Source organism: Pseudoliparis swirei, chromosome 2 (genome assembly GCF_029220125.1).
Source record: "Pseudoliparis swirei isolate HS2019 ecotype Mariana Trench chromosome 2, NWPU_hadal_v1, whole genome shotgun sequence".
Taxonomy (NCBI): domain Eukaryota; kingdom Metazoa; phylum Chordata; class Actinopteri; order Perciformes; family Liparidae; genus Pseudoliparis; species Pseudoliparis swirei.
The window spans coordinates 12,400,059-12,640,633 of NC_079389.1; the positions used below are offsets into that span (position 1 = coordinate 12,400,059).

Genomic DNA, 240,575 nt, shown 5'->3' on the forward strand with positions numbered 1-240,575 from the left:
TCATTCAGACAGGAAAGAAGTTTGGCATTTACTTTCCTTACTGCAAAAACTCTCTTATCAAACACACATACACGCACACGCACAAACACACACACACACACACACACACACATGCCCCCCCCCCTGCACACACACACACTGTAGGCCCATTACCAGGGTGTGAGCTATCTGTGATTCGACAAAGATAAAATCAGATCATCTTACACCTTGCAGCCTAACAGTTTTTCCCCCTTAGCAAGCAGAAAACTAAAGTTATTTCTGTTTTCTTTTTGCTGGATAAATTCAAGTTTTCATGCTGCTGCTTTACACTAAACCACAATCTCTCCCCAAATAAGAAGGCAACCTAATTGGTGTTGTATGTGACCTCCCATGTGATACTTGAAGGCCACGTTCTCTACGTTTCAAGGATGAAGCTAATCTCTGTATTCCCATTGGGACTCATTTATACATTTTCACTGTGTTTGCTATATTAAAATGAGCTGAATTACCAGGTGTAATAAATGAATGCAGAGAACACCTAATTGTCGTTGTCTGTGCTATTGCTCATTTTCTGTTATCCTGCCACATTTCGCTGCCTCAGCCATGGCGTGTGACTACCTCTACAAGCTTCCACCATTTTCCCTGAAGAGCTTCATCAGGTGGGTTTATCCTTGTCTTCTCATCGAGTGTTTGTGTTAGGTTTGGCCAAGTCGGTCCGTCTTGTTTGCTTTGACTAAATGAATTGACTATACTTGACTTTACTGGACATGATGGGTCGGGTTTTAATGTTTTTACAGTCAACAACTGAGGCAACATATAGTAAATTGTTGTTTGCTGGTTAGCAGATCACTTCCTGCAGAGCACACAATAAAACCTGTAGGTTGTCTGTACAGCCAGTTGTTGTCTAAGTATCTACTACGAGCATTTTTGTTTTGATTATTTACCAAATCGGAGCGTGAACCATCAAATCAATGTCTGCCTTATAATCGCTACAGAGCACCCTGAGGTACTGTTCTGTACAAACAAACAAATGCATGTCAACTCCTGCCAGTTAGTGTAGAATGCTACAGCCATCCCTCTCCTCAGCCAAGTGATGCATTGATTTGATTCAAATTCTGTATTCTCGATTAGGCTTTGATATTTACAGCATATACTTACAATAGCTCACACTGAGTGTATTTATTTAATTTTATAGTATTAGCATTACAATAATATATATCCACATATATTTATACATATATATATATATATATATATATATATATATTCTTTAACAGGCCTTTTTTTTAGCAAAATCACATTTTCCCTTCCTGAAACTGAATGTTGTGAACCAACAATGTTGAACCTTTTCTTCCTGTTGCAGTACAGCTATAGTTCTCACAGGAGTTGTTTTTGTCACCTTACACAGCATTAGCTCATTACCCATACACGATGCGGAGCACCTCTGGCCTCAGTGATTTCTCTGACAGGACTCTTTTAGACAAATGGCTGTGCTTATGCAGTCTGGTCATGTAGAGACAGATGAGACAAACAGAGTCACTATAGCCAGCCAGGTACTGTGCTGTCTGAGTGCTGATTCACTCGACAGATGCACAACCGCAGTCCACAGAGACTCATCTATTCCGAATCTACTCCCGACCTCTGCACAGCCGTCTACATTGTCGTGGATGGAATGTGCATCTTGTAGCTGTGCACACGTAAATCAATTTTTTTGTCCATGTGCACGAGTGTATGTGTTTCTTCTGTTTGAGTGTGTATGTGTGTGTGTTGTGTAAAGTACAGCCAGGTGTTTTTCTGTGCTGTGATGTAACTCAGTTGAGTAGGTTTACAGCTGGGAAGGAATGATAACCACCTGGATGTGTGTGTGTGTGTGTGTGTGTGTGTGTGTGTGTGTGAGTGCGCGCGACTTCTCCAAATATTATACACACTCTTAATGTGTTATAATTTAACAGTATAACCATTTACATTTGTGATAATGCAAAGTTGTCTCAGCCCTCAGCTTCCTGTACTAGATACTGGAGTATTGCTGACAATGTTCACACCTTTAGTTGTGTGATCAACAGCCTGTAGCCTATACAAAACACCCCAGAAACCAAAGCACGAGTGGATTCAGTTCCTGCATCAAGTCCAGACATGTATTCATATAGCAAAACAACACAACACGCTTCACAATAACAAAAACCCTGCACAATTAAAATGATTATAGCTGTTGTAGTATTAACCAATAACGGCAACTTTCTTTCAATCTGGGGAATTCAGATAAACAGTCCGCAGCGAAATGTAATCTCAGAACCCACTAGCTTCTGAAGATTTAGATTTATATTGGTTCATAAAATTATCTTGTAAATTAGGCTACTCTAAATTGCTGATCGGACTGTAAACAATAAGCAGCGCATTTAAAAAGGAAAGTGTTGACTCGGAATTCTGCGAGCTATACCGGATCCCTCCCAAAATATAGCCCCTCCCCCTGAAGGTGTATCTGTCGTCGTCAGCCGATGGGGTCCGGGATTGGTTGCCAATTGACTGGAAGGCAACGCCCTGAACACCTATATTATACATAATACAGAACATGCAATCCGAGCAAAACTCATGCGTAAGAAATCTCTCCCAAGGCAATTTGGTTTAAACATGAAGGGTAGAGCACCACTGTCATTATTAAAGGGATATTTATTTGTTTTAATATCTTATCTTGGTGGCAGCAGGAAATGAGAATCCCCTCCGCCCCCGCCCGCCCAGCCTGTCGGTGAATATGGCTTTGTTAATTTTGTATTCTGCTCCTCAGTTTTGATGGTGATGCTGATATGACTTCCTACCAGTGCTCATGCTCCGCAGCAGAATACTGATAATCTAAACAAACAGGGAGAATCTGCAGTATCTTAATTAGAGAGAAGGTGACACTTGTCTCTGGTGGAGCTCTGCTCTGTGATTCAGGCATCAGAGACAAGTGTGTTATTGTCTGGTAGAGTCGTTCTAAATCTCTGCAATATTTAAATGTTATTCATAGCACACCCGTGCTTATCTCTGACTTTGTGTGCGTGTGTGTTTCAGGGTGAAAAGACAAAGTCGACGAGCTTTTATTTGATTTACTATATAGGCTGAGTGGATATATGTGTGAGACAGAGGAGAGATAACGACACAGAGTAAGCCATGCAGAGCAGAAAGAGAAGAGAACGAAAAGAGAAAACAACAGATAATGACTGTGTTTGTTCCACTCGGTGTGCCATGGCTTTATCATAGATGTTTTGAAGTAACTGTATCTTTCCAGATGTCAGGGGTCAAACCCTGTTGTCCTCTACTGCAGAGGTCAAACTCATATTCTTCTTTGATGTTAAGGTACCCTCAGTCGCTCTCCACCCTGTCCTTCTCCTCCTCCTGTTACCTCTGCCGCAGAACACTAGGAGAGCGGCAGTCTTTCATCTCCCACCTTGCTGCCTTTTCTCATTCCCTGTTCCCTTTTTCCCTTTATTCTCCATTCTTTCTGCCAGGCTTTATTGCCTCCTTGCTCCCACTGCCTTTCACGTCAACTCTCCTTACTCTTTAACCAGACGGTTTTTAAGAAGTAATATGTTCACCTTAACTCTCCTCTCTGTTTAACCAGACGGTTTCTAAGAATTCATATTTTCAGCTTCGACAGATCTGTCGCAGTCCAGATTTGCTCAGAAGGAATGTTGGTCTGTTCCTCGCTCACTTCTGTTTTTCTGTCTCTGAGTATGAATGGAGGCAGTAGCTACTTTTGCAAAACTTGATGATAACTCTGTCTGTTTCTCAGAAACAGATTGCTTTACCATTACACAGTCGAGGTCACTTCCAATTGGTCAATTGTTTAACGAATTCTTAAACTTTAACCCTTGTGTTGCCTTCGGGTCATTTTGACCCGATTCAATATTTAACCCTCCTGTCGCCTTCGGGTCAATTTGACCCGATTCAATGTTTAATGTCGGTGTTCTTTCGGGAGTCAACAAACAAACATAAAGTACCTCACACTTAAACTTGGAAAACAATATTAATTCTAATAATTTTCTGGAGATTTTAATAGCTGGGGTCATATTGACCTCAAGGGTAAAATATGTTAGTAAATATAAAGGTAACAGGAGGGTTAAACATTGAATCGGGTCAAATTGACCCGAAGGCAACACAAGGGTTAAACAACCCAGGAGGCCAAACCTGATGCATTCACACTTAAAGTTGGCCAAATACAGAGCAGGTGTGTTAAGGCAAGATGAGACAAGGCCATGGGCCTCAAACAGGTGTGTGTTTGCAAGAAAGAGTGAAATTATGTGTGTGTGTGTGTGTGTGTGTGTTTGGGGGTGTTGCGGGTGTGTGTGTGTGTGTGCATCTCACAGGCAGTCTGGGGGCATGTTTTACCAGAGGCTGTGTTTCAGTTTTAGCTCTGACATTAGCGACTCTCAAAGTGCCCTTCAAAGTAAAAACCCCTACCTCTGTACCCAATAAATCCCTCAGTGTGCTTCTGTGCAGCATGTTTCAATCTAATTTTCACTCTAATATTACTGGTGATACTTTCTATTTCAACTCATAAAAAGACGCTTTCCATTATGTCTTTTATTTGGTTAAATGGATGTGTGTCTGCAAAGGAGTAAGTCGTAAGTCTGGGAATGTGGCTCCTCCTTCAGCCAAAGAACATCATGTTACTCCAGTATTCTACTTTTCAGACGGAGACAGTTGTCTCTTGTTGGATGCAACTCTGCATTCAGACTCACCGGTGGTTTAATATCCTCCGGCTGGAGAAACACTTAGACAAACAGCACTCTGCAGGGAAGGTTTGTCTCTCACTGGAATCAATGGCCTGTTTAGAATATCCATCTTTCATTGAGTTTCATCCTCACCATGGCAGGGTTTAAACCTGAGTTGCAATCTGCTCTGTCAGGAAAAATCTAACTGCAATATTATAGCTCAAAAAGATAAAAAAATCTTTTGGAGATGTGTGCACACACACACACACACACACACACATTCCATTAACTCCACTCAGCACCACAGGAATACATTACAAAAGGGATCAATACTTTCTAGTAATATCAAAGATCAAGCGATGTAGAATTATGCCTGAACATTTTGATGACAGAACCATTTTTTATTTCCATTCTAATGGCAACTCTTGGACTTTATTGAATCACTGTGACTGTAACCTTGGGGCGGGTTTATCGTACATCCACTGTTCTTTCATATTGCCTTCTCCACCATCCACTCCTTCAGAAACAGACGCATCGGTCATTCTCTGAAACGATGCCAACCGGCCGAAAAGAACACCGGTGCCTCAACATACAACAAAGGACTGAAACTAAATGTCAAAGGATTATTTTAGCCCTATGTCTACTTGGGGTGCAGTTGAGAACCAACATTATGATGGGACAAATTAGCATGCTAATGTTAGCAATGTGTTAGCAAAATAATGTAGAAAGGCACTTTCTGATTTACCCACATTTAACAGAAACTGCACACTGTCAAATTGCTTAAAATGGACATTTGGGCAAAATGCTGCACTGGTGGTGCACACGTACGCAAACTGAGTGCCAGGATCCCACAGTTTTCACTTTCTTCCTGCTGTTTTTTGGTTCGGCAGCTTATAAAAACGTAGCGTTGGGTTCTTTATCCTGTTGCTAGCCATCCAACTAACAACAGCTGTTTGGCATTTGTGAGTGTTTGTTACAAGGACAATGAGGCACCTTCACGCAATACAAAGTCAATGGAAAAAGATGTTTGTTTTACTCCGGTGTGGACGGGTCTTAAATGCACACCTTTTCTATTGGTTATTCTCTCTTCCAATCACAAGCACCCATTTCCCCAGTGACTCTGGTCCTGCTAGAATCGGCCATAATGGACATTTCTCTTCAGAAAAACACTGTGTGCAGATGCAGGGAAGTGGAATCACTTTTGATATACAGTACTTCCTGAAACATATTTTCATGTGAGTAATTTCATAATTTATGATGCAACATACATTTGACCTTCATTCTTTGATATGTTGCGGTTTCATCTGTTTTATTGGTTTTAGTGGTCATGCCATGACCTTGACACTTCCCAAGGTGTGATGAACCTCCACTATGTCCGTATACGGCTACTTCAGGTCAAGGTCCAGGTGTTAAGAGTGAAAGGTGATGCCAAAGGAAAAGCTGACTGTGGAAGTGAACTCTTCTTACCTCTCTGTCTGACTCTTCGTCTCGCCTGAATCCTTGACCATCTCACAAACTATTTACTGTGCACCTGAATGATTCTGTGTTTTTGCAGTCTGGTGTGTGGCTGTGTGTTTGTGTTTGCACCACAGGTCATGAGGTCAGTTCCATCAAGAGTGCGTGGGATCACATTTTGGCTTGATGAGTATAGTAACCCCTTATGAGATGATTTTTCTTTCATAGTTTCCACACAACTTAGACTAAATGAAACCTTTAACCTATTTCTCAAATAAAAAAATCAACGCGGAGGAGAAATATTAAATCTGAATTAAGTTTGTTGATGCACCGGTGCATTTATGCGTTGAAGCGGACTGATGGAATATAAATTGGTGGGCCTCAACTACGATTAATCATTTTTCATGGTTCTTAATTCAGGAGATCAGGTTAAAGAGAGGAACTTATTTTCTCTGCACTGCGTGTTCTTGCTGTCGACAAAAGACAGAATCAAACCAAACCTGGTCAAGCCAGGCTACACCAGGAGAGAGACTAGATTACACAGAACTATTGTCTGTGTGTAAGTGTGTGTGTGTGTGTGTGTTGGTATTTGCATATTTTGTGTGCAAGAAATGCAGAAAGATTAGTATATATAACAAGTCTCTTGGTACTCAAAAGTGTTTGCATATGTATATTTGTAGGTGTTTACCATGTCTGCATACTTCCTAACGTGCATGTGTGTTTGTGCAAATAGTATCTGGCTTTTCAGTCTGTAAGTGTTTTCGTGTGTCAGTAATTAAGATGCTGGAGGTCACACAGGGCCCAGAGGAGATGTTTATTCTAATATCTGTACAGCTCCGCCTGTGCATGCATTACTCTTGTTCGGGGGGACATACATTTGTTTACAGAGTCACATTGTGGGACGGGCCATCCTTTGAGGATAAAATCTCCATGATCTAAATTGTTACATTTTAAGGTGAAGAGCTGGTTTATTCAGGCAAGAGTTAGCATAAGGCTGGTAATGGTTATGATCTGGATGTGGTTAAGTATCCAGGAAATGATTGAAAGTCACTGATATGTCCTCTAAAGGAACACTGTGAGCGTGTGTGTGTGTGTGTGTGTGTGTGCGAGATCACCGGTTGAATGCACACATACGTGTGTTTCTTGATTATAATTGTGTCTTTTTCTTGTTTTTAGGAGTGCTTAAATCTGAAGTAGCTGTGTGTTTGTGTATGAGTTTTTAGAATGTGTGTTTGCGGGCGTGTGTATTTTTTTAGGCCAGCGAAGAGTGTATTGGTTCCTAGGGATCAGTGATCAGTGTTATTGCTAACCCTACTCAACACTGGACCTATTCATACTGAACAAGAGCTGTATGTTTTTCATTCTAACACATGCAGTATCCCTCAATCACTGATCCAGTAATGCACATTGGAAACACATCAGGTCTCAAAGATCACTTTATTTGATCAGTTTTTACATGAGGTTGATTTGAGCTCTTATGAAAGAAATGTGCTCCTCACTTTACATTTGCCTATTTAATGCTCTCCTTAATGTTTTGTTCACCCCGTCTCTCATAGCAACAGACCTCATGTCTGTTCCAGGAGGAGCAACACACATCTGATCTGTCTTTCGCCGTCTCAACAGGCTCAAAGCGGTTTCCTCCAATTCAAAAAATAAAACGGTTGACAGATATGTGGCACATCTTGACTTTGAGTTGATCCATGCGGAACTGAACTAAAGTGATGATGTCATCAGCTGATCTTTTCATGGTGGCAAATAAAAGCTTGCCGGGCTCCAAGTAGGTTGAGCAACTGACGTTACATAACCACGACTTAAGTTTTACACATCCTCTCCTTGGTGGTCATCATAGCAACATGGATTTAGATAGAGTGAAGCTTCCTGGGATCTCGCTGTGTGTGTGTGTGTGTTTGAGGTTGTGTCAGCGTGTGTTTGTGTGTGTGTCACTAGGATTGATGATCCCCTGGTTTTCTTTCAGACAGAAAGCAGCTTAAACTCGCTTACGACAGCTGGAAAGCTTGTTATTCAGTCTTGTTCACTTGTTGATGAATAGTTCATGTGTATTTAATGTTTATTTAAATAACAAGAAGCTGTCAATGTCTATTTACATCATTCTCACTATAGTTTCTCCATTTACAAGTTCATTGTTCCTTTGAGGTTTATAATGTTTGTGAAACCAACTGTTTTGTGGAGTTATCAAAGTAACGCAGGATTTCATGAATTAACTATTGTTTGAAAAACTATTTTAGCCAGAAGCCTTCCTAAGTCTGCACTAGTAAAGTAATCACAGAGCGTTTGATGTCGTGGTCATGAATCTGCTGCTTGTTTGTCCGAGTGGACGTCCCTATCAGAGGCATTAGTGAGATCTAAATAGGCTCTCGCCACGGGGAGGTAATTCTTTGAGAACATATTGGAGGGAAGTGTGCTCTTTATCGGAGGGGCAGGAGACTGTGACTCAGTGGACGCAGAGCTTTGATGATCTCAAAAAAAACGAGAGCAAAATATGTTGAAGATTACTCCGATGTATTAGGTTGAATTAATCTCTTTGGGTCACATAGAGAGTTGGCACGAACATTCTGCGAAGGCTAAGGGTTCAAAATCCACTGGCCACCCATGTTGAATGAGTGCACGCTTACCATCAGGAAAACAAACATCTATTTACTTGTATTGTAGTCCTCATAGTGTCGTCAGACGTTCAGGCATTGGACTTCAAGGTTTCAAGAGTCCAATGCAAATCAAGCCTGCTCAAGACCATAGCTGGTATTAGTTTCTTCCCAATTATAATCTTCTGCCCTCCTGTGTAAGGGCTCATTTTGGTTATGCTGGTCAATTTTGGTTTATTCCATGATCCCCTCAATATAAAACAATGTAAAACTATTCCTTTCATCCTCAGCAAATTCGTTTTGCTGTCGTTCGTTTAACACTGAAGCCTCTCTTTGTGTTTTATCACCAAGCTAGCCAGTTACCCTGCAACTGTTCAGGCCACATTTTTTAAAACAGCTGCACCTTCCTCAATTATCCTGTCAATTCTAAAGTTCAAATTTGGCTCATGAATTTCATGTTACACAGAGCTGTCATCCTCTCTGTAGCTGCTCATGTCCTCTATGTTTTGCTTAACAATTTTCTCCGTACAGAGCGCAGCCTTTTTCTGGTCCCTACTTGCCACATTTACCCAGATTGATGACACTTCGACCACTCAAGGAGGAGGAGAGGTAGACATTCAGATAGTTTCTGAATGAGAAGGGAGATAGAACTAGTGAAAGTGAAATCATCGAGCACAGTCTTCTCAAACAATAAGGGGAGATAATGTGAGAATTTCTTGTTTGCGCCATTTCCTTTGCACTACCAAGACATCAGCAGCCCTGGCGTCTGTCTTGTATACGTTCAGCGGATGTTCGATACAGTATGTGTGCGTTTGAGTGCACACTCTCATTATCTATACATGTGTATTTGGGTGCTTGTTGATATATGCACACTTAAGTGTCTTTCATAGAGGCTTCTGGGTTTTCTCGACCTTTCATTTAGTGGTTGGCTGTTTCTCTCCTGTTGTAAAATCTGTGCAGTAACTGGATACACATGTTATTGCAACTTTCTATAAGGGAAAAAGGGCAGGAGAGAGGGTAGCACCCTGCTCCAGCACAGCCCCTACACAATCTGGACTAACTGAATTACAGACAAAGAAAAAGAAAAGTACACAAATTATTGGACATCTACAAAAGGGTGAACTCGATGCTATTTAAACAACTCATCAGGACCAGATCTCAGATTGTATGGGCAGAGCAGCACTTCCTGTTAAAATAAAACTGTTAAAATAAAACTCAAATACAACACAGACCCAAACTAAATTCAACATTTCCAGTACCATTGAATCCAACTGTTAAACAATAACTCATTTGATCATATCCGTTAATCAGAGAATCTTACATCAACAACGTCCTGAAAACCCAATTGCAGTGAGATTTTAAATCATCTGTTTGTAACTATTTGTTTTCTCACTATTATAATACTAACTAGAACGGGCACTCGGTAGAGCGCATACCTTCGCATATCACAAGATTAGGCATTGAATTATGAACATTTTGGCATTAGTTGCATGCCAATTGGATAAAAATTGACCGCGCTATGGTAAAAAGAAGATTTTGACCTTTTCATGACCTTGACCTTTGACCCGATCGATCCCAACATCTAATCAAATGGTCCCCGGATAATAACCAATCATCCCACCAAATGGCACGCGCTTCAAGAAGATGTTGACCTTTTCTTGACCTTGACCTTTGACCCGATCGATCCCAACATCTAATCAAATGGTCCCCGGATAATAACCAATCATCCCACCAAATTTCATGCGATTCGGTTTAATACTTTTTTAGTTATGTGAGGAACGCGCATACAAATAAATAAATACACGGCGATCAAAACATAACCTTCCGCATTTTCAATGCGAAGGTAATAATGTTCTATACATGTTGTAGATACAGGTCAGTGATATTTAATTGTGTTACATTGAATACAGTAGAAAGAGACAAGATATAACCTACAGGTCTCACCTACATTTATTTCCTTGCTAAATCTCATCTCCCTTCATTTTGAATCTCTTCATCTCCGTTAACCTTTATCTCCCTTTTTTTCTATATCTCCTCCCTTCTTTCTTGAGGAGCATTACATTGTCCTTTAATGCTGTGAAAAAAAGAAAGAGGGGTTTTATGATAAAAGAGAGAAGATGTTCCATTCCTTTAGGATCAGGCTTCTTTATCTTACAACACACACACACACACCCCAACACACCTACACACACACACACACACACACACACACACACACACACAGTCGGCCAATATGCATGAAGTCATGAACAGAGCATCAGATGTGACGTGATCATTACTGGATAAGGTTAATCCTGCTTGTGTAAGCGTGCATGCCCATATGTCTGTATGAATTTAAGTGTGTATGTACGTGTGTGTGCTTAACCATGTGTAAATGTCCCTGCGGAAGGTATCATTAATCCCTCCAAAGAATTACATCAACCTTACTTTTCATCCTCTTTCCAAGCTCCCCATCCTCTCAACTCTCTATTATGCTCTCTTTCTCCACTAAACCTCTTTCCATGTCCTCCTTCCAGTTTCTGACCACTCTCTGAATGGTTTGCCAGCATCAGACAATCTCAGGATCACTCTGGACTCCGGATGCAAATCCCCCTGTTACATTTGATGATCTCTAACGGCATAGCTTTTTATACAGAGTAGCACAGAGCAACAGAAGACCTTCCAAAATGGTCCAAAGACACTCCTCTGAGCTGACTGTAACTAATGGATTGAAGCTTTCTATATCTCTCTCTGGTTGGTTGTCTGAAGCACCCTGCTGTGCATGCTCAGCTGTCCTTTGAGATTTTTGCTAATATTAATATACAATAAAAGAAGGTTGCACTCACTTGAAGATTTAATGACAAATAATTTGTTTCCCTCCCATTTAGGCCAAGGACACTTTTGACAAAGTTGGCAACAAAAGTGTGTTGGTTTGGATTTATATGGTATGCATTCGAATGTCGGCACCTCACCAAACTCTATATTTACTTTGTGGGTCTGTTTGCTTCCTGTTTTGTTGAGTAGGTCACACAGAGACTGTGCGGCATGAATACTTGTAAGTGTGTGTGTGTGTGTGTGGCACCTATCACTTCACACCACAAAGCTGGAACATTCCTTTCTTCATTACAGCTGGTCAAAGATTACAGAGATTGCCCTCCACCCAAACACACACAAACACAAACCCATTGGGCACGCTGACATTTGACAAGCATTTTTCTTTTAAATGCAGCTTGCGGAGTCCAATCTTTATCATTTAGCTTGCAGGAAGGAGCTGGAGATGTAAAGGTAGAGACAGACATCGGTGATTTTTAAATTCTGGGACTGCAGGCGGGATGTTTAACAATGAATGATTCATTTTCACATGGTTGAACTACAAAGGAATGATTCCCACATCTCCATTCCCACGTCTGACTCAAGTACTGTCAGGTAGAGAATAAGGTCACTTTGGAGAGGCTATGGTGCATTAGTGTGAGTAAGACCATGTCCACACATATATAGATACATCTGGAAGTGCTGTTGAGGGTTATGTTTTGAAAAAATGGGACACAATGTTTCTCCAGATTGTTCTTCAAATGGTTGCCACCCATACCGACAATGATTATAGAGAGCTCAAGGCACTGTAACTTACGTTAAGATAATACAAGCAAATAGAAAGAAAACAAAGAGTAGTTCTGAACAACAACACTTAAACGCAGGTGTGGCAGCTGTCTCCAATTTGGCCTCGGCTGCTGGTGATTGGCAATCAGTCAGCAGCCGAGGCCGCCCTCATAAAAGGGCTCAGTGGAGAGTGGAGCGGCGTGAGACCTGCTACACTGGCAGTGTAGCAGGTCTCACGCCGCTACCCGTGGGCTTCCCCCAAAAGCTCCAAGGATCAGCCAGGCACAACGAGGTTCTGTTTGATAGCATGTTTTATTCGGATCACACCACACTCAGCAGACCGCAAGACTGCGCCTCTGCTCACTCCCCTCTCCACTCTCCACTGAGCCCTTTCATGAGGGCGGCCTCGGCTGCTGACTGATTGCCAATCACCAGCAGCTGAGGCTAAATTGGAGACAGCTGCCACAGCAGGGAAAAAAGCAGAACATTATAAAGACGAGATGCAAAATTATTAAAATATGGTGATAATGGTGGAGATTTAGACAGAAAATTGATAACATTAGCTGCGGAAATAAAAAAAAATAGAAGGGAGAAGTTCAATCCCAACTTATTTTCATACCTCTGCATAGATGGCCAATCAAGGCATAACATTGGTGTGATTGTTGGATTTTTACTTCAGGAAATTTACAGAAATTCAACACCACAAGCAAATTAAGAAACACATTCAAGTCCGTCAATCAGAACATCAGTTGTTCGATCCCTGGCCCCTCCAGTCGATGTGGCATGGTGTATGGTTAACTAGCCCTGAAGGATGTTGAACTCTGCCTGCCATCAGTGTAAGAGTAGGTGTGAATGGATGAATGACTTGAAGTGTTAACATGCTTTGACTAAAAGAAGGGAGCAATACAAGTTCTCCATTTACATGATGCAAAATAAAGAAACATGCTGCAAATACATACACGCAGTACCATTTAGTCTTTATTTCCAGTATATGGCATCTATTTTTATTCACGCTACAATTTGAGAGCAGTTTCTTCAAATGTTTCCACTTTGGAGAGTATGTTCACAAATATGAGAGCAAAATAAATAGTTTTCAATCACAACCAAAACCCCCTTTGGTCGGAATGTGCTTATTACCTGCTGTAAGCCAAACTAACAGGCACATATATCCTCTTCTTTACATATGAACTTCTTCCAGGCAGCCAGCTTTCGACCGTTTCCTTGTCATGTTTTATTTGTTTGCTTGTTCTCATTTGACAAAAGAGCCTGTTGTCCTGTACTGTGTTGCGAGTATATTTAATGTGTTAATGAGGTAGCCTTCCTGTGTTGTTGGCCTGTTGATATACTGAGATTTAGGTTAACAGCTTTGACTGTGGGTTTTTACCACGGTGTTTAGGTGTGTGTGCATTTGTATGTCTGGAGCCAAGGAAAGTTTCCCTGGGGCGTCAGACTCCTCATTAACCTTCTCTTCATCTTTCCATTCCTCTCTTTCCTCGTTCTGCCCAATCCAACATTCCTCAGTGCCTCATTCTCTCTAAATGCCACCATTCACATCAAAAGAATATTCTGTATGGTAATCTACTCATTCATTAAAGCTTTCGTCAGTTACTTAGATGTTTCTTTCTTCTGTGCTCAAGGCTATTTCTCCTCATGCACATATGGATCATCACACTGAAAAGAAAGAAAAAATGAAGAAGTAGATAGATATATGGATGGATGATGGATGGACAGGCATATAGATAGGTAGATATGTAGGTAGGTAGATAGATATATAGATGAATAGATAGATAAATTGGATGGATGATGGATATATGGATATATAGATAGATGGCTAGATGGATAGATAGGAAGATGGATGCTTGACTAGATGGATGGAAGGATACAGGCATCCCCCTGAGCTAATCTTCTCTTTTCATATGGAAGTAATCTGATTTCTGTTCAGAATCCATATTGATGGCCTGCCATCTTTGTATTAATAAGCTATATAGCACATACTTACTGTCTGGTAAATATAATTATCATCTATCAAATTTCTATTTTTTAATTCAAATTTTTTTTACAAAGGAATAATCTTTAACAAAATGCAAAACAAGTGCAAATGTTTAAATAATAAATGTGTGTCTACAGTAGAAATATACTAAATATAAATATAAAAGTTCTCCCTGTGAGAACAGAAGCTTTAGCTTTTCGAATCAGGGTTAAAAGTGTAAAGAACAACTTCCTGATGTGTTTTCACTCCATCAGCTTCCTTCTACCCAATGTCCCCTCAAGCAGTGGAGTGTTAGACACATTGCCACTGTTGGGATTTAATCTGTCCCTCTCTCTGTTCTTGTGTTTGTCACATACTCTGTTAATCTTTTCTTTCTCTCTTTCTTTCTTTCTTTCTTTCTCTCTCTCTCTTTCTGGTTATCTCCCAATCTCGCTCTTCCTGTCGTTGTCAGAAGGGAATGACAACCATCTGCAGGCCTCCTGCCCCCTGACATCTGGACAACCGAGACACAATGAAAAGGCACACACACACACACACACACACACACACACACACACACACACACACACACACACACACACACACACACACACACACACACACACACACACACACTCACTGTCTTTACTATTGTGAAATATGTGGATGCAACGGAAAAGAGAAGAGGTAATGAATGTGGTATTGGGTGGAGTAGAAGGGACACCACAGGCACATAGACAAGGTTTAATGGCAGTAACGTATCATGCTACTGTTGGACTGTCATCATCCAGAATACAAAAGATTCTTCTCAGGATAGAGAATAACGGGAGCTCGTATTGTAAGGCAGAAGGAGCTGTTTTAATGAGGACGTGTTAGTTCTACCCACAATGATCTCACTTGTAGAACTACCATGGTCAAATAAGCTTATGTGTTTTTGGTTTTCAATAATTGAATTGCTGTTCTAATCTGAAATCTTAAAAGCTGACTTTTACGGATCAGAATACTAAAGCAATGACGTAAAACATAATTCAAAGGACAAGATATTGTAATAGATGAAGCATCACATTTCTAACAGGAGTTGAAACCAATATGTGTACTACACGATGCAGAGTGTGAGCTGGAACAATTTCTAAAGATGAGGCTGAATAAAGACCAAAACAAAGGGCCGAATAAATACTATGGTGAAGTGAAATGCCAGCCATGTATTGTGCAATAAACCTTGCCAGGAGACTACTAATATGTGCTATATCTGTGCGACATTCAAAATTAGTTTAATTAGCATTTTCAACACTTTTCTGAGCAAGACTAGTCATTATATATGACGGTCTAGATTATTGCGGAAAGGTTCAATGCAAAAGTCAGAGTTTTCCACTGAGATAATTACATATGTTGTCGGTCTGAGCTGCAGGGCAGCCAATGCGTCTGTTCCGGTCCCTTTATGCATGTCTGCAAGTGTGTGAGGCTACTTCCAGGTATAGGTTTGAGAGAATATATAAAAAGATAAAAGCTGTGTCCCCGCAGGAAAAGTGTGTGTCTCCGGTCTTGCTGATGTGTAAATGTGAACTTGTCTCAAGAATTGTCTTCATGAAGACATTTGTGACACAGAGAAACCACCCCAGTCTAAATTAGAGTCCCTTTCTCCAGGCGACACATTATCTCACCCTGCAGTCTGAAGCATTATCATATCCCTGATGTTCCATTGTCCATGGTCTATACTATTTATGACGTTATGTGACATAGTGCAGTAGGACCGTTCTGAGACACTGAGCACAGCCTTTCCAAACCCTTTCTGTAGGCCGGTTGGCTGGCTGCCACTTTTAACACTCTCAGGTAAACCAGCTAAATTACTGTGGCAAGCTGTGAAATGCCATTTCTTTCCTATTTCGAGAGGTGTCAGCTCTGTCTTAAATTGAGTTTGTGTTTCAAGACATAATCTGTTTATTGGCCTAGTTTAAAATCCAAACCAAACTTTAAACATTTGGATTAACTTCTGTGACAACTCGCGCTGTGTCCTCGATAACGTGCAGGCTTTAGTTTTTAGTTCTTTCAATATTTCTTACACATTCTTACAAATATAAGGCTACGATTTAGAGTCTGGGTAGAGGACTGATGACCTGGGTTTAAACCTCATGTTAACATACAACCATCCTGGTGCTGCACTTTTCCTGCACATTTCCTTTTTTGCATCAATAAAGTACCAACTGTCTCCTTTTTCAGCCATTACAAGTGATATGTTTAACTAATGAAAAAAAGAATGCCAACACAAATCTGCAATATGTTACATTTCAACCATATGAAGCCCAATGTTACCATGCCAGTGACAATAACAGTCAAAGTGATATCTCTCCGCTATTTTTTCTCTCATGTCTTGAATGTCAACTTTGTTGTTAAATTGGTTCTTAGAATCTTGCTTTTCAAGTTTATCTTCAGGCTATGTCTACTTTGGGAAACCTGACCAGAGGGACTGGAGGGAGCAGAGAAAACCTCTTAAAACCATCATGTGTTACAGCTTGTTAGCCCGACAGCTTATTCACACCTCCATGGGAATGACTTTATGGACCTGAACGCTGAACTGCGCCAGTTGAAGTAATTGACTAAATTTTCTAAATAGCTGCACCTAAGAATAGGTCTCCTCAAAATATAAGATAATTAAAAAGACACACTTTACTCTGTGCTTGTTTATCCTGGGGGTTCCTCAACCGTTTCAAGGCAAACTGGGAACATTTGTTGTTTCACCCTATAGGATTCAGATAAAATAAAAATAGGGCTTCTGTGCTTATCTGTGAGGGGCAACAGCAGAGAAAGCAGAAACATGCCCCTGAGGAATTTTGTCGATCAAAAAGTGTTTCAAGTTTGATCATTTCTATGTCAAAAACAAGATCATAGAGATGCCTAGATTTGGATGTGAAGATTGATACTAATCTCATATCAGGGAGTGGTTTACATCTTCTCTTTAGTGTTTTTTGCAGCAAGATGACCGACCCCCATCTATTCAAAGGTTTGGGAGGTTTTCCAAAATGAATATCAAAAAGGACAAAAAAGGCAAAGACAATATATTTCCCATTTGATAGATATATGAAATCTATATATAGTCATATAAGAGATGAGCAACATTATTGATTGATGCTTTTTGTATGTCATATGATATGACAATAGACATAAATCCAACGTGAGCCGCTTTTGTTAAAAAAACTGCTCTCTGCATAGACATGAAAATACAGCATGAAATTAAACAGTCTTTCATAAGTAATTCATTGTCTGAGTGTAATGAAATCATGTGTAATCCTGCTAATAAACTGTCGTCGCAAGCACGAATCATAATCATCTTTATTGGACGAGCGTGTGTACACATGCTCCAGTTGGAGCGACTGAAACCCAGAGAAAGGGTAAAAAGAAAGTGGTTGTGATGGGAAAAAAAGAGAAAAAGGAATGTCTCACCTGAGCTTTTGTTATTGACATTTTCTCTTGGTTAGTGTTTCCTGCTGATTTAAGGCCCCTGTTATGGGGCGCATATGTAAAGGACCGCAGGCTACCAGACGCCATGCCTCCAGAATCCCCAAACAGCAGCCCCCACCTCTCTTGACCACACTCACTATTTAACTTCCTCAATAGGTGTCAACCCCCTACCCCTCTGTCTCTGCTCTTCATCAGCTCTCTCCTTCCTTTACTGAGTTTACTTTAACCAGGCCTGGGTCGCCTTTTTGTTATAACTCCCTCCATATTTCTACCCATGTCCATATCTCTCTCTTCCCCCCATTTTCTCCTGCCTACTCTTGATTTGATCTATTGCTTCTATTGATCCTGAAGTCAGAGCCTGCATAAAGCTCCAAGGACATGAGGACATGACCAAAAACATAAATACTCTTGTTATGAGTCCTAGGTCTAATTTATAACATTTGAAGGCCATTCTTTGCTCATCCGCAACAACAGAGCTGTGATTGATTTGCCTCAGCACGGGTGGTCCCATGGGAAATCAAACTCTTAACCCTTTTTATTTACACTTGCTCAAATGCACAACTGAATAGGATAATTCTAATAAAAACTGGAAAATAACTGACTTCCAAATCTTTTCTCATGTTTTCTGTTTAAAAAAAATTCAAATATTTGTAATAGTTAGTTTTTTTAACAGCAATTTACTGTTGCCTTCGGGTGACAATATAATGGCTACATCTGCAGATAATAGACCTCCAGCTCACTGATGGACCCCTCTTAACCTTTTTCTTAAACTGCTCAGTCTTTTTCCTCCTCTCTCTCCTCTGCCCTGAGGGTCAAACGCTCAGGGGATTTCTCTGCCGTCCATGTGTGCGATTTACTCAAACAAGCTCTGTGTGCCATTCAAGAAAACACAACAGGGATCTGTTGGCTATATCCGTGCATCTCCTGAGTGATCCCTCTCTCCTTTAAGCACTTGGATCCTGCATTTTATGTTCTCACATAAATAGCTGCTGTCCACCAAAGTGGTAATTCTTCCTGTTAGTCTTACATATACTAAATATCTGATAGAGACAGACAGGTAATGCTAAAAAAAGCACCTCTATAGGATGAATGTTTGCACACGTTCATCTTTTGGTAACACATTTCTAACTGCAAAGCCACGCTGCCAGTATGTACACTTACAGTTGAGGGTCACGTTAGTTATGGGTAATAACACTAATAAAATTACTTGACGGTAGCTGATTTAAATTCCTCCAGAAAACAAATAACCTGCTGTTTGTGAATGCCCACTTCACATTTAGTTTATAGTAGAATCAGTACCGCATGCTAAAGTGTTTATCTGAAGCCACTTGGTCTGGTATATATATACTTTTTCTGGGATTCTTGCCATTGAAATAGATTAACTTAATATTTAAAAATTATTTGTATTCAATGATAGAATATCCAGAGCTTCAAATAGTGTACAATATATGGATGTTGGACAATCCACATACTGCATGACTACACAGTACAATGAGGATCAGACCTGTGATAGTTTATTGATAACCCCCATATGACCCTCAGACCATGACCAGTGACTGCATATGTATCTCCTTGTATGGCTGCAGCACTGTATGAAGACTATACACTGCTTGCCAGTGTCCAGACACAACTGACCATCATTCAAATGAAAACTGAATACTCTGTTGTGTAAATTCTGGCAGTTTATACTAATATACAGTATGTGTCATATATTTGGTTTCGGGTTTTTAGGACACTCTCTCTTTGTAGACCCCAACACTCATTCTTAGAACAAACTGATCAAACTTAAATCTATTAAATATATTTATTTTAGTACCATAAAACCGGGCAGAAGTAAGGTCAAAAGGGAAGTTCTGTTAGCTTAGTATAGTTTCTACAGTGAGACTATGACCACGTTGCCATCGCAAATAACTTTCCCACTGAGAGTAAAGCTTACATGTTGGAAAATAAAATAAAAGGTAATTGTGACCATCCAACCATCTGTCCAGTCGATCCCCTGTCATGGTCCCCTAAGCTCCAGGCTCTCATTGGCAAGGCAAGCCTTGACCTCATGGAGTGCTGGAACTTCAAATCAATAATAGACCCCAAGGTCCTGGTCCTGGTGCCCCAGTGTGGCCCTCAGGCTCTGAGAGAGCACTCCTTCAAAGTCAGACTTCAGGAAGGTTAGCTGTCATGAAAACCATGAATAATAAAAGACTTTGACAGAGTTAGCCAGGGTGGATTTATGGAATATAATTAACATTCGATTACATTGAGAATAATTATTGCCTGGTAAAGAAAGATTGACAAAGATTGTCATCTCAGGGTAAAGAGTCAATAAAGTAAACATGCCACCAGTTGACTTTTTCAATATTTGAACGCCATGATTCTTCCCTAACCTGTCCAAGTGCTTTGAGGAACTAAATATGACAACGCATATGCGTCAGTTACCATCGGATATAGAGTGCTGCAAGGGGGATTGGGTAAGCATTGCACTGGTTCCCTCAACACAAAGATAATTGGGATTTTTTATTCTAGCATAAAATTAAATTTGTTCTTGTTATTTAATTAATAAAAGGTAATTCAGGTGGAATTATACTTGGTTATGTATTTGTAACATTCCTACAAACTGAGCTGCTTGAATTGAAATAACATCTTGTGCCAGGCATCAAACTAATGCTTTCTTCATATTTGATATATCCATTTTGCATATGTACGAATGCTGATTTCAATGAAAGTGCTTGTTCTGGACTCCAAGCACTTTATGAGCCCACAGCCTCAACCGGCATGGAGCCATGAGGTCATGCACAAGTAATTAAAGGTCTAGTTTTTTTTCTATGGATAGCTCTTGGCTTCTTGCCCTTTCTGATCCCTCTATTCCTGTTTTCAGTTTTTGGAATGACTTTGATAGACAGTGGGTATGTTTGTAATACTATTTTCTATTTGTTCTTACTTTTTTTCTTTTGTTGCAAGGTGCAACATGTGAACTAAAAAATGCATGAACTAGATTTGACATTTATTACATAATGATGATTGTTTTTCATCCAGTTAAATGTACCCATAGATCACCTTTGAACAAATACAAATTCCTTCTTCTCTCTCCACTATTTTGTATCACTCAGAGATTTTTTGAAACATTGAGTAGAGATAAAAAATGTACTGCAATGAGAGAAAAGTCCAAACACATTTTGCAGTCAAGTCCAATAATGTGAATATCAGAGCTGGGAGACCAACATAACTTAATAAAATCAATGATTTTTTTAGCGAGGACTTCAGAGAAAGTTTATCCACACATCAAAGGCAGATCAAAAAGAATACATAATGCACATGATTTGAAATTATGTATCGGCAAGCTGGTCTGGGCTGGTTCGTGGCACCGAGTTATTTACTTCCTGAATTCATGACTAAGCATTCCATTGGTTGACCTAGATAGCACCAAACACCAAAGACAAAAATATAGAGAGATGACCAACCTACTTTTTAAAGTCTCAGTTGGAGAGTGTCTGAGATAGAACGCCTGTATGTAATTATTTTGGACTGTAAGGCAGTTAGCATTTCACTACTTGATTCATTGATTAATTAATTATTTAATACAACAATCAGCATCTCTGTCTATAAGATAAGTCAACAACAGGCAGTAATGCCTTTTGCTTCATTTTCTTTCTCCCTTTCTTCTGTCTCCCTTCAATCATTAATTCAGTCGGTCAACTCCCCCAAAGTGCCATTGCTATTACATTATGTCTTGGTTTCTTACTTTCCTTCCAGGCAGACATACACTGATTCATGTATTATGTTACAATGCATTCCAATACAGGGATGATATTGTCACAAAGTGAGTTGGGATTGGGCCTAATGCTTATCACAGCCATATCACAAGCACAGGAAATCAGTGCAGCTTGCAAACTGTTATGCCCCAACATCGCCTCCAGTGACATGGATTATAGGTTGGTGGAGATCCGGGGATAAACCGTCATTTAAGATTACTTTCACAATCCATTATTCAGGCGGCTGATGTGAGAATTCAGTGGTGACCCTATTCTGACATCTGCTGCTGCTTTCTCGCATGGCTGCCCCCATGTCAACAGACCTAAACTGTATATGAAACTTAATGTGGATGTTAATAACTTATATCTAAACCATGTGGAAGGGACCTCCAACACACACACACACACACACACACGCACACACGCACGCATGCACGCAAATGAGCAATCATGTGCGCAAGCATGCACACACACACACACACACACACACCTACACACACACACACTCATACATACAAAGGCGGACATTACATTACATTACATGTCATTTAGCAGACGCTTTTATCCAAAGCGACTTACAATAAGTGCATTTCAACCTAGAGTACAAACAAGCTAAGAACAACAAGAATACAGGAAGTAACATTTCCTCAACATAGTCGAACTACAAAAGTACCATAAGTACCATTCAAGGATGGTGGGGGGGGGGGGGGGGGATGTGCTTACAGAAGACAACAGCTGAAGAGCCTCAGTCTATTTTTGTTGTCCCTTCATTTAAGTCCTCTCAGGAGGAGGTGTGATCATGATGAGTCGCCTGAAAAGTTGAGATCACATGAAAGAGACAGTCACTTGTTTAGTTGCCCTCACCCAAATTTCAGGAGAGCTGTCTGGAGTTACATTGGGGGAATCTACAGAAACACTACATCGAGTATTTGTTCATTGTCTGTCACACTCACCCACAACTTAATAGTGTCAGATGGGCATTCAATGGACATAGCTGGATCTCTTAAAGATACAAAAAACACGTTGCATTGGCCCAAACCTTTTGGTGTTGTTTCCTTCAGAAGGTTTGGGACCATTTATAAAGGACATTTGAAGAAACAACAACTTTACAGATCATTTATTATGGAACAATTAAATTAATTAACAAGTGATATGCTGTTCACAAAACACATGAGAAGGTGGGAGTCTGGTGGAAGAAACTCATCCTAAGATGTTGTAGCTTGGCTAAATGTAAGAAAAAAAGGCACTGATGAGGTGAATCTATCGAGAAGCATAGGCCTACCTATTTACATAATTAGGTCTGAAAATAGATGGAGTGAGCAGAGAAGTTATGCAGTGCGTTGTGTGGCAAGTGAGGCAGGGTACAAGGAGCTGCAGCTCGTCAGGAAGAGATCCACGTCTTTGGCCAACAAGCAGCGTAAACACATCTGAGAAGCGCACTTACTTGTTACCCCCGTGTTTCCAGAAAGCCCCTCCTTGGACAAACCCCTCAGCCTGAGCGTCACTCAAAGTTCACTTCAGTCCAGACCCTTTTCCGAAGCTTAAACACAAACACGCACACATCCCCTGTCATCCACACAAATGCGCGCACACACAGCGCCAGACGCCTTTGCCGTTAGCCAGCCGGCCGCTTCCAGCGCTACTTTTCTTTCCACGAGACGCACGAGAGGACCTGTTGGGTGTTACCTTGAGGATTTTCTTGTTGTACGGAGTTGACCAAAGTGACTTTCTCACTTCAAAAATCTCCGAGTTTATTGGCCAATGAACTGGTTCATTGCCTATGTCATTTCCGAAACGTGCAGTTGGATTAAAACCAGTATTTGATGGACAAAATGAATACTTCTGGGAAGTAACTCCGGAGGATTTAAAGGTATGCTCTAATCGTATCAACCATGGCTATGCATTACAGTAATCTATGAATCACAAATGCTTCTTGCAACAGTGCCTGATTTACTTTCATTTCAGTCTCAAATTGGAAAAACCCTCTAAAAGCTATTGCAGTTAGTTTGATGAATTCGAATTGGTTTAAGTGCATTTGTTTGCTTGTGTCAGATTAGACATAAGAGAGAGAGAGCGAGAGAGAGAGAGAGAGGGAGCGAGAGAGAGAGAGCGAGAGAGAGAGAAAGAGAGAGAGAGAGCGAGAGAGAGAGAGAAAGAGGGGGCTGATTTGATGTATTTCCTTTACTCTTATTGAATCCTCCTGCACTTAAAAAAAACAAAAGTAGGCTATGTGGTGAAATATATCATTCTCCTACTTGGCACACAGACCCACATGATAGCCCAGAGGTCTATTTTGTTTCAGACAAATGCAATGTGTCAATGTGTCTCGAGGGTTGAAAGTGTCATGTGTTGTAGGCTACATATTGCAAATACCTTTGTTTTGGGGCTGTTTGAATATACAGTAACTGTGTGTGTGAGGGAGAGAGAGAGAGAAAAGAGAGAAGGAGAGAGCAAAGCTCTCATCTGGATTGTGAGATGTCACTGTGGTGTACTTTACTGCCCTCCATCAGTCTTGATATTTTTCCTCTTTGGCAGAGATAATCCCAGCGTTGCTTCTCCTCTTGTGGAGTAAAGATGGACTGGAGTGTGTGTGTGCCGCTGACTCTCCTGGTGCTGACACTTGCAGCGCAGAAGGGGCAGGCCTGTCCCAGGAGCTGCAACTGTTACCAGGCCAACGAAGTCCACTGTACATTTCGCTCCCTGCTTACCGTACCTTCTGGCTTGCCTCTGTACACACGCCGCATAAATTTAGGGTAAGGGAATGCATTTAAGCACAAACACAAATGATGGATGTGCTTACAATAATAAAGTGCTTTTATTTACATAGCAAACACAGAGATGGGATCCAGGTGTCAAGCTGAACTTAATTAATGTGCTAATATGGAAATAATAGTATTTGTTGACTTCCTGACGTCTCAGGTTCAACAGCATCAGCAGGATCCATGACAGTTCTCTGGCTGGGCTGAAGAAGGTGGAGCTTCTGATGCTCCACAGTAATAACCTCCACCATCTCCCAGATGCAGCATTCAGAGATCTGAAATCACTACAGGTAAACAGAAAGAAGAGCAACAACAACAGGTGTCCTGAAATGCTCGGTGCCAAACTAAACTATTAATACTGGATTACAAAACATATGACGGTTACTAGGGAAAATAAATCATCGTCTTCTCAAATAATAAATCTTTGATTCTTTTGATACTCTTTTTCTGCAGTGCACAGTTGTGAAAATCAAATTTGAACTCAGTCTCCATAAAGGGTACTTTATTCCCTCTCCAGCAGGGGTGTCAAACAGAGGCTCCTGCACTATTCCAAAGGTCCCTTGTTAAAGAAAGCTCAGCTCTTAAACTTTCTTTCTTTGTGTGTGGTACTTATATTTAATAGCCTACATAGCTCCCTAATTAAGAGAGATGAGTATAATAAACGGCTGACGGAACCAATTTAAATTTTTAGCACCATGAATAATGCAGGCATTATCAAGATATATAGCATTTGTCAAAATAGTACAACTAAGAGCGGTCCCTACATTGATAAATATGCCTAAATCTTGCAGTCATACTGTTGATACACATTGATTCATACAAATATAAATGTTACATTTCATCGGGGAAGACAGTATGCAAATTAATATAACAGTTTGTATGATTTTGTTCACATTATCAAGCACATTGTTCAAATATCTAATATCATAACTAATGCATAATTGATGTGCAGTCATTCTTTTCACTGCTCAGTGACGGGAAATACTGGACAGCATCCTAGGGACAGAGTTCGCAGTCCGTGGGGTGATATTACTCAACAAGCAATTGTTCCCTTCATCTCACAGGCAGATGCTGATATATCTGCCATTGTGTGATAATAGGATCCATATATATCCATACGCAGACATCTTCACATTTTAGATCCGGAAGCAGCTGGAGCTCTGCCAAAGTCTGCCTAAATCGCCTCCCTGCAGAGAAGATTTATCATAATTTTCACAGAAACACAATTCCACAACATGGTTTTCTTGACATGACTTCTAAAAACAGGATGGGTTCTCCACACTTGACTAGACTAGCAATGGATCCCTTTGAGTATTCTGCTGAGGATAAAGGGTTAATTTCCATATTTGAAAAGTTGAAGACACCCAGTGCTCGAACATAAATTCTGAATCCATAATCTCCCATCATTGAAATATGTTCAGGCTATGTGCTCTGGGCTATTGTCTCAATTTGACATGTGAGGTGAAGAGCCGGTGGAAGTGATTCCTGCACAGACTTCTTCATTTAAAATGTAGACAGATTGCATTCAGTCAATTTTAGCTTTCAATTAGTTTTTAAATCCTTCATCCTAATTTCAATTCCCCTCACATCATTTGTCATGAGTTAAATTTACAATCATTGTGTCTAGTGACACTCATGCTCATCCCAACGACTTGGTTTCTTAGTCAGCTTTGATGCTTCTTATTTGATTACTCCTTTCATCCTTCATTGCTTTTGCTCACTCTATTTTCTCCCCCTTCCCACAGATACTAAAGCTGAGTTATAACAAGCTGAGAGAGATCTCTTCATCTTTGACCTTCTCTGGCCTGACCTCACTGCTCCGTCTGTACTTGGATCACAACCTCCTCCAGCACATCCACCCCCGGGCCCTGCTCCAGCTGACGAGCCTCCGGGTGCTGCGTCTGCAAGGGAACAGGCTGCATCAGCTGCACCCTCACAGTCTGTGCACACTTTCCCTACTGAATACATATTACTTCTCTACCCTCAGGTGAGCTTTAACACTTAAAGCACATCAAATAATAATCATTGTTATAATATGTTTAAACATTTCTCAAAGAAAACTAATAGTCTGATGAAAAGGGTCACACTTATATTGCTGGTTATTGGTATTTAGACAAATACACCTCAAACACTAAAGCTACAGCATTGCCTCTTTAACCTTTTTAGATCCATTTGTATAAATACTGCAGAGGAATAATGTGGGTCTGAACATGAAGATGATGATGGAAATTATAAGAGATGATAAATGAAATTCTTACCCCTAACCTCTCACCTCTCACTGCCCACTCCCATTCTTTCATCCATTCCTTTCTAACTTTGATTACAACTTGGTGTTCCCCCCTCCCTCTGTCACCTAATTCTATTCTCTGCTCCGTTTCCCCCTCTTCTAGACAACTAGACCTGTCCAACAACAGCCTAACCTCTCTCCCCAGAGAGACCTTAGCGACAGCACCTCTGTTGGAGACTCTTGCGCTGCAGGCTAATCCATGGAGTTGTGACTGTAGTATGACCTGGTTTCTCACTTGGAGACTGGCTCATCCAGGTAACTGTCACGTCTGAAATATTATTAGTTTTCACTGTGTAAATGTGTTATGGAGGTCATTGATTGTGCCTCTGAACCATATTCATTCAGAAAATGACGCACAAATGTGGTGGGGAATACAAAATATATATTCCTTGAGTGACTAAAGGAGAATAAATAGATTAGGAGATACGGTAGGAAGGAGCAATGGGAATGGATTAACAGAAAACTCATTTGTTAAGAATTCAAGTCAATAAGCAGCAGCAGTCTAAATGCTGTACTATACCATGGCAGACCCAGACAGATGATAGATTGAGAAAAATGAACTTTATAACATATATGGTTTCATTATCTTGATACCTCTGACATCTCTGCACCTGCTTTTCATCACACACTTTGTTTTCCTTAATTTCATCCAATTGGCCTTGTGACTGTTATTGAGATGTAAAAGAGGGCTGGACCATGAAATGTGTCTCATCGATATGCCAGATTTTACCTGCCGTGACTAATCTATGCTGACAGCATTGATGTGTGCAGATAAATGAAATATAGGCTAATGCTGCGGATGTCATTTACGACATAATGTTCTCTCCCCCTCTCTTTCAATTAGGCTTAATGACATGTTCCAGCGGCCCTCAGTGTCCGATCTGTGCCTCGCCCAATTCCCTCCAAGGTCAGGGCTTGATTAACCAGACGGCACTAGCATGCACCTTACCTGTTATCCAATACCCCGGAAGAGACACACCTTTGGAGAAAGAACTCAGTGAAATCCAAACAAGGGAAACCTTCCAAGAGTCTTTAGGCACTGCCTCTCTGAGTCTGTCTGATCAACAGGGCAACAGTGTCGATCTGGGATGCAACATCACTCACTCTTCTGAGTTCCAGGATATTGCTCCCCCTCCAGATCTCTCTCTTTCCTCCTATTCTCCTCTCCCCCTTGCTCTGTCACTCTCTCTGGAGTGCCCTGTGGAGAAACAGAGCTATGAAAATCTTTGGAGGATTCTTGCTTACTACAGTGAGACTGCGGTTCGCCTGGAGAGGGAGATCATGCTGAGTAAAGCCCCGGCGTTGGCCTACCACTATAGGCAGGCAGCAGAGACAGATGGACATTATTACACTGGAGTCGAAGCTTCCGTGAAAGTCAGACCTCAGTGGCTGCTACAGCCATCCATTAGCATTCAGCTAAACAGAGCGCAGTCTAACGGACACAAAGTCAAACTTATATACTCAACAAGGGTCGCCGCTCATCCGGACCCTGCTTCTAATCCCTCAACATCCGCCTCTCGCTCTCACCCATGGGTGCTTATTTCAACTAATCATACCACCATGGCCCTGGCTGCAATAGCAGGCAGTAAGGTGGAGCTATCATGTTCTGTTTTAAGTTCTGGTAACCCCAAAGTACGGTGGGTTCTCCCAGATGGATCCATGCTGTTATCCCCCTCCAGCAGTCTAGATGGTAAACTCCAGGCTTCAGCCTCTGGATTACTTCTACACAAAGTACAGCTCTCAGATTCAGGAATGTACTACTGCATAGCCAGGGCAGGCAAGGATGTAGATGTTCTCCCCCTGCACCTGGCAGTGGAGGGGTCGTCTGTACCGCCTTCAGGTGAGCAAGTGGGACCTCCTGTCACCGGAAACATTGGGGAGCCCATCAGTTTGTCCTGCAATGCATCTAGTTCACCAGCACCTCATATGAATTGGGTGTTACCAGATGGAAACATAGTAAGGCAGGGGTTTTCTGTATCAAGTGGGCTCACTATACAATCAAATGGAAGTCTGTCTCTGCCTGACCTGGCTCCGAGGAATGCTGGTCATTACCGCTGCATTGCTGTCAACCAGTACGGAAGTGACTCTCTGTCTATGCAGCTGGAGTTAAACTCACAGCACCTCCTTCCACTTAGGATTTTATTTCCCACAGGGCCACAGTCAGCCGCAGGCAGGTCAACCAAGATACGCGCTCCATTACTCGTGGAGGAAGGATCAGGGGATGAAAAGGAAGAAGAAGAGAAACGTATTTTTGGCAATAGGAAGCACCTAAGACCTCTCCAACCACCCACAAATAGACGTTATCCCATTGGAACACCCAGAAGACCTGGACTGAGGAGGGATGGCCCCCTGAGAAAAGGAGGAGGGCCTTTATCATCCAATGACCAGAGAAGAAACCGCTTCGAGAACAGACATAGATTTACCACAAACAAACAAAGGATAGACCCTCAGAAGTGGGCTGACCTCCTTGCTAAGATACGACAAAAGACTGTTCATACTAATAACAGCCAGCCCATCGAAGTAGAAAAGCCCACGACTGAACCACAGGGAGGAGGCAAAAGTGGAGACACAGGAGGACACGAGGGACATCATATTACAGAAAGAGGTAGAACTAAGACAGCAGATGGGGAAGCAGAAACTGAAGGGTCATCGGTTGATGACACTGATCTAGAAGAGGAAGGTTTACAGCACAATCATCCCTTTCAAACAGAAATACAAAAACACACAGAGACAAACACAGACACCGAAATAGAGACAGAGATAAATAAAGGGGCAGAGGGGTCAATAGAAACACAAACAGATAGTGAAAACGAGACAGAGGGAGGGACAGAGAAAGTAATTCCACAGACAGAGACAGTGACAATCCCAGAGACACAGGAAGAACTGGTCACATATAAGCCGATCTCAGGAACAAATGAAATTGTCCCAGAACCAGGTGAAGGAGGTGAGCCAGAAGCAATCACTAAACCATCTAAGACCAGGCCTCAAAGCCCCCCACAGGGACTATTCCCTAATTTGGTACCAAACTCTCGGCCTCAAAGGCCTTGGAATTCTCGCAGGAGAATCGGACAGCAAAGTCGAATCATCAACAGGCCCAGGGGGCGCCCATTGACCCCACCCCAACCTCCCCCTGTTGCTACCAACCCAAGGTCACACGCTGCAACACCTGACACTACCACAGATCAAATGAATATGTTGTTGCTGGCGTCCACAACTCCAAATGATGTGGCACTGTATATTCTGTCTCCCCCTAATTCTAACACTGATACTATCTCCACTTTAAAATCTGACTCCCCCACATTGACTCCATCTTCCTCTGCAAGAACCTCATTATCCCCCACAAAGTTACATATAGACATGGTGACTCATTCAGCCAACAACCCAGACACTGCAGGGTCCACTCTTTTCAACCCCGCAACAACAGAACCCACTCACTTGGATACTGCAATCGCACAGACAGATGAGCCACACACACACACCAGGACATATTCACATGACATACAGAGACACACAGAAACACACACCGCCTTAGGTAAACATGTTGATGGACCCCCAAGCAAACACATTGAAGAGCTGTGGATGAATGTGTTGGGTGTACCATATGAATCCCAGTCCTCCACCTCTCTTCTACCCACTTCTTCCTCCATTACTTCATCTCCAGTCCCCAGCACAACAACTACTGCAAACATCCCAACAACCCCTTCTATTACTCCCATCATGCCTATTACAACTGCCATTATTATCCCAACACCCAGCACAACCAAAAGTACTACAGCTACTCCTACCTCTACTTCTACTACAACTACTACTACCATAACTCCTTTTGTTACATCTACTACTCCCACTTCCACGACTACTTCCTCAATTAGATCTTCTGCTACTTCTTTTACTACTACAACTACCTCTACAAGTACTACAATCTTATTCAAATCTATTCATACAATTCGCAACCCCACTTCCACTACTATGACTAGTACTAGTACAACTACTTCACCTATGAGTAGGACTAGATTTGCCATCTCAACCAAAACTCCTTCAACTACCGCAAAGGTAGCTATACCGAGTACATCACCTACTACTACGACAACAACAATAATGACATCAACAAGTAGCACAGCATCATCCAGAGAGAGGCCGAGCGTTGTCCATGTTGACCCCAAAAGGAGGCCCGTTTCTGGGGTTCCAAACCAAAGTCGACCTTCTACTGAGAGGAAGAACCCTGCTGCCAATTCTATTCCTGATTCACATGGCAGCAGGCCACACTGGGTCCCCTCGCCATCACTCGCTGCCGCCCCTGTGGTGAGTTCAAATTAATTTATATAACACTCTATTGCTATTTCGTGGATTATTTGACCCGACATGGATCTTGAAACAAGCATATCGAAGTAAGAGCCACGTTAGTGCAACGATTTATTCTCATTTGTTAATTTAATTGCTAATTTCTGTAATGTTTCCCCATTTTCCTGCTCCTTGCTTTCAGCCAATCATTCAATTAGTAATTATTTAAGTGCACTCTTAAATGTATTATGCGGTTCATATACCTTATATAAAAATATTGTCTTTGTTGTCAGCTGTGGAACTCAAATTAAGATGTATTTCCTAAGTGAGTGCTGGTCCAGAAAGAAATAGCACACACATCCGCATGAACTTGCACCCCTACACACATACATACACACACACACACACACACACACACACACACACACACACACACACACACACACACACACACACACACACACACACACACACACACACACACACACACACACACACACACACACACACACACACACACACACACACACACACACACACACACACACACACACAAACTACAGCCTACTGTGCAAGCCCTTGGGCAAAAGAGAAATGCACAATATATCTGAAAATAGTCTACCGTAATCTTTATCCACATGACCTGCTATTTAACCAAGGGATGTTTAGAACAATTTTTGAATTTCATGGGTTTTCCTGAGCTTTACCAGAGTCCCTGCCAGATCTAAAGAAGAGATGAAAAACACATGTTCCATAATCAGCAACATTATGTGTTTAGAGACCCTAATTCAAAGGGATTGGAGATAATGAATTGTTAAATCATTTCCAGAGCTCTTTTGACAAGCCTTAATCGACCAAACCACTGGGTCTATCCCAAATTATTCAGAATATAGGATTACAGTATTGTATTTGTGAACCACCTGAACAATGTTTAAAGATCATTCCTGTTTTCAAAAAGTTTTATATTCACATATTAATTTTACCCTCTGTTTTAAAGCTTGATAGCTTTTTTGAATAAAGCTTTTAGTTACTGATGACAAATTGGGGAGGGTCTCCTTTCCCTCTTAACTAAACATTGATTAATGTATTGTTTTGGTTTGGTATTGATTCATACAGTCAACACTTGGCCAAATTATCTATTAATTACATTGTGGTAGTAATGTCGTTTTTCCACTTTTGTTGTTATTAATTTGGTTTCCATTTCTTAAAAAAAATTTAATTTAGTATCCATTACTATGCCATGATGATCTCTTTATAAAATAATTTCCATAGGCCCCAGTAGTAAGATCCAGACCGAGGTTTGCAGACCCACACATCAGGACAGCGTCGTTCCCAGCAGAGAGCACTGCTAGGCTGGCTTGTGAAGCTCAAGGAGAGCCAAAGCCCTCAATCACATGGACGAAGGTCGCCACAGGTACACACAGTGCATTGTCCTTTTTTTCCAGCATACACACATCTTAGAAACAAAACATCATTAAATTCATTAATGTATCATTCAGGTTTACGTTTTTATCTTCACTTTATATTAACGTTTAATGTCCACATTGAGGCATTATTCATGTGAAAATAATTAATTCATACTGTTAAAAAGTACAGACTGCACCTTTAAAAACAGAATAAGTAACGGTTTGTGTTTACATCCTGAGGTCATAGATGTGGAAGGAAAATTAGCCTCAGTTTTAGTATGTACTATAACTAAATAAATATGAAATGACCCATTAACACCCAGTATTACGCACTCGCTTGCACACAATAGGCTTTTCTCCTGCTTGCCATGTGGGAAAGACATATTTCAAGAAAGTAATGGAACATTTTGTGCACTGCATCACTGGTTTTATTACATGCTGTTTCACTCGGCATATCCCCGATCCTCCTTTCCTCTGTCTCTTACTGTATTTGTGTCTAATTTTCTTCCCCAATTTGTCTCCTCACTGCTGCTCTCTCTTGCTGTCTGTCTGTCTGTCTGTCTGTCTCTCTCTCTCTCTCTCAGGAGCGGTGATGTCAATCAACTCCAGGGCTCAACGTTTTGAGGTCTTGCCAAATGGCACCCTTGTTATCCACAATGTTCAGCTACAGGACAGGGGCACGTATATCTGCAGTGCCCACAGCTTTATTGGTCGTGACAGGTGAGGTTACTGACACCAGAATATTAATGCAACATATACCATTTAGTTCTGATTACCAGGGCAAAAACTATTGTATTAATTACACAGGCCGATGGCAAACTGCAATTTAATTTCTGAGTATTATATATATATATCTATATATATAGATATATATAAAGAATGCAAGCAGACCTGTCAATAATCACATGCAAATGACTCTATATGACATTGTTTTGAAATGCCGATACCACTATGTGTGTTTAACTCGAATATTTTGTTTTTCAAGGCCGTGTTTCATGGATTCATGTTCAAATTATGTATGCATACCTTTGGGTTACCCCTAAATGTTCATGTGTTCATGTATTGAGTTTGTGCGTGCTTTACTCTTGCATGATAGATTGCTAACAACCCTTGAAGTATGGACCCGCCCCCCTCGGATGCAGCTGGCCAGCTACAAAGAAGCTACCATTCATCTGGGTGGAGAGGTGCACTTGGAGTGCCAGGCGGATGGTGTTCCCAGCCCCCTGCTCTCTTGGGTTCTTCCAGATCGTTCTGTCTTGACCTCCACTGCTGCCTCCACCAGTCGCATTACTATGGACAAAAATGGAACCCTCCACATCCCAGTAACTTTACCGAGTGACAGCGGAGTGTATCGCTGCGTGGCCTCGAACTCAGCAGGTGCTACCAGTGCCTCTGTCCGTGTTCATGTGTCCTCACTGCCCCCGGTGATACAGCAACCCAGAGAGGAACACCTGTTCTTGTTTCCAGGAAGGCCTGTTTATGCTCACTGCTCTGCCCGAGGTGCCCCGCCACCAACTCTGCGCTGGCGAATCCCAGATGGGACTCTGGTCCGCCCATCCCAGTTTCTCCATGGCAACCTTTTTGTCTTGTCCAATGGGACACTACATATTCGAGGAGTTGGACCAAAGGACTCAGGGAATTACGAGTGCACAGCAAGTAATGCTGTTGGAGCCGATAAGAGAACAGTGAGGCTAGACATTGAAAGGGGAGCAGAAGGAGAAAGGAGACTAAACAACCCCCCTTTAACTTCACCTCATCATGACAGAACTCTGTCCATCCCTAGCCACCCATCAAATCCATTCAACTCCGCTAGACTCTCCGCTCCATCGCTCTTTGAAAGAGCCAGGACCATGACGCTCACCCCGAGTTCTTCTCGCTCATCTTCTTACCCTCACCAACCCAATTCTACTAACTTATTTCCTGTAACAAATAAAACTTCTTCCCCCACATACTTGACCAACACCAAAAAAGCAAAGCTCTCCTCTCTCTCCCCACTCTCCACAGTGTCTACGAATAACACCAAAGTGTCTCCCAGCATTGTAAACAACACAATAATGACTTCCTCTTCGTCCTCTTACAAAAGCAGAGCCTCAGCTTCTTTGCATCCCTCACCCATCTCCCCTTTCAGTAAAGCCCATATAGTCTCCACATCACCCTACATTACTACTGTCCAATATGGTTTTTATTTGCAGCTCCACTGCTCTGTTACTGGCAACCCATCACCCATTATCATTTGGAGGACCCCCAACAGGAAACTGGTGGACATGCACTTTAGGTACGTGGGAGAAAAAAACGTGACCACTTAAATTGTGTTGGTTGTACGATTATATCTTCTGGCAATTCTGCTAGTATCATGTCTCAAGTGTATACTTGTGATTTGTGTGTGTGTTTGTTCAAATTGTAATTACAGTTTTGACCGACGTCTGAAGGTGCACACTAATGGCACCCTGTCAGTCCAGAGAGTAACAGAGAAGGATGCTGGAGACTATCTCTGTATCGCGCGGAACAAGGTCTCAGATGATTATCGCCTCTTGCGTGTCTCTGTGGCCACCAAGCCTGCCACGATCGAGCCGAAGCAGCCACTCACTCACGTGGTGTCATTGGGAAAGCCACTGAAGGTGAGATAAAGAAAAAAAGTTGAATCGTTTTTTCTGCATTGCTCCCAGTAATGATGTTTAGTTAATAAACCAAAAAGCAATTATTAACAGCAATCATACAGTATATCACACACCTCTTTTAGAAACTTGAACCAATTAATGCCTAAAACTTAAAAGCCAGTTGAACCTTTCGATCCTTATTTTGTGTGTAGACAGTGATGTGTGATGGGTGTCTTCTATCGCTGGGCGTGGTGCAAAACATTTCTACAGCTTCAAGCTGTCTTTGGTTGGTTTTTTTTCATCAAAAAGGTGCTCCATATTATTTGGACTCAAAAAGAAAAGAACAACCTGTCAGGTTATGAATCAGTGGCCCTGAGGGGATACTCCTTCAAATATTTAACGGTTAAGGGAAACTATGTGAAGCGGGGTGAAAGAAGACTACAATGCTCTTAATTTTCGTATTTTTATTGTAACGTTAATGAGCTTTAATTGCAATCTGTGTTGCTTAGCAGTGTTTTCTACTGTGAGTTTAATTTTGTGTAGGGCCTAAATACAGCCTTAAAACAGTATGCATCACTCTTTATTACAAAGAGAATATATTATTACTCAAAAGCTAACCTTTTAAAAACTTCTCAACGATAGCAATAACGACCCCGTTCCCTGCAGGTGGACTGCCAGGCATCAGGACTGCCTGAACCAGCAGTCCGTTGGAGCCTACCAGATGGAACCATGGTCAACAGCGTGTTGCAGGGGGAAGACAGAGGCGGGCGAGCAGGGAGGTTAACTGTGTTTGAAAATGGGACGTTACTGGTTCCAGCAGTGGGTATGGGAGAAGAGGGAGACTACACGTGTTATGCTGAGAATCAAGGAGGTCAAGATACCATGCAGGTAAGAAAAACTGTTTCTCAGACTTCCATATTTTTTTTTAATGAAGGGTTTTATATATACTAAATGTTGGGATATTATCCTATAATAAAAAGTCCTTTGATTCACAATAAACACGAAAAAAGAGTACAAAATAATGAAGTAATAAATTTCTTCATACAAATTCAATCTTTTCAGGTCAAAATAAAGGTCATGACAACTCCACCAAACTTCCCTGAATTCAGAAGCCACCATGTCATCAAAGTACGTCAGGGCGTAACCGCCACAATTCGCTGCCAGGCTACAGGAGTTCCTGCTCCAACAGTGACATGGTTTTCCCCAACAGGCCGTGTCATCCCACGACGTTTCGGATCAGTGTTGTATTCTGAGCGGGTTGTCGCCAATTCAGACGGAACTCTGGAGGTTCGTCTGGCTCAAAAGATCGACACAGGAAACTATACATGTCGAGCAAGCAACCCAGCCGGGGAGAGGAGCATGGTGGTGGGCTTGAAAGTGGAGGCTCCTAACCATGGACTGAGTGGCTGGGTTGGAGGAAGAGGTTGGAGCAATAGCAATGAGCCCCGCAGTGGTCCTTACAGTAGATCAGGGGATAGCATGAATAATGCAAGGATAAACCAGTATGGATTTACCAATGCAGACACAAGCAAGCTTGGCAGCAATAACAGCAGCAATACAGGCCAGAATGATCGTAATGGCAGATTAAGACACATTTTTCCAAACACTGGCTCTAGGATAGCAACCAGCCGCTTTAATCCGGCCATTAGGAGTGATAGTCGAGTTGGATTGAACAGGCCAGTCAGTGGAATCCCAACACAACTTGGAAGCAGTGACATCAGTGTTGGGGTGAGCGGGGCTAAGAATTTAGACATTAAACCGGATAACATTGGAATAAATCAAAACGGACCTGGCATTATGAGTAACACTAATAGGGTGGGTAACAGTCCCAGCACAGTCAGAGGAGATAGCGCAGAAAGGAATCCTGCGACTTATAATAATGAAGTAATTGCAAGAAAGGCTGATGATGATGCTAACACCAGTAGAAACAATGGCAGGATAAGTGGTACTTCTAGAAATATCGGAGTTTTTAGCAGCAGCGTGTCTAATAATGGAGCTGGTACTGGCACACTCAGAGGAAATGCGTTTAGTGGGAGTAGCAGCAGTAGTAGTACCAGTATAGCTGCTAGTAAAACAGGTACTAAAAATTCTACCAACACTTTTGTAGGTGTGGTAACGACAGTGAAGCAGCGAGCGGTGAAAGGCCAAACTGTTCTTTTGCCATGCCCCTCCCAAGGCTCCCCTCCCCCTCGTGTGTCCTGGCTTCTGCCTGGTAACGGCGTGTTGCCAGCTCCTTACTATGGCAGCCGACTCATTGTGCACCGGAACGGGTCCTTGGAGCTGCGAGGAGTGCGGGCGAGTGATGGAGGGACCTTGGCATGTGTGGTTAGAGGGGAGAGAGAACAGACGCGGATACAGGTGGAGCTGGAGGTCTTTGAGCCACAAGACGAGGCCAGATCTCCACATGGGGGAGTGGCTGTGGAAAAGCCTGCGCAGGAAAGTAGTTTCATCGAGGCGCCTCGCTCAGGAGCTTCATTGCATTCAGCTCAATCCTTTAGCTCAAGAATCCCAGGTACTCAAGCGCCTCCACACAGAGCCCAGTCTCTGCATGCGGCACCTCATCCAGTTGGCCCTCCACCCCGCTCAACTAGCCCTGTCTCAGAGCCAGCAATGAGCACCAGAACCGCTGCCTTGGTGAGCATCATTAATGGAGAGACCCTTCGGCTGCCTTGCTCTGCTTCTCACACCCATGGACACATCCAGGGCGCTCTCTCATGGACCATGCCCAGTGGCAAGGTCCTGTCTCTGGGTGAGAGTGGTGACTCTGACAGGTACTCAGTCCAAGAAGATGGGTCCCTCACAGTGCAACAGGCCTCTGTGTTCGACCGGGGAACCTACTCCTGCAGATCCACCAGCGTCGACTCCTCCTCAGTTTCAGTCGTAACGGTTCCCGTCATCATCATCGCCTACCCCCCACGCATCACATCAGGCCCCTCCCCTGTGACCTACACACGCCCCGGGGTGGCTGTGGAGCTGCCGTGCCAGACAATAGCAACACCACGGGCAACGGTCGCTTGGGAAACACCAGATCTGAAACAGCTGAGGGTGATGGCTCAGGCTCGTATCTATGGCAACCGCTACCTTAGTCCAAAGGGTTCCTTGGTGATACAAAACCCGACAAGTAGGGATACAGGATTTTACAGATGCACTGCCAAAAATGTAATAGGTGTGGACACCCAGGCGACCTATCTGCACGTTATATAACCGGGTGAAGTAAACATCAACATACAGCACCACCCGTCTTCTGTACTGGTGAAGGAACTCTGTTAACACTGTGGTTGTCCCACATGCCCAAAGGAACTGCAAGGCTCCGTGCAGGAGATACTATTCCATCTCAGAAAAGACACTTCTTATAAACTAGTATATGTCTCATGTATGTATTTTGTATGTATGACTTGGTATGACTTTTCAATACTGTATCGTTTTCATATCAATAATTGCGAGATTCTCTGCAGACACAACGTCATGTAGGTTATGTCTGTCTGCATTAACAAATAATGTGCGTTTGAGGAGGGTTGTTTCTTGTAGCTGGAGAGACGCTTTTATTTGTTGTGCTTTGTTTATTTAAACGTAGGTATTGATGAACCAAAGAAAACACATGTTGGTGAAGCTGAAAGAAAAACATGCTTGACATTGTCAGATTGCTTTATTTCATTACTTTACACATTCATCCACTAACACTGAACTAGAGCATACAGTTTTATACTGACTTGGTAACTTAACATTGTAGAAACAAGACATCATTACACAAAGAGGTTGCTTGCCCTTCAAAAGTAATATAATCCTGTTTAATCTTTGTGTATATTTACCAAATATACATTGCAAATTGGGACCTAATTTGCCAAAATACAACTTGGATGCAAAATTGATATTTACTGTATTAATTATCAAATCAATGTTTTAGTTTGTTGTGGTGCAAAAACAGTAACACTATTGGCAGCCTTATTTTCATTATACTGCCTCAGTATTTCATTGAAACAGTAACAGACTCGAGCATTGCAAACCACCCAAACACCAGCTTCTCCAGGACTTTTTGTACCGAACTCTTCTCAGGACTTATTTGTGGGTTTCAAACTGACAAATATTGTTTTTCAAAAATCAAGAAAGCAATTCTTTAAAGAGTGGTCTTTGTGATTATTTAGATACTAAAGATGGTATAAATGTATGCATGGAGCCTGCCCTAAGTGTGTGCACAATGCCAGCAGCTCATAGTTGGCATGTTTCCTCTCCTCTTTGAAGTTTTAAATTATTTGTCTTGTAAGACGCCAGTGTTTTGTCACAAAGGGAGAAATTGTTAAATGTTATTGTTAATGTTTCATGAGTTAAAATGTACCTGTGCTGTATTTTGAACAGCTTCATTTTATAAATAAAAATGGATCAAATAACTCAAACTGTTGTGTCAACAGCTGAAGCACAGTTTTGTTCAGAAATATGGTCCAACCTACAGAATGTGTGCTTGTGTGAGTGTGGGTCGAGTCAGAGTGAGAAAAGAAAACACCTAGTCTGAGTTCAACAGCGAGGAAGGAAACTTTCCCTTGGATTTATTATGAGAACAAAAACTCCTTATCCCCAGCTCAGCTGTCCAACCAGGAAATAGGGTCTTAACTGTAGATCAGACACATGTTGATGACATCATAATGCTCTCCTTGGGAAATGCAATAAAACACCAAAGCAGCATGCAGGGCGACTCCAGGCACCACCCTGTGCTCAAATCTGCTCTCAACAAGTGCTGTTTATGATGTGGATTCTGATTCCGCTAAATACTCAAACTGACTGAGCTCTGAGTCTGTCAAGCTGTATCTTGTTGATTGACACTGTTTGACACATTGAAGTAGTTCACAGCTGGTAAAAGGGAAAGGTTGTGGTTTACAGTATCCATAGTGTGACGTCTCTAGTAACACATCCTTGGTGCTTTGGCATTTATCAGATTTCTTTGATGATTTGGATTGACAGTGATATTTATTGAGCTTGACTTCCATGTGTAACCACTTTGTATCATTTACTGTAACTGACATTATTTTCTTTCATACTACTGACAAAACTAGTGCATTATTACAGTGCACTGCTCATATATGTCTAATAAGTATTAGCAAGCAAACTTACAACACAAGCCAGAAATATCCTCATTTGGTTAAATAATCATTCCTCGAATGATTACTGAACAAATAAACAAAAGAATGCAGAGTTTATTGATGTGAAGTTGCTCACAGATCAAAGGCAGACCTGATCAAAATGATTGCAATGAACCACCTATTCATTTAATTCAATTCAGTTTATTGTATACAGCCCAAACAGCAGGGCCGTGGCAGGAGGCCGGCTCACCAGGCAGGAGGCATCTGACACAGCCAGGTCCAGTGGACCCTATGAGACGTGAAGTCACAAGGACTCCAGGGAGGAAGCAGAGTTACTAAAGTGCAATGGAGAGATGTAAATTCAGCCATAAGCTGAGATAGAAGAGGAAATAGGTGCTCAGTGTATCCTAAAGCGTCCCCCAGAAGCCTATAACCCTATAGCAGCATATCTAGGGGCTGGACCAGGTGAACCTGATTCAGCCCTAACTATAAGACTATTGAAGAGGAAAGTCTTAAGTCTACTCTTAAATGAGGTGACTGTGTCTGCCTCCTGGACTGAAGGTGGAAGCTGGTTCCATAAAAGAGGAGCTTGATACCTGAAGGCTCTGGCTCCCATCCTACATTTTAAGACTCTAGGAACCACAAGTAGCATTTAGTGATTTTTTTAGGCGAGTTTAGTTTGAGTTTATAGTGGGAAAAATAGTGACGTAACATTCAAGTTTTATTTTGTGCTCAATAGGCCAGTTGTTCTCTGCTAAGGTTTTTCATGTTTTGAATGATTTATTTTACGGTGTTGGAGCACTCCTATCCATTGTGGCATACTGATTTTATGCTTCCATGTCAGGGATCTCTTGTGAGAAAATTAATCATTTCCAATCCTCTTTTGTATTGTAAACTTAGAAGCATATAACTAACTAACAGAGAGCATCAGGTGGGCTTTTTAGTTGAATCTATTTCACTTTCCCTTCTCTTGAAGAGATTGTAGAATGAGTAAGATGTCTAGATTGCATTGGATGCAACTATATGACTGTCAGTGTACATACATTATACCCTCTGTGCCATACAAATTAAATATAATTACTGATGACGGTCACTAGTTATCAAACCTTTCCAATTACACCAATGATCTACAATCCAGCGATAGTGCATCAGCCCAGTCATTGTCACGATCATCATATCCTCATTTCTGGTTTATGAACAAAAACATTGAAAGGTTGTAAAAAGCAAAAATAATACATGAAAGCACTCCAGCCACACACTTAAATTATATTATTTATCGGCATTGAAACTCAACTGTGTAATTCTTAATACAAAACACACATTTCTACTACATCTGCTAGTTTTCACATATTCACAATTCATGGTGTCATCACAGTTTTGTCATCTGACTGGCACATCAACGAGACACGCTACGGCCCCCCCAGCTTTCAGACAACAGCTACTCATCTGGTTTAGTGTATGCTGATTTCCTGTGCGTTGAAATAGAAAACAGGCAGGCAAATCTTTTTATTTTATAGAGTAAAACTATTTTACTGGAGGCCTTTTCTTAACTGAAATGCGTGTGTTCAGGTGGAATATTTATTTAAAAATGTCCTGAGCTAAAATTATCATCAGTAACATAAGCATTGTATTCCTTAAGTGTAATTTATACTGTGAAGTGTTCCACCACCCACTGAGAGGCCGGATCTTTAGTGTTGCTTGACAACAACTATACACTTTGGGGTGAAAAATACGTTTAGCTTCAACGCCTCATTAGATTCGCCCATCATGAATGTGCTTTTCAAATATATTTATTTAAATGAAATAAATGGTACTATTATTGCTATGAGAATACATAAAGGGTCTGAAGTCTTTAATTTAACAGTAATAATCATTATATTTGCAGATTACACAATGGTTTCAGAATAGCTTTTGCTTCTTTTTTTTTACATAACATCAACTCTAACACAGCAGCTCCAATTTATGTCATTTTAAAAGGGCATATGGTTCACACATACAGTATGTCCCTCTATAGAGACCTATTAGTGTATGTCTTAATAACAAATTCACATATATGTTTACCCTTATAGGTATGACTCATTTCCCCTTGCATTCATCAAGACAGGATGTTTATTTTCCTGAGCTGCATCTTGTTAAAGATCAACCAGTGTAGTAATGATCACAAGAAAAAGGAGGCAATTCAACTGGAGTGTAATGGAAGATGTATACTGTAGCAATTATTTGCATCATAACTTCCATGTTGTAACCACAGCCTCCTTTTGTCATACAAATGTCATAGACGTGACATAATGGGAACACAGATGGTGACATGAGACAAGATGCAACATCAGCCACAAGTGCCCCTCATATTAAGTACACGGGCGAACAAACGTGTGCCTACATACAGAGTGTATAGTCCCAATTAAAGAAGAGAAAGCAAAGAAAAACTACCCTCTCAGTCAGCAACATACACTCAACTCTCATGTCACATACCTCACACAGTGATACCACCCCTCACAAAAGGCTGTGTTTACACTGATGCTTAAACCCATTAGCAGCTCATGTTAGCATTAAAACAATTCATTCAGGATCGGTTTCATTAGGAATGTGTTTTGTCAAAATAAAATCCTGAAGAAGACTGACCAGTCCATGCTGTGGAAAGATGGGCTGGGTTTTCATTGCATGAATGACCTAATTTAACTGTGAGCTGGTGACTTGAATGTCTCCCATAAGCAAGAACAAAGGCCACTTATCAACCCTAGTTCACACAAAGCCAAATTATCATTTGCAGTAAAACATTTTTTTCTATTTCATGGGAGTTTTTCCTGATCCGTTGTGAGGTCCTGGGACAGGGATTTCCTATATGTACAGATTGTAAAGCCCTCTGAGGCAAATTCGTAATTTGTGATATTGGGCTATACAAAATAAACTGAATTGAATTGAAGTACATTTTGTTTATGGTATTTTTACTCAGTATTTAAAGTGAATGACTCCTAATGGTTATATTCATATCCATCTGTTGGTATTGTTACCAAAGTAAAATATTTGAGTACTTCTCACACCACTGCAAATAATCTAATCAAAATCAGAGCAAAGCTCAGTTCAGTCACTGAGTTCAACAAGGTTCCTGTCAGCTTTAACCTCAGCCCTGTTCCTGCTGTTCATTCTGTACACATGACATCTATTGCTTCCATCCATCCGGGGAAAGGGATCCTCCTCTGTTGCTCTCCTGAAGTTTTCTTCCCTTTTATCCCCCGAGTAAAGTTTGTTTCTATTATTTCTAGTTTTTCCTGATCCGATGTGAGGTCCGACTCCTAGGACAGGGATGTCCTAGGTGTACAGATTGTAAAGCCCTGAGGCAAATTCAGAATTTGTGATATTGTACGATATGAAAGTAAAATAAACTGAATTGAATTGAACCCCACCTTTTTTACACCAGGGGAGAGAAACGGTTACAGTATCCATCACAAGATACAGCTGAGAGCGGCCTTTGGGTGTTTTGTGGCACACGCAGCAGCAGCTGTGTGTGTGTTTGTGTGGTTTTATACTGTCTGTGTGTGTGTGTGTGTCAATCTACTGTAGACTATAAGTGTGTTAGGTAGGGTGTGTCGGCCAGCTGTTAATGATGCTGTCAAGTCAGGGAGTCTCCTTTCTCAGGAGAAAAGACTGACTCATGGGCTCAACTGGCTGGCCTACTTTTACTGGCACTGGAAACTGGATCACTGCAGGACACACACACACACACACACACACACACTCCTACACACACTCCTACACACACCTGCAGGGGCCCAGTTACTGCATGTGCAATACTTTTGACAACTTTTTGCAAACCTTGCTTGGATGCGGATAACAAAGTCACAGTTAAATTATAGATTGCAGATGAAGAGTCTTTGGGGAGAGTGTGGTTGGAACAAAGCCTAAGCTGGAAGGTTTTTGTCAGCAACTCGACTTATTGAGTTTGTTTGATTTGATTGAGACCAGTGCAGTGCCTGTTCAAAAGGCGCCTGTTCAGAATGGGATGGTTGCTTGACCTCTGGTGTTGCTGCATGCAGCTTTATTGAGAATCGTTAGAATAATTAGAACATTAATAATTAATATTATGTCCCGTGGAGCTTCGCTCTCTCCTTTCTGTATTTATTTGCATGCCGTTCGGCAGTGTAACATCCACCAATTCCTTTGTGGACTATGTTGCTCTTTATACTATTTAAGTTGCTCTGACTATATCTTCTGATGCAAGTGGGTTTATAGTGGAGTTCTTTGACAGCGTGGTGAGGCGTTATCAGACACCGAGTGGCAAAACACTCGCCAAAGTTGTTGAGAAAATTGAAGGACAGACTCATATCCATACTATGTTGATCTGCACTTCATACATTTCATTTATTTACACTACACACATACACACATATTTCATTTGCACTACACACATACACACACTTTGCATTTTGCACACTGTCTATATTTGGTGTTTTTATATTTAGTTTAATTTGTCATTAGTATTGTGTATTGTGTTTGCATATATGTTGTATATATACATATATATTTTATTTTATATTTTGCTTTGTATGCTTCTATATCTTTCATCCCTGTTTTTTATATTTTATATTTTATTTTTTATTCTTGTGTGTTTGGTTTATTGGTGCTGCTACTGCTACGACAAATTTCCCCTTGTCGATTAATAAAGTATCTATCTATCTATCTATCTACTGTACATACAAACAGAAAGAGACACTTTCCATTTTAGTTAGCTTATTTACACAGCTAAAAAAAGACTATTTTCAGCTGTGAATTCTTTGATCTCACATGTTTTTGACCGACACCTCAAGCTGTAGAGCAGCTTAGCGTCACTCAATCACCAAACTCGAAATGGGTTGCTTAAATGTATTCTTTTAATTAATTATTGCTTTATGGCTTTGCTCATGAACCCCAATCCAAATCCCCAAAAGGCAAATGGATGAATACAGACCTGATTAAGCTCAGCGAGCTAGCGATAGTGTTGCATCTGCTCAACACAGGGCTGTAGACTGGTTTCAAAGCTAATATGTGTGAAAAAATAAGGAAAGATGGTGTTCATGCTTTGCTCTGTGAGTCATGTCGACGTCGAAGGCAGACAGGAAGTTTTGGATTGATAGAGGGATGGTGCCTGGGAATATTGCAGAAGGGAGTGTTTCTATCGTTTCTAACCTTGTGATTTTGAAGATAAACCTTCATCGGATTTAATAAATTCAGTCACACTGGGACCTGGGCCCATTAAAACAAACTAATCCATTCTGTTGTGCAATTCTGGGTTGATTAATAGCAACAGAACCAGCGATTTGCTAATTGAATTGTAATTTTTTGAAAATGTTTCTATCACCTCGAGACACAGAAACATTTACACTCTCTCTCACACACACACATGCACGCACACACGCACACACCTACACACACAAACACACCCAAGGCACTTTGCACATAATATGCCCCTTCCCAACATTAAATCCCTCCAACGAATAGAGACAAGCTGCTCTAACACACTGACACACACTCATCAGGTGGCATAGATAATGAGACTATATGCCATGTAGCAGGTTCGCTCGCCTTAGGTGATCTGGGATGGAAACGATTAGCAGAGGATAACAGAGTCGAAAAGGAGGGAATGTGGAATAAACAAACAAGGAGAGGATTAACAAAGGGCAGATGCAAGTTTGCTCAATGTGAAGTGAACGCAGCTGATTTATGAGACTCTTTAGAGGGTGATACAGTATTGTAGAAGAGTCTGAATGAAAAGATGGTGGATATAGAGTTAGAGACAGATGGTTGTTGCAGAAATGAAAATACATTTTGATGAGATTATGTATTTGTCTTCCTAAAGCCAAGACGCAGACAGGAACGGTATCATATTCCAAAAAGTAAGCGGATCAATCAATGTTTAAATGAATGGAAATCAAACCAAGAGATTTAAATAAAGGCTTGAGAATAATAATAATAATAATAAAGACGAGAAGCAAAGTTACAACAGCAACAAAGTAGCAAACTAACTGCATTGATTTATGAGAGTGTTTTCTTGTTCATGGATTGCGTTGTTCACAAAGACAGTCAAACAAGTCTCGTCTGAGCACTTGGTCCTCTGGAAATAAGTACAGTGCTGATGCCCATTTAATAGAGGAAGATTACAAAGTTAGAATGAGGACTGCAAGACACCAAGGACAGCAAAGAAAGCAATAAGACGAAGGCAGAGGAAGAAAATATGGTGCTGAGAACTGAAGGTAGGTGAAGACACACACAGTGAATGGATAGAGAGGCGGAGGAGCAGGAAGGAAGGAGACAGAGGGAGGGATGGAGAGACATCTGTTTTGTGTCAGAGACAGGGTACAGACTGATAGCGGGGCTTGGAGAGAGAATGAATGAGTCAGAGTAGAGAGAGACAAGAGGGGAAAGGGGGACCGACTGACGAGGAAAAAGAATACAAGGAGTGTGACAAACATCACAGAGAAAGAAGTGTCTAATTGAAAGAGACTCTCTCTCTCTCTCTCTCTCTCTCTCTCTGTGTTTGTGTGTGGAGGCTAGATCTAGATATTATTGTATCTCATTGGAAAGGATATTTCTGCACCAATTTGTTACAGGTGCATACGTGTCAACGCGCCTGTATGCTCCTGCACGCATCTGTGTGTGCTTGTGTGAGACAGAGAGAGAGAAAGAGAGAGAAAGAGCCAGAGATAAAAAAAAAACAGACAGATAAGAGTAGGACTAAGAAAAGAATATCTACGAGGAGAAGAACCCATAATAAAAGATGAGAGAGAAAGCTCAATGTGGGAGCAATAAAAGACTCCATGACACACAGAGAGCTGGTTAGTATCAGGAAGCTATAATACAAAGTCTCAGGGAGGCAGGAGGCCTGACACAATATTTGTCATCATGTTTCCAGTACTTCAGGACAATTCTTCAGAACGCTTTACCTTCTCTAATGGTCATGCCTCTATTTATACACCGGACGCTATAACATGTCAAACACTGACCTATAATCCACTCAATAGTTGAGCTGTCAATTTTTTAACAAAAGTGTGGTCCAACTGATTATAATATAGGCTTCTTAAATCATAATAAGGGTCGAGGGACTCTGGCTTAAGCCCAGACACAGTAATTATGCTATTCTCCTCATGAGAGGCAAGAAAAGGAGGTCTCGCTAATGTAATCTCATCTTTTATCGTCTTTCGGGGGCGCCGCGGGAGGCAATAAAAAGGAGAGAAACAGAAGAAGGGAATAAGAAAAAGAAGAGAAAGAGCATTGACTCGAGGAAATGGAAAGACAGGGACTTCCATTTCAGACTTACAATAAAGACAGGATATTATCAAAGCACAGTTATGCGGATGTCTTCTTATTCCCTCGTTTCTGAGTCAGTCAAAAATTTATATTAATGTCACTGAAGCGATTCTCTTCTCTGCACAATGACTTATAGAGAGCATCAGATATACTAAATATACCTCATCCCCCTGTGTCTGTTCCTGCTTAAATGTTACAATACGTTTACATTATTAGCTCTGAGCTGACTGTCTCTTCCTAAAAAATACTGAAATTGGCCATTGTTTGTCAAATGTTCTGGAATTAAAAAATGCAGATCAGGTGTTTTTGATTGTTTGTGTATCATCATGCATACGGCTGCTTGTGAATGTGTCTGAGGGCAACATGTTAAGAAGTGCAGGACACTCTTGTACCATACTCAACTTAATCTGTGATGTTGTTTTTTGGGTTTTCTTGGTGGGTTACATGTATATTATTAAATTATATAAAATCAAACGACAACAATCGGCTGTTAGCCAATCTAATGGGATCCTTTCCCAATTGTGTGCAGAGGAATTAATTTAATCTCAACACAATAACCCTCACGCCATCAAAACAGGACACATTCAAGCTCCGTTCATATGGAGACACTTTACATTAAGCGAGCCCTGACTTCTTGCTGGCCGGGGCCCATGGGCTGCTCTTCACAAAGACAGTCTCACAGGCATCTGATGGAACAGATACACTTCTGTTTTATATATCTAACTTTGTATTATCTTCCAATAGATCGATAGATCTGGGAAAGAATCTACACAGACTGCGTTCCAGCCCACGTTTCCCTCACAATGTCAACGTGTGACTGCAACTAGAAGCATATTCTTGTGCTTCAAGTCTATTCTTTGTCTGTTTTATGTGCTGAACTATAGTGATTGTGTGTTGGGTGACCAACACTCCATAATATACCTGAACGTGTTGCTTTCGCTTGATAAGGAGGTATATTGTTCACCTTAGTTTAGCATGGTAGCATATGCTAATTAGCAGTAAATATTGAGTACAGCTGAGCGATTCTTTTGCAGATATTTGGTCATAAAGCACAGTTCGGACACGTTCAAATGTTGACCTGATATGGGCGAGAAGTCAAGGAACCACCAACGTTATCTTAATTCATCCTCAGGGCCAAATTTATGTCTGATTAAAAATTCATGGCAATATATCCAAGTGTGCGTGTGTGGCATTGTGTGTGCGTGAAACACAAGTGTGAGGATGTATTCACACATGCTTTATTATGTGTGTGAATGTCACTCTGGGATTGTGTGCAAAGGGAGATTAATCTTGGCTCATCTACATTTGCCATAAACCCTGTGTGCGTGTGTGTGTGTGTGTGTGTGTGCATGCGTGCTTGTGCGTATGCGTCTGTGTTGGAGGCAATGCTATGAGAGATTTATCAGAGGAGGTTTTTGAGTCAGAGGGGTTCTGACTCAAGGCACGACTGGTGGGGGGTGTATGTTCATGCATGTGTGTAGAATCAGTGGGATGTTGTGTGTGAAAGGGCCCCATGTGTGTGTGCACTAGTGAATACGTGAAAGGGCAAAAGACGATAATGATGATTAAGGTGTGCAAGTGGATAAATTAGATTATGTCAGAATGTCTCATCTTTCTCAGTCCAGTAACACTATGCACTTTACGCTCTAACTCTGACCTTAGTTATATAAATACAAACTTCAATTTAGATGATTTTATACAAATCTGATATGAACCATATGTACTCAGAGAGGTACAGTGTATATAGATTATGATTCACTGCCAAGCTGTAATCATGAGCTAAACCTTTCCATGAATTCAAACTAAATCATTTACCCCAACCTAAAGTAAAACATTTGTATAATGTAACAAATAGGATTGTCATGCCCATGTCAAGATGCTTTTGCAGGTCATCAAAATAAATGCTGTGCTTTCTGTAGAGTACAATAGCCTGCGTGAAATAGCCTCTGTTAGAGCATCACACGCATATAGACCAGAGAGATTAAGCACAGATGAGAAAGGATAGAAGAAAAGCTCTGGAACCAAAGGAAGAAGCGACTTATGAAAGGATGACTGCACAAACCAACAAATGGATGAACGAACGGCAGAGAGAAAGCAACAAAGACAGAGAGTCAGAGAGAGTAAGAGGGATGAGAGAGGCGGTAAAGACAATGAGACCCATCAAGACAAAGGAGGGGCGAGGAAAGGAAATATCCCCCATAGGCTTTGGCTCATATTTAGGCAAACCGACAAAAAGAAGATTCAGCCCGACAACTCTACTTCACAGTCTGATGCAGATTCACCGGATGCTGCTGACTTCGGTATGTTGCGCAGATCAAGCATTCTTAATCATTTGAAGTTGGGAAAATTCAAAACTCGGTTCTATTCCCTTAGGATTTACTGTGACACATAATTCACCCTCAAACCTTCAATCTGGGGTTTGCAAAATCGACTCTCACTTCATGTTTATTTTTGAGTAAAGTTCTAGGTCTTAAAAACAGGCAGAGTAAACCCGCCGTATCCCAACAGCGTTGCATGTTTTGATGAATCCGATTGTAATAATGAAATACATTAAAGTAAAAGCCTGATGTCTTTTTTTAATGTTATGTCACACCTCTTAGTTGCAACACAGCTGCAACAAGCTCTGTTCTTCAGAATATTCCCCCGGCTGTTTCTGCAATCTGTTGTTGTGACATTAGAATAATGGGAAAAAGGCTTTTTCCCTCTTCTACTGTCTTGTGGTCCGTTCGTTGCATGCAATTCCTTTCAGTTTAAAAATTAAAAGTTCAATAAAAAGTAATCCAAGAATGCATTTTCTTTCTTCTTCTTATTTTGTGGAAGACACTGAAGTGAGTGGGATTGTGTGCTCAGCTGATAATATTGACATTACACAATATTGTGTTACTATATTTAGTGGTGCTGGGACTTCGAGGGAGAAGAACAACACAAATAAAGCACAGGCTCATCCCGCAATCACTGCTTTCTCAATCCCTATATTATATAGTATATGTATTTGATTTATTTTGCTTGCATGTGTTGAATAGGTGTTGACTAGAGACACAAGTGAAGAGTTTCTCAGAGGTACTGTTATCTGACATCACGTCAATAGGACCACATTGCAAAAAAAACACACTGCATCATTCACTCTGTGTTTTAGACGCTTCAGATTACTGTCTTCTGAAATTATTTGGATTAGCTCTACATAACTTTGAATGTCATTCTCACGTCGCCACATCCCAGCGATGCAATGAAGCAGGTGTTTTTAATCAGCTGGAAATGGTAAAAACACCTGTGTTGACGTCACTGAAAAAACATGCACGAGAGTCTGAGTCCACAGAAAGAAGTGCAGCAGCAGGTTTCTGCCTCATGTGAATCAGGGATGAATTTCACTTGAAATATATGACAAATAACTATAGTATATGTGTGTTATTAAATGTATGTGAACCATGTATTTGTGCTCACAGTTTAGCTTAGATAGAGAACATTTTAAAATGGGAAAAAATATTCACTGATTCATTCATTGATATTCACCATAGCTCATCAACTGTGCATTATCCTGCAACTGAAAATAGTCCTCAAGAAATGTCTTCGATTTGAGAAACATTTGCTAAAAACTACAGTTTCCAGATGCTTTTAGTTAACATCTGTGCCTTTGAAATAAATAAATGAACTTAAGTATTTATATTCATGACCAGTTTAAAGATGTACGTGTTTGTGGAATCAATGGGCTTAGGGGTGAGAGGAGAATTTATTCCAAAACTGTTCATATGGGTCATTTTGGAAGGAAATGACATATTATTGTTTAGTTTGGATGTAACACTCGGTTCCGTGTCTCCTATGTTCCGTGTCTCCTATGTTCCATGTCTCCTGTGTCTTCTCTCTCATTTAATTCCCTGCACCTGCCCTCAGCCACTCTTGTCTCGTTAGTCTGATGTCTTACACCTGTTTCCCCCCCTATATATTGTGTCAGTCTTTCCCTTGTCTGTTGTTGGATTGTCGTCTCTTGTTCCGTGTCCTTTTCACGTCGTCCTGTCTGATTTCCTGATCCTGCCTGCCCTGGCCGATCCGACCCTGCCTGCCCCTTTTGGACCTTGTTTATTTTTCAACTGTTTTGCCTCATTAAAGAGCGCGTTTTTGTTACTTATATTTTGTCCATTCTGTCTCTGCGCCTGAGCCTCACCCTGTTACACTCCCCGTGACAGAACAATCGGACCATGATTGGCTCAGCAGAGGACAGTGTGCGCTCAGCTCTCCAGACGCAAGAGGAGGGTCTTTTAAGAATTGAGCGGTTAATCTCTGGGAAATACAAGGAGCTCCACGACCAACAGAGTTCCTTGACCGTACAGCTGAGGGATCTGCAACTCTCAAGCGAGCCGGGTCGGGCCGGCTGCGGTTCCCGGTCGCCTGATGGGTCGGCGCCGCCAGCCCTGTCTCGCTACCAGCCCAAGCCCCAGCAGCCCTCGCCGTGCCTGTCGGTGCCCCGGCCGTTCTCCACTGCCCCCTGGCAGCCGCTGGCATTCCTATCCGGCATTCCTGTGTCCCGCTGTGTCGCCTCGGTGCCGCGGCCGCCGACGGTTCCCGCTGCCGCCTCGGTGTCGCAGCCCCCGACGGTTCCCACTCCGACCGGTGCTGCATGCCCCGACGGTTCCCTGTCGCCGGTGCCGGCTCAGTTCCCTCTCCTGCCGCCTCCGCCGTGCTGCAGTCCGGCCGATCCAGTTCCTCCATGCCCTTCCTCCCGGCCGGTCCCAGTTCCTCCTGCACCGTCTCCGTCCAGGCCGGTCCCAGTTCCTCCTGCCCCGTCTCCGTCCCGGCCAGTCCCGGTTCCTCCTGCCCCGTCCCAGCCGGCCACAGTTCTCCATGCCCCGTCTTTGCCCCGGCCGGCTCTGGTCCCTCCTGTTCCCATCGCCCTCAAAGTTTCAGTCGACCAATGAGCCGAAAGGCAAGGCGATAATTCAGGCCTTCCAATTATTGAGTTAAAGTACGGCTTGTGCCCTCATATCACCTGATAATTGAAGATTCATTCTATCACATGGTTCCTCATATTCTGCATTTTCTCACCTACAGTATGCCATCAGTGATGAGGCTGTATCCAGGATACATGTCCTGCCTGGAGACATGCAGCGAGGCGGCCGCTCAGCCCTGTCTGGCTACCAACCCCAGCAGCCCTCGCCGTGCCTGTCGGAGCCCCGGCCGTTCTCCACTGCCCCCTGGCAGCCGCCGGCATTCCTGTCCGGCATTCCCTGTGTCCCGCCGGCTCCCGCTGTCGCCTCGGTGCCGCAGTCGCCACCGGTTCCCACTGCCGCCTCCGCCGTGCTGCAGTCCCGGCCGATCCGACCTCTCCATGCCCCTTCCCCGTCCCGGCCGGCTCTAGTTCCCTCTCTCCCGTCTCCATCCCGGCCGGTCCCTGTTCCTATTCTGTCCCCTTCCCACCCGGTAGTAGTTCCCCGTGTTCCACTCTCGTCTGTCCCATCGCCGTTCCCCCCTTGCCCGCTTCCGGTTCCCAGTGTCCCGTCGCCATTTGGTCCGGCTCCAGTTCCCAGTGTCCCGTCGCAGTCATCCCCTTTCCCGATTCTGGTTCTCAGTCTCCCGTCGCCATCTCATCCTGCTACAGTTCCCAGTGTCCCGTCACCATCCCAGCTGGCTCCAGACCCCGGCCTCTCCTGTGCCCGGTACCTCAGCTACCCATCCCTGTACTCCGGCCCGCCCTCCGGCGCGCCTTTCGCCTGGTGATCGCCCGCCGGCCCACCCCCCAGACTGCTTCTGCCATGCCCTTGGTCCCTCCTCCGGCTCCCCTCCACCCACCCTTGTTGATCCTTTGGGACGTCTGGTATCCGTCCCTTAAGAAGGGGGTACTGTAACACCCGGTTCCATGTCTCCTATGTTCCATGTCTCTTGTGTCTTCTCTCATTTAATTCCCTGCACCTGCCCTCAGCCACTCTTGTCTCGTTAGTCTGATGTTGTACACCTGTTTCCCCCCCTATATATTGTGTCAGTCTTTCCCTTGTCTGCTGTCGGATTGTCGTCTCTTGTTCCGTGTCCTTTTCCCGTCGTCCTGTCTGTGTTCCTGATCCTGCCTGCTTCGATCCTGCTTGCCTGCCTGCCCTGGCCGATCCGACCCTGTCTGCCCCTTTTGGACCTTGTTTATTTTTCAACTGTTTTGCCTCATTAAAGAGCGCCTTTTTGTGACTTATATTTTGTCCATTCTGTCTCTCTGCGCCTGAGCCTCACCCTGTTACACTCCCCGTGACATTGGAGGATCACAAAACACCCTACATTGGAGACACATTGCAGTATGCCATTATTGTTGAAGAAACAGTTGTGCTTTCAGTCGGACTCCTCGGAGGAGGGAAACAAAGGGCTGACTTAGACATGTTTAATGATAGCAAAAGCATGACATCACTCCTGCCACTCCCTTCATCTCTCTCTTCTCCGTTACTCTTTTTCTTTCATTCAAACATTTTCCGACCAACTGAGTGACTCAGCGTTTGTGTCTCCCTCACTCGTGTGTTTCCCACTCAGGACAGGAGAGAAGAAGTCAACCCTCCAAAACATCGTCTCTGGTATACTTAATGTATTTAAGTAGAATATTGCTAAAGCAGGTTGTGCAAAGTGTTTAATGTAGTTATAATAATTAGAATGTAAAAATCAATACTAATAAGATTAGATCTATATAACATTTCCCACAAGCGAAGCAGTGTCATTTATTTCTGCTGACATATTTGGCTCTTTTGTCTCCACACAAGTTGCATTTCAGGCACTGTTGCTTTGTCTCAACATCCAGTTCCTGACAATTTGTTTTTTTTTCTCATAATTGAACTAATCTTGGTCTTTTCCTTATTCACAGTTGTGGCCTATATCTAACAGAATATTTACAGATAATTTCTTAATTTCTTTCATTCTTTAATTCCGTAGCCCTCTCTTTGCAACCAGCTCTCTCTTTGTCTGTAGCTCTCTCATCTAACACAGAGACAAAGCCCTTATTTTTCTTTAAATCCTTGCCGACCCCCTTATCTCGATCAAAACAACTGTATGGTTGCTGCAGACTGGACCTCTCACGTGTCCTGCATCTTCACAGAACATCAAAGAACTGCCTCTATGCATTGAACTCCATTTTCTAATAGAATTCCAGCTTCTCTCTCCCTGTTTTCCCTCTTCGGCTCATCATTTCGGTCCCTTCTTCTCTTCATCATCCTTTGCTCTTTTCAGAGCCAGTGGCTTTCTCTCTATCCCAGGCTGTCTCTCTTCATCTCTCTCCTCCCTCCTCACATCAATATCCCTCAATCTCTCCTTCTCGCCGTAAACAAAGTGACCCTTCAGTCCACTGTCGCCTCTTCGCCTCCAGACTCTCCACCATCTCTGTCACTCTCTCTCTCCTGTGGGTAAAAATGACCCATGCTTCGATCATCCTCCTGTCATTTTGTCATTATGCCCCCTGAACCCTTCACTATTTCTCTTCGTGTCCCTTCTCTTCTCTCCCTCATTCTGTCTCTCTCTCTTCCTCATGCCTTGGTCCATCTTGCTCTCTTCTTCCAATCTCTTCAGTGATGACAAATACGTCTTTCAGTCTTCAGCCTTCTCTCAGGAACGCTGCCTCCCCTTTTTACTCCTTCAATCGTTCATGTCATCTCTATTTCTCCTTCAAGATAAGATGTCCCTTTTCCAAGCATCCATCCATCTCTCTCTCTCTCTCTCCTTTTATTGTCCCTATACAGAACAAACCACATAGCTACGCTACATGTCCAACAGTGAATGGACACTCACATGTTACACCCATACGCTCTGTGCTTTTTGAACATTTGGGGCCATAACCTGGAGCGGCTTTCTTTTTTTGGACAGAGATTTTTTTCGATAGGGCTTCAGGCCAAAACAGAAAAAAACACTTCTTTCTGAACCTCACTGTGTGTGCAGCAGCAGCAATTACCTTTGTCGAAGACAAAGGGCATTGCCCAAACCAGTGGTGAAGAATTATTCAGATATTTTGTTTAATTAAAAGGAATAATACTTTTCTCTCTATTAATACTCAAGATGAATGATACCATTTCGGAATAACATATCACATTATATCATTGGATAATAATTATGTATGCATCACTTTATTCATCCCTTTCATGCTGCAGCTGGTAAAGGTGGGATACATTTTAATGTATTCATATACTGCTGGGAAGCCTGTGAATCATTAATTTCTTCATTTGATTTTGTATAATTATTTAGACTATGCAAAGTAACTAGCTCAAGGTATCAAAAATAATATTTGCATCTGAAACGTTGTAGAAGTATACAGCTGAAGTAGAAGTACACAGTAGCATACATTATGGAATACTCTAGCATAGCACCTCATAATTGTACATAAATACAGTAATTGGGTAAATGTTGTTTTCCACCACTGGCCCAAAGCAAAAAAAGCAGTCCTAGAACTATATCACACAAAGGTATGTGGGAGGTTTCCATATACTTTTAGCCATATTGAATAATGCATCTTTTTATTATTTTAGTTGTGAGACTTCTGCCTCTTTCCCTCACCCTTACTACTTGTCACGGCTGGCGTCACGGGTAGCGAGGGGCAAGAGCTCATGTGCAGAGGAACGAACAGGACTCAGTATGAATAACAAAAAAAACGCTCTTTAATGAGGTAAAAGTTCCACAAAAAAAGGCAAAAGGTCCAAAAGGGGAAAGGCAGAGAATGGGGCGTCAGGGCAGGCAGGGTCAGAACAGGGCGCATACACATTAGCAACATGATAGACAGGACGACAGAAAAAAGACAACAATCCAGCAAGAGACAAGGGAAAGAGTGGCACAATATATAGGGGGGGAAACAGGTGTACGACATGGAAACAGGTGTACGACATGAGACAGTAACAAGACGGGAGTGGCTGAGGACAGGTGCAGGGAATGAAACAATCAATGAGACAGCGAAGACAGAGGATACACAGGCGACACAGAGGAGACACAGAACAGGGCCTTACACTACTTGCTTCTCTATTTACTTCCCTTTCACCACTGTTCCTTCCTTTGTGCACATGCTCACACAAGTTTCTCTCTTCTTTTGGAGCCATAATCGTTCTCAGCCTATCTCTCCAAAAGCATCATCTTCTCGCTGCTGCCATTGTACTTGTTATCCTCCATCTCTAGTCGGCCTCTTAAGCTTTTGATTAGTGTCTCGAGATTGCTTTCTCTTACTCAGCATCAGCTTGTTCCCTTTTTATTTCTTCCACAATCATAGTGGAGTGTTTTTCTTACTTCCATCACCTGCTCATTTCTCTGTCAATATCCCTCTCCTACAGTATGAACCAGTATGACCAGAATCCCCCCCGCCCCGCCATTTCCTTCTTCCTGCTCCGAGGGGAAAAATACACTTTTTGTTCAATTTATCATAAACCAGTCTGTATCATGTTGGTCACACTTCAAGCCCTGCGATTCACGTTCTTTATTCCCACTATCATTCATTCCATCACCCACCACCCCTCCCTCAATCACTGACCATCGCACCACGTTTCCATTATTCATTCCGGCTCTGGGTCCGATCCCTCTGCTCCTCACCAGCCTGGACACTGCCTCGATGAAATATAGAGGGAACATCTGGTCTAGAGGTGTGAATGCTTCTAACTGCTTTCAGCTGTACTTGCATATTGTGGGCAGCAACGGCCTGAACACTAAACATTTGTCCAGAACTGGGTGCTTTCACTGTAAGCAATTTGCCTTTTGTTGTTAGCTTTTCAATTTCATGTTGTGTTGATGATATGTTTATTGGAATGCGACTTCCCGTTTTGTTGTTGTCCTAAATTCAATCACGAATATATTCTTAGATTAGATTACTTTTAAATATTTGTTTCTCCGTAAGCAAGTTTCAGTTCCACCTATTTGTTTAATTTCTATCATTAATATTTATTCTATCCTTGATGAACTTGTGCACCCCGACTGTTAACCGAGTTTCTTTTATAATAATAATAACAATATGTGTCGCGCCTTTCCCAGTTTTATTGTATGCATTTACTGATGAGACATTCCCAAGGTGTCACTCTTTTTTCTCTCCCTTCCTTGCTTTGCCACATTTTCAGAGTTCAAACACGGAGAGCCGCATGAATTTTCTTTTCATCTAATTCAAACAACAATGACTAGTGATGCTTTTGCATTTCAGGTTCAAACCTTTATGCTTCAAAAGAAACAAAGAATGTTGTGGGCAATAAAAAGAAAGCCTTGAACACTCTGGCGTCCTACTGAGACGTTTTGCAATCACTCAGATGAGTGAACATATGTGAGGCAATACATGTCGTTTTCTGGAAGCTTATCATACGTGGGCACCAACATCCCTGAGACATCATGCAGCCTGAGGTTCATGTGGAAATGTGTGTGTGCTCCTGCATGTTGAGGTCAGATGTGAGAATCGGTCTCACTTTGAAAGCCTGTAGTTCTCCCAGATTACACACATCGCTCTGACACGTTCTACGAACTGGAAGTAGTTTAGTTTTATTTTGCAGCAGTTGTTCCTTTTTTTGGCCCTAAATCAAAGTGCGCCTGGGCATGAAAACATCTGAAAGCTGTTGCTCTCGAGGGCTAAACTGAAAAAACAAATAAGTGTTGAAGACAAATTCTGTCATTTCAAAAGGAGAGGACGAGAGATTAAGCACAGTCCCTGTTTGTGTGTAATGAGATAAGATTGGCCCATTGGCTGAGTTATTTAGCTATCTGTTCCTCATCAAACCCCACCTCACTAAAGACTTCCTGTCTGCAAAAAGGGGCTGCATGTTAAAACTGTGAATGTCACGAGTGTAGTTGTGTGTCTATGTAGGAATGTCTGCAAGTGTTTTGTTTGTGACCATCAAGTACTTCCACATTAGTGAGAGAATGAGTGTGGAATACGTGCCTGTGCATGCCAGTTCAAGTGCTGTTTCCTACCTACAGCTCTGTCCCCTGTGAGGGGTGATGTGGACCATATGGTACACAACATGAAACACACTTACGCCACACTGTTTCACACTAAACACACACATGCATGAGAACACAACGTGGTCTGACGCAGTACAACTCCACCACAGGTCTCGGGAATCAGAATTAGATCTACATTTAGATACAGAAGCAGAGTACAGACATGCAGAGATTGAGAAAGGCATATAGTCAGTTAGAGTGTAGTAGCGAGTCTCTGTGTCTGTGTGTGTGTGTGTGTGTTTGTGTGTGTGTATACTTAAAATATTCCCCAGCAGAGACAACATTTCATCCCCTGGAGTCTATCTCACACTCACACATTTTCCCAGTGCTGCTGGAAACACGCACATATAATCTCACAAACTAACACATTTATAAAAATCTGTCTCTACAACACTGATATTCACCATAAATAAGCATGCAGCTACGTAAGCAATTATATTCTCTTCTCTGCACTGTGTCCTTACACATAGAGACATATACTGCATGCACACACACACACGCACACACACACACACACACACACACACACACACACACACACACACACACACACACACATAAACACACACACACACACACACACATAAACACAAATCCAATTGGCACTAATAGCATAAACGCCTCCGTCGTGTTCTCTAAAAGCCTCATTCATTAAAAACCTGAATCCCTCTCTCTCCATTACACACATCTTTACCTCCAGTGGTGCGGTAATGGTACTTTGCCACAACAATCTATTGTCGGAGGTGAGGTAATAAACCAAGTTTATTACTCAAACTAAATAAGTGGGGTATAATGCAGACCCAACTATCTCAAAATTAGCAAATCAGGCTGATGGACAGCAGCAGAAGGAAACGGACACGATATGTCTCGAGGATTCCATCAGACCTTTTTCCAATTATATTTACCATAAGAAGAAACATAGTTTGATGGAGCAGGATTGGACTTGGACTGGTTGGTTAGGTTCAGTTAGAGAATAAGGTTGCATCTGTGAAATCTTTTTCTGCTTAATTTATGAACTTGTTAACATTGGGTTGTGTATATTTCATTCAGTTCCCTGGTCATGGCCCTGGGCCTTTCAACCCACTGCAGACACATCTTTCATTTTGAGGAAGTGTTAAAAGGGCAAAGAGTGCAGTCTTTGTTGGACATGGACTGTAGATTGTAATGGTATGTGATGGCTTTACCACAGAGGCCAGTTGTGGTTTTAAGAAAACCTCTGCTGAACAATAAAATGGCCACTAACTGGCCACAGAGACTCTGCCCTCATTTTCATGTTTAAAAATAAATTTTCTTTTTGTTTCCTTCCACAGCCAACACACAGCGACTATGTTTTGTAGGTCTCCAACTATGTTGTGTAAGCATATGATGCCCTCTAAAGTGGACTGGTATTCACCATTTTGAATTTTCATTTGCACCGTTAGATGAGATCTGTGCATTATCTATAGAGTAAGAGACATGAGACAATTACTCTAGTTTAAACAGACACGGCGAAACAACTGGTTAGGCTCTCAATAAAGCTCATTGAGCTGTGTCTCTATTTGAATAATTCATACACAAACAGAAACTGTATTTTTAGGAGTAACCGCCCACTATCTCGTTAAGAACAGTTTATCCATCGTACTGCACTTCTGTGCAGCTTATGGTCAGTAAGCATGGCATATAGTCTCTGTACAGGTCCAATGGTACCAAACCTGCATGGCAACCTCACTGTGCCGATGAGTCCAGGAAGTCACTACACCCGACTGTTGTTTGCCAAGAATTAAACAAATAGTTTGTTTTACTTTCATATTTACTTAATTCAAAAAGAAAACTCACACGATTCTCATTTTCCATGACTAATCAATTAAAGACCCACAGTTTCATAATGAGCCATGTGACTGGCATGTCAGAAACCCAAATGTATTTGCACAAGCACTGAACAAAGGAGTTTATATAGTATGTCCCCATTAAAGCCCTGCCATGAGAGTGCTATCACTATTCTTTTAACTTTTGAAGAAAGCAAATATTTGAGTGGTTTAGCAGGTATTACATACAAACAGGCACGTGCACAGATGGAGCCCTAGTGGTGCTCAAGCACCAGCCCTTTTGCCCTGGATGAGAAAAGTGCCCTTTTTCCTGGAGCCACTCTTTTCATTCATCAGTATTTAAGAATAAAAGTTACTCTTTCTGTCATCAAGTCCCCCCAAATGTGTTTTAATATCCGACGGGGCATTTATCTGAGAATTTCGCCCCGACATGCTCCGCGGCGCTCACGAGCTCACGTGCCCCCCCCCCGCCGCGCCCCTCCCTCCTCCTCCTCCACTTCCTCCTCCGTGCAGTGCTCCTTCTCCTCTGACCCGCAGCATCAGACACACAGGTCATGACGGTGTTTGTCCCCTAACGTTGTTTGTGATAAATCAACCACAACATTAGCGCTGCTGAAAACATGACGTCACAACTGGTAAAAAAATAAACAAACAAAAACTCACGAAATCCGTGATTTCAAAGCCTTGCAACTGTTTACTGACGTTAGTTATGTTTAGAGAATAGAGAGAGGGAGAGAGAAGAGAGAAAAGAGAGAAGAGAGAGAGAGAGAAGAGAGAGCGAGAGAAGAGAGCGAGAGAGAGAGAATTCTTATTCCGTTCTATTTAACAGGGGCTAGTCTAGGATTTGCGTGGCCAGACTGGAAAAAAAAATCATAAGGCCTCTCTGGTATTGTTCAGAGGGATGTCTGTTGATGTCTAACAATATCGCTCATTTTGAAAATGACGTAAGAGGGCAATACGGATCCGTATCAGACCAGCGAGGAGGGCAATACGTGGCTGGCATGACGACCCATTAGCCAATCAGAACGCGTGTACTGTTGTTGCTATATAATAATGCATCTTTATTCATAAAGAACATGTAAGCTAGCGGTCTGATGCTGCCCAGAGGAAACGCAGGTCGAGGACAGCATCATCAGTGTATTGCTGCTTATGCTTCAACTGTCAGAAAAAATGTCAAAAAATGTCTGTGCACGTGCCTGCATACAAAAATCGTCTTGTCTGCACATTGCCATTCATTAGAAATGGCAATGAAAGCTAACTGCCAAGATAGAAAACAGATTTCCCACATGAAGGATATTTTGCCAGTTAACTGACAATGTTCATAAAAACAAATACTCTCTGCTCGATAATGACCTCTATTCTTAGCATCAGTCAAACTAAGGCACACACCCACAACTAAATCAGAAGAGTGCAACAACAGTCCCTTCGCTATGACCGTTTGTGAAACCTGCTTTATACAAGAGATATATGGTTGTAAATCACTGACCTTTAAGGAAAGTCACTGATCTATTCAAAACCACATGATATACTGTGTGCATTTAGGTCTGTGAACACATGCATGTTTCTGTGTGGTTACGTGTGCACACGTGTGTGTGTGTGCGAGGGTGTGTGAGTAACATTATATCCCACCAGCCATCAATAACTTTGACGTACAGCCAAATGTCATGAAGTATGGACGACTGCATGATCTACTGCTAGAGATATAATGCAGCAGCTACTGTAATGAACTTGCTGAGTGTTTGATTTACGGGTTTCTGCTGGAGAAAAAAATACAAATGCTCTAACTGTGATGGCAATGATTACATTGATGATGGTGATGATGAGATTGCCCTCCTCACCTGCAGATGTAGGTGAAATGTCTGGAGGGAGTGAAAGAGGAAGAAAGGACAACAAGGAGGAGATGAATAAAGCTGTTTGAGGAGATGGAGGAAGAGGAAAGAGAAAGATTTGGAAACTTTTATGTCTTGACAGCCAGCCACTGCTGGAGGGAGATGGGAACCAACACTAATGATGATGATGATGACACTGATGAAGGAAGAGTTCACACAGACTTTTAAATCTTCCATTACTGAATATTTGTGAAGCCACAGGGTGTCCTTTTGGTCGAAACTGGTGTTTAACATCCCTCTGTCTAAGTTTCTTTGCGCAATGCTGTTCTGCAGTGGACTTTATGCTTTGACATTCTTGATGGATACTTTTAAGGAGGTATTATTCTAATCACTATAAAGCACACATAAATGCACAAGGGAAGGGATTCCATTGGTCACCTTCAGCTAATCGCTAATGATGCAATATCAAACTTTTCAAGCAATATCAAAATGCTATGTGCACAAGTTATGTATGTGTACCTAAGACTTATGTTTTGCTCTGAAGATACATATCATCCTGATTATATTCAGACATAATTAATACCACACACACTCTCACACGCACACTTGTCTTTTAATTGGTTACTGAAATATCTATAAGTGTATATGTGAATTGGAATTATTGAACCTCTAGACAGGGCTTACACAACACAGTTGTGCATATTGTATTGGGTAATTTCCCTTTAAAATAAAATACTCATCCAAGCAGTCAGACTCTGCCCTCTAATGGCACACAGTTAAAACTACATATTTACCCATATTTGTGCACTGAAAATTTTAGACGACTGATCAGAACTAGAATTAGCGCCTCACTTCATAATTGTATCCTACTTGAATTGTGTGAAATTGGCATAATTGGTATATTAATTCTTGAGAAATGGACAAAAACATTTTTTTTTAGGTTTAACAAGTTTGTCCTTGAGTCCAATTGGACATTTATGCAAAGATTTATAGAAATCTGCTCAAGGCATTCCAGACATACTATGATTAAAATGTAATAGGTTAAGCTTTATTTTCCGTAAGTTAGAGGTAACTTTTAAAAGTGAACGTTACGACCACACACAGTTCCTTTCTACAATATCCGTGTGATTCGAAGGTCTGTGACTGTGGGCTGCTGTGGCTGTGTGCTATAGATTCTGATGTTACACTGGTATTCACAGTTTTGCCAGCCAATTTAGTAAAAAAAATGGTGAATGAGCCTATAGCTCTCTGATGAAAGTACTGGAATATTTACACTACCGTTCAAAAGTTTGGTATCACCCAGACAATTTCGTGTCTTCCATGAAAAATCACACTTTTATTTATCAAATGAATATAAAATATAGTCAAAACATTGACAAGGTTAGAAATAATGATTAATATTTGAAATATAAATTTTGTTCTACAAACTTCAAGCTCAAAGGAAGGCCAGTTGTATAGCTTATATCACCAGCATAACTGTTTTCAGCTGTGCTAACATAATTGCACGGGTTTTCTAATCAGACATTAGTCTTCTAAGGCGATTAGCAAACACAATGTAACATTAGAACACTGGAGTGATAGTTGATGGAAATGGGCCTCTATACACCTATGGAGATATTTCATTAGAAACCAGACACTTCCACCTAGAATAGTCATTTACCACATTAACAATGTAGAGAGTGTATTTCTGATTAATTTAATGTTATCTTTATTGAAAAAACAGTGCTTTTCTTTGAAAAATAAAGTCATTTCTAAGTGATCCCAAACTTTTGAACGGTCGTGTATATATTTGCATAAAAATGTATTATTTTCTTTTTACATGCAAAAGATGTAAATATGTACAGAACTTAAAGCTCATCAACGAAAAGACTCCAGACTTCAAAGCACGGAGTACAATACCCTTTTCCCACATTTCTAAATCAACCACAAGTTAAATGTTAAGAATCGCCTTAAATATTTGTTGTGTCCTCTTTGCAGCCACAGAAGGGAAAAGTCCCACAGCAGGGCTGAAGCCAGGGTCTCCACAAAATCTTGTCCAATGTCATCTGGCTTTGAACGCTTTGGGGGTCTGCGTCGGCGGGCGAATGAGTGTCATCAGACACCTGCTGGTTTGTGAGGGTATCTCTATGTCTCTCCACTGCTTTGGTGGTCTGCTCAAGGATTTCAGCATATTGTGGTTGAGTATCAGGGGTCAGCGGGCGGGACTCTGAGGGATCGTGTAAAAGGTCGTACAGCAGCGGTGGGTTGTGGTGCGTCACATGTTCTCCATGACACAGACACATCTTAGTGTCGTAGCAGCCCCCGGCTCCCGGGGGAGAAAAGTTAGGAGTGAAAAAGTGCACCTTGAAGACGGAGTCACCTGGATGGAAACACACACCAGATGTGAGCATTCACATGTTGACAGAACACAAACAGCCTTGTTAGGTTTTTATTAATTCTAGTTCTAATTTACTACTTTTGTTATGACTGGGCTGAGGGAAGTTGTTCTGACTTTAAATATTCAGATTTTGCATTGAAAGATGTTGATATAGAACATATGTTTATCTTTTTTTATTTACATATTTCACCTTTTAGCTAATAAGAAGCATAAAACACCTCCAAAAAAAATCGAAACAATATGTATTTCTAAACTAATCGGCTCTGATTGCTTTGCAAGAAAATCATGGGCTGTGGTCGAACAGTCCAAAGAATGACCTCCTAATGTCTATTCCTAACCACTTTTCCTTGACCTCTTTGGATAACGTCATGGGGTCAAGGAAAGATGTGAAGGAGAATTCATGAGGGGAAAGGAAAAGACAACCGTGGTGCTTAACGAATCCGACTACTAAACCAAGTAAACATAATACAAAGGTGGATGTCACTGATGTAGGTTTACGATGCTGAAACGACAACAAAGCAGGACGACAACGTGGCCCCATGAAATCTATTATTTTGCAGCATGCAGGCTTTATAAAGAGCTTCTTTTGTGAGGGACTGCTTCCCTTGTGGCGTGAAGGAGAGAAACCAGAGGTCCTTCCTGCCTGCTGCTGGCACACTGAATCAACACTGCTTCAGAGGAAACTGATCAGGCCCTCGTGCAATGCCAATAATTCTGTTCAATATCAATATTTTGCGGTTATTCGCTTATATTTAGCTTTTTAAAAGTTTCAAAGGCCCAGCTTGTTTTATATTGACTATTTCTTGTTATTGAGAATTATACTGTGTTTATTGACAGTTTACTATATTTACTGTTCATTTTATATTCTTGTTTCAATTATTTATTTTTTCTTAATTGTTACATCCATTCCATTATCCATCCATACCGCTTATCCTCATTAGGGTTGCGGGGCGCTGGAGCCGATCCAAGCTGACATTGGGTGAAGGCAGGGTTCACCCTGGTCAGGTCGCCAGTCCAACCAGGGCACACATATTCAACCATTCATGCTCACATTCACACCTACAGGCAATTTAGAGGTCAATTAGGACCACCCAATTAGGACCGTGAATTGAACCCACGGTCCTCTTGCTGTGAGGCGACAGTGCTAGCCACTACACCACTTTGCAGCCCCAACATGTTTGAAGTAAATAAATATATATCAAATTAAACAATATATATATTTTCATATCATTATGATCCCATTAGTTTATAAAAAATAATGTTTATACCTGTGCAAATAAGCATATTGTTTGTTTTCGTGGACGGTCGAATGGTGCGTCACTTTAAATGTGGCCGCCGCAAGGAATTGTGGGTCAGCATTGTCCTCTTTCCTTTGGTAAAGGATTGTCCAGTGTTTCCTCTGCTAATTGAGCAGAAGGAAACATGGAAGCACTTTCCTTAGCCCTGAGAGAATTCAAATGGCTCTTATAATGTCGGCCACTTAGATACGTCTGGGTCATTTCACTTTGTTATAAACTAACATAAATTGTAATATATGCAGTTACATACACTACCGTTCAAAAGTTTGGGATCACTTAGAAATGACTTTATTTTTCAAAGAAAAGCACTGTTTTTTCAATAAAGATAACATTAAATTAATCAGAAATACACTCTCTACATTGTTAATGTGGTAAATGACTATTCTAGGTGGAAGTGTCTGGTTTCTAATGAAATATCTCCATAGGTGTATAGAGGCCCTTTTACAGCAACGATCACTCCAGTGTTCTGATGGTACATTGTGTTTGCTAATCGCCTTAGAAGAATAATGTCTGATTAGAAAACCCTTGTGCAATTATGCTAGCACAGCTGAAAACAGTTATGCTGGTGATATAAGCTATACAACTGGCCTTCCTTTGAGCTTGAAGTTTGAAGAACAAAATTAATACTTCAAATATTAATCATTATTTCTAACCTTGTCAATGTCTTGACTATATTTTATATTCATTTGATAAATAAAAGTGTGATTTTTCATGGAAGACACAAAATTGTCTGGGTGATCCCAAACTTTTTAACGGTAGTGTATATCGTCTTAAGTTTCTACTTTTGGTTTATTTTAGGTCCATTCTGTGGTATTTGTGAATGCCGTTTGATTTTAGTTTTACATCCACACAGGTGGCTTATAGTGAACCAGCAGACCTTATAAAAGTCAAACATATTTGTCTGCTAATGATCGACTGCATCTCTGTGTCTACGTGTGTGAACTCACTTCCAGGTGGGTGCCAGCGTACTGCATTCAGGTACATTCCACAGTAGTGGAACATGAATTCATGCTCTGATCGCTCTACCTTTCCCTCCAACAGTGGCATCAGGTTAAAGCCATCCAAATGTCTGGGAGAGAGGGACAATTAAGAGAAAGTGAGAAACACAAATGTGTTGTAAAATTATGCGAGAGAGCATTAACAAAACCGTACATGCAGAGAGATGTTGTAGACTTTTAACCTTTAGTTCTTTCATAAACTTTCTATATATATATATAAAAATAAAAGAAATTGCCAATTTGTCTTCTAGAATGCTCGCAAAATTAGCTTAACCAGTGTCTAGTCGTATTCGTTTCCAGATATTGAGGTGCTTCTGGATTCACAATGTAATCATCCGGCTAGAGAACACCTCCGTTATTAGGCTCAAGTGTAAAGTTATTCTATAGCTCTTTCTCTCCTCTTCTTGTAACTGTAAAATATGATTCGGTGTACTTTTCAACCTTTCCAAGAATAAAACAAATATGACTCATTTTATGAGACTGCACACATACAAAGAAATAACTCATAGTCTTTACCTGTCTGGTTGTGTGTCATGGGCCAAATATTTCAGTGTTGGATACAGGTCCATGAGGCTCGTGGGTTCGTCCACTACTCTTCCAGCTGCCAGTCTGCCAGGCCAGCGGAAAATACCAGGCACCCTGATCCCCCCCTCCCAGCCTCCCATGGCTTTCCCACCTATAGGGGAGTAAATAGGATAGATTACACAACACAAACAGCCCAAATGTTGCAGTAAATGCAGTAAGAAAGACATGCTCTTTGTATAATTATCTTTAAGCCTGCCTCTCAGAACAGCTTAAGTTGATGTCTACCTTTATAAATGCCATTCCAGCCTCCTTTCTGGCCGACGATGGAATCAGCATCCTCGAGGTGTCCCCCATGGTCTGACGTAAAGTACATCAGAGTATTGTTGGCAAGGCCGAGGGAGTCCACCGTCTCTGTGATTTTACCTTGTAACATATAATTAAAGCATTAGAGAGGGTTCACATTCAGATAGCGACTGCTCTGACTTTTCTTATGCTTAAAGGACAATCTGCCTTTAGGTTTGTGTAACTTTGTCACATACACACAGAACAGTATTGTATGTATAGAACCTAGACACGGCTACAGGGAGCAATTCAGGGTTACGTGTCTTTCTCAACGACACATTGACTAGAGCGGGGATTGAACTGCAAACCCCGTGATTGAAAGACGGACTCACTGGCACACTAACCGATCATCCAGTCCACTTCTTCTAGGTTATCACCGTAGCAACCATGGCGACTTTTGCCAGCAAAGGCGGGTGTTTTGAAGAGTGGCGTGTGGATATGGGCCAATGAAAAGAAGAGGAGGAATGGATGATCAACATTCCTGAAGAGAGGACGATAGAAGGTTTTATGTCAAGTATGATGAAGGACAAGACGACACTTTAATTATTGTGTCAATAAATCCCATTAACAGTGTTGCCTAGGTAGCCAATCCCTGATGTACAGTTGTGAATTCCTTGGTGCCAAACACCTCCAGTGATGTGCAAAAACAAAGAACTGGCAAACACATCAATGAGCCACATATTGACACAGTCCTGGTGCAGTAAGTACATCGGGGTTTATGCTTGTGATGCCATGTTCTGTTATAGACCAACACACGTACCTCTTTATAAAGTGTTGTGCTTCTCTCAGCAACCTCTGAGGCATTGTCTCCACTGTCATTGGCTGTTCGATCACTTCTTGGTTTCTCATGATGATGCAGTTCCATGTCTGCAGGTGTTTCAAGGGTATATACCACACAGCGGTTGCGAGGATACTAAGAAAACAAAGCGCTACCAATAGCCACAGGCTGACTTCAAGGAGGCCACACACATGGACACACACCTGAAAACACAAAACACACACACACATCCAGTTGGTTTAAAACCCTGATAATTATAAAAAAAATCCATGAAAATATATAATAGATACACATTTATATGAAATCTAATCACATTATATACACATACATATGTGAAGTTTAAACTGTATTATTCAATCAAACCAAAACCTAAAAAATGACAACTGTGGATTCTCTCTGATTATATTTCAACAAATATTTGACATTCTCATCTCCACAATTGCAGAAGCTACGGCAGGCCTAATGCACTCAATGTAATGTTGTGGTACCATGACACTTTGTATGGGACTGTAGTTCCATGATTTTGCCACTAGATGACATCCCAAACCGTTACCGAGAAAGTTACTCTTTGTCAACAGTGAAACAAATAGTACATTGTGTACTTTGTTCATACATACAGTATTTGAATGAAGGTCTAAAATAGTGTTATAGTATTCTGTCTTCTTAATGGTCACTGAGTTGATATTTATGCTGTACTAGTTCAGTTGTCCTGTTATTAAACCTTTTGTTGTATCTGTGGCACAGCTGGTTGCCATTCATATGACCTACGAACCCAACGTTTTGGTTTCTACGCTACTTTGCTTTCACCTAAAACAGGTTACTGGCTGCCTGTGAAACACAATTGCAGATTTTGTTCATACTCTATTTGTTTAACCCTGTGGCTCATGCCTTCTTGAGGACACATTAGTTATTTGACTTTGGGGTAAATTGCACAGCAACTCTTTAGTTTTTCATGTTTGGCCTTTCCATCTTTTTCTCATATTATGTGCCTCTATGGTTTTTTTTAGATGTACCTTACTGTGATCAATTCTAGGGCGAGTCAGCTGAAAAAAAAGAAATAAATACAATTCACCCGTACCAGTGTGAAAACTCCAACTCCAAGCAGCATGGTCAGATTACCAAGTACGTGCTGGAGATCTTCCATGATATCACTCCCCTCTCCGGGCACGCAGTCATTGAACAGGGTGAACGGCAGGCCGTAGAAGTAGCTGAAGCCATGCTGGTTTGGATGGTGGCAATGGTCCCCTCTCTGTTCACAGTTCAAACCCAAGTGCCACTTACCTGTAGAGACACACACAAAGAGAAAGAGAGAAATAAATAAAATACTGGACACTCAAAAACAAAGAGCAGAGACAGGAATGTGAATACACAGAAGGCTCTTCTTCTTGCAAAATTGTTTACATATAAAATCAGATACTATACAGACACAGGAGACATTTCACAATGAATGATCACATTATGTGATCTTACCCACGAGGCTGGTGGTGTATCCTTCTTGCTGCAGCCTCTTAGCAAAGGTGGTCTCGCTGGGTGCCAGCCCCCCAGAACCACCGAGGAACAGCAGTACTTGTGTGCTGCTTGCGCTCCCCAGTCCTAGTCAACAGACACACATTATGGAGGGGAAATAAAACAAATACAAACGTTGGAACATATTGCCAAACATTGCTATACAAATATGACGAGATGCTCCTTTCTGCACTAACTTTGTTACCTGAGCGGAGTGCATAGCGTCCCGTCATGAAAGCAGCCCGGCTCGGGGTGCAGAGGGGAGCAGCTGCAATGTGCTGAGTCAACTTTACCCCTTCAGAGGCAAGTCTGTCTATGTTAGGAGTCCTACAGGGAAAGAGCAGATGTAAATAAGTATAGTTAGGAATAGGAATTTAATACAAATTTAATTCCAAGCAGCACATCAGAGAGAGACAAGACACATATATAATTACATATCACAGACATGATGGAATAAGCAGGCTGTGATGACGATAAAAGACAATGGTAACTAATAAGGTGTACTCGGTGCAGATCTCTGCCAGCTGTGTCTGCTACGACCTGCTGTACGATTCCTTTTTCCAGCAGCCGTTTGACATTACATTGCCGGGTAAACACATGTGTAAATAATAGCAATAATTAGGGCCATGCTCTGTTTAGGTGAAGCAGGGCCCTGGTAGTGTGCCTGCTGGCTCACTGGAAATACAGTGACACACAAAATAAAACGTGACCACAATTTAGTTTATCAATTACACATGTGTTTATACAAGGTTTTCCAAGCAATACGCTCACAGTCGTACAATACACTTCACTATCTTTTCAAAACACAAAGATAACCTCACCAAGCTGAGTGTGCACTGTGTACCAACTGTTTGGCCCCATTGTGTCTCTAGCCACAGGTTAGTGGCTGAGGGTCATACATGCTGTGTTCTCACAAGCGGCCCCTCCCGACAGAGTCAGTTTAGTGCATTTAGTGTCTTGAGAAGGTGTGAGTCACCGCAAACACAACGGGTCTTAGAGCATCAGCTCCCAAAATATTCTGGAGTTTGCGAGATTAACACAAAGGTGCACAATCACTCTGTCGCAGACGCACAAACACGACTGCACACATAACCCGTCCCTGAGATAATAATGAATAGGTGAAGTCAGAAAGTAGAACGAATAGAGGACAAAATTGGTGAGCAAAAGAGGTAGAGACAGAGGCATTACATATACGTTAGAAACTGACCTGACGGTGTCATTGCCATAGCATCCTACATCACCGATTCCCAGATCGTCCACCATCATCAGAACAAAGTTGGGCTTCCTGTCTGCCTTTTCTCCTGTGACTTCTCTCCCTGGCAGCAGGGAGAGAAGAAGATGTGCCAACAGGGGGAACCTTTGGCAGTGTTATTTGACGACATACCAGTGAAACTATTAGTTGATCCTATAGCAGTGTGTAGGCTTTAATAATAATATTATAATATATTAGATTTATATAGCGCTTTATAGTATTCTCAAAGATGCTTGAAGCTTGAGGCTTTAGTGGCATCCAGCTGTGAGGTGACGACTGAATATAAAGTGTTGCCCATATTTTATACTTTATAACAACTGCATTATACTTCATTTACAAATGGTGAATCCATCATTTACAAAGTGTGGAACAATGCTTTACGAATGATGAATTAAGTGTTTACTCATACTTAACTAATGCTTCATATCATGCAGTTATTATAAAGTGTTATTACAGATTAATTGAGAAAATACTAAATACAGGAAATTAACAGTTGTGTGTGTGTGTGTGTCCCTATTGCCTTACACTGCTCCTACAAGCAATACCATTACAGCTGACTGTCACAAAAACGTATTTTCTGTAAGTAAGTATTTGCTCCAGTTTCACAGCTCCTCTTCACAAAGATGAGTCTCTACTTCCAATGAACCTCCCTTTGAACAAACAGCCTGCAGCGGCCCGCCTCCCGCATTTAAAACCTCTGAATGAACATGAGGTTCACTCACCCAACCCTGTATCACAAAAATTACGTTCCCCCAGACCTAAAATGCAATTTGCAATAATAGAATAACAGCTGCGGTGGAGTTAAAGAAACAAAATGCAGTAGTGAGATGCAGAAAGTGATTTGTATCCTTTAATCCAGAGTTCAGCAAACAGCCGACACCATGCACACATCGTGTGCATGGTGTCGGCAACAGACAACCGACTTGTGACTCCTCCACCTCGAGCTAACCACTCGAAATCCAGACTGTTTGCTGTCCGAGCTCCCCACTGACATCAGGACAGCAGAAAGTCTCTACATCTTCCGCCGGAGACTGAAAACACACATTTTCCGACTATATCTGGATTAAAACACAGATTTGCACTTCAGTGGCACTTAAATAGCACTTACTTATGGTACTTTTGTAGTTCGACTATGTTGAGGAAATGTTACTTCCTGTATTCTTGTTGTTCTTAGTTGGTACTCTAGGTTGAAATGCACTTATTGTAAATCGCTTTGGATAAAAGCGTCTGCTAAATGACATGTAATGTAATGTAACATCGGACGTGCTGTTGTTTGAAACGGCCAAAGGTAAACTCACCTCATACCTGCACAGTGGGCTGTTTTTTATAAAACGAAGAGGAATTGCGTCTCCTTACTTAACCGAGTGTCCGCGGATGCCATATCACGTGACCGCAGTCCTCCTCCTCTACTGTAAAGACTGTTTTATAAGCGCACACGCACATTTGCATTCATGTGTGGAGTAAATGCGCACAGGAAAAGTTCATTTTAAACACGAGGTTCTCTCCTCTGCTTTAGTTTCCTAAGGATGATTATGATGATGATGATGATGATGATGATGATGATGATGCACTCTTCGGGACTTCTCTTCTTTTCCAGCATATTACTCCACAAACTTCCACTCCATTAAATGTCTGATGGATGAAGTTATGTAGAAGTTATTTTATAGATTAGACTTGATAGCATGAGGAACTGCTCAATCCTGTGGTTTAATCCAATGATGATTGACCTTTATGCCTTGTAATGTTTTATATCCAGGCAATGCATACACAACATTCAACTGCTTCTGCCATAATACATTAAAAAATGATTTGACTGGGAAAAAATGCTTAAAAACTAAACCACTGTTACTTGTAATTAAGTATTACAGTACACTGGGGAATATAGGTACTTTTAATGAATTCGATTATCTCAATTTGTCTCTCACTTCTGGTATTGCTGTTTATTCCGCAGACACTAACACAGCCGAGTTTTATTGTTGCAACCATGAAAGATAATTTAGTCTGACTTACTTGGAATAAAATCAATGACATTACTTTGTGAATAATAAGTCGGCACAGTCGCTCGCGGGGCTGGGTTTAATTAGACGGTGTATAGTTGGTGTGGGTGTGATGGCTGCTGGGTATAAAACAAACATGTGTACATATACGGGAATTATGTGTGTATACGTTTGGTGAAAAAAACGTACTCAGGTTCCCACATTTGACTTCTCAGGTGAGGATCAGAGGTGAGGATCTGTCACCAATCATTGACTCATATAACCGGTGTTTATGAGTTACATTCTATAAATGCCTGATGTATCGAACATTTCACGCCATGTTGTGTGATGCCTGTTTTTTTTGTTCTCAATGGGAAAAAAATAACAACAACTTATGTAGATGTAAAAATAAGAATATTGAAATATCATTATTTAAAATTAGTGATGCATAAAGCAGTTCTTTTTACCTACTGTGTTACACACACACACACACACACACATGCATGCCGTACAAAGATATCTAGCAAGAAGGTGAAACACAAACTCCCAAGAAAACGGTTTAATTGACTCCTAAAACATTATTTACACAATTCCTGAAGAACAACACAAGTGCCAGACGAAAAGTAATTCTGAAAACAAAAGTAAAACACAGCGTATAAAAAAAAAAAAAAGGAAGAGTCATTTGTCGAAATCAAAAATGAATTGTGTTGTATGTTTGATAAATCAAAGTGCTTCTCCCATAGAGACTGTTAATAAAATCCCCTGCAAAAACATCTCTTTATCATTTACTTTCTGATGATGACATTGTTCTTTGTTTTCCTCTCTGGAAGGTTCAAGAGATATAAGGCAGGACTGGTCAGCGCCCTATTGATGCCTTAGCACTTTTTGGGAAGTGCACTTCTCGACCCAATAAGTCGATTCCTTGGTTATAGATTATGGTTTGGATGCTATGCTCCACAAGTTTGTGTTTACAAGGAATACGACAGCCCGGAACTAAATGTGGACTGGACCATAATGCTCAAAACACAAGCATTCCTTGTGCCTTTTGAAGGGCTGTATCGTTGCTTCGGCCTCCTAAGGTTTCTGAACATACACTGCAGCGAACCGCTTTTGTTGATTCCTTATTGGAGTGCAGGAAGTACTGCATTAAAAGGATGATGTTTTGTTTTGAAGGCATCGGTGGCTACATCTGAAAGCTTGTACTATTACTCAGTGGGTATTTTGTGCATTATCGCTCCGTGCCATTGTCGCAGATGCAGTAAGAGACTTCCGGCACACTTAGTTCCCAAATGTCAGGACACATTTTATCAAAGAATAAGAAGGCATTTCATACAGGGCTTTGACACAGTGTCCAGCCTATAGTTTGCACAGTAGGATTAATCAAAATGTGACATCACAGACTATGAATAATTCTCAGTTTGAGGCTAGGCTGTGAGCAACAGTCTCTGTCCTGTATTGCAGCTATATGGTGCTTTACAATTAACACACTTTACATAAACTGCAGCACTATGCAACCTCTATAACCCTATTTAAAAATGTAAAGGGAGCAGAGCAAGTACAAAACTGCGAGGCAACAAAAAGACATTCAATAGATAATACTTTTTGTGCTACAGCCACAAAGAAAAAGGAACTGTTGGGTTTTCTTTCATTTTCTTCTTTTTTAAGCACAAGCGCTGCTTCTAAGGCATTTCACAATGATCAACCACTGCTAAATGTAAAATGCATATAAAAATCACAGGTGAATAGTGTCTGTAAGTGAAAAAAAACACTGTGACAGCTAGTGGCTGTCACGTTTCTGTCACGCAGAGAGGGTACATTTAGGGCTGAAATGTGAGGCTGTTAAAAGAGTATTGGAATAAAACAGCAAACAGCCCACTATGAACGGATACAATAATGTAACAGTTTCACATACATTAACAGTCCAAGGGGAGGCTTTTCAACTACCGACATGATTATGAATTAATTAAGATTGTACATTCCTCAATTGTCGAGTATATTTTCATACATTCGACTACTATTCTGCCTGTTTTCACTTGTATCGTCCCAGCTCTCTTCCCTGTGTGTCAGTAAATTGGTCAAGCCAGGCTGTGTCAGTGAAAGGCACTATAGAGGATAAATTACTGCATCACAACTAGACAGCCACATGCTACATCAGAACAATGTCTAATACAATACCACATGACCTCTGTTGAATTTGTCCATGTCAGGTGAACGTTCATTCATTGACAGAAATAGGGTTGGACGAGACTCCACTTCACTTTTAGATGTTCATATAACATTGTCAAATAAATGCATATGTGTTTGATTGTTTAATCAATTTGCAATTAATGAACTGAGGAGAAGTTTTCTTTTGTTGATTTGGAAATTTCACTCTATTACTCTGATTTATTATCTGACTGAGGAGAAGTGGTAGTCACCCAACAAGATTTAATAATAATAAGCCCCTTCACCAACCCAAAAAATAGACACACACACACACACACATACAGTGACATCACTGGTCCGAGGAACACACATTGGACCATATAGCATCCCCAGAATCTATCCTATAATATTTCTCCTCGCAAGAATACATTGGTAGTTATCCCCTTGTTATCCATCTATCCTGCATTTGTACTGCAGACTATTACAACAATAAGAAAACAAGTTTTTTATTAAGTGGCTGTTGCAACTGGACTTTCAAAATAATGTATGGCTCAAACAATGACAGAATTAGCACAACATAAAATCCACTTTTTAGAATTTAACACAAAGGCAAACATTTAAATCACCAATAACTGTCACTGGTTTATATTCACACTGAATTACTAAGACTGGATAGTAGCCATACAATGCAGTTTTATGGTTAATTTGAGATTGAATCTCTTTAATGTCCACAATAGTAGAACGTTTGTCCGATTAATTTAGAAAATTGCTATGTTGTAACAACCATAAACCCCTCAATTTTCACATATTTTTAGTCCCACATATGTACACGCACGCACACCCACACACACAAACACATACACAGACATACACAGCCCTGCTCGAGGGCCTCACAGTAATGTAGCTCTCCAGAAGAAGGTAGAGCTTAACAGTGAGATTTGACACTATGCTTGCCAGTCGTTGGTCCAGTCACGTGATCGTTGCCGGTCTAGGAGGAGTTGAGTAGGTTACTGAGGACTGCAAAAAGGAAAAAGAAGGTCAACATAGTATAACATGTGTTTGATCTGTGTGTTTGTATCGCCTTCCTTTCGGAAACATACCCTGAGGATCCGCCTGAACCTCGGTTGCATCAGCTTTGCGTGCAGCTTCTGGATCCGCTTCTAGTCACAGAGAAGTCAGATAGACGCATTAACACAGTCATGGAATTGAAGCAGACACAGCCTTCCATGACCGTTTGGATTTTACACGCATTTAGTTAAGCGACAATGAATTAAAAGTGACGGTGGGGGATTTTTCCGAGGATGTAACTATTTATTTGGCTCGAATTGCTTATTGTCACCACTGTGACAATCAGCTCAAAACAAGTCATTTCTGTGCTGTCCAGCCTGGCCATTTATTGTCAATGGAGCTGCCCCAACGCTGTACCTGCTATTTACATTGCTATTTACAATGCTAACTCTCGACCGCTGAGTGAGAGTCATTCATATTTATGAACATTAAATTTATATTAAAATTATTTGTATTCATATTTAAATACAACTAGAAATACTAGCTATTAATACTCACATTATAATCCTAATAAAATAATCTTACTTACATATATACGTATATCTACCTATATTTGAGTTTTGCCCGACATTGCTTAAGCTGAACGACCTCTGGCTCATGTTGACTGTAAAGTAAACTCTGCTGAATCAGTAGTATTGGTATGCAGGATGTGTGTGAGTTGACAACACTGTATAAGAGATAAAGCGGAGGCTACTATGTCTCAAAGAAAGAATGCTGACCCATAGAACTTATGATATTATGATATAGGTCGCACCCATCTCGCCCTCGAGTCTGCGTTGCTAAAGATGCTGGCAGCTTGATTAAAGGCTGAGATTCTGCGATGGTCCAAGTCAACCATCTGCAGTAGTCTCCTGCAGCAGAGAGCAATAGAAACCCAACTCATCTTTACTCGCATGTCCTGATGTCAAAAGGTGCCGTGATCAAGCCTTGCGTACAGTAGTTAAGTATCCCGTTTATTGTTTTTTCAGTTAGTTAATTAGTCTGCAAGAATTACCTTGTCTACTTTTGAAGCACAGTTTCTTGTTCTTGTAGGTGAAGAATCCAACAATTGCTCCCAGTACAGACAGCACAATTACACTCAGGATGGCTGCTACAGAGCCGGAGCTGGCCTCTGTAAGAAGGAAACAAACACACATGTGTATCAAATCATTAGAGCATCTTTTGTGATACACATGTAACCCCACTGTGTTACAAATGTCCGTGTAACCGCAACTTAAAGAGACAGTAAGGCTCAGTTTCAACGCTGGGTGCCACATTGCAGTTGAAATGATTAATAACATGACATAATGTGTGTGCGTATGTGAGACCACATCAATCCTGTCCCAGCATGTTCCGATATCCAACCACTTAGAGCCCTAAAAGCACTCACTGTGACAGCATGTGTCTGCACCTGTAACCCAGTTACTATGACAACACTGATCTGAATAGTGTTCCTGCTGTGTCACAGTCTGTCTGTTAAAAGCCCAAGAACATATTTTGTACAACCTAGAATGCCATGATAACCATGCTCTAGTTAAAGTACATACAAAATACAACACTACAAGTCAAAATAATTATAATTATAGTATAATGCACAAGTATAATGTAAAGGAGGTTGATACTGGTCAAAGTAACGGTTACAAACCAGATCATAAATCAAGGCAACACTTCTCATCTAGAGCTAAATCTGGAACCTTTAGTTTTTTTTACAATTCTGAACTAGAATATGAGTAAAACATCTGCAACATCATTCATTATACTTTCCCCCCCCCATTGCATCTCTTCGAAATACCATCTCTCTATTGCAGTGACTTCAGTCAAAACAGAGCAATAACGGCAGGATATGCTGACGTGGCAAAAGAGAGAAAGGAGGAGGGGAGAAGGGATATTTGGGTGTGATGAGTGAGTCAGCACCTTAAATTCACAAGTCAATATGAAAGAGAACGATAAATCCAGTTATAATCCGAGTTAAAAGGGCAGAACAACAAGGGAGTGGAATGAGTCAGAGAAGTTGTGTGACAAGATAAAGGTAAACGTACGAAAAAAGAATGAGTCAGTGAAAGTCGGTGCAATGAAACAGGAGAAGGCAGTGAGTTCAGAATGAAGAGAAGGCGTGTAGACACAGACATGTGTGAACATGCATGTGCACAAATAGCGAACACACACCACGGACAATCCAGTTTGTCTGATGTAAAAAGACTGCATGGACACACAGTGACAGACAAGATGCAGCATGGAAACACAACGTTATGGGAACCATACGTGGTCAGCAGCCACTTCCCCTATCACATTACTGCATGCTAGAAGCCTGAGGTCAGAGGTCACCTCGGGCTTGAACAAATTCAATTCAATTCAGTTTATTTGTATAGCCCAATTTCACAAATTACAAATTTGTCTCGGAGTGCTTTACAATCTGTACACATAGACATCCCTGCCCCAAAACCTCACATCGGACCAGGAAAAACTCCCAAATAACCCTTCAGGGGGAAAAAAAGGGAAGAAACCTGGAGGAGAGCAACAGAGGAGGATCCCTCTCCTAGGATGGACAGATGCAATAGATGTAATGTGTACAGAAGGACAGATTTAGAGTTAAAATACATTCAATGAATATGACAGAGTGTATGAATAGTTCATAGTAGGCATATTCCACGATGGAGACCTCCACGATCCATCAGGCAGATGGCGGTGGGGAGGAGGAGTGGGCGGAGTCTCAACAGGACAGTGGCGTAGTCATGAGCAGGAATTCCACGACCCAGACGATCCATCAGGCAGATAGGATCTATGCCGTCTCATAGGGTCCGATGACCCCATGAGACGTAAAGTCAAAAGGACTTCGGGAGAAAGCAGAGTTAGTACCGTGTGATTGAGAGATGAAAATTCATCCTTAAGGAGAGAAAAAGAGGAGATAGGTACTCAGTGCATCCTAACACGTCCCCCGGCAGCTATAAGCCTTTAGCAGCATATCAAGGGGCTGGACCAGGGCAAACCTGATTCAGCCCTAACTATAAGCTCTGTCAAGAGGAAGGTCTTAAGTCTACTCTTAACGAGGTGACTGTGTCTGCCTCCGGACTGAAATTGGAAGCTGGTTCCATAAAGAGGAGCTTGATAACTAAAGGCTCTGGCTCCCATTCTACTTTTTAAGACTCTAGGAACTACAAGTAGTCCCGCATTTAGTGAGCGTAGCTCTCTAGTGGGGCAATATGGTACGACAAGCTCCTTAAGATATGATGGAGCATCACCAATCAAGGCTTTGTAGGTTAAGAGAAGAATTTTAAAAGTGATTCTTGATTTTACTGGGAGCCAGTGCAGAGCAGCTAGTGCAGGAGTGATGTGATCTCTTTTCTTAGTTTTAGTGAGAACACGAGCTGCAGCATTCTGGATCAACTGAGGGACCTAAGAGATTTATTAGAGCAGCCTGCTAATAAGGAGTTGCAGTAATCCAGTCTCAAGTAACGAACGCGTGAACCAATTTTCTGCATCTTTTGAGACAAGATGTGCCTGATTTTTGAAATATTACGTAGATGAAAGAATGCAGTCCTTGAGATTTGCTTTACGTGGGAGTTAAAGGACAAGTCCCGATCAAAGATAACGCCAAGATTCTTTACAGTGGTGTTGGATGCCAGGGCAATGCCGTCTACAGAATCCACATCACCAGATAATTGATCTCTGAGGTGCTCAGGGCCGATTAAAATTACTTCGGTTTTGTCTGAGTTTAACATCAAGAAGTTGCAGGTCATCCATGTTTTATGTCTTTAAGACATGCTTGAATTTTACAGAGTTGGTTGCTCTCCTCTGGTTTTATCGATAAATATAGTTGAGTGTCATCTGCATAACAATGAAAGTTTATGGAGTGTTTCCTGATAATATTGCCCAAAGGAAGCATGTATAAGGTAAATAAAATTGGTCCAAGCACAGAACCTTGTGGAACTCCGTGATTAACGTTGGTGGTTATCGAGGCCATCGTTTACAAATACAAACTGAGATCGATCTGATAAATAGGATTTAAACCAAATTAGTGCCGTGCCTGAAATGCCAATCGACTGCTCCAGTCTCTGTAACAGGATGTCATGGTCAATGGTGTCGAATGCAGCACTAAGGTCTAACAAGACCAGGACAGAGAGGAGTCCTTTATCTGCTGCCATTAAGAGGTCATTTGTAATTTTCACCAGTGCGTCTCGGTGCTGTGGTGTTTTCTAAATCCTGATTGAAATTTCTCAAATAAACTATTATGATGTAGTGACAACTGATTTGCGACCACTTTCTCAAGGATCTTGGAGAGGAAGGGAGGTTAGAGATCGGTCTGTAGTTAGCCAATACCTCTGGATCCAGAGTGGGCTTCTTCAGGAGAGGTTTAATAACAGCCACCTTGAAGGAGTGTGGTACGTGGCCTGTTAGCAGAGACACATTGATAATATCTAATAGAGAGCCGCCAATTAAAGGCAAAACGTCTTTAAGCAGCCTCGTCGGGATGGGGTCCAAGAGACAGGTAGACGTGTTCGAAGTAGAAACCGTTGAAAATAATTGGTCACGGTTGATAGGAGAAAATCCCTCAAATGCAGCTATAACATTCGGAAAGAGGTGTTATCATAAAACTCCTTCATCCATATTTGACGAGCCTTTCCTAGGCCTCAGTACAAAAAATATTTCAGTCACTCGGTTACATTTTGCAAATTGCAGGTACAAATACCGCATGTGCCTCCTTTGCCTGGACTTGTCTTCAATTTAAGATACAAAGATACTTATTGAAGTTTACAGAAAAGTTCACTACTTTTTGCATTAGACAAGACAATAGGGGAACGCTGCAGCTATGTTTGGGTGGGTGGGTTAATGTATTCAAAACAAAAAAAGAAAGCAAAGTATGACAACTCACCTTGGGCTTCAGGTTTTTCAGCTGTTTAGAAGAGAGAACACACAAACACAGTGAGCAACATGGCATGACATTACACCTTTAATGTGACAGCGTCTTTGAGTATTCTGAAAGCGCTATAGAAATTGTATATATTGTTCATACAGACAGCACAATTACACTCAGGATGGCTGCTACAGAGCCGGAGCTGGCCTCTGTAAGAAGGAAACAAACACACATGTGTATCAAATCATTAGAGCATCTTTTGTGATACACATGTAACCCCACTGTGTTACAAATGTCCGTGTAACGCAACTTAAAGAGACAGTAAGGCTCAGTTTCAACGCTGGGTGCCACATTGCAGTTGAAATGATTAATAACATGACATAATGTGTGTGCGTATGTGAGACCACATCAATCCTGTCCCAGCATGTTCCGATATCCAACCACTTAGAGCCCTATGAGCACTCACTGTGACAGCATGTGTCTGCACCTGTAACCCAGTTACTATGACAACACTGATCTGAATAGTGTTCCTGCTGTGTCACAGTCTGTCTGTTAAAAGCCCAAGAACATATTTTGTACAACCTAGAATGCCATGATAACCATGCTCTAGTTAAAGTACATACAAAATACAACACTACAAGTCAAAATAATTATAATTATAGTATAATGCACAAGTATAATGTAAAGGAGGTTGATACTGGTCAAAGTAACGGTTACAAACCAGATCATAAATCAAGGCAACACTTCTCATCTAGAGCTAAATCTGGAACCTTTAGTTTTTTTTACAATTCTGAACTAGAATATGAGTAAAACATCTGCAACATCATTCATTATACTTTCCCCCCCCCATTGCATCTCTTCGAAATACCATCTCTCTATTGCAGTGACTTCAGTCAAAACAGAGCAATAACGGCAGGATATGCTGACGTGGCAAAAGAGAGAAAGGAGGAGGGGAGAAGGGATATTTGGGTGTGATGAGTGAGTCAGCACCTTAAATTCACAAGTCAATATGAAAGAGAACGATAAATCCAGTTATAATCCGAGTTAAAAGGGCAGAACAACAAGGGAGTGGAATGAGTCAGAGAAGTTGTGTGACAAGATAAAGGTAAACGTACGAAAAAAGAATGAGTCAGTGAAAGTCGGTGCAATGAAACAGGAGAAGGCAGTGAGTTCAGAATGAAGAGAAGGCGTGTAGACACAGACATGTGTGAACATGCATGTGCACAAATAGCGAACACACACCACGGACAATCCAGTTTGTCTGATGTAAAAAGACTGCATGGACACACAGTGACAGACAAGATGCAGCATGGAAACACAACGTTATGGGAACCATACGTGGTCAGCAGCCACTTCCCCTATCACATTACTGCATGCTAGAAGCCTGAGGTCAGAGGTCACCTCGGGCTTGAACAAATGCAGCTATAACATTCGGAAAGAGGTGTTATCATAAAACTCCTTCATCCATATTTGACGAGCCTTTCCTAGGCCTCAGTACAAAAAATATTTCAGTCACTCGGTTACATTTTGCAAATTGCAGGTACAAATACCGCATGTGCCTCCTTTGCCTGGACTTGTCTTCAATTTAAGATACAAAGATACTTATTGAAGTTTACAGAAAAGTTCACTACTTTTTGCATTAGACAAGACAATAGGGGAACGCTGCAGCTATGTTTGGGTGGGTGGGTTAATGTATTCAAAACAAAAAAAGAAAGCAAAGTATGACAACTCACCTTGGGCTTCAGGTTTTTCAGCTGTTTAGAAGAGAGAACACACAAACACAGTGAGCAACATGGCATGACATTACACCTTTAATGTGACAGCGTCTTTGAGTATTCTGAAAAGCGCTATAGAAATTGTATGTATTATTATTATTATTATTATGAGCAACGGATTATTTAAGCGGGAACAACCGTGCACCTGTCATACTGTCTGCTTGAGAATCACAGAAGTTATCTGCAGCAGAAGCATTTTCAACAGAAGTAGCGTGACTCCAGGGTTTAAGGGGAATGACTTTCAGTCATTGTTTTGAAGAGTAATTTTCCGCTGAGTCTCTTTATTCAGAGGCATGCTTGTCGTATGTTGTGGGTTTCACCAGTTTACAGAACTCCTTAGTATACTGTATTTAAGCACTACTGCTGCTGTGGCTGCAAAGCTATGCATATGTTTTAGGATTGTTTGCGGTTTCTGGACAGATGGCATGATTTAATTATTATTTTGTTATTATATATATTTTGGACCATGAACAAAAAACATTCTTACCTTCTCCACTGGAGCTAGCAACATGTACTAAAAAGATAAGGGAGGAGAGACAGGTGATTTTAAGAAACACATTATTAATTAAAGTTGAAATGTCTTATTGATGAATATGAAGCACATAAAGCAGAGAAGAAGAAGGAAGGAGCAGGATTATTATCTTTGTGCTAGTTTATACCTCGGAGGCATTAAGAGGTCTAGAATTTCTGTCCTAACCGGTCTGTACACACAACCACACACACTCCCACACAACCACACACATTCCCACACACAAACACACACACAAATGTACTTTTGGTGCACTCATTTCGATGGTTTTATTATATTAGAGAGCGATGAAATATCTTAAGGGGACACACGCCCTTGATATCTCTCACTCTGATCTATGATTCGTTCCATTTGCAAAAAAATATTGTTATATCCTTCTGTGCTGCCTGTCTGTATACGCCTGGGACATCATGGATGCACTCTACCTGCTTCAACTTGACGAAGCCGCAAATAACAGAGCACTAAAGGAGAGCGCATTTCACAAGATTACACCGATAATACCAACAGAGATGAATCCGCTTTCAGGTGTTGGAATAAATCAGCGAGACATTTAGCGTGTAAGTGTTGCTGTCAAATGGTTTCTTTCGAATTGCTTTGAGGCTGGCGATTCAACTTTTTTAACCCAGGAAGTAAAACAAATCAGTTTGTGGTCTTGTCATGGCAACAGCATTATCGCAATCTATAGATCCACAAGGATAATTAGTTTTTTTGAGCTCAAGACAAAGTCAAGTTGCATGTTCAACATACCTGGCAATAAACACTTCCGATTCTGATTCTGACACACACATATCTATGGGTTCATTGAGCGGCTCTGCTCTAATGGGGTACATGAAGTACAACGATACTCCTCTCTGAAGAACGATGACTAGTCATATAGTTGACATTTCCATATTTATATAAGTCACTAATTTCAGCATTTACAAAGAAATTACATACATTATCAAATGTCTCATCCACTTCCTGTCTACATGTTCTTGTAAATATAAAGTTTAGGCTAACCAGCTTAAAGTATAAAAAACTCCATTTGGAGAAGGTAATTCAATTCAATTCAGTTTATTTTAAACAGCCCAATATCATAAATTAGGAATTTGCCTCAGAGGGCCTTACAATCTGTACACATATGACATCCCTGTTCTAGGACCTCACATCGGATCGATGCATCACTGCTGGGTTAACCTCACTGTCTCGCGTCATTTCAAACTGAGGGATAAAGAAAGACATCCAGGAGACTTCAGTCCCCATGAACCTTCTCTTCTCCGGTGCCTGTTTGTATTACTAACGGTGAAATCAGTGGTACTTGTGTGCATCACTACATACTTTCTGGTTATTTGTTACAATAGTAATATCAAAACGTTTTGTTATTATAGTTACTCACTCCCAGATTCAAAGCTGCGCCTCTCTCCCGGGCTGTCCACTGCGTTCTCTTCTGGCAGAGCATCTCCCAAGCTAAACTTTACATCTGAAAAGATAATTAGATATTATTGGAGACAGAAATGCAATATCATTCACCTTTTGCCGTCACGCCCATTAGGGATATCTTCCAGATGTTCACCAAACACTCGATACTACACCGTAGCATGTTGAACTGATTAATGATAACATCTGCCACAATGTCCACTTCAGTCCCAAATGGCTCCTGCAGCGATGACCCTGCAGAGGTGTCCTCCATAAGGACTGGAACACTACCTGCTCCGAGGGTGTGTCGGTGATCTCGTGAACTAGTGTTGACTCAGATTAAAGGATATTATCTGTCAGGAAGAATACCAAACCCTGGCTCTATATATATTAATTGGGGGAAACCCAAGTGACATACAGTGCATCCGGAAAGTATTCACAGCGCTTCATTTTTTTCCACATTTTGTTATGTTACAGCCTTATTCCAAAATGGATTAAATTCATTATTTTCCTCAACATTCTACACACAAAAACCCATAATGACAAAGTGAAAACTGTTTTTTGCAAATTTTTGCACATTTATTAAAAATAAAGAACGAAAACATAACATGTACATAAGTATTCACAGCCTTTGCTCAATACTTTGTTGAAGCACCTTTGGCAGCAATTACAGCCTCAAGTCTTCTTGGGTATGATTCCACAAGCGTGGCACACCTATTTCTGGGCAGTTTCTCCCATTCTTCTTTGCAGAACCTTTCAAGTTCCATCAGGTTGGATGGGGATCGTCGGTGCACAGCCATTTTCAGATCTCTCCAGAGATGTTCAATCGGGTGCAAGTCAGGGCTCTGACTAGGCCACTCCAGGACATTCACAGAGTTGTCCCGAAGCCACTCCTTTGTTATCTTGACTGTGTGCTTCGGGTCGTTGTCCTGTTGGAAGATGAACCGTCGCCCCAGTCTGAGGTCCAGAGCGCTTTGGAGCATGTTTTCATCGAGGTCGTCTCTGTACATTGCTGCATTCATCTTTCCCTCAATCCTGACTCGTCTCCCAGTTCCTCCCGCTGAAAAACATCCCCACAGCATGATGCTGCCACCACCATGCTTCACTGTAGGGATGGTGTTGGCCAGGTGATGAGCAGTGCCTGGTTTCCTCCAGACATGACGCTTGGCATTCAGGCCAAAGAGTTCAATCTTTGTTTCATCAGACCAGAGAATTTTGTTTCTCATGGTCTGAGAGCCCTTCAGGTGCTTTTTTGCAAACTCTAGGCGGGCTGTCATGTGCTTTCTACTGAGGAGTGGCTTCCGTCTGGCCACTCTACCAAACAGGCCTGATTTGTGGAGTGCTGCAGAGATGGTTGTCCTTCTGGAAGGTTCTCCTCTCTTCATAGAACAACGCTGGAGCTCTGTCAGAGTGACCATCGGGTTCCTGGTCACCTCCCTGACTAAGGCCCTTCTCCCCCAATCGCTCAGTCTGGCTGGGCGGCCAACTGTAGGAAGAGTCCTGGTGGTTCCAAACTTCTTCCATTTCCGGATGATGGAGGCCACTGTGCTCATTGGGACTTTCAATGCTGCAGAAATCTTTCTGTACCCTTCGCCAGATCTGTGCCTCGATACAATTCTGTCTCGGAGGTCTATAGATAATTCCTTGAACTTCATGGCTTGGTTTATGCTCTGATATGCACTGTCAACTGTGATACCTTATATAGACAGGTGTGTGCCTTTCTCAATCATGTCCAATCAACTGAATTTAGCACAGGTGGACTCCAATCAAACATCTCAAGGATGATCAGTGGAAACAGGATGCACCCGAGCTAAATTTTGAGTGTCATGGCAAAGGCTGTGAATACTTATGTACATGTTATGTTTTCGTTCTTTATTTTTAATAAATGTGCAAAAATTTGCAAAAAACAGTTTTCACTTTGGCATTATGGGTTGTTGTTGTGTGTAGAATGTTGAGGAAAATAATGAATTTAATCCATTTTGGAATAAGGCTGTAACATAACAAAATGTGGAAAAAGTGAAGCGCTGTGAATACTTTCCGGATGCACTGTATACAACATGTGGGACTGAGCAGGGTGAATTATTTGAGATAGAACCTCAGGGGCATAACGATACTCAACCACAGTTGTAAAGCATCATTGGTCACAGATGAATGTCGAGTAATGAAACCATATTTTCAGCCAAGTTCTACTCCGATTCTATCGACTGAGCCTCCTTTCTGCTTTTAAACTTCTCGGGCCTTTCCATTCATTTCACAAGCTTTTCCTTTCTACTCTTTTCTCTTGCGTCTCCCTTTTTTTTCTTGCTTTCCTTTTTGTTTTTACACATCACTTTGACACTTTTCCCCGACCTTGTTCTCTCCTCATTTCTCTCCTGTCTGATCTATATCCTCCTTACCGTTTCTCAATTATTTTGCTTTTGGCACTACCGTGCAAGAATGTTCCCCTGCCAGATGTCACATGGAAGATTCCTTCCATATAGCAACCCTTTCCTCAACCATCCCCGGCAACCCACTTAGTGTTTAGCATGACTAAGAGAGGAGATAATGGCCACCTTATATAAAAGTGACGGAAAGGAGGATGTTATGCTTTAAAGCAGGTATGGACAACTACCACTTGGGACAGGAAATGATGAAATGAGAGAATGGAAGAGAGAATATTATTATATGCAAAGATAAATAATATAGGGTGACACTTTAACCCTTAAAGTTGAAGGGTTTCCTTACTCAAACCATACCACCCCTAATTTAGGAGGTATAATTGTTGGGGCCAAAATCTGACCTCATAACCGTCTTAAGTGATTCATTACTTTTATACTAAAAGTATAACAATTTGTTTTTGAACATAGGGAGTTACAGGAAAATGATACACAATATATTATAAAAGCTAGACATGCTTTTATATGACTGATAACATACTATTGCAAGCATAATCTCACAGGTGTTCCTGGGATTAAATGTGGAAAGCTAATATGTACATATTGCAGTAGGTTCAGAGTTTAAAGGGAAATATACATAAATGTAGGTATTCAGTCAGTTCAACTCAAACACAATCCATAATGAGCAGAGCTTCAGAATTGATCTCTTTAAACATGAATACTAATGCTGCTCAGTGATTTTCAACTTATTGTCCACTCATTTAATGAATTCAAAAGGCTGCCATGTAGGACTTTAACATTTCCATCTGTCCCAAGCATCAATTCAGCAGTTCAGCTTCTTTCTGTATTCATTGTTACTGTGGTTACTGCAATAAATAGGTTTTAATTGTGTTCCCCTGAGGTGCTCTTACATGATTATAGAGCTTTTGAGAAATAAGAAATTATTTGAGGTATGTGTTTGTCATTTGTTTAGCTGTAGGAGTTGGCTCCAGAGAGGTTACGGATTATATAATGTGGTTTTAGAAATGAAGGAGGAGAATTAATTTGATTATTCTACCTACCTTCCCAAGACTATACTGGTGGAAAAACCTGGTACATTACATCTCTCCTTGTTGTACATACGGTTAATATTTGTTTTCCCCATCAAAATGAAGAAACACAACATAACAAAAGAAATATGTATATATATATATTATTTTGTTGTACCTGTATTCACCACAGGAACAATCTCTTCATTAACTATTGGCAAAGACAAGGAACAGAATAATGCAAAAAGTTACATATGGTCCACAATGTCTTAGCATGTAACAATGTATAAGTTCTTCCGTACCGTTTTAGAGTCCTATTCTGTACCAATGTTATTAAAACAAGGAAACAACCCATGACGTTCTGTGACACATACTATTTTTTTTCCATATGATGAGATTGAAAGGTATGTACCAGAACAACTATTGTCTTACTTGTTGGAACAAGGACTTCCACTTCTGGTTCAACTTTGTCTTCCGCAGCTGGTTGTGTTGGTTCTGCATCAGCAGCAGCAGGAACAGTTGATGTGTCCTCATTATCTGCTGCAGCTGGATCTGCTGCTGATGTGGCGTCACTCTATGATATATGAATATATAAAATATTAAGATGTAGAAAGGTCACATTAACTTCTCATTCGGATAGCAAGTCTTATACACAGAATGTACGCAATTATGCATCCCTGAAATGTGGATGTTCGTCAACTGTATATTTGTCAGAGTAGAAATGAATAAAATGTTGTTTACGACTTTCTAACTCTGCTACTGACCTCCTCCTGATCAGGAGTTCCACCAGTGCTCGATGTAGCTTTCTCCTCTCCTAAAGCAGTTGGTTCCTCAGCCTTTGGATCCACAACCTCAAGATCATCTGCAGGAGAGAAAAGCAGAGGGGAGGATGTGTTATGGAATGGGCTGTGATAGCTTGATTTAAAACCAAGAGAGGTTTGAACAGTGCTGTGGACAAACTGTTTATTTCAATGCCACTGCGTTTCATTTTCAGCGTGCATAGTTGCATATTCAAACACCTGTTGATCACCTTGTTTTGTTGAAGCAGCCTCCACCTCCGCCTCTGCTGCAGGCGTATCCTCCGCGGCTGCGGCAGGCGTATCCTCTGCGTCGGCTGCAGGAGTATCCGCTGGGTCTGCTGCAGGCGTAACCCCTGCGTCGGCTGCAGGCGTATCCCCTGCGTCGGCTGCAGGCGTATCCGCTGGGTCGGCTGCAGGCGTATCCCCTGCGTCGGCTGCAGGCGTATCCCCTGCGTCGGCTGCAGGAGTATCCGCTGCGTCGGCTGCAGGAGTATCCGCTGGGTCGGCTGCAGGCGTATCCCCTGCGTCGGCTGCAGGAGTATCCGCTGGTTCGGCTGCAGGCGTATCTACTGGTTCTGCCTCTTCAGTTCCTGGGTCAACTGCTTCGGCTTCATTATCACCCATTATAGCTGGAATTTCCTGTATTTAGCAGAAGATATTCATCTCCAGAAATTATGTTCACATACTGATCCCGAAAAACGAGTGTCTAGTTCGTCACTTCAGCTAATTTGTTCGTGTTTCACCAACTCTTTCTTGTACTTAGGACAAGACATTTGTAAACTTGAACTTTGCTGAAATACAAAAAATTATTATAATTTTTTCAATACCCAACCAAGAACTAACATGAGATGTTTTCTAGCTACTTGATATCAGCTTATCGAATAACTGACGATTTATAACGACATTTACTGAATGCAGGTCGCACAGATTCAGAGGTTTGGAGTGAAGGTGGGGACTAAAGACAACAAAGCGTACAACGTCTTAGTGACCCAAACCTTAAAAATAACATCATTGTATTGTTTTACATAATTACCTAAAACATTATTCGGACTTGTACTTATTTCACTTTTTTTAGGTGTGACTTGGGTTTCACTCCACACGCGGACGGGAGGAGCCAGGGGTTGAACCGATACCGGCGACCCAGTCAACCCCCTGAGCCTCAGCCGCCGACCAGTTGTTACAAAGTTATAGTCAGTACCACGAAGGAACCAAAAGTGGTTGCTTTAAGATTTGTGATTTACCAGGAGACCTCGACTGAGATAAAAGACGAAGATTGGACTGATTGACAGATTGAGTGATTTTGAAAAATGAATCAAGCAAAAACCAATAAACAAAAGTATCATCATTCTTCACCTTAGCTATATGGTCATTTTCCTTGTCAGCGACGGAGTCTTCATTGACCTCTGTCGCTGTTTCTGTTTCAGGGGCCGGGGCATCAGGGGCTGCTTTCTCCTCCGTTGTGGCTTCAGCATCTACATCGAGATATGTGAAGAAAGAAAGTAATAGGGTGATGAAAGAAACAACACACATCCAGTGAAGTCCCTACTACTGAGAGATATCTTCAAAATGTTGGGGAAATAAAGGGGTTGTTCTGAAACCCTGGCATCTGAAGAGATAGAGGCCTGAGCAACTATAATTATCTTTTTCAAAAGAAGAGTCAGACTTGGCAACCCAGACTCTGTCTCCATGTCTCAAAGGGAGTTTCTCCATCCTTTCAAAGCTTGCAACTTAAAAACACAACATCTCTAAAATTGACAGTATTGACTATTATTTTTGTCCCCTCTACTCCTCATAGATAAACAAGTGGAAACATTATAAGTCTAACCTAAAATAGAACATTAGTGGCTGATTAGACTGGTAGTTTAGAGAAACCATTGCTCATTGAAAACGACATGCCTTTAATTCATCTGTTCTCATTTATAACATTCAGATCATCTGTCTTTATGGTCCTTATGATGTTGTGGATTCATTACATTCTCTGTGACGACTATATCACCCCCGACACATGTATGGAGCCACACCCTGCTCGGATCGCTTCCTGATGTGGACGCTCCAACCACAGCTGGATGACAGACGCATGGATCACGTCTCACCTGCCTCAACAGAATCACCCTCAACACGAGCATTGCAACTCTGTACTAATGAGAACATTCAAAGCGCATATCTTCGTCATTCTGCGTGTGAGATGGGCATGGCGTTTGTGTGTTTGCGTCAGTGCCGTGACATTCCCCAGTCACATGTGAGAAGCTGAAACAGCAAAACGGCGTGCTTACTTCAGCATTGCCTACTCACCACTATGCTGGTTCATCATGGTCTCCCAAATACAGGTACCAACTAATAAATAAGGGATATAACTATCTAGAAATGGTGGTATGAATGATTAAGAATGGATTGAAAAAGTGCAAAAGATGAGAAACAGAACATTGAAGACATATAAAAAAAGTCATAAGAGACATCAGGGTTTTGCTGCCGAGCGTCACAACTCTGTTCCATAATATGGTCGCAATAAATAATTGTTCATCTTTTCTAACAGTTGCTCATTGCTAAGTGGGTTTCAATGAATGGTCACTGTGTTTGCCAAGTGAGATCCTATCAGAGTCAGAGAAGCCTTGAGGCAGAGCGGCATTAACACATTTGAAGTATTTCCATCACACCGTAAATTATCTGGAAGCCAGCAGTGGTGCTGACACACATGCACACACACACACATGCACACACATGAACATGTGAGACCAAACAAAGCATGACTAATCACACACATGCACTCGTGCACAGAAACATGAATGTGAGACATGCACACAGATCAGGGCTCCAGACTAACTTTTTTAACTAGGAGCACAGTGGCCCCTAACTTAAAATGTTAGGGGCGCAAGCAGAAAATTTAGGGGCGCACACAGGGTTTTCCTGGGTCAACATTTTTGGCGCGCTGCGCGCGCACCATCTGTTCATGCAGTCGAGATATTGAGTGAGTGATCAGCAGCTGGCCGCTCTGCCATGATGCGCGCACACATCCGCGCACACGGATAAGCACACGGATAAGCACACTCCTCACTAGCACCCCCTCCCCCCGTTAACAACTCTTCTCGGCTCGCCCAAATTTTCTCTATGCAGGAAAAACCCTGCGCACAGTATAAATCGACTTGCAAAGTTTTCCCATCATTTCTACTGTATTACTGATAAATAATTTGACAATATACAATCTTATGCCTTTTTGCCTTCATGAACTGCAAAACATTCACAACAGAGAACTCTTCAGAAGTTACTGTATTGAGTTTAAACATATTTTAAGAAAAAACATACCTTGAGCATGTGCATGTTGCACTTCGATGTGGCCAATCAAAACATTTGTTGGTTTCTAGAGATGCACCGATCAGGTTTTGGTGCCGATCACCGATCACTGAAATCAGTATCTGCCGATCACCGATAATACCGATCACGGTGTCGATTGAAGCATTCTATTTTTTGTGTAGCATTATTGCTATGAGGACTATGAGGAAATACATATATAAAGCAACTCAAACATTAAAGAAATTACAGATTTCTTTAAACATTTAGGACTTTTACTTTGAAAAATGTCCTAATTGATACATTACAATTGTTTGATTGCTATTGTAGGGGATTTCAGATATGTATGGAACACATCTGCATCATTCATTTCCTGGAACTCTTGGGGAAATCTATATACAGGACTTTTCTTAACATACACAAGTCTGACTAATTTTTATAAACTCTTCCTTGGTCCAGTAAAAATGTTCTAATGTTAGCATATGTTAAGCTAAATCTCAGAAACGATCTCTAAAGATACAAAATCAGTTCATTGTTTACTTTTATATGTTCGTGTATGATTTGTCGACATCTTATTTTCAAAAACGGATGTTGTTTCACGTGGTTCTTTACGCTAACTTTGCAAAACCGGATGTTGTCACTTAAATCCTTCCGCTAACTTTCTCAAAACCCTCGCGCGCTCCCAATCGAATGTGTTTACCGTGAGCATCAGTCTCTAGGGGCAGACATGTGAGAGTCGGCTGAGTCGACCCAGAGATTCAACTCGGGGGACGGGGACGCCGCTCGGTGGTGAGGATCCCCTCTGACCTCTCACTCTGCGGCCAACGCCGGTCGCATTGTCTCCGTTGCGGTGCGCCTCTTTTCACACATTAGCCCCCCCACACACACACACAGGCCAGCCTTCTTCTTCGGTTTTCGTCTCCTTTCTTCTTCTTCTGGAGTTAATGTCGGTTAGCAAACCAGTCATTCAGGCATTACCGCTAACTATAGTGGGCTGAAGTGTAGAACAAGTTTGTCAGCAACAAAAATATTTAATAACAAAAACAAAAAAAATCTGCTAATTTACTGGTCGCGCATGCGCGAGTTGATGAAAAATTTACTCGCACTGTGTCTAATTTTAGGCGCAAAATGCGACCATTTGGTCGCAGTCTGGAGCCCTGCAGATGCATGGTTACTGACAGCAACACAAACAAGCCCTCTTTGTCTCTCTACAGGTTCTCCTGTGAATGTCACTGTACGAGCTTTGAACCAAAGATGGACAATAAAAGTTTATTAAAAATCAAACAGCATTCCGAGTGGAATCAACCAGACTGCATGTGTGAGCACATGCTCAATTGTGGTGTGTGTGTGTTTTTATGATTCACTATCTTTACAACTTCCTTAGAAACCAGTGTATATAATCAGAGATTTAACGTGGCACGATATTCAACTGGTTGAACTCAGTTTGGAAGCCCGTTGATGTGTCTCGCCAGTGCAGAGAAGGTGTTTGATAAAAAATTGACAAAAAGTTTCATGTTTACTTTCTGCTGACATTTTATTGTAAATTGGTCAGCGTGTGTTTGTATTATATTTTGTCTATTGGAAAGTGGAAAATGATTGGGCCTGTCATTGTGCCCACATGTACATTGATGTGTGAGGTGTGTGGCTCTCATGTAACATGTAGTGTGAGAGTGAGAGAGAGACTGCCGATACTAACGCTCTCTCTCTTTCTGTTGCTAATCTGAAGAAAATTATTTTCCCATCAATCAGTTCTCTACTTCCTCCTTTAACTACCTTTACTAAAAACATGTGCCCATACCCCCCACACACACACACACACACCAATCCTCTCACCCCCACCTGTTACCACACACACACATACATGCGTGCCTACAAACTCATTAAAACACTGTCTCCTCCCCTTTCAGTCCGAACATACTAACAACCACATGTTCACACACACGGGAAGGCAAATTCCCTCTCACACTTTGCCTAAGCGGCGTTCTGTTTTGTGTTAGTGCAACATGGAAACAAAGTGTTCCTTATTTTTCTCCTCAACACTGTCTCCCCCTTTCCTCTCTCTTGCTCCCTCCCAAACTCTTAACTTAACTATCTTTGTCTCTCTGCCACAGTTTTCACTGGAGGCGGATGAGTCATCTGTGTGTGCCTGACATGGCCGCACGCAATCGTATGATCATGTGCTGCATGTGCTGTGTGAAAATGCAATTTCGAGTCAAATCAGTTTACACATGTGGAAAAAACCCCCACACTGTCAGTTACATTGTGTTCTTTTAGGAAACTAGTCAAGTGGCTTGATATAATGACTCCATGGCCAATGTATCAGTAACTAGTGTACATCTAATGCAATAAAAAAACGTTGGCACATTTTCTATATGAACCATATAGTTCAACTTAAGGGCTGTTCCCCCTGTTCCCAGTCAACCAACAAGTCTATCAGATAAGCATGACGTTCTCCCCTATGGAATACTGCACTTATCCGGTGTGGCTTTAATCCATCACAGGAAAATGTTTGTAACTTACACTTCTGTCCATTCAGCTGTTTTATAACTTTTATATCACATGGGATGTTCAACTCAACTTTTGTAAAAGCTGGTCCTGACATAAACAGGGTTTATAGGAAATGTAGCACCAAATGCAACTACAATTAAATACAAGTACATAGTGACTAACAAAGCACTTTCAGCAAGTTACAACATGTTGGCGAACTACCAACGGTCGCTACAGTGTGAAGACTGCACTTAAAGTCTTAGACATCAAGTTTCACACGCCTTATAGAAGTGGTATGGCCGTAGTAATGCCGGCGCCACTGTTTTGATTTCCAAAGCGTGATATATAATGAAACGGTTTACTTTGGCACGCGATGACAGTTTTTCCCCAACAATTAAAAAAAAAGAGATTATTTACATTTATATCATGTTCACTTATATCACAAAACCACAACTTTTTGGAAATCCCTTCCCGTTTGTAACATGCAGTCTGCATTACATAAATTGGAGTGTGAGTCATGTTCTCAATGACAAATGGCTGTTGGTTCTTGTCGTGAGATGGCGTGAGACTAAGTGAGATCGCCTGTGTATGCTTCCATAAGTAATATTGAGTGTATATACTCCAAGAACCAAGCCCCGCAACAGTACACTGTAGACTGTGTGTGCATGTGCGTCAGGTGAAACAACAGAACCTCCACAGTGCATTGTTCTGTCAGGTATGGCTCTATTGTGTGTTTAGAGGACAGAAAGTGCTGTGTTTACCCCAATCATGCACACCTTGAAACTGCCCCCATGGGAGCAGAGGGAGCGAGAGTGTGTGTGCGTCCGTGTGTGTGTCCATATGTGTGTGTGTGTGTGTCTGCCTGCCTTTCACTTAACCACTGAAAGAGTTTTTTTAATGTACTGGTAGTTGAAGGTGTAAACACAGAAAAGTCTGCACACACACACACTGTTCACACACCTGGCACAAATCAGCTTGTTTTGCTTTCATGTACCTCTACATATGCTCTATAACTGAGTCATACACACAATAATGACGCACTCCCATACTCCCACATGTTCTGTACATTAACATATTCCCACACCCACACCCACCCACACACACACACACACACACACACAGAGAGGCCTGGGGGAGAGGAAGGCGCTGAAACTAGTTGTTTCATTGGGTGTTGTCTACAGCTGGAGCTGTATATAGTTACGGAGACACTTCCAATTCTTAACTTCTATCGCATGATGTTCACACATGACCTAACACACCATATATTTCTCTGAACATATGAACCATTTGCATGCAAGCAAGAAAACACTCCAGTGGGGATTTTCTGCATCACTATACAACAGGATCCCTTGGGTTAAAAAAATATGCGTGTAAGGTGTAAGGGTGTTTTCTCTCTGATGACTTGTCTGCTCATAAGAAGGGAACCGGTGGAGTGAGATGAACAAAGAGCACATCCAAGTGCACTAACGTTCAACTGAAATTGTATTTGCATAGGGACCATTTGGTTCACTCTTGCTCTGACTATCCAACTCACTTTTTCCTTCCTTGTATATATCTCTGTTTTCCCTCTTATCGGCCACACCATTTCTCTTTTATCTTCTTCTAACATCTCCCCTACTTTCCCTCCATATTACCCAGAGTCTTTGTATTTCTCAATGCTTCCTTTCTCTCCCTCTGAGTTTTATTGCTCATTTTAACAATCTGGAGTCGTTGCATGTGCCGCGGGGAAGGTCAGGGAACCATGGGCAGCTGAAGATGAAGGAAAGAGCAATTGGTGAAGGATGAAAATATATATAGAGAACAATAGACATGAGATATTTAAAAAGGGGAGGAAAGAGATACAAAGGAGAGAGAACAGGAGAGAAATACGTATATAAAGACAATGGGCCAACCACACCCCTGTGGGCCAAAACTCATGTCCAAAAAAAATGGGCACATTACAAGACACATCTTATTCACTGATAATGTCTCGGCTGCAGAGGCAAAGAGCTGCTTTTATTCATTCCGTCCAAATGGATTAAAACAAGTAGATTTCAGCTCAAGGTGAAATTAATTGGCATGCCGGCAGGGAGGCAGACAGACTGGGAAAAGACACTGGCAATTGCGCTCACACACACACACGCACGCACACACACACACACACACACACACACACACGCACACGCACACACACACGCACACGTATGGGTGTGTAATGAGGCAGACTAGCAGAAAGGAGAGAACGATAGGTGAGACTGAGGGATATGAATTAGGGGAGGAAATGAGACAGTAGCTTGAAGATAAACACACAGATATAAATATGAAAATATATATACACACCATATACCATCACATATAGATAGATAGATAGATAGATAGATAGATAGACATCCATACAAAAGCATACAGCTTCAGGCTGGGCTGAATTAATTGGCACATAAATCCGTAGCCTACCTTGTGCTTTGGCGCTTGTAGCCAGCAGGCTTCCTAATAGCAGAATCCACAGGTAAGACATCATAGGAACACGGTGTTCTGGCTGCGCTTGAACCGGGGCTCAGACCTCTGTCCTCTGCTTTCAGTCAACCGGCTTGAACGTTTCAGGTGGACGTGAAGGGCGTGTGTGTCGGTGTGCCGGTGCGTTCTTGCGCGTCGGATCAAACCCGTGGAGTCTCCAAGGTGCTCAGATGCTCAGCTCAGTGCGCGCCTCCGCGGATCTGTCGTCTTCTCCTTTTGTCTGGATTGGAAGAGAGAAGGTCCACTCTTTATTAAGGTGGGCGTGTCTCTTCTCTCACACTCAGACAGACAGAAGGGCTGTCTCCGGTGCTGTGAAGGCATTACATCCCCACCAGGGGCGTCTCTAGGATTTGGATACATCTGGGGCTTAGCCAATGCAGCTTAGATAGCAAAGTGACCCACGGCGAGCGTTGTGAAAAAAAACTCAATTATCCAGGAAATCATTATGATGCCGTTTTTAATTCAAGTCGTCGTCCTTATAGATACGGAGAGCAACAGTAGCTGTTCCCCTTCAGTGAGATAAGGCAACCTAATGCTGTAACTTCAAATGGCCCTTAGCCAAAGGTAATGGTGTCGCATTGATTTTTACTGAGGAGCCAATTACTGACAAGATCGATCCTATCTTATGTGTTAAGACACACAAACGATCTACCCTACTAGTAGGCTTTACCATATACATATGTGTACACATGTGTATATATATATATATACATATGCACATATATATAATATATAAACACATATATATACACAGTATATTTATATACATTTATATATATATACTTTACTTGGATTTACTGGAATATCAGGTTTCTAAAGAGAACACTGAATACTGGAATTATAATGTTGAATTTATGTTAGGTTTCCGTTTGAGAAAACCACACATGATCTTTAGCAAACCAACCAGTAGGTGGATTTGAAAGGAGAGCATGTTGCTTTCCTTTCCTCAAGCTCCTCTCTTATTCATTACCACTTTGTTAAGTCACCTCTGTGCCAAATAAAATCGCTTTACAAATATTAAGTCGGCAGTGCTGTTTGTTCATTATGTCACAGTTCACTCCTTTAGGACTCATTTCTATGAGGTATTCATTCCCAATAAACATTAACAGGTTCCAGGCTTTGTCTCTGTCTTCCGAGGTGCAGTGAACAAATATTGAAAGGGCCTTCAAATCACCATATATATATATATATATATATATATGAGGGTCCGCGTATACAATATGTTGTAATTCTTACACCGTTCACCTGAAAGTCTGCTCTTAAAGCACATTGTAATTATTTCATTCAAAATCCATTGTGGTGGTGTACAGAGCCCACATGATGAAAATTGTGTCAATGTCCAAATATTTATGGTCCTGACTGTATGTGTATATATATATATGTGTATGTGTGACACATACATATATATATATATATACACACATATATACATACAGAGCTACATACATACATATATGCTTTGGGTATTTACTGTATCAATAGTATGACATCTGAGCCGTTTATCCATAATAGTACATCATAAATGGTGATGCCTCGGATACATCTAATAAAGCCATTATTACCAATACGTTGAAGTAAATACCTAACATAGGATTTATTTTCTCACTCCAATAGATGAAAAAAAGACATGAAAGCATCTTTGGGTACTTAGAAAAGCGCTATAGAAATCTGAATTATTAAAGCAGGCCATACATAAAAAGGGACATTTAAAAATAAAATAGCACATTAAATAATTTGTGCTTATTGAAAAAGTTACGTATTTTTCCCCACTATATCAATTTCACAGTTGAAGCATTTATCCAATAGGTAAGGCGTAGCTTTTCACACTTCTTCTTTTAAGAGAATGACTTCCCGTGTGATCTTATAATTCATGCATGATGGGACTTGACAGGCATCCATCAAATAGACACACCCATCCGATTCACACGCCATGCTGTTACTTTGAAACTGATACATTACTGCAGTTTGGCCTTTAGAGTGGGCTCATTAAAATACAGCTTCTTTTATCTTTTAGACACAAAGACAAACAAAGGCCATGTGACAAAGTTTTCTACATGAACATTCTGCAATAATTGGGCCTCAGTAATCTGTAAACATAGTGTGAAACCAGCAGTCACATGTCGTCCGCATTCGTACAGGATGTTATAAAAACACAAACAATACAAAAATAGTTGAAAAAGCTATGATATTTATTAGTGTCTAGTCACGAGTACATAAACATGAACACAAACTCTCATTGAACACGTTCATTGTAAAAAAACATCCATAGAGCATTAATTTGGGATTATTTCAGGATCGTTTATCCTGAAAAGGCAGCTTCAGACGACAGAAAGCACCAATCTTCCCTCCTCGGGTAGATATCATATTAAGGAAACAAGATTACAACATGTATTGTGTATCATATTTATTGAGCTACATGAGGATCCAACTTATCTGTAGTTACAGATTACCACCATTTGGTCATAAACATTGACCTCAGGCTTGGAAGTCAGGTCTATTATTTAGTGCAATAACTCAATATCAAACAAAGATGTGAGGCAGTAAGGGTCAAACTAATTTGTTTTAAGAGGCCAATGTTCATATCAACGCTGTAGAGATTGAAAGCAAAGAAGCTGCTCAACTGCTGAGCTTTAAGTGTGTTGCTTTTAACAACATTCATGGTTGCACTTGGTAGCTCAGGTAGTTCGTGGTGGCGCCATGTTTAGGTCCTTACAAAAGAAGAAAGTCTCCATTAAGGAGATTAATAAAAAAAGAGACTCTACTGTAACCAAAACACTGAGGACTTTGTGACTTTGCTCTTACTCATGGCTCTTCGCTTTTGGCACAAACAAACTCTTATCAATTACCAAAACCACACCTCTCCTGTGCTCCCCCACCTGTGATCTGCACTATACAGACTAGTACTGGGTCATAAGCACTTTGGTCGGCTATCGATTAATAACATGTATACAAAACACATATTTCTGGAAAAAGAAGAAAAGGAAGTGGTCCATGTTCCCTTGCTTTACAATTTGATTTTTTGGTTTCTGATAAATCTCCAAATATATTTATATTTACGGGCCTCTTACTTGAGGCCGAGAAGACATAGTGGTAGGCGCATTCTTCTGGAAATAATTCCTGGCAACAGATCTCAGACGGATTCCCTAACGCCTGTCCTTTTATCTCATTGCACAGTTCTGCTACATTTGGGAAGTAAGGAATAACTGAAATACGTGGCAAAGCCATGTCCCAATGTGCATCGATCGTGCATTATTAGTGCAGGATTTTCCTCTGACACTGTGAGCTGTGCGACAGAGGAGGAAAAAGTATTGGACATGTGGCATGGATCCACTAAATAACTCTAAGCCTTTTCTAAATAAGTGTGTGTGTGTGTGTGTGAGTGAAAGAGAAGCAGAATTATTCAGCGTGAGGACAGTATTTTTGGCTGCCATGGTCAATCTTCGTAAGACTTCAGTTTAACAATTGGCTGATGATCCCACTCGGAACAATCAGATTGCTGTTGTGATTGGCTGGAAAGGGGCTCACATTTTGTTGAAACACTCCTTGGCATTGGACCACACCTGGATTCCCTGAGACAGTTATGGAATGACAAAGAACAAGAACGCTTTAAAGGGAATGACAAAGAAACTGATTGGGAGCAGAACTGCTGATGAATCAACATCACAACACACCTGCCTGCCATGTTGATGTTAGCAAGACATACAATGAAACACAAAATGTGGAAAAGAGCCGCTTACCTTCTTACACATGCTGACCTGCATGATGGCGTAGCTAATTAGTGCTTCACGCAAATCTCTGTCCTTCTGTTCCTTAAAACGTCCGATGTCTTTCCAAGCCGTTCGCACAAACTCTCTGAAGACACAATCACAAAGACACATGCAAAATAATCAGTCATGTGAGGGGGGAAATAAGACGAGGAGCAATCTGTTGGTTTTTGCTTTTTGAAAATCATAAATAATACCCGATTTTGACTTGTCTACTTGACCTAATATTCTGACTTAAAAGGGAGTAATCTACCACTTTGAGCTAAAAAAAAAAAAAAGGTTATACTGTTAAATACTTTCTTCCACAAATATATATTACTCCATTATATGGAGTATTTATGTTTATATTTTGTTCTAATCTTGCTGTTCGGTATTTGGATACATATTTAATTAACCTGGCGGAAGGGAGTCTGAAATGTAACATTGCCAAAGACTTCCTTTTAATTTTTTTACATATTATGATGAAGAACTTGGAACTAGGTTCAAAACTAAATCATAAAAAAACACGAGCGCATTCAATAAAGAGCTCTTTTAGCGTAATCATGCACAACACAGGGTGAAAAAATTCATTATACAAATGAAGGGCAAATAATAAAAACAACAGATGACATGTTTTCCTGTGGGAGAGGAACATTTAAAAGACATTTAAAAAGACAAATATGAAGCTTACCGGCACTCTGTGTTCTTTTCCTTGAGCGCTTCCTCGCCCTCACGGGTGCTCTGCTCCAGGGCGGCCATCCTGCTCTCCCTCTGCTCTTGGCTCTCTTGGCCGAACAGTTTACTGGTCATCCCCTTCAGAGAAAAGACACGCACTGTCTGCACACGCAGACACACAAACTAGTTAGTTGTGTCTTCATCAAAACAGATCACAACTAAATGAAAGTAATACAAAAATATGAGTTCTGTTCATTTATATCACTTGTCATGCACAATTTTGACTTCTCGCAGTAATTGTGTGGACATTCCCAGAATGTGGAGGAGAAAGTGAGAGAAGATAAGCGTGTGTGTGAGTGCCTTACCCCGGTAGCCAGCTCTTCTTTCTGTTGTTTCTTACTGACGAGGTCCTGAGCTACCATCTCCAATTCATACTGGAGCAGCTCATGTTTCCTGCACACGGACCTGAATACACAAACAAACAAACATACAGAAAGACACAATTTTAAAAAGTCAATACAAAAAAGACATGGAGTCCCATTATATTAATGCATCCTTGTACAATTTTTTCAACAAACCGATATGATGCTTCCACATCGACAAATGATAAAGACACAAGCAATCTTCATCCAATTAAGCAGCCTTAACACCGGTTCTTGTTGATAACGACCGGGCTGCATTATATGCTCTGCTGAAAGATGGTTTACATGCATTTGCGTTAGCGCAGTTGCATGTTTCTTTGATTTGAATTGAAAGATAACAAACCATAAGAGTAGTGGTATCTCACCGGCGGCCAAAGCCTCCCACTTATTCTACACCTTCTTCATTGAACAATGGTAACATGAGGCTGAATCACAAAAAGGAAAACTTAAACCAAACACAAAAATAAGAACACATTGGAGTGTGTGAAAGACTGGGTTGTATCTCTATAGCTACTCACATGAAGATATATGAATAATGATATACCAATTAAATACCCTGAACCAGGAGGAGGCATATCTTGTTTGATCTATGGACAAAGATATCTACATAACAGAGTTGATCAAACTTAATAAACAGATGATATTTCTTCAAACCAAATGGAAAGAAAGTGTGCTGACTTGAAAACTCTTCTAACTGTCTGTTAAATCCAATTAGAGTATTTGCTAAATTAACATATATTACATTTCCTTTACCTGACAGCTTCAGCATAGAAGAGGTATTCTTTCAGTTGGTCAGCATAGTGCTCCTCTTCCTCCAGAATGTCATCTATCGATGCAGCAAACCTGTGCATTGTGTCACATTCAAAAGGGAAACAAATATAAAAAGCATCATGTTTGAGAATGTGTTTAAGTTCGTAGTTCAATTACTGGTCTATTACTGCTTTAGTAAACACACATTAACGTGTACGCTACAGATTGAGGTGCTATTTCAGTCCACTTACGTGTCCATGTGGTGGCCCGCACTCTGCAATCCATCCCCCATCTCTTTTTCAATCGCACTCCACTCACTGGAGACACAACAGTTTCGGTGTAATTCTGCACCTCTCAGTTCAGTTCATTCAGCCTGGAGACGGTTTCTTACAAGTGCTTTGAGCGATATTCTTTGGTCATTTACAGCATTATTGTTATTTTATTCACAACATGCATCTTAAAGCTTCCCCATTTTATTATCGAAGCCATCGGTGTGTATACTACATGTAGAGGAAGTGTATATCCGTTTCCTTATGCAAACAAATTAAAAAGCAAATCCCTTCCAGATACACCGGAAAAATATACAGAAATTCAACATAAAATATGAGGAGGCTTCCATGTTTCGATAGGAGAAAGTGTGGCTCAGAGACATCTGGATACAGTATATGCACTACGTGTGATTTAATGTGAACTTCTGGCTTTTTGATGCTTTACTTTTTAGTTAAATAAGGACATTAATGTAGAAATGCAGTAACAACAGCACAGGTGTTTCTCACCTGAAGACTCTGCCGTAGTTACCATGGACCTTGTAAACTCCATACAGTCTGTCAGCTACTTTCTAGAACAAATAATTAAATGAAAACAATCATTATTACGTGGTTAGAACAATAAAGCACACGGGTGGTGTAGTGCTCACTCAGTGTGTTTACATGATGGTATAATTCGAATCTTGCTTTAGTCGGACTATGCTATCTTTTGGGGGATCTGCTGTTATCCCAATATACATGGCAGTAATCATTCAGATCATTGGCGAAAGCATGTCCGATACGATAGGAGCGGCGTTTTTTCGTTTACAACTATTGTGACGACCTATACTATTTCACTTCACCAACTCCAAACAACCACAAACAACAAACAGTAACAGTTCACCATTTTCCCTCCCATCAACTCCCATGATTAATTAAGCATAAATTCAATATGCTCTTGATAAAAAAAAGTATGCTCTTCTGTGTTCTCCGTGCGTTGTGTTCTTGTGCTCTGTGTTGTTGTTTTTGTTTGTTGTGTCAACCGATCAGGCGGCTCGCTCGCAGGGGGGTCATTCTTGGGAGAGCTTCGAGGGGCGGGATCGGAGGGGGAGAGGGCGGGATCTCAAGCATCGCAAGAGCGCAAAATCCATTCAATTACAGGATAGTCGTTACATCAACCGGATCGGAAGATTATCAACGGATCGGATCCGTTTATCGACGTAGTGTTACGCATAGTCGAGACAAAGGTGCATCGTCGAAAAAAGGTTTACATGAAGCGGATATTAAGCCAGTTATTCGAATGCATGTAAACACGGTCACTACTTGCTCGAAAGAAAATGACAAATGAAATGAAAAAGAGTCTACCAAGCTAAAGACATTGTATGCAGGGGATGGCAAAATAACACAATTATTTATTTATTTTAAGCATAAACCACTGGCCAAACCTCAGCAAACAGGTAAATGTAGGTGTGTGTGCACTTTGCGCATGCCAAAACTCACCGCCCGCACCCTCAGTAACTGAGAAATGACAGAGTTCAGTTCATCACTGTAGTGCTTCAGTTCTGTGAATCGCCTGCAGAACACAACACATGGATCACAAACAATGTTCCACTCATCTCATTTCTGTGTGTTCCTGTTGCTGTTCTATTGTGTGAGGATTTCCTAATGAGAAACTCCAACTATCTTACTACCTGTTTTGCTCATTTTGAACTCATCTACTCATTACAGCTCTGATGAAAACTTGCTCATGATGAATTCCCAGCTATGTATAAATCCTGGTCAAATGTTTTAGAGGCAAACCAATGAAAAGTTGGCTTTGTATCTGTTTTCCACTTACTCGTCAGGGTTCTTGACTCTGAACATGGCACTCAGAGACTTTAGTCTGGAGTCAACCTGGTGGGGAACAGAATTATACGTAAGTAAACATCCTTTTATTTTGTAATTAAATCAGAGTTGCTTTTGATATGATCCAGTTTACAAGTTACAGAAACACTATCCAATTTAAATGTGAAGGAGACAAAGACTAAATGTTTACCTTGTCTTGGAAGCCTGTCTCCAAAACCACCTCCCTCCATTCTTTCTCCTGAGAACAAATGATTGACAGATGACAGATACATGGGACAGGATTATCAATTACACCGTGTAAAAATGGGGCTTTGAAACAATTAAACTACAACAACATATCACAAAGGGCTGGGTTGGATTGAGCATGTTGCTTAAGGATACAACGGTGAAATACAAAGGCAAAAGTTCAGTTCAAAGAGTGGCAAGACGGACGCAAGGATTTTAAAACTTGGGAAAATCTACCAGGGCAACATTAATTTCCACTTCCATTCTAAGTATTCTTCCTGGTTTGAGTGCATGCAATAGCTCTGTTGCAAAAATCACAGGTGCTCGTTCATTTCAATGAGATCACTGAGTGGGTACATCAGGAGGTGTCGTTCCATATGGATCCTTCAAAAGAAAAGCAGACATCCCTTCTGATTGGAATTGCCCACTTATACTCCTGCTTGTGTTTCCCCCCACCAGTGCAGCTTCATGCATTGTTTGGCCACAGAGTTATTTTCCATTTGAAATCCCTGTGAGACCATCAGTGAGGCAGAACAATTCAATGGGACATTATGTGGAATATAACGAGCGAGGCATAAGGGTTTACCTCTGTCAGAAAGAGGAAGAAGATTTTGTCATTGTAAAGGACAGGATGTGATGCAACACGAAGCAGGAAGTTTTCCAGGCCGACTCTCCGTCGCTCAACAAAGTCTGGGTCGAGGTTGTCAGCCGACATTTTGTGCCACACAAACTCTGCCTACAAGAGGCACAAAAAAGAAGTGTGAATACCACCTCAGAAGATAAGAGCGTATTTACAACCAGGAATACACAGAGCGAACGAAAGAAAGCACAACTATATATGACGTTTTATCACAAGAAGTCCCGAGTTATACCCAGCAAATTATTTTTTCAATATTCATATAGTTTTATTACGCATATGTTTCCTTCCACCCCCACAGTATGCGTTACTCACCCTCTTCTCTGGTAGTGGCGGTATGATGATGTAGGGGTAGGTGACCAGGAGGTATGTTCTGAGCAACTCAAACTCACTGTAGCGTCTCCACAAAGAGTCAGGTGTTGCGGGAGTACCCCCCTCTGGAACGGTTTCAGCTGACCTGGAGACAGAGCAATAGAAATAAACACTGCTATCATCAGGTGTCGTCAAAGCAACGAGAGGATATTTTAGCTACTGTTCTTGTTCAAAGCTATTTGAAGCACAGAATGAGCAACATATCACATCTTGCTTTGATTTTTCTTGGGACGTTTTCTGCGTCGGGGCAGGGGGACAAAATCTGGTCAGACGCATTGTGAAGAAGACTTGGGGATCTTAAAAAGTTAGTGTACAAAAAATTCTGCTCCATGATATTGATTTGTTTAAGCAGCTTACATAAGCCCAACAGGCTAATATCTCTTGAAGCAATTAAATGACAGCCAGAGTAACATTAAAATCTAATCAAATAATAAGATGCCCAGAGATTCACATGCCAAACTGCATCACTTGGAAGTATTTCACTTAATTACTATAATAAATAAAATTGTCCAAGATAAAGCAAATGTCATGTGTGCTTTTATTATTAATGACGTGTAGGAAAGACAACTCCTTCAGTTGTCACAGCAGTCTGTTTGTTCTTCACCATTGAGATGTGTAAAGGAACTCTCCAGTGTATGACCTACCGTGTTTCTATGAGGTAGACGGTGTAGGTTTCCTGCATGTTCACCGTGTTCTTCCCTGTTCGCTTCTCCGCCTCAGTCACATTTATCTCCATTTTTCTCAACAAAGTTGCCTCTCTTTCCACCATCTATAGAAAAGAACAAATAATGTCTCAGCAAGACAAATTCAACGAAAGTGACACACAAAAGTTATGTAATGAAGATATGAAGGAGCATCAGAAAGAAAGAACAAAGTAATATCAGGTGAACAGAGTGCAGGGCGAAGGGCTTCTCAGGGACTCCACCAACAAGGCTTCACTGGATTCTGTTCCAAGCAGACTTACCGTGTTAGAAAACGTACTGCAGCGGTGTCACGCTTCTTTGCAGAAGGTATGACAGGCGCGTGCAGGTCACAAGCCAACACGACCACCATTAAGTACTAAACACCGTCCTCTCTCGCGAGAAACCACGGGACAAAGACCTGCACCATAGTCTCTGGGTGATTTAAAGTCAACTGGAGGCTGAGCGTTCAGACTCGCTAGGAATCAAGCGAGCGAGGAGTAAAGTTGACGAAGTAACGTTAGCTTCGAACCCGTGCTAGCAAACACAACTCGAGCTCACTTCGTAACGTTGTAACTTCGCTACATTTCGCTTCAAAGACGAAGCTTTGTGAGGAGGTGAATGGAGGAGTCTAAACTGATCATGTCACAAAACGTGAACTCCACCTAACGTAGCTAACGTGACGTTCGGCCTGGTTGGGATAGTGTTGACTAGTGAAAACAGGATTATAAAGAAAGAGAAAGTTTGTCAGAGAGCATTTTAAAAAGTACGACCGTGTTTATGAGGTTGTTCTCGGATTCTGTTGAAGTGATGTCGGTGTTAAAGATCACAGCCACTTCTTCGTTACTTCCACAATCTGCCATCGTCGTCTGGCTGCGGAGGCGCTGCTGTTGTCAGCTGAGACTTAAATTTCTGTGCACCTATAGACTGATGTTGACGGTACACGCATTCGATCGGGAGCGCGCAAGGGTTTTGATAAACATCCGGTTTTACAAAGTTAGCGGAAAGAACTACGTGAAACAACATCCGTTTTTCAAAATAAGATGTCGACAAATCATACACTAGCACAGCGGTTCCCAAACTCAAGAATGCCGCGGCCCAATTTGAAATCTGAAAATCTTCTGCGGCTCACCCAAGCCTGAAATTACAACCAGCGTTGACGACCCGTTGTCGACGGGGGGGAGGGGGGGGGGGCTGAGGGAGGCGCGCGCCGGCATCGGAGCTCTGGCGCGCGCGAGCCGAGAAGAGTTGACGGGGGGTAGACGAAAATTACAGGGTGACGGGTGGTCAGATTTCACCCTGTTATAATAGTAGGGGAAACACTGGAGTTGATAAGCGTGTCTTCTTGTCTGATCAAAACACAACTGTGAGGTGCGCGACTTGTCTGAGTGGCCAGCTGCTGATCACTCACTCAACAGCCCGACGTGCATGAATAGATGGCGCGCGCGTAGCACGCCAAACATTTTTTTGGGAGCATCGAAGACTAGGGATGAGAATTGATAAGATTTTAACGATTCCGATACCTTATCGATTCCTGCTTATCGATTCGATTCCTTATCGATTCTCTTATCGATTATTTTGGGCAAGGGGTGAAAAAAAGAGCACAAACTGGTTTATTCACATTAATTTTCTTTTATATAATGCTGCACACACAGTATGTATACATACACATTTACTTTTTTTAAATCACAAAAAACATTTACACGATATTACTCTTGAACTTAAAATAAAACTTACATAACTTAAATAAAATGTATTCTGTTTAATTTAAACATGTTCCTAGAAATTACAGTGCTCCTTCCTTTTTTAAAAAGGGTATATGAACTGAGCTGCCAAAAATGAAACTAGCAGTGGCAAATACCAAGTGTGCAACCAACAATTGTATGGATCATAAACAATTCTTGTGCAGAAAAATATGCATGTCTGCTTTCTCCGGGAGGATACGCGATCTCTCAGGACTTATTGTGTCTCCAGCCGTGGAGAACACGCTCTCAGGTGGGCTGGAGGATGCCTGAACACAAAGATATGAGGAGGTGGACAAGACGTGCTGTAGCCTGTGACCCAGACAGACTACCAGCCTCTGAACCGGTCTGACTCTGACCCTCATCAGCTACATTGGATGGCAATGGAGATTATTTATATAGTGAAAGCTGGTTTACACAATGAAACAAATGGCACGAACAAAATCGCTGAATTTGCTGAGCTGACATTAAGCCACATTAAGAGGGGAGGCAAACACTACCTCGCCTCAATGTAGGGTGACAATGGAAGATTCTGTAGCTAAGCTAGCGTAGCTATATGCTAAATTTAATAATGGATTAAAAATAGATATGCTCAGTTTAATAATGGGTTAACACGATAACGCGAACGTTTGCTGATAACACACGCCCTCCAATAATTAATACCGTTACGATCAAACATTTCTCAAAACTGGACTTTAAATCCAAACGTGAAGTGATCGATAATGGGACCAATGCCGCCGGAGCTCAAATGTGTGCTTCAAACGAAGGGACAGAAGATAACTTGATCGACTCCACACAATAAAGGCAAATGGCTTCCAGGCTTCACAGTGCTTCACAGTGGTTGTGATCACTTTGGAGGAGTTTACCTTGGACAGAAAGAGATGAAGCGCCGACGTTAGCTGAGCTGCTGCATCGAACACATGACATTCCTGTCATTTAATTCCGTGCATGTTCAAATGCTTCTTTATATTAGTTGTATTTCCTCCCTTCGACGAAATAGATTTTTGACACACGTTACAAGTGGCGTCGTTGTCATTTTGTCTTGTGAAATAGAGCCAAACTTTAGAACGCTTCTGCCTAGTTGCCATGTTTGCTGCAGTCTGAAGAAACTAAAAAAGTTCGCGCATGCGCAAATCCACAGAGGACCGTTAGCAGAACCGTTAAAGAATTTGGCTAACGATCCCAAACAATCGGTTCACTGGGAACCGGTTCTAAAACAGAACCGGTTCTCGATGCCCATCCCTATCGAAGACCCATTTTGACCCAGGAAAAACCCTGCTGTGGATTTTCCTGAACATAGCTGCATCAGTCAATGCCGGGGATTTTGAGGAAAAACATATATAAAGCATTTCAAACATTAAAGAAATGACCGATTTCTTTAAACATTTAGGACTTTTAATTTGAAATATCTCCCAATTGGGACCGTAGATATGTCTGATTCCCAGGATAATGGAAGTCAGGATTGTCCTGAACACGGCTGCATCAGTCAATGCCAGGGATTTTGAGGAAAAACATATATAAAGCACTTCAAACATGAAAGAAATGACCGATTTCTCGTAAACATTTAGGACTTTTACTTTGAAATATCTCCCAATTGGGAACGTAGATATGTCTGATTCCCAGGATAATGGAAGTATGGATTGTCCTGAACACAGCTGCATCATTCATTTCCTGGAACTGTTGGGGAAATCTATATACAGGAATTTTTTAACATACAAAAGTCTGAGTTTTATTTTTATAAACTCTTCCTTGGAACAGTAAAAACGTTTTAATGTGAGCATAATTTAAGCTAAATCTCAGAAACGATCTATAAAGATTCAAAATCAGTTAATTGTTTACTTGTATATGCTAGTGTATGATTTGTCGACATCTTATTTTGAAAAACGGATGTTGTTTCACGTAGTTCTTTCCACTAACTTTGTAAAACCGGATGTTGTGTCACGTGAATCCTGCCGCTAACTTTATCAAAACCCTTGCGCGCTCCTGATCGAATGCGTGTACCGTCAACATCAGTCTATAGGTGCACAGAAATTTAAGTGTCGGCTGAGTTGACCAAGGAGATCCGAGTGTCGGCTGAGTTGACCGCAGTCAGCTGAGCTGGCGGCGGAGTGTTTCCTCTGCTTTACGCATGCGCGTTTCAGTGATCGGTGATTGATATACTTTTTGATACAACATTTAAATGAATGGCCTTACATGATAAATGTCCATTGGGTCATTCATGGCTCCACAAATAGTACATTAATTAGAGTAATAATACAAAATAGGATAATAATATTAGTAGAATGCATGTGTTGATATCAACAAAACATATATAATATAATAACACACTATTGCACTAGTCTTACATGTAAATGCAACAATGCGGTTAGATATAACAACAATATCTTCAATTGTTCTGGAATGGCCCCAACACTGCAAGTGACCATATAAAGTAGTTACGTTTCAATTCCGAACAAGTTAATGTTCAGGAATTATCCTAAACATGCTTGGGATTAGCTACCATGATTGCTGTTCAAAATGGGGCACATTTGAAGCAATTGAATGGATGGTTTCGTAAGTTTCCATGCAGCTGTGCTGAATTGGTGAACCAAATACCCTCTTTTGGCATTTGTATTGTTGTTGTTGTTGTTGTTGTTGTTGTTGCGTCTTCCTTTATTGCCTTGCTTTGGCAAGGCTGACATCTACTGGTGGGACTTTGACTTAAAAATAAATAAAAATAGTATATATTGGAAAAGGAGCCTGAGATTTTTGTTCATATTGTTCTATTTCTTATTTTTAGCAACTTTAGAAACGTTGATACACTTTGCAGAATATGTGTAAATGAACTGCTTTAAAAGACACTGAAGGATTATCAAGAAGTTACAATGGGAAATATATCATTCTTTTTTGTAGAAAGCTACCCATGCTAAATATTGATCTTAGATTGAGGCTTAAACATGCTCTCTCACTTTGATAGTTTTATCGTAAAAAAAATTATTAGATATTTTTTTATTCAATAAATAACAAACATTTTTTTTTTACATTTGTCAAATCACTGCTTTCATGTTTGAAAACAAAATTCTGAAAAAGGTGTCATAAGTGATGACACTTTAGTGATATAATTTGATCCCTCTCTCTTATTGATCAATGGTTTTGGGCCCAGATCTGAATGAGAGGGATGCGGTATGCCTCAGGCTAGTAAACAGCACAGATACACGGCCTTTTAGTCCCTTTGGTCACACTGTTGTGCAGCATTTAATGTTTAAAAGAAGGGTGGAGCAGTATGTGTAAGGAAGCATTTTACATAAATGCCACTGGGCATGGAGTGGGGTGTTGGGGTGTTATGGGATGAAAATGAAAAATAGATACATTGAGAGAGAAGCAAAGAAATGTAGACCGGAAGAAAAAAGGTCTGAAGGTGAGATTATTTAACAAAACGATTTTCCTTTAAAGTGATCGATGACACAGATGCAGCAGGTATAGGCGGATAGATGGAGTGATGGTAGGATGCGGTTTCAGGCTGCAGCATGTCAGGAAACACAAAGCTCTTTCCTGTGACCAGTCGTAGCCACAGCAACAGCATAGTTACCATTCTTTCCTGCCACTGACCTCAGACCAGCCACACCACTTCCTGTCCGCACACACGGGCACGCAGACACACACACACACATTTACATAGACAGACACAAACACATACACTACTAGCCCTCTGTGGCTGACTATAATCGATCCTTTCACAACTTTAGAAATTTCTGATCCTGTTCTTGAATACTAAAACAGCTATGTACAGTGTGTGTGTGTGTGTGTGTGTGTGTGTGTGTGTGTGTGTGTGTGTGTGTGTGTGTGTGTGTGTGTGTGTGTGTGTTTGTGTGTGTACGTGTGTGTTTCTTCCTGTCTTGTCTATATTTGGAAAGTCTGTCAGAAAGCTGCTGAGTGACTATAATACCGATGGGTATGTGTGGAACTTATAATATTCATGTCGAACTGCCTTAAAACAAACAAGAATAAGAATTGTTGTCGATAATGTAGATCAACTGAATATTATATGTCAAATGGCAAATTGAAGAAATAGCGAATACATTGCTATTTACTAATTATTTAAAAACATATTACTGTGCTTTCTATTTTTCATGTATGTTTACGAGAATAATCCCTAAATTCACTGGTTTATTTGACAATTATGTGTTGCTCAAACAAAGAATGTCTTTGCTTTGTACATTTAACGGTTGGAAAAAACGATTCAGTTTGACAACTGTTGAACAGCAGAGAGCAGCAAAGATCCAAGAATGTCATGAACAACATGCCAGCGGTACATCAGTATGACAATGACAATCAGTCAAATCTGTTGCATTACACAATGAAGTTGGGCATACTGTAATTTAATAAGTACAATAGGTCTTTTCCACAGCAGAACTTTTGACTCGTCATATCAGAGAAGGTGTTACTCATAGCATGAATAATGGATCTGCTTGGACCAGCAAGCCATGACTTGTGCCATAATTTACAATACCATGGCCCTGAATGTGAAGCAGTTCAATGTGATTCGGCCAAAATAAATTCCTTTATTTACACCTGTGCTCTTCCTACTGTAACATTTCAAAATGTCTTCCATTGAGAAGGCTTATTTTTTATAATATATTATTATGTGCTTGAAATAATTCAACAGTAAGAGCCATTGTAATAGGTTGTCAAACAATGCCACTATTCAAACTCATGTTTAACATGACAATTACTGCATACAATAACATTACTGCGTATGAATATGTATGTATTCATATGCTATTCCAGAGTGATAGACATTACAGTATTGCAGTGAGTATTACTCAGTATAACTACCATTTACATGTAATTATACTGATTTCAGTTTGTCTATTTGTTTGCTCAAAGTAAATTTTACAATGCTTTTTGATTTCAGCAAAAAATAGTTTGGGGGCCTCATTACTGTTGATTACCCTTTCTTTGCATGGGGGCCAGTTTTTTAAGGGGCCAATAGCAAAACTAGGTAAACTTATTTATGACTTAGCCTCCTCCTGGAAGTTATCTGTGTTGTTTTATTTTTCGTTTTTTTTTTAGATCTGAATGTTCTGTAGCATTTTATTAATCATTGCTTTATATACGGGTACTTTCAAGTTTGTTTTTTCATGGCTTATCGTATGTTTTCGAAAGTTGCACTTTACTCGCGTGTTTAAGAGTGCGAGGGTGTGCATGCTGTATACAAGGTTGGTCACGAAGGTCATAAAGAGGAAGTCCTTGCGGTCAGTAGAAAGGAACACATGTTTTGCTTGATGTCATAGTCTGCATCCTTCAATTTCCTCTCCTTCATCCATCTATTCTTGCCTTTGACCATGATGGAAAACTCAGGCAGTGTGTCGAGTGGGCCTTAGTTAGTGCGGGTGAGCCGATATAGTATATCCACATGTATAGGGAAGCCTAGTTGGAACAGAAATATGTTGTTTATAATTATCTTTATCCAGGCTGGCTGTAGAGCTTCTACACATAGAATTATCTTCATATTGAGAAATATTTTTCTTTTTCATTATGTTGTTCAATTAAGCTCTATTCTAACTGTTTTTATTGATTTTATTAAGTGACCCTTAATTTAGCCTCATTCTGTCAACCATCTCAATGAACAAAGTCTATTAAAAAATATTATAACTCTTTATATTTCAGCACATTTCTTATATGTTAATTGTAAATATATAAAGTCAACCACTCATAGTAAACTAAACTGAGACATCCGAGGGCAGATCATCTTGTTTTACGAGGTTGACTTTAATACTTTACAATACTTCCTTTGTGTCTCTTCTTTCCCGTTTCTCCTACACATTTAAAAGATGTTCTCCTCTTTTCTCTCCTATCCATCACCAGAGTCTCACTGAACACTTCTCTGCATGACTGACGCTGAAGCTTACACATGCACACTTGCATGTGGACGCGTTTATTGTATATGGGCACTCACACATGCAAACACACATGCAGAGTGTGAGCAATGCAGTATAATAAGCAGCGTGGCAGAGATGTGGTCAGCTTTGCCCCATGTGCAATCGTTGAGAAGCCACATGAAGGCTTCTGGGTATTAAAGGACAAGCCTTCATTGGCTGGGAGGGAATCTGTCATGCAACAAGAAAACTGTGTTTTTCACCCTCTTCTCCCTCTTTAATTTCTTCTGGATCCCTTTTTTTTCCTTACCTCTCTTCCCAAGTTCTATCTTTCACCAAATGCTAAGTCTCTGCCCACTTTTTTTCTCCTTCATTTCTTTCATTCTGTGGCATATTAGATTCAGTTGTAATACTCTCTAGCTTAAAATGCTTAGACCACTGGAATGTCCCGTCAAAGAGGTGGGCAGGCCCGGGGGGCGGGACAGACCAACATGACCAATTAAGGAGGAGATTGAGGTAAAATGGACAGCTTCTAAATGGTGTAATAACAACCTACTAAAATGTAATTACAATGCAATAGCAATAGACACTTCTAATGACAGGATGTATATGCCAATGTGATTTCCTAACTATGGCCTTGGCATAATTGCCGACTGTTAACATGGCGTGGAGATTATAGAGAGGTGTCTGAATGCTGAAATGCAACCACAAGGACTTGTAACAGTGGAACGGTCACTCAGAAGTCCTGCCAAGTATTGATCACAGAAGGTAGGTTAGCGAGTTCGAGAGGGAGCCTAAAAGTGAAAGTTAGTGTGAGCTTGAGTGGTTTCATGGAGCAGTTTATCCACTCAGCCAACTATCCAGTTGGCCATTCAGCTGTCCATTTATTCAATATTTCTATTCGTCTATCAAAACTGTATCTACTATTAATTCAGGTTTATAATTTGATTTGACCTACTCCTGTATTGGTCCAACTTCAACCCTCACAAATCACCCATAGACATCCAATGTCCATCTGTCTTTCATTCCATCCATCCGTCTGTCCATCCATCTCTAACAAGAGGAGTGGATGGTGGCGTCCATTATTACAGAGCATCCCAGAATAGAGTCTCGTTTTATTACAAGTCCCTCTGGTCGCCGTGGCTACCCAAATTACAGGCAAGGGTTCTCACACATAAAAAAGGTTGCGCTGCCGAAAACCAGCCACCTCAATAAAGGATGGATTAGAAAATCCTTTGCTTTTTTCCTTTCCTGTCCTTTTTGAAAGGTTTTCTGCACAATTTTTTTCCCTCTGGTGTTTTGTTTTATGTTGGGGTGCAGCGGTCTTCTTCAGTGGTTTTGCTCCCCGACCCTGCGGCGGGGAAATACGCTCACTTGTGGGTTTCTGGGAAGGCAGCGGTGGACAAAACATCTGCTGGGAGCTAGATGTATGCAAGTGTGCGTGCGTGTGTGTGAGTGTGAGTGCATGCGTGCAGGCGTGTGTGTCTGTTTTTGAGTGAATATGTGCATATAGTGATACTGCCCTAGCAATTCATGTTTAAGTTTAAAGATCTGTTTGAGTGAAAGTAGGAGTTAGTGTGAAAGATATTCAATACAAGCATTGTTGAAACACAATTTTAAACACGTGATAAAAGCTTGGTTCTTTGTTAGACTATATAGATGAAAGTGCAAAAATGTATAATTGCAGATTTAAAAAAAAGATAATTAAAGGAGATTCAACGATACACTTACTTTAAAACCAGGACTTCCATGAGGCCATTGGAGTATCTACCCAACATTACAAAATAGTTTAATAGGTGGAATATGGGGTGGAACGTAAGGTCTTTCATATATTTATTAAATGTTAAAAGATCTGCTCATATGGCAAACTGGCTTGTTAATGTTGCATCAACAAATATTATAGATTATGTGGCTAACATTAGCTACATCCTGTACAGCTACAAATACTCTGCAACGATATATTTCATCCACCTCTTAAATACAGCACTTCATGGGTATTTCAGGGATCCTGTGAATGTGAAAAATTACAAATGGAGAGATGGGACAACTTTGTCTCTTTAGAAAGCCTTCACATCTAAATGGCGTGTAATCCAGTAAAATATTAGCATGAACACAATGTTTTTAAATAAAGTCTGAGATTCCAACTTAGTTCATCACACATTAATTTTATTTGCCCTTCAAGACATAGATTCTCCAAAACAGGAACAAAGAAATCAATGTGTCTGTTTTTCTGGCCGGGTTATACTACTTGTACATTTTACAGGGTTTAAATCTATTTGTTAAAAAAAGGAACTGCAGACTCAACTGTGGTTACCTTTAAGTGCATACCTCTGTGTAGAAATGTCATATAAAATAGATCATTTGAGGTTCAGCTTGTCCAAAAGAATATGCACCTTTATGTCGGATCAACCAGCTTCCAGAGGTTTCCAGATGTATTTTATTGCCTTACAACTTCCCTTCCCTGCAAGCGACCTTATATTAGGGTAATTTATTCATTTGTTCCCAGACTAGTGTAAATAGTTACAAACACATAGAAAGAAACATGAAATGAAAATGCAGTTAATATGGTTCCATCTAGCGTTAGTTCTGTTTGATTTAATTGTAATTGTCTTCTTCTTTTAAGACATCTGTTTTATCCAATATCAAGTGGGGTTTTCTTATAGCCTGAGTCAATTCCCACAGTAGTGATTCAGAAGCAATGTGTCTTTGATTGAAAATGTGACCAGCTGATGGTTTACCAAAAAAATGTCTGATGATGAAATAAACCCCAAACAACTGAGAGATTGTGGAGTTACAGTAATACTTCTGTGTTCTCATCAGATACACCCCAGGTGTAGTATACAATGATGCAGTCATCACTATGGTAGTGCGTTGTGGTCATATCTTGGGAGAGACCGATTACAGAGATTCAAAGGAAGAAATTAAAGCTGGGGACTAGAACCGTTTGATGAGGGCTTGGGGAGATCTATCACCAAAAAAAATAGGATGTTTATAGCAGTTTCTTTCACATCCTTTAAAACCAAAAGGAGAAATATAGCCTGGGATGCAGTCTCATTAAACAATATGAAGGCTCTTTATCATGTGGCAACCCACCGGAAGTAGGGCTGACCCATCTAGGGTTCCGTCCCATCGTTTAAGAAGCCAGGGTTTTACGGGAAGTGTGACTGTGGTTTGTGATGAAAGGATGGGATGAGGTGTGTGTGAGTGTGTATGTCTGTTTGTGTGTGTGTCTGCAGTACACGCTATTATTATGTTGCTGCGGTTGTAATGATGTAAGATGCTCGAAAGGGCGTAAAAAAGAGCAGCACGCTATCTACAAACACCATATGACAACAGCATGTTTCTGCCGGGCTCAAATAGATCATGACAATATACAGATTTCAGACCCCATCTGTACCTGGACAACATTTTATATCTTCGATTTACTTTCAGGACTTTAGGTATTTAGGGGAGTTACTTGTTCGAATAAACCATCTGCAATTATTTGTACCTCTGAGAAACACACAATGTTGATATGCTGTAGACATTTAACTGAACACTTCAGGATTCGTACGGTAAATAGGATGTTTGACCCGTTTCCAAGTTGTGACTGCTTCCAAACAATCATGGCAGCCAGTTGGTTACCTAGATAGTTAACAGTTGCTTTTATTGTGCGGTGGATGGAATAGTTCTCCATCTTTGAGAATTCTGGAAATGACTTCAGAACAGCTGTAAGTGTTTGTAATTAGACAACCAACTGGATGCTTAGATAGACGGGTTATTATCTTTCTTTGAAACAGAGGGTTACTACTGTGACTTGAATGTAATGCTACAGACAAACATTTGGCTGAAGCACAACCTGGCATCTATCAGGCCGAGTACAGACACATTTCATTTTCAGGGAAAACATGATTTACAGCAGGGGTCCCCAAACTTTTTCCTGTGAGGGCCACATAACGTTTGCCTTGTCTGATGGAGGGCCAGCCGGGGGGGGGGTGCTAGTGAGAAGTGAGAGTGTTCTCACCTGTGCGCTCTGATCGCTCTTTTAATGTAGTATCGATACTAAAAATATGGGGGGGGGGGAATTACATTGTGGCGGGTGGAGATTTCACCCTGTTATAATAGTAGGGATAACACTGGAGTTGATAAGCGTGTCTTCTTGTCTGATCAATACGCAACTGTGAGGTGCGCGAATGGACCGAGCGGCCAGCTGCTGATCACTCACTCAACAGCCCGACTTGCACGAGCAGACGGTGCGCGCACAGCGCGCAACATTTTTTTTTGAGAGCACCGAAGACTCATTTTGACCCAGGAAAAATCCTGGATGCGCGCGCCACTCGCTGTGAGTGCATGCGCGTGCAGACAGCATTTAACGGAGCGAAGCAGCGCGTGCGCTCTGATCGCTCTTTTAATGAAGTATCGATTCTAAAAATATGCTAAATCACATCGTTTTTAACGTACGGGTACTTTGTTAGTATCGCTACACCGTGCAGCGTGACGGCAGCAGATGTAGTGGGCTAACATCCAAGCTAACCTAACTTCCCAAACGCTGTGGACATCTGAACGCTGATTGGCCGAGTAGCGACACGTCCCATCAAAGATGTTCTATTGCGAAGAGCACCACTTCACATTTTCTCCGCGTCTCACTGCAATCTCAAGGGCAGCGGGCCAGGTGAAAAAAATAATAAATCGGAACGCGTCTCTGGTATTGTTCAGGGGGCCGGTCCAAATGGGGAGGCGGGCCGGATTCGGCCCGCGGGCCGTAGTTTGGGGACCACTGATTTACAGTGTAGCGTGCTGTGCTGCACATTTGTTAAACACATTCCTATCTCAATACATTTTCAAATAGCTTGAATTCTTCTTCTTCACTTTGATTGGAACATTGCTCTTTTGATGCCACACTACTTCCGCCAACTGTTGATGTTTGAAATTGCAGAAAACAGAGGGGCAGCATACAGCTGCGGAGGAAGGAGACATTGGTGGTCTACCATTAGGTTGGTTCATACTTTGATCCAGACTAGAATATCTGTATAACTATTGGATTGTTATGACACTTAATATAAACATTGATAGTCTCCAGGGGATGAAGCCTACTGACTCCTCCTCTGACTTTTCATCAAGCAGCCCTATGCGGTTCAAGTTGTCATGACTTGACATCGTGTGAATTCTGTTAAGATTAGAAGGATATTGGTACTACGTCTGAACACACATTCTTGGTTCACAAAAAATGCATCCCAATGTCTTTGGAAATTTTGACTTTTCCAGGTCGACTACAGCATGAATTGCCATGCACCACAGACTGTAACGTCCTGTTCTGTGTTTCCTCTGTCTTGATTGTTTCATTCCCTTCACCTGCCCTCAGCCACTCATGTGTCCTTGATTGTTTCATTCCCTGCACCTGCCCTCAGCCACGTCTCTTTAATGTCTCAATGCCGTATACCCGTTTCCCCCCTATATATTGTACCAGTCTTTCCCTTGTTACATTACTTTGCATTACATGTCATTTAGCTGGCGCTTTTATCCAAAGTGACTTACAATCCTGTTACAATCATACACCATAAACGCAGCTACAGGGAGCAATTCAGGGTTAAGTGTCTTGCTCAAAGACACATCGACAAGGGCGGGGATTGAACCGCCAACCCGCTGATGGAAAGACGGACCCGCTAACCACTGACCCACAGTCACCCTTGTCTCCTGCTGGATTGTTGTCTTTAGTTCCATCGTCCGTGTGCCCTGTATATTCCTGACCTGCCTGTTTGACCCTGCCTGCCCTGCCCCCCGATTCTCTGCCTGCCCCCTTTTGGACTTTTTGCTTTTTTTTGAGAGACACAAAACCAACAAGGACTTGTCGTAGGTGAATCAGCACACAGGACAAAACACACAACAATCTGGCAGGGGACAAGGGAAAGACTGGCACAATATATAGGGGGGGAAACAGGTGTATGGCATGATACAGTAACGAGACAAGGGTGGCTGAGGGCAGGTGCAGGGAATAAAACAATCAAGGAGACATGAGTGGCTGAGGGCAGGTGAAGGGAATGAAACAATCAAGACAGAGGAGACACAGAACAGGGCGTTGCACAGACGTTCATTTAGTCCTCATGATGAATTTGAATAACTTTGGTGACCCCTTGATTTTTCATCTAGCATATATCATCAGGTTAAAAGTTGGGTTTGTCCAATAGTTTGGTTTATGAACAAATACAATGCCAGCTCGATATCCCGATGGAGCTTGCTCAGATGATGAGGACTGGGAGACTGGGAGTTAAGATTGCACATGCTGTTCCCAGTGTTAATAATACACTTTCATCCTCAAGCTATCAAATCATTCATTCTTATTTCATTTCAAGTAGTATGCTAGAAAACAGAGGCCAAAAAGAACACAAAAGCTTGTTTCTGATACATACCTCACTAGGGTTTTAGGATGTCGCTGTGAAATAAAAAACAGATTATTTACAAATCACAATCAATTCGCAACTACATCTTTTCAATCCTCTCTGGCAGATTGATATATTGCATAGAGTAAAGGCATTTATGTCAAATTGAAAAGACTGCATCTCCCCAAATGTTCCCTTTCTGTTATAAATGAAACACTGACGTTCATTCCCCTTCTGTGTTATTGCCTTATCCACCCCAACCCCCCTTCTGCCTTGTCAATCAGTAGATGGAGGAAAAAGTCATTAAATCTCTCTGTTGGCCATACATGTAATTACAGTCTGCCTGTATGTTGCTAAATACGCCCCGGCGCTAGTCTGGTCTCCCTGGTCATGTTTTTTCCTCCCACCGGTTGTGTTTAAAGCCCTTATAATTGGCGAGGCAGCGTGTCAGGATTAGAAGCTGCTGATTTGAAACCCCGACCCCTTTCACCTCGTCTGTCTTCTCCCCTCTTCAGACAGCCACAACCGTAAACCCTAAACTCCTTATTTCTCATCATCCTTGTATCACGTGTTGGGATTAGAGAGGGAATATCATTAAATTCTAATGAACGCAGAATTATAGTCCTCTATGCGTAGATAGTTCACGACTGAGTAAAGATGTTACTAAGAGATCCGTCTCCATGCATTTAACTGACTTTCCTGTATAATTGATAAAATACCACTGTGGTATTACCTGACTTGCCTCCAACTTTCCATGTTTTTTCTATAGCTGCTAGCAGAAATTACATGTATCTCGACATCTGTAGACCAGTGCATCCTTCCACATAGCGTTACACTATATCTGAAACCTATCATGAATCATTGTTAGCCTTGTTAAGGGGTTTTCCCAAGTGTTAATTAAGTTAGTGTATATTTGATTGGTGCCTGCATGACGCCTGTGGTCAGTTGTCTACCTCTCTCATCTCGCACTACAGTCCTCTTATTCAGAGCACCACTTTTCAAGGAGGCAGATTTAGCTAAATGTTTACTGTTTATGTTTTTTTCCTCGTCTTTTAGAGATGCCAATTTCATTCTTTAAGACGGTCAATAGTTACATCCTGAGCAGTTCAGTGAAATTATTTGATTTAAAAACCGTCAATGTGTTTGGATAGAGCATAATCCTGCTGTGTGTTTTCCAGGACTACAGGGCTACCCCTGTCTCACTGGCAGTAGTAAAACCCTTGTGGGTTGAGACAAATGAAGGTTGTTTGGCCCATCAAAGCATTTCAAGTTGAAATGATGGAGCTGATGGTCAGTGATGTCAGCAAAGATGTTGACTTTGACTGAGTCAGAGCAGTTTCTGGTCAGTAGAGCCCCTAATTTCTCGGTCTATTCGTCTCTGTCTCCCGGTTTCTGTCTCTGTTTTAACCTCTCTCACTCTCACATCATCTCACTCTGTTCTCTCTCACACATCTAAAAACTGCTGCCCTCTCATCCAGGTCAGTCTGCTGACCTGAGCCAATGCATTCATGAATCTTAAGTGAATGTTAAACATGCATTACATCAAACTATGCACTAAATTATATGCATTATATGTATATTATTGGGTGATTATTGCCGGCTGCAGCCTTCAGTAACAAGGGCAGATTTCTGTTGTGCGTTGTTCATTGTTCTTTTTCTTTAATCTCTTTAAAGTTGGAAAATTAACAAATGAGCAATTACTATTTCTTTCTCTCAGTTAAGGCGCAGTCGTGACTGATTTACAACTTTGGAAAGAAAGTAGTAACGACTTGTTATAAAACATGACAAAAGAAAATATGAATTGTTATTTTTGCAAGCTATCAGCTACAATTTTTATTTTTAAATTGAAACTGGTACGCTTTTAACGTTACTCATCATGACTTTTTTGGTTCGCTGCAGCAGCTATGCTTATTTCTTTCTCCCTTTTTGGCCACTGCCGTGTTTGGCTACGCCCATTAAACTGCTGTAACTGTCCTGTGTGTGATCAGACAAAAAATTTGACCACGATTGGGGTTCCCAAAAGATGTGAGAACTATGCTATGTTTATGCTGCAATAAACTCAGTTTGATATCCTATATAAAGTAACATTGAAACAGAAGTAGATCAATCATTTTCAGGTGGCGGCACGATACAAATCTCATAGGATATAAATGTGTTAATTAATTCCAAAGTGGATATTTTGTTCATTGACAATATAATGTTAATGCTCTGCTGCTTGATGCAAATGGAGTGCAGATGTTTCTGCGGAACGGAGGCTGGTTGAGGTATAATTATAGTAAGGTAAAATGAGGCTGTTGACTGTTGATTGTGAATGAAGTCAAATGAAGACATTGCAGGCTTGGGGTGTTATTTGCAGTGATACCTATAGTGTATACACTATACACCGAAATGAAAACACACATTTCACACATTCAATTATGAATGCAATTTCACATTGAGATAGAAAATGATGAGTGACCTTAAAGTTCTTGAGCTGTCCTTGCTAAAGCACATGGGAAAAGGGAAATCTGAAAATAACAGTCTTCTGTATTCTAAATACACACATGAATGAATACATGAGGTAAATCCAACAGCAGTTTTCAGTACCTTTACTTACACACACACACACACACACACACACACACACACACACTTGCAATACACAAACAGGTCATGTATGTCCCACTGCTTTACCGCTGGCTCACTGAGTAAACACACATCATATGTGCAGTTAACAAGTCAACATAGCCAGCTAACTCTAATACTCTCCCCTCAGTCATTTCATTCATAAATCAGATAGAGCTTCCTCTGAAACACAGATGAAGGTTTGGTCAAAGTGGCAGCCTTAAATACATCCTTTAAAAAAGTGCCCTGGGTTTGCATAGCAACAACAAGTCATGAGGAAAGATCGTATGTTACAGTTTCCATATATTCAGTTGGATCAGGCAGGTTTCACAGTCAAGTTGTATCGTTCTTTCGTCAGTTGTTGTCAAGTTGAAGTTTAGGGTGACATGAGATGTGAAGGCATTGATTGATATGGAAATCGAAGGAGATATGGATATGGAAAAGGACAAGAGACTTTTCAAACTTAACTGAAGTAAGATCTCTTTAATTTGTTACACATTATCTAAAAAGAAAGAGTGTTAACCCTTTTATACAATCACTATACCATCCCGAAGTGGATTCAGGCTTTTGGAGGTGTGGGACTGTGATGACTTCTGACTTGTGAAAGACTTCTGAGACATGGCAGGTGACACATAACCAGAAGTTTAGGAAAAATATTGGTACATTTTGCAACTATGTGCTACAGACACAGTTCAGTCAGTGCTAAAAGTACTTAGATTTCATAACCAGAGCTCCAACTTCAAAGAACTTGAACTGTGTATAAAACCTGTAGGGGGTCTTTGCACACATTAAGTGTTCTGAAAAATATTTCTCCGTCTTTGCATTAGTGAGTCTTTGGGTGAGTTGTGGTGTTGGCAATCCAATAATATTGATTTATTTTCCATGTTTCCACTGTTTTATGGTAATAGGGCAACAAAATGGAATTTGAATCAGCTATTTAAAAAAATGTAATCTAAAATTGAAATCTGTTCTGAGCTCTTACTTTCCTATTTACTTGTGTGCCACCACATTTGTTACTCATCTTTCTCTCAGTGCATCAACTGGATTTATTCTTCCTTCATCTGCTATACATCTCTTTTAAATCCCTCTCTCAATCTTTACACTTGTTCTCTGTTACTCTGTATACCCGCCCCCCCTTCCACCCTGCCCAAAGGCCAACGCACCCCACCCTCACCCCCACCCCAGACAGCTGTCTCACCGCAGCACAGAGCTACGATGTGACACCGTGCTATAAATATGAGTACACATAGACACTCACAAACACATACACAAATACACATATACACACACACACACACACACACACACACTATAAATACCATCTCTGTGCAAAACACACTGCAGCAGTATAAATATTTAAGTATAAATGTGTAATGAATTTATTGATATGTTGCCCATGCCAGCAGGCACTGTTTTGAGCCGCAGAGTGGTGAACCAGTGTGGTGGGATTGAAGTGGTGCTGAGGGATTGTGGGAACGCATGTTCCGAGTTAGGCAGCTGACCAATCGGTGGGCTGGAAGCTGGAAGCCGCATCACAAGAAAAGCTACTGATCAGTACCAGTCTTCATAACCATCCATTGCTCTCTTTTGCTCTTTTACTTTATTCACTTTTTTGCTCTCTTTATATTCTTTCTTTCTTCCGTTTTAGTCTGCCATCATCATTCTGTCTTTTTTTAAATCTTCTGCATGTCTTTGTCACTTCTTTTTTCTTGACAGCCTCTCTGTCTTTACCCCTCTTTTTTCTTAACACGTTCTTAGGTTGAATAATTGTAATTGCTAGCTGCATACAATCTTTGCAAGCATGTGTCTGATTTATGAATCAGGATTTGAAATATTGTTCCACACACAATTTTTAACACAGCTCCCCAGACTTGTATAAATGAACAGGTAACTCAATATGTAAGTATATGGACATCGAGTGACATATTCTTATGTTGCTTTTATTAATACTGAATACTTTTTATATACTTGCAAACAAAAATCCAGGCCAAATCTTACTCATTGCACATTTAAACAGATGAAATTAAATAACAAAGAAGGATCTTATGATTCAATGGTTGCTGAAAAGAGTTGGTGATTGGCAATAATGGAAACTGTATTCTCTACATTACAACATGTTGTTCTAGTGTACAGATGTGGAAGTATTACTTTTTGTGGGTCCTGTTTAAAGACTGAAGTACAACACAGTAACACAACCATCTCCCTCACTCGACACAACAGCTATTGTGGTCCTAGTTTGATTGGGAGTAGCCAGTATCACTTCCATTCCAAAACAATCTCAATTAACTCTAACGCTGTTTGTTCTATAACATTCTTCCAATGTCCCAATTTCTTTCGTCAGTAGTAGATGTTCCACTCTGGTAACTATTTGCCTCATGGAAATGTGAGTCTGATGTAGATTTCGTCTAAAAATACCTTCTGGGCAACAAGTGCTATGGAAATATTTAGTTTGAGTTCTATTGCTAAATTATCAAAATAATCATAGTTCTTAATGGGCTGGATTTAGATTAGACTAGTCCTGTTCCACTATTCATGCATGCACATTTATATTGCTCCCTTTCCCGACTGTGGGACAAATAAAGGATTATCTTATCTTATCTTATTTATATTGCTCCCTTTAAGCTTTGCAAGATATTGTTCAGTTGCAGATAAAGCATTAAGAGTTGCAAACAGAACAAAACTTAAATGTTACTTCAAAGGAAACCAGGGCAGATGTGTTCTCTCCCCAGAATAACATGTTGATTGCAACATATGTTAAAATATTCTATCTGGAGGCATTTTGGGATTGTTAGCCATTGGATGGTCTTTGACCATGTCATTTGAATCAGCACACATACATTTACAGATATAACGTTTCACTGGTGAATCTTAAAATGTGTGTGTGGCAGCTAGAGGGGCGGGGTCTCTAATCAGCTGCTGGCTAATCGCCAATCAGCCAGGGCAACTGGCTGATTACCAACCAGCCAGCAGCCGATGCTGCTCCAATAAAAGGAGCAGTACAGAGTGAGGTTGGTGGAGTGAGCAGAGGCGCCGCTGTGCGGTCTGCTGTGAATTGAATAAAGCATGTTCCCGAATATCCCGGTATTGGCTGATCCCTGGTGCTCTAGGGGGAAACCTACGGGTAACGGCACGAATCCCGTTACAGTATAAATTGAGGATGATTCTCCTGTACGTCATCACTCCTATTCTGTGTTTTTGATCCAGGTGGTATTGGTTAGCATCAGCAGCGTGTAGGTCTCAGGCCTCTTATGGGCGCTCCTATCAGGTGACATAGAAAGTCTGAAATCTCTGAATGTCTGAGACGTGCAGCCCTGGCCCCCTCATCTTCTCTCTCTACAAAAATAACATATCAGTTCTGTCATATGGCTTCTCCTCCCAGTGGGAAGCTGATGACACCCATCTATTCTTATCATTTAATCATCACATTCAGTTGGATATATGCATTACTGATCTGAAACCTCTTAAGACTGGGCATGTGTTTCTTCAAGGGAAGGGAATACATAGATCTCCGTCCCTATCACCATATTATCACCATTCTAAGGCCACGTCTCCGGGATATGTGAAGATTTCTAAGAGGCCCCGTAAGAAGATGCACAGGCCCCATAGTGATAAACTCCCAACTGCATGTTGGAGAGCAGCCTTACTGTCTTATTTATTCTTCTGCTGTAGCACTGGACACAGTCTTCTCTCCTGGTCCTACGGAGGCCGAATGCAATTGTTGCAAATCGTCTTTGGACAAAAGCGGTATGAATGGAGCTTAAAGATTTAGCTGAGAAACGGTGATCATGTTCTGATTACGTAGGCATCTCTTTAGACAATGATATGTGCCTTTATACTTTTCTCTCATTTCCAAGCCTCCTAACTTTGTTTCCTTCACACCTTTCTGTCGTGTTTACATTCTCTCCCTCGATTCAACCAAATCTTCCTGTCAACCTACTTACCCTCTCCTCCTTGCTCATCTGTGGACTTTCTCCCTTCTTTATTGACCTCTCTCATCAACTCTTCCTCTATATGTCCCTCCCTACGTTCTTACAAAGCCACATCCCTCTATCCTTCTTCCAGCTCCACTCATCAGAGGTCACTGTTGTTTTTCTGATATAGGGTAGCATGTCTGCTTGTTGTTTGTCTCTCTCCATTTCTCCATCTTTCATTCCTCCCTCTCTTTCTCTCTCTTTCTTTCTCACTTGCCCTCCTCCCTTTCTGTTTTCTCTCCCTCTTTTTCTGCCCAAACTTCTACAGCCCAGCTGGCATGGTTTTCTAGTGGTGTAGTAAAATATAAATATAATAAGGACGTTTTTGAGCTGGTGAATCCATTCTGAGCAGAGAAACATCACCACAGAGTCCACAGATGTGGCACACGCTTGAGAGAGGGAGAGAGGGAGAGAGGGAGAGAGAGGGAGAAAGGGAGAGGAGAAAGAGAGAGAGAGGGAGAAAAAAAGATCCCTCATTTAACATGGAGAGAGTACAGCGGGAGCACTGAATGCATTATTGTTGGCACTACCCAGCTTCTCGACTTGTTATTAGGACACTTCATACACATTTGACTCAAGTCTTCATCAGCAATCTTCAAGCAAGTCTTCAATCTTTTGATTATGAGTCTCAATAAGCCCTCAAGTCTTATTTCAGGAATATTATTTTAAAGGAACTTTTGAAAAACTATCCCTTGTAATAAATATATATGCCACAATTGCAAGTATGAGGACATTCAATGACTCTGAGGTAAAAATTAGATCCCTCAGTTATTATTAGTATGAGTACTTATTCATGGTTAGCAACAACATTTTTCTTCTTTTCTTTTCTTTTCAAATCAAACAGTGTATTTTTCATGGACAAAGACCTGAATGGCTTACAATCACCGTATTAGGAAGAGAACGGATGAAAACTATTTAATTTTTTTCATTTAGTGCATTCTTTTCTATTTTATGAATTACAGAAATAGTCTAAGAAGCGGTGTGCTCCTGTGCAATTAAGTGTGTGTGTGTGTGTGCGCGCGTGTAGGCCTATGTGCAATTTTAAATGTTACACTGCATTGCATTGGTGTGTTTGACAACTTATGGCTTTGGCTACCTGCATGCTTGTGTATTCTTACGTGTAAGTGCACGTGTGTGTGCTTCCGTCTCTCCGTCTGTATGTGTTTAGCATCAGAGCATAGCACACTTCAGTCCCCGGGCAGATCTTTGTTTGCTTTAGCTATGCGGTGGCTAGCCTAGCCCGCTAACTCCAAGACACATTTAGCCTGTGCTCCACTTTTATATCCCCCTGCTTTCATTTTCCTTTGGTCTGCTTTCTGACCAAAAACGCTGCAGTGAACTGGCCTAAAGTAAGACCAGTATCAGTGCCACTCTCAACCATTGATAGACAGTTTGGGTCACTGTGGTTTTCACTGGCTGCCGTGTTAGCTCCAGCTTAGCTCCTAAACTGCTCGCATTGTCCAAGTGGCCGTCCCTGCCAAAAATGTATGTCAAAATGTGTGAAGGCTACAGTTAAGCGCAGCACTTCCAGGAAGTTTCAGCTTTGTCTTGGACAATTAAGACTTAGGCCTACAAGATTTCAGACAACCACTCTGATGCTTAGAAGCCTTTCAAAAACTAGTGTGAGGTGTTTATTGTGGTCTGGGGTTGGACGCTGGAGTGTGTGGAGGGAGAGAAGGAGAAGGAGGAAGAGGGATGGTGGTTTCAGCCACCAGCTGTTGTTACCTTGAGCATAACGCCCTTTAACCCCCATTACAGCATATCACCACAAGCCACAAACACGCGAGCTTCCACTGACTGCAAAACAACCAAAACTCACTTGTTTACTAGATCATGTGTCTAGTATTCACTCTTACGCATTTAACCCTTCTACCATATTTCTCTTTCTTTCTTTCTTTTATCAACTCCTAAATTCCCATCTTGCACCCTAATTTCCTGATATGTTATCATTAACCACTTTATACCATTTTCTAACCCTCTTTTGTTATCTTTCTGTCTGTATTATACCTTTTCACATGCTCTTCATTTCGTTCTATTCATCTGCTTCTTAGCACTTCCTTTCATCTGTGTCTTTCTCCTTTTGCCCACTCAGAGCCTTTGTTGGTTAGGGCCCCGGGTATTCGTGGGTAACCCCGATGCCCATGCAAAGGTCCTTAGCTGTGGACTCATAAAGCCCAAGTGCCAGTAGATGAAAGCAGAGAGGGATTCTGGGGCTGGCACCCATCTCCCTCTGTCCTGCCATCGAGGCCTCTTATTTCACAGAGAAAATGTATGACTTTAACAAACATCAATGAGCCAGGGCCTGATGCTCGGTTGGCTTGGTGTGTGTGTGTGTGTGTGTGCGCGCGTGTGTGGGTGTGTGTATCTGTAGCATGTGGGTGTGTACTGCGCAGACATGACTGGATTTGTGTGTTTGCGAGACTCTGTGTGTGTGTGTTTGTGTGTGTGTTGGAGCGCGTACCTTGCAGTATGTGAACTATTTCAGTAATGCAGAAAGAGGCAAAGAGAAATATTGTAAGAACATGAAAGGTTGATATACACGAACAGAGAAAGCAGTTTTTGGGAGGTGGGGGGTGTCAGCCTGCACACTGGTTTGGTCTGATCAGATGTTTGTCTTCTTGAAAGGCCACGGTGTCCTTTCTTGAGGCAAAGAGGAACCGAAAGACCGATGGATGAAAGGAGGGATGGATGGATGGGAGAATGTGACCACTTCTGAAACATTGTCGACAGCCACGCTGAATAGGCAGCGGGCCTGCCTGGAGCCACGCCCGTATTTATGATCAAAGGAAGGATGACACACACACGCACTCACGGACAGCCACAACATGTAGTTACAGGGAAACACGTGCTTGTACAAAATGGATATACACCGTATTTGCATATAGATTTGAGCTCACGCATGCACACAGACATACTTTTGTATATATGTGGAAGTTGCAGCACTGACATACTCATGCACATAATGCCTAGCATATACAATTTTTAAGTGCCAAGGCACAAGTCTGCCCATCAGAAATGCTCGGAGGCAGATTTTGCTTGCTTTAGACGGAGCAAGGCTAGCTGTTTCCCCCTGTTTCCAGTCTTAATGCTGGAAGCTGACAAGCTGGTGGCTCTAGCCCGAGACATACTGGACAGATATGATGGAGGTCTTGCTCTTCCAATCTAAGAAAGCAAATACAAACATTTTCTAAAAAGTCTACATTTGATAAACTATATGGCCTTACTACCACCCACTTATCTGCAAAGCAACATTTTAGCTGTATGATTTTACAAAGGTGGTCGATGATCAAGTCCTCCACACTGACACTAATGGATTGGGACTTCTATGACTCTTTTCTACTAATTTACAAGTATGCTTCCTATCTCTTGTATATAAAAAAAACTAAAACAAAAAAAACTGGAAGGGGAGCAATTCCCCTTCTTGGGATACTTCAAAGTATTTCCATCTTACAAAGCTGGAAACATTCAGGATAACACTGACACCTCTATATGACAAATGTTGATTTCATTAAACTGGCTGGTGCTGTATGCTCCATACCAGGAAACTCTAATACATTTACACAGGTCTCAGTTGATGTTCTATTTCAGCTAAAAGGTAAACATAGCTATAGATGGCTGTTTACTGTGTGTGAATCCCTCTCTTTGCTTTTCTCTGTTCCATCAAGAGACATGAAAAGCAGTGGTGCAGCAGAAATACTTTATGGTGTTTACACTCACAAATAATAAAACATAAATTGTGGAAACCCTCAGCCTTACAGTTCAGTTCATTCAAAGGAGCCTGCCCTGAGAAACAGGGGTGAGACCACTGATTTTCTGCTTGCAAATATTTGAAGAGCTAATTTGGAGGGGTTGGGTTTGCTGGTGTGTTTGCATGTGCATGTATGTGTGTTTGTATGTGTGTGTTAGTTACACACACACACAGAACCACACAGCCAGAGAGTCAGGGAGCCAGACAGCCAAACATTATACAATTCAATATGTAATGTGTCTATTTAAGGAAACCGTCAGGAAGGTATTAATTGTTGATTAATTAGGACAATTGAGAATAATTGTCAGTCAGTCAGCAAGTCAAACAATCTGTGTAACTACCAGTCAGTCAGTTAGCCACGTAATGCTTCAACATAGTCCACATCCAAACATCCGATCTAGTGTGTCACGTAAATTATCCCATTAATAATCAGTCAACCAAACACGAGCCAACCAGTTAACCAATGAGCTTGATCTTATATTTGAATGCAGCTTGAGAAAATAAAAAAGGAAATTCATTGATTTAATTGATTGTGATTCCCTGTTATTTACAGAAAAGGGGGGGGGGGGGTGAGAGAGAGAGAGAGAAAGAGCTTTCAAGAGCACAGACAGACAAAGATAACAACTGGATGTGAAGTGGTAGCAACAAAGGGGCAAAGCTTATGTGTGCTGCTCGCCTGTCTCCTGCAGAGTGTGGACAGGACTCTCCAGTGCGCCCTGTGCCCAGGAGGGGCGGGGTGGGTGGCAGAGTAGGGACAGAGGGAGAGAGGCAGAGGAGAGAGGAGAGAGGAGAGAGGAGGGCAGGACTGGCAGGGTGCGGTCTGGAGTGGCAACAGATCGTTTTGGATCACACAAATCCCTTCAATTCAACTGGAAATCTGCAGCTTGTTGCATGCCAGCTGCGTCTGGAGAGAAGACACTTTCGATCCAGAGAGGGCACCAACCAAACGGCGGGCGAACGAGGGTGATGTTGTGACAGTTTCCCTGGGCAAAAGAAAGAGAGGGAGAGAAATCACAACACTGCTACTTGGATATCAGTAACCGCTCTCCCTCTCTCTTTAACTCTCTCACACACGAAATCGACTTTGAACCTGTTTGTTTAAATACACGGACTTTACAGCCTGCACACTTACTGTTGATTCTGTAAGGCGGAGGGAGCGAAGTTTCTCAATTTTGGTCCATTTTTTTGGAGCTGTTAAAAACTTGTTGGTGTCCTCATGGTGCCTGAAGCTGTCACGGTGAGCTTCTTTTATCCGAGTTTTTCGGACGTGATATTGCGACTGTCCCGGACGATGGAGTCTGGAACTGAGTCTGAGAGGTATTGAAGACACCTCTATCCCCCGGGAGAGTCCTCCCTCCCCCCGGGGCGATGCGGATCTCCTTCCTCCTTCTCACCGCCTCTCTGTGTGCCATGGTCCTCCTCCTCGCACCTGCCTCGGAAGGCTGCGGGCCGGGGAGAGGGTACGGCAAGAGGCGGCTACCGAAGAAGCTCATCCCGCTTGCTTACAAACAATTTAGCCCCAACGTTGCGGAGAAGACCCTGGGCGCCAGCGGGAGACCCGAGGTCAAAATTACGCGCAACTCCGAGCGCTTTAAAGAACTAACACCGAATTACAACACAGATATCATCTTCAAAGATGAGGAGGACACGGGCGCCGACAGGCTCATGACCCAGGTAAGGAGAGGAGAGGAATGGGAGGGCACGATGCACAATATCTTGCACAGATGCGCAAATATGGACCAGTGTTCTTCGTGCCACGTTTTAATATCTGTCATTGGCTATGGCAATACGACTGGTTTTACAATATCCTATTTGATTCATCCAGAGACTGCAGCAGACACAACCCGTGTAGGCTAGTTGATGAACTGAATAACTTCAGACTAGGTTAGCTACCCCCTTGAATCCAATTGTTCCGAGTGTTTGCTGTCAGTTAAATGCTTAAACCAAAATGATTGATTTCATTGACTCGACCCTTCATTCCACCTCTGGATTTTGCTACTAGACATTCTTAGCTGCAGGGTTGTCTTTAAGAATTGCCTTCACTTCCAAACTAAGCCATATTCAGTTTAATAGTCTGAATCATTGCTAATATGCACGGTTTTCACGCCCATACCCATTCAATTTGAGCGTTAAAGTCTATGCAGGGTACATTTACCAACCAATACAGTCGTCTTGGTCTCATATCATAGTTGTAATGTTTACACCCATGTTATTGTAAATGCAGCGACTACTTTATGTACAGTGTGCCAAATCTCTGCTCTTTTTGGAAATTCCTTGAAATGCAAAACGTATACCATAATCTTGTTTTAGTTGACGAACTGATTAACTAATAAAACATGTTTGTAGTGATGGGTATTAATATTGACCTAATTGGAAATTCACTGCTTCAAATCACATTCATTACATTTGAGAAAATGGATCTCCAGATCTGCTGAGAGGCATCTTAACCTCAAACCTTGACTAAGTAACTGGAACATCAAAGCAAGCACTCCTCGATGGTTGTGTGTACTTCGACCTGGCACAATTCCCCTGACACAATTGCTGTATACTTATTGTTCACATTTATTAGTATGTGTTTTGAGTGTCTGTTCGTGAAGAGGTATGCCCTCATCACTTCTGCTTTGGCGTTTTCTCAGTCTTGCTCTCCGTCTCTGGGCTTTACTGTTCCTCTCTCTCTCATTATTCCACCTTCCTTGTCCCCGCCTTAATAAGATGACACTGATGTCACTGACTATCTGACACCCACCCACAAACACAGTCCACATTGTATATGATTCTGGTTTTCTCTGAACTTGAACATCTTTTAGTTGACGACTTGGCTGTAAACAGGCCTCATACTCATCACACCCAACTCTTCCCACAACATCCCTCTTTTCTTCTCTTCATTTGTTTTTTCCCAACAACTGCTCACTCACCATTATGAGAATAACTTCCTTTTTGTATTTGTAGTGTTTGTCTCTAACTCCTGCCTTCCTTTATCCTCCCTGTACCCTCTCAGCGTTGTAAAGACAAGTTAAACTCTCTCGCCATCTCAGTAATGAACATGTGGCCAGGTGTCAAGCTGAGAGTGACGGAGGGCTGGGATGAGGATGGCCATCATTCAGAGGACTCACTGCACTATGAAGGACGTTCTGTCGACATCACAACCTCAGACAGGTAGGCATGCACAGCACATCATGTTGTGTAAATAGGACTTAAAGTCAGTTTGTAGTCAGTAAAGTCCACAAGTCATTCAGTCAGTCAATGTATCAGTAATGCAATGAGTCAACCAATTGATAAAGTTCCTCCTGTAATTACAATATGTTAAGTCTATTACATTATGCAAATGTATCTATGGATGGCAGTGGAATAATGGATGTCTTCTGTGCATGTTTGGAAAAGTACACAGTCAAGCTCTGATTGAATCCCATGTGGAGTTAACTATTTATATATCAATATATTTATCTTATTTGTTTCATAGGGACAGAAATAAGTACGCCATGCTGGCCCGGCTGGCCGTAGAAGCTGGATTTGACTGGGTCTACTATGAGTCCAAAGCCCACATTCACTGTAGCGTCAAGTCAGGTAAGAGATGGCTGTGAGCTACAGTGTGTGTGTGTGAGTGCATTATCTGCATGTGTGTTTTATGTTTTTAGCGGCTAGCTGTCATTACCACTAATGAGGTTGATGCCTTTGTTGATGATTCACTAATGGTTTACCTTGATAGTGCCGCTATCATCAGTCTATGTGTGTGTTTGTGTGGATGGCCTATTGGGAGCCAATCAAAGCAGGGAGGTGCACCTGCGCTCTTTGCTGGATTCAGTCTCCCTTCTTGATCACATCGTAAATCATTCTTTGTGACCATAGAATATCTAGCCCTATGATGTGCAGATTGAGCCATTGTAAGTGGTGGGGCAGTACAATAGCTAATATTTAATTTGCAATGAATAACATATACTGTACTTTATATTTAAAGTCCCATTTGGCTCTCCTTTCTGCATTCCAATGATAAAGCGTTACATTTTTTCCAGTTTTATTACAAATCAGATACAGTCCTTACGCAAACGATACTTGACCACATTCCACATCAAGCTATTCTAACTTTTGAGACATTTTAGAAACCCATTTACCCATGTCTGGTACCAACAGTTATTTGATGCCAAACTACATTCTAGCAGTCCATTGAGGTTAGTAAGCTGTGAGATGATTAACTCTCCCTTTGTTTTGCTGTTGCTTTTCCTTCAGCAGGTTTCTCTCAGATCTCTTATCTAAGTCTTATCACCTCCCGGTCACAGCCCTCCTTCTCTGCAACCCTCTGGCTTACAGACACACACACCTTAAACAAATATTTGGCTGCCTTAAGACTGCTTTAAGACAACCCTCCCACACACACACACACACACACAGAGACAAACACACACACAGACAATACATACATACATTTCTAGTGATGCTTTTCTTATTTAAAACCGATTTTTCTTCGGCCCAGCAAATAATCTATTCTATTCTTGCTGGCATTTTTTCCCATATCAGTTCCACATAATCTTTTCCAAAATAGCAGAGTAGATTGTCAAGAATCAAGCTCATTCCGTTGTGTCAATGCTCTTTCCTTGTGTGGAACCATTGAGACTGGGCATGTGACTCAGTTTAAAACACAAACTCTGCTGTAATCCAAATAATATCTCGACCCAGGTCTGAGTCTGTGTACTTTGCCATTTCTCTGACCCCCGGCCGTGCTCTGACTGTGGTGATACAATCAGCTGGTTATCCATTAGCTTGTACTGACTACCTCTTCTTGCCACCTCGTCTCACTGCGTCTTAAAGGGCCACCTTATTCAGAAATACTCCAACAAGCTCAGGCCTACATCCTGTGGCATCTTGGACAGCCTAAATGGCCGACAATATTCTGACAAAGCTGAGGCAGGCATGCTTTCAAATAATGTTGTAATGCTTGTGTCATACTGATGTCGCCATGCCAAATTGATTTAGACACAATAAGTAGAGAAGCAATACAATCATTCATGCCATATCAAAGAGAGGGGGGATGCTTTACAGTAAAAACATTGTATGAAAAGAGCAGGAAGAGAGCTGCCCTTTTTTTACATTTTTAAATTTTAAATCACCTTCTATTGACCCCACCAAGTATTTGAAAACCTTTAAAAAATAGTTCTCATTTTGATAATTATATAGATTTCAAGTCCCATTCACAGGCCTTTGTATTGCAGAATGCTGGGAGGGCCACACAAACCTGTCGAGTTTTTCAGAGTTATCACTAATTAACTAATTAGTTTAGAAAATCAAAGGGTCATCTGTGGATGGGGTTAGAAATCCTAATATGCTGCTAAAAACAGTTTTCACTGTGTGTGTGAATGAGTTCTAAGAATAAGGAGAGAGGCAAAGTTTGACAATGAGTCACATTATATACATAAGTTAACAATCTCCCGCTGATCCTCTGAGATAAAGATGTCCTTGAGTCAGTGTCAAAGTCTTGCCTGTTTTATAGATTACGCAGTGACCTAGAACAATCTGCAGATGCAGCCGCTATTGAAGTCGAAGTGCGTCTGCGCTGTTGCTCTATACTCCTGAGAGAAATTCAAACTGCATTCCTCTTTATTTATGTCGAGATTCTAGACTCCTTGTCTTTGCATTACCACCAAAACAAACAGTGCAATAAAAACTAAGTTGAATCACATAAAACAATCATATTTCTCTTCCTTTCGTCTCTCCAGAACATTCTGTGGCAGCCAAAACCGGTGGCTGTTTCCCTGGCGATGCTCTGGTTATTCTCAAGGGCGGGGCTACGAAACAGATGCGTGACCTTCACCCTGGCGACCATGTCTTGGCCTCCTCAACGACAGATGGTCACGGGCCCCTTATCTACAGCCCGGTGTCATCCTTTCTGGACTACCAGCCCAACGCCACAAAGATCTTCTACAATATTGGCACCAACACAGGACTTAATATTACTCTCACAGCCGCTCACCTGATCTTTGTCACAGACTGCATTGGTGGGCTGAGTGAGCCAAGCTGGAAAGAGACAGCTGAAGATCCGCTTTTGTTCTTCAAAAGATGGGAAGCAGGTCTGAGGACAGTGTTTGCCAGTGAGGTCCACCCAGGACAGTGTGTACTTACATCACAAGGGAAAGTGATGTCACAGGCATCACTTTCAGTTGTGACCTTTGTGGAAGAACAAGGGGGCACTGGGTTGTATGCCCCACTAACTCAGCATGGGTCCATAGTCGTGAACGGTGTGCTGGCGTCCTGCTATGCTGCTGTGAACAATCACCATTTGGCCCACTGGGTCCTGGCACCACTGAGGTTCTTTTACAGCTTGATGAGACCTTCAGAACCGCAGACCGACGGCCTGCACTGGTACCCTTGGCTTCTACAGAGGCTGGGGCAAACGCTGTTGGGCGCTGAACACTTCCACCCATGGGGGAATGAGCAAGGACATCGATAGGAGCCACAGAGACATGTTTCACACTGATAACTTCATTCGTTTACCTGTATTCAGGAGCACCGAAAAACAGATCGCGGGACCACCAAAGACAGTTGATTTCATAGTGAGCATTTGTTTTCACCACCACTTGCCTGTATTTTTTTTTGTATGTCACCAAACTCCTTTTTGTAGCACATGGGACAAAGAGAAGAGACTGGTCAGATTAGTCTCGTGATTTCATTAATTCCAGAAGATTTAGAGAACTGGAAAGTTAATCAAAGACAGTTCTGATAAATTAGAATATTAAAAATACGGACATAAATACATCCCTTGTTCAATTTAAGAGGTGACTATCTTTGTAATTATGTGTATGTTTAAACACATGGAATGTAATTTGAAACAATAGCGTCCATGAAAACATCGTCAAATTAGGAAGTGAAGATAATCAAGTTTCATTATTCCTTTGTCATGTATTCACTGTAATGTGTGAACATCTGAGGAGCTTGACATCAGTCTGGGGCTTACTGATACAGTTGGAGAACATATACACATTTGAGGACACCTTTTGTGACACATTTTGGGAGCATCAGGTTTCAGAGAAAATGTTATGGTGAACAATTGAAGAAAACACTTTTTGGAAGACAAACAAGAAAAGAGAATAACGTGGAGAAAACTAGTGACTGAACAAGGTGTGATTTAAAGCTCTATGTACATAAGTATTTATACAGTTACAACATGTTAATAAAAGACAACACATTCACTTTACTGTCAGTCGTCACTGCAGTAACTCCATTGATGCTTTACTCTTTCAATAGAGCCTGTTTTTTTAGAATGAATTTACTGAATAATATTTGAATGGGCAATGAGGGATGAAGTTCTGTGTGTTAAATGAATGCAATGTTGCAATTTGCGAGTGTTGCAAAATAGCTTCCCATCTGGGGCTTTGTTGGATGACTCTAGAATTACAGGGAATGATGATGGACACTGTGTGTATACTAAAGATACAAGATATGTGCATGGAATTATAATGGCAACGCTGTCAATGTGGTTTTCCAAGTAAATCACATGCATTCAGTGATCTTGATTGTCCCAGGCTGATATGTGGTCCATATATACATCTTCCTGTTTTTTCTATCAGTTATTTTATTTAAAAAGGTGTTTGTTTTGTGACATGTTTTCATTGTTTCAGGTTTTTCAATTTTCAGGTCAGTAGTATCTACTTAAGGTATACGCGACACTCAGGCTGTATTCAACTACTGTAATAAGCAACAGCTATGATCATATTAAATGACTCTTTAATCTCGAATAGTACATTACTTGAAAGCTCTCTTCTGTACAGCTATTTAATTTTTCAAACATTATAGGAGAACAGATGTGATGGGTGGCTGAATGAATTTGGATAAACATGTTTTTCATATTGCCCGAATTGTTCTTCCAGCTGTCACGTATTAAATATAAATACTCAAACTTTGCTATCTAGGAACTCCAAGGCAATATTCTGTATGCCTTCTAAAATGTGTCACATATGTATATCAAGCTATTGTGGGAGAGACTATTTAAATATCTATTTTTAGAAAATAATGTAAACTATTATTATTTTTCGACAACTCTGAGGACACAATTTGTTTTTGAAACATAAAGTTGTTGTTTTTAAACCCCAACTGCTCTGTATGTTATTTAGTTGCAAGACATTTTGAAAATATCATTATTAATCACTGATATATTTTTACTCTATGAAGTAAAGTTTTTTTTGGTTTCACCATACTTGTTCTGATAGAGAGGCCCTGGCTTTTTTTTATTCAGAAACACCTTTGAGGGCAAGTGGCTGCATTTAAAAAAAGTGCTTATAATAAGTTGTTACATGCTTATACATAAACAGCCATAAAAGTGAGGCATTACTTCAGCTGGAACAATGCAAATAGGGAATGACTATCTGTGGTCAGAGGGTGGGCTGCTGGTTGGTTCCAGTACCACGGACAGCAGCACACAGCAAAAGCTCCTCCTCCCACCTTATGATGCCCAAATGTCTTTTTTTCTCCCAGAATGGTGTTGGTCCTTGGACACAGCACACCCTGATGGATGCTGCAGTATTTGCATCAATAAATCAAAAATCCACAGAACAGAATTCAGCACATAGAAAAAGACAATTAATCAATAAGCAAAAGGAGATTCTACAGAATCTTTAATATTATTGGTCAGTTAGGTACAGGAAAAACCTTTTTGTTGTATCCCATAGCTCATTACAGGAGACATCATCACTCATATAGACAAACACCCGAAATACTAGAACCAGTTGAAACACACAACATAAGAATATGAAAGTAATTGGTTTACCGAAATGTGCAGGTGATGCTCTCACATGCAAGGCTTTTTATATTCATATGAAGAAATCATGCACTTCTCAAGTGGTTGAAATACTGAAAACTATTTTTTTTTTAAATGTGTCCACCTGTCTAGTGGTGTGAAGCTATTCTCTATGTGTCCTGTCTCCATGTAATCATGTTCCGGCCTGTTTGGACCATGATACCCTGGCAACATTTTGAGGCAAGGCTGATGGAAAACCAGCAATCATAATCAGGACTAATTCGAGAGGGAATGATGAAAAAAAAATCACATTTATCTATCTATACCTCTTTCTAAGATTAACAAATAAATAACCATAAATTAATGAAAAAAAATATCAGCTGCCTCAAAAGTGACCCAAGTATCATCGTCTTAAATTAAGGGTGTCCACACTACAACACATGGGAAGTCAGCATGCTCACAGTAACTCACATACAGATATGAATGTCTTTATAGAATATGTATCTGTCATCACAGCTTGGCAAAATTACACTTATACACAACAAATGCACAATAACACCTGGAACCATAATACTAGCCAGTGGAAAAAGACCCAAATATGTTTGAGTTGTCTTTGTCCAGTCCGAAAAAACTTCCTGTAAAATGAACGACCTCATCCCGTTAGGTGGTGGTGATAACGTCCAATAACAATTGCCTATAGATAAATAATTTATGTTTTCAAACAACCCGTAAACACGCACACATAAAATTGCACACAACCATTTTCTCACACTCTTATTACATGTTAATAACATCATGATTAATGTCAATCTTCTGATTCACTGACTGAATGAATGTGAGATAGTTTGAAGTACCTACAGTAAGCAGCTATGTTTAGAGCAATGAACCTGACAGAAGTACAAAACACTCCATAACATCCGACAGTAAGTTGGCAATTATGTTGACATAGTTACATTAGGCTATATGTAGTCATTGCTTGGCAGCATACAAAAATAAAAGAAGTTGCTCTGGTGCATATTCTGAATCATCTGCATTTGAGTTAAGTCATCTCTCTGCAAACGGAAGGAATTGTTTTCGGCACATTTTTCAAAAACGAATGAGGCTGGCTCAGTTATTATTTATTTGATTCGCATTAAAGTGTAACCATATCTGCCTAATTATTATACTACCAGTAGCAGCGTCTCATTGTTGTAGTTTGGTGGCTAGCTTTTTAGCGAGCCTGGCTAATGCATATTGTGTATCACTTGTGAAAAAAAGAAAGAAAAAGAATTACATGAAAATATTTTTTTTACATGTCCACTCCACACAAATTTAAACAACAAGGAATTGAAAACCTGACTGTCAAAGAAGAAGACAGTATAGTGTTTTTCTACTCTATAGGAGTCTGTGATCAGTATTTCTGTTTTGATTTTTAAAGCATTTTTATATTGAATTCCTGCTGTCATTAACTTGGTTGGTGTCAGATGACCAGTTTAATGCATAACCGGAGGTCAATTCTATTAAACCACTATTGAACCTAAACCAACACAACAACTAGAGGCCCACGTTTCAATGTTTCACTATTCGCTAATAACAGTATAAATCAAAGATGCTCTGGATGAGTCCAACAGGCTTAGTATAAGCAGCAGAACCAGGACGAGTTTGAGTCATTGTGGATCGGTGACTCGCAAATACTGGCACCAAAACTACAATGCTTGAGCTTTACTGACTCACTCCAGCCACCACCCAGCCACCAAAAATCAAATGGGCACAGGTAAGGAAACCTGCATTCCCGAGGAAAACAACAACACTCGATAGCTACACATGTGGCTAAAACAAACTACTGCCAAAAATAGAGATGTGTTCCAAAAACCCACTTGAACATAAGAAGATGCCGACCTGCCTCAGCAACACTCGTGAGTGGCTAAATTCAAGACCAGTTGTTGATAAGAATGCCAATTTTTATTTAAATTCCTCCCTGTTTCTGTGCTGTGCTGTCTAATTTGGTGCTGATTGTGCACATCATGTGTTCATATGTCATCTCTCACTTTGACTGGGGGGAAGCGTCCAGCTTGGATTTGGTTCTACTTTTTCAGTGTGTTTGTCTACTGCGTGAATGTTTCTAAACATGGTGAGAACTCCATACCTCCCTGTCAGCCTGTCTTCACTAAGGACAGCCCATCCTTTATAAAACAGATTGTAGGGCTCAGGCCTATACTGTATGTGTGCAAAGGATATTTTGTCATAATGATTTACTTTTTCAATCTCTCAGTCACAGATGAACAAAAGCACGTCTCAAAACCGATTTTCCCTGTAATGATGGTGAAATATGCCTTTGCAAGTCTATGCGGAGACATGACTAAGAATAAAACATTATAAGGCAATTGCAAATGTAGCCATTGCAGGGGCAACTGTTTCTGCATATCTCCTGTATGATCACGAGTATCCCATCAGTTATTTTGGTATGGTGAAGCAGAGCAACAAAGAATGGGACCTGTAAAATGGCTACATCTGTAATTGTAAATGTTGAAAGGAATCCACCAAAATGCCAAGATCCACTTTTAGCACAGTGTAGCAGACCTTAGAAATGCAGGATTTCAGTCTGGGCTGAGACAGCTCTGCTTCTATGGCCAAAGTCCTCGTTAAGATACAGTATCAGGGCAAGAGAGGGAAGAAAGGATTGAGGCAAGAGGAGAGAGGCATGGAGAACGGAGCTGGAATGATGTCATGTCCACCTCTTTCACAGCCTCTGGGTGAAGTTTTCTGGGAATACTCCTTTGGCGGCATTTTCTTTATTTTTCAGCCAGTCATCCTGCGTCATTCCCATCAGCCAGCCATCATCCTAAAAACACAGGTATGCAAATAAAGATACTGTGACACCACAGTACATAAATGTGTGTGTGTGTGTGTGTGTGTACCTGTTCGTCAGGGTTGTCAAACTTGATTACCAATACCACATCACCGGTCTTCATCTCCAGTTCGTCTGTGTCATTGGCAGCATAATCATGCATCACCTGGAGCTAAATCACATAAATACTAACATGAATGATCGCCATGTACACACAGGACAATATCTGGGTTCAGAAGTAGATGCGCAGCACCAGTTCTGTATCTTATTTTACCTTGAACAAGAAGCCAGCAGGCAATTCTTCAGGATCTGATGCTACTAACTCTGTTGATTCTTTTGCTACTTCAGGCGTCTGAAAATACAGAAGCTCCATTAAATGATATCGGGTGTGAATTTTCTTCATCTTTTAAAGAGACTTTAATTTTGAAGTAGACAATGACTTTTCTATAAAAGACTAACTATTTCATTTCCAAAGAAAAGAAATACTTGGTTTTAGAAAATGTTTTTTAGAAAACAACAACCAGCTGTAGTGGAAGAAATAAAATATAATTAGTATTTTCAATTAAATTTAATGTTATCTCACAAATATTTGCAGCACGTTGTCTTTTTTAAATTATTAATATTTTAACACAATATTTGTACACATTAGGGACAAATGATTATTTGATAAGATGTGAGAAGAAACATAATGCCATTTAGTCACATAAAGCATAATCATGAAACATTTGGGGTGGTCTAAGCCCTTGATAATATAAAGATGTATACTATTACAATATATAATATTACGATAGTATATCTATATATATATATATAGTGAATACAATATTAAATCATTGTATTGATAGGATGTCATAGTAGTTCATCTTGCATGTACCTCCTCTGTTGATGCTTCTTCCTCTGGTGCTACAGCAGCTGCTGCAGACTCACCCTGGTAGCAGAGGACATAGGAGAATAACAGAGAGAGAAAGAGAGAGAGGTCAAAGAACAAGACAAATGAATGATGGAAAGGGGAAAATCATGAAAGAAAAAAAGAGCAGACAAACAAGACAAAGACAGACAAGAAGACAAGCTGCAATGCCTAGATAGCAAAGACATGGCTAATCCAAACAAGTATGTTGCATAGATAGTGAGCATGGCCACTAATGCACATTTCCTATATAGGAATGGCTTTTGCACAGCATACTATGTGCATGGATTTCTGTTTAGCAGTTATTGTGATTATTTGTGTGAATTGAGAATAAGATGTCTGTACACTTTCCCTCAGCAAATCATTTCCAACTTGCCCTTTGTATCTCAGTTGATGCGTCCATGCTGCTGGTCCAAATGCATTCTAGATCTTTCCATCTCAAGATGTATCCGATTCTCCAGCTTTCATTTATAATTTATCTCCCTACCATTTGTTTCCTTCCAGTACCTCATTCTCAAATCTCCTCCTCAAAAATCGATGCATCCACCATTTTCGTCCAGATGCATCTCCATTTTTGTCTCCCCTCGGTTACCTGACCCTCTTCACCATCCAATGTAGCAGCAGCTGATGTGGCGTCTTCCTCAGCGACTTCCGCTGGAGCCTCAGCTGCAGGTGTTTCATCCTTGGGGGCAGGCACCTCTGTGACCAGCTGGTCACCATCATTGCCCCAGTCCTCCTGGGCTTCAGCCTCGGAATCGCAATGAACCTGCTGGTCCTCATCATCCCCCCCTCCCTCCTGAGCCGGAGCCACAGGGTCAGAGCGAGCCGGTAGGGTTCCGTTATCCCCCCAGCCCTCTGTGGCAGCTGCTATGGGGTCATAGCGGATAGGCTGTGAACCATCATCACCCCAGGCGTCTGTGGCAGCAGCCACAGGGTCATAATGCAGCTTGGTGTCCTCTTCCTGTGCATCACTGTCCTCATGCTGAGGGGCAAGGATCACGTTTCAAGGAGTCAGAGGTAAAAAAAAGATCATTTATCTTTTGGGTTTCATGAGTGATTCATTCAGGAAATTGTAAGGGACACAAAAGCAAACTATAAGATATATTTAAGGCCAGATTAAAGGCTCAGCATTGCAATGGACAAGAGGGCATTCAGGGATATGTCCAACACATAAACTAAACAGTGGTCTAAGGAAAACAAACATATTTTTCATGGACGAGGGATTGGGAAATTAGGAGATATTTCACTAGTAGTGTGCATAAGGGTTGTATTTTGGGAATGGCGGGTAAGGAATTCAAAAAGTAAGTGAGTTCAAACATTCTATGCTTGAGCCTGTTAAGTAAAACATTTGTTTGCTGTATCTTAAATAAATATTATAAATATTATATAATATATATTTATTTAAATATAATATTTATCATGAAACATTTTTAAACGGGCCATGAACGATGCCAAGGACTTCGGTTTGGATGGGAGGAGTTCATCATCAGCATCATCATTATGATCATCATCATCATAATCATCATCATAAGACCCAAGAAGATTGATTCACCTTTATAGAAAAGGTTTGGATCAAACTAAAAGACACATGAAGATAAGGAAGGGTGGCAGCAGAAGACGGAAACGCAAAACTCAGCCTTTTCCCATCAGAAGATAGAAGTTGGATCTTCTGCGTGTAGTTTGCAAGCATAGCTTTTATTCCCACGGCTATGTTCAGATGGAGAAAGAGGAAGGCAGCTTTGTAAGAGAAGAAATCTCGTTCCTTTCTGAGCTATCACTGTTTTGCCTCAAGCTCTAATACAGCATAACTGTATGTTTGTTGAGACACATCTCTCTTACAGTGATAGGGATGTACAAAAAGGTTATTTAATGGTCGGAATGCCAAGTTGCAAGCAAGGCTTTGTGAAGTTGCCCACTAGCTCTCATTAGTTTAGTCTCATTTCCATGAAACAATCCACTGAACTTGAGCAACTTCCCTCACCTTTCAGAACAAAACTGTCCCCTGTGTGTCACATGGAGCTAACATGTGAAGGTTACATGTTCTGTGTGTGCAACATGTGAACATACAGGGATAGGAGGGAAACGGAAAGAAAGGTGGTGGATTCAGTTACAAATCATTTCACAAAGATGTGATTTTTTATTTCTATTCATGATTAAATTCATGAAAAAAAGTATGTAAGTTTGTTATCTTTGATGGATGTCAGTGGTATCTTACAATCGACCCTCTTATTCAATATATATAACAGTGTAAAACGTCATTTGAAACTGAATTGACCCACGCTCATTCCCAAGTTCTATTTGTGCTGTACAAAAATCTCTTCAGTGTTTAGTGTTATCACATAAAGCACTGCAGACACGAAGACGACGCACACACAGATTTTGCATGGACAAACAAAAGAGATCCATTTATGTAAAAGCAATGACCATTAAAGAAGTCCCTACCCAGCATGTCCTGGGAGGGGCTTGTATAACGGCTACTTATGTAGTAAAAGTAAGCAATGACAAATTAATTGATGGTCACTATGAACATGAATAAGAATAGTCTGATGAGGATGATGATCATAATGATAATTCAATATGTGTACACATTACTTAACGTTTTTCCCAGAGGATATGCTTACCCATGAGTCCCAGTTTGCAGGCTGTGGAAACAAGAGGAAACAAAATGAGGAGACATAATTAAAAACTTAACGAAGCTCTTGTTTTTGCTCGTTGCATTCAATAAGAACTTTCCAGTGCAGGTCCCATCCTCTAAACCTTGAAGCCCATAGTGGCAAATCTCCAGCAGAAGAAGAGTATGCAACACACCTGAAGTACTAAATGATGTTTGTCTAAAGTGTTGACCATTATCAGAGAGGGTTTTGCACAGTGAGTGGAATTTAGGAGAAAGGTGCACAGCAAAACACAAATATTTATTATAATGATTAATTTAATAGTCTAATTAGTCTTACAATATTTCAGTATTTTCATTCAAAATAGATACACTCTCCCTTAACAATGTAAAATGTCACTTGCACCGGAGTATCTTGACACAAATGATGAAGAAAGAAATCCAAATATAATCAATGAGGCAAGTGACGCAGATAATTAATTAATAATTTTAGTTTACATTTACTAACGAAGGTTACATTAGGTTACTATGAGCACCGGCGGACCCCTCTACTGGACTCTATGAATAACAGCAAGCACTGCTGTCTGGTATAGGTGTATATGTGTGTGTTATGTTTGTGTTGTAATGCTGTATATTGTCTTATATCTGGCAATGACTCCCTTTACTACAGACTGAAATATCACAACCACAAAAGATCTAAACTATGTCATCTTTTCTCTGTAGTTTCTTTCATGTTGTGGTTACCCTGCTGCACTATTCTGAAGAGAAAGAACCAGAAGGAGAACATAACTTTTGTCTTCACTCCATGCCATGAGTGATCTGTGGATAGTGCTGAAGCAGGAAGTCGTGGTCATTAAAAGCATGTTTCTACAGATCATCATGTCATCAGCCACCTCTTGTTTAGGTACATTGGAAAGAAGCAGAGTGGGTAACAGTTCAAACTATGCCAAGCTTATCATTTTGTATCCAGACTCATCAAGCTTGTTTTTACATAACTGGTCAAACCACTGCACTGGAAACTGATAATGTTGTTGTTGCTCCCAAGTATTTCAAATGTATGTCATAAAAACTTTTCTGGATAAAATATAAACAATCTTGAGACGCTTGACATGTATTGCAGTGGAAGATCTCTCTATGATCTATATGTTCGTGTCATGAATCATCCACCTGAGTGGCCGTGGAGGCTTTGGCTGCTGTACTGAAAGAGTCCAGGTCCATGTCCACCTGGCTGCTCACTGCAGGACTGTCAAACTGATCACAGGAATAGGAGGGCTCATTGGCTAACTGGGCACAATAGAGGGGCAAGGAATAGAATAAAATAAAATTGAATAGAACAAAATAAAATATAACATAATATTCTATAGTAAAATATAATAGAACAAAACAGAATATAATAGAATAGAATATAACATAACATAACAGAATAATATAAATTATAATAGAACAGAATAAAATACAATGAAATAGAATACTTAAAGGCTCTAGTGCAGGAGAGTGGAGAGTTAAAGGGCGGTTTCTGTTTGAGGACAGCAGCTGTTCACTAACCTCTGTAGGGGAGGTGATGTTGATATCAGGAGTAGCTGCAGCATCAAACAGGCCGATGATGTTCTCAGTTTTCATCTCCTTACATGGGGTCACCTTGGGTGGAGGAGGCATTGCAGGCCTTAGCTAGAACAGAGAAAGAAGCATGGTGACAAAGTTGCACCTCAAGCCAAGTGAATATACATACAGGAAGAGAGAAATTAGAATATTGTGATGAGTTCTTTTCTTTCTTCTGTAAAATTAAAAAAAAAAAAATGTTGCATTTTCATTCTTTGATACACAATCAATTTATTGCAGATTAGCCTTTTTTATTGCTGATTATTGATTATTGCTATCTCTAAATATTAGAACTTTATCACAATATTCTAACCTGAGCCAAGTGGATATATGTATGTACACTACCGTTCAAAAGTTTGGGGTCACTTAGAAATGACTTTATTTTTCAAAGAAAAGCACTGTTTTTTCAATAAAGATAACATTAATCAAAAATACACACTATACATTGTTAATGTGGTAAATGACTATTCTAGGTGGAAGTGTCTGGTTTCTAATGAAATATCTCCATAGGTGTATAGAGGCCCATTTCCATCAACTATCACTCCAGTGTTCTAATGGTACATTGTGTTTGCTAATCACCTTAGAAGACTAATATCTGATTAGAAAACCCTTGTGCAATTATGCTAGCACAGCTGAAAACAGTTATGCTGGTGATATAAGATAGACAACTGGCCTTCCTTTGAGCTTGAAGTTTGAAGAACAAAATTAATACTTCAAATATTAATCATTATTTCTAACCTTGTCAATGTCTTGACTATATGTTCTATTCAATTTTCAATTCATTTGATAAATAAAAGTGAGTTTTCATGGAAGACACAAAATTGTCTGGATGACCCCAAACTTTTGAACGGTAGTGTATCTATATTTGATTTATATATATATATATATATTCAATTCAATTCAGTTTATTTGTATAGCCCAATTTCACAAATATATATTTATCGATTTCAAAGTTAATAGATGATAAACTCAAACTCAGAGGATATTGCAGGATGAGCACATATGTAACATTATTGTTGTTATCCACGATTGTTTGGAGCCATAATGACACAAGTCTAAACACAGACACAGCCTGAGAGAGTGTGTTTACCTTGGATGGAGATTTGGGGATTGGTGGTGGTCCTCCTGGCCTGAGACTGTGGTTAGATGCTTCTTTTACACTCACACTGAGTGAATGAGAGAGATACATGTGGAGGGCAGAGCAGAGATACAGACAGATTACAGAGACAGTATCCAGGATGGCAAACAACGTGAGAGAAAGGTCAAAGGTTAAAAAATACAGCTACAAACTGACACAACTTGAGAAGTTACGAGGCATGCTATACAAGAGTCCAAGAGCTGTCATGCAAGAAAAAGAAAGCCTTCCTTCCCTCCATTGCTATTCTTTTCATCCCTCAAGCACTACATCACCAAGACTGAAAGTAGATGGGGGGCCAATAGCTTGAGGCTTATAGTGTGTCATCAGGTTTTTATTATCATACTGTAATTGTACATTTGTCCAGGAAAATGCACCATTAAAGCAATCAAGTAGCAGGGCTCATTTATGTCCTGTGGCCCCTTAGTGAATCCATATACATCATCCCACTGAGCACTTCACGCTTCGGGTTGTATTGTTATGTAACAGTCTTGCCAGGTGGAGCGTTAAACATGCAGTTTTGCTCAACTCTTAAATGTATCTGCAGCTCTGGGAGCAACATTCTCTTATCAGTGTGTCTGTGAATTCACTTGCACTAACGACCACTAGTTCTTCTTTAAATCTCCCAAGCCTGCAGACTGACTGACAGACATACAGCTGGACAGACAGACAAGAGTTGTGTCACCACGGTTACCACAGTTGCTGCCGGTTACCTCCTATTTGCTCCTGACGATGAGGCGCCGCAGGTACCTGTTTTTCTGAAAGGGGGGTTCAGGGTTGGCTCCAGGTTAATGCATGCCATTGTGTCTGTTCCTGAAGCTTAACATGATTTGATAAGTAGTATGTTCATCAAGGAGTTTCATATTTTTTCGTTTTTATTTCTTTATTTTCTTGCAGCAAACTCATAAAGAAAGTCAACTTTAAAATGATCTCCCCATTTAATGTACTGCCATTTCAACTTCTGATGCAACACACTACATTCATCAAGCACAAAGAAGTATGCGCTCCTAAGTGGTTCAAACATTTGCAAAAGGTCCCATGAATATTCAACATTTTTTGGGGGTGTTTAAAACAATTATGAGGCATTTTAAAATGATTCCCAGTATTTCAAAGATATTTGTGAGATAGACCAGGTTTTTTTCAGAACAAGGTTACTGGATTAAGTGGAATATTAACAACATATCGCAGAGTAGTATATAGCAGTGGTAATCATATATTTACAAATGTTGAAAGAATATGTATTGAAACCAACCTGCTTGTTTGCTGCGTGTCTGTACCCTCCAATTTCTCCAAGACGTCATACAAATCTTGATCCAACTGCAGAGGGGGAAAGAAGGGGTGTTGGATAATATACTGTGGCAGTGGGGTGTGTTTAAGCTCGGCTGCAGAGTGGGTGGAGCGGGGTGTGGTTCAGGGAATGGTGTCTGATTGTCATCAGCTGGTCAGACCAGCTGATGACAATCTGTGTTTGTGTATCTGCGAGGCTTTGTCTTCAAAAGGAGCTGGACGGGCTGAAGACGGGTGGAGTGCTGGAGCAGAGACACTGTCTGGGGTCATATACAATAAAGTATATTACAAACTATCGCTCTGGCTGATCATTCCGTGGTGCTTAAAGGGGAACCTACCAGTGACGGCAAGATGCTTGTCACATATACATAGAAATAATTGCATTGCATCATCATCCTTCATTGTTCAAGCACATTCGGTGACAACAATTAATGTATTGTGTTTGGTGTTTCTCTGTAATATCATCAAAGTGCTGCTAAGTGTGTCCGACTTCTATGGTTCATTCCCATAATCATGTCCAAAGTCTAATTGACAGTATTTAAAAATCTCAAGCTAAGGCAGAAATAGAGGATAATCTCCCTGCAGTCCGTTAAAAAACAAAGTCCCACTGTTGAATTACATGGACAAATTAAAAATAAATGAACTATAACTGACATTGTGTCATGTTTAATAAATGGGAACATGTTTAGTTTTTTTATTCAGTTATTGATTAGGTTAAAACCGTCATTATCGACCTCTTCCATCAACTGTCACCTGACACCGTGTGTCGATTTGTTTTGTGTGCACTTTATCTAAATTCAGCCTCAATGGAGGTCGAGACACGAGACTCACCCGGCCAATTTCCTTGTGAAACTTCTCCTCAAAACCAGCCAAACTCTGGAAGGTGCTGACGTAAAACCCGACACGACTAGAAAGGGCAGAGGAGAGAAAGAGAGACAGTATAGACTGCATTACGGGCATGGCTTAACACAACACCCTGTGATGGCACGCTATGCAGCGCGGATGTAAGTGACACGTAAGGACGTCGTCAATCCACCAACAGAAAACCATTTCCATAGACACAAACACATACACACCTGTTCCAGAGTGAAGGTAATTCCTCTTGCAAGTCAATATGAATCTCCTCAAACACCTTCTGGGCCCTGTCCAACTCGTCCTCAGCCTGAAACACACACACACAAATATTGGGGCATGTCTGTGAGTCCGTGTGCGATGTTGACATATAGCATGCTGTGCTAACATCCTTTAATACTTGTGATTGTGCTAAATGGTTTCTCTGCAGTTGTTCTGTTGTTGTCATTCCCATTTGGCTTTGTTAGAAGTTCGACAGCAGCAAGTGACAGTGAACATGAACAGAAAAAAAGAGCGATGAAATGCAACAACCCTTGTTCCATTAAATGTTTCTTTGAGTGCTGGGGCTACCAGGATACTCCTTATTATCGTTCCATAGTCAAAAGTCCTTTCAGTATTATTCCATTACATTACATGTCATTTAGCAGACGCTTTTATCCAAAGCGACTTACAATAAGTGCATTCAACCTAGAGTACAAACTAAGAACAACAAGAATACAGAAAGTAACATTTCCTCAACATAGTCGAACTACAAAAGTACCATAATAAGAGCCATTTAAGTGCCACTGAAGTGCAAATCTGTGTTTTAATCCAGATATAGTCGGAAAAGTATAAAGTGCAGAGAGACTATTGTGTACCTGGTTTCTGGACAGACTGCTCTGGGCAACATTGTGTGCAGACAATATACCCTGAGCCCAGCCTGGAGTGGCCCTCTCCAACAAAGAGGAGGGCTGGAGGAGAGAGTGAGAATACGACACATTAAACACATTATTTAGGAAATTACAGCATAATCAGAGTGCCACTGCTTTTGTGTCAAAAACATTTAGAATAGGTTTCACCGTGATAATTTTAATGCCCCCGTCCTTTTTCTTGGTCTTGTGTGTGGCGGCATAGTTGTGCCTGGCACTGTCGTAATCGACCAGCTTCCTGTCCCTCTTAGCTATACGTGCCTGGACAAAAAGAGGACAATGAGTTTTGTAATATTCAGTGTCTCCAGCTGCAGGGAAGAACTCAGATTTCATATTCTAAACATAAACTTCTTTCCTTTTTCTGTAAGATCACAATAAGATGTAGAGGAAAGCCTGGCTGTCACTGCATGGACACTCAATGATAATACTTTTTGGTCATGATTGCTACAGACATTTATGACCACACAGTTTACCTTGATATCAGGGAACTGGCCCAGGTAAGTATCCATGGAGATGAGAGAATTAGAAACCAGCTTTTGGTGGTAGTCAGTCCACAGCACATCACAGTCCTACAGCATAGATGAACATAACAATACCACACATCATCACAATTACAGATTGTATATTACAAATTGCTTGGGATGCTTGTTTCACTGGAATCTCTACGCTGCTTCCCAGACACATGTATCCACCACGTTTGAGTTAATTGCTTGTAGCTCTGCAGCTATGCCTTGACTCTTAATCTTGAATCTAAATGAAGAATAAACCTTTTAACTGATTGCCCTTTTTTTTGGGGGGGGGGGGGGGGGGAGCTTATAGTTTTGTCAAATAAGAACCATTAAACCAAAATGATCTTCAAGAGTAATATACTTATTGCAGTCAGAGGAAATTCCAAAGAGCTAATCAACATCTATCACAAGAGATGGTCATGTATAATTTGGCCAATTCTGCCAAGAGGACTCCGCTTTGCAGACCGAAAAATAGCTGCTGTGATGCATAACCTAATCAGGAGCCAAGCACACACACACACACACACTCACTCACTCAGTTAATCAACTTATACATAAACTATAAATGAAGTGGTTCTGACCTCTATATGGAAACCAGTTTCTCCGCAAACCCCCACACATGCAGGCAATCTCTGCATTTACAACTCATTCATGAGAAGGGTTTCTGACCTCCACAATGGAATCCACGTCATTCTTGCCAGACCACTCCGGTTCGTACATGTCAGCCAAACATGACTGCACATTCTTGGAGGACTCGTGCATGGCTGAGGACAAGCACATATTCTACATTAGTGCAACATCAATAGATACTTGCAGGGTTATGGTGTGTATTTCCACATCCACAACTAGGTGTTTACATGTACAACTTTGTACGTGCAAGTATGGATCTGTAAAGGCTTGTGTGTGTCACCTTTCACTGCCTCCAGGTATGCCCGAAGGTCCCTTTGCAGTTTGCTGCCTTCAGTCTGGAGGGTGAAACACAAACAATGCGGCTTAGAACCCAAAACTAAAAACACAAAATGTTCACAGCCTGTTGAGCCAGCACATATTTCATACATACATATCTCAGCAAATGCAAACCTGTCAGAGGTCAGATGGACACAGTTTGCATATACAGAGGCTACAAATAGGACTAAAAAAGTATTGCAAGTTATGTTTTTTTTAATGCAATAATCAGTCACTATTATTATTGATTCATATGCAAGTTAGAAATATGACTCTGCCATACAACAGAGTGTTACTCATTGGACTGTACTCACATATTGTTTGTTGAAGTTGATCACTTCCTCCTCAAAAGCAACATCTTTGGTCTCATCAGCTTTGCCAAGCTTCTGAAGAACCTATCAGTAAACGCATCACATCATTACTGACAGTACCAAAGGTCAGGTTAGATATTTATTTAGTTCGGTTATATGACAGAGGATGGGACATGATCAATAAAAGACACAACACATGCATTATTGTCTTAATACGAATAATAATAATAATAATAATAATACATTTATTTTATAAGGCGCCTTTCAAGTCACTCAAGGTCACCGTACAACACAATAAAAACAGTTAAAGGATGGACACAATTAAAAAAGCAGAACAGTTAAAAAAGCAGAACAGTCTGCAGCAGAGCAACCAAGAGGGGGAACACGTTAGGCATAGGCCTGCCTAAAAAGGTGAGTTTTGAGGTGGGTTTTGAATAAAAAGATTGAGTCCATGTTTCTGATGTCAGGGGGGAGGGAGTTCCAGAGGCGAGGGGCAGAGCGGCTAAAGGCTCTTGACCCCATGGTGGACAGACGAGCTGGGGGGACCTGAGAGGCCGGGTGGGAATGTTGAATTGTCTTGATCTCTTGCTTAGATCAAATATGATTTATTAGTATTCATGGGTAAAAAAATCTATTGATAAGTAAATAAATAACATAGATAAGTCTCATTGGCAGTATATAATGCATTGTGTTCATTATTTATATATATATCCATATAGGCTGACATGTTGTCAGTACATGGACATGCACACATTTAAAGCAAACTGGATTTACAGAAGCACCATTATCTGTTTTCTTTGTGCTTGTCTCTCTACTGTTTATGATGCATTATTATTGACAAATAGCGCCCCCTGCCATTTATTCCGAGCACAACGTACAGGTGCATAAACGCAGACAAGGCCTAGCAGACCTATATATATATATTGCAGCATAATGTTCATCATAGTGCTGGCAAAATGTAAGTTGTTTTCGCAGTTACCATGTATGTGACAAAAACTCATTGAAAAAAACCCATATTGTAATTTAGAATGCCAGACACGAATCAGTCAGAGGCTAAATTACCAGTGGGCTCATTTATGTGCAATATGCACGTGCCCGCTGAATGACATTGACTTCAGTTACGATGTGTTTGAAGTGGACATCTCCATCCCCAGATAGGCCGTCAGCATCCCTGCACTTATTATCTCTGATGTCGTGATGCGACACTTTGCCCTGTGGAGGATGGATGTGTCGCTGCTGCTTCGTGGCTAGGCCTGGACGGTAATTCCCCAGAGCGTTCCCCATTAACCCGTTGGTGAGCAGCTCTTACCTTTTCTTGGGCTCTCGTTAGTTTTTTCTGAACGTTGCTGGCCACTTTCCCTGCGGTCATCCCCTTCCCCAAATTCAACTCAGCCATCTTGCAGCGTAGATCTGTCTTTGGGTGCAGAGAAGGAAGGAAATAGGAGCAATAACGATCGGATGGACCGCTACGGCAACCGTTGAGGCAAATGCATCAATATCCAGTGGAGAAATAATTGGGATAAATGTAATTATCTGACGGTATGATGTATCGTGAGGAGGATGTGTATGCAGAAAGCTAACCTGTATTCTCAAATGTTGAGCAGCCGAGTGCGCGTCCGTGACAGAGGAGGATGCTGTCAGAGAGGCTCTTAAAGGCACAGCTGCTGCTGCGCGTCCACACAGGAACCTGCACAGCATATGCGACATCGAGTATAGAGCTGCACGCATTATCAACACTCTGTGATGCTTTACAACGCTGCACTTACTACCATCACAAAAGGTCTTTGCTGATCTCTGTCAGTTTTAAACATAATTACTCGGAAGTCGTAAACGTATCAATGTGTCAAATCCATTAAATAAACAATCAACATTCGCACGTTGACCTGCTTCTAAGCATACTGTATTAACATGTCATCTCTCTGATATTATAACGTTACGTAACACATGAGAAGTGACATGAGAACCAGAGTAGTAGATCACTGAAGTGCAGCTCGACAGTCAAGTTGACAAAGGAACAAACGATTGCTTGACAATGTGGAGGCATCACGTTTTAAGGATGAAATGTTCCCTATTTTTTTCTGCAGTGCACCTTGGTTTGGAAATAATATATCAGAAATATCCCAAAATGAGCGTTGAGTGAAACTAAACAATAAAAACGAGCTGTTAATTCTACAATCTGGAGTAGAATTGTAAAGCAGCTCTGAAACCCTGATATCGTGTCTTCTCCAGGATGGTCAACAGCTTTACGCACGTGAACTCCAGCTGCCACTTGACTACGACAGGTTTTATCTGCTGGCGAAAGGTGTCGCCACGAGAAGCTTTCCAGGAGATGGCGCCATTGATACATCATATCCATAAACGAACCTTATGCACAGAGCTTTGAGTAAGTTATTTATCTTTTAAAACAATCTGTCTGTTGTTGCTCAGCGGCCACACACGACTGACAGAGTGCTGCGTGCAGAGGAGAATCTGCCAATATCTCACAGATCGGGCTGCTCCAAATACTTATTAGTTGATTCGTGGTGAAGAGGGCTGCAATTGATACATTTCATTATCCTGGTGAACAATGACCCGCACAATAAACACATGTTTTTGTATTGATGATGGACAGAATACAGCCCTATTGATACAGGTGGCTGGTGCAGGCTGAGCGCTCTCCAAGGTCCTGAACCAACATTGGCGCTGAGGGAAGTAACAGGCAGCAGAACAAAAGGCTCTCTAAAGACCCACCAGCACAACGTTACACTGGATGTAAATACATGCATGTTGGATAATCTAGCACGAGCGCACGGTTACACGAGACTTGCATGTGAGAGGTGTTGTTGTTGTTCTAGTCACAAACGGCCAAACATCACAATACGATTATTCATTTCGATACAGAATGTTGTTTCATAAAATACCACTTAAAAAAATGTATAAATCACTTCTCACATTTGCATTGGATTGCGGTGACAGTAAAGCCGCCTGTTTTCCCTGTACATGACATCCCCCCCCCTCCCTTTTTCTTCTTCCTCCCATGTCCCCACGTTCTCCCTCCTCCTCCTCCCCCATCTTCCCTAAACCTCATCTCTTCCTCGCCGTCTCTTTATCCCCGACAATAACAACATTTGGCCACGAGTCACCAAACCCATTCTTCACGTATCCACATGAATACCCCCCCTCCCCTCCCCTCCTCCCCTCTCCCCCTCCCATCCCCCTGCTGCTGGAATGGTTTAACCCGTTACCCACAGTGAGCGAGACGGAGAGCACAAAGGAAGCAGCGCATACACAGGTCGCGTCCGGAGGGATTTAAAAGCAAAGCATGATGTAAACACGGAATAAAATCCGCAAGGCTTTCCCCGTCGCACCGGTCCATGATCGACGTTCAATATTACACGAGGAGCCCCTGTAACGACAGCGCGTCTGTGGACAGCGAACAGCAGCGAGTAAAGACGTTGAAGCCAAGAGGAGTTGAGCATTGTTTCATTTTCGCTTCAGGCTTCTTTTTCTTCTGGAGTTGCTCCGCTGTCTGGTTGTGTTGCTGTTTTGAACGGAGCCTGCTGGTCCACTGAGATCACCATGTTGGCTTTCTCAAGCAGACCACTGGAGATGCTCTTCTTATTTTTTTTGAAATCTTGATGTGTGTTCTCCCGCTTCTCTTGTGGACTCGGGGATGACAAAGGAAACGCACGCGAACATGTTGCATTTCTGAGGTGAGTTCTCTTTGTTCACGTGTTGTGATACGCTTGACCAAACACCTATTGAATCCTATAACGAGACGACTAAAGTGTCACGTTTTGTTCAGTTATCTCCACTCAGCACCTCAAAGCAACCACATGTCACACTGTTGACGGAGCCCGAGAGCTTATTACGTCGCCCACATCCCTCATGCCCATCACTGTATTTGCCTTTGAACATTAGACACACGGAGGACTCTCTCCTCTCCCATTGTTGCCCCTCTATTGTTTTCAAACCGTTGCTTAATGGAACATTTGGGGCTCTCACACAAGTCACGAGCACCTCCAGACACCTCCACGGCAGCATATCAGTGAGAGACAGATAAATCCTTTATGATGTGTGACAATTAATAATTGAAAAGACTAAACTCTGTATTTGATACCCGTGTGCATAATTGGTTTGGACAGTGTGTAAACAGTGTGAGACGAATTGATTTGCACTTGCAGAAAGTCACGTGCACATCCACATCTATCTATCGATCTATCTATCTATCTAGACACCTCCTCTCTTCTTCGGGGTCCAGTGACAGCACATGAAACATCTTCATAATTAACAGTTAGCTTTAGTACAGAATATGTAATTATAAGCTGCACACCTGCTGAACTTACTGTGCAGGCATTTTCTTTTATTTCCTTTGTTTAACATGCACATGTTGTCTTTCACAAAAAAGCAAAATAATGTTATTCATAAATGGATCAACACTAAACCATTTGACTGCTTTGTATTTCCGGGTGCTAATAATGTGTGTATGTGTTTGGTACTGCGTTTGAGAAGAGCTGTCCATGTGGTGCAAAGAGGAAACACACAAACCAACACAAGAAAAGGCCTGTAGCATACTGTGCACACATATCTACTTTTATATAACAGAAAGACGGGAAGAAATACAAGAGATGCAAAGAACACATGATATTTAGCTGGTACAAGTATTCAATCTCATTTTTGCCCGTAGTCTATTAGAAAAGGAAACATGACATAATTGAGCTGGATATCTCTTTACATATGATTATTGATTTAAAGGTGCATTTGAATTGAGGATACAGAGAAAAAGGTTTCCATGGGAAAAGGAATCAGATAGAGTGTATAACAGGGTTCAGGAACCACTGTGCAGCCAGTTACTAACGGGGCTTTTGTTTGACTGGGAGAAGCACTGGAGATGCACTAGTGACAACCCACAGATTCTCTCACTTTGTAGAGCTATTCAATCTTTGAACAGGGTTCTCCTTCAGTTTGTGGACTGCACTTTTAATAGTCCAAAAGAACACGTTCATCATATTTCTTTTCCACCATTTATAAAGCACGGTCCGGCCTGCATTTTCAAGAACACGCATTTAACTCTGTGTGCACCAAGCTTTTATACTCCTGGCAACTGTGTTGAGGAACACGAAACAACAGGGCACTGTTCCAGGAGGTATTGAGCTAAATTAAAGTGTTTCATATTTAACTTTTAGTTCCAATGATGTTGAAAAGGTCCAGGCATAAAGTTATTCTGGTGTACAGGTGTTATTCCTGGTTGCTCAATGTTTGATTCATGACAGCTCTTGATATTGGATTAAAATGTCAGTGGCGTGGAATGAGTGGTTTGGTCCGTGTTTTAAATAAGATGAAGGGGTTATGGTGACAACATACTGGGATTCAGACCTATTAAAGACCCATTGAGAACACAACTTTTAATGATGCCCCCCTCCCAGACGTTTACTTTTTAACTTAATTTTCAACAAATACATAATTCCAGTGTGGAGAGGAAATTCTTCAACTTCTCAAATATTGTTTCCAAATAATTGTGAAAAATGGCCTCACCGCCCAGTATTTTGATCATAATGAATATAGATCTAAGAGAGAAACACTTTAATACATCTGGGTGTTAAGGATGGTTACCATTCATACATACTATGTTGCTACATACATTGATGTAAGTACAGTGAACACAAGCCAACAAGACGTCTACAAGGGCTTCTCCGCCTGACGGAGCTCGTCTGCAACAGGTCTCACTATTTTTGAAGATGGATGGGAGATTAAAGAGGGCGGACAAAGACATAGTGAGGAAAGACTGTAAATACAAATAGGATTTACAAGAGCAATACATAATAACAGTAAAGTGAAAACAAAGAAGGTAGAAGATAAAAAGGTTGAAGGGGCAGAGTTAAGACTAATAATGAAAAGTGGGGATAGAGATGAATATATATATAAAAACAAAGGATTACCATACAATGAGGAAAATGAACTATAAGAAGAATTGGCAGGGTGGAGTTAGAATGAAAATGATGAGGGGGAGAGAAAGGGCGGAGGTTGATCCTAATCCCATTACAGTTTTTTTCAATCGCTAACAAGCGCTTACCCATACTTCAGATACGTTTTCTAAACTCTTAACACAGACTCACACCTACAAAGCACAATTGGCCAAATGTATAATTTTCTTCTCAAAAGCACATTTTGTTAAATATATACTAACTCCTCATTTCAAAATAGAACACATCTTTTTCTGCAGACACTAACTTTACCAAAACACTGGAAATCTGACTCAAAATGAAATTATTCTGTCAAAGAATAACTCTTGTTTTCACTTCACAAGCTCCTTCCAGTCAATCAAACTACACCAGGTTTTAAAACACTGGCTATTGCTGACATTACAAAAACTGCAGACTTTTATGTTTCAGTTGTTCAGGTATTTGCATGCAAAACATGCAATCCACTGTTTTTACACTACATTTCTTGGTTGGGAACTGTATGTCCACATGTAATGTTCACATTCAAAAGCATTCCAGTAAAAACCAAATCAGTTTTTTTCTCTTTACTGTTTACTACAGGAGGTACAGTATAAATACTGTTTACAGTATGATGGAACAGAAAAAGGTTTACAGTATTGCTTACAGTGAACAAAATATCCAAGAAACATACAAGAGCATTCTGAACAAAAACACAACGGCAACAAGTCCAGATTAAAAGGGGGGGAACTATTGTTCCTTTAAAAAAGTTCAATCCAAACTGTTTAGTTTTTTTTAACAAATGAACTATGTTTTGGGGCAACGGCTGCAATAGATGATTGAACAACATTCGGTTAGTCAATGTAGGCGGTGTGATCAACATCTCAACCTGTCATAATCAAAACTTAAATTCTAATCCAAAACTTGCTAAAATGTATTTCTCAAAAACATTCCAAATTTACCTACCATCAGGAGGAGATGGGGAATCAATTGTTTGTTTATTATCAGCTGAGATATATTGTTTTATAACTGATATCATTGCAGAACAGGTTTTTAGACTGTATCTAAGGTTTGGAATATTGTGTTTGCCATTGTGGGATGTTGTGTGTTAACATTCGTAAATAATACAAAAACAATCCATCATTTTGTTGGGAGGTATAGCTTGTCTGTTAAGAAAATGTAAGCAATGTGAAAATGTGTTCACTGACTGCATACTGTTTGAAAACGACATGAAATGTGTGAATGGTACGGCCACAAAAGACCGTTGCTGTGCTAATTGTGTTTAGAGTTTTGAAAATGTGACCACTGTTTGGACAAACGCTTGGTAGCGACTGAAAAAAACTGTAATACTGGCACACTTACGCACAAACACACACATACACACACACACTGGTTAATCACACTGGCCAGATATATTTCCCTTTGTTGTGCAGCTCACCAAAATACTCTCTGGACATCCATTTAATTGTTTGAGCCCTATAAATGCTCAGTGTGTGCTGATCAGCACAGGGTCAGCGTAATGAGGACAGCGTCAGGTTGGGAAACTCTCGTTTCAACCAGATCTGACTCACAGCGCATACAAGCCCTTTGGCAATGTGCTTTGTTTAGTACGTGTTTAGTTGTCATGTTGGATTGTAGCTGAAATAGTCTCCCCATACCGGCCAGACACATCTCCTGCATCTGCCAACGTTTATACTGTAGATGCATACAACATCTGAGAGATGTGTGTGTGTGTTTGTGTGCAAATGCAGACATTTGTATGTGTTATGTGTACAGTATGTGTGAACCCAATGTGATGACTAAAAAGATTAAAGGAATACAAACTATTACGAGGATCAGTGTGTACACGGCTCTAGAGAGCGATAAAGCTGTGTGCAGCATGGCTAAAGAGAAGAGTGAAGGATAGAAGGCAATGATGTAAACAGATACACTGTGTATTAGCCTCTTATCCTGTTTTCACACCATCCAAGACAACATGCACAAGATGTGTTTGCTACGAGTGCAAACGTATATTTGCTCACGTCCTTATGCACTTAAGTACATTCCTAACATATTTAGTTTAATTGAATATTACATGTTTTTATACTCAATACTTCTCCCCTAGACTTTAGAAGCAAATGTTTAAGAGCTATGGTTTCTAGCTATTTTGCAGATTGTGATAGGTAACAAAGTTAAACATTAAAATAAAAAAAGAAGTCCTTCTTTCACCTCAGGTGTTTGCACTATTGCTCTCACATTGTTGGTCAGCAGTTGTAGGTCCCTGGAGTATGTGCACATGAGTTTGTGAAATGGTATAATCAAGCAGCATGCAGATGATTATGTAGGAAATGGAGGGATAATAGCTTAAAAATAAATATCAAATAGATTTAACCTGAATTACCTAAATACCTGTAAAAAGACGTTTCTCTGAAAGATGTTAATTTGAAGCATTTCCATTGATGTTTCATTGTGCAGTCAAACAGTTCTGAACAGCCACCATCAGCTCACGGGGGACATTTAGAAAAAACACAACTGGATCCATGTGGGAGTGAAGACGATTTTAACACTGTGGCTTGAGGTACGTCTTGTGTTCAGAAAGAGATAAAACAGAGAGAGAGAGAGAGAAAGAAGAGAAGTAGCTGAAAGCAATAGTGAGATCAATTATGCTGGAAAGAGAGACGGTGCAAGACAGAGAATGAGCTGTAATCTAATTAAAGCCTCTTTACTCCTCTGTCGCCTCACCTTCAGGGCTCAAGCAATGACCAAGGCTTAGAGGGGGATCATTGCTGAGGACAACAACATGTGGGCGGACACACACACACACACACACACACACACACCAAGCCAACCGAGCATCAGGCCCTCGCTCATTGATGTTTGTTGAAGTCATACATTTTCTCTGTGAAATAAGAGGCCTCGATGGCAGGACAGAGGGAGATGCACACAGACACACACACACACATATACACACACACACACACACACATACACACACTCAGATCACTTCACTTTAAGTGCTCTGAGGCTTCCCACAGTACACATGCAACTTCTGAAGATACACCTGGGATCACTGCACAGCAAAGCAGTTTCTGTTCATACTTTGTCGTGGCACTTTCTGAGTAGTTTGATACATGGATGGTAGATGGATGAATAGGTGCATGAAAAGGGATTGGGTGAGAGGATGACCAGCTAGAGATGAGAATATTCAGTCTTGAATAGTATCTGGTCATACTGTTCTCTCTCTGAGCCTCGTTATTGTGCTTTTGTATGTGCATATGTGGGTAGGAAGGTAGACAAGGGGTCTAAAAGTCACTCAGACATCTCAATAGGTTTTAAGATCAAAGGAAGAGAGGGAGAGCGTGAGTAGAAAATTAACAGGTCCTATACAAATCACCTTCTAGCCTTTAGACCTAATGACCCGGGCAACCAATGACCTCAGCCGAGAATGTTTCTCTGCAAGTTTCCTCCATTCAAGTTTCATTTTACGGTTAACAGGCGTGTAAGCATGATGGATTGGGCAGAGGACTCAAAGAGCATTTCTTGATGCAGAAATAAATTGATGAACTCGAGACTGTTTGCAGAAAAAGGCATTTAAACTATTGAAAATGTGACCAAATTTCTTTTTCTTAGAAGATTTCCCTTCTAGCATTAAAGCGCTGACATTATTCCACACAATTTGCCACTGAAATGGCCTTGAAAAGTACTCGATAAAACAAGTGTGAAAAATAATGCTATTAATATTCATTCCATGGATTTATCTCCCAATGTCAGTGCTTTATTTATTAAAGGACCTGTATCTTGTCAATGATGTGTCATTATTAGGGCTGTCAGCGTTAACGCGTTAATCTATGCGATTAATTTGGCCGCGTTAACGCACTAAAATATTTTAACGCAATTAACGCAAGTTTTTTTTTTTTTTACCGCAGCAGTACGGTTTGACACTGTTTCCGTTTTTAAAACAATCATTTCTCCGCGAAAATAAGGAGCAGAAATCAGTTTAAACTCGTGGATGCATCAGTCGGGTTTCCTCCTGCTCCTCCTCCCGTCTCCCCCTCTGATACACAGAGGAACGGAGGGCGACGTGTCGGGTGACGCGGCGCGGAAAGAACTCGTCACACGAAACCTTCACCGTGATTGGTCAATCCGTTTGTCTGTCAACATTTCGGGGGGAAAAAAACCAATGAACACTCAGTAAATCACAAAGGACCTCCCACCTCACAGGTTAGGCTCATTTAGCAGCCTGTCAGTCAGAGAACCAGAGGACACGGCGCGAGGACAATGAGGCTCATTTCAGAGCTGAGATTGTTCTGGAATGTTTGATGTATAACACGTGGGGGTGTGTCACATGCAAAAAATGTTAAACGGTGAATTTAATTTATTTTGTAAAATGTATAAAATGCCCCCAGCCTCCAGAGGGTTAACGTGACATATTTGAATGTCAGTCAGTTATCAAGGCCACTGGTTCTGCTGTTCAGTGTTAAAGATGACAGGACCAATGGGGTCTCAATATACTTCTTTTTTTTTACTAATCTGATGTTTCACTGAAGAAACAATTTATCATCCACGATATTAAATACCTCGCTGGCACTTTATATGTAGGAGCTTCTTTGAAAACACAGCTCTGTGTGAAGTTTTGTGTTTAAAAAGAAGAGAAACACTTTTAACCCTTGTGTTGCCTTTGGGTCATTTTGACCCGATTAAATATTTAACCCTCCCCGCCTTTGGGTCATTTTGACCCGATTCAATGTTTCACCCTCCTGTTACCTTTATATTTACTAACATATTTTACCCTTTGGGTTCAATTTGACGCCAGCAATTAAAACCTCCAGAAAATTATTAGAATTAATATTGTTTTCCAAGTTTAAGTGTGAGGCACTTTATGTTTGTTTGTTGACTACCTAAAGAACACCGACATTAAACATTGAATGGGGTCAAATTAACCCGAAGGCGGCAGGAGGGTGTAATATTGATTCGGGTCAAAATGACCCGAAGGCAACATAAGGGTTAAACGGTGAATTTTTGTTTGTTTGTAAAATGTATAAAATGAGCCCAGCCTCCAGAGGGTTAACGTGACATATTTGAATGTCAGTCAGTTATCAAGGCCACTGGTTCTGCTGTGTTCAATGTTAAAGATGACAGGACCAATGGGGTCTCAATATACTTCTTTTTTTTTTACTAATCTGATGTTTCACTGAAGAAACAATTTATCATCCACGATATTAAATACCTCGCTGGCACTGTATATGTAGGAGCCCCTTTGAAAACACAGCTCTGTGTGAAGTTTTGTCTTTAAAAAGAATGAACTTTTAACTTTTAACTTGTAATTGCGATTAATCGCGATTAATTAATCGCAATTTCAAACTGTGCGATTAATTAGTTAATTTTTTTTAATCGATTGACAGCCCTAGTCATTATATAAGTGATGTCTTTTCTGGCGCTCATATTTTGTCCGTGTATTTATTTATTTTTTCAACCAAGCACCACGGACTGTTAGATTTGATCAAGACACGACTAAAATATATTTAAAAAGGAAATAGAGGAAATGGATTAGGAAACACAGCACAACTACGGCTTCCCAAGCCTGTAAAACAAAATGACAGTGAGATATTACAGTAAGATAAGGATGCTGCTTTTATACTGTAGGTTCAGCTAAGCAGTTAATCAAAGATGCAACAGTGGAGGCACGTCCACTAATACAAGGCTGTCTGATCCTTTCTGGTTACTATGCTAACTGACCAGGAAGCTAGTTCAGTGTAACTGCACTGAAATCATTGAATGTTACGTCTCAATGGTTTGTGGAATAACTGTAATTGCACAGTGAATTCATCCCACGCCATCTTTATTCTACAGCAGATGTGCATGTGAACAGATGCTAGATAGGACTGTTTTGTCATATTTCTTTCATGTCAGATTTGTCTTGAATCTTAGGCAGATTCAAACTCTATAAGTCTCTTTCTGCTTTCCCGGCAACACCCTCCTCACAACACACACACACACACACAGACTGTAGTCGTCTCCCCAGTGACAGATGGTCTGGATGGAAAAACAGTCATCCTGTTAGTAACCATGACATCAGCAACACTGTTACTCACTGTCACGTGCACATGAATGCCCTCCCTCTCTTTTTCTCCAATCTGAATTGGTTGGGTTTTCCAAAAAGATAGCTACGAGCCAGCAAGTGGGAACAAGTAGCCAGTTAGGGGGTCCAGGGGCAATCCCCCCTCTCCTTTCCCCCCGCCCTCCCTTTTGGCATTTTAGAATGAGTTTGATGACCCCATTGTTAACATGTAGTGCAGTATTGTGAAGTAGAGTATGGCTTCTTTCGCATTTTAGCCCACACAGTCTGTAAATAGCTTTTAATAATTAAAACCACAGCAACATGTTTTAAATGTGTACATTTACACTGTCACTCTCTTTTCTTCTCTATTGAAATGATGCACACCAATGGGCAGTAAGCAGGTTTGCTTTAAGAATGAACTTTCATTTAATTACAGACAAAGAAAGAGAACATTACTCAATGACAGGATATCCAAATGTATGGTGCGAAAAAAAACTATATGTATTCATATTTATATATATTCATAGTTTATTGTTAAAACCTAACGGTGGGCATCTGACATTAGTTTGCATAATTGAATGCGCTGACTTTTTTTTAACAGCATACATTTTCCTCATATGGCATAGTCCTGTTACCTTGACAACATCGCCTGTTTTAGTGTGCATAGCTAACAGAACTTGTAAATCAAAACATTTATTAGAATCCAAAGTAATATAATAAAGTATCCATCTTTAATGAGTAGTTGGCTCTTTGTTTGTTGGAGGTAAATTCAAGGGAACGCTTTTCTTTAGGATTGATCCTGTGGGGACCATGAATGTCGGCAAACACACATTGCCCTTAAAGACAGGCTTACAATACATATAGTGACCATGTGATGAAAGTGTTGCTCTCTCTAAAGTCCAGGGATCATGTCTGGAGTTTCTAATGAACCTTGCCAGGGAAAGGGCAGATATCTTAGTAATAGCATTAATGGTGTTAGTAAGGTTTACATCTAAAACATTTGACCTGAGACTAACCCAGACTAAATCTCCATCCTGCTTTAGCCTACTGAAAGATAACCCATTGATCTCTAGTCCCCATTCTCTAGGTATAATTGTAATTTATCCTCACAAAAAAGAACTATACCATTCGGTAAAGCCATGATGTAACATTTGGTGCCATCTATTGATCTAAGTACATTTAAAAATCAATATCACAACTTCTGCCAGAGTTAGCAAAGACGATTGTCCATTTAAACGCTGATACAGTTCAAATGAGAAAGACAGATGGATTTCAGCTGCCACCCCAATACAATAGAGTTGAATAGGTTTTTGTTTGCGCTCCGCATAGCATTGAATAACTCGATAAAAAAAATTCAATAAGATCACTTTTCAGAAAAAGCTGTTTTCTATTACTCTCGACAATCCATAGACTGTCAGGTTTCTGGGGTTCGTTTCTTCAGTAGTTCCACTGACCACTGTTCAGAGGGAGGACTGTTTATTATCCAGAGTAATGACACCAATGTTTCTTTCAAGGCATGCTGCTGTTGACAATTCAGTTCACAGCTGTTGCGTCGGGATCGGGGCAGAAATCCGTTAAACAAATATCCCAAACCCGAGATGACTGGAACTTATCCGTAAACTGAAACGGGGCTTTCTCATAGTGGAGCTTGGCAGGAATCGCAGTAGGATTTTAAACTTGACCAAAAAAACCAAGTTTAAGAAACCCTATTGGTTTTTAATTCTGATAAATAATGTGATGAACAATTTTTAAAAGATTATTAAAAACATACAATACTAACAATGGACTCAACCACACCGTAGCCACCAGTGCTTCAACTTACTAACATCACTGTTTTCTTGGCACATGAACTCGACTTCAACAGAGATTATTTTTTAGGATAACACTCTGCTTCTGCAAAAGTTAAAAAGGACAGATGCTGACCTCCCATTTTCAGGAGTCTTTGAGGAAACATTCATTTGAACTTTGTTGTTCCCTGCAAAAACTCTTTCGAAAAGAGGATGATATTCTTAACCTTTAGAGATGCTGTCGTTATTTGAACTTATGTAAGCGTGTGTGTGTGTCGAGTTTTTCTGTTTTTCCTTTTTGTGAAAAACCTCCTGACCAAAGACCGCTGCTGATTTTGCCATCTTTCTCTTTTTCCACTTTTATTCACTTGTGTCTTCCTCTTTCTCAGTCTGTCCAACCCTTCACATCCCCACCCTGGAGAGTAGTGTGTCCTCGTTATGGTGATGCTCTATTGCCACCACTCAGTGTGGGGCCTCTGAAATATTCATGCTGACACACACACACACACACACACACACACACACACACACACACACACACACATACACACAGGCACAAACACTTTGAAACCCTTCATATTATTTTTCGCCCTGTCAGTTTGCCCGTATCAGTAAAAGATTAGAACATATCATTAATCTCGCAGCAGGTTTAGGGAAGAAATGCTTTACACAATTTAAAACAAACACCGGCACACCGCACGCATGCTCGCACGCTAAACAGTAAAAGCAGCAATGACTTCACTCCTCTTCACAATCCTCAGCATTTCTGCACAATACAGTTTGACATTTCCATCATATTTCTTCAGTTTGCGATTGAAATGATGTAGTGTTCATGTACAGAATCAGGTTGGACAGTCATTCAGGGATTGCATCATTTTTCAAGGCAACTGTTTTTACCAGTTCATAGATCTGTCAAAGGCAGCACTCTCATAGGGGAGAAGGCAAAGTCACACTGCACTGTGAATAGCAGGAGCTGGCATGCTGTAGAATAAATCGTAAAAACCCTTATTATAGTGTTAGGATATGATCCGTGACCTCAGACTATCCACTCATCTGACAAGAGGAGCAACACTCCAGCAGAGAGCACATCAACACGCCCAAAGGTTATTACACTGCCAGTGGTGTTGATATGTAACCTAACATTATTGGCCGTCTGGCTGATGGAGGCATGCAAGTGAGGGTCTGGCTGAGCACATCATCATGGGAACATTGATTTGCGTCCGAGGTGCTGTGAGTTGATTCAGTGGTCCCCGTTGTCAGCAGGGAGGACAATCGAGCCTGTGAGACAGCATTTAGATGTCGGTTTCACTGCAGAGGTTACATACTATAGCCCCTTTGTGAGCTGATGGAAAACGACACGTGGAGCAAAGCTGTGTCGCTACACAATGAGGATTTTGATCACACAGAGAATCCAACAGTAATACAGAGCTGTACTCCTGTGTTTGTACAGATGGTGTCTTCCTTCACATGTTTTTTTTTATAATTTAGAGACAATTTTGGCTGCTTTAGAGTTGGTAACATGCAAAATCAAGAATCAAAAGAAGCAAGAAGCAAAAATGAAATGTTGACATGCGAATGATTACAATTTAGTGTTAAACTGCCGTCATTATACTCTACATAAGGCTTTAATTGTGTTAGAAACATAACCCTCGATAGGTTTCTGAGACTTTATATGTTTGATGCATCAAAACTCCAAGATTTTGGGTAACTGCTTATCGTTTAGAGTTTAACATCGAGGATTGGACTGTTTATTGCCATAATGCTCTCAGTTTAGTGGTCACCCTAATATGTTGATGAATGATAAACAGGCACTAGCTGAATAGGGTCAGAGGTCAGGACCATCTGCTGCCAACAGCTCCAAAGAAACCATCACAGATTGGCTCTTAGCCTGCACATTCCCATGGAGACGAGCCCCAGTTCCTATTTGCAGGGTCCTTGTACCGCTGCTGGTTGTTATAGCAACAGACAGGACGTGACACCGTTGCATAATATGCTATTTTTCTTTCTTCCTTGTTCTGACCTTATTGATGGGCTATTTTCTAATCATGGCATCTCCTCTGTGAGGGTAGCAGTTAGCAGAGGCAGTGACAGGTCAGAATGAGAATTGACAAAATCCCCACGCATTAAAATCCACATTCAGCTTGAAGAGTCATGCTCGGCCAACTGAGGATGATTACTATTTTATCTGATGAAGCGGTCTTGGAAATAAACATTGGTGCAGCGCTTGGGACTGACAAGATATACTGACTTTCTGTGATTATTTTTCTTTTCAAAGTGAAAATATTGTATTATTCAGACCACCAACCTGTAGTTTATTAAATTAATGTTCCCCTGTGTTCTCCTTGTGGCTATGGGTAAATCAACAATATCAAGCAAAGCAGAGCAAATGTCGTCTTCCTCCAACAATTTATGTGACTTTGTGTAACAGAGAAATGTGTACGTTTGTTGTTTTGAATGCCAGGGACATACAAAAACACAGTAGAAGAAACAAAACGCTGCAGTAATAAACCTTTTACATACTGAACTAAAGACTAAACTTCCAAGTCACTGCAGCACTAAAAGTTGCACAACATCAGACATATTATCATGCATGACAAGTGATGAAAAACCTTTGTGATGTATCTATATTTATTGTGCAGAAGAAGAACAAAGAAAGAGAAGGAAGGGAGCTTTAAGGACCAACACATTTGAGCATATTTTCAATTTGTTATTCTTCTTCTTGGCAGTGCAGCAGCATCCTCAGTTCGATCTTTCTCCGAAGTTGGGGTGCCCGTGGTGAAATGAGGCTGCAGGCTTCACAAACGGTTTCTCTCTGGGAACCTGTCTTTCCAAAACAGGCAATAATTAACTGGAAATTCCTCCCATTACTTTTTAGATATGTGACTCACTCTGCATGAAATCCAAACTAGTGCAGGCTTTTTGTTTAAACGTGCAGATCTGGATGTTTATATTTGTACAAAAAAGGTCTCTTTTTAAATTCCCTTTGAAGCTTTGCACTTCACCGAATGACCAAATGAATCCAGCATATGCATCTCATGAGTGTCTATTACGATATGCAGTTAAATGTTCATCCAGTTGATAGATGTAGCTTTTATAAACATTTCCTGTTTAACATAATTTGAAGTTTAGGGGGTTGTACAGCCTTGGCAGAGGTAGTGCTTCCTTAATGCTCCCTCATTCTTTCAGTTAGGTTAGCTAAAGGTCGACCACATCATCATTCGGGGGGACTGTGGCTTAGTAATAGAGTGTGTTGTCCTGAATTAGAGGGCCGGCGGTCTGATCCCAGGCTCTGTTAGTCCATGTGTCCTTGGAGAGGTATGTGCTCCCGTAGGCTGTCCTGCGCTTTATGAATGGTTTGAATAGTTTGCTAGTCCTGATCGATAGGTGGCAACTTTCATGGTAGCCTTTGCCGTCCGTGTATGAATGGGTGTGAATGACATGTGGTGTTTTGTGAAGTGCTTTCAGTGGTCAGAAGAAAATAAAAGATGTGTGTTGCTGACATAAAAAGGTATCTGATGAAAGGTACTGTGCCTAGGGCTTAAACGCAATTATAGCAGTTGGCATTTCAATCAGGGAGAGGCCAGTTAGATGAGGAAAGGGTAATGTTTATTCTTCACAGTTCATATGCAATGATGAAGTCTCAGTCTTTGGCCATTATGGGGAGATTTGTAATTGAGGGTCGACTGAGATCCAGACCTGGTGGTGCTGATGAGCTGATGGATCTCTGAAGACTGGGTGGAGATGGGGCGGTGGAGGGGTGCGTAGCAGCAACCTGAAGGAACTGAAGGTAGCGAGACGGTCATATTTGAATGAGAAAGCAGCGAGATGATTGGCTCGCCATGTCATTGTTTCGCCGTGCTTATTGGATCGAGTGGACCAGCCGATCTGCGCAGCTGGTGTCGTGATAGACGGCGCCGAGCGATGACAGCGAGTAAACAATGAGTGAGCATATGTGGGAAATGATTAGCAGACATATGAGAGATACCTGGCTGGCATGAGGGGTAAGGTATTCCTGTCTGAACGTGCGCTATAGCTCCATTTAGATGTCTTCATGACACCTGGAAATGTTGAGCTAATATTTATTGAGAAACAATGGACTGTTTTCCAGTATACTGAATACTTTCTTTTCACTTGGCTCATCCCTCTCCGTATTTACAGCATTGTTATGCAATTGGTTATTTCAAAAGAATACTTCTAGACCTTGACTGAGCGAACACTTGGTGACATTCTCCTCTATGTGAGTGAAATTTAGTCAAAGAACAGGTTTACGAAGGAATCATACATGGCAAATGGAAACAGTGTAAAAGGAGGCACCCACTTAAAGGTGTCCATCACGGATCGAATTAACTGGAAATGAAACCATTGGGATTTGGTGCTTTAATTACCAACACGTATAGAGTGTACCTGTGTGGGGATATATTTTACTGTATGTGTTTTTTTCTGCAATTTATAAATTATATGTATTCTGCTAGGAGAGTGAGGCCCAGTGATTGACTGAGTTGATCTTGACCTCCACACAACATACGATATGTGGCTTTGAGCTGACAGCTGACTTTGATCACTTCATTATTTCATGAATTCACGGATGGCACAGAAACTATCCAAACAAAGTACAAAAGTGGAAGCCCAGGGCACATTTTCATCCAACAAAAGTCCCCAACAAATGTTTCTAAGAAAAAAGGGAGGAATGGAATCTGCAGCTCACACCTAACTCCTAATTGATCTGCTCGAGTCTTTTGCTGACCCAAAAGACCGAAGGAGATCAATTGAGAATTAATTAATCAATACTGAGCTGTATTGTGTCATGGAACATCTCTACATAACATCTCATTAGATGAGAGGTTGTACTGTAAGTTACACTTTGAGTACGGAAAAAAAATCATGAAACCAATAATTGCTCATAAATGACAGTGCAAGCTGCCCTATGGCATCCTTTAGAAATTAAAGTCAAAAGTAGTGGAGTCTTACTCGGTAATTACACTGAATAGCTGGTGCAATATAACCATATTCAATGTTTAATAAATACAATGAATGCTTTTACTAAATAATAGTTTTCTTAGAATTGTTACACAGTGCAGTCCAGACTTCGTGGAGTTCTTCATTCAATGTGATGTGTTTTTAGTGCAGCTGCTTTTGTCTTGTTCGTGTTGCCTTTTCCCTCCCAAATGGATAAAATGATTACACTCATAGACCTTTGTTTCAAGAGTTTCATTTCCTGACATCCTAGAGTCATAAAAGCCGAACATGCTCTTCTTGTTTTTGCATCTAAACATACATTACAGTAGTATCTCCTTCACATTGTTATTGCTATATGGAAGTTTGTCTTGATAAATTGTTCACTCATGCCGCTGCCTCGCTCATGTTTTAAGACCTTAACCATCATGTTTGAGTTTTTTGCTTCATAATGTATGTCTCAAAACAATAGTTAAACGTGATTCATGGTCAATACTGCAGCACTACTTTGTACCATATGAAGTTATGATGAGCAGTCTTTCAGTTTGATGGTACAACAGCAGTAAGAATTTGCTGAAGTATTAGGGGAGGGGGGGGGGGGGGATAAAAGTTACAGTGAGGAGTTTTAGTTTTTTATCCTTTGAAAAAACTTGAGCTTTGTGGCAAAAAATTAAAAATTCACAGTCTTATTCTTCCAACTCCATGCAAATTTATGCAAACGCATTCTATTGATTCTTGCCATGGCAACCACAGTGTGTGTGCTGCAGATCCTCCACTGACGGTCAAATACTTTCAAACTCTTGGCAAATGTTTGTTGGAGCCTCTTCACTGAATATCCAAGTCAATGATATTGGCTGAGTTGCTATTTTTCATCTGCAGTCGTCGCTGTGAGAGCAGCTGTGATCTACTGGGGCGTTTGTTTTTTTCAAAATTGTAATGCATGCTTACTGCTGTGTCGGCACTTACAGTTGAGTACTTGAAATGAGCAATCAATAATCACTCTCTCCTCTCTCTTCTCACTCCTACCCTCTCTCTCCATCACTTTCTTTCTATGCCCCACTTTTGCAGGTAGACACGTCTCAATGGGTGAGACCCACTGATCCAGTCGACCCTTGACATCCCCGCTACTCCTAACCCCCCCTGTCCTCCTCTGTTGCCCTCAACCTAACCCCCCTTCACTTCAGTCACCATGACTTCCACCAATCAACTGCTGGGTTTGGCTGAGGTGAGCCTGAAGTGTGACCAGGAGATTGAGAGGAGATATGAGATCGTTCCCTCAGTGGTCTGCTCCATGTTCTGCCTCTTTGGCATCATCTTCTGCTTCTTCGGTAAGTGAGGATGTAGTCAAAGTGTGTACTCATAAGGTTTGTGCTGGTACTAAAAGGCATAGTTCATTTTGGGGAAAATTATGTTTTTTTGTGTCAATATTTAGATGTCTGTACTTCAGCAAAGCTACAACCAGCAGCCAGTTACCTTAGCTTAGCACAAAGACTAAAAACAGGGGGAAACAGCGAGCATGGCTCTGTGCAAAGGGTACACAATTGTCCCAACTAGCACATATAAGGCTAATTAGTTGACACATTGTATAAATAAAATATTGTCTAATCCATAAAAGCATAAAGAGGATGTGTCCAAATTACTGCAGGCAGCCAAGAAATATCCTGGTTGCAGTTATCCGCCACGTAACATCACACTCAGTTGTTTTTACACTTTCTATTTTGTGTTAAACAAACAAGATATTCCATGTACATATAAATTAAAGACATATTTAATTACCTTATGACAGAGCCAGGCTCACTGTTTTCCTCTGTTTCTCGGCTTTATTCTTTGCTATATCAACCTTCATAGTCACCAAAACAATTGTGGCCTCTTATTTCTAAACAAGGGAGCAATAAACATATTGCCCAGCATGCCAAACTATTTATTTTACATTAGTTTAACATTATCATTTCAAAATGTATACAAATGTACATCATCCATAAAAAGTTACATGTGCAGTGTGATTTTTGAAAACGAACATAGTCTACTCTTTTACAAAAGAGCAAAACTAGATGAATGAATCTAAAAGATAATTTATGGACGTCTGCGTAGCATTCATGACAAACACAAAGTAAACACATAAGCATGACATGCAGCTTCCTGTATGTGGAAGTAAATAATTGGAAAGTGCAACATGTCGCCTTAGAGACCTAAGTTAATTCCGCTTAGCTGGTCTATGATAGTATTGATTTAACAGCAGTAAACAGGTTTTCTTGTTTCTGTCTATGTGCATCAATATTTAAATCTCATTCCTACAGACTAAGCTATTGTGGCTTTGTTATATGTTTGAATGTTTTCTTAGAATTCCATAAAAACTCTAAATATCTGTTCCCTTTCACCCAAATTACTGTCATCAGCAGACAAACCAAAAAATTGGGCTCCCTGCTGTCTGTTAGCGCTCTTTCTCCCCATTGCGAAGCATGTTCCCATTTCTTTCAACTAAATGTTGAATTTGAACTACAGAAAAAAAAGAAGTACAGAGTTTTTGCAATTATTCCAAAATACCAGGCCTGGCTGTTTTTGTTTTTTGTTTGTTTCACTGTGCCATCAAACACCATAACCTATACTTTATGCATGGGGTCAGTTGTATGTTTTAAATAAAAAGTCATTACTTGAGGTGGAATGTTGTGCCTGGTGAGTACCTCTGTTGCATTGCATCACAATAATTAAGGGCTCATCCCAATGATTTTGGATGTGAAGTCATTAAAGTAATGAGAAATCCATAAATAATTAGAGAACTATCTGCTGTAATGGAGTTGTTTTCATTGACACAAAAAAGGATGGATTAAACGTTATAGTTCCTCTTGAGTACACACTGGAAAAATCACATAACCATGCTCAAATAATGACACTGCATTCAAAGTGTTTTATACATTTCTATTCAAAGATACAATATATTTCCTTAGGTTGGCTTACTGGCCTGTCTAATCATTTACTTGCAGCCGTTTGCTCGTTGAAGAGGCTGTGGCAGAGATTTTAATCTTGCTGTGGCGGTTTTGCAAAGACTTTGGGAATGCAGTCACACACAATCAGATACATGCACATATTTTGTTTTACTTTATTAACTTTGTCAGCATGATAACATTGAAATCATTGAATATTGCAAGCTACATGTTGTTATGTTTTAGATTTCTTTACTTCTCAATTACCCCCAACTCTGAAAGCTTATAGTTGATAAAAACTTAAATTCAGAGAATCATACTGATTATAAAATGTGTTTCATACTTCAATAAAATGAACAGCAAGGTGTTGTGTTACAGGATAGAACGGCATCATTGTTCTTCAAACACTGCACCTCAGTCCTTCACCATCTGTTTCTCTGTTTGTTTAACAGCATTCTCAAAAAGAGACAATAAAGAGGTGCATTTTATCCCTGACTACCAGCTTTTGCTCTAAAAAAAAACACCTTTCTGCAAACAAGAAATAATACACATTGTTGGTGTTGTTCAGAAACTCCACACTTGCATATGAAAGGATATTTCTACAGTCTGACAGAGGAAAAGGAGAGGGAAGGATGGGTCAGAGCACAGTGACCAGAAGATTAAGAGCAGTCAAAAAGAGGCCTGCCATTTCAAAATGTATTCATTGATTGATGGAGACTGATATTAAAGAACAATTTGGGACGGCTGCTGACCGAATGAATGTTCAGGTGCTATGCTTTGGAAATGCTACGGTTACTCCATGTCAGACTATTCATTCAGACACGGTGCTATGAGAAAACAGCTGTGAAAAACACACAGAATTGAGCAGAAGGAAGTAAAGAAAGCCAGCAGTAGTGCATCAAATAAATGAGGTCTAGTCACGAGGGAGGAGCATGGACCGTGGCTTGGCGGAGAGGAGGAGTATTGTTTGGCTCAGCTGTGAAATGCCTGATTACACATAGATAACAATCTGATGCGGGTTCCCATCGAGACAGACAGAGAAAGAAGCAACGGCAGAGCAAACAGAAAGGGAGATGCACGTATTAATAAACACAGAAGCAAGGCTCATGGAGATTGTAACTCTTGATAATTTGAGCTTGTAATGCTTTGCATTTTGGAATAAAGCACATTAAAAAGGTGATAAACTGAGTCAGGCCCAGGACAGAGGGAGCATTCGACGGGAAAAGAGAACATAAAGAAGAGGAGAGCATCTGTTCTAATCAGCAGGCATGTTGACTAATGAATGTGGATGACCTTTTGTAATAAGATGATTATCATATTTGAAAGCAGTTTCATAAAGGTTTCTAGAGACGGTTTATCTGCTCATAATGAAGAAATGCTTCCCTCGCCCACCACGGGCAGGTTGCTGTTCATTCTGCATCATCCCTATGTTCTCTGTTTAGATAAGATAACAGCCTTTATCGTCAAGAACTTACAAAAGACATCTACACTTGGTCAGCTACATTGAGAAATAGTTTGACTCTTAGCATGAACAAAATAATAACTTATTAAAGCAGGGATCAAATGCATGTGGCTGTTCATAAAGGGGAAATTAATTACCTGTCGATTTCGAATTTATTATTCCTTTATATAGTAGTCATAAATCATTTGTAAAAACAATTAATTGGTTGCTACCATCGTAAATTGGACCAGGAAGGAAGTCAAAAGCTCAGACATTTGATTGGTCGTGATCTGCCAGATGAAAAACAGAGCAAAAGACGAAAACAGTTATTATGGAGAATACATGGACATCAGCAAAATTGGCTTCTTTTGATGGCTTATCTGTAAACCATGAATATCCATGGCTACAATTTAGAAAGGCTTTATAAAGTACCTCATTATAAAATGATCCCCAAATCCGCTTTCACCATATGTTGACTTTGTTTTGTGTGTTTAAGAGAAAGCAAATCATATACACAGTGAGGCACAGCATGTACCAGCGTTTGTATGCTTGAGATAACCTGACAGTGGTTTGTTTCCCAACTCTCCTCCAGGCTATCGATGCTTTAAGGCCATATTGTTCCTCACAGGCCTAATGTTTGGCTCAGTGGTCATCTTCATGTTGTGCTACAAGGAGAGGGTGTTGGACACTCAGCTGAGCGTAGAGGCATCGGTGGGCATCGGCCTGGGGATCGGGACCCTGTGTGGCCTGGTGACCATGTTGGTCCGCAGCGTGGGACTGTTTATGGTGGGCCTCCTGCTGGGCCTGCTGTTAGGAGTGGCTTCACTGGTGGTGAGGAGACACATTTTATTGTGCACTATTTAGATTCATCTCTGTCCAGAATGTCAAGGAAAATAACATATACAAAGGGCACCTTAAGATGAGTGATAAAAGCGTTGTACTATTATCACACAACGCTCTTTTGGGCCCAGTCATATCAGAGAGTGGCAAGTGTATCCAGGAGATCCTGTAGAAACCATGTTAAATGACATTGAAGCTATTCCCACGGCAGCTAGCTACCTAGCTCTCTAGGTAGCTAGCTGCAAAAAAGTGATCCTACTACAAAACAGCAGAGCAGCACTTCAAACACAGACGATTATATAATAACTGACTACAAAACACACCACTCTGCAGGCCTTTAGGTCTTCCATTTAAAAAAAAGATGCTGACAATAAGCCATGATGCCAACCTAAATGTCAAAGTTCTTCAGAACTTATATCAGACAAACTCTAAATCTGGTAATTCAAACCATAAAAACTGAAATTAACCCTCCCCTCTCTCACCAAGGCCATGGAGGAGTTCTACCACCCCAGAACAGTGTGGGTTCCTCTGGGTATTCTCCTGGGTTCCGGGACGCTATTTGCCGTCCTCACTCTTCAATGGCAGCGCTGTTTCGTCACCCTCTCCACTGCCACCTTCGGCTCGGCCATCATCACCGTCACTGTGGACTACTTTATTGAGCTGTTTGCCTTGGTGCACTACGTCTACGAGAGAATCCGGGTAGGCTCATCTGTGTGTTTCTGTGTCAAAGACATGATATTCATTTACTTGAGGCGTGTTGTTTTTTCCGTGTGTGAGTAATCTTTATACTTGTGTGTGTGGTCACGTTTGATATGTGTGAGGACAAAGTGAAGGAAAAACAGGCTAAATTCAGCTTGGATAATAAATCTTCAATTAGAATGTATGTAATTGTATGTTGTACGTGGTATATTGGAATCAGCGTCGTAAAAATGCAATTGAATTTTTGTTGTTGTTGACCACATACCCAAATGGAAATGTCTGTTTTTGAGCTAAAGCAGTGAATTAAATAGCTGACAGCACTCATGTGAAAATCCAATCCAATATCCGCATAATACAGTTCATACCGCAAAACTGCCTGCAAAGGCTTAATCCAAAATCTGTTCCCACGTTTGATCCAAAGTCACCCACAGGTGATCTTTTGAGTTGTGATCTGACAACAGCATATTATTTGAATCTCATACATACTTGTCACGTAGTGCAGTGCCCTGCATTGAAGCATCTTAATGTATTCACTTCCTCCAGTCATATATTGAGGTCTTTAATTAAATTTGTCACAGCCTGTATTTGATTTGTAGCACTACCATAATCTACTAGCAACATGTATGTTCAAAATATCTATCAAAGCTCTTTTCATTCACTCAACGGAGAAACAATATTTTATTGAGTCATACCTTTTAGTGCCGGAGCTTTTAAAGAGATAACTTTTAAAGAGGTTTTGAAGTGCCACAATAGTGAGAAGCTAGTGTTTTTTGCACAAATGAATGGTTTTAATGAAATGAAATTATTCATCTAAAATTGTAAATGTAATGTTTGCAGGTGGCGCCAAAGAGGCCAGTATGCTGGTTTACTTGGATCATCTTGGGGGTGTGGCCTGTCCTGTCCCTCCTCGGAGTGCTGATCCAATGGAAAGTCACTGCCGAGGGATTTTCTCACACAGAAGGTGAGCGATCCCCCCCACACACACACACACACACACACACACACACACACACAGATTTAGAATCTATTAACCAGGTTCAATAGCTAACTTATAACACAGGTATTTGGTGCACAGTGGAGCACCGTGTTTGAGAAACATAATGTTGCCATATTTGTTGATTTTCCATCTTGCCAGCAAGATATACTAGATTTGAGTTTATCAAAACGTGATGGAAATCATGTCACATGATGTCAGTATGTAGATCACTTGAAGTATAGGGTAAAAAATTAATTGTTTCAAGAATTGTTAAAGATTTATTAATTACATGATTCTGAGGGCTCAGGACTGGAAATGTAGACACTTGTAGAGCAGTTTGAATAAAATAAAGACAGGTACATGCAGGGGGAAATAGATAAAGCGCTACTGACTGAATGTAGGGTTCAGGTGATAGAGAAAGTTCAAAAAGACAAATCCTGGACAAAGTGAATCGCAGTTTTGGAAAATTCCATGAAAATTCAGTGACCGTGGGGGGGAATGAGAAAATCTGAGGCTGAAGTGACGTGTCTTTACGACATGCCAGAAAACTGTAGCAAGGACTTTGATCTTATCTATAGAGGATTTGAATGAAAACCGAATAAAAGCAAATCTATTAATGAAAATCCACAAACACGCAGCTTTTGAATTACTGCTGAAATAAATCTACAGTCTGACAAAGCTTCTGCTCAAACCTGGAACACACGGTGGATATTACACTGCCGATCCAAGAGAGGTGGTGATCAACTCTCTGTGTCCCTTCTGGCTTTAGACACATGCTCCAGACAAGGCTGAAGAAAAAGCCTCCGAACATGCCATCTATTACAGTTTTTCTCGATTGCTTACACACAAAAACTGGAACTTCTAACACAATTGCCACAACCTGTAACTCATGTGCCAACTCCCTAAACCATTTCCGCTAAACTATAAGCACAATTATCTGCTTTAGACACAGATTTCAATTGTTAGCCACACTTTCTTCAAAACACTAAACACCATCCTCTCTACTTTGCACACTTCATCAATGCCAAAACATCCTTGTGTTCAGACAGAACACACTGCTATTCAATTGGCAAAACTTCCATTTCCATGGCTGTTGTGCCATTTGGAATCAAGGCTTTAGCAATACAAGGGCCACAGGTGACCTCCTGATTTGAAGAAGAATGGATGAAAACATGGAAGGTAGAGGAGACCAGAGAGGCAGAGGAGTATTTTTGTTGTCCTTTTTTATTTACACTTTTCTTTCTTTTTTTGTTGACTACTGGTCTATTTTCTATTGTTTGTTCTGTGAAAAAATTAGAAAAAAGAAAGAAACATTTTTGTTGGATTGTTTTATATTTTGAGTTAAAACATTATACATTTACAATATTTTACAACAGGAGAAAGCGTACAGTACCACTGGACTTGAAAAGGCATGCTTCTGATAAGGCCTTCATACTGGTGTTTTCCCATTTCATAGTCGTATTTTCCATTGAGCACATCAGTGTTCAATCGATGCTTAAAATGTCTACTCATATAATGGGCTGTGTTTGTCATTTGAAAACAAAGTTGCATTTTGCAGGAGATATAAAGCGTTTTGCATTTTGTGTGAGTGGTTTTGGGATTTGTGTTTAGAGTTTTGAGAAAACGAGGCATGCTTTCAAAAAATGTGTTTAAGCAATCGAGAAAAACTGTATTACGTTTTAGGGCAATTTGGTTGAGGCTGTATCTTGATATAAATATCTACGACTCTTAATTGATCAATCTCTCTCTCTTTTAAGATTGAGATTCAGCAACTTGTGAAGGTTGAAGCGGAGGCTGGGGTTTTATTTCAGAGAAAAAAAGCCTTGCTTTTCTTTTGATTCAAAAGGGAGACTGCACCTTTTATGTCTGTGATTGATGTTTTATATATGTAAGCATCTTCTCAAAGCATTCACCCTCGAGATACTGTTTACCATGGATCCTTCTTTACTGATCTTAAGGCCCTCACTCACCATGTCCTGTATCGTCTATCCGAATCACTCATGTTCTTATTAATAAGGCAATTCTTAATCTGCCAGGTACTGTCTCTGCTCTGTGACATATCCACAAGGTTTACTCGTGCTATCTGTACCCGATGCCTTTCTTGAAATGGGCAAAAGGACTTTGAGATATTCTGCTCCTGCAGCTTGGAATTTGTTGCTGATTGATTTCGGTCCAAGGGAGCTGGTTTCTCTAAGTGTTTTTGGTATACTCGCGCTGTGATTTGAAATTGTATTAAAAAGAAATAAATAAATAAAACATATCAGCTCCTTTAGGAACTGTCTACTTATAGTTTCATTAAAGATGAATTAATTTCAGTTTTCAAACATTTGAGTTATGTCTATATATTTTATTTTGTACTTTAATCTTAGTGGCTCCAATAAGAATGCTAAGTACCTATAATGATGATGAGGCTTCTTTCAGTCTCAATCTCACAAAGGTCGCTACTAACTGATGACATTTTATCAAGATAGACAAATCTATCCTAATCATATTAACTGCGTGTGTGTGTGTGTGTGTGTGTGTGTGTGTGTGTGTGTGTGTGTGTGTGTGTGTGTGTGTGTGTGTGTGTGTGTGTGTGTGTGTGTGTGAAGCAGAGTCTGAATACATCCACATTAGTGTTGTCAGCAAAATGTGCCTTTGTCAGAGGCCGCCTTAATCTGCTCTGAAAGTAACCACAACACAGATGGCAAGATCACACTCACACCGACACACACATACACACACAAACATACACACACACATACACACACACACTGCAGGCAGCCAACACTCAATACACAGCTCACACACATGAACCTCAGACAGAGGCAGAAATATAGAGTATTTTTCGCTCACTCTTGCACTAACTACACACACTTAAACTCTTACACTTGATCTTGGCTGGCGTGTGACATGCAGAGTTAAACAGTGTCTTCAAAATAGCCACACATGGGCTCAAATAATGAGATTAAACAGCAGGCTGTCATGGCTTCCAGTCAGAGTGGGAAAAGAAAGAGAGTAAGCTTTCTAGGGTGAATTATATCTACAAATGAGAAGCCACATGAAGAAACTGTATAAAATAAAGGCTAAAAACTGTCAACAACAAAAAAACATGGCTGAATTCATGCATGCGTGTTGCATCCTTATTGATATATGGCCTGTGTTTGGGAATAATAATTAGGGAGAGGCTCTAGCAAGAGAACTATGCATGTTGCTGTAGTTCATTCTGCTTTGTGATCAGAGCCAGGTCAGTAAGGGTCAATATTGGGTAACTTAGAAACCTCTTTAAATATACCTATGCAACATGTATCACAAAACAAAACGTATTCACATTCGTCTGACCTGAATGATAGAATGCACTGTATTGAAAGACAAAGAAGGGTGAGGGGAAGCAGAGGGGGGACATTGGGAGCAGGTGTACTGGGGGAGGGGAGGGGAGGGGAGGGTAATGACCTGGGGCACCCAAGTGGATCAGTAAGGACAATCATCTGTCTGTCAGCTGGTTGAGTCAACGAGTGAGCTCGCACATTTGTATTTGTTTTGTTTGCTGTGTCGATGCCGATGAACACACACACATTCACAAGTACCTAATACTAGAGTGACATAGTTACTTCCCAACTGCCAACACTGTACCATTATAACCGAATGGTGAACACAAACCCTGAGCCAAACATGGATCGAAACTCTCTAACCGCTTTTGAAAGAAGTGGGAAATGGCTTGTTTTCCCTTGCTCCTATTAATCCACACAAAGGCAGATGCACAATAAATCACACACACACACACGCACACACACACACACACACTCAGTAGCATGTCGCCAGAGGGTCCCTGGGTGGGGTGAGCCAAGGAAAAGAAACAGGGGTATCATTAAGCAGCTTCCCTGGCAGATGGTGCCTCCTAGTTAGCTGTCTGCCCGCACAAAGAAACAACAATAGACCTTCTAACACGTCCACACCAACCCACACCAACTTTAACTGTGACGCATGCTGTTCATCTTTTCTTCATTAGGTTTAGTCGCGTTGTTGTACATGCGGCAACTTTTTGACCTGAACATGAAATATTTTCCCCGGCACTACCGCATAATAATGATCTCATGAGTAATCAATGAACAGCAAGACGGAATGGATTTTGGGCATCCTTTGCTCAGATGAGTGTGAAAATAACACAAACACACTCACCCACTCACAATATGTCAGTACATGCTGCAAGGAAAATGATCTGTCTGCCGGAGGACTGACTAGAATGAAGGACGTTTATAAATGTACAATGGTGGTTTTTTCCTTCTCTTTTTGCAGCTTGTACTTACTATAACTCCTCCGAGGGATGGCTAACCATCAACATTTAAAAGATCATTTAAATATTCAAACTATCTGATTGAAGGTTTCTCTTGTTTTTGTTCCATCTGATTTATTTCAATGCGTCTTCTCTTCTTGACTTAATCGGTTGCTATTGTTTTGGTTCCCTATAAAAGCTGTATTGTTCTATCTTTATCATGCTCATGATTATCTCTCTACACATTATCACATCTCTGGTCTCTTTCTCTTCAGTGGTGTTGAGTCGACAACAAAGGAGGGTTCAGCTCATGCGGATCCGACAGCGGGAAGATAGGCTGAAAAAGGAGAAGGAGAACAAAAAGAAGAGAAAACGAGAGAACCTGAAGACCACCCACAAACAGAAATCCCACCCCCACCCCCACCACCACCACCACCAGCAGCAGCAGTACCATCACCCTGCATCATCCCACCCTCATCACCAAGCCCAGAGCTCCCCGCCACCTAAAGTCCCCCCTCCCCCTCAAACTGAACCCGGCTACCAGCGCAAGACCAACCCAAAAAGGCGCTTTGATGGAGACGTCCTTTCACCGGTGAGATGAAGGGGCTCCTTATCCTTAAGATGAAATGACTTTCAGCCATGTCGTTTAAAATGTCATGGTTTCAAGATAAGCTTTCTGTTAATATATTAATGTTTCTTTTTTTATGTGCAAATAACTTAAAACAGGCAAATATCCAGAAAATATATTTTCACTGAAAACGCACAGGCATAAGACACACGTAAAACACCTTTTGAAATAATGGGTGCATGTACAGAAACCAGAGATCCCTTTCAATACAATTTTTGTTTCCATCAATCTCTCGAGTCACAATCGATTTATTTGGCAAATTCCATATTCCACCTTTCAAGGCATAGTTTGACATGTTGGGAAATACTCTTATTTGCTTTCTTTGCCAAGAGATATATAAAAGGGTTGATGTCAATCTCATGTCAGTAGGTTCAATATTTAAGTGGAGCCAGCTGCCAATTAGCTTAGCTTAGCATGTCGATTGGAGACACTTAGCCTGGCTCTGTACTATGGTAACAAAATATGCCTACCTTCAAATTGAATAGACAGACACGAGAGTTGTATTGATCTTTTTCTCTTATTCTCGGAAAGAAAGTGAAATAGTGTATTCTTTCACGGCTGCAGTTTGTGCACTTTACTATCATTATGAATCACAGCATGTGCACTGCATATTTCTACCCCAACCCTGTATCATCTGTCTGTCCACAGAGCTACATCAAGAGTTTCAGGGACCGACAAACAGACAGACGCGCCTACTCCCACAGTCGAATGATGAGCCGCTCCCGCATGGCTGAACTCGACTACGACTGCGGGTCTCGAGTGCCCCTCACAGCTCCCAGTGGCCCCCCAGTTCACATCTGAGACAGGGAAATGAACATGTGTACACCTAACCACACACACATTCACACAAGGCTACTTCAAACGTAGTTGTCACTGTTAGGGATAGAACACCTAACCCTATGTGCCAACCTTATCAACTGCCTAATAAACCAACCGGAAGGCAATATGTCCCAATAAGGTGGTGATTCCCACACTGGTTTACTTCTCTCAGACTTGTTACAAGTTTTATTTCTGTTCTGATCTTTATGACTGGCAAGACACGAGAGCAGCACCTCTTCTTTTAGATGGAGCGAGACATGATTGCTCGGTCAAATCTCAAAAAATCTCAAACATAGTCATCACATACTGTATTAGACTTTAAAACAAGAGTCTTTGGACTGTTCTGGAGATAATGGACCTGTCTGGTGGGGAGTTGATTGACATATCAACATTTGATTTCTAGATTCTTCTGGTTGCTTCAAGCCATAATAAGTCATTTCCACTGGGATTGTCGTGGGGGAAACAATCAAAACACTACTTTGTCCACAGGAGGGCTGCAACATTTCACATTTTAAAAAAAGCATCACATTGCTTTCATGGAGTAGCACAACCATCAATAAACCTTCCATCGCATCTTTAGTTCAAGGGAAATTAAGGAGGAAAGGATTTGCTTCAAAGATTCCATTAAGAGCGCTCAGAGGAGGAATATGAGAGGAAATAACAGAAAACAGCGAACACTGAAACAGAAAGGCAGCTCTACTTCATCCTTTCACATGGCAGCAACAGGAACTGCTCTTGGTGGTGTATAGGATCAAAGAGTTATCACCGAAGACAATGTTTTTGTTATTTCACCCATGAACACTCCATGTGTCATTGCCTACATGTATGCTATTTGTCCCAGGAATGTGCTTGCTTCTCACTCCTTTATTCGTTGATGGACAGCTGTTCTCACCACAGAGCTGACCAGGAGACGAAGACGTACCTCTCCCTTTCTTTTGGAAAGCTACTGTATGTAAATATCCTTGTTGAAGATTTTCTGAACACTAACACGTCACTTTTCCTTTTTTTAATCCAAGAGAAAGTCGACCTTTGTTGAATTTGTCAGCTGTCTTGTTAAAGACAGACGTTAAAGCACAAAGTCAAGAAACTGCTATTGATCATCCAGGAATTAGAAAATTAAAAATTAGAGTTTGGAGGGGACACTATGAACATGTTAAATATAGTGTGTGTGTGTGTGTGTGTGTGTGTGTGTGTGTGTGTGTGTGTGTGTGCGTGTGTGTGTGTGTGTGTGCCAAATATTGGCCAAGCAGAGGGGGATTCACTGTATTGTATGCTGTATTGTTTGTCCTCATTTTGGCCAGTACACCGGTCCTGTTTAAGATATGAATCTTATAGTTTGGATGAAGTGTTAATAAATGATGAAAAGGAGGAGAAGGAGGGATATAATCTCCTGTAAATGATGAAACATAATGAAAAGATGAAATCATTTGCAAACAGCGCCCTCTCATGTTTACTACTGGACTTTTCTTTTCAAGACTTATTGTTTTCGTGTGCATATGTTTGTGTGGTACATGCATTTGATTGTGAATGTCGCTTGAATTCAAACGTATTCCGAGCATTAATGTTGTTGTGCCGAACATCCAGTTACATTTGTACATGCAGTATTTTCAAAGGTATTATTTGTGTTTTATTTTAACCTCTTTGGAATTGAAGTATGGTAGTTCCTCACAACAAACACCAACATGTTCCGTTTTTTTAAAGATAGTTTTTTAAGATAGTTTCACAATGTTTAGATGAACACACATATTCCACAATACTGTTGTTACATACTAGATATCTAAATATGGGCTTGGCACCAGGACCAATCATTCTCACCATAACCCATTACTGCATGAGAATCCTTGTGTAATTGTTTCCTATGTGTCAGTGTGTCAGTGTGTCGCTGTTGTCATGTGAAAACCTCAGATTTACATTGAGACTTTTTTGGTCCCAGGGTGCTCAAAACATAATCCACAATGGCTGATGCAAGGACCAACCAAAGCCTATTCTCCCTCCTCTTGACATGTATTACGCTCAGTCACCTTCTATTCTGCTGTATCATTGTTATGTTATAATGTTTTATTTGGGCTTTTGCTTACACTTCAGTTCTGTGTTGGTCTTCTCTTGGAGCTTTACTCTCGTCATCAATGTCTTTAGAATTTTATTAAGACAACATTTTACAAAATGATAATTCAAAACATTAGCCCTATTGGGCCAGAAATTAATTATTAGAAATAAATTGTCAGATATTTATTAGTTTTTGTTCCTTCTATTTTATTTCAGTTTTGTGTGCCCATCGCTTCTGAATATGTGTTGGGGAAATACTTGTTGAACTGTAAATATTTTTCTTTAATTTTCATGTTTGCACCACGACAACTTATGTCATGTATCCAGCCGCTTGGACCTGTTTATTGTCTGTATGTCCTCTTGGTTTGATTCGGCTGGGTGGTGGATGCACTTGTTTCGTTCTCATCCTGTTTCAACGTGTGATGTTGAAGAGCAGCAAACAAACTGAGCCTCAACTGATCATCAGCAACCATCAGTAATTCAATAATTGCTCCACATTGTGAGAAGAGATGACAATTCATTTTCATACCACCCTGTTTAAATGTGTACAAATGATGTATTATAATTATTATTATTATTATTATTGATAGCATGAATTGATATGGACCTACAATATGATAAACATTGTGATTCTACAATTTAATTGAATTGTTTGTCTACTGTTCTTACATTGTGATTTATGTATAGGCTATAGAGGTGCATTCATGGGTACAAATAACAAATATCCTCTGAAGCATATCAAAAATCATGCACATCTTTACCACAAACACGTTCCTCTCTGCCTAACTCTCCTAACCTAGTTGACTTATTTGGTGGTGTTGAGTGAAGCTTCACTGGTCAGCTGCGCTGTACTATCGAGCATTGTCTGACATTACACCAAACACTTAAAAAATAGAAACTGCGCAGTTACACGTAGAGGCAGGTGTGGCGTTGTCGGATCAGTGCAGGGCTGAGTGGAGTTACTCAGAGACACACACACACGTATGCGTTTCACGTAACAGTCCCAGTTCTGGATAAACTGCTAAGCAGCACAACAAATGAGCCACATGTAATATTTTCCACGCCTGTATGTTCACCAGCTGATGGAGGAGAGGTCAGAGAGGTCAGAGAGGTTTGCTGACTTCATTTGAAGGAAATGGAGGCGGAACATGCTGCTCTTCTTTAGTTGTCCTGCAATGATTGGGAAGCTGATGGCATTGGCAGCAGTTGCAAAGAAACTGTGACAGAAAGTTCTGATAAAACAGGCCCAACAGCATTGAAACGACTTGCTCTGACTTTCTTTCTCTCTGTGTCTTTGTTCAGCCTCGTCCATTTTCTTTGTGTCTGAATAACCTTTTCATTACATTTGTACCCTCTCGCTCTCTTTTGTTTTCTTCCTGTACCACTCTCCCACTCTCGCATTGCTCAATTATGTTCTGCCCTTGCTGTATTTTTTCTTTTTGCTCTTCTCCTTTTTTTTGTAATCTTTGCTGCTATTTTCAGTCCAGTGACTACAAACACAAACTGCATGGACAATATAATTATTCTTGCTCTGCTAATCTGCTTCCTGCGAGAAACAAAGCACAGCTGAGGTCAGCTCATTAACAAGCCATTGTTCACTTTCTCTTGCACCGAGATCAGTCCTGTTGCTGATCATTTCAACCGGGAAGCAACTGGTATTTTCTTTATAAAGGTGAATTAAATGTTAACAGAAGACGGTTATGCTTGCCTGGGAAAACTAAAACAGCTCACGTCAGATGATGAAGGCAGTGGGTAGAAGTAGTCCATAAAGGCATGTGTGCTATCTGAAGAATACTAATGAGTAGATTTTAAATGGAGACTATCTTACACAATATATGTACTATGTATACTGACAGAAAAACACTTTTTTTCACAAAATCTTTAGAAACTGGCTGTAACAAATGGTGATAACAAATGTCTTTATTTGAGTTTCAGGCCACAGGGAAGCAGCGTAACATGGTCACCTATTCTCATACAATCAAACACCCGGCGCATGCTTTTGAGCTCAAACTTCAAACATGACTGAGTTCCTTTTTCATCAGATGTTTATGTTTCAGACACAACATTTCACTTTCCTTTAATCAGTTACACAAATAAAAGCCTTTCCTAATCAAGTTATACATATGTACATTTGCACAGAAAGACTTGGAATATGTGCAGTGAAAAGTAAACTTTCTGCCGTGCACCGTGAAACCTCCCTGTGGATACTGGGCCTAGGCAAAGCCTTGTTGTTCATTTAACTCTATTCTTCAAGTTGAAATATTGTTGCAGACAAAGATATACCTCAGGTGTTTTTGAAGGAAAGTAACATGAATATAGCAATACATCTTGGAATGACCCTATTTTAAATCCAGGCAAGGTTGGACTTGCTCATATAATTTTCTCTTTACAATTAAATCTGCCTAAAATCAGCGCTCTGTCTCTAAAAATAGGCTCAGCTTATGAATCATGGTAGGAAAATATCCATTTAGTTACTATTTGGTATTAATTGGTGATATATCTTCTAACGTTGCCTCGTCCGGTTTACATGATGTCTTGCTGATGTTGTGTGGACTCGCTGACAACCTGAAAAGGAGGAAGATACAAATTAATGATCTGTGTTAAGGACTGTAGAGTGTTGCAGATAATACGTAAGAGCATTTTCCATCGACAGTGAAGCAGGTTGTGTTTGTGAAGTGCTGTGCATGGGGATGGGCACTGAAAGTGAAGCTTCTTCACAGAAGACGGTGAGGAGTGTTGAGGTTTACTTATGTGCCGATAAGAGTTGGCACAAACTACAAGATTTCAGGGATATACAAGGAGTTAGAGACGAGAATTTTTTTTTTTGCAGCTATGATTTCAAGACAGTTTGCTTTACACACTCTGTAGGATCCATTCTGTCATTGTTGTCAGAGCAGCATGCGAACAACAGATCGAAATCTGGTAGTTTGCTTCAGCCAACAGTGAACAGTTGATAGTGGGATATATATAAATATATACATATATATACCAGACTTACAGACTGGGCACTTGCGCCCTGGCTCATAGAATACTTCATCTGAATAAAAATATAACAAATTAAAATCATTCAGTTGGAAAATTATAAATGTCATCTCTTAATAGCAAAAATATAGATGCAAATATAGTGTCACAGTATAATGAGTATCCCAGTAATGCAGTGTGTTTGTGTGTGTGCTCAAACCTCTCCATCGCGGGTCTCGATGGTCTTGATGAGAACCGTCTTCTTGGAGTGAACCTCTGAGGAGCGCTGATGCTGGGACTCAGGACTGGTCTCTGAAACGATGCATTCATACAGTTAATTACTACTTCCTGAACTCAAATGATAAGCGTTGCTCCACGTACACAATGTGCATTCAGTCAGAAGACAGTATTGTTCTAGTTAATTGGCTCTGAGCAACATGACATGCACATGAAGGGGACAGCCATGAACCAGTCTGTGGAGCTAGTATGACTGCCACTTAAAGGTGTAATATTCAAACTCATATTCACCTGCACTCAATACATCATCTTTAATTACCGCTCACTGTGTTCATTGGAGCAGCCACAAAGTGGCTCAAGGGGACACATTGGCAAATATTAATTGCTCATTTGGACTATTGATACATGAAGCAAATGGGCCCCTGTGATTATTGGTGTGTGGCTTGTTGATGATTGCCCCTGTGCATAAAAAGCCATGAAGGTTTTTGACATGACATATATCACCACGCAGTGGTAAAAATGTGTGACTGCAGGTACACAACTTGTACTGCCCTCAAAATAGCACCTGCCATATATAGTCACAAGCTATAATTAGTCTTTTATTTTATCCCTCATTGACTCATCTGGAATTCAAAATGTATAGCAAGGGTATGTATGTTTGATGGAAATAATGTGTACTGTTGCCCCTACCTCTAAATCCAATAGAGGAATAAGCAGACTGGGCAGGCCGGATGGTCGTGATCCTGAAGGAGAAACACAGAATTCATTATCACAAGCCTGTAATAGGAGGGCAATAGAAACTTAAATGGGAATAATGGGATAAGTCTTAAGCTATCTATCTTTGACCACATCCAAATGTGAACAGCACACACACACACACACACCTGCTCTCCTCTCCCTCCAGCAGTTTGCGGTAGGTGGCGATTTCAATATCAAGGGCCATCTTCACATTGAGGAGGTCCTGGTACTCTCTCAGGTGACGAGCCATATCATCCTTTAAATCAAGACATAAGAATTGTGATTGTCTTCTTCAACAAACTTCACACCGAGCATGTAATCAACAGGAAATTCAGAAAAACTGTAAAGCTGTAAAATCACAAACACAGAAAAACTGTTTTCCCAACTGGAGGTTTCAGGCAATTCACTTATCAGCGGTGCAGTGATCTATGATCTCTACTAGTGATTATCACCAGAGTGAATCATATCCCAAATTCTGAACCAGTTTGATGGTACGTTCTATAATCTGCTGGAATCAGCTAGAATGGACTGCAGAGTTTGTGTAAAATAACAAAGCTAATTACCTTCATCTTAGTAATGTCCTCCTCCAGCCGTGTGACACTATCCTGGTAACCAGAAGCCTCGAGGGTCATGCGGTCCTCCATGTCTCTCATCTGGCGCAGCAGAGACTCGTTCTACAACGGGAACAGGTGCATGAAGTTGAAAAGTGGAACAAAGTGGCCGAACACAGAATGAAAGCGACCACAAGACGGAGACAACGGCTGTTTGCCCTGACAGAAAGTAAAGGTTTGTTTATTTAGAATGTGAACAACACTGAGAGGGATTGCAGACAATACTCACGGTGCCCTTGAGTGAGTCAATCTCACAGGTGAAGGACTGTATCTGGTGCCTGTACTCCATAGACTCCTGCTTGGACTGACGCAGCACATCATTGTTCTTGTTCACAGCCTGGTTCAGATCAGACACCTGAGGAGAGAGGGGATGAGGTTCTAACAACACAACAGCTGAACCACACTATCTGTCTCTGTGTGTGTGTGTGTGTGTGTGTGTGTGTGTGTGTGTGTGTGTGTGTGTGTGTGTGTGTGTGTGTGTGTGTGTGTGTGTGTGTGTGTGTGTGTGTGTGTGTGTGTGTGTGTGTGTGTGTGTGTGTGTGTGTGTGTGTGTGTGTGTGTGTGTGTGTGTGTGTGTGCATATGGTCATTGTCCTACCTTAGACTTGTACCATTCTTCAGCCTCTGCGATGTTATTGGCGGCGATGCCCTCATACTGCACACGGATGTCCCTCAGAGCAGAAGTCAGATCGGGTTTGGACATGTCCATCTGGACCTGCACCTGTGTTTCCTGCATCTGGCCCTGCAGCTCACGGATCTCCTGCAAAGGGACGAGATGGTACAAAAATAAGAAAGGAATTATGACAGGGCGGTGATGAGGAAAACAATTATGTTTTGTTGGGGGAACAGACTCAGACACAGAAAGTATTTTTTTAATTTAAGCATTGTCTGTGTATGAAAACAAAAAAATCAAATTTGGCATCCCTTATCAATTACATAAATTACATATCAACAAAGAGGTACACATTATTTTTGCAACAATATTAGAATAGCACTGGTTAACATTGTGGAACTAGTAAGCTTTGGTCCCACTCAGCTGTCTTCTGGTCAAACCGAAAGATATAAAAAGCTTGGCATGTGTTCACATGAACACATTCTTTCTCCCTCACACAACAGCTGCCATGCTCTTCTACCCTTCGGCAGTTTTAGCATTTCTGAGAGGTCAAAGCTGAGGCAGAGATAACAGAATGACGGGAAGGGAACTCAAGTGGGTCGGCATATGTCTGCTTGTGTCGCCTGGTGTGTCTTTGGATGTCCGCGGGTCACTGTGCACAAATGTGTCCATTGCACTTCTTGCATTTGCTTTTCTTAAGACTCATGAATATGCCCATATAGTTAAATGTTCGATTGGAAGAGTGTGGGACTGTGCATACGACATATACATCAGTGGGTGTGTTTAAGTGTGAGCCCTTTGAAGAGCTGTTATATGATAGAGCGCATGCCATCCTACTGACATACATAATACATAGACATGCTGCAGAGGTTCTAATCTAGACAGATTAACAGACCTCTTCATGAATCTTCTTGAGGAAGGCAATCTCCTCTTGCAGGCTCTCAATGCGTCTCTCCAGGTCCAGCCTAGCCAGAGTGGCATTGTCAACATCCTGGACACAACACAGAAACAGAACAATTGTTATCATAAATTTAAAAAAGAAGCTGATAGGAATAAAGTGGTTGATGAAAGAGTGAAGAAAGTTCTCTAAGCATGAAGTATTTACATTTTTACTTCCGGCTTTGGGGACAAATTGAGAAATGTTGAGATGTACTGAGATAGAAAGCTGTAATTTGATGGAAATAGAAAACATACGGCTCTGAAGGCAGAAAGGTTGTTCTCAGCCTCTTCCTTCTGGTGGATCTCCTCCTGCAGTCTGGAGAGAAGAAGAGCAGGAAGGTTGAAAGATAAATGACGACAAACAAAACAATGGCTTCTTCCCCAAGGACCAATTACGAGAGAAATAAACTAATTACACCTCTCATTTCTTCAGCATTTTGCCCTCCATACTGTTCTGCTTATAATATTAGAACTGACTAGACAATGACATGGACACGAGCACACATTTTCTTTTTGAGTCCTAAAGCTGTGATGCAGCTGCTGCCACAATGTCAGTCAGAAGGGTAATAGTGAGAAAGGAACTAGGAGGTGTGCCCTCGGTGGTGCTGTCTCCAAATTTAGCATTTCACTTTGCCCCCTGAACAACTGGAATATGTCGAAAGAAATGCATGCATGTAATGTATGCATTTTAAAAACTGCAAAGGTGCCTCTAAAGGTGTCGAAAGTCACTGATTCCAAGCTGAGTTAAATGTTAATTAAATGCAGTATCTTGTTTTTTGTTCCTGTTTTCAGCATATATATATATACATATATATATATGTATATATATATATACATATATATGTATATATATATATGTATATACATTTATATATATATATATACATATATATGTATATATATATATATATTAATGTATATAAATGCAGCTATATGTAGCTGTGTTGGTAGGAAGGTGTGTGTGTGTGTGTGTGTGTGTGTGTGTGTGTGTGTGTGTGTGTGTGTGTGTGTGTGTGTGTGTGTGTGTGTGTGTGTGTGTGTATGTGTGCATGTGTGCCTGCATTGTAACAGTTGGCAGGCAGGGGGTCTCTGTGTGTATTTTGATCTCAGTCAGAGCAGCAGGTGCTTCACTCAAGGCTGAAGGCAACAATTTAAAAATGTCTGATGGAAAGAAAGTGAAAAGTGAACGTTCTCTACACACTTCAATTTAAAGGATGTTGCTTGCTATTGCAGTGACAGGAATACATAATCCAAAGAGACTACAAATAGACACTCACATCCCAGCTCTCGTTCTCTTTCTCCCTCTTTTCCTCTGTCACGTTCTTTTTATCTTAGTTTTATATTCACAATACACAAACATAACCGGCTGTGTGTGTTCATCTGCCATTTTTGTCTATCTACTTCTATTTCTGCTAAAACGTTCTCTCTCTCTCTCTCTCTCTCTTCTCCTTTCTCAGAGTTCCATTTCTCCCCATGTTCTCTTCGATATAAACATCCAGCCAAAAGTCAACATGTTTTTCTAATGTAGACAAGCAGTAGCCAACCTGTGGGCAGAGACCCCCGAAGAGGTTTCCAGAAAAAAATTGAAGGATCATTACATAATAAACGTGAAAATATTTACAATATTTCTGTTACACCTATTTCATGAAAGGTGGATATCACTATTTGATTAAACTGCTCATGACAGTTGGGAACCCTGATGAAGACATTTGTTCTACCCAATAATAGAAGTGCAATGTGACAGGGACTGTCTAAACTATCCAGTTAACATCGGCCTCTTCCTCACTCAGCTTTCTGGAACATACCGTTAAAACAATAAGCCACATCAGCGACATGCATCCTTCCTTCTGCCCTTTTTTCTCCTTCGTTGACAACATTCTCAACGCATGTACACGTGATTCCATCCGCTCATTCCTGTAACCTACCTGTGCTTCAGCTTCTGCAGGTCATCAGCCAGGTTGTCTCTGTCAACCTCCACGCGGGCGCGCTGGTTGGAGAGGAGCTCAATCTGCCTCCTCAGCTCCCTCATTTCCTCCTCATATATCTCAGCCACGCGACCGGGCCCCTCGCGGCCCTTCAGCGTCTCAATCTCCACCGTCAGGACTGCATTCTGCTGCTCCAGGAAACGCACCTTCTCGATGTAGCTGGCGAAGCGATCGTTAAGGTGCTGAAGCTCGGCCTTCTCGTTGGTCCTTGTGTTGAGGAAGTCCTGGTTCATGGCATCGGCCAGGTTGAAGTCGAGTTTCTCGCCAGAATAGTTACGCATGGCTGAAGAGGAGCCAATCCCTGCTCCCCCAGCACGAGAGGACACCCGGTAAGAATAGGAGGGACTCGCGTTGTTCCTAACTTCATAGACTCTGGAAGACATGCGGCTTGCAGACGAGCTGCGGCCACCGCCTCCAGATGAGAAGACGGAGGACATTGGGGTTGCCCCGATGCCAGAGCCGAAGGTGCGACGGTACGAGGAGGCCGTCTGGGCCGAAGAGGAATAAGACTTGCTCATGGCTGGTTGACTGTTTGGTTATCTTGTGGTCTTGATGGAGGTGTTGAGACCCAACTGTACCGCTGGGCAACTGGGAGAGAAGCGAGGTGAAGAAATGCTAGACACTGAGCACAGCTATTTGTAGATTTACCAAAACTGCTCCCACCCCAACCCCTCCTGTCCGCCCTCCCTCGTTCTCCATTCGCCCTGTTTTTAATCCCACAGCTCCTCCCCTCCACTTTGCCAAAACCCAATCTTCATTCAATTGATCACATTGCAATTATTACAAAAATCCAACCCTCAACCTGAGGAAAGATCACAGCCGATCTGTTGTGGAAGATGGTTAGGAAGGCACAATACAATCTATAAATGAGCATTAATGTTGCCTTTTTGGTAAGACTATGAGGGCACTTACAGAAATATGACAATTAAAAACAGAAGTATATGGCGGCTTTAGATTGGATCTTTAGTTTTTAATTAGCTGTTCATCATTGTGATCAGAAATGCAATACTTTTTGTGAAGTGGTCATTTATTTTTCGTTCGATATTCGTGGCACAAGAAGTTGACTAAACATATTTTGTTGACTTGAAAAATCGAATTTAGATGAAGTAGTAACATTAACGTTTCCCATAAATGATTGCCTTTCAATGAAGTTGAAAATAGAGTTGATTTCTTGCTTGTTAGAAAAAACAATATTACTTAAATCACATTTTATAAATCATTTAATCCCAGTATCTTGAGACGTCAACATTTTCTACAGGCCCTTCCTCCTTTTTTCATCCCCCTCTCTGCCCTTTCTTTCGTCTTTCCTATTTTTCCCCCCCATGCGCCCTCGATTCAGCTGTCCAGGGGTTCAGGTTTCAAATGTCGGAAAGGGCGGTGGCCTTCTGGTAGATGCACGATGGAGGGCATAAGTAAGTGAGTGATTCAGTCGCTGCAGTTGTCATAGGCTTTTTTCATGAACACTATCCGTAGATACAACATTCAGAGGGAAGATAATCCACCGGGAAACTACAGTCTATATGTCAATGGACCTAAATAGATCACATCCCATTTTAAGTCAGTTTTAAATAGATTTGCATGTTTGAAAAAGCAGGCATACTTGCTGTAATTCAGTAAGGACGTTGTATGGTGTTAAAGAAACTGGTTCATAAAAGCACACTCCTCTTTCTGTTGAGATATACAGCCTAATTTGCATCAACCTATAACATGTTATTGACCACCACATTTCAAAACCTTAAACTCTATTAATTTAATCCCTGAAGTCACATAATATTTGAAAGCAGTTGATCCTCATGCCACACAGAAGGATGTGTCTTGTATAATGTTGGAGTTATTGTGCTACACTGCCAGTAGCTAGAGAGCTAAGTAGAGTTATGTGTTTCCCCTTAGTTAGATAAGGAGCAGTATGGTTTGACTGATAGAGGTGCTGCTGGGAAGGTCACTCCCACTCTCCACTGGACCGACACACCCTCTATGTGGGTGGACAAATCTGTAGAGATCAGCAAAGCACTATTGGTTCCACGCAGCATTCATTTTAATTTGTATAAATAGGCCAGGAAGTGGGGTTAAGGTAAGCCTCACGTAAGTAAATTATATTAAATGATATGAATAAACGTGTTTACAAGGTCAACCCAGCGGCGGACACGTGAAGTGTGAGTTCAACTGGTACCCTTTGAGTGTGTGTGGTCCTGTGTAGCCTGAGTAAAGTTAAAAGATTCCAGGCTATCCATTACATCAGGGACACACGTCTGGGAAGGGCAGCAGATATGTATGAATCACCTCAAATAAAAATGTTCTGTTATCATACATGTAACAGGATAGTAACTCAGCAAACTGTCAGGCATGGGCGGCCTATAGATCATTGAAATGATCACTGGTTCTTTAGAGTTTACGATACAAACAATATTTTCAAATGAAGTAAAACAGCTATGTACAATGGAAGTGCATTTAAAAATGCTTCTTTAGATGTCAGCCCCCCCACCCACCCACCCACCCACCACCACTCACACCCCACCCAGCCCCCACCCCTCCATTGCCTGACAGACGTGTAGACGTGTACTTCTGTCTTTTTTTCTTCTTCAAAGAAATTGGAGCCAAAGCAACTGCATGCAGAGTTAATGAAATGGCACGAGCTGGCATGGACCGATGCTCATTCTCTTTCAGCGGAAGCAAATTGCGTGAGCTGGACATTTTGTTCATTAACGTTGCAAATTATTTGTGTTAATTCTGAAGAACAGATTAAATTATCAGTGACAACAGGAATGTACATATGTGTCAAAAGTGTGTGAATTTGTTCTGTGTGCGTGTCGAGGTGGGTGAGGGAGGGGTTGTGCGTGGTCAAGCGTGTATTTGTGTGTGACAGAGCAGTGTGTCCATCAGCTGCTGGGGGTGTCAGCTCTATTTTAAGCATTTTAACTGGTTGTTTGGCCACTTCACATAGGATCATGATCAAAAATAGCAATAATGATGCTGCTTTAACTGATACTGCTACTACTGACAACCAAACTCTGATTTCAATTATCAAATGAAAGAAATGGTGTCCAAACACAACGTCTTAGTATTATAGAAGGCATTTTGAAATTTAGTATATGGTGTATAACAAGGAGGTAAAATGCTCACAAACATCTAGTCAGTAACTCTAACTAGCTTTATGCTACTGTCTCTAAATATGTTGATGCACAACTGACTATATTCCTCATTACCAGAAGATCGTTCTGTCCGTTGTGGTTCTGGGAATCCTGGACTCACCAGGTCCCTTCCAGAACTATGACTTTGCTCTTTCCAATGCCAAAGGCCCATGTGGTCCGAGTAAGATCCCTGAATAGATTTGGAACGTGATGCAGACACACCACAAAAATAAAAAAATATATAAATGATTTAACTTGCAAAGCTTTCAGATATGTGTTTCAGAGTCATTCATGATGACTCGATGTTGTTGTTTTTTATTTCCGCAGATGATGTGAAATGACCCGATGTGACTTGATGAACACATAACCAGCACAACACAGAAAATGAGCTACTTGTTGCCTGACAACGGCAGACACAGGAGCAAAACCTGACCCCTAGCCAAGTAAGACACTCTTAAATTAGCATCCACATCCCGGCATGACGGGAAAGTATCACACAGACAGACGTACCATGCACCATGTCTGAGACTATCAACAGGACATGGCAGCCAAACCCTACAGTGTCATGTCATTATTATTTCTTTGGAATAATGTAAAATTATAATAAAATCATACTTGTAGTAATACATTGTGCATTAAAAAAAAGCCAATTACCCCAATGATGTTGTACACCAGAGATCTCTATATGATTGCTTTGTCGGGATACTTTCAAATATGACAAAAAGAATGAGTCATAGATCATTTCTACCCAAAATTAATTTGCTTCCACCTTTTCAGAATATTATCACTGGCATTTACCTCGCCTGGATTAACACATTGGTCAATTTCTTGTATTAAAATGACATTTATAAAGACATAATTGTGCCTCCATCATCATTCACCATGTCTGGAATAATAGGACAGTGTGGATGACATGATGGTAAAATATGTGAGGATCCTTTTTTAACCACCGGACACGGAGACATAGATGCGATCTGTGTTTTCATTACACCGACAACATCACAAAGACACCTCTACGTTGATTTGTAAACAGTAGTAATACAGTCACATAACTTTAGATCTGGCACCTGCGTATTGTGATGAGAGGGACAGTATAGTGATTTTGTCATGGGATTTAAATAGTGTATATAGGTGAAGGCTGTCAGCTTGGTTTCATCCTTTATAGACACTGTATGCAGGTTGCTCAGCAACCAACCAAACAACATGCCAATGTGTTGAGCTGTCGCACAAAAGTGGCACAAGGATGAACGGATGAGAGTATAGGAGAGGAAGACATGTGCGTGTGTGTGTGTGTTTGTGTGTTTGCACATTTGTGATTCTAACATGGAAATCAGAATATCTATTATAGACATACAGGGAAAACTGTTCCAGATCTGGTTGAGTTACAAGTACACTTTTAGAAATTGAAGCAGTGTTAATCCTGTGACATTATCAAACATTCATCAGAAGCTGTCTATGATATGCCAAGGAGAGCAAAACTACCAGTGACTATCAGGGCCAAAGCCAATGATCTGGTCTATCATTGTTATTTTTCTTTTTACAAGTTCAGAGCAGCTTCCTAATGTATATCATAATTAGATGTATTTAGTTTTTTGGGTTTTGTTTATTCTCAAGGATAGGGTGCTGCTGTAATGTGTAGACGTTGTCATATAACAGGAGACAGCTGTGTTGAAAGCACATGATCCATGCAGAATGAAAACTAATGGTCAAGGCCAATGACTTTGATGTATAGTAACATTTCACAGACCAAACGTTTTTAGCATGACAATAAAATTATTATTATAATTTGTTGTTACAAATAATCAGGGTTTGCAGATACAACAGATTGCAGAATATGGACAGGAGATCATGGGTGAATGGAGGTATAGTCTTAACATCTAGGTATACGCCTGTTAATGGCTTAGGCCTTATAGGGCATGGCCACGTTTTACATTGTAGCCTATTCCAATTACCTCAGCTGCATACAATAATGATGTTAAACTCTATCGCACAAGGCTTTACACTGGTGTTACAGCCTCTCTTTCCAGGTTGCCTACAGGTACACAGGCCGTAGCATACATAAATAAGAGATACGGCTTTGACAAAGGTGAAACAAAGGAGGCAAACAATAAGGTGAAATACTTGAGCAGCGAACAAGGAATATTTATTGACAGTGTTAAGGCTTAACAAATGTAAACTCAAACTGAAGCAAAAAGGTGTCATGGTCTCCAAGGCCAACACAATAAATCAAAACCGCTATGCTTACTAGAACATACAAGGTCACACTGAACTACCGTAGTAAAAGGAAAAACAATACGGAGCTCCCTTTCTAACCACAAAACCACAAAACCACAAAACAGGAGAAACCAGACAACATAAAAATGGCAGGGAACCCCTTCACAGCTTCACCAAAGCACCTGATCTGGGAGTATATAAGTCCCGCCTACCAATTACATGATGCCTCTCAGGTGGGGCTGCTCCAGGCCAGCCAGACCTGAAGCAGATAGACAGCCCTCCTCCAGGAAGAGGGTGGAGTTAAGTCAGGGGACGTAACAACTGGACATACAAGTAGACATTTTCATTCGTATTGAACATATAAGATATACGGAGAGCTAGAGCATGGTAGTTCAGTTTGATTTCTTAAAAGACACAAGAGGGAGCAAGAGGACAACTGGACAAAATGAACTGCTGTGACGTCACTTCCCCAGGAGAAGTGGGGCTCTCTAGTCGGTGGACTCTCTGCCATATTAGATACCGTTCCAATCAGAAAGGATCTATTAGGATCAATAATAAAATATTGAACCTCCAGTTAGTGCGAGATTGAGACTGAGGGGAACTCTGCATGTGTGAGCACTTTAATACGCCTGGTCCTTTAAGGCTGCTCTTGTTGCCCTTCTTCCAATGTTGTGGACTCCATCATAGATGGAGGACAGGTTCAGGCTAATTGTGTAGCACGATTTTCTTCCGTCATTAAATAAACACTATTACCAGTGTTCATATCAAAGTGAGAAGTATATCTGAGACAAATCCTGAAGATACCATGACAGCTATCAACAGTTTAAATCCAAATTCATATTTATATTAACATACACCTATCACCATTACAGGGCTCTCAAGTGTCACGCATTGAGCGTGAGACTCACGCATTTCGGTCTTAAGTCACGCACTCCCGCCACACATCGTATTTCTCACGCTGCAAAAAACTCTCGGCTATTTAATGTTTTAATGTGCCGCAGCGCGCCAACATGAGCCGCGCTGCCCTCACCGTGGAGGAATCAAGCGCTCCCCTGGAGTTCTGCTGTGAGGAGCCACTTATCAGCCAATCCAAAAAAATGGTGATGGAAATGTCACTCTTGCCTGTCTTCAAAACTTGAGAGCCCTGCCATTAGCTTAAGCTATAAGACTTGTAGCTATGTACGTTCCCCCCACGTTGTGTGTGCATGCACGTCTCTGACTAATGAGCGCATGACGTCTTGTTTATAGGTGGGAGATACAACTTTCCCTCATTAAGCCGTGATGACGTAGCTGCAGGCCGATCCATTGCATCTTAGAGAGCTCCCTGCTTCTTCATCTTCGTCTTCATCTTCTTCTTCAGGTTGTAGCCTTCGTTATTTCCGCAGTCGTGCAGCGGTGTGTCGATACTACGTTGCTGGTGCACATCCTCCTCCCCATCCTCACGCCCCGCCACTGTGGAAAAGAGTTTTGTGAGCCATCCATTGATGTGTTTCTGTCACACGGGCTCTGGGGTGCAATGTGAGCTGTCGACACCGACTGAGACTCGTTTAGAAGATGATGGGGATTTAAAAGAGGGACCGAAGCAAAGGGGACTCCGCATCTTTCTCTCTGCATCTCCTCCGCTGCTGGGAGGCTTCAGGGGATCATGCAACACCTTAAGCCATGGCGAGCTCTGCTGCTTTTAACCGTGCTGTGCCAACCGGGAATCTCAGACAAATACGGTAAGATGACCGTGGTGACGGAACTGATGATGGCAAGGTCCTTATCATGAATTCACGGTCGTATTCCTGTATCATCCCCCAAAGTACATGATGTGTCTAAGTAGCTAATGACTTCACGGTGATCTCATCCGACTGTGGGATAATTTATCCTATGTGGCATCACTATCATGCCCCTGTAATATTCCAATAGTCTTCCAAAACGACCTGTAAATGATTTGCCATAGAGAGATGGGGTGTGTGTGTGTAAATAGAGGCTGATAATGAGATTAGGCTGAGGCGAAGGAGATATGGACAATGATGGGGAAAGAAAGAATCGGATATTTTTCTCTGGACCCTTTTAGAGAATGATTCATGTCATGCCATCATCACTCCTCATGCTGTTATTAGTATTGTGTTTTCATTTGTAGTCCTTTCTATTTAAGGGAGTAGGAAAGCCACCAAATCCAGATGTTGGGGATAAATATAAAAAAGACAGCAACATTATATTTTAAACATAAAAGAGGAGTTCAGAAATGATGTCCCACAAAAAGTAATATGGTACTTTATGCACAATACATAAAAACATGCTTTTAATCAGAGATGTATAGGTTTCATATTCTTTTGACAAAAACATAAAGAAAAAAAATAAGTTAATTGTTTTCTATATTTAAAACAAATATTAAACAGTGTCAACCTCTCAATATACTCTCAGCATGAGAAAGGGCAGTGGCAGTAGTAGTTTGATATTAATGACAATGAAAGCTGGAGTAATTTCCGCTAATTGATTATTGCAATTATTTCATTCTTTTTCTTTTCCATTAAATTGACATAATTTGTTATTGATAAATTGATGCAACAGGTGATTGTTACGCTCCTTATACAGTACTTTACCCAAAGATAGGTTTTACTTTTTGCAGAAAATAATGACAAAAAAGGTGTCAATTCAATGAGTAATTCTGACCAAAATTAAGAAAGGCCAATGTTATTCTCTCCCTCAAGTCTTCTCCGACACACTGTGTGCGACAGTTACTCGGATACCTTATTGTTTCAGCTACACACCAAGGTACACTTTACCCTCCAGAGATTGTATAGAGCCCAAGTCTCTGGGATAATGGGAATGTTGTTTTGTAAAACGGTACCAAACACTCTATTGTTGTTTTTAAGAAGTCATCAAATGTGTGTGCAAGGTTGAGAGTAAGCTTTCGTCCAAATAATTTCACAAAAAGAGAAATGAGGAAATCCAGAAAAGTGCTCAATTGGTCATTGAAGAATGGCCTCAGCTTTTAAAGTTAGAAAAGAAGGCATCATAGACGTACAACATATGTGCAACATACGTGTGCACAGTGTGTGTTTTTTTCTTCAGAAAGTAGAGGTGAGTCACTGAAACCTCTGTAGGTTCTGCGTCACTTCCTACATAAGGTTGAGAAAATATTTGCAATCTTTTCCATTTAATTCACCACCATTCTGCCAAACAGCTACCCACCTGCCAGCTTTTGCATTTGATGTGGGATAATAATTATATGTAATTTCCTCGATTATCGTAAACACAGATTTCATACCATACCAACAACAATTCCTCGAGCAAGAGACATGATGTATGTTGTGAAAGAGAAAGATAGACAAAACAATCCATCCTGTCGTCAGCCACCTGCTCCTTCCCACACAAGTTACAGGTTTCATGCTAATAATGTCCTTATGTCATCATGTCCTTTCGCAATAAAAAAAAAGAAAAGTCAAGTGTAGGTGGTATTTGAATATGAAAGACGTGTGGGCTTTTGTAACCACATTTTAAGCAGATTATAACGAGTCGGTCGGGGTTAAGCTCACTTTGTGTTGTTTTCTGTGAGGTAAAGCAGATTTTGACCAATACCTGTTAGCCCTCTCTGTCTTTCTCCTTCAGGTTGCCTGTTTGAGAGAAAACTGTGCACAAGGGATCAGATCTGCTCAAATGGTGAGTAAAACACACACACATTTGAATAAACACACGCACACACACACACCACACACAATCAAACATAATCTCTCTCTTGGATGTCTACTTTCTTAATCCTTTTTGTACACCGTCAGCATACTTAATTATTATTATTAACCCTGCTGCTGGACACGCACATACACACGCACACAAACACATGCACCCCCACACACAGACACACAAACCGACACACAAACAGACAGTACGTGAGTGGGCAAACGAGTCCAGGATTTTCTCTCTCGGCTCCATGTGTCGGTCTCTCACAGTCACCGTCACCTGCCCCTCTCCCTTTCCTCATCTTTATCTAAGCCCCTCCCTTGCTCTACTGTCTCCATGGCAACACTGACATCATTGTGAGGTTGACACCCCCACAGTTGTTGTGGCAATTCATCAATGAGTCACTGACTCACACTTACGCACTTCTCTGTGGAAATTGCACTTACGCACATGAGCAGCCATTGGACGGAATACAAAAGCGAGCACGGATGTGCAGCTCAAGACCAGACGGGCGCTTTATTTATGCTCATCGAGGGGTCTGAGTGGAGAATCACGACGACTCAAAGGTTTTTAGTATGAAAGGTTGAAATGAGCCTTTTGTCTCTTTGTGTGTCTCTCTGATTCTGACTCTCGTCATAGCCCACAATTAAACAATTAGTTGCAGTCAATCTGTCTGTTAGACACAAAACAAATACTAATTGATCTATTTGTGGAGCTTGTGGAAGGAAAATATTGAAGTCCAGAGAAAGCATAACCATAACAGTGTCATTATACAATGAAGTGTCCCTGTGACTAACACATAAGGAGTATGCAGCTCGTGTGTTGAGTTCAGATGGAGAGTTTTGAGATGTGTGTGTCTGCGTGAGACAACTCGGAGTACCATCATTAGAAAACATTCACACGCTTTTAACCAAATATTGTTCAGCACAAATCATTGCTGTAAGGCAGCTGTCTGTAAATGTATGCTTTTATGTTATTAGATGACATGTTTTTTTAATAATGCAAATACAGGTGTTTATCAGCTTTAAATATGTTTCCATCACATCACAACGTGGATATGTTTATTAAACACGGACCAATTCAACCAGTGAATCTGAAATTTAAAAAGTGAGGTTTGATAGTTCCACCTTGTTTTCTGACCCGCCTATAAAATGTAGAAATGAGAAATATGGGGAAATTAATAAAGGTCAAGACACTTATTTTGTTGCTGGCTTGGTGCCCACTTGAGGGGAAAGTAATGTAAAGAGATCTTTCTGCTTTTATTCCATCTTTTTTGATGCAGTCTTGTTTGCTGAAGAAAATCAGTGTCAATATACATGTTGTCTCTCTGTGTTGAGTGAGACTGATGCGGTACACAAATAGCCTCTGCTAAAGAGAAACGAGTATGTCTTCTAACAGTGCTTAAATAATGAGAACACTAAATTATCAGGTAATGTGAATCTTTTAATTTAAACTAAACAAAATAATTTCCATGTTCAATTTCCACTCAACGCTATTGGCAGAGGTGCCATCTTATTTAGTTGCATCCTCTATGGTTTTGAAGAGGCAGTGGTGTCTCCACACAATCGGCCTCTGAGGAATAATTTGTCTAAAAAGGTTCATTAGAGTGAAAGTCGTTTTCTGCTGTCTGCCACTCATAATGGGACAGATGGATTGTGTCTTGGTGAGCTAAATGGGATGCAGAGCATATTGTTGTTGCTCTCAGCAGTTTATTTGTGTCTGTGACAGGATGTGTGGCTGGCCCCTATAGATTTGCCAAGCAAATAAGACAAGTTTTTAGTTGTTACTGTTTCTAAAACATGTAATTAGAAGTAGTGGAGAGTGCAGTGTTGGACATGGGGCTTTTCCTTTTTTTCCATTTCTTTCAAAGATATTCAGAGATGGAGGTGTTTGTTATTAGTGGTGTCGCATAGGGTCATTTATACATGGACCGAGGTCACAATGATGTTATGGCAGCATCTCCCCTGAAAGCCTCTTGAGTCAGTTAAAGTTTGAGGCCAGTGATAAACAGCATGAGGTCACACAGTGTCACTGGAGTGGCGGTGTGCACAGGTGTAGCACCCTGACCTTGTCAAGCCGCAGCTCTTTGAGGTGTTGACAGAGTGGATGGATACCAGGCTTAACACGCATCCGGGCAGCCCATCGAGAAGGTTTGGTGTGTCTTTTGTAATTATTTGTAATTGGAAATTAGATCATCAGATGGTTGGTGCCATTAATGTATTAATATAAATCACACAAGATAAAGATAAATAAATCCATAAAACATCTAAAATACCACAAGTCTCTAGTTTGTCCCTTGTTTGGTTGGCATGGCTTTACTGTGAATACACACACACACACACACACACACACACACACACACACACACTTCTTTATAAAGCGTGCACACCTTTTTTACCTATTAAAGAATGCTTGTCATCACAATTAATTTGACTTATTAATTGGAAGGATTATTTGGAGCGTTTGGTTTAAATCATATCATTTGGGACACACATCACATCTCTTTGTTGTAACATATATCCACTGTCCAACGCTGAATATGACAGTATGCTCCCTGCACATAAGTGATATCTACTGGGATAATACAAGCTCCAGAAATAGTCCCAATCCAATCAATCCAGGCAGTTTTCTGTCTTCTCTCCATTCCTCCTCCTCCTCACGTTCCTCTTCTCTCTGTCATCAGTCAGTTCACCATCAGGGATAAGAGCTACTGCATGTCGACGCTTTTCCAATATCAACATCATGGATTTGTGATTTGATGACATGTTTCTCTGACTGGGTTGTGGGGAAAGGATGCACACATTAGTTCAATATTCTGTATCTCTTGTCAGAGAATCAACTACTAAAAATAAATAAATACGAACACTAAAACCAGGCTGTGTAAAAATATCATTTTAATTTGATTTAATACACAGAGTGGCAAAAAAACAAGCTATTCTGTTTCCTATAGAATTGTGTGGCTATAAAAACACATGAATCCTCACTAATCTGTTCAGAGTAACAATTTAGGCCCACCGTCTCACCGTGGCAGGTTGGCTTGAGGGAGATTTAGCCAGGGGAGTGCGGTGACTCATAGTGCGCCACATAATGCTCTGCTTTGTCTTTATTCCCATCACATAGCAGTCTGGCTTTTCTTTCTGAAATATTTTCATTTTTACATTGATTTTAGAGTTAAACAGCCATCTCGATGTGATATTGATAATAGTAGCTCTATATAAAGTAAGGCATTTCAGATTATCATTTTCTAACTCAGTTGTCCTGAATCTGTTCTATGTCATGTTGAAAGCAGGCCAGCGAGTAGGACAATAATGTTCCAGTATGAACAGCTTGATGTCCTGTTTCCTGCTTTTCTTTCATTGTGTTCAAACATTCTAATCATTTATTTCGAAAGGATGCATAATCTAAGACGTCATAGGCCTCATAATGATGGATCAGCATGGCTGAAGAGTGGATGTATGAAATTGTTGTGTGTTTAACTTTAAAAATTCTTTATTTACGGCAAAGGATCAAAATATGGATTAATTCACAATCAGGATATGAGAACAGTTTGGGAAAAAATAATACTGAGCAAATGCTATCTTTTGTGTCTGTTGTTATGAGGCTTTTTTTAAAGCACACTCAGTAACAATGGTAAAACCTCTTCAGAAGCAAGTAAGTGTGTGGGCTGCAGCTGTGGTCTAGTGTGTTGTGGGCTACAGAAGAATTATGAGTATTACTACAAAGTACTGTAATGTACCTCAAGGCCATCTTCACTGAAATATTTGTGGTAAAAATGTATACAGTAGAGTTAAAAGTCTAAACGTCTTTTGCTTTCAGAGACTGTATTTTCTATAGGTCTTTTTTACAGCAGCCATTTGGATTTGTCTGAATAGGAAAAGCCCAGGTGTTACTCATAACTTATTATGCATGTCCTACTCAAGTGCCCCAGAAGATGGCTTCAAAATCACTTTAAAAATCACTCTCAAAAGATTATATTAGCAAAATGAGAGTCAACATGTTGACAGTGTGTGTGTGTCTGTTCATTCCAGATGGGCTGTTTGGTCAGTGTCGTACCTCTAAGCAGGACCTGGTCCAGTACCAGGTGTCAGTTCCTATTCTGAAAAGGATGCAGGAAGTCCTCAAACAGCTCATGCTACAAGGTGAGATCATACATGGAAATCATCACCAGCATTTCTCGATAAAGCTGAAACTGTTAGAGTTACTGCCCTATTCCTTCAAAGTGACTGGGGAGTCGTCAAAGGTTTAGACACAATCTGTGTGATTTTGTGTATCATTTGACAGCAATTTTAACCATATTTATATGAAAACTACAATTAATAGTCTATCTGTGTCATTGAACCTAGACCAGTATACCTACCACAGCTGCTTTGAGCTAAATACTCATGTCAGCATTCTGACATGTTCAAAATGACAATGCTTAGTTTAGCGTTTTAGCATGCTTGTGCTAAACATTAGCAATATATAATGAATCCAATAAGAAACAGTATTGATTTCCGCAAACTTCACATACAATTTGGTATTTCTCTCTAAACTTGAATTGCTCAATATGTGTGTATTGCGTGTGTGTGTGTGTGTGTGTGTGTGTCCACAGGTCTTTCCTGGCAAGATGACATTACCCAGTATATTTTATCAAGGGAGCTGAAGAGAGTTCCCCATACCACCCACCCCTCAAAGCCAAAGTCCTCTCCCTCCAATACTCATTCGTCTCAGTAAGTACCCTCCACTTACAGTGATATACAGTGAGGAGTGCACATTTTACACAAACATTTTACACAAAACAAATGAGCCAAAGGTCAGAGTCGGAGCCAATCGTTTATTTTACGCTTGTGGTGTCACCATTTATTTACTTCGGGACCTGTTTCATCCCTACCTCCTCTCAGGCCCTGTGTATTTATCTTAATCATCTCTTTGTCTCTCTCTGTGCCGCCAGGTCCAAACAGAACGTCCTCCACCATCACAGTTCTAAATCGGGGTCCGCACCTCCTGGTGCCAACTTCTTGGACTACATGATTGTCGAACCTCCCCAGACCCCACTCCGCATGCAGACAGCCTCGATGGACCGATACACATACCACCAGGTACACATACACACATCATTAGCATCCAAAAGCAGGACTATGTGCCTGTGGATCAACCTACAAAACGAGTCCCAGGCTAAGTATGGTTACAAAAGACAACAATTCACGCATTAAAATCCCAACTGCAGAGTTAGACGCAATCTTAGAACAATGCAATACTGAGAAATACTTTGAAAACCTGCATTAAGGATTATTACAGTTTTGCCAATGACAATGAAAATACATTAAGAGCTTAGACATCACACATGTACACACTAAATCGGTGTACCCCTCCTGATTCCAGCATAGATATCAAGATGACATAGAGAGATCGCTGATTGGAGCAGGAGCCGGTTATGGCCGCCCTTCTTCAAGGTCCCAAGCCAATCAAAGAGAGCAAGAACGTGAGAGGCAGCTGCTACAGGAAGCCTTGTCTCTATACCGAGCTTCTGCTCAGCCTTCTTATCGCCACCGAGGGGCCGCTGCCACGACTCGTACAGGTAAACAGCGACACGTTTTCAAGAAGAAGACACACAAGAAAATGTTTTTATTATTGGAAGCTATGTTATGAAACAGTTAGAAACATTTAGAAACAATTATCTTTACCATCCTCAACTATGACGATATGATCAGGTCTGCCTTATTATGAGGACCTGGATCTGGCGGTACCAGTGGACTATGTCGAAGACTACACCCTAGAGGAGAGACTTGGTACTGCTGGCAGACAACAAACACAGCCCAATAAAAAAGTTCCTCAGCAGATCAGCACTCAATCTGGAAACAATGGTGAGGAAAAGGAACGTAATGTTATTTCAGCAGGTTTTAAGTAGTGGGAGTACGTACACGGTGTGCTCATCGAATTGTTTCATTGATATGTGGAAAGATAATGCTCACTTGGCTGTCCCGTGTTAGATGGCCTTCTCCAGAGGATGTCAGGAGTCTTGAAGCGGTACGGCGTTGACCCCCGAGAGCTCAGTCAGGAGCAGCTCTACAAGTTGGCCCTCATTCTGCAGCTGATGCAAGCCCAAGACAAAACAGGCAGTCTTTCAGTCATTTAAAATCAACAACTAAACAGAAACACTGTCTACGTTTACACATAAAATTGGAATATGAAGCTTCAAGCCACAAAAACTATATGTGTACATATGAAGGATTCAAGGTTAAACCCCAGTCAAACTGACTATGATAGTATTATCTTTGGTTTGTATGCTACATGCAATCTCTGACAGTAAAGCGAGTGTGGCTTTTCTAAGATGGTGGAGATCATTTGTTATAAAGTCTGTTCAATTTCAAAAGTAGAAAAACAGAAAACCTTGATCGCTAATGCTTAATGATGAAAACAGATTATGCAGATATTTAATTGTGACTTTTGGTAGTATTTCATTAAAAACATCATTCTGTCTGTCTTAACACAGATCCAATTGAGAAAGACCTCAACAGCCTCAAGGTATGTCAGCCATCGTTGTCAGCAGTGTTCACAAGAAGCAGTCAAACATATATATTTTTTAATGATTGGTCTTCTATTATTTCCACTTAGCTGCAGCTATTAAAAACAGACAGTGTGTCAAATAAGCCGGCGAAGCCCGGCCCACTTCCTGGTCCCCATGATGCCCCTCCTGCCCCAACCTCCACCTCAGTCCCGTCGACACCTAAAGCCAAGAGCGCCAACCTCCTCCCTTCTGCCTCCCAGCATCCGCAGGCCACCCCTGCTGAAGGTGGACAAGGCTTGAAGGAGCAAGGGCCGCCACTGGTTGAGGGTACAGGAGCCAAGGAGGAGTATGGGTACATCGTCACCAGTCAGAGGTCAGCACTCCATCAAATTAAACGCTTTTTTCATTCTAAATTAACTGCGAAAACAAGAAGCGTATGTCTTCCTTTGGAGCCAATCATTATTGTTAGGAAATTGGCAATATGTGAAATCAATAATTGTCATATTTATTGTCAGTAAAGAGCAGCAAATAGGACATAATAAACATGATGTCTACAAGGAGGATGATGATGTTTGTCCTTTTTAGTCCCTTGAGTTTGTATGATGGAGTGAAGCTGTTGGAGCTACTGGCTGATAAGATACACCTCACAACCAGCAGCTTCGTCAACATCAGGTAACACCGCCCTTTTGTGTGTGCCAGTGTGTTAGGAAGTTGTACTTTTTTAGTTGAAACACTAAGAATAGTTTTTACAGTTTTGAAGCATCCAACATGTGTGTCCCTGTGGTTTTGTGCTGCCAGCGTGGTGGGCCCTGCGCTGACCTTCCGTATCCGCCAGAATGTGAACAACATGACGGCTGCTGACGTGGCTGCTAAAGCTGGTGAGGCTCAAAACACACAGACGCACGAACACCTCCCTCAACATGAAGTGAAAAGTCGCCCTGGCAGCTTTTTTCCACAAATATCAGTTCAATCAGGAGACTTATTTCCGAATTCAACAATAATCTTTATTACATCGGTATAACAAAAATGGAATCGTGGATAGTTTTTGACGATGGGACTCTATCCTGAACCAGGATAAACAAGGAGCGGTGACGCTGAGTTCTGAGCCGACGGAATCCACCCTGGAGTCCAGACACTGGTGGTGGTGAAGAAAGGAGTTGCTGCCTGGAGGTGACTGGGGTGGAGGAGGGTCACCTTCAGGTTTGAGCTGAAACTGATAGCAGAGTAGAGAACTCCTTTAAAGTTTGACAGCAACGATCTGATTGGCTTAGAGACATCGTGCCCTAATTGGTCGCTTCAAAGTGGACCAGATCAGCTGATAGCGTAATCACTGGGAGTAATAGACTGAGACACTTATGCATGACCTGCCGTGTAAAGAGAGTCTTCCTTCCTGAACTACCGCTTAAGCTCCATTTGTTTGTTGTGGTTGTTTTTCTCACCTTAACAGTCACCGAAAAGAACTTCCTGGAGTCTGAGACAGGCTTGAAGATTGTGCAGACTGGTGTTGGAGAGGTACTTGATACACACATTTATTTGTCACCCCTCCATTAGTAGAGCTGTTGTCAAGGCTACAAAGATATAATCACTCATCTGCATTGCCTTCCATTTACCATCTAGTCATCCGAGCTCGACAGATGATCAGACTTGCTGGTGTGAAATTAGACTCCTGAAAGACGACCAGCTCCTAACTAAATTTTTGTACTTTACTTTATTTGTGGCCCCCTTTTGTAGTTACAGAGTGACTTGATCCTGTATCGTAACCCAGGGATGTTGAGTGATTAGATTCAGGCCATATTACTGGTACTATATGAAATGATTGCTTGTGAAGTGGTTCAGACACCCAGCTGGGTGTGTTAGTGTTCAGGAAGACCTGCAGGGCCAATCACAACACATGATGCACACGGCCAAGGACTGACTCCTGGTGTGTTTGCAAACGTGGAGCTTGTATGTGTACTGCATCAAATTAAGAAAGTGAGATCAACTTTTGCAGGAAATATTACTTCCATGAGCACCGTACTTTGACGAGGCTCACTGCATCCATCTCGGTTCTAGAGCTTATTTTCCATCAACCACAACACTTGCGTTGCTGCACAATTGTGTGTGGGTGTTTGTGCGTAAAGCCCTGAGTGTGTACCACCTGGAGTGCAAGTGCCCAGAACAAATCAGCGAGTCCCCTTATTCGCATAATTTACACTTGTTGTCATGGAGATTCATCTCAAACAGCCTCATCCCCCGCTGTGGCTCCCAGATCCCAGGTGCTATGGCAACAGTCACAGGTGTCATTAACCTCATTATTTGTACACTAGCACACACTGGGTGCCTTGTTCCCAGTCTGTAAATCATCGCCTGCATCTCAAACCTTATGTGTAATAGATTAATACACACACACACACACACACAAACAGACACAAATGCACACACCGAATGAACGCAGGGCTGCAGATAATATTGTAATTGAATTGCCAATACATGGAACATGTGTGTCAAATCATTAAAAAATTACATTATTCTTTCAAATTAATTCAGTTTAAATGAACGCATGCTTTGAATAGTGATTTACACTTAGAATTTACAAAGTTACATTAATGTGGTAATTCATACATTCTGCTGTATTGTGCAGAAGAGTGAAAACTGTATTGAAAGATAGAAAAGGAGATGAAGAAGAGATGACACACCGCTGTTTTTTTAACAGGTTCCTGGTTCATACGATCATGACTTCTCAGACCTCTGTCCTTAAAACTCAACATTAACCTCTCACTGAGGCCACTGTGCCATCATGTATAGTTACATCCAAACAAATGTGTTGATAGAATGAGATGAGTGACCTTTGGATTCCAGTGGGATTAACTTGGGTTGACGACTCTTAAAAGGCAAGATGTGCACGTCAACAAATAGAAATAGCACTATAGTGAGATAATAACATGTATTCCTTTGTGCTACTACCCCACCACCCACGTCTTACTTCCTCTTTATGATGTGTTTTTCCCAGAGGATAGATGCACGGGGTCTCCCCCAGGTAACCAGGGTTTCCCAGGGCTCCAGTGGGCCCGTCATCACCCTTGTTTCCATGGCAGTCGTAGGAAGTGTGCTGGTATTGGCCATGGCCGTAGCCTGTCTAAGGCACTACTCTCAGCAAGTGGCCATTGGCAAACTGGGACTAGGGCCAGAGGGAGGAGCAGAAACACACTTTGACTACCAGGTAAGGCAGCATGGGCAGATTCAGGACTGAGTAAAGCCCATTGTATATAATCTCCAAGAGGTTTGGTCTGTTTGTTTGTTTGTTTGTTTTCACCATGATGTCAACGTCTCCATGGTATAATGGATTAGAATAGTGTAAGAAACCACATTATGTTCACTCTAAAGGGCAATAACTGTGTGAATTAACTTTTTCTTTCAGAGGATATAGGTAATAATGAAGAAATTACTATAGGAAATACACATTATACATACAGTGTTAATGACATGCAATCAGCACAACATGCCGATATTAATGTTGAAGGAATCAGTTGATTAATCCAATCACCAAAAAGGAGTCCTCAATACGAAGCAGTTAGTGGTTAGAGTTAAATAAAAGACAATACAGTGTATTACATATATCATAGTTATTCATATATACTTCTATTTAACGTACTTTCCACTCAGGAGCTGTGTCGGCAGCACATGGCGTCCAAAACCTCCCTGTGCCGCCAGGACTGTGTGGTCGGGGGGAGCAGCAGCATGGTGGGGTCTGCCGGCGGCACAGGTGCCGGCGGTCGGAGGAGTACGGACACGTCCCGTGTCAGCAGCGTTTCCTCCCAGTTCAGCGACGGTCCCCAGCACAGCCCGTCCTCCACCCACAGCTCCACCCCATCCTGGAGCGAAGAGCCAGCCCAGTCCAACATGGACATCTCTACTGGTCACATGATACTGGTGAGATATTGAGTGGCAAGACCAGACTTCCTGCTGTAGGGAATCTCTTGCATTTAGCATATATTAACTGCCTCCGCTTTATGTGCACGTCACCTCTCTGTCAGGCCTATATGGAGGATCACCTGCGTAATAAGGACCGCCTTCAGAGGGAGTGGGAGGCGTTGTGCTTCTACCAGGCTGATCCCAGTTCAGTAGCCGTGGCACAACTCCTGAGCAACATGGACAAAAACAGACATGCTGAATCTCTCCCCTGTTAGTTCATCAGTGTGTCTCTGTAATCTTTGCTGTCTCTCTCTGTGATGGTGTCATGTATGTATGTATATATATATATGTATATATATATATATGAATATGTATATATATATATATATATCTATAAAAATATATATATATATATATCATATGTCCTCGTCATTCATGCAGTGACTTGTTCTTGACAGCTGTTTTCTTTTACAGATGATCACTCTCGGGTGAAGCTGAAGACTGAAGTGAATTCCAATAAACAAGACTACATCAACGCCAGCATCATTGTAAGAATGCTTCAAACAACCTACAACTTTATGAACATGAGGATTTAAATAAACAGTTCTGATTATCATCGTGTCTGATACATGATGAATACATTTGAAATATTGTAACATATTTGAACTGAGTACTGATAGATTTTCCTTTTCCTCATTCTTTGTTACCGTAGAAAGAAAATCTGTCTGGATGTGTTTTACAGTTACATTCTGATTTTCAATCTGCGAAGCAAAAGCCTGTGTTTCTATTAGAATATGAACACCTAGACCTGATTCAACTCTAATCTGTAAAATGTAATTCATGTCCATGAGGTCAAAGAAATGATCTTGAAGTCTCTGTCCCATGCATTTATAACCACGTCACTGTATAACATTATAATGCTCCCTTGCTGTAACTCATATCTGTTTGAGAATCCTCAGGAAAAAAATGAACTACATAACTCACCTCTCTTTCTTTCTTCTCGTTTAACTCCACAGTGTGATCACGACCCTCGCCAGCCAGCTTATATCGCCGCACAGGGACCGCAGGCTCATACTGTCGCTGATTTCTGGCAGGTCAGTGCAATCTTTGTTCTGTTCTTTTTCTGTCTCTCCAAATTTAGAGAATGTACTCGCTTTTTAGTGACATCTAAAATCATGTAGGGCGTTGGACCATTCAGTCCATCTGCAGGAAATTGGCCTTGTTACTCACATTTATATTTAAATGTAAGAGTCGGCTATGTGTGTGTGTGTGTGTGTGTGTGTGTGTGTGTGTGTGTGTGTGTGTGTGTGTGTGTGTGTGTGTGTGTGTGTTCTCTCCAACCCACAGATGGTGTGGGAGAACGGCTGCACAGTGATAGTGATGATGACAGCTCTGGTGGAAGATGGAGAGAAGCAGTGCGAGCGATACTGGCCCGATGAGGGCTCATCTCTCTACCACATCTATGAGGTTCATTTCCTGTCGGAACTCACTCATTTTATTTTCACATTTAGCACAGTGTCTTTCCATCATGCTCTTATAGGAACAAACATGCAGAGTAACAGTTATGGCTTCTCTGCATTTTTTCCTGCGGTTATAGTGGTTTTGTTCAAAACAAATATGTGCAGGGTTATGAGTAACAATTAAGAGTAATCAGAGATTGATCTGAGTTTAGAGAATAAAGTCAGATCCTTTTAATTAAATAAACAATCCTAAATGCATAATTATAATCTCAATCAACATTTTGAGGGGAAGAAAACTAAATACATAAACATATTTTGTACATTTAACATAAGATTTATTTGTTTACCCTAAACAAAAATAGCCCCTCTTTTATGGTATGTGGCCCCCACACCGCTTCCTCACATCTGTAATCACAATATAAGGCCCTTTTCTCATAAAACATCAAATAAAAGCAAGAGAGAAAACACAGGACACCCATCATTCAGTTGACCCTCTTGTTCTATCTCTCTTGTGTCTGCCGTCCCTCCCGCTCTTTCTGTCCCTCTGTGTCTCTTTGTGTCCGTCAGGTGAACCTGGTGTCTGAGCACATCTGGTGCAAAGACTTCCTGGTGCGTAGCTTCTACCTGAAAAACGTCCAGACGCAGGAGACCAGAACCTTGACGCAGTTTCACCTGCTGAGCTGGCCGGCTAACGGCATCCCCACCTCCACGCGACCGCTGCTCGACTTCCGCAGGTAAGCACCTCGACAACCACACGGACATGTACCCACAGACTTTCCCAACCTGTGCCCTTGATTTCAACAGGATGGAGGAAACTGGTGGTCAGGATGCGATGTGTTATAAATATTGTACCCGGACACATCAGTGGGTTTGAATCCTCCTGATGGCCCTCGTCACGTCCATCTTTTGGTCATTCTATATGGCGTGTTGTACATTCCCCGCCCTATTCATCACCGTAGCTCTCTCTCTCTCCCAGTGTGCAGGTTGATAGGTTTGTATTTTGACATCTCCCAGTGTCATTTTTGTGGTTTGCAGCTAGTACTCTGGCTCCAGTTGCATAGTCACAAAAATGAGCATTGGCAGGTGTGACTGGCTACTGCACGAGGGACAGTGAATCTGTGGCTTCCTCTGCACCTATTCTTTTCCAGTTGTATCATCTCTCATGCACTTTCTACCTGTTCCTGTCCTGACATCCTTTACGCACTGATTCAGCATTTATTACTGTCTTTATTACTGATTGAAGTCATTTATGTGTATTCAGTGAATGTGTCAAGAAGGTTTATAGTAATTAATTGATAATAAAGCCTTTTTCTGTTCTCCTCTCCTTCTCTGCTGTCCCTTGTTCCTGCTTTTCAGGAAGGTGAATAAATGCTACAGAGGTCGTTCCTGCCCAATCATCGTTCATTGCGGGTACAAAAAACAATAATATATATATAAATATATATATAAAAAGATTTCTATGAAACATGAGATTTGGTAGAATTACACAATATGACCAATATGAGTTTGTGTTTGTAAAGCAGAATGAGGAAAAACACTATTCTCTTTATACCCGTCACTCTCACAGTGATGGCACTAGCCGGACTGGCGCGTACATCCTCATTGACATGGTGCTGAACCGCATGGCCAAGGGTGAGACGCTCGTACTCAAACACACAGACACACACATTCATAGAGGGTATCATTTACTTCTTAAACAAGGTCAACATTTGGTGAGAATGAATTTATGCCGAGGTTTGCTCATAGCAGCCAGCGTGTAGGCCGACACTGATGTGTTACCTTTTGTGGACAGCAGAAGGGGCTAGTCACAATAAAGTAAAAATAATTCTGCTCATGTGACATTTGTTGTATTATTCCTGATTACGGTATTGATCAATCATTCATGGCTGTTGTTCCATGAAGCAGGGCTTATTAGAGCAGGTTAGCTGGGTTTAAGTGTTCTGTTTTAACATGAACATCCAAATCATATACAATCTCCACACTGAAGGTTTATTTTAGTGTGTCACGCTCATATCAATTCGATTCAAACACAATTGTTTTCTTAGTTGTTGGGATTATTTAGAATTCCTGTTCCTTATTATTGTTTAAAAAAAGGTTTAAAGAGAACATTCCTATCTTCTCTAGCACCAAAGCTTCAAAAAACGGTTTGTGTTGTTGTTAGGAGTGAAGGAGATTGACATTGCAGCCTCACTGGAGCACATCAGAGACCAGAGACCTGGCTTAGTCCGCACCAAGGTACCATACGTCTGTGTGTGTTTGCACTATTTCAGCACTTTTAGATAGGACATCCATCCATCATAATCCAGTTGTCTCCCTCTGTGCGATCCATCCCTCTCACACCTTCTCACATTCCCTTCTTGGCATTTCTGTTCCCCACCTCTCGTCCCGATCAGGACCAGTTTGAGTTTGCGCTGACAGCAGTAGCCGAGGAGGTGAACGCCATCTTGAAGGCCTTGCCCCAGTGAGCTGAGGACGCAGTGGGGACATCCACAGGCACACAGAGAGAATTGCTTGTGAGGACACACTCGTACAATCCAGTCTTGGATGTCTTGCCATCACTGTAAACAAGTATTTGCTCGACCACGGTCACTGCTATAGTTCCCAGCATGCAGTCTTTTACCATCTCCTCATTCTCTGGGTTTATAAAGCTTTTTGGAACTTGATTATTGTTGGCAGGGTGTAAATATGGACAGAAGATCAAATCGTTTAAACCGATATGGGACACATTTGATCTTTTCACTCTGAAGTTTCTACCTAATGAGACAACAATGAGGCCATCAGATGTGAGCTACAAAGGGTACTACATTCTGCCCTTTCAGGATAGAATGCCCTTCTGTTGATGTCATGATGAAGAGTAACACTGTTTACCTCTCGACTTCCATTTGTTTTCAGCTTCCCTTTTACTGGACATGACGACTCGATTACCTAAAATCAATCAACATCAAGATATATACGTTTTACCACCAACACTGAGGGTACATTTTGTTCTGTTTTGTTGAACATTAAAATGTTATTATATTGTTAAAATCATGTTAAATCCGTTCACAAACTTGTCAAATGTGCAAGACCTCCATCAGGTTAATACACAATAAGGTTTCAAATCATTTTCACTCTGAGTGTGTTGTAACTGTATGCTATCGTCTAGTGTGTGTTGATTTCCTGGAGGTTTTAATCCTGAAGCTCGTCTTGGCTGCCATGACAACATGATGGTCTTTTTGTAACGGATGCTGTACGTTGACCAGTACACCTCACCTTCTCTCTCTTTCTGCACACACCTTAGTACCTTTGTTTGGGTTCTTTTATCGTCTCACTAAGTGTACGATCTTGTGATTAATGTAAATAATTCCTCCTGATGATTGTGTTTATTTCATGTTGCAGACATAATATAAAAAAATATATCTATAAAATGTATTTTTGACTTGACCTGAATAAATGTGACGTGATGCAAAAAAAAAAGCTAAGAAAAAGCCTGAAGCTAATTTTCTAAACTCCTGTTCTTTGGTGGGTGTTTTTTTTTCCAGGTACAGTATTTTAAGCTACTTACATGCATTATTACAAATCAATAGTTTGCACAGCGACCCCTGCAGCACACTGGTGGAATAGCCAAAAGACAAGTGTATTCAAATATGTAGATCTTCTTTTAACCTCAAATTACATTATTGACATTTTTATCTTCAATACTGTGATACTCACTGTGACCATTGTTACAAAGATAAACTACCACCGACTGATACAGAGTCAGCAGGAAATGCTTTATTTTCTCTGCTTTATACATCTAGGAACATGTTTCTATTTGTTTCCACCAGTTTCCTGTTTCAGGCATTATTCAAATTAGAATTAAGATGAAACAGAGTAAGTTAATGCAGAGATGACGAGACAAATACCCCCATGGGTTTTAAAATACAATCTTTCCAGTCGTTTCGCTCCACAATGAGCTATGCACACACACTCACATACATAGAAATACACACATATGTATCTTTTGTGTCATTTCGTTAAGTGTCAATCAGCAGGTAGTAGTCGTTGTGGGCAGAGAGCGATAAGTGCATCATGAGGAATTGGCCGTTGACCTGTAGGAATAGATGTACAATGACAGGTTAGTCTTCATCAGTAATGCAAATACTGTAGGCATCATATGAACATGACTCCATAGAAAGATCATCATCTACATGGGGCAACTTTCAGGATGCTCCAGGTTCACGCTGGCTCTTTACCTCACGGCAGAGCTATGGCACAGCAAGAGCCAATCAGGTTAGCTTGTGAAGGCCTTGAAGTCTGAGTCTGAAACAGGAAGCAGGGAGTGTAAGACAAACAAAAATAAACCCAAATAATCTGGTACAATAAAGTGTGTCTGTCACATTAATATTAAAACTTTTTTGTTTGTTTGATGTCACAATGAGATCTGTTTACAGCTAAGAATAGGTCATGAAATGACAATACAAGATAGGCATTAGAAGGTAATATTATAATTTTGATTAGTTATGAACAAAGGGAAAATGTAAGCAGCAAATACAATGACAGCAAGGTGTGAAATAATATGCTGGGGCTATTTCAAATTTGGATAACACGTTATAATAACTACACGTTATGAAGCATTAGTTAGGCACGAGAAACACTGAATTATTCATTTATAAAGCATTGTTCCACACTTTATGAATGATGAATCCACCATTTGTAAATGAAGTATTATATAATGCTTCATAGCATGCAATTATTATAAAGGCTTAGCAAACTATTGGTCGAGAGACTGCTCCAGGCCACTGCTGCCTCTAACATGAGCAAACACAAATAAATGGTAAAACTTTATAATAACATACTAAACTAGAACGGGCACTCGGTAGAGCGCATACCTTCGCATATCACAAGATTGGGCATTGAATTAGGAACATTTTGGCATTAGTTGCATGCCAATTGGATATAAATTGACCGCGCTATGGTAAAAATAATAGTTTGACCTTTTCGTGACCTTGACCCGATTGATCCCAAAATCTAATCAAATGGTCCCCGGATAATAACCAATCATCCCACCAAATTTCATGCAATTCAAAGACGATTTTGACCTTTTCATGACCTTGACCTTTGACCCGATCGATCCCAAAATCTAATCAAATGGTCCCTGGATAATAACCAATCATCCCACCAAATTTCATGAGATTCGGTTTAATACTTTTGGACTTATGAGAATAACACGCACGCACGCATACAAATACACGGCGATCAAAACATTACCTTCCGCATTTTTAATGCAAAGGTAACTAATGCGTGATAGCGTGTAGTTATTATAATTGATAAGCGGTGCAGTATACCTCAACATGGACATTTAAATTGGCCATTTTTTCTCTTGCAGTTTTCGGCGACACAGGTAGAAAAATTTGATTTTGAGTTATTAATTAAAAATGCTTTCTTTTTTATCAAGCTAATAGTTGCAATGACAATCTTAGAACAACTTAGTTTGCACTGAAAACAGGTGAAACAGGCCATGAGCGGCGCAGAGCGGTGAGAACCAGACTTCAACATCCACTTTCAGCTTGTGAGGGAGCGTAAAGCGTCAGTATGGGAAGTAAATAAGGACCCATTGGTTTGAACTACTAACCAAGAGAAAGAAAATGTAAACATACAGATCACATTCTGTTGGCTCTTGTTTTAAAATGAAATTATATGCGTTCATTTCATTGCTATTAAAATGGCTGTTTTAGAGATCCAAGTAAACCCAGGTCCAGGAAGAATGGTTCAGATTAAATGAAGGAAAACACCACTGCGGCTCATTTCATGTACCGCTGTTAGTTTAGTAGTAATGGTAGGATTAGTATAGCATGAAATCAGTGACAATTAGTGATAAATGCAGAACTATTACTGCCATATTTTGAAATCAAAAATCTCAATTATCCTCTTCAGCTCAATCTTTATTTGTTACTTCCCTTTTAACAATCTGAAAATAAAAATGAAAAAACACACCTTATGTAGTACAAAAAACAGACGGATATATATTTGCAAGAGGAACCATCTGCCGCTTCTCATTCTCTCTGCAGACGCAATAAATGTTTGAAGAGGAGAAATGATAAGCAACTCAGCGACAACAGCAGTTATTAGAATATTGTCAAAAATGGTAACTTGTTGTCACAGCTGTGCTTGTATTTGCCAGTGATGATAGTCCTCTTTTAAAGTGAAAGCAGATTATTAATATTTATTTGAGCTATTAATGCAATCTTATTGCAGCAGTCAACAAACGGGCTGAACCGGAGCAGTTGGAGTTAAGTGTTGTGCTTCAGGTTACAATTAATCCACAGATGTTGACAGATGTTCCCCTACACTGACAGATCAAACCAGTCAAAAGTAAAGTCGACCTGCCATTGATTTGGAGATGAAGCTGCATATTTATAAAACTTCACAGTGCAGTTGAATTGAATCCGTCATCCCCTCAGGGGGACATCACGCCCAATCGCTAAGGCGTAGCTTTGACATTCGCGTTGCTTTAAAGTTGAAACACATGAGTGGTTTTTCTAATTTGGCACATTTTCAGCAGTAATCCAAGCAAATTAAACACAGTAAATAGTTAAAACACGCAAAGGCACCAAAAGGAGAGAAATATGAAAAATATGATATAATGATTAATTGTGGTTTACGATCAGTCCGACTGCTGTAAACATTGCAAACTGTGCTCCAACTTCATAAAGTGCTGCCCCCCCCCAATCTACAATCGGACCAAACATTGTCATGATATTTTAGTAAGGGTATAAAGGCCATGAACATGTACATGAATGACGTGTTCCACTGGGATGCCGGGGTGTATTTACAAAGTCTATTTGCAGTGTGTGTCAGTGCTTCTGACTACCTTTTGCTTATATATATTCTAACAAGCTTTTAAGTAAGTAAGATTTTAAGTAAGAACACTGACAACTCTTTTTCATCTGCATAAATATTTGGCAAATTCACATACTTTCAGAAAAGTTGCTTTGCAATCAATTTGATCTCATAGCTGTATTTTGGCAAAAACATTTGGAAATGTTATTGTTGGCACTCTGAGAAGTTTTAAAACTGTAGTAACACCTTGGGGTCAGTTGACCCACTGCCTCAAAGCAGGAGTCTGGCAATTGCATAACATTGGAGTCTGCCTGTAGGCAATTATGAAAAGATGAGGCATTGCAAATGCAAATGCACACACACACACACACACACACACACACACACCATTAGCACATAATACACCCACACTTATTTTTCTTTTTCACACTGCCAATCTTATGTTTCCCGGCAGGTTCAAACTCCTCTTCACTGCTCTGACTTAGTGGCGTAGTGTTGCCAGTTGTGGATGACTCCGGAGAGAAGTCTGGGTCCCTGGTTGCCTTTCCCTCCCCGACCCGCCCAGCTTCAGGACCTGAGCCCATTTTAAACTGCCCCTCTTCATCTCTCTCCCCTGCAAGCACCTTTTCAGTATTCGCGGCACTACAATGTGTAGTCTTAACAACCCCGCCTCCTTGATAGACACCACCTTCGTCACTCATGGCTCTGCCCACACCCCCAGCACCTGATATGAAGTTAGGAGCAGCTGCTTTCTGCTGGGCTTCCATTTCTGACAGGCTGCATGCCAAAGCCATCTGCAGGTCTTCATCTTCTTCGTCATCCTCACTGCTGCCCGTAAGCCCGTAGTTGTAGAAGGGAGCGGCGCTAAGTGACCGTTGTGTCGGTGCAGAGTGAGGGCTGCGGTGGAATCTGTCAGTATCAGCAGGTGATCTGTTTTGGATTTGTGGCTCCGGAGGTGTCTGACGGGGCTGTCCAACTCGTCGGCTCAGCTCCAGAGCGAGGGCCATTTCATCCTCCACACCTGGGAACAACACACAAAACAACACAGGTGTGTGTGAGGCAAATGGACTTGGACTTGTATAGCGCTTTTCCTGTCTTCCGACCACTCAGCGCTTAAACGCTTCATGCCATTCACGCCCATTCATACAGTGAAGGCAGTGGCTGCAATGTAAAGTGCCCCCTGGCCATCGGCACTAACTAACATTCACACCAAAGTCACAGCCTGCGGGAGCAATATGGAGTCAAGTGCCTTGCCCAAGGACACATCGACATGTAGAAAACATCACTCAGAGGAGCTACATTCTGGAGGATTGGCCATGTGCCACAATTCCCTTAAATTACCTTCAATACCAAAACATCTGCTTTTTGAAAAGTAATTATAGAACATGGTACTAGTTTAGAAGAATGTGTTAGACTCGATTGAAAATAAGTTGACTTCTTATATAGAGGCACAACAAATTAACTGAAACCGTTACATTTTTGTGGACCAGAATAGTTTGAAGAAACTAAAGGGAAATCAAATAATTCATACACATGATACATTCAATTTGTAGATTCTTACCATTAATTAGGACACTCTTTAACACCCCATCCTCCTCAATCTCTGTTCTCTCTTGCCCATTCTCCTTTACCCTGTAAACAAGGCAAATACAGAGAAAATGATATGGAACATTTCTTCATCAATGTGTGTGTGTGTGTGTGTGTGTGTGTGTGTGTCACTGTGGTACTCTAAGGTCTTATGTATACTACATTAAGGGTACAATGATATCTCTACAGCCATACATTATGTCTATTTTCTTTTTTAAATAAAACAATATCAAGTTTCATTTAAATAAAATTCAAAACACAATGTGAAGCACAAATAATAGTTTGCCACACTGGTTTTCTATATGACATTTGCAAAATGTCATCACACTCTAGGCAAGATCAAACTGAGATACAAACCAGTTAATCCTAGTTGTAGTCTAGTTTAAGTCATGCACGTTAAATTGTCAGGTTTTTTTAAATGTGGGGAAATTAAACTGTACATTTATGACAATTTTCAGACCCTGAGAACAAATAGTTCACCTTAATGCCTGCCTTCATCCCTGTTGGTATAAAACAACTGAAATATTTGACATAAATGTATTTCCCAGGTTTGGTAAGCGTTCTCAGGACGGCCTCACGTACTTCTTGGTGGAGATGCGTTTTCCATTTACGATACGAGTGGAGGTAGAAACTGATTTGAAGTTGACCATCCCTCCGCCTGTGCTGCCCATCCCTCCGCCCATGCTGTCCATCCCATCCAGACCACCCGAGGAAGAGGAGAAGGAGGTAAAATCAACTGCAGATGATCAGGTAAGAAAAGCAGCAGAAGGAGAAAAAAAGAGAGCGAATGATTCATTTTGATGCATTTGACAAAATCTCAGTTTGTGCCAAGATTATACCAATCCGTTGAGTTGCCCTTTCGTGTATCTTGGAACACAAGTATCACTGCTTCGGCAACATGGAGTGTAATCTACATTTTATAATAACAGGTTTCTAACTAAATTTGTTTCAAGTGTGTATTTCAACAGATGGCAGTGTTTTCCATGTTACAGGGATTTAGAAAGTCTGGTAGTCTTCTCTCTCATCTCTTGAACAAAAATAAAGTTTACATGATGACAAATACAAAAACTCAATGCCCTCATATTTCACTGGACTATTCCCTGTGAGTTCTTATAGCTGCCCTTGCGTGTAAAGTGTCAATTGCTAAAACTCCAAAACTGAACCAGATTAAAAAATTGTGGTCACAATATGATACGTCGGGCTACAGTACAGGTTGCTGTATTCGCTATGCAGATACCAGCATGTAACTGTTCACCTCGTGCTGAAGGAAAAGAAAAGAACCGACTGGGGCCGAGGCGAGAGGACGAGCCTCCAAAGGATGAGAAGTCGTCTGGATGAGAGAAAGAGAAAGACACTTATCATTACTTATATACAAACTCACGAAGAAGTTAGACTTAAGTAAAGCAATGGGATCTTGTGTTTTGGGGGCATGTTGTGTTATTATTGCTCAACAAGTGAAGGAATTCAAAAAGGGAGATTTTCCCCAAATAGAATAATCAGACTCCCAAAGTAAAAATTTCCAGAGGGGTTGCATGAAGAAAACTGTCAAATTTAAACTGGAAATTACTTCAATAATAGTATGAATTTCGCCTTATATATGCCCTGAATGTAAAAAGTATAATGTTGAATTTTCAAAAAAAATATTCCTAAAATATTCCAAATGATTATTGTGTATGACTTACCAAAGAAGTTAGCAAAAGGATCCTGGCTGCCAAAAAACTCTCGGAAAACCTCGTCTGGGTTGCGGAATGTAAAAATGAATCCTGGCAGATCTGATGAAAAGTCTGAGGTGGAGGAACCTGGAAAAGGAAGGTGTCAGGGTCAGGTGGGTGAAGAGCAACCAAACGAGAGAAAGAGTAGACGGAGAAGAAGACGTATTAAGGGTCAAGTGAAGGAAATGGAGGGGTAGGAAACATGAGGAAGGAAATAAGTGGAGAAGCATAAGCAAAGGGATTGAGGGAAGAAGACGGAAAGGTAATGAATGCAATCATAGCAGAACTTTAAAACCTCATTGGAGCCCAGTTTTATTTACCTGTGTGTCGTATTTTTTCATTTCCATATCTGTCATATGCGTCCCGCTTACTTGCTGTAGCAGAGGAACAGAGTACAATTTAACGATGGAATAAAAAACAACAGACGCCACACGTCGCTCTCTTTTCTCATGCAACACAAATTAAACCTACTATTGAATCGTGACTCCCTCCTCAATGATTGTGTATATACCTATTGCTTTTTACAATGTTTTTAAAATGATTTCATGATGAGCCCAGTATTTGATCGTAACCTGTATGTTTATTGCTCGTTTATGATGTTTCTGTGATAACCTTTTTAATAATAATAATAATAATACATTCATTTTATAAGGCGCCTTTCAAGGCACTCAAGGTCGCCGTACAACATATTTAAAAATGGACACAATTAAAAAGCAGAACAGTTAAAAAGCAAAACAGTTAAAAAGCAGAACAGTCTGCAGCAGAGCAACCAAGAGGGGAACAGGTCAGCCATAGGCCTGCCTGAAAAGGTGAGTTTTGAGGTGAGTTTTGAATAAAGTGATAGAGTCAATGTTTCTGATGTCAGGGGGGAGGGAGTTCCATAGGCGAGGGGCAGAGCGGCTGAAGGCTCGTGACCCCATGGTGGACAAACGAGCTGGGGGGACGGTCAGGTTGATGGAGGAAGCAGACCTGAGAGACCGGGTGGGGATGTTGATTTGGAGGAGGTGAGACAGGTATGGAGGGGCGAGGTTGTGGATGGCCTTGAATGCATGGAGCAGGATCTTAAAGTCAATGCGGTGTTTGATGGGAAGCCAGTGGAGTTGTTGTAAAACAGGGGTGATGTGACAGATCGAAGGGGTTTTGGTGATGATGCGGGCAGCAGCGTTCTGGAACAGTTGGAGCTTATGGAGGAGTTTCTGGGGGAGACCAAAGAGGAGGGAATTGCAATAATCCAAGCGGGAGGTGACAAGAGAGTGGACCAGGATTGCGGTGCTGTTGGGTGTGAGTGAAGGGCGGAGGCGGTTGATATTTCGGAGGTGGAAGTAGGCAGACCGGATGGTGGTGTTGATGTGAGTGTGGAATGACAGTGTGCAGTCGAGGACGACACCCAGACTCTTCGCCTGAGGAGAGGGGGAGACCGAGGAGTTGTCTATTGTAAGGGTGAAACTGGGATGCTTGGTGAGAGTGGACTTGGAGCCAATGAGGACAACCTCGGTTTTATTGCTGTTCAATTTGAGGAAGTTTGAGGTGAACCAGTCTTTGATTTCCTGTAAACAGGCAGAGAGGAGGGGGCGGAACGTGGAAGAGGGTTTGGAGGAAACATAGAGTTGGGTGTCGTCCAGTAACAGTGGAATTGAATGTTATGTTTGCGGAAAATGAGTCCAAGTGGGAGGAGGTAGATGATAAACAGGATAGGACCAAGGACAGAGCCCTGGGGAACACCGGACGAGAGGGGGGAGGGGTGTGATGTGAATGATTTTAACTGAATGAACTGAGTACGGCCAGAGAGATATGAGTGAAACCATGAAAGCAGTGTGTCTGAAATTCCAATGGAGGCTAGTCGATCAAGGAGGATGGAGTGGGAGATGGTGTCGAAGGCGGCGCTCAGATCGAGGAGGATGAGGATTGATAATAATCCAGAGTCCGCTGCCATGAGGAGGTCATTTGAGATTTTGATGAGGGCTGTTTCTGTGCTGTGACGGGGGCGAAAACCGGACTGGAACTGTTCATAGAGGTTATTGTTGGAGAGGTGAGTCTGAATCTGAGATGCCACTGTTTTTTCTAGGATTTTAGAGAGAAATGGTAGGTTGGAAATGGGATGGAGGTTATTGAAAATGTTGGGGTCTAAACCAGGTTTCTTGAGTATTGGAGTAACAGCAGCAGATTTGAGAGGTGATGGGACAGAACCAGAGGTGAGGGAGGAGTGGATGATGGCTGTTATCAGGGGTAGCAGAGAGGGGAGGGAGGTTATGACCAGGGAGGATGGGAGGGGGTCGAGTTGGCAGGTGGATGGCTTGGAAGTCTGGATGAGTTTTGATAAAACGATGGCAGAGGGGAGTTGGAAGCAGGATAGAGGTACAGAGAGGGGGAATAAAAGTAGAAGGACAACAGGACGTATGAGGGGTCAGTTGCTGATGGATGGCAGCTATTTTAGTGTTAAAAAATGACATTAGGGAGTTACAGTGTTCAGTGGAGTAGAAGTGAGGGGGAAGGGAATCAGGGGGGCGGAATGAATTATTGACCACAGAGAAAAGGGTCCTGGTGTTCCCAGCACCAGCAGTGATTTTGTTTGTAAAGTATTGTGATTTGGCTGAGGAGAGGGCATCTTTGTATAGGAGGATGTGAGCATGGTGCATCTGTTTATGAATAGTGAGTCCGGTTTTGGTGGAAAGCCTCTCCAACTGACGTCCTTTGGCTTTCAACTGGCGGAGGTGAGGGGAGAACCAGGGGGCAGAGTGGGGGAATGAGACAGTCCGGGTTTTGAGGGGAGCAAGTGAGTTCAGCAGAGTATGGAGACTATCATTGTAAAGATTAACCAGATGGTCCGAGGTGTGTGAGGGGGTGATGATGGGGAAACTGTCAATGCCTGTTGTGAGGTCAGCTAGATTAATGTTTGAGATGTTGCGAAAGGATATGACACGTAACTGTTTGAATTTGGATAATGTTAAACTTAAATTAAATTAAATAAGCATGTGGTCGGAGATAGGGAGATCGACAGCAGAGCAGTTGAGGGGAGTGAGACCAGAGCAACAGACCAAGTCCAAAATGTGACCTTTAGAGTGGGTGGGGAAGTGAATATGTTGTAGGAGACCAAAACTGTCCAAGCAAAAAGTGAAGTCCTTAGTGAGGGGATGATTAGTGTTGTCCATGTGAATATTCAGATCGCCCAACAGAATTATGTTGGGAGACAGTGAACAGATGTGTGTGAAGGCTTGTAATATCTGGCCACAGGGACTACGGTTGAAATTTAGCCTTAGCTAAGACTGACACATTTACCTCTGGGTTGATTGATGTGTACAGTCCCTGTTCAAATAAATAAATAAATGAAAATGAAAATATTGAAAATCTGATCTATGGGTTTCTGTGAATGAAGTTCGTCCCTGAAGAGTCAGACATCTTAACACAAAGATTCAGACACACACACACACACACACACACACAGTGGGTACATATACATACAGATACACAAAGCCCTGACTTACTGTCAGATAGGACTTCATAGGCCTCCGACAGTTCTTTGAACTTTCTCTCGGCTTCCTCTTTGTTGTCGGGGTTTTTATCTGGATGCCATTTCAGTGCCAGTTTCCTGTACCTGAAAATCACAGCAAAAACATTGACTCATACATATAAAGATGAATAAAGACACTCGTACTATAGGCTCTCTACAACAACATGCAATGTGCTATGGAGAGCCTTGAAGAAATAAGACACCAGGCAGACCATTCTATGCTTTTTAAAAGTCTGTATTTATCATACCAGTGGTTCTCAAACCTCTATTCATGGGTTTAGCTACAATGTATAATGAGATATTGTATTTTTGGTATTTCGTCATTTTATCCCTCGGAATGTTTTTGTGGTCGGAAGTTCATAAAATCCAGAAACATAAAACTAAGAAACTGCTAATCATGAGGTGAAGAAGATTTATATAACCTGGATATTAAGTAAGAACGTCAACTCAAAATATATTTTCCAAAGCTGGATTTTAGAATAAAGGGAAATACCTTTATTGTTTATAGAATATTAAAAGTGAGCCCTAATAGAGAGAGAGAGACTCCCTTGATACTCACTCCTTCTTGATGTCATCCTGAGAGGCGGTTTTGGACACTCCCAGGACGTTATAGTGATCCACCATGTTGCCTCCGGTCACTCTTCACCACACCGCCCCCTGACAGAAAAATAGTTTTCTTTTAAATACAGAATATACTCAACTCTGAATGGACATCCTGCATTTACCAAATTCCTGTCTGATAATAAAACATTTGTAAATCCTTGTAAGGTATTTCCTAAAATTCCCAAAAGCAAATGAAACAGCACGATGCTTATTATCTATTTACTTTAAAGGCAAGTGGTCATATACAAAAGAGAGTGTACAAGCAACGGCTAAAGAAGACAATGTATAATGTTAACCTAGTCGTTTATCATTATGTATACCAAAGTGTTGACACATACAGATTATGGAAACGTGTAATTTCATTTATTGAAATTAGCTCATGTTGTTCTTTTATAACCTGTTCTTGGGATTGTGTGGCCGACTGCAGGCAAAAGTTGGTCGACATCTCCTTCACTATCTTGTCACCTATTCCTATTCAGAAATGTTATTTGTAGGTGTCATATAATTCCCAGCATGCTCTTCCTCACCGGTAATTCTAAACACCTGTGTGAAGTTTGTGAGTTCTGTGTGACAGTAATATGTTTATCTTGGTTTCAGTCAATGATATTCCCCTCAACTGATTGTTTTCCTGATGAAAAGCAAAATTTCCAACGAAATGAATCTCAAATACATTTTGCCAAAGACGTCATCATATCAAGTTCAGCCAGCAAGTGATTTTTTTTTTTTTAAAGCTGCTGTTCTTTGTGTCATCATGAGTCATCATGCATCACATGAGCAATGAGGAGTTGACTGATATCTTTTAAGATGAGAATTAACACTGTGATTAGTCTCACATTCAAGGTCATGAGTACTGCTTAGTTAAGGAATAATAATAGTCAATGTGGTTAGCATTGTTTCAATGTTCATTCTTGAAAAGTCCAGTGTCTTACCTCAGATACTTGACCAGACTCATACAGACTCCAATAGAGGCGAAATGACCTACAGATGGATGCTCACGCATTATTCATTCAAAGGTTAAAATGTTAACCTTTTCGACTCACTTGGAGGTGTGCTCTAAGAAATTATAAGACCTCACTTCCACGATAGCCACAGTCAGTCACCATGCCAATTTCAAAAGTGGACTTCGGTGGTTTTAGGGCTGAAGGGGACTTCCAGACTGAGATACAACAACTAAACTTAACTTTCTATGCCCCCTCGGGAAACAGCCATGCGCTCACTCAAGTATAATTACTATGTTATTTCTAGCGTCATGCCATCTGACAACTGCTGCTGACATGACAGTCGGCCTACACAAACTTACAGACACGGGCAGATGCACGCGCAGGTGCAGTCTATATGCAAGTGAATTTGTAGAATTAATGTTAAAATGGATTAACATAATGCGTGAGAGAGGGCGAGTGCAATCACTGGCACCGACAACTCAATGGCAACTCACTGGCACCTCAGTGGCAAGTCTGTGGCAAGTGCCGCTCGGTGCCAGTACTCAGCGACAACTCACTGGCACCTCACTGGCACCTCAGTGGCACCTCAGTGGCACTGAGGTGGCACCTCACTGGCAAGTCTGTGGCAAGTGCCGCTCGGTGCCAGTACTCAGCGACAACTCACTGGCACCTCACTGGCACCTCACTGGCACCTCAGTGGCACCTCAGTGGCAAGTCTGTGGCAAGTGCCGCTCGGTGCCAGTACTCAGCGACAACTCACTGGCACCTCAGTGGCAAGTGCCACAGACTTGCATAGATAATGCATTTTTTTAGACTTACTTACAATATGCAATACGATATTGCTGTACAATACTGCTGTACTATATTGAATATTGTTTTGCTACTACTACGTTTCACTTCGTAATATATAACACTTATATACCATGATATGTATAATGTACCCGCCTTTCTTTAATAATAAAAATATATAATTAATTTTGTTACCATGTCATACTGTTATACCTCCATGAAATTCTCCTTTGAGGAGATGCCACTGTTAGTCTAAAGTTTAAGCACTGGCACTCAGTGACACTTGCCAGCAGTTGCCAGCAGATGCCGCAGCTAGTCAAAAAGTGCCACGACTAGTTAAAAGATGCCAGCGGACGGAGGGTCGGCCAGGCGCGTCTGAGGCATGTCTGCGCATTGACGAGTCTGCGACGACTCAGTGACAAGCTTCACTGAAGTGCCCGGACAGCGGAAGAAATCACTTTCATGATCACAGAATGGAGGAGCTGCGGTTTAGCTAGATAGATAGATAGATAGCTAAAATAGCTAGATACACAGATGGATATATATATATATATAATTGGTGTCTTTTTGTAGACACTTACTTACAATATGCGATAGTGCTGTACAATACTGCTGTACTATATTTAATATTGTTTTGCTTCTACTACGTTTCACTTCGTAATATATTGTAGCGACCCTGTGAAGTGGCTGTCAATCAAAGTGTGGCACCGTGCGTGCTGGTCGAGGGGGCGTGCCTGTGATTGGCGGAGTAGAGGGGAGGCGGGGTTAACCTGTCGGAAAACGGGAGTTAAGGGTGGTTGACGGGAACCGTTGTTGTTGACTTTCGACCTGCTAAACTGAGAGGAACACGCTGTATGTGTTGGTGGATGCCCAATAAAGGGAGGATTAATAACGTCGTCCCGTCTCCGTGTCATCAGTGCCATAACGTCCGAGACGTTACAATATCATGGTATATAAGTGTAATAGATTACGAAGTGAAACGTAGTAGGAGCAAAACAATATTAAATATAGTACAGCAGTAATGTACAGCACTATCTTATTGCATATTGTCAGTAAGTGTCTACAAAGACACTAATTAATATATATATATATTAATTAGTGTCTTTTATATATATATATACACACAAATCCATCTGTGTATCTAGCTATTTTAGCTATCTATCTATCTAGCTAAACCGCAGCTCCTCCATTTTGTGATCATGAAAGTGATTTCTTCCGCTGTCCGGGCACTTCAGTGAAGCTTGTCACTAAATCGTCGCAGACTCGTCACTGCGACCGACCCTCCGTCTGCTGGCACTTTTTGACTAGTAGTGGCACTTTTTAACTAGTAGTGGCACTTTTTAACGAGTAGTGGCACTTTTTGACTAGTAGTGGCATCTGCTGGCAACTGCTGGCAAGTGCCACTGAGTGCCAGCGTCGCTAGGGGGATCTCGCCCCTACTGTAATGCGTTTGTGTTTTCCGGTTGACACAATAGTTCCCATTATGGTAGCGTTGGACGACAAACATATCTGTACAAAGGGAACAACTCCATCGTGAATTGACAGTGGGTACAGCCGCATTCACAACCAGCCATTAGCCATAGCCACACAGACCTACCGTCTCGGTTTTTCGGGTAATTAGTGAGCAGTTTTGCAGCCGGTCCGCCGTTTTGGAGCGACACTGAATGAGTTACGAGAGCGGCGTCTCTGGTATGCGCTCCCCCTCTCTGCTCCCCGCGACAGCCGCACATACAGCCTCCTCTCCTCCGCCCCGACACCAATACTACTCACTAGGACCGCTGCGGTGCACCGCGGTGCCTCTGCGGTCTCCTCTCCGGTCCCCACCGGGGGGAAGACAACACAACTAAACAGGGCAGCCCGAGCCCTGCTGGCCTCGTGCGCTGTTCGAAGCTGCACGCGCTGCGTCACTATCAGCTGGGAGAGAAACATAGAGCGTCTGGAACATGCGAGAGTTTGGAAACCTCGCCGGACCCGCCCTGCCTGTTGCTCCGAGCTAATGTAGCTTAGCCAAATGAAATCGGTATACTCTCGCTCACATTTTAAACCAAATGATCGTTTTTTCGAAATAATGTCATGGCACTGCGTTACGAAAGCAGTGATGCATGTTGGCCAACTGCTAAGGTAAATATATGTTGAGGGACTTTCCTCCCCATTAAACATTTACTAAACTATCTGCAATAGTTTGGACATTTTGATTTAATATTGGCCTACATACACATTGGGGATGACCAACTTTAACGGTAAATTGTTTCTAACACACTTATGTTTTGAGTATAATTATTGTCCAATAATATAATATTTAGACCTATAATAATTACCTTTTCGCAGAGGGTGATTTTGCTGCATACCAATACTTTAAGCCATTTTACTGATAATAGTTCTGTTCTTATGATCTTGAATACATATGAGCCTTTCATAAAGTCACTGTTGAGTGGGAGCACAATACTTACATTCAGTAGAACAGAAAGTGTAAACAAGAGGGCTTTCGGCATGTGACTCATCCAGATCACAAGAGCTCACAGACTGCAGCCAGCTTTAAATGACCAAACATCAATAGGACTAACACGTGAGCTTGCACAACACTACTAGCTGGTGACCTTGCTCCCATCTAGTGGCTCCGAGAAGAAACTGCAGGCACAAGGCCGGCCCAGCCCATTGTGGACTTTGTGGATCATCATCAAAACGGCAGCAAAGACCGAGCTACTACAATGTCCTTTGTGAAATAATAGGAGCTGCATTTAATTACACATTCTGAAATCCAGCATTACACTACTGGAAAATTAATTTAGAATAATTGTCAATATAACAAAATGTATAATCTGCAAGAGCTGTTTCAATGAGATACATAATTCATCAGTATGGGATCACTTTAGATAACGCAGTATGAAGTGCTTATTAGTCTCTAGGCTAGCAAAGTATTGGGTAAATGTTGTTGGAGTAATCTAGAACAACATGCTTTCTTAGTCGGCTGTCAATGCTGTATGAGTTCATGAATGATCACAATTCATAATTTAAAAGATTCATGAGAACATTTTATTGATAATACTGATATTCATTACTAACCACAGTTTGTCAGAGTATTGTTGTGAATGTGTCACTTTCATTGTAACTTTTTGGAATATGTGATAGTAAACCCCGAATGATGTTGGGCCCTTCAATACTCCTCTCCCTCTTCATCCTCCTCTCCCATGCTGTCAGTGCCAACTTCTTCATAATCCTTCTCCAGGGCAGCCATGTCCTCTCTGGCCTCTGAGAACTCTCCCTCTTCCATGCCCTCCCCAACATACCAGTGGACGAAGGCTCTCTTGGCGTACATGAGGTCAAACTTGTGGTCCAGCCGGGCCCAGGCCTCTGCGATGGCTGTGGTGTTGCTCAGCATGCACACAGCCCTCTGCACCTTGGCCAGGTCTCCTCCAGGAACCGCCGTTGGAGGCTGATAGTTGATGCCCACCTTGAAGCCTGTGGGGCACCAGTCCACAAACTGGATGGTGCGTTTGGTCTTGATGGCAGCAATGGCAGTGTTGACATCTTTGGGCACCACATCACCACGATACAGCAGACAAAACATTTATTTGTGCAAAGAAACAGTTGATGTACTATAAACTTGTACCCTCAGCTCTTCTCACCAGTTTACGAGTTCTGTCCAAAACCATATAAATAATCTCCTTACCGAAGGTGTAGTGTCCACATGCGTAGTTGTTGGCAGCATCTTCCTTACCTGTAATCATCTGCTCGGGGTGGGAAAGCGATAGGTTCCTGTATGCACCTCATCTGGAGATAGACAAACAGTAGACAGATTTATAAAAATGAGCCTGGCTTAAAAAAAAATCTATAAAGTAAAAAAGAAAACTTTGTTTTCGTGACAGATGGCATCATCTGCCTGATTTTTCATGTTCTAAACTATTTAAGTTACAATCCCTGTATTCTATCTCTGTGTTTTGCTGTTAACGTGTTCATTTGTGTGCATTTATGGTTAATAACTGAATGTGAGGTTCCAGTGTTCATCCTTGTGTTTTACATCTTGATAATTTTGTTAAATTACGCTATTTTCAATAATTAACCATTCCAAAGTTACTAAAGTCTAAACATAATGTCAATTCTCTAATACACTTATCATTTTTTAAATAATAAAATTATATTAATAAATGAAAACATTCAAACAATGAAATATATCATCAGCTTTATAACACTGACCGATGACAGTTTGTTCCAGGTCGACAAAAATGGCTTTCCTGCCCCTCACTAAAAAAGATACTGAAGGAATCATCTCCTCCTCCAAAAGTCTGGTCATTGGGCATCTGACCTCTGGCTGGAGCCCATGTTCCAGAGAGTACAGCTCCCAACATGCATTGCCAATCTGAGCTCCAGCTTGGCCCACATGAATAGAGATACATTCCCGCTGCACAGAGAACATTGCACATTTACCTTCCACATATCTGCTTAACTTGATTTTATTTAACTGCTTCAATCCAGTTATCATAATCTACTTTACTCTCTGTCATGGGCTGAGGCAGATACACAGAAACCTGTTTTATATCTCACACACACAATTATTGTTAAAATACAGTACATATATTCTTAATAAATACATGAGTATGTACTTGCAGTAAGTTTGAGGTTGGAAAACCACAATTTACCATAGTTAATGTCTCTTCTCCAAAGTAGTGCAGCTTAAAGTGAACAGAGATTTGATCTGCGCTGTAATCAGAGAACCTACTAATGAGACCAGGATAAGCTCATCTGCTTGACAGACATACACAACAATGCAAAAGGAGGTCACCACCCTATTCATTGTGTGAGTCTGTGAGTACTGGTGTGTGTACCTCATAAATCAGAAGGTAGTAGCACAACCCTAGATTAGGGGAAGGTAACCTGATGAAGTTTCACCTGGCAGTTTCTAATATATCACATTATGATGTAGCTTATGGTAGAAAAAGTAACACTCCTGTTGCTTTGAGGTTTCTTTTAAGTGTGACATGTATGATAATCAAAAGACTCTGAGAAAGAATTACACTGCTCAAGTGTGTCACTGTCAAATAACAGTGTCCCATATGCAAGAATGTTAGAAAATTAGACTGTGATCTGTGATGTAATTTTATAGAAACTAGGGAGACACAATCTCCAAACTCGTAACGCCTGCTTTGAATCAATATGTACAGTCTAACCTGGTTATGAAAATGAAATCCCTTGTTAATCAATCCTACCAGTTTACCCGACTCTTTTCCTAAGTTAAATTAATCTTTATTAAACTATATATATAAGACCTGCTCTTTCTTTCCTATTCTGAAACCTCTTGGTAGTGTAGAGGACTACAACAGGGGAGTAAACAGCAACTGGCTGCCGGATTGGTTTCACTTCATGCAACATAACAGTCAACCACAGAAACAGTGGTTCTTTAAGTGACTTCGGGAGTCTAGAGAAGCGCTATATAAGATGAATGATTATTATTATTATTATTAAGTCCACACTGGTACCTGGGTATCACACACATCGGCACCCGAAAGGTTGTATTCACATTTCCACTCAACATGAGTTTCGGTTAGCAGTAACTGCTTGTTTCACTTGGCAGGAATTGACCAATTTATTATATCTAAAACAAGTTAAATCACTGTAATGGGCATCCCCTGTAATATGAGAATGTTGATTCATTATAATCTACCATTTCGAGTTATAACACTGTGGCAATCTATGGCGCCTCTGCTCACACGCATCATGTTGACCTCCTCTTCACTGTCACAAGGTACATTGAATGTCAGTCAAAAGTCTGTTGATTGTAAACATATGTGTGGCAGTCTAGAGTGAGCTAAGCAACACCAAGAGGGATGCCACAGCGTTAAATGCACCACCATTTTTTCAAGTCAGTCAGTTTCTCCCCCGATCGGTTTGCAGGGTGTTCTTCCCACCCACTGTAACAAATGGGAATCCTGATGTTGGCATCACATTCTGTTAACATAGCTCAAAAAGCACTATGGTGGAAATGGAAATGTCAAATTAAAACTAGTGCTGTGAAAAATAACGCGTTAACTCAGTTAATTCAATTACAGGTTTAACTAGTTTTTTATTATTAACGCATTTAACGCATGCGCAGAATGAGCTTCCAATCTGTCTGTTGTTGGTCGTCGGGACGAAAAAAAAGTCACTTGCAAAATGAGCTTCCAATCCACCACTTCAATCTGAACTCTGTCCGCTCTCATGCAGACGGTCTGTTCATCGGTAATGATCCTTCCGCAGGTTCACCTACGGAAACCTTGTTACGACTTTTACTTCCTGTAGATCAGGGTCTCAACACGTCGATCGCGACCTGCCAGTCGATCGCGGCGTAGTGTCGGTAGATCGCATGACATTAAAAAGATTGGCCCGCCCCCTGACCAGGGATGGATTAACCAACGGGCCTACCGGGCCCAGGCCCAGGGGCCCATGAGCTCAGGGGGCCCTTGGGCCTGAGCCTCCGCGCGTGACGTCGCTGTGATTAACATTGTATTGATATGAATATGATGATATGACACGATGCGCCGTATGCCGGTATATGCTGGGCTTAAGTCATTCATGTCAGTAACAGGGCCCCAATAGTCCTACTGAGGGATGGATTACCGAACGAGCCTACCGGCACCAGGGGCCCGTGAGTTCAGGGGGCCCCTGGGCCTGAGCCTCCTTGCGTGACGTCGCTGTTATTAACATTGTATTGATATGAATATGATGATATGACACGATGCGCCGTAGCCGGTATATGCTAGGCTTAAATCATTCATGTCAGTAACAGGGCCCCAATAGTCCTACTGAGGGATGGATTACCGAACGAGCCTACCGGCACCAGGGGCCCATGAGCTCAGGGGGCCCCTAATCCAGAGCCTCTGCGTGAAGTAGCTGTTATTAACTTTGTATTGATATGATGATATGACACGATGCGCCATAGCCGGTATATGCTAGGCTTAAGTCATTCATGTCATGGTCATATAATTCGCGTTATGTTGTCTGCTCAGCTCCGGTATCGTTGTTCCATACGGACTGTTTTGTTAGCGATGTAAAAAAAAAAAGTATATTTAATTTTTTTTTTGTTTGCCTTTTTTGTTGTTGACTTTTTTTTTTTTTTTTTTTTTGCGGGTGGGGGGGGGGCCCTTGACAGGTCCAGGCCCAGGGGCCCGTGGTTTCTTAATCCGTCCATGCCCCTGACATGTTCTCTATAGCACGTCTTTGTTCTTTTATTAAACTAAACGTCTGTTGTTGATCGTATCTCCACAGCAGCATGTCATTTCTGTCTCCGCGTTGCGTTAACACTTATCGATCTCCGTTTCGCGCGCCACAGAGCTCCGTGCGCGCATCATCACGAGCAAAAAAAAAAATGTCAATCAATCTGTCTTTAGATTTGTGTCATGTGGAGTTAATGGTTGTTGACAAAACAGAAAAAAAATGCTCTGTTTAACCCTCCTGTTACATTTACATTTACTAACATATTTTACCCTCGGGGTCAATTTGACCCCAGCAATTAAAACCTCCAGAAAATTATTAATTCAATTCAGTTTCAATTCAGTTTATTTGTATAGCCCAATTTCACAAATTACAAATTTGTCTCGGAGTGCTTTACAATCTGTACACATAGACATCCCTGCCCCAAAACCTCACATCGGACCAGGAAAAACTCCCAAATAACCCTTCAGGGGGAAAAAAAGGGAAGAAATTAGAATTAATATTGCTTCCCAAGTTTAAGTGTGAGGTACTTTATGTTTGTTTGTTGACTACCTAAATAGCCCTTTAAATAAATAAAAAAGTTGATATTTCTGATATGTTTGACACAGTGAAAAACAGCCTGGGGTCAAATTGACCCCAAAGAACACCGACATTAAACATTGAATGGGGTCAAATTGACCCAAAAGGTAACAGGGGGGTTAAACATTCTGTTTAGGATGAAGATGTATTAATGTTCCATATGGAAGAAAACTGCTAAATAACTGCTGAGTTGCAGCACCATTGTATAGAAGAATGTATCAATGTATATATCCGTCTTTTGTCATAAATCTCTATGTTCTCACAAAATATACCGAGAATATCGGTAATATGTGATTAATCATGATTAATCCACAAAAACCTGTGATTAATCCGATTAACAATTTTAATCGTTTCACAGCCCTAATTAAAACTCTTTGATTCCACATGGGTGCTTAACACATGAACCTGCAGCATGTTGTATTACCTTGTAGAGAAGACCAGGTTGTTGGTAATTCTTAAACAATGTTTTTTTCAAAATATAGCAATTATGAACACTTTTCTACCAAAAAAGGGAAGCCTGAGCCTTGTTGTTGTCTTATTTGTTTGCCCTCATTAGTGTTCCCTGAGTCATACAGCCATGTCCCACTTCCATTGAATGAGAGTATACCACTCCAAATAACCCCCTATAATTAAGTTTTGTTCACTAAAGGTCTTAATGATGCCAGTGCTGGCAAGAAATAAAAAGACCCAGAGCAGGGTCCAAAAATGGGATGTTGAGATAATGTGCACATGAGGAATTTATATGTTGAAAAAAAGGTTTTAAATGTTTGCAATTGTACTGTTGGAGCCACATACATTACATTATCAACTAAGATTATATACAATCCCAATATACACAGAAAAGGTGAGAGACATGCTAAAACACTGCAGGACACACTGGATTGGAGACAAAAACAAGACTTCTCTGTTCACTGTTTACTCATTGAGGGACTCGTGGTTAAGCAACTACGACCTCTAGCTTCCAAGTGGGTACAATGACAGTATGTCCAGTAAAATGGCAGTTGGAGGGGGTCGGGGTTGATGTTATGGATCGGTTTGCAGGGTGTTCTTCCCACCCACCAGATAACTGACCTTAGCCGTGGCCTTTATATAGCCGACACATATTACAAGTGCCAAGAAGTTTGAACTGCGAGAAGGAGAGTTATGATATTACAACAAGAATAATAAAAAACATGATTAATAAATGT

At 41.1% G+C, this 240,575-nt stretch overlaps 10 protein-coding genes, 2 long non-coding RNA genes and 1 pseudogene across 29 annotated transcripts; 4 read left to right on the forward strand and 9 right to left on the reverse strand.

Annotated features, from left to right (window-relative positions):
* The first annotated feature begins 19,776 nt into the window (after positions 1 to 19,776).
* On the forward strand, positions 19,777 to 39,187 carry LOC130202020 (matrix-remodeling-associated protein 5-like). The gene is made up of 12 exons (XM_056427300.1): positions 19,777 to 19,888; positions 24,096 to 24,222; positions 24,389 to 24,518; positions 25,974 to 26,215; positions 26,619 to 26,770; positions 27,360 to 30,814; positions 32,066 to 32,207; positions 32,784 to 32,919; positions 33,296 to 34,474; positions 34,610 to 34,817; positions 35,463 to 35,684; positions 35,859 to 39,187. The coding sequence occupies exons 1-12, from the start codon at positions 19,777 to 19,779 to the stop codon at positions 37,998 to 38,000; spliced, it is 8,247 nt and encodes a 2,748-aa protein (XP_056283275.1). The 3' UTR covers positions 38,001 to 39,187.
* A 22,611-nt stretch (positions 39,188 to 61,798) lies between these two features.
* Positions 61,799 to 72,134, reverse strand: arsh (arylsulfatase H). The gene is made up of 11 exons (XM_056433262.1): positions 72,060 to 72,134; positions 70,717 to 70,866; positions 69,715 to 69,836; positions 69,474 to 69,596; positions 69,082 to 69,284; positions 67,986 to 68,206; positions 67,570 to 67,706; positions 67,169 to 67,306; positions 66,875 to 67,034; positions 66,308 to 66,429; positions 61,799 to 64,044 (listed from the first exon to the last, which is right to left on the reverse strand). Exons 1-11 carry the CDS (start codon positions 72,062 to 72,064, stop codon positions 63,635 to 63,637), a joined length of 1,791 nt encoding a protein of 596 aa, XP_056289237.1. The 5' UTR covers positions 72,065 to 72,134; the 3' UTR covers positions 61,799 to 63,634.
* A 1,147-nt stretch (positions 72,135 to 73,281) lies between these two features.
* LOC130208882 (uncharacterized) lies at positions 73,282 to 80,822 on the reverse strand. The gene is made up of 4 exons (XR_008834497.1): positions 80,800 to 80,822; positions 76,945 to 77,061; positions 75,983 to 76,042; positions 73,282 to 75,899 (listed from the first exon to the last, which is right to left on the reverse strand). It is a non-coding gene; the product is annotated as an uncharacterized LOC130208882 (long non-coding RNA).
* A 112-nt stretch (positions 80,823 to 80,934) lies between these two features.
* Positions 80,935 to 97,143, reverse strand: LOC130202029 (coiled-coil domain-containing protein 8 homolog). The gene is made up of 10 exons (XM_056427312.1): positions 96,889 to 97,143; positions 90,037 to 90,155; positions 88,914 to 89,322; positions 88,648 to 88,745; positions 88,316 to 88,457; positions 88,062 to 88,094; positions 84,461 to 84,544; positions 83,044 to 83,070; positions 82,515 to 82,535; positions 80,935 to 80,990 (listed from the first exon to the last, which is right to left on the reverse strand). The coding sequence occupies exons 1-10, from the start codon at positions 96,950 to 96,952 to the stop codon at positions 80,935 to 80,937; spliced, it is 1,053 nt and encodes a 350-aa protein (XP_056283287.1). The 5' UTR covers positions 96,953 to 97,143.
* Positions 97,144 to 99,116: 1,973 nt separating this feature from the next.
* Positions 99,117 to 131,580, reverse strand: LOC130201729 (sorting nexin-4-like). 3 transcript variants are annotated; one of them, XM_056426849.1, is made up of 14 exons: positions 131,498 to 131,580; positions 106,507 to 106,631; positions 105,806 to 105,947; positions 105,440 to 105,589; positions 104,819 to 104,866; positions 104,621 to 104,676; positions 104,284 to 104,356; positions 103,315 to 103,376; positions 102,790 to 102,855; positions 102,542 to 102,631; positions 101,732 to 101,831; positions 101,383 to 101,528; positions 100,686 to 100,800; positions 99,117 to 100,517 (listed from the first exon to the last, which is right to left on the reverse strand). In XM_056426849.1, the coding sequence occupies exons 2-14, from the start codon at positions 106,629 to 106,631 to the stop codon at positions 100,470 to 100,472; spliced, it is 1,221 nt and encodes a 406-aa protein (XP_056282824.1). In that variant the 5' UTR covers positions 131,498 to 131,580; the 3' UTR covers positions 99,117 to 100,469. The 3 variants fall into 3 exon arrangements, with proteins under 3 accessions (XP_056282824.1, XP_056282808.1, XP_056282817.1); XM_056426833.1 differs by lacking the exon at positions 131,498 to 131,580 and adding an exon at positions 107,316 to 107,455; XM_056426842.1 differs by lacking the exon at positions 131,498 to 131,580 and adding an exon at positions 106,827 to 107,408.
* Positions 131,581 to 132,189: 609 nt separating this feature from the next.
* LOC130201749 (indian hedgehog B protein-like) lies at positions 132,190 to 138,900 on the forward strand. Its single transcript, XM_056426856.1, has 4 exons — positions 132,190 to 132,495; positions 133,820 to 133,977; positions 134,282 to 134,385; positions 136,530 to 138,900. The coding sequence occupies exons 1-4, from the start codon at positions 132,190 to 132,192 to the stop codon at positions 137,258 to 137,260; spliced, it is 1,299 nt and encodes a 432-aa protein (XP_056282831.1). The 3' UTR covers positions 137,261 to 138,900.
* Positions 138,901 to 139,404: 504 nt separating this feature from the next.
* LOC130206039 (myc box-dependent-interacting protein 1) lies at positions 139,405 to 155,098 on the reverse strand. 6 transcript variants are annotated; one of them, XM_056433763.1, is made up of 21 exons: positions 155,016 to 155,098; positions 154,744 to 154,848; positions 153,438 to 153,518; positions 153,089 to 153,143; positions 152,848 to 152,942; positions 152,143 to 152,238; positions 151,820 to 151,930; positions 151,619 to 151,711; positions 150,986 to 151,071; positions 150,741 to 150,816; positions 149,875 to 149,939; positions 149,336 to 149,380; positions 148,578 to 148,653; positions 147,434 to 147,556; positions 147,056 to 147,139; positions 145,899 to 145,919; positions 143,870 to 144,259; positions 143,245 to 143,298; positions 142,645 to 142,722; positions 142,441 to 142,542; positions 139,405 to 142,364 (listed from the first exon to the last, which is right to left on the reverse strand). In XM_056433763.1, exons 2-21 carry the CDS (start codon positions 154,828 to 154,830, stop codon positions 142,263 to 142,265), a joined length of 1,920 nt encoding a protein of 639 aa, XP_056289738.1. In that variant the 5' UTR covers positions 154,831 to 154,848; positions 155,016 to 155,098; the 3' UTR covers positions 139,405 to 142,262. The 6 variants fall into 6 exon arrangements, with proteins under 6 accessions (XP_056289738.1, XP_056289715.1, XP_056289729.1 ...); XM_056433740.1 differs by having other exon boundaries at positions 147,056 to 147,172; XM_056433754.1 differs by having other exon boundaries at positions 147,056 to 147,172; positions 154,744 to 154,844; positions 155,016 to 155,075.
* Positions 155,099 to 156,706: 1,608 nt separating this feature from the next.
* On the forward strand, positions 156,707 to 188,006 carry tmem198a (transmembrane protein 198a). Of its 4 annotated transcripts, none has more exons than XM_056437480.1 (7): positions 156,707 to 157,126; positions 173,198 to 173,457; positions 177,084 to 177,322; positions 177,818 to 178,030; positions 178,868 to 178,991; positions 183,534 to 183,850; positions 184,535 to 188,006. In XM_056437480.1, the coding sequence occupies exons 2-7, from the start codon at positions 173,319 to 173,321 to the stop codon at positions 184,685 to 184,687; spliced, it is 1,185 nt and encodes a 394-aa protein (XP_056293455.1). In that variant the 5' UTR covers positions 156,707 to 157,126; positions 173,198 to 173,318; the 3' UTR covers positions 184,688 to 188,006. The 4 variants fall into 4 exon arrangements, with proteins under 4 accessions (XP_056293455.1, XP_056293471.1, XP_056293479.1 ...); XM_056437496.1 differs by having other exon boundaries at positions 173,198 to 173,354; XM_056437504.1 differs by having other exon boundaries at positions 173,198 to 173,354; positions 177,164 to 177,322.
* Positions 188,007 to 188,651: 645 nt separating this feature from the next.
* Positions 188,652 to 195,432, reverse strand: desma (desmin a). Of its 2 annotated transcripts, XM_056436663.1 has the most exons (11): positions 194,775 to 195,432; positions 193,105 to 193,165; positions 192,806 to 192,901; positions 191,896 to 192,057; positions 191,528 to 191,653; positions 191,251 to 191,361; positions 190,834 to 190,943; positions 190,640 to 190,692; positions 189,933 to 190,024; positions 189,750 to 189,788; positions 188,652 to 189,316 (listed from the first exon to the last, which is right to left on the reverse strand). In XM_056436663.1, the coding sequence occupies exons 1-11, from the start codon at positions 195,350 to 195,352 to the stop codon at positions 189,275 to 189,277; spliced, it is 1,470 nt and encodes a 489-aa protein (XP_056292638.1). In that variant the 5' UTR covers positions 195,353 to 195,432; the 3' UTR covers positions 188,652 to 189,274. The 2 variants fall into 2 exon arrangements, with proteins under 2 accessions (XP_056292638.1, XP_056292648.1); XM_056436673.1 differs by lacking the exon at positions 189,750 to 189,788 and having other exon boundaries at positions 194,775 to 195,431.
* Positions 195,433 to 201,524: 6,092 nt separating this feature from the next.
* Positions 201,525 to 219,309, forward strand: ptprna (protein tyrosine phosphatase receptor type Na). Of its 4 annotated transcripts, XM_056424022.1 has the most exons (25): positions 201,525 to 201,897; positions 203,777 to 203,827; positions 207,874 to 207,984; positions 208,437 to 208,554; positions 208,776 to 208,923; positions 209,207 to 209,402; positions 209,536 to 209,688; positions 209,815 to 209,943; positions 210,318 to 210,349; positions 210,440 to 210,705; positions 210,918 to 211,004; positions 211,131 to 211,210; positions 211,780 to 211,844; positions 213,322 to 213,531; positions 213,975 to 214,241; positions 214,346 to 214,493; positions 214,698 to 214,771; positions 215,240 to 215,317; positions 215,571 to 215,690; positions 216,251 to 216,417; positions 217,040 to 217,093; positions 217,251 to 217,315; positions 217,845 to 217,918; positions 218,077 to 218,196; positions 218,576 to 219,309. In XM_056424022.1, exons 1-24 carry the CDS (start codon positions 201,822 to 201,824, stop codon positions 218,146 to 218,148), a joined length of 2,841 nt encoding a protein of 946 aa, XP_056279997.1. In that variant the 5' UTR covers positions 201,525 to 201,821; the 3' UTR covers positions 218,149 to 218,196; positions 218,576 to 219,309. The 4 variants fall into 4 exon arrangements, with proteins under 4 accessions (XP_056279997.1, XP_056279988.1, XP_056280004.1 ...); XM_056424013.1 differs by having other exon boundaries at positions 218,077 to 219,309; XM_056424029.1 differs by having other exon boundaries at positions 209,815 to 209,940; positions 218,077 to 219,309.
* On the reverse strand, positions 209,473 to 214,051 carry LOC130200096 (uncharacterized). The gene is made up of 3 exons (XR_008832930.1): positions 213,964 to 214,051; positions 209,797 to 209,915; positions 209,473 to 209,676 (listed from the first exon to the last, which is right to left on the reverse strand). It is a non-coding gene; the product is annotated as an uncharacterized LOC130200096 (long non-coding RNA).
* Positions 219,310 to 219,396: 87 nt separating the features above from the next.
* dnajb2 (DnaJ heat shock protein family (Hsp40) member B2) lies at positions 219,397 to 234,158 on the reverse strand. Of its 4 annotated transcripts, none has more exons than XR_008832929.1 (11): positions 234,075 to 234,155; positions 233,395 to 233,538; positions 229,851 to 229,948; positions 229,266 to 229,375; positions 226,104 to 226,157; positions 225,754 to 225,870; positions 225,327 to 225,401; positions 224,654 to 224,807; positions 224,046 to 224,116; positions 219,898 to 223,505; positions 219,397 to 219,753 (listed from the first exon to the last, which is right to left on the reverse strand). XR_008832929.1 is itself a non-coding variant. In XM_056424059.1 (11 exons), the coding sequence occupies exons 2-10, from the start codon at positions 229,913 to 229,915 to the stop codon at positions 219,936 to 219,938; spliced, it is 972 nt and encodes a 323-aa protein (XP_056280034.1). In that variant the 5' UTR covers positions 229,916 to 229,948; positions 233,222 to 233,388; the 3' UTR covers positions 219,397 to 219,753; positions 219,898 to 219,935. The 4 variants fall into 4 exon arrangements, 1 of the variants encoding a protein (XP_056280034.1); XM_056424059.1 differs by lacking the exons at positions 233,395 to 233,538; positions 234,075 to 234,155 and adding an exon at positions 233,222 to 233,388 and having other exon boundaries at positions 219,898 to 219,964; positions 223,209 to 223,505; XR_008832928.1 differs by lacking the exon at positions 233,395 to 233,538 and having other exon boundaries at positions 234,075 to 234,158.
* Positions 234,159 to 234,778: 620 nt separating this feature from the next.
* Positions 234,779 to 236,038, reverse strand: LOC130202035 (tubulin alpha-1A chain-like; annotated as a pseudogene).
* Between the last annotated feature and the right edge of the window lie 4,537 nt (positions 236,039 to 240,575).

Bases quoted from the DNA above. Each gene is read 5' to 3' on its own strand.
- LOC130206039 (XM_056433740.1), bottom strand. From the start codon at position 154,830: ATGGCTGAGTTGAATTTGGGGAAGGGGATGACCGCAGGGAAAGTGGCC. The intron at 153,144-153,437 runs GTGAGTACAGTC...TTCACCCTCCAG, and splicing joins TCAACTTCAACAAACAATAT to ACTGAAGGCAGCAAACTGCA. The intron at 151,072-151,618 runs GTACACAATAGT...TGTGTGTTTCAG, and splicing joins GCAGTCTGTCCAGAAACCAG to GCTGAGGACGAGTTGGACAG.
- tmem198a (XM_056437480.1), top strand. From the start codon at position 173,319: ATGACTTCCACCAATCAACTGCTGGGTTTGGCTGAGGTGAGCCTGAAG. The intron at 177,323-177,817 runs GTGAGGAGACAC...TCTCTCACCAAG, and splicing joins TAGGAGTGGCTTCACTGGTG to GCCATGGAGGAGTTCTACCA. The intron at 183,851-184,534 runs GTGAGATGAAGG...GTCTGTCCACAG, and splicing joins ATGGAGACGTCCTTTCACCG to AGCTACATCAAGAGTTTCAG.
- ptprna (XM_056424013.1), top strand. From the start codon at position 201,822: ATGCAACACCTTAAGCCATGGCGAGCTCTGCTGCTTTTAACCGTGCTG. The intron at 203,828-207,873 runs GTGAGTAAAACA...TGTTCATTCCAG, and splicing joins GGATCAGATCTGCTCAAATG to ATGGGCTGTTTGGTCAGTGT. The intron at 215,691-216,250 runs GTTCATTTCCTG...TGTGTCCGTCAG, and splicing joins CTCTCTACCACATCTATGAG to GTGAACCTGGTGTCTGAGCA.
- LOC130202020 (XM_056427300.1), top strand. From the start codon at position 19,777: ATGGAGTGCTGGAACTTCAAATCAATAATAGACCCCAAGGTCCTGGTC. The intron at 30,815-32,065 runs GTGAGTTCAAAT...TAATTTCCATAG, and splicing joins CACTCGCTGCCGCCCCTGTG to GCCCCAGTAGTAAGATCCAG. The intron at 34,475-34,609 runs GTACGTGGGAGA...TTGTAATTACAG, and splicing joins CTGGTGGACATGCACTTTAG to TTTTGACCGACGTCTGAAGG.
- LOC130201749 (XM_056426856.1), top strand. From the start codon at position 132,190: ATGCGGATCTCCTTCCTCCTTCTCACCGCCTCTCTGTGTGCCATGGTC. The intron at 132,496-133,819 runs GTAAGGAGAGGA...GTACCCTCTCAG, and splicing joins CCGACAGGCTCATGACCCAG to CGTTGTAAAGACAAGTTAAA. The intron at 134,386-136,529 runs GTAAGAGATGGC...TCGTCTCTCCAG, and splicing joins TCACTGTAGCGTCAAGTCAG to AACATTCTGTGGCAGCCAAA.
- arsh (XM_056433262.1), bottom strand. The intron at 69,837-70,716 runs GTCAGTTTCTAA...CTTTCCCTGTAG, and splicing joins TATGGCAATGACACCGTCAG to GACTCCTAACATAGACAGAC. The intron at 69,597-69,714 runs GTAACAAAGTTA...TCTGTTGACTAG, and splicing joins ACGCTATGCACTCCGCTCAG to GACTGGGGAGCGCAAGCAGC.
- LOC130202029 (XM_056427312.1), bottom strand. From the start codon at position 96,952: ATGATGTCTTACCTGTGGATTCTGCTATTAGGAAGCCTGCTGGCTACA. The intron at 88,095-88,315 runs GTAAGACAATAG...CTTTGCCAATAG, and splicing joins GGAAGTCCTTGTTCCAACAA to TTAATGAAGAGATTGTTCCT. The intron at 80,991-82,514 runs GTGAGTTGTCAT...TCCTTCTTACAG, and splicing joins TGAAAAACCTGAAGCCCAAG to AGGCCAGCTCCGGCTCTGTA.
- desma (XM_056436663.1), bottom strand. From the start codon at position 195,352: ATGAGCAAGTCTTATTCCTCTTCGGCCCAGACGGCCTCCTCGTACCGT. The intron at 192,902-193,104 runs GTATGTTTTCTA...TGTTGTGTCCAG, and splicing joins ACCTTTCTGCCTTCAGAGCC to GATGTTGACAATGCCACTCT. The intron at 192,058-192,805 runs GTCTGTTAATCT...GTCCCTTTGCAG, and splicing joins TCAAGAAGATTCATGAAGAG to GAGATCCGTGAGCTGCAGGG.
- dnajb2 (XM_056424059.1), bottom strand. From the start codon at position 229,915: ATGGTGGATCACTATAACGTCCTGGGAGTGTCCAAAACCGCCTCTCAG. The intron at 226,158-229,265 runs GTAAGTCAGGGC...CCTCTGCTACAG, and splicing joins CTATGAAGTCCTATCTGACA to CAAGTAAGCGGGACGCATAT. The intron at 224,117-224,653 runs GTACGTGAGGCC...CCTTGTTTACAG, and splicing joins AAACGCATCTCCACCAAGAA to GGTAAAGGAGAATGGGCAAG.
- LOC130201729 (XM_056426833.1), bottom strand. From the start codon at position 107,405: ATGGCAGATTGTGGAAGTAACGAAGAAGTGGCTGTGATCTTTAACACC. The intron at 106,632-107,315 runs GTCGTACTTTTT...TCTTTTCTATAG, and splicing joins AGAACAACCTCATAAACACG to ATGGTGGAAAGAGAGGCAAC. The intron at 104,357-104,620 runs GTAAGTGGAAAA...TGTGTTCTGCAG, and splicing joins AGAGTCAAGAACCCTGACGA to GCGATTCACAGAACTGAAGC.